The sequence below is a fragment of the Anabrus simplex genome, chromosome 1 (genome assembly GCF_040414725.1).
Source record: "Anabrus simplex isolate iqAnaSimp1 chromosome 1, ASM4041472v1, whole genome shotgun sequence".
NCBI lineage: Eukaryota > Metazoa > Arthropoda > Insecta > Orthoptera > Tettigoniidae > Anabrus > Anabrus simplex.
The window spans coordinates 34,038,701-34,327,058 of NC_090265.1; the positions used below are offsets into that span (position 1 = coordinate 34,038,701).

The following is a 288,358-nucleotide window of genomic DNA, read 5'->3' on the forward strand; positions in this document are numbered from 1 at the left end:
CATATAAACCGCCAGTCCATTCCGGAACATGAAATGTTATTTACGTTTAAAACCTACCTTTGGACAGGTGGATGCTAAATATAAATTTTGGTTCGAATGTCTTCAGTAGTTTTCAAATTGTAAGGAGTACGCTTTACACGCACCCGCTCTGGAGTTAAGTCCAATGGGACTTGTACAGAAAAACGGTCCGTTAATGATATCTCCCTTATTAATCCTCGTATCGAAATGATGCACATGAGAAAAAAGGTTTAGAAATTATTATCTACCAAGGCAGGTAGATTTTAATTAACGTTGGTTGTGTATATTTTGTGAAAGTGCAAAATCACAGTTTCGGTTTCGTATAAACCCCCAGTCAATTCAGGGATTTAGAAACAATATTTGCCCTAAAACCTATCAAGGACAGGTGTATTCTAAATATGAGTCTTGGTGGAAATACATCCAGTGGTTTGTAGCACTCGCGTACATACGGCGTAATTAAGGAAGAAATAATACAGTTAAGAAAGTTGAAAGTAATAGAAAATGGATTATAACTGAGGACAGCCGGATAACGACAAATATGTAAATGCCAAGTTAATGTATTGGAAAATCAAATGCCCCTCAATAAATTATGCTAGTGTGAGTAATGGATATAATAAAGCGTAACAGAGGAGAAATTTAGGTCAGTGATTCTTAGGTAAACAAATAATAAGAAGATGACTAATGGTGTTATTACTTAATCTATTCGAGGGCGGTTATAATACCCAACGATATTCCGCCAATATCCCGCAGATAGGCCGATTGACGCCTCTCTTGCCTTCTACCCAAGGAACAACCACGAATTTAAAAGCATGATGAGGAAAATGGCAATACGTTACTTCCCTGCTGGCATGCAGTCAGAGACGTTGCCATGGTAACCTGTAGGTTCGTTGTCGGTCTGTCGGTCACTCAATGCAGAGCATGATACCAGCGGAAAATTGTAAATTTCTCCGTCATGTGAAGAGTAAGGTAAATTATGAACATAACAAAAGTTGTTTATAATGAAGAGACGTTTCACCTACGGTAAACGAAGTTTACAGAAAATCAATAGTATAAGAGAAAATGGAGGAAAACCATTCTGGTTTTCCTATAAACCACCCGTGTATTCAAAGATTTTAAAATAATATGCATATAGAACCCTTCCCCAAGATGAGTATACTCTAAATATGAAGTTTGGTTGAGATCTATCCAGCCGTTTCGAAGTGATGGTGGAAAAACCATTCAGGTTTTTCTATAAACCCCCCGTCTATTCAAAGATTTTAAAATATTATGCATATGGAAGCCTTCCCCGGGATGAGTGTACTCTAAGTATGAAGTTTGGTTGAGATCTATCCAGCCGTTTCGAAGTGATGGTGGAAAAACCATTCTGGTTTTCCTATAAACCCCCGGTCTGTTCAAAGATTTTAAAATAATATGCATATCGAAACCTTCCCCGAGATGAGTATACTCTAGATATGAAGTTTAGTTGAGATCTATCCAGTCGTTTCAACGTGATGGTGGAAAAACCATTCTGGTTTTCCTATAAACCCCCCGAGTATTGAAGGATTTTAAAATGATATGCATATCGAAACCATCCCCGGGATGAGTTTACTCTAAATATGAAGTTTGGTTGAGATCTATCCAGCCGTTTCGAAGTGATGGTGGAAAAACCATTCTGGTTTTCCTATAAACCCCCGGTCTGTTCAAAGATTTTAAAATAATATGCATATCGAAACCTTCCCCGAGATGAGTATACTCTAGATATGAAGTTTAGTTGAGATCTATCCAGTCGTTTCAACGTGATGGTGGAAAAACCATTCTGGTTTTCCTATAAACCCCCGAGTATTGAAGAATTTTAAAATGATATGCATATCGAAACCATCCCCGGGATGAGTTTACTCTAAATATGAAGTTTGGTTGAGATCTATCCAGCCGTTTCGACGTGATGGTGGAACAGACAAACAAACAGACAGACAAACAGACAAACAGACAAACAAACAGACACGAAACGTAAAAACCACCGTTTCGGTCTTGAGTTGACCTAAAACGGATAAATATCTGAAAAATTGGCAAAACAAAAGAAATTACAGACAGCGGACCCCCTACAATTTTATTTATATAGATTGCATGTCGGAGGCCATGTAGATTGAGTCGATGGTCACGGCGGGGGAACGGGATACGGGGGAATCCGGAATTTGAGACCCTGGTGGATATAGTAGAAGGCAAGATGAGCGAGGCTCCGCCTGTCGAAGAAAGCATCCCCGAAGAGGGGAGACCCGAGGATGTGGAACCCGTAGAGGACCAGATGGCGTCTATCATCGATGACGAGTTCAACGAGGCCCACTACAACTTCACGATTTATGCCAGTGTAGCTGAAAGCACAGATTATGAAAATGATGATGAAGCAGCAGAGGCGATCCAAGAGCTTTTTGAGATATTTCCAATTGTATTTTCTGATAAACCTGGAGTTATTAATGGTTTTGAGCACCACTTAGATGTTACTGACACTTCACCCTATAAGAAACGGCCTTATCCGATACCCATGGAGTACTTGGAAGAAGCTCGGGTTATCATTGAACGTTAGTAAGAACAAATGGCAACGTCGAGGGAATTTTCAACTCTGCCAACCTCAAGAAATACTTCACTAGGAGATGGACAAAAAGAAAATCGTCCACCAATTTTTTTTCCCTGAGCAGGAGGGAAATGAAACGGGAATGCCCTGTGAGCATTCGCCGTTCATGTATTTCTTGAGGAGAACGCGCTAACACCCGACTGTATGGATTCGAAACGAGCGCCGAGCGCGCAGGCATCGTGGGGAGCAACATGCAAGCGAGCGCTGCTACGGAGTGCCAGCCAAAGCCAAGTGACGTCACACCGAAAGTTCTATTCGATTCGATGGCATTTCATCACGAACAGAATGGCAGATCGTTATTTGAAGAACGTCACCTTGTAGGCCTGGACAACAAACACTACTACCCAAAATTTCGTGAAAATCGGCGGAAGGATTGCCGAGATATATATTTTTTAAAGCGCATGTTTCAGTCTCGCCGTCCGACCTTGAGCAATATAAGGAGTCGCCAGCCTCGAGGAGGTCAGGAACCAATCTCCATTCTCTTCCTCAACATTCAATCCTTCCACTCCAAACGACTACTCCTAAAAGCCCTGGCCCTCCAACATTCCACCCACGCCATCCTTCTCAACGAAACCATGCTCCGTCCCTACCAGTCCGCCCACCTCCCCGGCTATGCCATCTACCGCGCTGACCACCCCCACGACATAGGGCGAGGGGGCTCAGCCATCGCCATCCGTTCCCCCCTCCCCACCCGCCCCCACACCCCACCCCACCACCACAACTTCCAAGAAGCCGTCATAACAACCGTATACTTCCGCTCCCGAGTCCTACACCTAGCAACCATATACCACCGGTCGAACATCCCTCTCCCCCTAGACTTCATCACCTACCTATGCGATACCTTCCCCCACTTTATACTAATAGCAGACCTCAATCTAACCCACCGATCCCGCCGAGCTATGACCGAACTCCAAAATCTTTTGAGCGACCACAACTGCTCCCTAATACCCTTCCCTGGTCCCACCCGTCCCGCCTCCAACACCACACCAGATGCCTTAATTGCCCACAATTCCCTAACCCACCTCATCACAGTACAGCTTCTACCCAGCATAGGAAGTGACCACCTCCCAGTCCTACTCCAAATCCCATCCACTAATCCACGTCCGCCTCCACCACCCCCTAGACCAATCCTCAACTTCTCTAAAGCCGACTGGCCCGCCTACCAAGCCTCACTCAACCAAGCACTCGAGAACCCCCCTCCATTTCCGACCGACCAACCATCCGTTGATAACATGAACACATTTATCCTCTCCGCCATAACCACAGCATCAGAATCCAGTATCCCCCTAACTCTCCACTCCCCCTCCCAACCCCGACTCCCCCCCCGTTTCGTACACCTCCAAAAACTATCCCACTCCTACCACCGAGAATTCATGCGGTCCCGAGATCCCTACTTCCTACGCCTCCATCGCCAAATCCTCCGAACTATCCGCAATTACCTAACAGCCCATACCCGCCGCTCCTGGGCACAAACCTGCACCAAACTAGACTCCCTAAAAACCCAACCTGCTAAATTCTGGGCCAAACTTAACAACCTCCTTGGCACCAAACCCACACCCAGATACCCCATCATCCACAGAGGCATAGCTCCAGCAAACACCGAGGAAAAACTGGAAGCCTTTGCTCAATACTACCACCAACGCTTCAACACCCACGGAGACCCTCACTTCGATAGAACCAACACCGATCTATACCTAAACCATGCCTCCTCCCCACAACTCACACCTTCCAACAACCATACCCTCTCGAACCACGCCCTAGACGTACCTATCTCTCCGGCAGAAATTCAATCAGTCCTCTCCAAATCCCGGAACACAGCTCCAGGACCAGACAAAACCCGGTACCTTCATATCCGTCACGCACCCCATAACCTACTATCCCTACTGGCTGACCTATACACCTATATCCTCCGCACTGGGTTCTACCCCACACCCTGGAAACACACCACAATGCTCCTTTTTCCCAAACCAGGCAAACCACCCTCCGAACTAGGCTCCTACCGCCCCATCATCCTTATCACAGTTTTAGCAAAAATCCTAGACAAAATCCTAGTCCGCCGCCTCCACCCTCATCTACAATCCCACCACCTCCTACCCATATCCCAATTCGGATTCCGCCCAAAACTATCCACCGAAGACCAACTCCTCAGACTTGTCCAAACAACTGCCAACAACTTCAACCGAGCACGCCCCACCCTATTAATCACTTTCGACTTCCAGCTCGCATTCGACTCCGTCTGGCACCCCGCCCTCCTTTTCAAACTCAGATACTTCGCCATCCCCACTTCCTATGTCCGATTCATCTCCTCCTACCTCACAAACCGCTCAACCCAAATCTCCATCAGGAACCAACTATCATCCACGTTTCCCCTCACACTAGGCGTCCCGCAAGGCTCACCCCTCTCCCCACTACTATTTATCCTATTTGTGGCCGACATCCCTCAACCTCCCCCCCCCATCCAACTCCTACAGTTCGCAGATGACACCGCCATCTTAGCCCCCCTACACTCAGTCCAAGCTATAAACCGCGCAGCCCAACCTTACCTCAACTCCTTCCTCACATGGTGCGACCGGTGGCACCTAAAACTCAACCCTGAAAAGACCCAATCCATCCTATTCCGACGAAGACGGGGAAAAACCAGTATATCCCGTAACCCGGACAACCTCCAACTTCAGATCCGGAGATCCCCCATCCAAACCCAACCCACCCTCAAATACCTCGGCATCCTCTTTGACCAACATCTAACGTTCCGCCCACACTTCCAATACCTAAAATCCAAGACCGCCACCCGAGCTCGGTTAGTGCGCCGCCTGGCCGGGACCCGGTGGGGCCTTAAAACCTCACTACTCCTGCACACCTATAAATCCTTTGTCCGACCCCAAATCACTTATGGCCTCATCACCTGGGCAGCTGTTGCCAAATCTCACCCGAACCTGTACCAACCCCTACTTTCCATAGAACGCCGTACTGTCCGTCATGCACTCCGACTCCCCTTCCGATACCCCACGGCCGACCTACTTGAAATATTCCCCTTCCCACCACTTGACACCTACGTCCTCACCCAATTCCACAGATCCTACCGCCGAGCCCTTGAACGGGATAACCCATCCCTCAACCTACTACTCCGCGGAGACCCTCCCCCCAACCCCCACTTCGTCCAAACCCCATATCACCTCCACCGATCCCTCCCCCCACCCGATGGGGACGATGCATAGAGGAACAGGCTGTGATGTCTAATCCAGCAGACAAATCACCATAACTTCTCCAAACCCGAACCCCCACACACCTACAACATCAAACAACCCAAGAGTCCCCACCGAGCTTCCCCCCCCCCCCCTTTATCAACTACACCCAAGCAATGTGACTAACCTGTATCAATTCTGTTACAGAAGCAGGGCATGCCAACAACACGAGGCCCCATTGCTCGTAAGGACGAGAGGTATAACACAACAAATATGTGAAGATTGCAGAACTTCAATAATCAGCTGTACATAATGTAAAGAAGCATATCCTGTAAAAACCACAATAACAAGTTGTAATAATGTAAACAACATAATACTGCAAATAATTCTGTGTAGATAATTGTAAAAACCTCAATAATTCTGTATAGATAATGTAGTCAGAACATGCAAATAATTGTAAATAATTGTAAATAATTGTAAATAGCCAAATATTATAAAATATTTGTACAGAATGAACAAGTTAAGAACACTCTGTAAATATCCTTATAACCCCCCAATAAAAACAAAAACAAACATAAAAAACCGGGGGTTAAGGATATCCTTCAGAACACAACATACAATCAGACAGGGAAGAAGAAGAAGAACAAGAACAAACAATATTGTATAATCCAAAGTATCAAACAAATGTAAAATGTAAAATATTGTAAAATACTGTATATACACTGGAAGATCAATAAATACTTAGCCGAGAGGTCGAGACCCCCTCCCAACTCCTTCAACAATCACAAAGCTCCGTCCCTCTTTTTCCAACTCCAGCAATCCCCCAAACCCGCCGAATCTCCTGGCCAGAGAGAAGGCGTTACCTTCTAGGTGGCCCGCCCCTTCCCTTCGGGAAGGGGAATGAAAACATCCCCCTTGGTCCTTGGTCGAGGAGGTCAGTGTATGTCACTTCGTCGTGAACCAGCTGTCTCGCTGTTCGGGCCCACTGATGTGATAGAGTTCGTTACTCTGTCCGGCTAAAGACCGGTGGTTGAATGTACGTGATGCGAGTGTTAAAAGCCTTCTCCGTGGACTGTAACTTCACGTGTAAGCGGAAAGCTTATTCACTTATAATATCGGTCTGTCGAGCCGAGTACCATTATTTCGTATTGTGAATTTTTGTATTGAAGGGGGGCTGTACAGTAATCACTAGATATTTTGAAACTGTGCTTAAAGGACTTAGGGCATAAATACTGTGCTTTAGTTGTTTCCTCTCCTAGAGACTGTGTTAGGTTATTTCGTGAAATTGTGCCCTGGTGAAAGTACAATTCTTTTTATGGACAGTGTTAATTTGTTTATAAAGGACAGTGCCAACTTTTCTTTCAAAGGCTGTGTCAATTCACTCCGTGAGGAAAAATAGTGTCGACATTTTCTTTCATAAGGCTGTGCCAACCTTCATTTTCAAAGGACTGAATTCACTTCGCAGAACCGTACTAACATTTTCTTTCATGAGACTGTGCCGATATTTCCTTTCAAAGACTGTGTTGATTCGCTTTGTGAAATACGCTACCTTTATTTCTTTTCCACGGACTATGTTAATTCCCCTCATAAAAGACTGTGTCTGCATTTATTGCCGAGAAGTCGTATTAAGTTACGTGTAATACTGTGCCTCAGTGGAAAATTTATCTCTGAGAAACTACGTGATATTTTGGTTCTTTTTCACGAGACTGTGTCATAAACTGATTCTTTTCTGTCTTCGCACAGACTTTAATTTATTTTTACCTGTGCATGTGCTAGAACATCGCATGTGCTTCTCCGTACTCATTATAAACAGTGCAAAGACTGTGTCCATAGGACTTAATTTCTTTTCTTTTCGCACTGAGATTAAGTGAAATGGTAAACAATTGTATCTCGGAAAATTCCAGATTATTTTCATTGTCTATCACTTCGAGTGCGCCAGTGACTATTGCACGAACTATATTAATTATTTTCACAGAGCTGTGATTTTGAATTCATATCCTTTTCCAGAAGTAATGTGCGTCCAACATCATTTACAGTGGAACTTGTTCGGCCAGTAAACAGTGTCTCTCCACAATTTGCAGTGCAGTGCGGTAGAGAAGTGTCGTATCAGATTCTACTGCATTCTGTGCGAAAGTTTTACATTTCTCTACTCCCTTCATGGGACTTAGTGGAATACAAAGTTAAACAACTATTCCACGCTGCACTATCATCAGACGATCGCCCCAGGTTCGAGTCTCCTTCAACATCAAGGGCTAACAACCGCCGTGGGACGACGCCAACGACGTTGGACGACGCCTTCTCCACATCTTTGGGGACATCCAAACCATTCGTCTGTAAAAGGTGACACAATTTCTATGCATTTTTTTTAATAAACTGCAAGTTCCACTTTAAAAATGAACTCATTTCACTACCCTTCTCTCATACTCTCTAAAGCATGAACCGTACACGCCTTGGCATTCATCCATGCTCTCCACAAAGCTGAAGTACGGGCGTTCCTGTTTCAATACACAAACGGTAATTTTTCCATTCTTTAAATATTGGGATGTATAATGTATGAGGAGATCACAAAGTAAGGGAGGAAGTGACAAAATTACACGTCTAAAATATGTGCTTAATTTATCAATTATTTGCTTTTATGTGGAAGGGATTCACAAATGATCGAAACTCTTTTAAGAAGTTTCCTATAAAAGTAATCTTTTTTGAGGTATTTACCACTTGTGCATGAGGCACATATCTCCTTGCTTCTAGTACTCTTCAAAAATGCCATAATACATTACGTTTATGGTTATTTTTACCTCAATTTTAATTATATTTTATTAAATATTGAAATATTTTGGTGAGAGGGCCTGGTTTTAATTTAGGTAAATATTTTTGAAGGAGTGAAATATTATTTGTTAATTAGTTACGTAAGACGTCTGTATTAGCAAGTAAATTTAAACTTAAATTGTGTAATGACTAACATAACACTAAATAAATACATGTCTTGAAACCTATATAAATTCAGGCAGGTAATCCCATTCCTGTCTGCATTCACGCGAGTCTCCTATTAAAAGGGTGAACAAGTAAAAATAAAATAAACTGTTACGTTGATTAGCGCAGTAGCAAGTAGCAAGCAAGTTAACTTGTAGCCTGCCCTCTCCTCTGGAGAGGAGTGCAGCGGTTTTCTATCAACTATTGTTTCATTTTCCTAATCAACAAAGTTTTACGTTGTTAAAATAATGTAAATAATGTAACTTCGCTGTACAATCTAAATTTCTTAGGTTCAAACCAATTCACCAATGAAAGCAACCTTAGCCAAGAGACCTTAACCTGCCACTTTCACCTCCAACTTCTTAATTTCACTTTATCCACTTCTTCCCTCCTGTACATCCCCTTCGACCTCATCTCTCCTGGCCCGAGGTGGAGCACTCTTCTCCTTCAGGTAGAGGAATGAAAAATTTTGATGATTATTATTGGACCTTTGAATCACAGTCCAAGGAGAGGAAATCAAAACCTTGAGATTTGCCGATGATATTGTTATTTTATCTGAGACTGCAGAAGATCTCGAGAAGTTGCTGATTGGTATGGATGGAGTCTTGGGTAAGGAGTACAAGATGAAAATAAATAAGTCCAAAACAAAAGTAATGGAGTGCAGTCGAACAAAGGCAGGTGATGTAGGAAATATTAGATTAGGAAACGAAGTCTTAAAGGAAGTAGATGAATATTGTTACTTGGGTAGTAAAATAACTAACGATGGCAGAAGTAAGGAGGACATAAAATGCAGACTAGCACAAGCAAGGAAGAGCTTTCTTAAGAAAAGAAATTTGCTCACTTCAAACATTGATATCGGAATTAGAAAGATGTTTTTGAAGACTTTCGTGTGGAGCGTGGCATTGTATGGAAGTGAAACATGGACGATAAGTAGCTCAGAAAGAAAGAGAATAGAAGCTTTTGAAATGTGGTGTTACAGAAGAATGCTGAAGGTGAGATGGATAGATCGAATAACGAATGAAGAGATACTGAATCGAATTGGTGAGAGGAGATCGATTTGGCTAAATTTGACGAAAAGAAGAGATAGAATGATAGGACACATCTTAAGACACCCAGGACTTGTTCAGTTGGTTCTTGAGGGGAGTGTAGGTGGTAAGAACGGTAGGGGTAGACCAAGGTATGAATATGACAAGCAGATTAGAGCAGATGTAGGATGCAATAGTTACGTAGAAATGAAAAGGTTAGCACAGGATAGAGTGGCATGGAGAGCTGCATCCAACCAGTCTATGGACTGATGACTCAAACAACATATATACTGTATATAAATGATATGATGTTATTCTGTATAGAGTAATAAATAAATTACAAGATTGTGAGCAACTGCAGAAAGACCTCGACGATGTTGTGAGATGGGCAGCAGGCAATGGTATGGTGATAAATGGGGTTAAAAGTCACGTTGTGAGTTTCACTAATAGGAAAAGATCTCTCAGTTTAATTACTGCGTTGATGGGGTAAAAGTTCTTTATGGGGATCACTGTAAGTGCCTAGGTGTTACTATAAGGAAAAGTATTAATTGGGGTAACCACAAAAATGGGATTCTAAATATAGGGTACAGATCTCTGTACATGGTTATAAGGGTATTTAGGGGTTGTAGTAAGTATGTAAAGGACAAAGCGTATAAGTCTCTGGGAAAATCTTAACTAGAGTATGGTTCCAGGGTATGGGAGCCTTATCAGGAAAACTTTATTCGAGAACTGGAAATAATCCAACGAAAAGCAACTCGATTTGTTCTGGGTGCTTTCCGACAAAAGATAGCATTACGAAAACGTGGCAAAGTTTGGGCTGGGAAGACTTGGAAGAAAGGAGACGAGGTGCTCGAATAAATGGTACCTATGTTTTGATCTGTCAGTGGAGGGGTGGTGTGGAATGACATTAGTAGACGAATAAGTTTGAGTGGTGTTTTAAAAGTAGGAAAGATCACAATATGAAGATACAGTTGGAATTGAAGAGGACAAATTGGGCAAATATTCGTTTGTAGGAAGGGGAGTTAGGGATTGGAATAACTTACCAAGAGATATGTTCGATAAAGAGTCTCCGTGGCTCAGACGGCAGTGCGCCGGCCTTTCAGCGCTGGGTTCCGTGGTTCAAATCCTGGTCACTCGATGTGAGATTTGTGCAGAACAAAGTGGAGGCGGAAGAGGTTTCTCTCCGGGTGCTCCGGTTTTCCCTGTCATCTTTCATTCCAGCAACACTCTTTAATATCATTTCATTTCATCTGCCAGTCATTCCTGGAGCAGTGCGGCAGGCTTCGTTCTTTGAAATTATTTTGGAAAAGAGTACCGTACGTAAACAACTGATGGAGAATTTGCCACCGGGGAGACTGCCCTAAATGCAGATCAGTGTTTATGGATTGATTGATTGATTGATTGTTAGGTGTCTTTCGCAGTACCCGTGATATTCCATTTATGTAGGATGCAAGGAGGATTTTAAAGGAACTACGTTAAAATGTTCAGTTTTCTTATTTTCTCAATTATTTCATGCCGTATGTGCGGAAAGCTTACGCATTCGCATCCTTGGAAGTTGGCGGTAAAACGTGTTAATAGCGAGAAAACGATGATTGTTATAAATCATCTCCCTAGTAACGTTTGTGTTCATGAATGCAGTGGAGAAGTCGAGCCTTCGTTTGATAATTTAATAACTGAAGGTTTGATACTAGTGAATGATTTATTTTACATGAATTTATATTGGTACGCAAAGGTGAATAGGCTACATTGGATCAAGGCAAAGTGTACAATTTTCAGAAACTAGCCACCATTCATATCACATTATAAAGCATACACCGCGTTTCTATTGTATACTCAACGTAATTGCTAGATATAATACGAGAATATGACTCTTGGTTTGTTAACGCGAAATATTTTCCTGGGTGCTTTTCTGCTCTGTGCATTGTTGCCCACATGTGAGTACTTACCCGGTTGTTATTCTCAGAATACACTTAAGATAATAAGATAATGCTAGCCATTTACAATAACAAGAGGCAACAATAGCTCATGCACTGCCATGATCCCCATTTGGGGATTTTGTTTACTGTAATCCTTAGGTTGCCATCTAATTAGTGGTTGTCCTGTTGTGGCAGGAATATTTTATAGAAATTTTAGACTGTTTAGTACAAAGTTTGCCAAAAATGATTAATGTGTTACATATCCACAAGAAATAAATGAAAGAGGAAGTCAGCTGGTAGAATTCTGCACCGTTGATAATGTAGTCATTGCTATTACTTGGTTCAAAGTAGCTGAAGTGTGGCCAGTATTCGGAAGATAGTGGGTTCGAACCCAACTGTAGGCAGCCCTGAATATGGTTTTCCGTGGTTTCCCATTTTCTCACCAGGCAAATGCTGGGGCTGTACCTTACTTAAGGCCACGGCCGCTTCCTTCTCACTCTAGCCCATTCCTGCCCCATCGTCGCCATAAGACCTACCTGTGTCGGTGCGACGTAAAGCAACTTGTAAAAACAACAAACAAACAAACAAACAAACAAACCTGGTTCAAACACCGTAAACGACGCCGCTATATGTAGACAAGACCTGGAGACACAGGAAGGAGTAAAACAGAATTCATTATGATTAGGCAGAGTTTCAGAAATGCAAAGAATGTCGACGGAGCGTGTTTCGGAACGCAAGACTGAACAAAGAAGAAGGGAACTTCCAAAGGTCTTTGTTCCGGCCGTATCGTGAAATGCAGAGGTGTAAGAAGGTGTCGGGGTGAATGGATCGACAAGGAAATTACTATATATAAGTTAAGGCACTAAATTTTGAAATTTTATTTCCTATTTTTTGTTTAAAATTTCATAGATAGAACATCTGGATGAACAACAACAATGATTTCAAGTCCAGCATCAGCTACAAAACTAGAGATAATTACCAACAAGGGGATGAGCATTGTACCGGTGAACAGGGCGGGTTTGCTAGCCTAGGAGTCTGAACTGGAAAAGTTACTATAATCCAGCTTCTCAGAGGCACAAGTTTCTTACAAAGTTATGCCTACAGTCACCTCTGCTCAAGAGTTAGTTACACATTGGTCTATAAATAATTGCAATTTAAACAGGGGCATGAGTGCCCATTCTAAATGGCCTTAACGAAAAAGAAAGGGTTTAACATGATCGACCATGAACAAATGGCTGGGAGGCGAAACACTTGCACACTCTTTAGGAAAACTCTTAAAACCCTAAATGGGCTGAAGCCTGTTCTACAGAGAGGTGACCAAACGAGAAATAGTAAATGCCAAAACTGTGTAAAGAATTTAGAGGGTTAGAAAATTTTAGTCACCCCGTACCAAGTTGAATGGGAATCAACAGAGAATAATCACACTTAATTCCCTTAGTTTACATGTTTCCCAGCCGGGCTTTGAACAGAGTCCTCATACTTGTCGAAAATATACATTTAAACCGTTAAATTAGATTTTTACATAAAACGAAAGAGGTTTGAAACCTTCCTCTCAAGTTATCTGCCGGAGCTATCACATTTGAAGAAAATTTCGCCATTGACTGCCGAACGCCGACCTACGGCCTCTGTCGCCGCACTCACAGAACTGGAACGATGAAGGTGACAATAGGCCTAAATTCGCCCAGCTTTTATAAAATTTCGAGGGGAAGTTTCCAGAATGCTTTATAGATAGGCTGTCTGTACATACTCCCAATTTTAATTGGCTAAGAAAATATTCCAAAAATTCCTGATTGGTTAATAACTAAAGAAGAAGGGAGCAGTAAGAGTGTTGACAACTTTGACAAAAGAACAAAACAATCTTCACAAACGTAATGTTTGCCACCTGTCACAATACAAATTTCTTAATAAATTAGAGTTCTACCCGTTAGGGAGAGTAACAAAACCGATGATAGAGACATATAGCGTTTGAATTTTCATGTATCTTGTATAAAATTAGCTCAATTACATAGATTGGCTTATAGGAGGCGCGCGGTTTAATTGGACGGAAACGGTGTACCCCAGTACAATCTTCACTGGTGTAACCACATAAATGAGATTGCAAATTAAGTGTACAGATCTCTGCACAAGGTTATGGGGATATTTAAGGATTGTAGTAAGGGTGTAAAGGAGAGGGCGTATAAGTCTCTGGTAAGACCCAACTAGAGTATGGTTCCAGGGTATGGGTCGCTCATCACGATTAGTCGATTCAAGAACTGGAAACAATCCAAGGAAAAGCAGCTCGATTTGTTCGGGGTGATTTTCGACAAAAAGAGTTGCGTTAAAAAATGTTGCGAAGTTTGGGCTGGGAAGAATTGGGAGAAGACGAGCTGTTCGACTAAGTGGTATGTTCCGAGCTCTTAGTGGAGAGATGGCGTGGTATGACATCAGTAGACGAATACGTTTGAGTGGTGTCTTTAAAAGTATGAAAGATCACTGTATGAATATAAAGTTGAAATTCAAGATGAACAACAATGACAAATATGAGTTTATAGGAAGGGGAGATAGGGATCGGAATAACTTACCAAGGGACATGTTCAATAAATGTCTGATTTCTTTGCATTCATTTAGGAAAAGGCTAGGAAAAGAACAGATAGGGAATCTGCCACCTGGGCGACTGCTCTAAATGCCAATCAGTAGTGACTAATAGAACCCAATTAGTTTACAACGCTATTTCACACATCAATGTTTCCGTATAGACACTTAATAATAAGAAGCTTTCCACACGAGTTCAATACAAAATTCAAAGAATACGAGAACTTACAAGAATAGCCTCACAAATACATTGTGAATTTTAGAGAAGATAAGAGATGAAACGCTTTACGACAAACTCTACACGAGGGGTTCAAATAATATTTCACCCATTCATTTAACTCATTATTTATCTGTCCATTCATCATAGATTTTTTAGATGTTTTACTAATCATATAAGTCTGATGATCGCAAATCGTCGAAACATGTTCATAAAACATAATACGACTAAATTTATTTTTTAAATTGTTTAAGTCTTAGTCAGCAAAGTATTGAAAAGGTGGACAAATACTCAAATTTTGTATAAAGAGATTCAGAAACCAGGTGTTTGATTGCAAGGCCTTCCCAGGAGCAGACGTAGTCTCTGACCACAGCTGTGGTCATCAAATGCCGTTTGAAGTTGAAGAAATTGAAGAAAGGAATGCAAGGGTGTGTAATTTGGACAAGTTGAAGGAAAAGTGAGTGAAGGATTGTTTCAAGTAACATGCTGCAAAATGGCTAAGTGAAAATGCTGATGGAAGGGTGGTGGTGGGGAGGTATTTTCTGCAGCTGTCAAGAAAGATAGGGGTGACCAGGAGGGGAGGGGATGAAATGAGGCGGGTAGGGTTGAGGCTCTGGTCATGGGGGATTCCATTGTTAGACATGTGGGGAAAGTGTGTGGAGGAAAGGGAACGAGGCTAGAGTGTTATCCAGGAATTAGGTTGAGACAGATATTGAAGAAAGTAGAAGAGGATGAGGAGGGAACGTGGAAGGTGGTAGTAAATCACGTTGCTACCAACAATGTAAGGCAAGCAGGTATAAGTACCAACATAGTTGGAGATGTGTGGGATCTTGTAAATGCAGCAGGGCGAAGTTTAAGGAAGCGGAGATTATCGCTGTGGGAGGGATACTGACTGGAAGGTGATTCGCGATTTAAATGAGACTATGGAGTGGGTATGTGGGAAACTGGGAGTGAGATTTCTAGATCCCATGAGTGGGTAGGCGATAGGGATCTACGCTCAGATGGCCTTCGCTTACACCGCAGTGGTACATATAAGTTAGGCAATTTGTTTAGAAGGGTTGTAGGGAGGTACATTAAGGGAAACAGGATGGTCTAGGGAATCTGGAAGTCAGGTTTGTATGATATAAAAATGTTAGTGTTGAACTGTAGAAGTATTGTAAAGAAATTAATAGAATTAAGTAATGTTTAGATACATGCTTACCAGATAATTATCACGGCTGAGAAATGATGTAACGGTTGCAGGCATTTTCTCACGGAACTGGAGGGTGCATCGTAGAGAGACAGATTAGGAATGGTAGGAGGGGGAGTATTCATTCTGGAGAAAGAAGACTTTGTAAGCTACGAAAAAGTTAAAGAAAGGCAAACATGAATTTCTAGGTATAAGGCTCATTTCTAAAGGTAATAGTCAACTTGATGTCTATGGAGTGCACAGACTGGGAAAGGGTATCGCTAACGCTGATTTAGAATTATTTGATAAAATAATCAGCTATGTGGGAAACGATATAGAAAGGAAAGTGATTGTAGTGGGAGATCTCAATTAATCAAATGTCAATTGGGGAGGTAATGCGCACGACAAGATGCATGACCGACAAATGGCAAATAAGTTAAGATGGGAAGGGCAGCTGATTCAGAAAGTGATGGAACCAACTAGAGGGAAGAATATTCTGGACATGGTGCTGGTAAAACCGGATGAGCTCTGTACCGGGCGGTACACCTCCACGCCGCTAATTTAAAATGTGCGCCAATTGAAACTCCTCTGCTGGAGGAAGTCTGAACTTTATCTACGGTATTAATTTTCTACTTTCTCAGAAAATGTCACTACCTGGAAATTTTGGAGTTTTTGAACTGTGTCATTTTCGACGTATTTTTGTTTTGCTTGTAGTAAGAAGTGTGAACTTTCTCTTCTAGAGGACACTACTGAAGATCAACAATAGTGCACCCTAGTGCGGAGTGAAAGAACTGGGGTTTTTTTGGAGAAATTTTGAATTCAAAAGTTTGTTCTTTGCTAAATTTCTTTCAGTCATTATTTAAGTTGGCAATATTATCCCTTTCTTTCCCCTTGTTTTGTATCTAGCCAATCCCGAATTTCTTGAATTAATTTTCCACCAATTAGGTGTTTCTTCTTCATATTGTGTAGGGGTTTTCTTGGTTAGCCAATAAAGTTTTTGTGGGAGGGTGTTCTCATTCCCCAAACGCCTCGAACTTTCCGCGAGAGTATATAAACTGCTGATTTTAGGGTCTCCGGGCCACTTCTGTTCCATCTTTCAGTGTGTAAAGTACATAGCAGGGGGCGGGAAGCGCCTCTTTCGTCGGCAGCGGTCAACAACAAGGTAATGGCCGATTGATAACTTCTTTCTTTGCTAGCTCAGCAGTTTAACTCTCGGGGCGGGTCCGAAGTTGTTCCATTATATAACCTTCCTTAAAATGTAAAGAAACTTGTATCGATTCTATCTTTTAAACTACATATTGGGATAGAGAGTGCTTAACCCTCTCGAGCTCCCACTCATATTGCTTTGAGGTGAACTTATTTTTTTCTCTACCTATTCTTCTTTAACGTAATGTAAATTGTTTCCTTCTTAAGTCACCTCTGTAGTATGGGATTAGCCCTTGTATTAGTGGCCTAGAGCCAGATTAGGTTTTAAAAAACAAATGCATTAGGAGAGCAGATCGCCTCCTCTCTAATTGTTATTTTAGAGGTCATGTAATTACCCCTTTTCATTTAACAGACCTCAGTAGGTTGGGTATGTTACCCCTGTGTCTATGTCCTGAGAGGACAACTTGAAGGTGGAGTTTGGTGTGGCCTTTGAGAGGCTTAAAGTTTGAGAGCGTGTGGCTCTTTCTTGAAAATTAAGTGTTGTATGCCTCGAGGAGGCCTTTCTGTGTAATTTGGGGCAAGTGCTCTTGAACATGAATAGGGTTTTCTGCCCCTCTGGTAAAACTTATTTTGGAGTAAAGTTGGGCTAATTGCCCTAGAAGTGTGAAGTCGGGGCGCGAAGCCCAAATCCAGTAAATATTGTAACTACATTTTGTTGACTTGCTACTCTGTACCTGCCGTACTTGTTATTTCTTTATTTTGAAAAGAAAATATAACCTTGTTAAATTTTTAAATTAATTTTACTTTCGTAGCTTGAGACCTGTTCACCACCCCGCACCTTCTTTCACCTCTAACTACCACGGAAATCTCCGTAACAAGTGGTAGCAGAGCGTGGTTGAATGGGTCTCATTTTAGCCCCTTTTGACGGCTAAACATTGTTTTGTTCCGAACTCTAACCATTTTCTCAGTTGCTGGAATTTTTTGAGTTTTTCAAAATTCTGTCATCATGCCCGGCCCTCGCGATGTTCTCCATCTTAACTATTTGCGCAAAGAGGAGTTGATCTATGAGTTAACTATCAGAAATGTGCAATCTGGAGGCACGGTTGCAGTAGACACAAACAGGCTTAGAGAGTCCCTTGATTTGCCCATTGCCATCCCGACCTTGGGAGAGAAAGAAATTGACGACTCTCTTTCCACGATCGTCGAGAATATTACTGGGCTAGCATCTGTAGTTAGTTTTTTTGATGAAAATGACCCTTCGCCTAATCAAATTAAGCGTGTGCAAGCCAGGCTGTAATTTTTTTCAAATATTAACAATCTGTTGTCTCTAAAGTTGAATGACGTTCAGAGGAAGGAAGCTAGTACGCTGCTTGAAAATATTTCTGAATTATCTAGCAAGGTCACTCAATTGTTAACTGGGGAAGTTCCTCCCAAAATTGATCAACCCACCACGATGAATGTAGGTAGCGGGGAAGAGCCTCCTAAGGGAGAAGCCAATAGGATAACCGTTTCCGCTCAAACTATCTCTGCCCCATTGGACAACGAGTCGGAACGACGTGCATCGTTGAGTAATATACGTCCTGAATTAACTTCCTTGCCATTGAAACCGTTACCTACTATGTCACCCGGGTTTAGCAGCTTGCCTCATCCATTGGCAATGTTGCTCAGAGGTATCTCTAAGTTTTCCGTTAATACCACCAGTGACGTAATTTCTTTCTTAAGGTTTTTAGTTGAATTTCAGGATCATGCCCTTGTGTTTTCTCTTTCTCCATGTCAAATTTTACAAATCATTTATCCTTATGCAATTGGTATTCTCTCTGACAAAATAGTAAGAGCCATAGCTGAACAGTCATCCATCGAAGATTTTCATGCACACTTGCTTGCAAATTTTATTCCTGCCCGCGCGAGGTCATCTCTGATTCAGAAGTACTATTATCGTGTACAGCGTTTGGATGAAAACTTGGCAGACTTCATCCAAGATATTAAATTCTATACTAGGGTGTTTGCTCTTCATTTTCCTGAAGACCAGATTGTACAGGCTATTGTAGAAGGAATTTCACCATCTTATAGGTCATATTTATGTTTCGCGGCGTGCCCGCAAACTTTCTCTGAACTCGAAGCATTGGCCGTCTCAGCGGAAGGAGTTAGATACGCCGATTCTTTGCGTGTCGCGAAAGAACCCCCGCCTTCTTTTAGTAATACTCGGCCTCCACCTCGCCGATCAGTCACACCTCGTAAATGTTACGCTTGCGGGTCGCCGGACCACCTTCGGAACAAGTGTCCATTGATCAAGTCTAGTGGGACAAGGAATGGAACTGGCTCATCACAAGGCTGTTTTAAATGTGGGGCTTTCTCTCATATCGCCAAAAATTGCCCAAATTCAAATAGCACCCCCTCCTGCTCAACTTCAGGTGCAACTTCCAACAACAATCAAAAGTGACTAGTGGCTTCGGCTGAGTCGACTAATCCATCTTCCCGAGGCTCAGCCCCTGGCAAACTCGTCGTAAATTCAGGGAATGTTCAATCTGCAAATCTATCTTTTGAATGCCCCAAAGAGTGTCTTAGGATTGCGGCGGATACCCCCGCACCTGTTCCTTTTCTTAAGATTGAGTTGAATAACGAGCCTATAACCGCTCTATTAGATTCAGGCAGTGTTTGTTCAATTATTTCGGACTAATGGTATTCTAAATTGAAGTCAATTGGGGAGGTAATGCGCACGACAGGATGCATGACCGACAAATGGCAAATAAGTTAAGATGGGAAGGGCAGCTGATTCAGAAAGTGATGGAACCAACTAGAGGGAAGAATATTCTGGACATGGTGCTGGTAAAACCGGATGAGCTCTATAGAGGAATCGACGTAGTAGATTGTATTAGTGATTATGAAACTGTTTTTGTTGTAGTTAGCAATTAATGAGACAGAAAGGAAGGTTTTAAAGGTAGGACTATTAGACAGTACCATATGGCTGATAAGGCAGGCATGAGAGAGTTTTTAGAAAGTAAATACGATCGGTGAAAAACGGTAAATAAAAATGTAAACCGACTCTGGGATGGGTTTAAAGCAATCATTGAGGAATGTGAAAACCGGTTTGTACCTTTGGTAAGGAATGGTACCCACTATATTATAACAGAGAAGTGAAGGGAGTAAGAGGGAGGTGCAGATTGGAATGAAATAGAGATAGATATGGCTGTGGAAGTGAGGAGAAATTGAAGGAACTAGGAAATTGAAAATTGAAACTAGCAAAGAAGTCAGCTAAGGATAACTTGATAGCAAGCATAATTGGCCGTCATACACATTTTAGTGAGAACTGGAGAATATGTATAGGTACTTCAAGGCAGAAGCAGGTTCCAAAAAAAGGACATTCTAAGATCATTAATGAACAAGTGGAGTGTTTATGTGAGGATATTCAAACGGCAGAAGTATTAAGTCAGCAGTATATAAAGATCGTTAGCTACAGGGATAATGTCCTGTTAGAGCAGGTGACCAATGCTAAAGAAGCATTAATATTTACTTATGATAACAACGGCATTTACAATAAGATACGAAAGTTGAAAACTAGAAAAGCGGCTTGAATTGATACGATTTCTGGGTATGTACTGAAGGCAATGGGTTGGGATATAGTACCATATCTGAAGTACTTATTTGATTAAAATTATTGTTTGCATGAAGGAGCTATACCAAACGAAAGGGGTGTTGCTATAGTAGTCGTATGCGTATAAAAGAAAGAGTGATGGGCATAAAGCTGAAAATTACAGGCCAGGAAGTTTAACATGCGTTGCATGTAAGCTTTGGTAAAGCATTCTTTCTGATTATATTAGGCATGTTTGCGAAATTAATAACTGGTTCGATAGAAAGCAGTTCGTTTTTAGGAAAGGTTATTCCACTGAAGCTCAACTTGTAGGATTCCAGCAAGATAAAGCAGATATCTTGGATTCAGGAGGGCAGATGGATTGTATCGCGATTGATCTGTCTAAAGCATTTTATAGGGTGGATTATGGGAGACTGCTGGAAAAAAATGAGTGCAATAGGTCTAGACAAAAGAGTGACTGAGTGGATGACTATAGTTCTAGAAAACAGATCTCAGAGAATTAGAGTAGGCGACGCTTTATCTGACACTGTAACAATTAAGAGGGTAATTCCTCAAGGCAGTATTATTGGACTTTTATGTTTTCCTATATACATATATAAATGCTATGAGTAAAGAAGTGGAATCAGAGATAAGACTTCTTGCGGGTGATGTTATTCTGCATAGAGTAATTAATTACAAGATTGTGAGCAACTGCAAAATGATCTCGATAAGGTTGTGAGATGAACAGCAGGCAGTGGTATGGTGATAAACGGCGTTAAAAGTCGGGTTCTGAGTTTCACAAATAGGAATAGTCCTCTCAGACTTAATTAATGCATTGATGGGGTGAATGATCCTTATGGGCATCATTGCAAGTACCTAGGTTTTAATGTAAGGGAAGATCTTCGTTGGGGAAATCACATAAATGCGGTTGTAAATAAAGGGTACAGATCTCTGCGCATTGTTATGAGGGTGTTCAGGGGTTGTAGTAAAGATGTAAAGGAGAGGGCAAATAAGTCTCTGTTAGGACCCCAACTAGAGTATGGTTCCAGTATCTGGGACCCTCACCAGGATTACTTCATCTGAGATCTGTTAAAAGTTCAAAGAAAAGCAGCTTGATTTGTTCTGGGTGATTTCTGACAAAAGTGTAGCGTTGAAAAAATGTTGCAAAGTTTAGGCTGGCGAGACTTAGGAGAAAGGGGACGAGCTGCTCGACTAAACGGTATGTTCCGAGCTGCCAGTGGAGAGATGGCTTGGGACGTCGTAAGTAGACGAAAATTTGAGTGTTGTTTTTAAAAGTACGAAAGGTCACAACATGAAGATAAAATTTGAATTGAAGAGGACAGATTGATTGATTGATTGATTGATTGATTCTGATTATTGTTTTAACAGGAAATACAACAAGGCACCGATTTTTTATATAACAATGGCCGACTACATGTCTAAATGGTTAGCGTGATGGCCTTTGGCCGGGTCGGGGATCTTAACCTTCATTGGCTAATTCCGATGGCTCGGGAGCGTGGTGTGTGTGTCGTCATCATTAGAATTCATCATAGGTACGGCCACATCCTCGTAGACGCGCAGGTCACCTAAACTGCGTCAATACAATGAATGAATGAATGAATCAATCAATCAATCGATCAATCAATCAATCAATCAATCAATCAATCAATCAATCAATCAATCAATCAATCAATCAATCAATGCTGATCTTCATTTAGGACAGTCGACCGGGTGGTAGATTCCCTATCTGTTGATTTCCTAGCCTTTTCTTAAATGATTTCTAGGTGAAATCCTAATAGTCAGTGATCACTCGACAGAATTCACAGAGGAGGAAGATGTCTGCTATGTTTTCACAGTCCCTAATTTTTTAAATACTGCGTTGGGTAGCTCATAGGGCAGCATTGTTTGTTTCTCCTCTGTCCTACCCGAATCGACTTTTTCGGGTCTCATTTTATTTTTTACTTTAGTTTTAGTAATGACAAAATATTATCTTCAATTCGTTATTTGACTTTGGCAATGCTAGGCGGGGCAGTACATATGGCGCCAGCTCCTGAAACGAACTGGTGTTATTTTCATCGCAGAATGTCATCACTTTTCACCAGAAATTAGCGGTGTCCATGGCTTGAGACCGTTTGACAAACGACACATTTATGCACGTGGTAAATTCATATCTGCGCCGGCGTCAACATTACAAGATTCAAGAAGGAGAATCAACGACTCTATAACAACTTTAAGTGCATTTGAGACTTGAAGAAGTGACATTTGACTATGAAAGAAACACGCGGTTTTTGCCCCGTATGCCCTGCATCTAAGCTCCCTCTACAATTCAGGTCTTCTCCGGCTCGGCTTTTTACGGCATTACGACTGTAAATGTCAAGAACTTAGTTTTGAACTATTACATTATTATATTTCATAAAATATCAAATTTTCAAAATATCTACTGGCATAAACAGGAAAAAGACTGCCCACCGTGAGTTAAAATTTACGCGCTGACGAAGAGCAAGAAAACCTAGATTTAGTGGGAAAACCACCGTGCTGGCATCACTGTCCCTGACTATTCGTGAATTAGGCTGGCTCATTACACTTTTATTACATGTACATAAAAACTCTTTATGTTCTGTTTCAGTGAACGGCAAGAAGCGGTGGGTTCGCTCGTACGCAAATGACGCATTTCCTCGCTACATGGGAGCTATACCTGGAAGGCTCGAAACGAAGAAATGCACATCCGATCTGTGTAAAGAGTACCGGGAAAAGTACCCATACGATAAAACTGGTTTTCCTGCGATTCCATCAATGCTTTCGCTATGCTCCGTATCACTTTTAATTAATCTCCTTTAAATGTAATACCATCTGTTGTTTTATTTATTTGGTAATAAATGTATTCGTTTGAAAATGGTAAATTGGATGTTGAAAAGATTTTATTGATTCAAAACATAAAAAAATGATCTCTTGGTTAATATAACTTTTAAGTTTTTCAGCCTGATTAGGCACGAAATAACACTTAGAACTCCACAGTCCGCCTCTGTGATGTAGTAGTTAGTGTGGTTAGCTTCCACCCCCAGAGGCCCAGCTTCGATTACCGGCTCTCCTATGAAATTTGAAAAGTGGTATGAAGGCTGGAACGGCGTCCACTCAGCCTCAATTGGTTAACTTAGTAGAGGGGGATTCGATTCCCAACTCAGCCATCAGCAGTTATAATTGGAGAGTTCTTCCTCCTGTACTTCGAGACTCGTTCCTCTGAGGATCACCTGCCTCTGACCCGATCCACTGAGGATCGCTCGGCTACGTATGAGACCTGAACCTCACACCTCAGCTAAAATTAGGGGGTTTAAACTCACGCTAACCTAGCGGGCTGCCCTTCCCTACATCAGCTTGGGTTACTTTGGCAAGGAACCTTGGCTATATGAGCAGGCTTAACTTCTTGTTGTTGCAGCGTCGTGGTCATCAGCCCAGAATTTGTTTGATAACCTGCGTTACTCTGGTAGTATTTTAAAATATACTCGTGTCAGGGAAGGGTGAAAACACTTCCTAACATAAAAATGTAATAACTCCTAAATCGATCGTAGTAGACAAATGCATAGCTTAAAATTTATCATACACTGTTCCTTAACAGATGATATAGAACAACTTACCATAATTGTTTCTTTTTAAAGTTTTCAGGTAAAAATGACTTTGTAGAAAACGATTTTTAGCTTAAAATATATTAAAAATTATCCTTAGCCGGTGATATATATATGCATTTATTCCTGACTGTTTCTTCCCACAGTTTTGGGGTAAGAAATGTCGTTTGACGTTAAAAAATTGTCAGAGTAAAAATTTGGTATGGGGTGAAAACAACCCCTAACTTAAAAATTCAATATCTCCTAAACGGTTAGTTGCAGAAAACTTTTTAATTCTCTAAACTGTAAAATACTGTAGACCAACTCACCTCCGACTGTTTCCTATCAAATTTTCGAAGTAAAAGTGACTTTCGACGTAAAAGAATTATTGGAGGATACTTTAAATGACGTTTAGAGTAAAAAGTAGGTTGGGGTAAAAAAAATCCTTAAATTAAAAATTCAATATCTCCTAAACCATTAGTTGCAGAAAATAGATTTTATCTTAAAATGTATCTTAATTAAGCTATAATCGGTGATGTAAACTTACCTCCGACTGTTTAAAGGGCTTTAAGGGCTAACGGCTAATTAGCAGTCGCTAATGATGTCTTTCTAAGTGGACGGTAGCATGATGCAGTGGATTCTTTGCTAGTCAGAGCTAGCAGCTGCATATACTCTTAAAGAATGTATTGTGTCAGCATTCCTACACTCTTATCTTGAGTGTCATGTTTTATAAAACAACAGCAAGTGGCATGTATAGACTGCAGGTGCCCACTCCTACGCTCTTATCTAAGACTATCGTGTTTCACAAGATAACAGCATATGGCACGTGAAGGAAGGCAGAGAAGATCAGATGTCAGACATGCAGAGATCACCTGGAAATGTTTAAACCTATTTCTTTAATCGACACTCTTTCGTAAACTCAAGTCTTTATATATGCAATGAGTAGGAATATTTTACTTAGTCGAAAAGATACTACGTTTGAGAGTTGCCAGCATTTCAATCCATCATGACGAGAACATTGATAGTTCTTGTGCAACATTTTTAAAGTGAATGGAAACAAATTTATGTTTAAAGAGGTAGCTGTGTTGGATTGCACTATGGTGTGGGCACCAAAATTCATGGGTTTAGTATTTATCCTACCTTTCCCACACTGTTTGAAAACAGATTAAGATAAAGAGCAAAAAGCAGACGCACTGGATTGAAAACAACTCAGGATGCAGCGGGAAGAACAAGATATTTCTTATCGCTACACATACTGTGGTCCAGGCACTCGACTAGATGTTCGCTTGGCGCGTGGTGATCTTAGTATTAATATGTTAGATGCTGCCTGCAAAGAGCATGATCTTTCTTACCATGCTAGTAAACGTGAAAACAAACCTGACTGAGACGTGTAACTGATGAAATTCTTCTTCGAAATACTCTGTAGCGTGTGACGTCACCTAATGCTGAGAAGATAGCAGCGTTTGTTGTTGCAAGTGCGATGAATGGGAAACTGTTGCTAGGTGAAAGTGTTAGAAGGCGAAGACAGCGGAGAAAATCTAAGGACTAAACATGATTTACTAAAAATGTACCCCTGCTAAAAATAAATACTATTTGTGAAACATAATGCAGTATTGGTGATTTTGTGTGTTACGTTAATCCTAACTAATCATTTTGACCAGCAAATTTAATTTGAGAATTAGAGTTCTGAAATTAAAAACAGTATCAGTGTTTTATAAAGAACGCCTTTTTTATTAATCCATGAATTGAAGTTGTTATTAAAACCAAGCCATTTGACATACAGTTTATTACCACGACGGCGAATAACATGTTCGATCAAATATTTCGTTTTCTTTCGGTCGGTTGTCCTGGAAAATCGTTAATACTGTTGATCTGAAAAATTACTCTAATCCAGTTTGAGGTGTATCCTTTTGCGAAGACAGACTTGTGTTTGTTGATACAAACAAAATCACCTTTTAGGAGTCGATGGTAACGTAGATCAGCTGATTTTTGTGGCAGGATCATCTAAGCGTGGTGTAATTTTGGTAGCTAAACGTGGCTTTGGACCGATAGTGCGATGAGGCGTATCGTTGTAGGTAGACATAATTTAGGTAGAACAAACCAGCGATACGAGCCTTAAGCTGTAAATTCTCACCACATCATTGTTTTGAGCGTGCGATTAAAGTGTTCTACAAACTTGCCTTGATATTGCGGTACGTAGAATAGTGGCGAATGCTGAGTGATTTGAAATAAGAAGAAAAACGTTGTTGTAAAACTCTTTACCTTGATCAATTTGAAGAAGACAAGGCTGCGTTTTCATTGTTGAACAATACGTTTAAACGCGTCCTTTCCTTGACCTACTGTTTTGAGAACGCACTGGATCTGCAAAAGCAAACATACAGTACACGTCGATTACAGTAAGTGGATAGTTATAACCTTTATTGCTAGAGGCCTAAGGAATCATTTCCACTAAGTCAGCTTACCGTAGTTCATTCTTTCCACTTGTAATGACATGTTTGCGAAGGTGGTTGCGACGAGCAGGTAAATCGTATGCGATGCTTAACCTTACAGGCGAGGCCTTACCTTGAAGAGCCATTACACAACAATACCTGCATGACGTAATTCTTCTTCTATTTCTAGAATAACTGATAGGTGACCTTTGTGACCCGAATCTTGAGAGGCTTTAAGCAGTTGCAATCGTTCGACGAGTAGGTCGGGGTAATTCAAGTATCATACGTCTATATAGGGTAACAGAGGCTTGTAGATAACACTGAAACTACGTTGAGACTGTGATTGTGAAGGAAACAGCTTAGAAATAAACTCCCGATACTTGCAACTCCTATTTGCATTTACAGCTTCTGTCCTCTTATAATTACGTCGAGTAGCTTTATTAGCAAGCGGAATTGAACTATACTTCTTACGATCATCTAGCGTAATTATATTTTTGTCAGGTATCCGAGAGAAGAGGAGTTCTAACAGTCCTTCAGGATGTTTATATATGACAACTTTTACTATGAGACTATACTTGTTCATCTTAAGATCTGCATCACCTATACGAAAACAGTCATCTTCATAGAGAATACCGTAGGATGTGTCGGTGCGTCTTGTTAAGAGTTTCTCCATGTACGGAGTAAAGTGTGAACCACAGGAAGTTTGAATAAATGTTTTTAACCGATCACGATACTCTGGTGTATTCATAACCTCAGACAAGTTAGGTGGATGTTGTTTTTGATGTATAGTAGTACGTGTTTCTGCAATATCATCCGTAGTTAAAAACTTCTCTTGTTTGGACGGTAAAGAGACGTCCAAATCTTGTTCCTCATCCTCTTCTTCTTCTTCTTCTTCTTCATGCTGCATCTCTTCTTCTTGCTTCTCCTTATCTTGAACCGTAACCTAGCGTAAATATATTTTTGTCAGGTATCCGAGAGAAGAGGAGTTCTAAGAGTCCTTCAGTAAGTTTATAAATGACAACTTTTACGATGAGACTATCATTGTTAATCTTAAGATCAGCATCATCTATAAGAAAACAGTCATCTTGATATATAATTTCTTTTTTTTGCTAGTTGCTTTACGTCGCACCGACACAGATAGGTCTTATAGCGACGATGGGGTACGAAAGGCCTAGGAGTTGGAAGGAAGCGGCCGTGGCCTTAATTAAGGTAGAGCCCCAGCATTTGCCTGGTGTGAAAATGGGAAAACACAGAAAACCATCTTCAGGATTGCCGACAGTGGGATTCGAACCCACTATCTTCCGGATGCAAGCTCACAGCTGCATGTCCCTGACTGCACGGCCAACTCGCCCGGTTTCATAGAGGATACCGTAGATTGTGTTGGTGCGTCTTGTTAAGAGTTTCTCCATGTACGTAGCAAAGTGTGAACCACAGGTGTTTTGAATAAATGTTTTTAACCAATCACGATACTCTGGTGTAATCATAACCTCAGACAAGGGAGGTAGATCTTGTTTTTGACTGCAGTAGTAGGTGTTTCTGAAATATCATCCGTAGTTAAAAACTTCGCTTGCTTGGACGGTAAAGAGACGTCGAAATCTTGTTCCTGCCCCTCCTCTTCTTCTTTATGCTGCATCTCTTCTTCTTGCTTCTCCTTATCTTGAGCCAGCGCAGACGATGTAAAAATCTCTTTTAGAGGTGTACTGAGTTGCGTTTAAAAATAAATCAGTATCTGCTTGAATACGTTTAAGCTCTTTAAATTTACATCGAATATTGTTTCGGGCATGGCTAATACGTAGCGCAATCGCTTTGTTTGATGTGGACATGATGCAGGTTTCAGATCGACTGCTGTGTTGATGCTTATAAAATTATCAAAGCCCATGCGATACCGACCTCCGGATCCCAAGATAGCGGATTCAAACCGGGTAGAGGTAGTCGGATTTCTGAAGGACGGAAAAAGGTCCATTCGACACCCCTTGTCGTACGATGTCGACATGTAAAAGGTCTCTAGCAGTACATTTGGTGTTTAACCGACAAAATTCATTAAATCTCAGTCATAGACGCCCGAGAGAGATCCGGTTTACTCGCTCTGCCATCTAGTGAACCTAGAGTAAAACGGAACGTCGAAATTGACGAGCAGACAGCCAGATGGCGTCGAATTAAAATGTCTGCACACGGTAGCTGAAGCCATATTATTATTATTATTATTATTATTATTATTATTATTATTATTATTATTATTATTATTATTATTATTATTATTATTGTACCGGGAGGTACATCCCAACGCCGCGCATTTAAATGTTGTGCCTAATAGAACTAAAATCTCCTACTGTAATTCGGGGATAGAGAGTGACGTACCCTATCGAGCTCCCCTTCATATTAGTTTGAGGTGACTACGTTTTGTAACTGGTTTTCTTCCTTTCCGTAATGTCTTAAATTATTCTTATACGAAACACCTCCATAGTTTGGGAATAGCCCCTGTTTCATCAGCCTAGTGCCACTTAGGTTTTTTTAGACTTCATATCTTGGAGTGCCTCCTCTGCGAACCATGTGACCTTGCCGCGGTGGGGAGGCTTGCGTGTCCCAATGATGCAGATAGCCGAGCCGCAGGTGCAACCATATCGGATGGGTATCTGTTGAGAGACCAGACTAACGAATGGTTCATCGAAAGGGGGGTAGCAGCCTTTCGGTAGTTGCAAGGGCGGCAGTCTAGATGATTGACTGATACGGCCTTGTAATAATACTCAACATGGCTTAGCTGTGTTGATACTGCTACACGGCTGAAAGCAACGGGAAACTACAGCCGTAACCACCTCCCGAGGACATGCAGCTCTCTCTGTATGAATGATGTACTGATGATGGCTTCCTCCCGGGTAAAATATTCCGGAGGTAAACTAGTCCCCCATTCGGATCTCCGGGTGGGGACTACTGAGAGGGGGCGATCATCAGGAAGATGGATACTGACATTCTGCGAGTCGGAGCGTGGAATGTTAAAAGTTTGAATCGTTGTGGTAGGTTAGAGAATCTGAAAAGGGAGATGGATAGGCTAAAGTTAGATGTAGTTGGTATAAGTGAAGTACGTTAGCAGGAAGAACAGGAATTTTGGTCAGGTGACTACCGAATTATCAACACGAAATCAAACAGGGGTAATGCAGGAGTTGGTTTAATAATGAATAAGAAAATAGGGCAGCGGGTAAGCTACTACGACCAGCATAGTGAAAGAATTATTGTCGCCAAGATAGACACCAAACCAATGCCCACCACAATAGTGCAGGTCTATATGCCTACTAGTTCAGCGGATGATGAAGAAATTGAAAGAATATATGAGGAGATAGAAGATTTAATACAATATGTCAAAGGTGACGAGAATCTAATTGTGATGGGAGACTGGAACGCAGTGGTAGGCCAAGGAAGAGAAGGTAGCACAGTAGGAGAATTTGGATTGGGACAAAGGAACGAAAGAGGAAGTCGGCTGGTTGAGTTCTGCACTGACCATAATTTAGTCCTCGCCAATACTTGGTTCAAACACCACAAACGACGGCTGTATACGTGGACGAGACCTGGAGACACTGGAAGGTATCAAATAGACTTCATTATGATTAAGCAGAGATTCAGAAACCAGGTGTTGGATTGCAAAACTTTCCCAGGAGCAGACGTGGACTCTGACCACAACTTGTTGGTCATGAAATGCCATCTGAAGTTGAAGAAATTGAAGAAAGGAAAGAATGCAAAAAGATGGGATCTAGACAAGTTGAAAGAAAAGAGTGTGATGGATTGTTTCAAGGAACATGTTGCACAAGGACTAAATGAAAAGGCCGAAGGAAACACAGTAGAGGAAGAGTGGAGAGTCATGAAAAATGAAGTCAGTAGGGCTGCTGAAGAAATGTTAGGAAGGAAGAAAAGATCAACTAAGAATCAGTGGATAGCTCAGGAGATACTAGACCTGATTGATGAACGACGAAAATACAAGAATGCTAAAAATGAAGAGGGCAGAAAAGAATACAGGCGATTAAAGAATGAAGTGGATAGAAAGTGCAAGGTAGCTAAGGAAGAATGGCTGAAGGAGAAGTGCAAGGATGTCGAAGGCTGTATGGTCCTGGGAAAGGTAGATGCTGCATACAGGAAAATGAAGGAAACCTTTGGAGAAAGGAAATCTAGGTGCATTAATATTAAGAGCTCAGATGGAAAGCCACTTCTAGGGAAAGAAGACAAAGCAGAAAGATGGCAGGAGCATATCCAACAGTTGTATCAAGGTAACGATGTAGATAATTTATTTCTGGAACATGAAGAGGCTGTTGATGCTGATGAAATGGGAGACCCAATTTTGAGGTCAGAGTTTGACAGAGCTGTGAGTGACCTAAATAGGAACAAGGCACCTGGAATTGATGATATTCCCTCTGAATTACTGACTGCCTTAGGAGAAACCAGCATGGCAAGTCTTATCCATGTAGTGTGTAAGATGTATGAGACAGGAGAAGTCCCATCCGATTTTCGGCAGAATGTTGTTATACCTATTCCCAAGAAAGCCGGTGCTGACAGGTGTGAAAACTACCGCACTATTAGTTTAGTATCTCATGCCTGCAAAATTTTAACACGTATTATTTACAGAAGAATGGAAAAACAAGTTGAAGCTGAGTTGGGGGAAGATCAATTTGGCTTCAGAAGAAATGTAGGAACACGTGAAGCAATCCTGACTTTACGTCTGATCTTAGAGGATCGAATCAAGAAGGACAAGCCCACGTACATGGCATTCGTAGATCTAGAAAAGGCATTCGATAATGTTGATTGGACCAGGCTATTTATGATTCTGAAGATGATAGGGATCAGATACCGAGAACGAAGAATTATCTACAACCTGTATAAAAATCAGTCTGCAGTGATAAGAATCGAGGGCTTTGAAAAAGAAGCAGCAATCCAAAAAGGACTGAGGCAAGGCTGCAGTTTGTCCCCTCTCCTTTTCAATGTTTTCATAGAACAGGCAGTAAAGGAAATCAAAGAGAAATTTGGAAAGGGAATCACAGTCCAAGGAGAGGAAATCAAAACCTTGAGATTTGCCGATGATATTGTTATTTTATCTGAGACTGCAGAAGATCTCGAGAAGTTGCTGAATGGTATGGATGAAGTCTTAGGTAAGGAGTACAAGATGAAAATAAATAAGTCCAAAACAAAAGTAATGGAGTGCAGTCGAACGAAGGCAGGTGATGTAGGAAATATCAGATTAGGAAACGAAGTCTTAAAGGAAGTAGATGAATATTGTTACTTGGGTAGTAAAATAACCAACGATGGCAGAAGTAAGGAGGACATAAAATGCAGACTAGCACAAGCAAGGAAGAGCTTTCTTAAGAAAAGAAATTTGCTCACTTCAAACATTGATATCGGAATTAGAAAGATGTTTTTGAAGACTTTTGTGTGGAGCGTGGCATTGTATAGAAGTGAAACATGGACGATAACTAGCTTAGAAAGAAAGAGAATAGAAGCTTTTGAAATGTGGTGTTACAGAAGAATGCTGAAGGTGAGATGGATAGATCGAATCACGAATGAAGAGATACTGAATCGAATTGGTGAGAGGAGATCGATTTGGCTACATTTGACGAGAAGAAGAGATAGAATGATAGGACACATCTTAAGACACCCAGGACTTGTTCAGTTGGTTTTTGAAGGAAGTGTAGGTGGCAAGAACGGTAGGGGTAGACCAAGGTATGAATATGACAAACAGATTAGAGCAGATGTAGGATGCAATAGTTACGTAGAAATGAAAAGGTTAGCAGTCTATGGACTGATGACTCAACAACAACATCTTGGAGTGCAGATACGCGCCTCCATTCTATTTGTGGTTTGGGCCATTTACTTAATGTGTTCTTTTCTACTACGGCCCAATAGGTTGGGTACTAGATACCCCTGTTCCAAATTTTGTAAGTTGTGCCTTGATGGCAAGTAATTGTAATTTTCTGATATTGCCTTGAGTAGGCTTGAGCATGTTAGCTCTTTTCCTAGTGTTGTAAAAGTGCCTCTGTGAGGCCGGATATTGTAATTGCTGGAGCAAGGGCTCCACGTATTAGGGGATTTCTGCCCTTCAGTAAAGTTGTGATCTTTGTGAAGTTGAGTGTGTAGCTCAGGAATTGTGAAGTGAGGGCTCGAGCCCAAGATCTGTTTATACCACCAATCTTGTCTTTCCTAAGACTGGTACCTGTTACACTGTTACTTGTTTTGTTTTAAAGAAAAAATATAACCTTTGTTACAGTTTTAGATTAACTTTGATTTTTGTAGTTAGACCCATTCACCCCGGCACCTTCTTTCACCTCTGCTGGTCCACGGGTATCCCCGAGAGCGTGGTGTAATGGGTCTCAATTAAGCCCCTTTTGACGGCTAAACATAAGATTCGATTTGTACTCTAACAATTTTCTCAGTCGTTGGAATTTTCTTTTTCTATTTTCTAAATTTGTAAATTTTTGTCATCATGTCCGGCCCTCGCGAAGTCCTCCATCCCGGCTACTGCGCAAGGAGGAATTAATTTACGAATTATCTATTAGAAATGTTCAATCTGGAGGCACGTTTGCGGCAGATACCACCAAGCTTAAGGAATCCCTTGAATTACCTATTAGTCTCCCAACCTTGGGAGAGAAGGATATTGATGAGGCTCTGTCCACCATCACAGACAACACCACCGAGCTAGCATCCGTAGTTAGTTTCTTGAAGTGAGTGATCCTTCTGCTAACCAACTTAAAAGAGTACAGGCTAGATTGTTCCATTTTTACCATAGAGTTAGCGATCTATTGTCTCTTAAGTTAAACGAAGTTCAGGGTAAGGAGGCAAGTAATCTTGTTTAACACCTTTCCAATATGTCCAGTAAAGTTAGTCAATTGTTAACCGGGACTGCTACTCCCAAAACCGACCAAGCCATGGTTGTAAACATCGTAAGGGAGGAAGACCCGTCCAAGAATGTAGAAAGCGCAAAATCGGTAGCTACTCAACAAACTTCTGCCCCATTAGGAAATGAACTTGAGCGTCGTACACCCATTCCACCTTTCTTTTTAAATAATGCTGTGTCTGAGGCTTCTTCACCCCCTAGGCCGTTACCTGTTATATCACCTGGCTTTAGTAGTTTGCCTCATACTTTGGCTATGCTGCTTAGGAGAATTTCTAAATTTTCGATCAATTCTACAATTGATGTCATTTCATTTTTAAGATTTTTAGTTGAGTTTCAGTATAACGCTCTAGTGTTTTCTCTTTCCCCTTCTCAAATTCTTCAGATTATTTACCCTTAATCCATTGGTGTCCTCTCAGACAAGATAGTCAGAGCAATAGCTGAACAATCATCTATAGAAATCTTCCACGCCCATCTGCTAGCTAATTTCATTCTGGCTCGAGCTAGGTCATCATTAATTCAAAGTTACTATTACAGAATACAGCGACTGGAGGAAAATCTTGCCGACTTCATCCAGGACATTAAGTTCTACACTAGGGTATTTGCTCTTCATTTCCCAGAAGGTCAAATTGCACAGGCCATTGTGGAAGGCATATCCCCACCCTACAGGTCATACTTGTGTTTTGCGTCGCGCCCTCAAACTTTTGCTGAGTTAGAGGCTATGGCTGTCTCAGCCGAAGGTGTTAGGTATGCCGACACCCTACGAGTAGCTAAGGAGCCCCTCCGTCTTCGAATAATTTTCGGCTTACACCTCGCCGAACTTTCACCAACCGTAAATGCTATGCGTGTGGGTCTACGGAACATCTCCGTAACAAGAGCCCTTTGATTAAATCCAAATGGGACAAAAATGGAGCAGGGTCATCACAAGGATGTTTCAAGTGTGGCTCATTTAATCAACTCGCCAAGAACTGCCCTAATGCCAATAGCACTCCCTCCTGTTCAACTTCTGGTGCCACATCCACCAACTCGAATGATCGAAAGTGACTAGTGGCATCGCCAATTCATCTTCACATGGCTCAGCCCCGGTTAAAACCACCGAAAGCTCGAAACAGGGTAGCAGTTCTTCTAACCCAGCAGACTGCCCCAAAGAATGTCTTAGGATCGCGGCGGAGACCACCGCACTTGTACCTTTTCTCAAAATTGAGTTGAATAATGAACCGATTAGATTCTGTTAGAATCTATTAGATTCTAGGAGTGTTTGTTCTATTATTTCGGCGGACTGGTATTCTAAATTAATGTCTGTTTGTAAATTGTCTGATTATTGTTCGTCCTAGGTTCAATGCGTTTCGGCTAATTCTTCTCCATTAGAAATTTTAGGTGTCATCTTTGCCAAAATTCGGATTTCTAAATTTACTTGGAAAGTTAAATTGTTTGTGGCTAAGAACTTGTCTTGCCCGGTAATATTGGGAGTGGATTTCATGTCTTTTACTGGTCTAGTGCTCGACATTCAGAGCAGGTCGTGCACTTTCAAATTTGCTAGTAATTCTAAAATGTCCTTGCTAAAATGTAATTCTGTGTCATGTTCATCTGTTTCGCCTACCCAGGATGAGATGTTGTTAGACCCTAGACATCTACCTGAGGAGCAGGCTGATAGTATTCATAAGTTATGTCAGTCGTTTCCTGATGTCTTTTCTGATACTCTTGGAGTTACTGACCTCATTGAATACAAGATTGAGGTTACGGATTCGATGCCCGTTAGGTTTCCACCTTATAGGTCATCTTCACCTAAAATGAAGGCTCTGAAGGAGATCATCGATCAGATGCTGAAAGATGGTATAATTCGACCCTCTAGGTCGGCATATTCCTCGCCTATTTTCCTGGTTCCGAAACCCCAAGGTGGCTTCAGGCCTGTGATTGACTATAGGGCATTAAATCGGAAGGTGGTGTTACAATCGGTGCCCCTTCCCGACCTACACTCTTGTTTTTCATGGTTTCGTAAAGCTAAGTTCTTCACCATCTTAGACCTTGGTCAGGCGTACAATTAGATCCCTCTAGCAGAAGAATCAAAACATCTAACAGCTTTTGCCACGGATTGGAACTTGTATGAGTACAACCGCGTGCCTTTAGGGCTCCCCACGTGAGCAGCTGTGCTTACCAGACTGCTAGATAGGGTCTTCTCTGACATCAAGTTTGAATACATGTACCATTATCTTGATGATGTCGTATTTTCTGAGACCTTTGAAGAACACGTTGATCATTTGAAAGAAGTCCTTAATCGCCTTCGTAAGGCAGGGTTAACTGTGAAGTTAGCTAAGGTAGCCTTTACTAAGCCTTCCATGTCATTTCTAGGGCATATTGTGTCGCCCGATGGTGTTTCCATTGATCATTCTAGAACACAGGCCATCCGTGATTTCAAACCTCCTAAGGACATCAAAGGTATTGCAAGATTCATAGGCATGGTGAATTTCTTCAGGAAATTTATTCCTAACTTCGCTAACAGAGCGGCGCCCTTGAACTTACTTCGTAGGAAAGGCGTCAAATTTGAGTGGGGGCCTTCTTAACAAGCCGCTTTCGAAGACCTGAAATTAGCTCTTTGTAATGCCCCTGTTCTTGCTATGCCTGATTTATCGAAGAAATTCATCGTTCAAAGCCGACGCCTCGTCGTCGGCGGTGGCTGCTGTGTTTCTTCAAGAGACTGAACTCGGAAGGCTACCCATCGCCTATGCATCTAGGACACTATCGACTGAAGAAGCCAAGTATTCCATCTATGAACTTGAGGGTTTGGCAGTCTTATTTGCATTAGAGAAGTTCCGACTCTACCTGGAACACGTCAAGTTCGACTTGGACAGATAACCTGGCCTTAAGCTGGGTCTTAGCTAGGCCGCGTCGTACTGGTCGTATAGCCCGGTGGGCCATCAGGATTTCGGCCTTCCAATTTGACGTTAGGCATATCAGAGGATCTGAAAATGTTGTAGCGGATGAACTAAGCCGCATGTTTGCTAATGATGTAGAGACCTCCGAATTGGAAGATAGTTCTTCCCTTCCCACGCCCATACATTCGGGCATTAATGCCATTCTAACCGATGCCCCCATCTTGTTTAGGGACATTGAGCAATATCAACGTGAAGACCCAGTGCTGGCTCCGATAATGAAAACCTTTTCTTCTGGGGAACATGTCGTCCCTTATGTGTTGAGGAATGGGGTTTTATGTTGCCCGTCCAGGCATGGTTAAAAGATGAAAGTTGTGGTTCCAGCTGTTCTTGTACCTATGATCTTCAAGTACTACCATGAGACCCCATTAGGGGGGCATTTCGGAATCTTCAAAATTCGAGAAAAGATTCGAGAGATGTTTATCTGGAAAGGTGTGGACGGTGAAATTCGAGAATTAGTAAAATCTTGTAAATCTTGTTTGCTCAGTAAACCCACCTTGTCCACTGAGCTAGGGCTATTATCTTCTCATCAAGCGTCGCGCCCCATGGAACGCCGTGGTCTTAAGTTAGGGACCATCCCGGCATTTACCTGGAGGGGAAGTGGGAAACCACGGAAAACCACTTCCAAAATGACTGAGATGGGAATCGAACCCACCTGTACTCAATTGACCTCTCGAGGCTGAGTGGACCCTGTTCCAGCCCTCGTAACACTTTTCAAATTTCGTGGCAGACCCGGGAATCGAACCAGGACCTCCGGGGGTGGCAACTAATCACACTAACCACTACACCACACAGGCGGATACGTTTTATTTTTGCAATTGTTAATTTTATAGAAATATTAACTTTTGTGATTTTTTACTATAATTTTTGATGATGATTACTAAAATTGTTTTTGGTTTTTTATTTTATAGACATTTTTGATATTTTCTTCTTCTTTATCTGTTTATTCTCCAGGATCGGTTTTTCATTCGGACTCAGCGAGGAATCCCACATTTGCCGCTTCAAGGGCAGTGTCCTGGAGCTTCAGACTCTGGGTCGCGGATACAACTGGGGAGGATGACCAGTACCTCGCCCAGGCGGCCTCATCTGCTATACTGAGTAGTGGCCTTGAGGGAGGATAAGAAGATTAGAAGGGATAGAAAAAAGAAGACGGAAGGAAGCGGCCGTACCATCCCGGCATTTGCCTGGAGGAGAAGTGAGAACCACGGAAAAACACTTCCAGGATGGCTGAAGTTGGAATCAAACCCACCTCTACTCAGTTGATCTCCAGAGGCTAAGTGGGCCCCGTTCCAGCCCTCGTACCACTTTTCAAATTTTGTGGCATAGCCGGGAATCGAACCTGGGCCTCCGGCGATGGGAGCCAATCACACTAACCACTACACCACAGAGGTGGCAAATTTTTTATATATTTTTGCTCAAAATGGGTGTTTCATTACTAAAAATGGGTGATTTTTGTGAAAAAGTTAAGAAATTCTAAAACAAATACGCAAAATTATGAAATAATGAAAAGTTTGAAAGTGCGCCAGGATCGAATTGCACCAGGATCTACGTTTTGTACCTACTATTGAAGGGTATTTTTTTCCCTGCCAAGCATGAGATTGTAGGCTACTGGTCAAGGGAGTCATATTTTCCTGTATCCTGAATTTCCACCACTGTGACTCGTAGTGCGATTCCAAAATATTGTAAGATTCTTGTAGGATTTTTTCAATAAATGTAAACACTATTAGTATTTTTAATCTGGGAATGCCTATTCTAAAATAGTTAGATATTCATAGCACAAAATTGGATGCATATTACATTTGATTTTCATGAGAAAAGTTTGGGTAGAAGAAGGTGGTCCAGTAGTGTATCTAATGCTGCACCATGAAGATAATCTCTCATCGTAAACAGTCAGTGGTACACCCCTGTTCCTATTGTAAAAAAGATGAAATCACATGAAATTTTCAAGCATAATGTATTATGTAATTTTCACTAATTTCATGTGATTGTTTACATGTGTGTGAAGTGTTGTGTGGTATAATTTTATCCATTGTTGTCTACAATTTCTTGGAAAGCACTTTCATTTCTTGTTTTCTCTCTAATATGCTTTACCATTAAAGGTTTTTCAGAGTCTGTTTGGTTAAGCTCAGCTGATTATGATAATTTTTAAAATATACCGGTACACACGGTCAATAAAGCAAGTTTTGAAAATGTCTGGGCGATGACTTTTAGAACTGTCAGGTATTGACAGGTTGTGATGTTTGGGACGTCACTGCATGTATTAAATTATTGAACCATATAATTAATTGATAAGATGTACATATTTAATCACTGGTAGGTCATTTTTAAATTATATAAATTATGTATATATATAGGGTTTTAATCATCCATTTCATGTCATCATTTCTTTCCTCTGTATCGCGGCTATAACGTATTCTGAACGAACAAATTATTGTGTAAAGTATTTCAACATCATTCGTATTAATAGCTTGCAGTAAATTTTCCAATAGCGGTAGTGAGGTGACTAGAGTCAGCAGGCTAATTTCAGCCCATTGCCAGGAAATGTACGTCATCAAGCTTACGAGAGACCGTACCCCTTCCACACTATGAAGAGACAGTTGAAACCGTATGAACGCCTACTTTTCGAAGTTCGCTACTTGACGCTTCATTTCCGCGGGAAAGTTCAGCCTATGTGAATGAACGTAATGAAGCAAGATGATGGATTCACAGCAATACATAGGAGAAGGTATGAGACCTCGAATATTACTGGACCATGTGCTTTGGTTGATGGAGGGAGATTTTGGAACCTATATACTCGACGACAAGAGCTGGAGAGGACATTCATACTCGTATTCACAATCGTACTCGTACTCTTGTAAGACACTCTTACGACGATTCTACGTCTACACATCGGATAAGATTTTAACTTAGTTCGCTTGGCATCTGAGTATATACTACTCAAAAGTTAATCTCATTGGGACCTGTTATCTCAATGACGAGAGGTAAAGTCAACGGGAGACCGGTTTTGACTAGTATAGGGCAGGAGAGCTTTTGTTATGAATTTAGTTACGCTACTGTTCCGTAATACGGAAGAATACAAGTGTATACTCTCCATGAACATAACCCATGGTGGTTTTGCTTTTAAAATTAGGACTCATTACGGCTATATGTAAGGAGTACAGTAGGAAGTGTTAACGGCAGGAAAGTCATAATACAGCTAGTGTACTACGCATAAAGCAGAAGTAGGACTGGAATCCACAAGAGATGACGCCGCCTGTACGAGAGATCCATCAATCATCATCTTCTACATTACAGAGTCTACAAATGGTGAGCTAATGGCATAAATTACTGCAAGTCTTCGCGCAACAGTTGATTTCCTTACAGTTTATTTCATTCAATTCTTTTCGTAAGTTCAGATTTCGTTAATATGCCGTTACGTCACGTTTTTCATCCTAATAAATAGCTGTTTTAATTTGTATTTTCTGAAATTATTATTAATGATCCTTAAATTCCAAGTTAGTGTACTTAATGATTTGTGTTCCGTCACCCCACCCCTGGGAGTTGTTGATTCTCATTACGTATTATTATTATTATTATTATTAATTACCAATTATCGTTTTCAAGCCATAAGCTTGAAGGCTGGCGCCCATGGGATATTGTTTATGGAGAAACAATGATATATTATTTATTTATATTAATATTAAGGTGACCTGCCGCATCATAATTTTGTCACACAACTGTTGGCAGAGTGGGTACGTCACAAGGTCCCTAAACATTACATGGTTCACTCTATTATTGTCAGCAATTATCACACAGATTTTGAGCTCTCATTTTTCAACAGGCTTCAGTTGTGTACAGTAGGATGTTAGGTCTTTACGTGTGGTATTATTGATAGGAGTGAGGGATACAGTTTGCTTAAATGAAACACATATGGAGGCACTAGAAAGGCTACAACATATTTTGCTGCTTCTGATGTAGGCTATAATTTAAGCAAACCCATTGAGCTCACCACCATTGTAGACTGTACTCTGTCTTACATACCCAAACTTCCTGTTAACTAAGCCACATGTTTTTCACTTATACCTAGTACCAGTAATCGTGAAATTTAAATAAGTTTTCACTAACATTGTTTGACTTCGCTATCATGCCATTGCAGGAGTCGCACTTGCACGCCTCAGGCCGTCGTGCCGTGCCACATGATCATAAACGGTACCTCAGTCCTGAATGTGATCCAGTCCTTGATCCTGCCTGACCCTGAAGAGTCTAGCATTGATGAGAGATGAAATGGTGAAGTGTTACCTTACTGAAGAATGAAGAGATTGATGGCGTGCCACCCTGACTAGTCGAGGTTATACAGGTGTCTCAAACCTTAAATTGAAACAGGTGATAGTAGGTTGACAATCGATTATATTGAGATAAGGAACCAATGGTAATAAATGCATATTTATTGTGTTGTAGACATACACAGCGTACACCGGATAACAATGACGTAGCTCATAGCAAATAGCTTAATATGATAATAGTGGAAACTCCAGCGAGAAACTGGCGACACCGCTTCTGCGTGCCATCTAGCGGTTCGAGAGGCTAACTACTCTTGCTACTGCTGTCAGCTGTGTACGCCAGAAGTGTCTTATTTGTAATTCAGATAGTTTTGTGCTTGTTATGTATCACGATTTTGGAAATGGCAGGAAGAGGAGTTATTTGTGCTGTGTATGGGTGTTTTCATTACAGAAGACAAAGTGATCGCCAGCCGTTTTACAGATTTCGTAACAACAAAGTGAAAGAGAGATTTATTAAAGAAATAAATCATCCGTCCTCCAATGAGGGTGACCATTTGGATCCGGAATACATTTTCAATTTCAATGGTTTAAAAATATCAAAAGATGAACATTTAAACGTTAATGCTGTTATCTTCTTTTTTTCCACGGTTAGTGAGGGAGGAATGTAACTCACGTTCTCAGGTATAGGTGGAAATGAATGATTTGCAGCGAGTCCCTCAGTATCTGTATTACTATTTTTTCTAACTCGCAGAATGGAACTTTCAAATTTTGTAGGAAGTTCGATGTCTGACTAGGGAGGGTGCCTCTTGCTCCGAAAAGCAGGCCTGTGACAATCCACCGATCAATAGGTATTTTATACTTAGATGAAAGGTAAGGCAAGCATGGAACATAAATAGCTTGCTTTTCTAGGTCCACATCCCGAGCCTGATTAGGTCTCTGTCAAAGCGAATGGTGGGATCTAAGACCATCGCTTTCATGTCTTCTCTGTTGATGGCTACGATGTCCGCCCTCCGATTAGAGTCATCAGTAGAGATGCAGTGAACCTCCTCGTGCACCTCCCATCCACGCTGTATTTTTTTCTATTTATGAGAACATACTTTCTTTAAAATATTTTTATGATTAAACCTATGAATTTAATAGATTTTTAGGTGTACTCAGTGGGTGAAGAGCAGAAGGGGGGATTTAGATGAAAGGTATGAGGGTATGTTTAGCCACCAGGGTCCTCAGCCATTCTGTAGCTTCTGGAATGCTAGTTCATGTGTCATTCAATTCTTTGCAATCAAGTGCTGCAAACACTGCAGAGTTTATAGAAATGTATGATATTTTGTCTGATATTTTTAATTCTTGAAGTCTCAATAGCCCCAAAGAGTACAGGAGACCCTTAAACAATGACTCAGGGCATATGAAAAAGCTGGATGAAATTTTTGATTGTTTAAAACAACTCAAAGTTTTGAATAACCGCAAAAGCAACCCTCTCTGTATTCAGGGTTGGATAGACAATATTTCTGCACTGAAACTCTTGTGGTCTGAATTATATAGTGATTATGGTTTTCATTATTTGCTAACAAGGAGGCTTACACAGAACTGCATTGAAAACATTTTTTTCCATCATCAGAGCAAGAGGAGATAACAATGTAACTCCAGATGCAACAAAATTTTGCAGTGCGATAAGGAGTGTTATGATAAATCAATTGATCTGTGCTTCTGATGACAGCAATTGTGAATCTGATGTTGCAGACTTTCTACTGACTTACAATGATGTGATGAAGTGCAATTTTGATGCTAATGTCACTCGACAGTGTGAGTTAAGTGATCAGGTAACTGATTATGACCATGATATATTACAGAAAAATGCAGACAATTATGTCATGGGCTGGGCATGTAGCAAATTTCCCCATGCTGAGTGTAGGGATGTATTGTCATCTTATGATAATGATTATAGCATGGGAAACTTGCACATAGAAATGAAAAAGTATAACAATTCTAAAATTATGTTTCCGAATATTTGTGGGGGAAAGTTAGATGCTAAAATATCAAGAACATTTGAAGATAGTTCCTTTTTAGTTTTTTAGAAAGCAAAGATGGGATTAGAAGAAAATTAAATGACAGGTTTTTGTCATTGAATGAATGTAGTGTAGGCATATGTAACAGCTGTGTAAAATTACTGACTGACAAGTATTTCAAAGTCCTTATAAAGGCATATGTGAATAGAACCAATGACTCAACAGTGAAAAATATTGCCTGTAAAAATACCAAGTTTAAAAAGATATTACATATGTGATTTGCACTTGAAGACTGTAGGCCCTAGTCATAACATGACGATCTAATGTTTTAATTTGATAATACATTTGTTTCATTCTTATCACTGGTTCATTTAGATCAACATCCACCTTTTTCCTTCCCTATACTATGTTACAAGAACGACGCAAACGTCTTAAAATCTGTATTTCGTTGGGTTGGAAGTCGAAATATGTAGTGTTTGAATGGCGCTTTATGTTAGTGTTCCCTGCGAGCCGCTAGATGGCAGCACTACGTGCTGTCGCCGCTGCTCTGCGTGCTAAGTTAGGAGAGTTTCCACTATTATCATATTAAGCTATTTGCTCATAGTAATTGTTCTAAGTGACGACCGTCAATCTCAATGCATGTATTTCAACGGCGCAAACAGTTCTGCCGCACACTCGCAAAAATCCAGGGGGTCTATTGTACACTGGAACTGGCAGCGGGTGATAAACAGCGTATTCCCCCGACTAACAAACTGACGTACTATTTTACACAACTTTGCTCATAGCAGGTGTGTCATGTGACCACCACATGCATCGCACCGGCTCATTAACCTGTGCCACATTCACACCACTATCGCTGGTGTCAGTTGTCCATTGTATCAGTCAGGTTGCGATGTGTCCACGGTGAGGTGTGTTACTGTGTATGGCGTGTAGTCAAAGATGGAACGTTACTCGTCACGAGAGTTGGCATACATGCATTTAATGTATGTTGCGGCAGGATGTAGTGCCTGTAAAGCAGCACGAATTTATAGAGAACGCTTTCCCAACAGGCGTCATCCTATTGGAAGAAGTTTACCTCCGTGGATATCAACTTATGAGAGACGAGGTCGTTCACGCCGCAGAAAGCCGGACAAGGTTGCAGCCAAAGACATGTCCGAACACCGGTCTTTAAGGGGATAGTGTTGGAGCGTGTGGCCGACCAGCCAGCAATAAGCAGCCGTCAAATTGCCTGTGAAACGCACACTTCAAAGGATACAGTGTGGAGGTACTGACGGAACAGGTATTACACCTATTACACCCCTATCATAAAGAATGCGTACAAGCTCTGGGACCAACGGATTTTGAACCCTGCATTCACTTCTATCAATGGATTATCCACCGCAGTGCTGTAGTGCCCAACTTTGTACAGTTTGTAATGTTCATGGCTGAGGACTTATTCACCCGTGATTGTGTTTTCAACAGCCACAACAACCATGTCTAGAGTGAGGACAATCCCCACACCACACACATCGGTGGCCACCAGCAACGATTCTTTGTCAACGTATGGGCGGGCATTATCCAAGATCTCCTAATCGGACTTTATTTGCTGCCTCCCTGTTTGACTGATCCACGTTAAATGGTGTTCCTGGGAGATTTGCTGGCACAGTTCTTGGAGACTGTACCCTTTGTTGTCCACGAAATTATGTGGTTTCTACACGACGGTGCACCAGCCCACTTCGATGTCAATGTCCGCTAGCACCTGAAAAACACGTGCCCTCTTCATTGGATTTGAAGGGGAGGTCCTGTTCCAGGGCCAGTGCAATCATCGGATCTCACACCTCTAGACTTTTTGACCTGGGGTTAAGTCAAGTCGTTGCTGTATGAAACACCCATAGAAACAGATGAAGACCTGCTTGCTGGGGCCCTAGTTGCCAGTCTCCTAGTACAACAGACACCAGGAATCTTTGAAAGAGTGCAGCAGAACTTCATGCACCGTTGCCATGCATGCACTGAGTCTGGCGGTCGTCACTTTGAACAATTACTATGTGCTACTTTGGTGTTATGCGGTGAACGCTGTGTATGTCCATAACACAATAAGTATGTATTTCTGACCATTGGTTCCCTATCTCAATATAATCGGTTGTGGACCCACTATCACCTGTTTAAATTTGACCCCAAAAGTTTGAGACAACCTGTATCTTATGTACCCTGGACCGCCCCCAACACGGTCATACACATACATTATTTTTGGCAGCTTTAGCACAAATTGATTTTATTCTTGGGGCACAAGGTAAAACCTGAGGAATAATAGTTGTGATAACTGTTTGATTGTATTTCATAGTAAGAAACTAATCAATAGCATCAAGGAATCCCAGGTACTGAGGAGGGATCAATGGAACTGTAGGTTTATGTGCCAGAGGGGCCCAACCTTAGCGATGTAACACTCAGAATCCAAAGGAACATTTGGAAAAAGGAAACATTAGTTTGCTGTAGAGTAACCTTTATTGAGCATATAAATAATACAATAAGTTATGATAAATTATGACTAGGCCACACCCTTGTGAGGTTGGGCGCCTCCAGCTGACATGAGGACCGCGCAAGGAATATAAACCGCGGACTCTTTTGTGAACACAAGTCTAGAATACAGTGAACTCTAGTGGTCACTAAAGAGGCACTGCATCACTCTGGAACCAGTGTGGGCGTTTCAACTGTATTTTTTGGATGAATTAGAAATCTCTTTGCTCCAAACACTGCAGATTATTACTACAGTGATAGAAAAGTGTTCAATAAGGAACAGTTAAAATCTTCCCTTTAATTATCAAAAACATTGTATTATACGGTTACAATAGATTCATGTTCTGTTAGTTACCACTCCATAAAATCACATGCACCGTCACTTGGATGGAGTGATACACGTGAGGTTAAGTGAAATACCCTGTTTTAAATAATATTTTTAATTATTTTATTGTACCATATAGAATACTGTAATTTCTTATTAGATAACAACAGCATTGTGATCCCAGAATAATGTAATGCATTCAGATAGAATTTTGGTGTTATATCAACGTTAGGCCTATATTTCAATTTTTTAACCATGTCTACGTGTCACTGAAAGGGAGTTTAGAGATTTGTTAACTGTTATATGGTCTAACCCTTATAGTAAACTTTGTAACTAGGGCTCATAACCTGTTATATTCACAATAAATACATAATAAATAAATAAATAAATAAATAAATAAATAAATAAATAAATAAATAAATAAATAAATAAATAAATAAATAAATAAATAAATAAATAAATAAATAAATAAATAAATAAATAAATAAATAATTTACCATACAGTATTTATGTCATAATGGAAATACCCACGCTTGTCACAACTTCGTATTACTATCGTTTGTAAAATATTGCAAAAACATTGGTTTCTTATAAATTTAATTTTCAGTATAAAGAGTAAGGAACAATGATAAAGAAAAACAGCTGAAAAAGTTCCGTCAATATACTCATGAAATATATTTTTACTAAGTTAACAGACCTCTGTATATAAGTGCTATTTTTTCTGTACACCATTACACAATATCCTATTCATGGATCGTGGCCAAAAAGAATTTGAATAACAGGACGTAACGAATCGATTCTGGAATTAAGTCTTGAATGTATAATTACTTTTCGTGTGATTATCGTATACATTTTGAGGAATTTCTGTATTTTCCAATAAAGATCTAAACAACTATTCCATATTCTAAACAGTAAATTCATTTCTTCAATTTACGACGCATATATATTCTCTTATAAACTTCAAGAGAGGAGTAACGGTCTTCATGTTAAGTACACGTCGGCTGATTCGACCAACTCCTCAGAGAAATTGTTGACATTATCGCATTACTGCCCACGACTAACATGTGCAGTTCGAAGAGGTTATGTCATGTAGTATTCTTCCTTGCAGAGCGAGTCCTCACGTCATGTCACGACGCTCATCTCTTGGATCTAGAGCGCAGAGAGCAGCGCCACAGCGGCAGCCGCCAGAAACACCAGCGGTGCGGACAGAACGCTCCTTGGAGCTCCTGAACCCCAGCCGCACTCGATGTCTGACTTCATAATTTCCAAGAGAGACGCGTTGTTCTTGTTGGCGCACTGAGCCTCACGGAGATCATCTTCGGCACCTCGTCGCTCCAGATACTGGTGCCTCTTCCGCTGCCACACCTCCACCCAGCTGAAACAGAAGACCGACACGTGTGAACAAACGTAACGTGTATAGCAAAATCATTTTTGTGAGAGACGTTTCCGTTAAACCAAATACAATAGAGACAATACGCGACAGTCTGCGAGATATCGAGGGACAGCGATTAGAGCTCTATCTAGCGGAGTGACCTAGAGTTACTGATTCTGTCATAAGAGCCCGTGTATTTGTTTGTGAAGTTTTTGGCGTTATTTATGCGTTTGCAGTAAGTTGACATAAGTAAACAGTAGCGTTTGTCATTCCTTTATATCTCCTCTCAACATGAGTGGAAAGATATGTGCTGTGTTTGGCTGCAATAACTATGAAGTGCAGAAGGATTCGCGGTCTTTCTTCCGTTTCCCTCGTGACAAGAAAATGTAAGTAAATATTGTGTTTGCATATATATTCTTCTAGTGACAAAGAGAAATTTCTGACCTGCGCGACCCATATTTTAAGTGACTTAAAATATAATAAACTTATTTTATTGTATAGAGCAGCAGTTAACCTTCAATACTGATGTGTTATTGTAGGTGTGATCTGTGGGTTTTGAAATGTCAGAGACGTGATTTGGATAAGGTGTACAAGAAAAAAAGGGACGTTACGCTTCAATAAGAATTATAAGATCTGTTCAAACCATTTCCAGGCCAGTGACTTTAGAAATCACCGACTATACAGCCAAGTATCTTAATGTGATGGCACAATGTTTTTAAATGAGAAAAAACATCTAGCCGTAAACGTTCAGGCAGGAATGCTAAAGCAAAGAAAGTAATGCATAAATGAAAGATCAGGCCCTTTCACAGCAGTCCATTTCACATCTTGATCCAGTCTTTAAATTATAACCTGGTAAGTAATTCTTCATTCAATTATCCAGAATTGCTTTAGCAACTTTGAAGTTAATATCTTAATAACACTTTCTTTCTAGACGTAATTTATTTATCCATTTCCGTATATGAATTTCCATTGATATTTGAATTTAGCGCGAACTTCCAGGTTACGCCACTAGGATCGCCACTAGCGAATTGTCTCCCATTTTAACAAAGCTAAATTCGGAAGTGTCGCGTATTGTCTCTTCTGTATTTGGTTAAACCAACACTGAAGTGCTCTAGCTCCTTGCTTTGCCTGTCACTGCGCACGGCTTGACAACACCGATAACCTGGCCTAAACAGCCAGCCGTGCCAGCTTTCGTATGTTGAGTGTTGCACTTTAGTGAGTGAGATGTTTTCCGACGTCTTTCTTGAGATGTGATATTTTACCCTGTCGAAAGTATAATTATTATATCCATGTGTTAAGTGATACAAGTGCTAAAAACAAAGTTGTTCATACCGAAGGAAGATATATAGTACGCAATGTAATTGCTTTCTGTGATTTAGAAAAGGCTGCAAATTGCTTTATATCCAGCAACTAAACGACTTTCAGTGGCAACAGAAAAATCCGAGACATTTATTAAGAAAATCAGAAGGGAGGTGACAGTGGCAGGTCATAATGGGACGAAATTATCCACGCCAGATAAAAACAGAAAGGGAATAAGAAAATCATACTGGATGATACAAACAAGTGCATCATCAGGCGGAAGGAACAGGAGTATTACGAAATGAAGAAGGAAATATCAACATTAAGGAAATTACGATCTACGCTCCGTGATGACGTGAATCACAAGGGGAGTCGCGAGCATCTGACACAAGAGTTGCATTTGATAGGCTTTAAATTTAAGAAGTGTCAAAATAAAATGAAAATACTGAAGAAAAGAAACGATATTATGTTTAAGAGGTCGATGTACCTGAGAACTGTACATGAAATCGACAAGCTGGGTGACAAGAAGTGTATTTGTACAGTATTGCTATTGAGAAAAGATTTGTCAGCAACATCAGTGACTTCAGTCGTAAAGTGATCGAGAAATTTGCACGTTTGAAAGATAGGTGGATTGCGTTCCTGTACAAATAATCAACATTTACGTGAATTCCTAATCTAAATGCTACAATTTAATAAGCATGATCTACTGTTGTAGGTTGTATTGCGTGCTAAACTGTCTATAATATCCAAACTGAGATGCATTAACATGTGATACAGTAGAAACCTGATTAACCGCGATAATGTGGAGACTGTTGCGGTCATTTCGGAAACGATTAGGCCTATATATTTAAAAATGCCTCTCGCCATACGTAGGTTAACTTTGTGCTATTTAAAAACCAAGAATAGTGCTTGCATCCTTTAATGTTCGCAGTGTAGTAAAGATGGTGAGAATTCTCGTTCTGTTGTATACTAACAGATTAGTCTCATATAAAGTTGATCCTCGATTATAGGAGTTCTACCACATGATGGGTGAAGAAGGATTCGTACAAGGAAATTTTAGTGAAATTATTTAAGTATCTATGTTATCTTTGTACTGATTTGAGACATGAACAAGAATGTTGTTGACAACCCCTTGAAAATTTTGTCCCGAGCCACCACTGGTTGAATGAAACACAAAATGGCGCTCACGATTAAACAGAGCGTGTTCAATGTCGAGTGTTAGGCGAAGCACGATTCGTGGAAAAACTGTGCAGAACTGTTTGCACAAGAGTTTAAGACTGGAAATGTTTTGGCAAAACCTCCAGCAAAGTCTGCAGAGCAAAACTTATTGAAACAAATGGCGTGAAACGGTACTGTAGCGAATAAAAACCATAACTGTCCGAAAAGAGTAACACCGGAAAACATTGCTCGAGTGAAGGAAAACCTGAAACGAAGTCCGACGAAATCTCAACGATGTTTGTCTGTGCAAGTCGGAATTAAGAGATCGTTGTGCCGAAACATTATCAAAAAGGACCTGCATCTGTATCCTTACAAATTTACTGTTGTTAGAGCGTCCAGACGAACCTTCGCGTGTTGAGTTCCGCCAGTGGTTTCTGAGCGAAGTGGAGTCAGGACTTTTGGATCCTCAATTTTCAGTTTCTTCAGATGAGGCAATTTCTAGCATCTTCTGTGATGTGATCAATCCCACGTCAGTCCTATTTATCAGGTCAGTTTTATTCTGCCCACCAGGTATAAAACGTCTCCTAAAAGGTGCGATTGTAGCCGCACGGCGACAGCAGTCTCCACCTCCGCGCATGCGCAATTTGTGTTTGCTCTACGACTCGCGGGGATTGCGGCCGGTCAGTGGAAGAAACAATAACAGAAAGACTTAGAAACATGTAAACGCAGTGCATAAGACTGGTACACTTGCATTCATAATTGATAGACAGCCTAATAACTTTGTTAAGTAATCTCCAAAGATTGTCACCGAGCTCGATAGCTGCAGTCGCTTAAGTGCGGCCAGTATCCAGTATTCGGGAGATACTGGCTGCACTTAAGGGACTGCGGCTATCGAGCTCGGTTTCCCACCCATGGATTTTAACATTTTTGTAACACTGAAATAACCCAGAGCAAATCGTGCTGCTTTCCTTCGGAACTTTCCCAGTTTATCAGTGAGAACACTTCGCCGTACTCACCCCAGCTGACAGTCACAGGACCATTGGTTGTATGCCAGTTTCATGTCGACGAGGAATGTCTTACGAGGTGCGCCAGGATACTGACCGGTGGAAGGATTAGCCAGACTGGAGAGACTGTTATTGCGCACATCAACGGTGATGTTGCGCACCCATCCAGCGCGCTTGAAGACTTCATCCTGGACGGAGTGGACACTGGTGTTGTGTAGGGCGAAGTGGAATCGGGAGCTGCGCACTCCCTGCATACACGAAGAGGCATAGGAATTAGAAAACCAAGAAAATATGACATGGTAAATAAATTGGACATCATCCTGTTGGACACGTTTTCCTACACTCACCTGAAGGACATCATCTGGGAGGTTCCTGAGAGCATATCCAGACAGAGTCAAGTTGCGCACTTTGTGAGGCAATGGCCCAGACATTTCTTGGGTCAGTCCCTCGTCAGAATGAATCTCCACGTGAAGATTGCGCAGCGCGTGGTTGGCTTGAACCAGTGTGGGCAGGTTTAAGTTGGAAACCTGGTGGTACGTGCTGACGTGTAGCGTGCGCAGGGCAGACATCTTGTTCAGTGCGCTGGTCTGAAAAAAACACACCCTGAATTATAAAAGTCTTTGCACCATTTTTAACACAGGGGAGAAACTGAAGAAGAAAATTTGGCCATTAGCCAAGTACGTGGATTTTTATAGAATAAAGGTGAAATATTCTCTATATCAAAGGAAATTGGGGTGTAATGTGAACATAGTCAAGGAACTTATGCATTGACTTGGAAACAAAACCTATGGTGCATTAACTTCCTACATCTTAAAGAACACATGAATCGACTGGAATTTGAAGCGCAGCTACTTTGGTGGAAAGCTAGTGAGAACGTAATTCCGTATCCCACTTTACTTTCTCTGTGCGTGCATTAGCGTGCGAATGCGAATAGTTCTTATGTCAAACATCAGCAGTGCTACGAATAAGCAGAGCTACTTGGCAATACTTCATATACAGTCGAGCCTCGATATCTCGAATTTTCAGTATCTCGAAGTAACTTCAATGTCCCGACCGTTTGTCCTGTTCTCGCGTGTATTTATTTCTCTATTGACGTTTCCTCACTTGAAGCAAAAACATACTCTGGAACTGGAATTTTGTACAGCACTGACTGTGCAATACGTAGATTGTGAGGAACAGTTAACAAGTGATGCAGGGGGCCAATATGACGGGAACCGAAAAAATAAACATTAGTGATCGGAAAATCGCCGAAGCCTCGTTGTTTTTCGGATGTGAATCCATTACCGGTTACGTACGAAAGCAACCCCCGAAGTCGTAAATGAAAAGCTCCATTTACGAAACTTAGCTGCGTGATTTCGAACCTACATACACAGTCAGTCGAATATAAATGACAGTGTTTCTTACAGAAATAAATGTTGTTGAACATATGTGGAAGAAAGGAAGGTTAACAGTAAAAAAATAAAACGGAGGAGACTAGCAAATTTTTTCCAAAGGTCTTAGCGGAGGTATGTTTCTTGTTTTACTACTGTATCTGTACTATTCTATTTTCGAAAAAGTTACTTGCGTGTACCAGGAAAACAACGAAGACCTTTCCTTATTACAAGGGCTAGGGAGTGGTACTGTGATGTAGACTCACCTCGAAGTAGGTGAGGGGCAGGTGTCTGATGTCCAGCTCGTGGAGTCGCTCGGCTACACCCAGAAGACTGGTGTCGCTCATGGCGGTGATGGGGTTGCCGGCCAGAGACAAGTGGCGGAGCTGGGGCATGGCGTGTGTGGCAGGAGGTACTGTCTGCAGCTTGTTGTAGGACAAGTCCAGCTCCCTGAGGGACGTCAAGTTGAGCGCCAGTTCTGTGGGCAGCGAGGCGATCCTGTTGTGAGCCAAGCCCAAATACCGGAGTGTGGTCAACCCCATCTCCGGCACGCTGCTCAGAGACACGTTGTTCAGGGACAGCTCCAACAGAGTTGTGTCCAGTCCGTGGAAACTGCGCCCACGTGTGTCCAATTGTAGCTCGTTGTTGTGGCTCAGGTCCAGTGACGACAGGCGGGGCAGTGAGGCAAAGCCTGCGTCCTCCAGTCGAACCACACGGTTGTAGGACAGGTCGAGCCGAGACAGCGACTGGAAGAGAGAACTAATGTCAGGAACACTTCCTCACTCCATACGAGGATAAAAATTATTCTCTTCTAACGTAATTTCAATGGTGCGATTATTATTATTATTATTATTATTATTATTATTATTATTATTATTATCTGAAACAGATGAAAATCCACAGCCGTTTCCAGTTTCATCAGGTTCAGAAATGGTATGAATGAAATCCCCATCTAGCGGCGAGGATAGGAACTGTGCCGGCTGCCGAAGCCTGTCGCACTCCTCTGGGACAATGATTAATGATCGACAGACGAAATGAAATTATATTGGAAAGTGTTGCTGAAATGAACGATGCCAGTGAAAACCGGTGTTCCCGGTGAAAAAACTGTCCTGCCTCCGCTTTTTCCAGCACAAATCTCACATGGAGTGACCGGGATTTGAACCACGGAACCCAGCGGTGAAAGGCCATTGCAGGTGCCGCCTGAGCCACGGAGGCCTTTATTATTATTATTATTATTATTATTATTATTATTATTATTTGTGCCCTACAGGGCCCTGTGGTTCCGATCAGGCGAATACCGGTCTCGAACCACGAGCACAGTAGTGAAAAAACTCCCACAATCGTGAGCTTGTGCACATAGTCTTACCTGAACACATATCCTCGCACAGCAACACAGTCACGCACATCTCAGGGATACAATGGAAACAAATGGGGAAATTACGATAAACAACAGGATATGTGACATATCAGGTAAGAATAATCTAAAATAAAAATGAACAAAATACGAGAAACCAGGCTGCATTCATAAAATAACGTGATGAATTTATTACAAAAATTTAAATCCAAAATCATATTTACAAAGAGTTTGAATATCTGATATATTCCAATATGATATCGCTGAGGGCCTTCTCGTCACAAAGCCATCGGTCTGCCGGGCTGGAACAAGGGTGGAATAACAGAATAAGTCCAAATAGGAAGATAAGAGAACTATCTGGGCAAAAGGAAAAATCAAAAAGGCAATCTCCCGTGCGTAGAAAGGTTGCGTCACATGACCTGGAACCCATACTCTTCCGTAATCAAAGCTTTACAGTACAAGACCTGGACTGGATGAAAGCTCACAGTCCAACATAACTAAGGTACACACACTTATCAATAAACCCATAAATATCCCCGCTGCAACAATACGTGGCGAAATAAACATGTGGCGAGATTAAGTAGACAAGAAAATATAAACCAAACAAACGAACTGCGGTCCTACCAGGCCGCTATAGGCAAGGTCACAAGCCGAGGGCGACTCCCCCTAAGCACTTGAAAACAAAACAAAACAAACACGCAGACAGAGACAATATCTTCCCGTCAATGACGTCACACTCGACTGTCCTGCCTCGCACAAATCACCTGAGTGTTTTTCCCCGCCATCCTACACTACGCACAGCTGTTCAACTACAGGGACTTCTTACCCCCTTACATAAACACACATCTAACATTTTAGTGCTGAAATTATCTCATCATATCATATCTGCCTTCATAGGGCTTGGACATACATATTACTCTCACATACTCTGCCTCCATAGGGCTTTTCCTCATGACACCTGAGTTCAATTCCCTGGCACTACCAAAATTTTTCATCATCTCAACAGCACTCAGTCATATAACGTTCATGCGTGCGATTAGCTCTCTCTACCGTGCATAAGAAGCACTAGCACCATGTCTAACACCTCCAGCCATGCCAACCTGTGCAAGTCAAGGAATCTGTCCCCAGTATGAAAAACTTACGTACAATAACCAAGGAAATAAAAATCCTCTGCTTCTGAAATCCCGTGTCTGGTAAAAAGATCTAGCTAACGTGACCAATGCATAAAAGATGCCGCGAACAGAAACAAACATAATACAAGGTGAAAATATAAAAATTTACAACCATATCTACCGTCCAGAGTTCGAGGTCTGTGCATACCTATCCTATACAAACCATTATTTACATAACTGTCGTGGCTGACGCCACCTTGAATTTTAATTTTAATCTAGTCCATGCTGAATAGAAATTGGGTTTGTCTGACCTGGGAGTACCGATGACATTGTGAGGCGGCTCTCTATGGAACCCAGGAACTTATCGCATGGTGACAGATGACATTGCCATCTGCAAAGTTATGTAGATCGCTGGATCCATGCTGGCTGGTGAACGATTCTTCGACAGCTTCCGTGAAGGTGGTCCAGTCTCTTCCGGTATTGTGGTGAGCTCCGCCTTCCTGGAGTCCCCGTGTCGATGCTCGGTTGTCTCGATAGCTGCTCCGTTGCTACAGCTTGCTGTTCTTCTCTCTCGTTCTCTGCGACGTTTCTCACGTTGTATACGTGAAGGGAAATTCTATTCCCTGGTAGGTTGTGCTGGATGTTAAAAGCTCGCCGCTTAGATCTGATTCACGATGTCCTCCTGGAGTAGTATCACACCGTCGCAGTCGCGAGACAGTCAAAGAGTGCGGTCTCGAGTGCTCTACCGCTGCATATTTATAACACGTCTCGCGTGCCCAAGCTAAGGATTCCCCGCGATATTCTCCCTCCGGCGGTCTCCTTGCAAGAAGCGCGTTCAGTACTAATCTCGCATATGCACTTTTAGTTATGCCCAAGTCGCATATCAAAATTTTGCTCAGTTTATGGAGGTTGCAATTTTCTTCTCAGATTAAATGCATTTCTCCTTTGCTTTAAGATATAAATTAATTTCCTTTTCGCCCCAAATCTTTGTTGACACGCCACCTTTTGTAAAGGGTTTAGCGTCCTGCGTCTAAATTAACGCGCTTGGCTTGGGGTCATAAATTTGTCTTATGAGATTCCAGAGATTTCCTAATTATTTAGCTGTTCCATTCCCACGAACACTGCAACACTCAACTTCTCCCAGGCAATAAATTAAAATACAAGGATCTCTAAGGTTCTTCGGGGTGGTCTTGATTGTCCGTGATACCACAGGTTAAAGTCATTCCTCTATAACAATGACCGATAGGGTTCATATTATTATTATGGCACTATACACATATTACACAAGTACATTAAATAACAGACACAAAAACAATGACGAAACATTGAGACAATCAACAATTCAAAAGAGGATTTCACAATATATTGTGCAGATTATCTAGCCACTGTATGACCTGCACCGAAGCTGTCTTAAATTCTTCGACAGGTGCGGAGAATGCCCTTCATTCACATTCAGTGACAATATGATGAATTGTCTGCTCCACCTCGCCACAATAGCAGCTAGGAGAAGATCGCAAACCCCTTTGATGAAGTGATGTAGCACATCGCCCATGTCCGGTTCGAACCCGTGACAAACCAAGTTTTCCGTAGCAAATCAAAACCATGAGGGGGATTATTGTTCTCGAGTCAGAAACATGTAGATCAGGGCCTCTCAAACGCCCAAAATTTCACGTGTGCAAACTGAGGCGCAGAGGTCCTGTGCACAGTGCATTGGTCCCACTCGGCTCGGCTCGGACCGGCGCGTCATTTCGGGGTGACTTGGCTAAGCTCGGCTCAACTCGGCGCGGATTTTGACGCTACGGAGCAAGTGAGGAAGACGGAGACAGGCGGAGTGATCGAAACAGGCGTGGGGAAAGAGAGAGACAGCGCTATTGCTCCAAATCGAGGAGTGGGGGTATGCACTCTGGTCAACAAAGCGAAGTCACCTATTGCACCGTGCACAGCGCAATGCATTGGTGCATGCACCCTGAGAAGCCCTGATCTAGAATATACAGTTACACTTAGTCACATTACACATATTTCGACTAAACCTTCGCTACATCAAGTCATTCTGTGTGCCTACAAAGAGTTCGTCTTCAGTACAGGAGAATGGGCACAGTGGACATTGAAGCATGTGCTGCAGAGTGTGGTGTGCCCCGCATTCGTATTCGACCTGTTTAGTATTGATGTAACCCCATCTCGCTAAGGTCACTTTGGATCTGCCCACACCTATTTAGGGATTTCCACGTTGTCCAGTTCTCTTTGTAGCCAGGTGGTAAGCAATCAGCTACTGGTATCGTCCAGGGATGCTTTCCATAGCTGTAATCTTGCTTTTTCGCCTCATTCGATTAGTTTCTGCGATGTATGTAAAATAACTGTTCCTGGACTTCTCAGTCTCTGAGCTGGCGCTACATGAGCATGTCGTGGTTGAGCACTTTCTTGGTCAACTCGTGTCCTCTCCTTCTTCGCAGCCACTTTTCTTCGAATATGTGGTGTAATCTCTTTAAGGTGACTTTAAACAGCCTGTCACCAACCAACATTTCTCAATGAGGAGGATGATGTGTACCAAAAATGAAATGAAATGAAATGGCGTATGGCTTTTAGTGCCGGGAGAGTCCGAGGACAAGTTCGGCTCCCCAGATGCAGGTCTCTTGATTTGACGTCCCTAGGCGACCTGCGCGTCGTGATGAGGATGAAATGATCATGAAGACGACACATACACCCAGCTCCCGTGCCAGCGAAATTAACCAATTATGGTTACAATTCCTGAACCTGCCACGAATCGAATCTGGGACCCCTGTGAGCAAATTCTAGCACGCTAACCATTCAGGCATGGAGCCGGATATGTATACCAAATAAAGGCTGCCACTCATGAGAAACATAGCTGCGCCATTCATTTACAGCAATAAAGTAGCTTCAAAAGAGCTCTCGAGCTGTTTGAATCGGCGGGATCTACACTTCAGTCGTTGAAATCCACCAGCTGTATTACCGTGGGTAGGAAGAGACTGATTCATTGTAATTTGGAAGTACTCTAGGACCAAGTTGTTCATTCTCCGTAGTCTAGGAGGTTCAGTGTGACTGAGTACAGGCAGCAAGAAGAGAGGGGTGGATTTAACTGTGCCAGTGATAACCCGAGTGACAACATCCAGCTTCCGACCATGTGAGATGTTCATCCATGGTGAAGAACAGCACAGGATCTGTCATGAAGCGGCGTTCTTACTCTGCGCTACAGAAGCTGCAGTATGGGAGGCACCTGCAAACAGCCTGCGCGTGTTCGACCTGGCAAGCATCAGTCACCAGTCTGAATTTCAGCTGTTAACATTGTGAGACAATTACCAATGCAACACCGTATATTCGTATGTAAAAGTTCTGGTTTCATCTTAATGGTCGTATGGACAGTAATAACTCTCGCTATAGGGGTGCAGAAAATCCTAATGGTGTTTATGACGTTCCTCATTGTGATAGGAAGTTGGTATTTGTTGTGCTGTTAGTGCAAGAAAAATAATTGGGCCTATTTTTTCGAGACGACAGTAAATGCAGAGAGGTACAAGATGACATTTTGACGCCGTTCTTCCATCCGTTAACGGAAGAAGAAATATCGCGTGGGTGGTTTCAACAAGATTCAGCCCCTGATCATACAGTAGAAGATTCCCTCCTTACAATCTCGGAAGTGTTTGCAGACAGAGTGATCAGTGCTGATCTATTTCTCCCTCGTTCTCCAGATCTAACAGTGTGTGAGTTTTACTTGTGGGGTAAGCTGAAAGAAAACATTACGAATTAAACGGGAAATATTACAGTGCCAGAATTCCCTCGCATCAGCCAGAATGTGGTTACCAGATACAGTGCCTGTATAACTCAGGAAGGAAGACACTTCCCGAATCTTTTATAAGGTAAGATTTCGTATAAGGTTTCATACACGCTTAAAGCAAGGCGGCCGCGCGCGATGTAAGTTCGGCTGAGGCAGCTGCCGTAGCGCAGAGTACAAACACTGTGCGTTCAGTCTTAGTTTATAAGAGAGACCGTGTATTTCGCTGATGAATAAACCAGCCCAGTAGCTGAAGTGCGAAGCGTGGAAACAGAGGTTCTCCGTGTACAACCAGTAAGTTTGTGGAGAATATTGTTCCTTGTCCTCAACTTAGCGGCACTATCAGATGTTAGTCGGAAGAGGGACTAATAGAAAAGGAGGAAAAGACAAACATGACAAGGACAATCTCCACATCTTCATACGCGGTTGTCTTCATCATTCCCAAATTTGTACATCCACTTCTTCTCAGCGTCAGACAAATTCTTTTCTCCTCCCCAAATGAATCGTCAGGACAGACTTCAGCTCTCATGAGGTTCATTCTTAACAGATCTTCAGTCTTGACGTGGAAAGAGTGGAATAAGCACAAAACTGGATAATAACGGGGAAAAAGGAGAGACAAATACATAAAGATGAATACGCAAAACCCCATTTAGAGTATGGTTCCAGTGTATGGGACCCACACCAGGATTACTTGATACGAGAACTGGAAAAGCAGCTCGAATTGTTCTGGGTGATTTCCTGCAAAGGAGTAGTGTTACGAAACTGTTGCAAACTTGTAGCTGGGAAGACTTGGGAGTAAGGAGAGGAGATGCTCGACTAAGTGGTATGTTCCAGGCTGTCAATGGTGAGTTGGCGTGGAATGACATTAGTAGACGAATAAGCTTGAGCAAAGCTTTTAAAAGTAGGAAAGACCGTAATATGAAGATGAAGCTGAAAGACAAATTGACGAGGAGTAAGAGATTGGAATAATTTGCACGGGGAATGTTCGATAAATTTCCCCAAATTCTTCGAAAACGTTTAAGAAAAGGCATGGTAAAAAGTTGGTAGGGAATATGCCACCTGGGCGGCAATCCTAAATGCAATCATTGATGAGAGATGTTGTAAAAAACTAGAAACACAGGACAAACGTTAAAAGAGAAAGATAACTCACTGAGTCAGTAAACATGTTGAGTGTGATTACTATATGACGGCACAAACCTGCGCGAAGCCTCAAGCTTGAGATCTTAACCCGTAGTCCAGTTACCATTATCAAGAGCCGACGTGAACCCTACCGTAGCAACTAGCCAAGTGAACGTTCCTCCCCTCTCCACTCAAACTGCAGCTCATGGACTCATCCGTATACAAAACTTGTTTAGTGCACAACTAAGGTTTTGTGCCACAAGATAGCAATCGCGCTCTACAAATCGAGTCATATATCTGGACATAAGAGGTAAATGCAAACACGACCAATTTGTGGTTTTTATCGTATTTGGCTTCTTCTTCTTCTTCTTCTTCTTCTTCTTCTTCTTCTTCTTCTTCTCATGCCTTCTTAGAGGTACAATACAGCATGTGTATGTTTCACGGGAAGAAAGATAAGCTATGTTATACTTCCCTATGCTCAAGGAGAACTCAACGATAAATAATGGTAAGTGACCAGCCGGCCCCGTGGTGTAGGGGTAGCGTGCTTGCCTCTTACCCGGACGCCCCAGGTTCGATTCCCGGTCAGATTAGGGATTTTTACCTGGACCTGAGGGCTGGTGCGAGGTCTACTCAGCCTACGTGATTAGAATTGAGGGGATATCTGACGATGAGATAGCGGCCCCGGTCTAGAAAGCCATGAATAACGGCCGAGAGGATTCGTTGTGCTGACCATACGACACATCGTAATCTGCAGGCCTTCGGGCTGAGCAGCGGTCGCTTGGTAGGCCAAGGCCCTTCAAGGACTGTAGTGCCATGGGGTTTTGGGTTTGGACCATAAAAAAGTTCAGATTGATGTCATTGACAATGACAACATACACGCAGACTAGCTGGAAAGATGATATAAAGTAAGGTTCCTTCTTCAGAACTGTTGATTCTACTTGCCTCAGCAGGTTCTTTCTGTTCTCCTGTAAGGTTAGTGAAATATCCAGGGGCGGTGCGTGGTATTGTTGCATTGTTGCACAACTCCCAATTATTTTACACTTCATTTGTCGTCTTTTCTTCTAATTGTTTAGTTTAATAAACCTAACACATATTATAAAATATGTTAAATTCAACCATCTATGGTAGTTCGATGTACTAATGGACCAATAAACGCTGCCGACTTCGAGTCAAACTCAGGGGATTTGCTTATCTATAGCAACTCCCAAGCGGTTACCCTAAGCCTGTACATAGCATCAGGTTAGCACGCTCACCAGTGTCGCGCCTTGGGTGTTGCAGGAGACCAGCAAACCCTACATCGAGTAACAACACCAAATGTCTCCGTTAGATTGCACCACTCAGCGGAGATGACTTCGTGCCTCTTTTCTCTCCTCTACGATCGGTAATTTCTTTTCCATGCTACTAGGGTACGCCATACCGCACCACCCACAATATTACCAACATTTTGCATCAATGAAAAATAGGAGGACAAATTTTCAATTCTAGTGAGGTAAGAATAACTGTAGTTATACTGTATAATTAGCGTCGTATTTCCTGTGTTTTAATTGCCGGATATATTTCAGTTTTAATAGGAATGTAAATGAGTACTTAACGATAATAGAGTTTCATGGTAATTCTGTAAACTTCTCATTAAAAAATGTGACACTGAACAATTTGCTGTAACACCCAGCTTCAAGATACCACCAGCCGACACTGGAAATGTCACCTACGACAGTTTACCTCTGAAGTCCAGATTTACAGAATGTATCATAACTACATACCGACAAAAGATCAGGGATGCTTTTCGTGTTATATTAAAAACGATGGTGCAATCGGAAAGGCGGATAAATGTTTGTTCTCGAGAAAATAAGGTTACTTTGTTAGTTCCGGTCGCGCGATTTAAATTTACGAACTTGCTGTACTTGCTATGCCAGAGAGCCAGCCGCTACCTGTTACTGTGAGGCAGAGAAGGGAAGTAGGAGACAGAAGTAATGCTTAGTGGGAATACACAAGTTTCCCGTTCGTTTCTCATAGTCGCTTCTTAGCCCCAGTTTGTTCTCCACAAATTGACTACTATGCGAACCCCAAATAAAGAGAAAATGAACGTGTACCAAGAATATAGGCAGCTTTCCAGGTCGTTCACGGCATACCACACACACCCTGAACAGAGTCCAAAGGTCACTAATACACCGTGGTGAACTTTGAAATTAAAGTAGGAAAGGTGGGGGGAGGGGCATATTGAACATCTACTGTAATCAAACCTTTGGACGTATTGGATCCTTCATTCAGTACGGGGTGTTTGAAAAAGGACTCCCTAGTTTTAATGTGTCCTAGAATCTGTCCAAAGTGACATACACTATTCTAGTTTGTGGTGTGTGATTCATCAACTCTCCAAGTTAGGCTCCCCTGCAGTTGGCAGGTCTGCTTGACCTTGAGACGGCGCCAGCGCTGTTCGTTTCCTCTGTTCCCTCAGCTCAGTCCAGGCGTGCGTGCAGTGCAGAGCAACTCAGTAGCAATGTGTACTCCACAACAGAAAGCGCAGTGTGTTATTTGTCTTGTGAAAACGGAGTCAGTTATAACAGTGCAACGTAATTTTAGACGTCAGTATTCCGGTGAACCACCTACAGAACAAACTATCCGTCATTAGCTAAAGTCTTTCAAGGAAACCGGTAGTGTTTTAAAATCAAAATCACCAGGTAGACCGAGAACTTCTGAAGATGTTGTTGAACAGATCCGTGTTTCGTGTATTCGGAGCCCGAAGAAGTCATTAGACGTAGTCTACAATTAGGAGTGCCTAAAGGTGACATCAGTCATTTACGGGAAAGAATCTTCGCAGCGTTTGGGGCAGTTACACCTGAAATGTTGGTGAATACGTGGTGAGAAGTAGAATATCGTCTAGACGTGTGCAGAGCAATAAATAGATCCCACGTTGAAGTACTAACATTAAACAAAACTTGAAGGAACTCTCTTTGATGGCATGTAGTCAGTGATGTAGTTTTCATTAATTTTCCAATTAAAGTTATACTTAAAACTAGGGAGTTCTTTTTCAAACACCGTGTATTTCATACTATGTATAATGTTGCGAGTGAAGGACTACACAATCGTGGGGTGACAGCGTTGCATTCCTGGTGCATTCCTTGACTGACAAGTGTGTCTTAATTACAGTATGTTTTTGTACTGTGTGTGCAGTTACAACTGTTTAATAAACGGACTGTGGACTTTTCCTGTAAGAGACAAGGAGTTGTACGAGTTGAACGAGGAAATTTGTGCATACGTGCGGAACATTATCTCTGTCTCCATCATACACCTCACTTCCCTTCCCTCCCCTTGACTTCACACGATGCGAGTGGACTGGCATGGTCCGTGCGCATCTCATGGCCATCTACTCCCATGTAATGGGTGTTCACACGACCTTGTACTCGCGTCTGAATGAAGATGGCGGACCTCGTACGGGCAGGGATATCAGCTGTTGCTGATATGTTAATTGTCGAGTTAGTGAATAGTACTGGAAAAATGAAAAGAAAGAAAATAAGGAAATGTGGACGCGAGAGTGGATTCTAGGACGTAGTGCATTCGGTGCGTCACAATTTTTTTTACGTGAAAATCTGGAGGAGGATGAAAGAACATTTAAAAATCATAGGAGGTATTCAGTAAAATACGACGGTATCATTTCTCGTTCTTATCAACCCATGTCTGGCATTCCACAAGGTCCACTACTGGGCCCTTTGTGTTTCCTTCTATTCTATCAACGATGTTAAACCATTGAATTGTCGGTGAATTTCTTCGGGTGATATGCCTGACTTCTTGGATTTCTTAATTTTTAATAGTTCTTGTCTGTACGTACTACGAAAGTTTTAAATCATTTTGTTGATTTCTTCGACGCCTACGACGCCTACTCCAGGAATATTCATTTTTCAGCAATCCGTAGCAACGATGAATCCCTGTCATCTTTTATTTTATAAGCGGGAAACCTAACATTCAAAAACACTTCTTCAGGTTCGTATAACTGTACAAATTTTATTGTCTGCGCATCGCTCCACTTCCTTCCTTGCACCGTCTTCAATCTTTTCGCCATCTTGAATCTGTTACTCGCTTGTAGAATGTTGGGCACGGTCCGAGTTGACTTGCTTCTCTTACTTACTTACTTAAACAAGTTATTTCATTCCCCTCGTCGAAAGAGGAGGGGCGGGCCATCAGCTCAAATGAGGAGCTCTTAGGCCGTAGAGAGAGAAAAAGGAAGAGAGAGAAACAAGGTACGAGTGGGCGTGTGTCGTACACACCGGAAGAGGAAAAAAATGAAAGAAACTGGCGTAAGGGCACCGGCACAACAAGGCGGAGAAACCAGGGCGAAACCCGCAATGCACCCCGCGAAGGCTCAACCCTACGAGCAGCAGGGAAAATGGGGACGAATGACTTTATTGAAAACGGAGGTATCCCGGGCGCACGTTACAGAGAATGACAGTGAATTACAGAGACAGACAGAAGAGAATTACAGATACTGTGCGGGGAGAAAGTGGGTGGAAGGGGGGGTGTAGTATTGAGAGAGAAGGTAGGAAAGGGAGTTGGTAATGTTGGTAAGGGAGGTGGCAAGAAGGCGAAGGAGGTCCAAGGGTCGGGAGGGGTGGGAGGAAGAAGGGAGGTTGCGGAGCGGGTAAGGGGATCTCTGGCGGGGGCGGCTGGGGTGGCGGGGCGGACGGTGGGCGAGGAGGGGTGGGAAGGGGAGCGGAACGAGCTGGGCGGGGTGGGGGGCGAGAAGGCTCCACTCGATACGTTCGTCCGCGAAATCGGACGCCGGTGGTGATGAGGCGGTCGACGTCGGCTGGTGAGGAGACTTGGAGACGAACCATGAACCATGGAGTTGTAGATGCGAAGCGCTCGACGGGCTGGAACGCCGGCGGAGGTCAGATCAACCAGGATGTCACGCTCGGTGAGTGCAGGGTCCAGGCCACGGATGACACAACTCGCCGACGAAGGTCGGTCGAGAGCGGGGTCGGAGGAGTCTACAGTGCGGGGGGAGAGGGGCGGAGTTGCGATAGTGGCATCAGTTAAAGAAGCAGGAGGAGGCTGCGAATGGGCAGGGAGGGGGGGAACGGGGGCACACATGATAGAAGAGGGGTGACAGGACGAAACTGTGCAGGTGGAAGTACGCGGAGCAGAATGGACAGAAGTGGTGACGGTGGTGGCGGTGGTAGTAGTAGTGAAGGTGGGGGTGGAGTGTGTAACGACGGGAGGTATGTTAGGAGAGATGGGGAAATCAGGAATGGAAAGCATTTGCTGGAGAAGATGCTCCGGAGTAGCGACCGCAGTGTAGTCGGTATCATAGAGTCGTATGCCATGTTCAATGATGCCGAGCGGTGGTCCTGGAAAGCGGAAGAAGGCGACGACATCCGGAGAAGGTTGTCCGGAGAGGCCATCCTGGAGGCGAAGAACGGCGTCCACATGCGTCCCAGTGCGGCGAATTTCATCGCGGATGGAAGTGGGAGAAAATGACGAGTCCACGCCCTTGATGAGGCAAGAGTACATGGTGGGGAGGCGACAGCCAACGAGGCGTCTGCCCGTTTGATTGTTCTTGGGCCGACTGAGCAGAGACGAGCGCCACCCAGCCGAAAAAATGGCGTGGAGAGTTGTCACCGAAGCCCTGTGGAAGTGACGTATATGTATGACTTGCTTCTCTCAAACTCGGGCAACTGGACTCGCATCAACTGTTCACATGGTGCGAGTGGCAGGCGAAAAATGCGCACGCATCTTGCTATAGTCCACTCGCACCATGTGAACCCAGCTTGAAGCACGGCAGCGACTTTTCTCCGCCAATCTTATTGCACCATCGTTCTACATAACACGAAGACCTTCCCTGATTTTTCGTCGTTATGGTTCTGAATACATCCTGCGGAGTTGTAGGGACTTGAATAGGATATTTTGAAATATTTGTAGAATAATATTGAGAGATACAGTAAATAACATATTTACGAAGAGCATCGAATCAGATATAAGGGTAAAGCGACTGACCTTGAATCTAGCGAAGACGTCTTGTCCATGCAGGGAGGTGATGAAGTTCCAGGAGAGATCCATCTCAACTATAGACGCCGCGGCCAGAACTCCCAGACTAGCGGCCGGCATCCGGCTCAGTTGGTTGTGGGACAGGTCCAGGCGTTCTAGGCCATCCTCGGTGAACAGGGCGTCGGGCAGACCGCGCAGCCTGTTGTGGGACAGTTGGACCTCACGGAGCTGAGTCAGCTGGCGGAAGACCTCATTGGGGACGTCAGACAGCTCATTGTGGGACAGGATGAGTACCTGCGAGACGTGAGTAGATCTTTACTATCTGAGGCTAGTAGAGGTCAAGAGTAGGAAGAGAGAGGACAGGAGAGGCCACTGTTTATCATACATGGGGTATAGGTCCTTTTACATTTGAATTAAGTTTATTTTGTCGTAATTCTTCTCAGATCACAGGCATTCCTGTTATATCGTGTGGCAGGTCTGGTGCAGGTCTTTCTAGTTGGCGCCCATGGACCTGTACGTCTGAGTGTGAGAGAGAGTAATAATGAGGCAAGGAGGTGAAACCCGATGTCGACACATAGCTACTGCTATCCAAAAACACCAATCTGTTTAAGGCTTGGCGCCTTCATCCAATGGATGAATCACCATCAACAGCGTCATGTACCCTCACTCCATATGGACACTGCGGAGAGGAATTGAACCCAGGCATTTGGTTCGCAATCTAGTGATTACAAATTGTGGACCTCTACCTCTCCTACCCTTCCAGCCAACATTCTGATGGGTTCGAGCCCCACTGTCGGCAGCCCTGAAGATGGTTTTCCGTGGTTTCCCATTTTCACACCAGGCAAATGCCGGGGCTGTACCTTAATTAAGGCCACAGCCGTTCTTTCCAATTCCCAGGCCTTTCCTCTTCCATCGTCGCCATAAGACCTATCTGTGTCAGTGCGACGTAAAACAAATAGCAAAAAAAAAAGAAAAACCATTCTGATGGTATCAACGGGACTCGAACCGGAAAACCACGGTATCAGATCATAAAGACTTGACGTCTTAACGATCATATATATACATTTACAATTTGCTTTACATCACACCGACACAGATCTTCAGGGCTGTCGACAGTGGGGTTCGAACCCGCTATCTCCCGAACGCAAGCCGTTTAGCTACGTGGCCCAAATTGCACATCCACTCGCTTAGTCCTTAACGATCATAACTAACAGATGGGCCCACTAATTACCTAGTGTTAGGCTATAATAATAATAATAATAATAATAATAATAATAATAATAATAATAATAATAATAATAATAATGGCTTTACGACTCACTAACTACACTTTTTACGCTTTTCGGAAACGCCAAGGTGCCGGAAATTAGTCCCGCAGGAGTTCTTTTACGTGCCAGTAAATCTACCAACACGAGGCTGACGTATTTGAGCATCTTCAAATACCACCGGACTAAGCCAGGATAGAAGCTGTGAAGTTGAGGTCAGAAGGCCAGCGCCTCAACCGCCTGAGTCAGTTAGCCCGAGTTATCATATCTGTCTGACGTGTGATAAACGGCGAGAAAAGCAGGCTTTAAGGGATCCGGAAAGTGTGATACGCTCAACAATGTCAATTTTCGTTTTTGAGCTTAATAAACCTCCATCTTTCCTAAAGAATTTGGTGTATCAATTATTGTGCTTAAGTTATATATGAGGCAATAAAATTGCGTTTAAACGTGACTCTGCACGCTGAATATCATTAGACGCCAGCTACAAGTCAAATATTGTTTTTGGATTTTACCTAAGTAATATTCTTTGAAATTTTGTGTGCCTCTTTCTCTGAAACTATCTCATAAATATATTTGAAACTTGGTAGTATCTTAGACACCATATAGATGTGTTTTTGGGAGTAAATTTAATCATATATCTCGATTAGTTCATGGAGGCCAGCTTGAAGAGTAATGAAAATTTTACAGAAAATTTCAGTTTCCAACTAGGATTTGAACCATACTTATTTCTCAACTCCTATAAACAATAGGACAATAATTTCACTTCAGCAGCTCACAAAAGGTTTATATATTATGCATGCAAAGTTTCTTGGGTCTGATTTGAGTATTTCCTCATAAAAAGTTAGGGAAGTTTTAACGATATTTAAAAAAAAATATTATTGTTACAATGTTCTTTCTGACACAAAGTATTAAACATAGAAGCTTTATATTCTACCCAAAGAATTACGAATGGATTCCCAAATATATCAAAAGAACATGTAAATAGCTCTTTTACTTTCTAAGATATGTAACTAAATATCGGAAGTTACATTTTTCTGTCGTCTCACGCTTCCTGGTTCCCTTAAACAGAGTGATAAAATGTGTTACCTCAGCACCTTCCAGCTCTATGGCTGAATGATTAGGGTGCTGGCCTTTAATCAGGGTTCGATTCCTGGCCGGATCGAAGATTTTAACCTTCATTGGTTAATTCCGATGTCTCGAGGGCTGGGTGTGAGCACCGTCCTCATCATAAGTTGGGCCCCATCGCCTATAAGGCCTCTCCGGAGGCCACACGCCTCAGCACGAGCGATACAGGCATGCCTTAGCGTTGACCCAAAATATGGCTTCCGATTGAGATAGCTAAATAGCTACCGGCGTGCTGGCCGGCCAGTCTCTTGGGAAGGTGCGGTATCCAACTGATGAGCCCATGCCGCACTGGGGTGAAACACTTACTTTGACGATTGAGGTTCCTGAATTTTATTTAATGTTACCTTTGTTTACGTGCAGTGAAATCCTGTCAGAGATCAGTTGCTATTGTGTGTGTTATTAACAGGAAAGAAATAATTTATAGAAGGAAATGCTTCGTGAAGAAATCACGCGAAGTGATCCCGTTACAGAGCACAGAGGTCATATATATATATATATTTAAATTTAATCCCTTTACCCTCTAGGGTTGGTTTTTCCCCGCGGACTCAGCGAGGGATCCAACCTTTGCCGCCTCAAGGGCAGTGTCCTGGAGCATGAGACATTTGGTCGGGGATACAACTGGGGAGGAGGATCAGTGCCACCTGCTATGTTGAACAGAGGCCTTATGGGGGATGAAATGTTTAGAAGGGATAGGCAAGGAAGAGGGAAGGAAACGGCCGTGGCCTTAGGTACCATCCCGGCATTTTTCTCAAGGAGAAGTGGGAAACACGAAAAACCACTTCGAGGATGGCTGAGGTGGGAGTTTGACCTCCCGAGACTGAGTGGACCCTGTACCAGTCCTCGTACCACTTTTCAGATTTCCTGACAGAGCCTGGAATCGCACCCGAACCTCCGGGACTGGAAGCTAATCACACTAACCACCACACTACAGACGCGGACTAGTAATTTTATACTCATAGGACTTTTTTTCATATTTGTCAGTGTTGTGGACTGCCATGTGATAAATAAGTAAATAAGGCATACAATTCAGTAAGATACCCATAGTTTTCAGTTACTTAAACAGAAAGGAAAATCTTATTTCGTTGAATTTCTCCTAACCCATCATAAAGTTACGTTTGAGTGAGAGATCTACAACCCCAAGCAGACACGAATCATCACAGTAATATTCCACTAACATTGTACTACTAGCCAAAGAAAATGAAAATCCTCAGCGTGTTTCCAGTCATTCGACCGGGTCAAGAATGGAATGAATGAAGCCCCTATCCAGCGGCAAGTATAGGTAGATAAATGTCTTTATTGGCGTAGTTAAGGCTATTGGACCTTCTCTTACACTAAACCAATTAGTATACATTAAAGTCATAAGTAATACTACCGTAATTAATATTAGAAGACACAATTTAAACACAATCAAAATATAACTGAAATAAAATACCATCACAGTGAGACATGCATACAACAGCAATAATAATAATAATAATAATAATAATAATAATAATAATAATAATAATAATAATAATAATAATAATAATAATAATAATAATAATAATAATAATAATAATAATAATAATAATAATATAGTAGCACGATCAATGAAAGGCCAGAAATTCACCGGTCACTCGCATCCTGCTGTACCTCTTAACGCTTTTAAATTACACTGTAGCTGGTATTCCTCTGACGTCGTCCGGTAAACGATTCCATTCTCGTGCAGCAAACACCAAGAATGAGCTGTTATACGCAGCAGTTCGATGGTGGACCTGTGCCGGCCGCAGAAGCCTGTCGTACTCCTTCGGGGCAATGATTAATGACTGACAGATGAAATTATATTGGGTTGTGTTTCTGGAATGAAAATTGCCAGGGGAAACCGGAGGGCCCGGAGAAAAACCTGTTGCGCCTCCACGTTGTCCAGCACAAATCTCACATGGAGTGACCGGGTTTTGAACAACGGAAATCAGCAGTGAGAGGAGGGCGCGCTGCCGCCTGAGCCACGAAAGCTCCGAGGTAGCCAAGTGATAAAATAATACAGTTTTAGACACTTAATCAACTAGAAGATGATAATAATATAAGTGGCGATCAAAATGTTTCCGTTCGACGGCCGTACAGTCCTCAGTCGGGATGCCAATCAGACCAAATCGCCGTGAGCACTGAGGCACTCGTCCCACGGACGCACCAGGTTGTATATCCCCGTGTCCTGCCACTTGTGAGGAAGTCTGTAACCGCCTGCTACACACCCTCATCCGACAGCAAACGTCGACTCTTCAAGGCCTTTTTGAGGGGACCGAAGGCGTGATAATCGCATGGGGGAGAGATCAGGACTATCAGGACCGTGGCTGGCCTCCCACATCGACCGGCGTCTTGTGTCGAAACGCGACCCTCACGGAACTTGGAGCACCATTCCAAACGGTGATTTTCGACAGACATGCTGCCTCATATACAGTCTTCATTCTGCGATGGATGTCCATCGACAGCCAAGAACAGAAAAACAGCACATTGGTCCTGTTTGGACGCATTTGGTAATAACGTCACCATTGATCACGTGGCTACATTTAACGCACGCACCTCGGCACGAGACGACTGACACACTAATCCCTTTGCCTACATGTCCGTGCTTATACAGCCGCATCGGAGTCGCACTACGCTACATGTCCGTTGCAGCAACGCCTTCAAGCGGAAACGTTTCGATCAAGCCTTATATTAATAACAATAACCTATGACGGCGACCGCGTGAAGTGTACAAGCGGTTCGATTTGACACCATTTAGGCGTGTCAGTTATTAAGTTCCGTTTTGCTCCAACAGGTAGCAGGGAAACGGATCTCTGTTGGGCGATCTGTGGTTGAGTTGTACTTTGTTTTGTTGGGTAAACCCAAAATGTGTCGATAGTGGGTGGAACCTCGTTGTCCACGGTTTCCCATTTTCACATTAGACAAATGCTGGGGATGTACTTTAATTAAGGCCATGTCCGCTTCCTTCCCTCTCGTAGCCCTTTCATATACCATCGTCGCAATGAGACCTATCTGTGTCGGTGTGACGTAAAGCAGATTGTGAAAAAAGGGGGGCACCGCACATCTGGGCCTCCAAGCTGACGTCGTACGACATGGGGTCCCGAATGGGCCTTTCAGAAATCCCAGTACCTCTGCCGGGTTTGAGAGGATCACGCTCTATCTTTGACCCACAGAAGGAGTTAACCTGAAAGTAGTGATAATCCAGAAAGTCTAACTCGTTGACTGAACGGTCAGCGTTGAGACCTTCGATTCAGAGGGTGTCTTGCTCGATTTCCGGTCGGTCGCATGTGATTAATACTTCTGGCTCGGAGACTGGTTGTTTGTGTTTGTCCCAAAATTCTCCTCTTCATATTCAGACAAAACACCACACTTCCACTTACCACAGACACACGCAATAGTAATTACATCCCTCCGCATAGAGTTGGCGTCAGGAAGGGCATCCGGCAGTAAAACTGAGCCAAATCTATATGTGAGACACAGTTCGCACCCACGACCCCTCAAGGTGTAGAAAAAGCGTTATCAGAAGAAGAAGAAGAAGAATGATAACCCAGAAGCTTTATATAAATATCGTGGCATTGTGTTACATGTCCTTGATTTCAGTAAAATCACATAAATATGATTGTAAATAAAGGGTACAGATCTCTGCACATCGTTATGGGAGTATTTAGGGGTTTTAGTAAGGATGTAAAGGAGAGAGCATATTTGTCTCTGGTGAGACTCCAACTAGAGTATGGTTCCAGTGTATGGGACCCTCACCAGGATTACTTGATTCAGGAATTGGAAAAAATCCAAAGAAAAGCAGCTCGATTTGTTCTGGGCGATTTCCGACAAAAGAGTAGCGTTACAAAAATGTTGCAAAGTTTGGGCTGGGAAGACTTGGGAGAAAGGAGACGAGCTGCTCGACTAAGTGGTATGTTCCGAGCTGTCAGTGGAAAGATGGCGTGGGAGGACATCAGTAGACGAATAAGTTTGGATGGTGTCTTTAAAAGTACCGAAAAATCACAATATGAAGATAAAGTTGGAATTCAAGAGAACAAATTGGGGAAAATATTCGTTTATAGGAAGGGGAGTTAGGGATTGAAATAACCTACCAAGGGAGATGTTCAATAAATTTCCAATTTTTTTGCAATCATTTAAGAAAAGGCTAGGAAAACAACAGATAGGGAATCTGCCACCTGGGCGACTGCCCTAAATGCAGATCAGTAGTGACTGAAATTGAATTGAAAACAAAACTACAAAAAGTTAATCAAATTAAGTTTGAGCTACAGAAATGATTTCTCAGAGCTTGGTTAACAAATTTTTAGTAATCAGCACCTCAGTTGCCTGCGTTCCCAATTATAACTGAACCGTAATCCTGCGTGATAGAAACCAGACGAATTGCTTTCAACCCTCGCGAACTTTTACACCGACAAGGTAAGCTGTGCTACGGCTACTACAATAAAACAAATTGTACAAACTAATTTTCTATGATAAACAGCGAGGTAGTAGTTGTTTATGGTAGTTTTTCTATTTATTTATATATTTATAAATGAGAAATTTCTAGTATTCATGCAAAATAAGTTAAGTAATTTTTAACTACAGCTACAAGAAAAAAACAGAAAAAATAGTTTTAATGTAGAAATCATTTCTTAGCAGACAAAGTAGGAGTTCCCATACTACGATAAACGTAACATTAAGCGATTTCTCCAATCATGCCAAAAGTTGTAAAGATTTCAAATTTTGAGCTTCGGATAGCTCTATCCAACTAAGAAAGAAATTTCGAAAATCTCTTCCGGCCTAAATTCAGTTCCCAAGAAACAGCCTAAAATCGCATGTGTTTTATTTTTTATTCAAATCTTAGCCAAACTAACTTATTTGCATAATTCTTTTTGTAATATGTTCTTTGGTTGAATACCTTCAAGCGTTTCTGATGTTTTGAAAAATGTCCACACCGAATGTAGTTATTGACTCACAATAGCGCTCGTAGTGGTAGAAAAAGGCAAGCTACTAATCTAATCGACCGGGTAACCATGATTAAGAAAAGGATTGCCATTTTAGGAATAAATAAATAACATTTTTTTTCTGCTAGGGGCTTTACGTCGCACCGACACAGATAGGTCTTATGGCGACGATGGGATAGGAAAGGCCTAGGAGTTGGAAGGAAGCGGCCGTGGCCTTAATTAAGGTACAGCCCCAGCATTTGCCTGGTGTGAAAATGGGAAACCACGGAAAACCATCTTCAGGGCTGCCGATAGTGGGATTCGAACCTACTATCTCCCGGATGCAAGCTCACAGCCACGCGCCTCTACGCGCACGGCCAACTCGCCCGGTAATAAATAACATATTCTCATACTTTATCATATTGTATTTACCTAAAATTCGTAGCTCATATCCGTAGGATGTTTTCAATATTGAGTTGCTTGCCTGTGGATTTTTTCTTAATAACGACGTATTATTGTATTATACCAGGTGGCCCTCACACCCCTTGTGATATAGTTTTATGCGACCCTTTGCGTTTACTACAAATCTCAAAACTTCAGTCCTTCTCTTTAATCCGGGATAATATAACGAGATGTGTGGTTAGTGGCTATAAGAAACTAGGAATCGTGAGCGCTACTATTATTACATTATAGGTACCCAAAACGAACCTGTAAAACGAGCACAGGAATGAGGAACATGTGCTGAACCGTATCATACAGTGAACCTAGGACCATTTCAGAGCGCATATAGTGTGCGGAAGGCATTCGCCGGGTTTTGTACAGCGGAGCACTAGCGAGTGAGGTCTCGAGGTGTCCAAGTCAGGCACACAAAGGAAAGCTGGGAGAGCACCGCTTGAGATAGAGCCGTTTGATTTTGTTTTGGGAGTCCCCAACTACCGAGGCTAAAATAATATGAGGGAGTACAGGACTGGAATCCTCTCAGAAAAAATCTCCGATTTCCAATATCAGGCCTTTGAGAGCGAATTTAAAACCAAGATCAATTATTATCAGATTTACCAAGCACCTAGGACCTACAATGTGTAATAGTTGTGCAGTTATCAGAGAAATGATGAATATTTGAATGTCGGTTGGAAGAACAAGGTCACGATAGAAAGAGATGTCAATGTTTGCTGGAAGGCGCGACCATTTAAATAATGGAGAGGCAAGCCCTTACCCTCCAGTCATCGCGTACACGACAGGCTACGTCGTAATCAGATAGGAATGAACAAAGGAACAGTCAGTGATTGTGTTCGAGTAAGCTAGACATTAAGCTAAGAGAGTAGATATCAGTAGCGATAACAGTAATTAATAGAGTTATCAGGGAAGGAACGAATTTTCTCTTCTCTGTTACGGTATCCAAGTAACTTAAATAGTGCAGGCAGCAGGACAGATATCAGAAGTGATTGTATTAACCATCAGTCGTTAGAGGCTTTAGGAAACGAACTAATTTTCCTTTCTTGAGAACAGTGAAAGGTTCCCAGTTCTAGACCACGATATTCTACTTTACGAGAGTGCAGAACGAGTGTCTCTAAGAACAACAATAAATCTGTTTATGTGCATATTTGCAGAGGACCACATCACCAACCTTCAACCAGACGGGACCACGAGATGATTTACAGCGCTCAGATAGAACCATGGACCTCTACTGTCGTCGCCGTTATCTCTATGGCGAGCTTAATCCCAATGGGAGGCCTCAAGGGGCTGAAATTGCGTGCGAGGTGGAAAACAGACAAGTACAATATGGGGAGTAGTTTTCACATTCCATTTTATAAATATGTAAATATTAATTCGTTAACGCCGCTTAAGGCGAGATCAATCAATCAATCAATCAATGATCTGCATTTAGAGCTATCGCCCACGTGGCAGATTACCTAGCATTTTCTTAAACGTTTTCAACGAACTTGGAAATGTTCCGAACATTCCCCTTGATAATTTATTCCAGTCGCTTACTCCTCGTCCTATAAATGAATATTTGTCCTAATATTTCTTCTTGAATTCCAACTTTATCTTCATATTACGATCTTTCCTACTTTCAAAAGCTCCACTCAAGCTTATTATTCTACTTATGTCATTCCACGCCAACTCATCACTGACAGCTCGAACATACCACATAGTCGAGCATCTCATCTCCTTACTCCCAAGTCTTCCCAGCCCAAAGTATGTGACATTTTCGTAACACTACTCCTTTGTAGGAAATCACCCTTCTGGTGTTGCTTTCCTTCGACTTTTTCCTGTTCTCGTATCAAGTATTCCTGGTGAGAGTCCCATACACTGGAGCCATACTCTATTTAGGGTCTTCTCAGAAACTTACACGCCCTCTCCTTTACATCCTTACTACAGCCCCTAAATACACTCATAACGATGTGAAAAGATGTAACCTTTCTTAACAACCTCGTTAATATTATTACCTCAATGACGACCATTCCTTACATTAACATCTAGGTACATACATTGTTCCCCATTAGGTTCTATCACCCCATCAATACAATACTTAAACGTGAGGGGGGCGGGTGTCCTCTTGGTGAAACTTACAACTTGACTTTTCATCCCATTTACATTCATACCATTGTCTGCTGACCATCTCACTACATTGTTTAAGTCCCCCTGCTGTCACACACAATCCTGCGATTCATTTACTACTCTATGTAGTATAACGTCATCTGCAAATATGTATTTATGTATATTAGAAAACATAAAGATCATCACAGGACCAATAACTCAAAACCTACTCTAATTCTTTGAGTCCTAGTTTCGAAATTTGTAGCCACCCATTCAATCACTCTTTTATCTAGTCCAATAGCCCTCATTTTTGTCAGTAATCTCTCCTGATCTACCCTATCAATAATAGCGATACAGTCCATTTGACCTGCTGAATCTAAAACATTTACCATATTTTGCTGGAATCCTACACGTTGAGCTACACTGGAATAACCTTTCCTAAACCCGAACTGCCTTCTGTCAAACCAGTTAGTAATTTCGCAAACGTGTTTTATATAATCAGAAAGAATGCTTTCCCAGATCTTACAAAATACACATGTCAAGCTGATTGGCCTGTAATTGTCCGCTTTATGTTTATCACCTTTTCCCTTGTACACTGAGGCTACTATTGCAACTCTCCATTCATTTGCTATCACTCCTTAATGCAAACAGTAATCAAATAAGTATTTCAGATCTGGCACTATATCCCAACCCATAGTCTTTAATATATCCTCAGAAATCCCATCAATCAATCTAGCTTTCAACTATTGTATTTTTTATAAATATCTCTATTAACATCGGTAAATTTCAGTATTTTTTCAGTATTAGTCGTCTCCTCTATCAGGGCATTATATTTATATCCAACTACCTTTACACATTGCTGACTGAATACTTCTGCCTTGTCGAAGTCCTCGCATATACACTCCCATTGTTCATTAATGATCCCTGAAATGTCCTTCCTCGAACGTGTTTCTGCCTTAAAGTATCCTTCCATTGTTCCCTAAATTCATATGGCTGTCGGTTACGTTTGCAATCATGTTAACCTTAGCTGATTGTTTCGCTGAATTCAATTTCCTAGTGAGCTCCTTCAGTCTCTCCTTAACTCGAACGGAGCCGCAGTGCATGTTCATGAGTGTATAGCTTTGTATTCTGTTTGTAGAATGCTTTGAAGAAATATACTTATTTAGGTTGCACAGAAATATTATATCACCACATTTAGTTATCTGTATTCAGAGTAGTTGGGCGCAAATGTAGAGTCATTTGGTGTGAAGGGACGGCAGTGCCCTCGTAAAGATGTGAACCGGGAACTAAGAGACTAGGAGGCATTCATATAAAGTAAAGTCAGGATATGCACGTACGTGTTATTTTCTGTAGTACGTGATACGACAGCTGGGGCGATTAGAGTCTGGCATATGTTTCCCTGCGATTAACACTTAGAATCTTCAACGAAGGCAAACGGATGGTTGGTTCACGGGTCTGCTATACGACCGAACAGAGTTCTAGAGGATGGATCCTAAGAATTGAATAAAGGATGTAGATGGCCTCATAATGGGAGTATTAGAGTATGAAAGTGCGAATCACAGAGGTGAGTGTAGAATACAGATTTATGCCCTCATTGGAAGCGGATGGTATTGTCAGCCCGAGTCGGCTAGCGTTAAAAGAAATGAAAGCGCTCCAAGATTGGATGTTGGCGAGCGGAGAAAGCGAAGTCTGCTACTAGCTGATTGTATGTAGTAACCTTGTGTTGTCTTGGGGTAATCTGTCTTGCCTGTGAATGGACAGAAGCAGCGGTCCGTTAAGCAGTAGACGTATTGCATAGGTGAGAATTGTGTCGAGCCTGCTGATGTGTAGTTCCTGTTATTTGGAACATTGATGCTTAGCCTGTATGTCCGCAAGGATAAGATTGGCATTCTAACCAGTGAAAGACCTGAAAGTACAGGGATTTGATCCTCATGCACTCTACATCAAGATGAACGTATTTTCATGTATGTGCTTTTGTTTTCAACTTCGCGTCCTTTCTTTAAGTGTGGTGACTTTTATTGTCTGTTGTATTCTATGTGTAGTTATCTGAGTTTGTTGTGATTATGTCAGTCGCTAAGGGATCGAGCGCCGTGCACTAATGCAAGGTTGTGGGGTTCAGACCTCATCCATGCTGCCCTGGCCGCGACCTCGGGCTTAGATTCAGTGTTATTTTGGGGGTTGTAAGACCCGGTTTCAGGTAGAAAAACTTAAAATTATATAACACTCCTCACGTAATTCTGCTATTTGGGTAGTGTAATTACCTCTCATTTCAGGTCTCTTTCGGAAATTGAGACAAGAATAGTGCTAGCAAAACAAGCCTTCCGAAATCAGAAAAAAAACTTATTGCTAAACAACCATCTCAGTTTGGAGACCAGACAAAATCATTTCTCAAGACCTTTGTTTGGAGTGTGCTATTGTATGGATGCGTAACCTAGACATTAGAGAACAGGAACAAACAAAACTTGAGGCTGCAGAAATGTGGTTTTGGAGGTGAATTACAAAAACAAGTTGGATAGATAAAAACAGAAGTGACCTTATTTTAAAGAAGGTAAAAGAGTATCGACGTTTATTAACTACGATAAAGAAAGGAAAACATTCTTGAACACGTACTGAGACATGACTCTCTTCTCCAAACCATCATTGAAGGTAAAGTACTAGGAAAGAGACCCAGGAGACAAAAAGGATGCTATACATCAAGAACTCTGTCGGTGGACTGGCATGTGGTTCATATAACAACATGACGAGGTTAGCAGAATATTCTCAGATGTTACTACAGCGACAAGGCATTGCCTTTAGTAGATGATCATGATGAAGATCCAGTTTCATTTCGAGTAGTGTTTTCATATTTGTGTACCCTGCATTTGCTGGGCCTTTCTTTAATCATGGATGCGAATAATTACGCTACTTTCTCATATTGATAGACACCTAATGACAGGGCCGTAGGGCATACATTTCATTCGAATTATTTTGTTATTCCCTTTCCGTGCTATAGTGACACATCAAGTTCCAATGAGTGATCTTTAATTGCATAAGGGTTCGAGATCCGGTCGTAATTTCAGTTACTTATTTTATGTTGTACAGTGTTTATGCCCGCAGATTTCGATCCAGCAGTTGTATATTTGAGTTAAATAAACTACGTCGAATAGTTCTCATTCACATTTGTGTTCTCAGATCCCTGTCCACTTACATTGAGGCAGGCCACACACATATCTATTTTGTGCAAGTTGCATGCATGTGTTCTGTAGCTCAGCTGGTATGCCATCTGCGCAACATAGCCCATTGTTGCACTCCAAAATACACACGCATGTTTAGAAAGCTTCATTCGTAACTACAGTAAATATTTCAGAATGTTCTCTTGAGAAGAAGATATTATGATGCTATTATTTTACTGTATGTACACCTGAAATCGACACATATTACGGTTACTGCAGACACTTCATTATCCGCAGAAGTTTCAAAACTTTAAAAGATGTATAAGTCCAAACCTACTCTACAAATTTATGTACAAATAATTTTAACAGGGCATTTCATAAAAAATTTAAAAAATATATAATGATATTGTAAAGTATGTATATATTAAAGTGTGTACTATACTCTACAAGTAGTTGTATTGAAGATTTGCAGTGACCTTCTTCATATAATGCCTCTCCCACTACTTTCCGGAGTTACTCCAGTTTTCATATATTTGTTGTAATGACCATTTTGCTCTTCCTCGAACTGCACTAGTCTGATGTTAAATTCAAGAATGTTTCACATTTTCTGATGAACTAAACTGAAAACTAGACTGCTTCAGTACTTCTGTTGCTCTGTAGCCTATGTAAAGTGATAGATGTCGCCCGGTGATCTGTAGTACCACATGCATGTCATTGACAATACTGGCACTTCACCTGGCTGTGTGCGGCACAGCATTTATTACTGCTGTCGTGCCACTGGCATGCAACCTGCCCAGTACAGACAAGTGTGCTGTCTGCCTAAGAGTTAGATAGCTAGTTTCGGGAGGCCCATTCCGGTCGGTCCAAGCCCTGAACCGATGAGCTTAGCCCGGCGTACTTCAGGACAGCTAGTCGGGTACAGTACGTTAGAACAGGAGGTGCATATAGAGATCAGGCACCTGTTTTGTATGGGCTGGGAACTGGCAGGTGCATGTCAAGACTCGCAGCAGCTCAATTGGCAGCGGCGGGGTCGAAGATATGACAGTGTATGCAGGCTCGAATCCCACGCAAGTAATGTTTCATTTTACCGCCAATTTCCCGGGATTCGACAAGGTTGTATATTTAATAGTTTCTACAGAATGATACGTTTATGTGGCCTCGAAAGTGCCGTTGGTATCGTGACATTGGGGTATGGAACTGGGTTGGACGAGGCTAAGGAGGTGATGAACTGCGGCTAGGACACAGGCAATCAGCATTTCAGTTAGCTACAAAGACACTTAGTGGACTTCTTTAACTTAAATTCTTCTCTTCTCTAAAGAATATGTTATAGTGTAAATTTTATAGTTGTTTCTACTGTACTTTTCTTATGAAGTTATGTTTTTGATAGATAATGATTAGTATAAAACGCCATCACTTAGTGTTGTAACATGCTTCTTGGGGATGTTAAGACAAGCTATTACACACAGAACAACCCAGTGAGACGGTCCAAGTGTTACACAGACTAATCCGGATTACTTATGAGTTTATTTAGGAATTAGGAGTGCTCGGAAAATCCAGGGAAATATTTCAAGTGACGAAAAGTAGAGATTTTTAACTTTCTTTCCCTTTTCCTTTCAGAGACACGGATATCATAGTTTTGAGATTTGTATACTTTCTGATTTTCTGAGTGCCATGTTTGGTATTGTCTGAATTATTTACGTTTGATAGTGAGAACCGTTTCTTGGGACTTGAAATCAAGCTGCAGCGTTATATTTATTACCGTATGTTTAATCGGAGTGATGTTGAAAGACCCAAGGAATTTGCCGTCACGATGGCTTCTAGCAACTCCAAATAGACCTGTCTGATTCGTTTTGATTTTAAGACATACAATGTACTGTGTTCAACCGGAAATATCATTAACACGTAAAACCTGTGATTGTGTATCTATGTATCTGGTGGGCAAAAGAAAACTGGAGCGGAAAAAATTTACAATAGGATTGACGCGAGATTGACCCTTGTTAATAAACATCACAGAAGATGCTGAGCCGTATCCTGCCGGCCCATAAGAGATACTCGGATTATTATTTGACATAATATGTAAATTTTATTGATATGAATTGCAGTCATATATGGTAAAGTAAGGAATCGCAGGATAGCTGAGACCGGAAGTCAATGGAGACATCAAGTCGCCGGATATTGCCCAATACTTCCTCGGGACCGTGAGAATGGCTTAGCGTCACTAGGATTTGGCACATCTCGGCACGTGTACAAAGTGCTGACCAAGCGTAATATTCAGCCAATGAGAACGTGAGGAGATGGCAAATATGGAGTCTACATCGCGCGAAGTCATAATCCCAGGTTGACCAACGTGTACAGTTGCTTGAGATAAATTCTGTTATTTTGCGGATTTCCACAGGTCTATAAGTGAAATATAATCAGGAATGCGGTATAAAAATCATAGGAAGAGATTTGATATAATCTGAACTGTGTTTTATTGATATGTTGTAATTGATACTGTGTCATTAAAATGGCAAGCATTCTGATTGGTGGTTTGTCTAGACAAGCGGGAATTCCATAGTTGCAACGGCGTTACTTACGCTTCCTTAGCACCCCAAGCTCTGGAGAGCGTCACTCTGATCAGGTAGTTTGGATAGTGTAGAAGTGCAACTTTGGTCGCGCAGTTTGGATAGTGAAGAAGTGCATCTCTGATCGTGGATACTGACGTGAGGTGGACGATGTTCGATGTGCTCCGAGTATTATATTTAAACGTTGCCACGTGAATATATCATTAACAGAGTATGGTTTTTAAGACCAATAAACGGTGTTTCAGTCGTGCAGTGGAATAAAGTAACTGATGCAGAGTTAATTGTAGATTATATTATCGCAAAGTTCACTACCAATATATAGACGGTGATAATTAGCCGCAGTGTAGAAAGTGCAGGAGAGACGTTCCATTGTCTCATAATTTCGTGTCGGTCGCGTTTAGCGAGGAACTCTCGATTCGTACCGCGTGCCGCTCTCAAAAATTGTGTACATAAACCCACAAGTGTAAAATTTACAGTGTATTTATGTATCAGTGTGTTTGGCTGAGTTTTGTAGCCACAAAAGGGTTGTTCGGCACGTACAGAATTGAGCGGTGAAGAGATATTCATCCAAAGCCTTCTGTGTTGCAGTGTTAAATAACTTTCAGCAAGAAGATGGCTTCGCCTATGGAAGAAGGAAGTGTATTTCTACGTGTTGAAGCAGTTATTAACATGGAGTAGACACCCAGCAAGGCAGAGATGTGAGCTGCTGCCATGTATCCAGAGAGTCGTCCAAGATAAGGCGCATGTGTTAATTATGGAATGTTTTATGGGTTATGTTAAAATACTAGTGCAGTTTAGAATAGGGATTTTATTTAACGTAAAGTAAGCCTGACGGCATGTGTTTATTTCACTTTTATTTGTTGTATATACGGATAAGAGAGTAATGCATGTTCTCTATATATTTATCTTGATTTATGACTAGTTAGTTCGGATAATGAGGGATTTGTTAGGATTAGTTGTTGTTCATTCATGCATGAAAATTTAGTTGAGTTTTATTCCGATCTTTCCTTGTATATTAGTGCTAGGAGGATTAGATTGACAAGTTCATCCAAGTTCAAAGTTAAACACTTGCTACGTTATTTTATTTTGGTCATTTAGAGAGTCAGTAACAGTTAATTGCATGACGCATGGTATTTCAGAAGCTGTACGTAAGGAGCTGCATAACATCGTTGAAAGAATATGATCTTCGAATTTAGGTTGGAATCTGTTTTTGCCCAATGATTTGCACAAGAAACGAACCGGGTCTCATAATGTAAAAGGCTGATGTGATTTGTAAGAGATGTGAGAAGTTATAATGCATGCGGAGTTATAAAGTGATTATGCAGGCCGATTGCATGCCTGATAAGTGAAAGAATAATGTGCAGTGGATATGTATCTGCTATTGTCTTCTGAGAGAATATTAGTTATCAGAATTGACGGAATTGATTCCAGACCAATGAGTCTGATGTGTGTTAAATTGTCGAAACATGCTAGGAAGGTATACGATTGTACGTGAGTTTCCGTGTAGCCGACGAAAAATGATATCTCATTGCAAGCTGATATGTTGGCCGTGTTTTCTTAGACGGCGTGAATGAGATGGTATTTCCGTCTTACAATCTTGGCGGACAGAATCCAAGCCTTACTGCAGTGTTGAATTCCAACATTTCCTTTCAGCACAGCAGGAAATACGTGACGGATGATCGCGCTGTTGAGTGCGCAAATGCAGCAGAAGAAGGCAATGTTGCCCATTGCTTTCCACATGAATATTGATTGGATAATTATATGTTTTTCTCTTACAGAAGGTGTTTTATGATGTTTCATGTTGTTTGAATATGTTGTCTTGTTGTTTAATGGGGAACAGCCCAAGTGCTGAGTTATATTGGTGGTCAATCTAGTTCTCACTAGATCCTTTGTGGTGAACCGCGATTCACGTAGAATCTGTGTAGTATGTAAGACTTTTCTCTTTATCCGATGTAAATAGATGTGTTGTTTTGCTTATTTTTGTTCATTGTAAATATAGCGTAGGGAAATGCCACTAGTATTTTTCATAATTCATATCATGTCCCATTGCGTCTTAATTTTCTTTTTATCTTAAATTTTCTTTTCATCGTAACTTTTCTTTATATTGTAATTTTCCTTTAATGTTTAATCTTGCGACGACTCTAAATTAAATTACAAACCCGTATCAATGCGATATTTTCAAGTGTCACTCCATCTGAAATAAATTAGTATCAGTATATGCGTGCATATGTTACCATATAACATGAACACTGGACAAGCAGAAGAAGATTATTTCTGAAAGTATGCAAGTATTCAATGTTGTGCTTGATACTTCATTTCACTTTTGTTTATTTGATCAATTAACGTTGTTAATGTCCAGGTATTTCTTTAATTTTGAGATTTTTGTAATGACATTTTATTATTTGATTTATTTGATTTTCTAGTAGTATGATTCGGGGATATTTATGAATAAACTCATCCTACCCCATATTATTGTTTCTCATTCGAGTTATACCTCTATTTTCCTGTCATTTACTTATATTTAAAGGTAGAATTTCGACTTTAGCCTGACCCAATGACGACCAACCCACTCTCTGCCCAACCCTGAGTTAGTCGGATGTTCATACAGGAATGGAGGCATCGTCCTAGAGGGTATTTACCCCTGGGTACGGTACAATGCTAGAAATGGCCACCGTTAACATCGATGCAGCGCTGTGCTCGATTTGTCAAATTATTAGACACGCGTAGCAGCTTTGCAAGAGGGATAGCAGCAATAGCGTTTTCAATGCTCTTCTGTAGCTCTTTCAGTGTGTGAGGATCATTGGAGTACACCTGGCCCTTCAATTTACCCCACAGGTAAAAATCAAAGGGAGAGAGATCAGGCGATCGAGGTGGCCAGTTAAATGATTTGTAAGGATCCAGATGCAGGCCCTTTTCGATAATGTTTCCACACGACGATCTCTTCATTTCTATTTGCACAAATAAAACAGCGTTGAGATTTCGTCGGACTTCATTCGAAGTTTTCCTTCACTCGAGCAGTGTTTCCTGGTGTTCGAACACTCTTCGGATAGTTACGGTCTGTATTCACTACAGAGCAGGTTTTGCACCATTTTGCCACTAAGGTTTGCATTGCAGACATTGCTGGAGATTTTGACAAAACACTTCCAGTCTTGAACTCTTGCTCGAACAGTTCCGCACAGGTTTTCCAAGAATCGTGCTTCACGTAACACTCGACAATGAGCACGCGTTGTTTTATCGTGAGCACCATTTTGTGTTGCATTCAACTGGTCACTAAACACGTCTGCTCTGACTCACTCATACTTAAAAACACAGCGACGTACTCGGGGCAGAGCATGCGGGAGATGCGCGCACACAGGTATGAGACAGCAACCAATTGATGCATCGAAATCACGGTTGGCAGCATTTCTTTTTCATTAGCAAGCGACAATTCCACGTCAATCTTATAAATATTTTCCAATCCATTTTTATCTTGCCCATCCCGTATATAAAGAGAGGAACATGAAGGGGAACACACAATCCGATAAATAAAAAAGCTCATTAGAATGGGAAGAGAGAGAGCAACAGATAGAACATACAAGGACAAAAATATATATGTACATTTTTTGGCTACACGGAAAGGCATAGAATCATGGTTACGATTTGGGCTTAGGAAACGAGAGAGCGAATACAGATTCTTTCGTTGTTCCCCTCTTAGTAGCCTCTTACGATAAGCGCGGGGTACAGGTAATGCATCCTTTCACTGCACCCAGAGGACAGATAAAGTGTTCCGACAAATCGAAATAAATGTGTAGCATCATGGTCTACGTCCAACAATATGGCAGCTGATCCAGCACACAACATTCCCATGCCATGTCACCTATCAAGATCTACGTTCAACAAAATGGTCGTTCGTTTAGCACACAATTTTATGGTCATAAATATGAGCAAAATGCTGCTGCCTTAGGGAACGTTACCGTGTGTAAGGGTGTTTTGCTGTGACCTAGACGAAACACCATTCAAAGACAGTGGAAACTCGTTTAAAACTCGGTGCCATTTGTGCCAACCAACACTACACAGACTGACTGGAAGGGCTCATGCAGCGCTCCTAGCTGAGAAAACTTCCAACACGTCCGCCATGTTTCCTGGGGGCACGCTTCAGCTGTTAGTTGTCAACAAGGAAAGATAAATGAGTCGTGTTCTGCCATTAATTGCACGAATAGAGGGAATGCAAGAAGAAATATAATTTTATAAGTGAGTATTTGTTCCTTTCTGCTACCAGAGGACATGGCGGAGCACCTTTTAACTTTCTTCAAAGATGGCAGGTCTTCCGCCAATCTATGTAACGTAATATCACTGCCTTCATGATCTACAGGTCATACTGTAGCTCCGATGACGTCACGCAAAGAGGCGAACTGTTTCCTCCGTCCGACCCGTGCAATGCAATAATAATAATAATAATAATAATAATAATAATAATAATAATAATAATAATAATAATAATAATAATAATAAAAATTATCTCCATACCTCTAGATGGCCATAAATACAGCAGCTTTCTTGGTTTTTTCTTGACACTTCTGGCGCTATCTTTCAGACCCATTCTTCCACACAAATTTTGTATCTTTTTTTGTTTAGGAATAGCCCATATTTTCCCAAATATAAGTGCAATTACCAGGAAGATCTGTTAATTACTTCCCACATTCAGGGAAATTGCCGAGGAGTAATTTCTTAATTATTACTTAAGTATTAATTAATTATTAAGTTACATTGCTTCTAACATCTAAATGTTTCTGCCAGCAATGGTATATTGGTCACTGTCCATTTTTATGCTTGTTCTGTATCAAGAACAAAACGCTCTGCTGTAAATCTGTGTAACAAGGAAGTCAAAAGCAGAACTCGTTATCAGGTCTGGAAAATGAGTGAAACATACTCCTTTATTCTTCGTAACAGGTAGAGTTTCGGTTGGGATTTTCTTTTTCATAAATATATCATGCCCTCATACGAAGAAAATCAAAATATTAGTGTATATTTACTTGTATAGTTGTATTTTCACCGTGGTACGCGCACGTCCTTAACATTGAGACAACTGCGAAATTCCACACATTGTACGGTATTTAAATTCGCAACACATTATATTTCCAAAAACATGTGTTATACGATAACAATTAAACGAATTAATTTCACGAGAAGTATTACTTCCCTTGAATTTATATTGCTCATCACATGAAGATACCATACCTAACCTAAGCTATGAAGTCTCATTATCTTAATAACAGCTGCTTACGTAAATCCTGATGTGATAAATTTAAAGAACAAACATGCAATATACTTAAATATAAAGTTCTGTTTTTCACAGTCACAGTTATCCAAACAATGCTCCCAGTCCTTATGAATTACATTCACAAGTACAACTTGTAACATTCGCTTAGCTCGCTTCAATTGATCAGCTGATTGGCTTGGCACGCTTTCTACAGTACGGTCTGTATATTGCGAAGGCAGTGATAATATACACTGATCAGCCAGAACATTATGACCACTCACCTACTATCGATGTAAACCCGTCCAGGCGATAGCAGCGTCACCTTTCGAGGAATGACTGTTAGTCAGACACACGCACTGTACATGTATTACCAGTAAGCGTGCTGTCCGTGTGTAGAAAAGGGAAAACACGCAATCTGTGTTTGACCGAGGGCAGATTGTGATGGCCCGGAGGCTCGGCACGAGCATTTCGGAAACTGCACGATTTTCGGGTGTTCGAGGAGTGCTGTGGTGAGTGTCTTCAACAAGTGGCGAAACAAGGTGAAACCACGTCCAAATGTCAAGGGGTCGGCTACGCTTCATTACAGATGTCGGACGTCGTAGGCTGGGCAGACTGGTAAAACAGGACAGGCGGCGAGTTGTGACGGAATTAACATCAGACTTTAATGCTGGACAGAGTACAAGCGTGTCTGAACACACAATGCACCGAACACTCCCAAGGATAAACCTCCGCAGCCGACGACCTATGCATGTGCCACGACATCGGCAGCTACGACTGAAATGGGCACGTGACCATCGTCACTGGACGTTGGAGCAGTGGCAGAGCGTTACATGGTCTGATGAATCCCGATACCTTCTTCATCGTGCCGATGGGAGGGTGTGAATCCGTAGTCTTCCAGTGGAACAGCTCCTTGACACCTGTACTGAGGGACGGAGACAAGCTGGCGGCGGCTCAATTATGCTCTGTGGAACAATCACGTAGGCATCCATAGGTCCAGTGGAGCTCATGCAAGTACCTTAACGGCCTAGAAGTATCCTACACTGGTTGCAGACCAGGTACACCCCTTCATGACGATCATGTTTCCCGACGGCAATGGGATTTTTCAACGATAATGCGCCATGTCACATGGCCAGGATTGTGAAGGAGTGGTTCGAGGAACACAGTAGCGAGTTGCAATTGATGTGCTGGCCCCAACTCCCCATATCTTAACCCGATCGAACACATCTGGGATGTGATTGAACGTGGGGCAGAGCTCATCCCCCCCCCCCCCCCGCCCGCCTTCCAGGAATTTACGGGAATTAGGTGACTTACGATGCCAACTCCCTCCAGCGACCTACCAAGGCCGCATAGCTTCCGTGCCAAGAAGCGTCGCCTCTGTTATCCGTGCCAAAGGTGGACATGCCGGCTATTAGGTAGACGTTCGAAATGTTCTCACTGATCAGTGTAGGTCGTTGGTGCCTACTTAGGTAATACAGAAGGCAGAGTTCTGGCGCGCGGTAATAACGAGAGGAAGAAGATGTCGAAGACTTAGTATAGATAGGTGACGGACACTGGTTGACTGGTTACCGCGGTGTCGGCTTTCTGTCTACGAGAACCCTTGCCAAAAACATTTCCATGTTAAAATGGAAACACGAAAGGAAAAGGACAATTGCCACAAATTCATACAAATCTATCCTCAAGGAGATAAGCTCTCTCTCCGCAAAAAGCCCAATTTTTTGACAAGCTTTTCTTCTCAGCACCTGGCGAGCTCGTTTCGGCTTCCCAGCTTCTTGAGGAGGGCGGACATTGACTCACTGAGCTCGTTGCAAGAATTCAGGCTCTCGAGATTCAGTGTATGAGTCATCAGTAAATTCAAACTCGCAGCAGATCTTGCTGTATTGAAACTGCATCACTAAGAACAGACTGCTAGTACCACTACTTACGGGGTTACGAGTAGGGATGGGAATTATTCTCATTCGAGAATCTTGGGAACGGCAAAAGCCTCACAAAACCGCTCTGCGTCAACGAGCTATAGTTCATTCCATGTTAAGAAAACAGTATTGCTCTTATGATAACAGGGTTGCCATATCGAACGGCTCTGCTCAACACCATCACAGGCGGCACTTTAAAAATGTGATATAACACATTTCTGAAGATACATTAAAAATAAACGACTCATGAGATCAGTAGAAACTAAGTTTGAGTATAATGGTGGTCGGTAATGTTATTCATGGCTTTGCTCGATATTTTTCATCAATTTACGTCAGATCATATTTTAATTATATATTGGATAATATGGCTTTGGATGACATTCCTATATTTCTCTGCGTTGAGATATTACATGTCAGTGAGATACCACTTGAAGAGGTGAAAAAGGCTATTAATGGTAAACTAAAGCCTGAAAGATCGAGTGGTCCTGATGGCATACCTCCATATATAATTAGGGCTTGTGCCGATGTATTGGCTAATCAATTAACTTTCATTTTTAACCTTTATATTCTCACTTCATCCTTTCCTGAGAAATGGAAAGTCGCTAAAGTTACGCCCATTTTTAAGACAGGCAGTTTTGTAACGATATCTAATTATCATCCAGTGTGCATTATCAACGTCGTACGTAAGGTATACGAACATATATTGCACAATAAGATTTATAACTATGTTAAAATTGCTTTATCTGAATTTCAGCATGGCTTTGTACCCAACAGATCAGTTATCACCAATCTTTTGTGCTATACTCAAAATTTGTATGATACCATTAATACCAACGGAAGAACTGATGTTGTTTATATGGATTATGAAAAGGCATTCGATAAAGTCTACCATAGAATTGTAATTACAAAAATGTATAAATTTGGTTTTTGTAAACAGTTGTTTCAGTTAATGTGTTCATAACAATCAACAGCAGTTAGTTTATTTTAACAATGGAATTTCAGATCATTTTATCAGACCTTCTGGTGTTCCGCAAGGTTCAAATCTTGCACATCTCTTCTTTTTAATTCTAATTAATGATTTACCAGACAATATTTGCCACTCTGCTTTCTCTTTGCAGATGATCTCAAACTTTACAAATACATTAGCGACCACCAAGACAAGAATGATTTGCAAAAGGACATTAATAATGTCATTTCTTGGCGTGATATAAATAATTTGTCTTTGAATGTTAGTAAATGTAAATACTTGACGTTTACCTATCATATAGGTGGGGGGTGGGGGTGGGATTGGATAGTGTTTTAACGTGTAAAGACCTTAGTATAATTTTTGACGGTAAGCTAACGTTCAACAATCATATCAATACAATAACAAAGAATGCTAACCGAATGCTAGGATTTTTGATAAGAACTTCGAGACCATTTGCCCAGCCCTCTGTACTGAATAAATTATATATTACCTTAGTAAGGAGCATACTGGAATATTCTGTAATAATTTGGAGCCCGTATACAAAGCAACAAGTGAATGCTATTGAAATTGTACAAAACAAGTTCATACGTTATATTTACCTAGGTATTTCAAAACTTTTAATATTTTTTGCCCTTTCGGCACATCAACCCAGTTATTAGGGAGTATATTTCAGTTTCCTTCAATGAAAACCAGACGGTCCCAAATTTCTATGAAAATACGAAGAAAAATTGTAATAGGACGATTTGATTCTTTGGACCTGTTAAAAAGCATTCCATGTTCTGCGGACAAGATCACGTCAGCACCAATTATTTCACGTTCAAAGGTCAAAAAACATTTCATCAGTCAAATTCACTTCTCGTAAAAATAACAACGCTTTATAACACTCTAACAAAAAAAATTGATATATTAACCGAATCGGATAATGTCTCTTTTGCTTTTTATTACCGTGTGATTTCTTAGTGCATTTTTCATTTCTTTTAAACTAAATGGTACCATATATAATGTTAATTTTGTTCTATTTAGTTGTTGCTGATTTTTAACTTTTTTCTGTTAAACTTTATCTTCATAGATACAGATTGTTGCTGAATGTGAAGAAGCTTCTTAATTGGGTGTAAAACCTGTGTACTTTCAAATAAATAAATAAATAAATAAATAAATAAATAAATAAATAAATAAATAAATAAATAAATAAATAAATAAATAAATAAATAAATAAATTTGCGAAATTCAGTATTTAAGTTTAAGATAAAAGGCGGAAGAAACTAAGCTGCAAATTACTTTTATGAACTAAAGAGGACGGTTTACAGGGGCTATTTTTGGTTTGAACAGAATCAGAGGTAAACTACGGCACAAAAAAAAACCTCAGCATTGATGTGTAAGGCTAATTGGGGGAGAAAACAAAAAAGTATTTTTTGTAGGCTCGAGGGGTGAGGATGCATTTAATAAATTTCCCCAGGCAACGCAGGGTACTACTGTGCTGTCGTATCGCTCACAAAAAAATAGTAAAATTTACATCCGGTCGTGAAAAAAGTGGTGAAATTAAAATGCGCTTAAGAAAGAACGTCAAAATAACAAAACCAAGCACAAATAAAACACACTGCTATTTTTTTTATCAGTACAAGGTATGTCATGACGTATCGCTCCACACCAAAAACACCAAAATCTTCAGTAACAACTTCTGTACAGTACGAAAATAATAGAACCCACACACACATACTATGCAATATACAGCCAACTCTCACCCAACACATGTACTCACTGATTTAAAACCTTAACAAAAAAAAAAAAAATACCGTTGATGACTTCACTACAGAAGTGAGCTGCCGGCGGTTCACCGAGTGAGAGACTACACAAGGCTTGTACCAGAGCAACACAGAAGGAGGAAAATGAAGGAAGGCAACAAAGTGATGGCTGTTACCGCTATTGTGCTTCCTCCCTACGGATATATTTATGAAAAAGGAAATGTTATATAGTTATTTTAATATCTCACGAGCAAAAATGCCTCATTTTTTTATCTGTTTTTCATAATACATTACAAAGTACAGTATAATATCCCTTAATCACGAGGAATTATGGGTGTCTCAGGGGTGTGTTCACTCCTTGTAGGTCCATAAGAGCAATACTGTTACCTTAAAATGGAATGAGCTATAGAATAACACATCCTGACATCCTTGCGGAGGCTAGTTCACAAAGGACAGTTGTCAAAACAAAGCGCGTTGTCGCGGGAACAATATGATCGGGTGACATGGAGATTGTGCATGGCGATTGAACATCGCAAGTTTCTAAAGAAATGGAAAGTTACATTCTCGCCTGCAAGAATGTCAGCCGTGTGTTCAACGTACCGCTGCACTAATCGGAGTAAGGTGTTGTGTATGTGTGGTGATTGATAATGTTCCCTTTTTCCGAATTATGATAAGTGATGATTTCTTCGTACCTGTTTATCTTTTGCCCTTGACAGTTCATGTTTGTCGCCATCTGTTGATGGTGGCGTATGATTCATTGAAGTTTGATATTCAGGTTCTTTTTCCCCCTCCATAATGGCCCTAAAGTCTATGTGTCACTTTCTGTGTCTTGTGCTTGGGCACTGGTTTGATGTAGGCCTATTTCAATCAAACGTACACCAAACCTGGTAAATACAGTATTTTACTCCTGTTTGTGAAGTTTATGAAGCGTTTATTATGGACGTCAGTCCAATAATATTTAACATGAGGCTACACTTCGTAATGAAGTATGATATGGTAATGGGAGAAAATGAAAAAGCCACTAACCCGATGCCACTACAGCCATTAAAACGCCTTGGCCTACCAAGCGACTGCTACTCAGCCCGAAGGCCTGCAGATTATGAGGTGTCGTGTGGTCAGCACGACGAATCCTCTCGGCCGTTATTCTTGGCTTCCTAGACCGAGACCGCTATCTCACCGTCAGATAGCTCCTCAATTCTAATCACGTAGGCTGAGTGGACCTCGAACCAGCCCTCAGATCCAGGTAAAAATCCCTGACCTGGCCGGAAATCGAACCCGACGCCTCCGGTTAAGAGGCAGGCACGGTACCCCTACACCATGGGGCCAGCGATATGGCCCCTACATCATAATAGATATTTACATCTATATAAATCCCGTTGTCGGTAATTTCGTTTCGTTTGCCAGTTTTTCAGATATTTATCCGTTTTAGGTCAACTCAGGACCGTATCAGTAGCTTTTATTTTTCGTGTCTGTTTGTCTGTTTGTTCCACCATCACGGCGAAACGGCTGGATAGATCTCAACCAAACTTGATATTTAGAGTATACTCATCCAGGGGAAGGTTTTGATATGCATATAATTTTAAAATCATGGATGATGGGTTGATAAACCTGTACAGATGGCGCAGCAGACGAGTCCTGTGCTCAACCGCACGCGCAGTGCCTCTACGTGAGCGTGAGGCAGTAGCGATCAGTGAGACATTGATGTTTCAAGCGGACGTCACTATGGGTATAGTGACAGAGTGGTATAAAGGGGCAATCATGTTAGGTCGTGCTCATGGCCATATGGTGCGTGAAGTTGCTGGATTTGTTGGTGTTTAGCAACGGAGTGTTCAACGTATCTATAATCAGTGGTGTACTACACGTGACCACGAAACATGACGTCAGAATTGTGGTTGGATTAAGATCCTGACTGAGAGGGACCGGAGACGCGTTTCACGGCTTGTAAGTCAAAATCGCTTCCAAACTCGAAAGGAATTGCTGCAGTCAGTGAAGGAAGGTCCATCCCAACCTGTTAGCGAGAGAACGTTGCGACGGAACTGCGTGCAATGAACATTTAGGCTCCTTTTATAGTTGCATGCCACATGCTACACGCCACACGCCAAGCATGTGAATTAACATTGTTCAAATGGGACCATTTTATAGTTACCTGCTCGCGTCTCGCGGTCGCTTCCTCCCGCCAGGCATGTGACTGAGGCGGGTCGGGACGAGCAGGTGGTCGCCACGCCTGACATGTCACGCCGCGCGGGTGGGACCAAAACCTTATGGGAATGTTTATAGTTGACGCTTCATGCCGGGCGGTTCAGTACAGTTTGTGGTCTAGTCGAGTGCTAACCAGGACAATGGATGCTGGATTAGATACGGAACTGCTCATTAGCAAATGCAGTGTAGATCGGTGTTATGGGATCCAGGTAACGAAGACTACAAAAATCGAGATCTTCGGAATAAGGCGTGGGAGTAAATCTGCAGCGTTATCACCCCTACGTATGAAGAAAGATTCATATAATGCACACTCTCGAAATCAAACCGATTCGGGTCAGTCCCAATTGAGTTATGTCCTCCCAAATCAACCTTCTACATCTTTGTCTGATCCAGGTCAATTCCAAATTTACTATAATGATCCACGTCAACGCCGGCCATCATATATTTGCCTAGATGAATCTACACATTCTTGGAAATCAGCAAGTTCTGAATAGTTTTAAATGTGAAATGACTAGTCAGCAATATACAAAGGACATGAACTTTACTCAAAGCTAAAGTTACAAACATAATGCTAGAAATAATTTACATTTAGTTTTTTACATGGTATTTTATATAATGTTCTTTGTATTTAATACATATGTAGATTGTAGTTTCACAGAACCGCTTTATTGGACGAATGGGCAGGAAGTGTTTTCTTGTAATATGGGACTGACATTATATTTTTCCAAATAATTCATCAAATGATTTTGGGGTCATCCTAAAATAATTAAAAACATTGTTTCGTCCTCTCGTGGGTCAGTGTAAAGGATTTTGAAAGCTCCTATCATATACTGTATATTTGGATGTTCAGAGGATGAAAACTGAAATGCCTTTTCCTCTTTTTTTTCCCTGCCCTTATCTCGCAGAGGTATGCAGCTGCGAATACTTCAGATGTAAACTCTGCCATTGTACCTGCTCGACAGATACGAAACTATAAAAGGGTCCTTTCCAAGTGCGAACGCCACATGCCTGGCTTCAAGCATGTGGCATGTAAGTATAAAAGGAGCCTTAGAGTCGTTCTCGTCGCAAGCGGCCATTGCTTACATTGGCACATAAAGCTGGGCTAGAAATCATCGAACGCATACAGTAGCTGAGTGGCGGAGCATAAAGAGGTCCGACGAATCACGTTTTTGCCTGTATTCTAATGACGCACTGCGTCGAGGCCAAATGAAGCATTTCATGTGAAAGGTCAGGTTCTAGCCGGAGGTGGGTTTGTGATGTTTTGGGGGTGCTTGTGCCCGCTCACTAAGGTGACGACTAACATTAACCAGCATTTTTATTTAAACATTCTGGATGATGCGGTGTTGCCTTTCAGTCAACAACTGCATGATGAGTATGCTATGGAAACCCCGAATTTTCAAGATGACAAGAGTGAAGTTCATCGGGATGGACGCATATATGACTGGTTTTATGATCACTCACCCACACTATTACATCTCGATTGGCCTGCGAATCACTTGACTTGAACCCCATTGAAAATCTGTGAGAAATGTTGGAACGCCGACATCAGCACCACTGCAATTTGGTGGAAATGCGCGATCAAATCCACAGCGAGTGGCTTAACCTGGATTCGACGTATTTTTACAACCTTGTGGACTCACTTCCTAACCGAATCCAGGCGGTTATCAAGTCCAGAGACGGAGTTTCACGGTATTAAACGATGCTTGTAATGATTTCTCCTGAGTGATTAATTTTTTGTCCGGTGAACTTACATCGATAACACAAAGGAACGTGGAGACAAACAAACATGGCGCTCGTCCTCAGTCATGCAGAATATGGTGTAACACAAGATGAGGTACTCCAGCAGGTTAGAGTTACACGCGTTATATTATTGAGTATTTGTGACTTCGATAAATACTACTCGGCTTGAATTGTTACGAGAGTTTGGTATTGAATCCGTGCCTCCTTGTGTCTCAACTACTCGGATTTTGTATGAGGTAACACTTGAACGGCCTCGACGTAACATCTGATAACATAATTTATTCAGAAATGATAGTCGTTATTTATAGCTAGTATTTTTCTAACGTACAAATAATGTTTTCAACGGACTATTTACTAAAAGGTCTAAGAACTATAACCAATGAGGTGAATAAAATATACATATATTTTGACAATACATGCATGCCTTGGGACTTGAAAGGGATTAGCGTATCTCGATCAACTATAGCTTTACATGTCTAATGTTTCTACAGCAAATGGAGCTCGAACAGAAGTTTAGACATGGAGAAGGGGGAAACAGTTCGTAACAGTTATAATAACGTCTCTATTGGTTTTCACTACATCAAGTATGCTTCGAGGTGTTGACTAATAAAGACGTTTCGTTCTGACTTCAGCGTGCTGTTTGATAAGAAAACATTTATATGCGGTCGACTTCTAAAGTTTTAGGTGAGAATTACAGTCCAATTGTCAGCTTACATATTTTTGCCACAATGGTGAACGTGTTACAGATCGTTCCCTTCCTCTAGGGTTGGTTCTGCCAGCGCGCTGTCGTCTTGAGTCAGTCGGGCAGTAACAAGGTAACGCATATTCGGGAAGCGGCTTGGAACCAAGCAAAGGACAGGCAACACGTAAGTACCGGACACAGAGACTAATAACCAGGGAGCGGATTTCCATAAAGTAATAGATAAGATTTCAGCGAGTCGAAGCCTTCGTCTAGCGCAACAGTTCTCAACCTGGCGGCCGTGCCCTCTGGGGAGGCCTTGGTGAATTTCAGGGGAGGTGGGGTGAGCAATGAAAAATACACTCGAATTTGCTAAATAGTGAAAAGTTGTGACAAACAAAATAATCTATGCTAATCGCTAATCACCGCTAAATTGTACACGTAGAAAAACGATTTTACTAAAAGTAACAAGCTTCTTGCTGACACACAAAACCTTCCATTAAATTTGAAAAATGAAAAGAGTTTGATTTCAGAACATTTGTCATCCGTGAAAATCGAAGTTAGACGCTACTTTCCACACATGCACATGGTTATGAGGGTATTTAGGGGTTTTAGTAAGGATGTAAAGGGGAGAGCATATTTGTCTCTGGTGAGACCCCAACTAGAGTATGGTTCCAGTGTATGGGACCCTCACCAGGATTACTTGATTCAAGAACTGGAAAAAAAAATCCGAAGAAAAGCAGCTCGATTTGTTCTGGGCGATTTCCGACAAAAGAGTAGCGTTACAAAAATGTTGCAAAGTTTGGGCTGGGAAGACTTGGCAGAAAGGGGACGAGCTGCTTGACTAAGTGGTATGTTCCTAGCTGTCAGTGGAGAGATGGCGTGGGAGGACATCAGTAGACGAATAAGTTTGGGTGGTGTCTTTAAAAGTAGGAAAGATCACAGTATGAAGATAAAGTTGGAATTCAAGAGGGCAAATTGGGGCAAATATTCGTTTATAGGAAGGGGAGTTAGGGATTGGAATAACTTACCAAGGGAGATGTTAAATAAATTTCCAATTTCTTTGCAATCATTTAAGAAAAGGCTAGGAAAACAACAGATAGGGAATCTGCCACCTGGGCGACTGTTCTAAATGCAGATCAGTAGTGATTGATTGACATTTCTTCAGACAGATGGCAATTTCAGTTGATACGAAATCCTTTCAAAATAGAACTGGATTTGATTCCTGATTCCCTTCAGAAGCAGGCAATCGACCTAAAATGTGATTCGGAATCAAAAGCTGAGTTTCTGTCTTTGACCGTAAAAGAATGTTGGCTCAACTATTTTTCAATATACCCACAAATTGTTATGGAAGCTGCAAGTTTGTTGTGCACTTTCCATCAACCTGTCCATGTGAAACTGGGTTTTCTACGCTGGCTTACATCAAATCAAAATCCCGAGCGCGGCTAGATTTTGAAAGTGATCTGAGGTGTGCACTATCACAGTTGGAACCAAACATTAAAAATCTTGTGAAAGAAAAATAGTGCCAGCCCTGTTAATTCTGTTCTTACAAAATCAAATCAAATGATGTAGTTTGAAATGCTGACTGCAGTGAGTGTAGAATGCTCCGTAACATATTTACAGTAATTTGTTTTTATTCTCTTGTATTATCATTTAAGGAACTGTCTGGTCGAGGCGGTAAAGGCGTCCTCGGTTCGCCCGGAAGGCGTGGGTACGAATCCCCGTCAGGAAGTCGCAAAATTTAAGAAATAAGATTTCAACTTCCAGAGGTGTGTATGGCCCTGAGGTTCACTCAGCCTCCACCAAAGATGAGTACCGGGCGTACAGCTAAGCACTCTTCCCCACCAAGTGCCGAGGTTACGAATAGTGAAAGGTATTACCCTCCAAGGGCCTTCATGGCCTGCACGGAGATGACTTTGCCTTGACTTTGACATTATCATTTGTGTTATTCATGGCTTTTTTGTAAAGTGATTGCATTGTAATTATTGCCTTGTAACATGCATTAAGCACCCGTAATTAATAATAGTAATAATAATAATAATAAAATCATTATAAAATATTTTGACATATTAACCCTAACAGAAAAGTACAACTTCCGTAAATCAATAATTCATTGGTGGGGAATGGGGGCTAGGAATAATTTACGGATATAAAGAGAAGCATGCCCACAAACGTTGATAACCACTGCTCTAAAGCGCACAGTAGGAACATTTGCATACATATTATGAGGTTTTAAAGGGGCATGTCCCGAAAGAGCGTTCTGAGGCCTTGAAAAAGCTATGTACTCGTTGGAATCTAGCCTATATCTGTTTACGAATCCGCTCCCTGCTAATAACAGTGTAGGCTGTAGGCAGTGTGTTACTTTGTCTTGACCCTTGGCTGGGTAGAACTTCAATGAGGAACAAAGATCTTCCCTTTACCTGTAGGCTCGTCAATCTGGATATCCCAGGCTGGTGAGCAGGCTACAGAGCAGGAGAATTCTGTGAGTTGCGATTTTTGTGAAGAAAGTATATACCTTTTATGTCGTGTGACTTCAGGCAAGAGCTCACATATGCAAGACTATGCATTAGCGCTCAGATGTTTGGACTGAAACAAATACTTTAGTAAAGTATTTGACTGAAATACGTGTGCAAGCAATTTCCTTCTCTGATGGAACTTACTGAATTTAAATCGAGAAGCTCCTTTCCAGATCACAACCTAACATGCAATCTCAGATTAAATATTTCCCACTCATTATATCAAAATATTGATAAACTTGTTAAAGAAGAAAATAAACAAAAAATTCAAAAAAGTATAATTTAATCGTGTTATATCATACATACTGTAAAATAGAATTAATTGAAATAGTTACTTGAACAAAAGCTACTTTTATTTCTTAAATTGCATAACAAGACGTTACTTATATTATCAATTAGACTTTCACTATTCATGATGTATAGTTTGGGTTTATGCCGTGTAGTGAACTATATAAACACTCGACGCGTATCAAAAGGAACAACGCCTTTCTTCATCAGAAGAAAACCTCCTTAGAGAAACCTGGCTGAAAACGTGTGCAGATATTAATGTAAAACATTACTTTGCCATTGATTCTAAAAGTTTACCCGGCGATATTTCTTCTAAAATTGAATCAGAGCAAAATATTTACAGTGATATTTTAATTCGTGAAGACATTCTTGATACATACCCTTTCTTAACCAGCGTTCGTATGGTTAGAAAAAATAAAGAGGAGAAACAGAAAAATGAAACATGAGCATTGAAGTTTGCTAAGAGAAAACAACAAGAAACTAAAAATGGTTCCCTACGATGTAATAGGGACGCCATTTTATCCCCAGAATCGTCAGGGAGGCGGTTGAAATACGTAAACACCCAGATAATTTCAACCGCGATACATCCTCAATGAATCATGGCTACCTATTATCAGAACCATTAGACAATGATGCTTTGCTGTTGCCATTCGTTGTCTATAGCATGGCGATAAAATGGCGTCCCTATTACATCTTAGTGCACCATTTTAAGTTCCTTGTTGCTTTCTCTTAGCAACCTTTGATGTATCGTGTTTCATTTTTCTTGATGAAGAATGGCACGGGTCCTTTTGAAACGCCTTGAATGTTTTTATAGTTCATTACACGGCATAAACCCAAAATATACATCATGAATAAGACGTTAAAGTCTGTGAACAAGTTTTGTAATTCATATAGCTAAGAGAAAAAATAACCGGAAAATAAATCTAAACATTAACACCAAGACATCGTGCTATTTTGCTCCTTAAATCTCCACTGGCCACACATCTAATACCCTACGCCACCCACTATCAACTGGTGTCTACACTTCTCCATTCAAGTCTACTGCGAGGAGGTCGACTGGAATGAGGTGACATCATGGGGCTGCTTCGTATCTTCGTCTGCAGTATAAAGCGTTCAGGGTTTAGAAAAGCTTAAAGGGGCCCATAGACGTACAATATTATTGCGCAAAATGGATTGTACAATATATTGTTAGCTGCCTATAGACGTACAATATTATTGCACAAAAATCGAGTTTGTGCAATAAATAGAATCGTGTGTAGATAATATTGATAGTTGTGCAGTATATTGCGCAAAGCGGACTTAGACGTACAATATGCGTTGCAATATATAGTCAGTCCATGCCGGTATTTTAATTGGTGATTATATTGAGTGACACTGATCTTTGCTGCGTTTTGATCGCCGTGGGCGTAAGTGCCAAAAAGAAGCAGAAACGGAAAAGAAGCACAAGGGCCAAACAGTGGTTTCTAGACAGAGAAAAGTACACTCATGAAAATTTACTCAATGAACTGAGAAAATGGGAACCAAATGATTTTCGAAACTTTCTGCGCATGAATGGTGAATTGTATGATGAACTCCTCGCTTTGCTCTTAACGTCCCACAGAGCCGGAAGGCCATGGTTTACTTCGATAAACTCCAAAATAAACTTTTCCTCTTCCTTTTTGCGTGCCATCACGATACCTTCTCCAACGCTTGTTGATACCAGCTGGCGGGAGGACGGGATATTGCACAATATTGCCCATACACAGCACAGTATTTTGCGATTTGCGCAATATATTTCAAACTTTCTTGATTTCGTACAATATATTGCACAACCCTTCAATATTAAACACACACTATCAATTTTATTGCACAAACCCCGATATTGCGCAACAGTATTGCACGTTTAGAAGTGTTATGGAGACACAGCTTCCAGATGGCTTCACGCTACTTATTCGTACACTCACCACAAGAAAGGAAGTATTCTCTCGCTCTCGGAACTGCACTGAATTACTTGAATACAAGCTTTTTATTACTTAAATTACATTGCAAAACACTACTTATTTACAATCTGTCAAAACGTTCTGTAAAATATGAATCCGACAGGAACACATCGTGGAATACAAACAAATCAGGGGCGTCTCGCCTTAAGGATCACACGAGCACGTGAACACCCTGGTAATCCGAAAAATCTTGAAATTTTACACGATATTGTATTATGAGAGAACGTAGTTGTAAGTGCCGATTCAATTTCCGTTTCCATTTGAATCACGCGCCACGTCAGCCGATCACAACCCCGTTTTGAACTACAAACTTCGGTATATTGCAATGCTGTGGGTATGGCGAATATGGTTACAGTTTACTGTGCGATCACGGCACTGCCTGCTCGATATGGATCCTATGGCTGCTTCATATCGAGCAGGGAGTGGATTACGGACCACTGACCTGCTTTCAAAGCCTTCTCTAAAAGTTATTTTCAAATCCCAAAGATGGTAGCACGTATCGCGTAGTGCGTGGCAGTGGTTAATGCAATGCACAGAGATGTTATCCCGGAGTGGTTAATTGACTAACCGCCTGGCACTGTTGACACTCGCACGTGTAGCATAATATTGCTTAATGGACCAAAGAGGCGACATAGTATAGGCTACACCTCCTTAAATTTGTCACATCGCTCCTCCCATCTCACTCATTCCTTGCTCCTCACAGTTATCGTCGCTCCCCTTGGCCCGAGAGATCGCGACACGATCTAGGGGGCCCGCCCCGTCCTTCGGGCGGGGAATGAAAACTCTCAAGCAAGCAAGCAAGTATAGGCTAACCGAGCTCCTGTTAACGTATTGACCGACTGAGGAGCAACTTAGGCCTATACATCGGATTTTTTATCTACTGTCAGATCTGTGTGAACACCCAAAAATTTTAAGCGCGCGACGCCAGTAAAAGAAACTAATAAACACAATGAAATAATTAAAATTATTATACGATAAGAATTTAAAAATAACAATAAACACTAATTCCATTATCTATGTAAAGTTTTCATGTACGTATGAGCACTTCCGGTCATTTGGTCGCCATTTGTCGAACGGGCAAAACATGCACAATTTCAAATAGGTAGATCGTTGAAACAAGCAAAGTTAGGCTACATGATTATAGTTATAATATAAATATTAACCAGTGGCAGTGGCGTTTCCTCAGGGTGCGTAAGTTGTGTATCAACGCCCAAATAAAATAGAAAGAAAATACATTATTTTATTTCATTTGTTTAAATATAATGTTACATTATAATGCGTTTCTTTCATTATCATTCGTTATTCCGCTCCATATACTGTAGTTACTCTCAGTACCGCCCGGAACCGTCTGCTATACTCCGTGTCACCTTTTGAACAGACTAAAGCGGAAGAAACACCGTTGCCTCGTCACCGTCGCCGTGGTTGCCAAATGAACCGGCACGGCACGCGATTGAAAGTTGCACTCCAACACTATAACACAGCACAGTTTACCGGTTGGAACTTGAGCACATTTGAAAGAATTAATGCATTAACGTATTCGTAATATCCGCATCTCACATGAAGTCGCGACAGCTTGTAGGTACGGCAAGAGTAAGAGATACCTACTACACTAAGCTACAAACATCAGTCGTGATCAACAGTGCGAGCTCTCTGAAAGAGATGCGTGTTCATTATTAAACTGTTCATTTGAAATATCTCCCCTTCTATTCAACTGTGTTCTTGACAAAGTGATTAGAGAGTGGCGCCGCAAAACGCAAGGAATAGGTGGTATACGAATGGGATGCAAGAACAAAGGAATTGGAGTTGACTATTAAGCCTTTGTGGATGACATTGTGGTTCTGTCATAGTCAATAGAGGAGGCACAGAACCAAATTGCTCAACTCCAGGAAGAATCAAGTAAGACAGGTCTACGGATCTCCTTCGAGAAGACACAATACATGCCAACATATTTTTTTGCTAGTGGCTTTACGTCGCACTGACACAGATAGGTTTTATGGCGACGATAGGATAGGAAAGGCCTAGGAGTTGGAAGGAAGCGGCCGTGGTCTTAATTAAGGTACAACCCCAGCATTTGCCTGGTGTGGAAATGGGAAACCACGGAAAACCACCCTCAGGGCTGCCGACAGTGAAATTCGAACCCACTATCTCCCGGATGGAAGCTCACAGCCACGCGCCTCTAACCGCACAGCCAGCTCGCCCGGTATGACCAGCATTAAAACACCACCCAGATGGATGACAATTGAGAGAGAAAGGATTCAGCAAGTGGAGAAATTCAAATATCTGGGGGAGTGGATAGACAATACCTGTCAGAAAGAGAGGCACTGTTATCGAGAATCACCAAGATGAACTTGGCATATAAACTAACTATGAACACTTACAACAAGAAGAATATCTCGATCAATGAAGAACTCAGACACTACCAGACAGTGATCCGCCCCGAGGCTTTATATGAAGCTGAATGTTTGAACCTGATAAAAACAGGATTGGTCAAGTTGGAACTAGTGAAGAGTAAGATTCTGAGGAAGATACTGGGACCCCAAAGAACAGAGGATGGATGACACAGAAAGAAAGGAAACCAGGATTATATCTCAAGTTGGAAAGGATCTCAGATACCGTCCGGATGAGGACAGGCATGTTTTTCGGACACATCTACAAAATGAACCCGGGAAGACTGACAAATCAGATAATAAGATGTTTTGAGATCAGGAAAACTACAGTGCGCTGGTACCAGAAGGTGAAGAGGTACCTGGAAGAAATGGGAATACAAGGAACGGAAATCAGCAACAGGGATTCTTACAAGTTGAGGATCAAGGCCACAAAAAGCTTTCAAGAACGAGTTACATCCTGTACCCAAGTGCCATGGCCAGAAGAGAGGAGACTGCAGAGTGGAAGGATGAAAGAGAACTGGACGAGGATTAAAGCCCAGAAGCAGATGAAGCTGAATTCTTGTTAATGTAGTCAGTATTCGGCCAAAACGAAAGAAGAAGAAGAAACTGTTCATTATGCAGTACTTACAGTAAATGTGTAACTAAAGCGCAATTGCACTATAGATTTGAAACTTCACAGCAGCAACTTAGAGTAGTTCACCGCGGACGCGGACGAAACCGATGTTTATTGTCAGGCCTTGAGAGCTGAGATTGGCACATGCGCAGTAGTGATGCCCCTCATGCACACGACTTCTCGTCAGACGAGTCCCATCTCGCCACGTAACTCCACCCACGTGGTCAAGGCATCTACCGAATAAGTATGGCAGCTCCACATTGGGTACACCGATGCCGTAACTCGTGCCGACGAAAGGCATGAAACGCGCACCCCCTTGCCCCTCTCACCTATACCCTCTCTGCTCGGAAGGTGGCATGTTGGTTCTCCTTCCAACGACTTGGCAGAATCGTGCTCTCACTCCCCTTGCCTCGTGCTCGCTAAACCAAGGCTTTGTTTCAGTCTCCAACGCTTCGCGTTGATTTTTGTTTTCGAGTTCCGCGCAAGTGAATGATTGCTTACGCAATCAAATTGTAGGTTTAAATATTTTAGTATTGATAGGGAAAACATAGCAAAACAATTATTAAACACTGGTTTCTCATCACTTTCTCATAGTGAAAAATGAAAATAAACAACCCATAGACAGTGGCCGACCATGACGAGCCATTTTCGGGGCTGCTGATGTTGGTTTGTTAATTTTCTGTACTTTCGGTTTGCTACATTATACTATTCTTTCTTTCTTTCTTTCTTTCTTTCTTCCTCTTTTATTAATCTGTTGTCCGACTTCGTAGCGTAACGGTTAGTGTTATTAGCTGCCGTCCTCGGGGGCCCGGGTTCCATTCGCGGTATTGCCAGGATTTAAAACTGGCAGGAGGGCTGGTATGTGGTTGAAATGGTACATGCAGCTCACCTGCCTGAAAAGAGTTGCACCACCTCGGGATGAGGCCACGAGTTTACTTTTATATGTCTTATGGCGACGATGGGATAGGAACAGGCTAGATGTGGAAAGGAACCGACCGTGGCCTTAATTAAGGTACAGCTCCAGCATTTTATTGTCGTGAAAATGGGAAACCATGGAAAACCATCTTCTGTAGGAGTGCGTAAATCCGTCATACAAACAGCATTCCTACAGTGCGGTATAGTAAGTTTCATTTTCCTTTACACGTTAGCATAGGAAAATGAACTCAACGAAAACTGTTGTGATCGACTACATATCAATATGTGGCTGGGAGCCGTGACCAGTCCTATGGGAAATAATGCATAGGAACAGATACGTGGTATCAGAACTAGGCCGGCGAAAAGTTTAAAAAAAAAATCCTTCAGGCAAGCAACTCCATGTTGAAAACATCCTAGGGATATGAGCTACGAATTTTAGGTAAATAACATATATTAAAGTGTGAGAAAATATTATTTATTTAGTCCTAAAAATTACAATCCTGTTCTTAATCATCGTTATCCGGTCGATTAGATCAGCAGTTTGCCTTTTTTCTAGCACTACGAGCGCTAACGTGAGTCAGTGCAGAGTTTCACTTAAGCCCTTATAACTACATTCGGTGAGGACATTTTTCAAAAAAAAATCAAGAAGCGCCTGAGGGTATTAAAACAAGAAACACATTACAAAAAGAATTATTTGAATAAGTTAAGGGGGGGAGACCTAGCTCAACACGGGGAAAATAGGCCATTATTCATTCGATTGTTATATATGCTACAAACGTATTGGCATGCTTATGAGCAATCGGAAGCAACTTCAATAATGTCAAAATTCTAATTATAACATTTTAAAATAAAATGTTCAAAATTTCCCGCCTTTTTAACAATAGGCTATATTACGGTTTCCTTCATAACTCTCTTACTGATTCACAGATGATTATGATTTTTTCAGAGTTTCCTCGCATAATGTTGTACTACAATCTGTACCTCATTCAGATCAATAGAATTTAAATTCGATTTTATAGAACACTTTTATTTAAAAAGCTATTAATATTTTCTGGTGCTCGAAATAAAAACCCGACAAAAAGATCCAAATTAGAGTCTATGTTAATGATTGAGGTTCATTTTGTAGCTGGAGTTTTGATACACACTTTGAAAAAGGAAAAGTACGAAAATTCTTATAAACTTGGAATTTATAAGGAAAACAGTGATATACTGTTAAAAAGGCGGGAAATTTTGAATATTTTATTTTAAAATATTAATATTATTAAAATTCTGACATTATTGAAGTTGCTTCTGGTTGCCAGGAAGCATGCCAACACTGGGATATGTGCAGCTATTGTCAGCAACAATTGTAGCCTATTTAACAACCGAATGAATATTAACCTATTTTTTTTCCTTTGTTAAGCTGGGTCTCCCCTCTTAATTTGGCTAGGATTTGAATCAAAAAGAAAACTAGTAAAGAAACAAATGATTTTAGGCTGTTTTCCGGAATTGCATTTAGGCCGGAAGTTGTTTACAATTTTTTTTAGTTTGATAGAGCTGTCCAAGACTCATAATTTGAAACATTTTCTGGCCCTTTAGCCCTTCATCTTTCGGCACTATTGAGGAAATTGCTTAATTTTATGCTTTTCGTAGTATGGGTCCCCTGCTTTGTCTGTTAAGAAATGTTTGCCACATTTAAAAGAATACTAAAATGCAGTTCATAAGGTGTTATATCCTGTATAATCTTCATTTTTGTGCGCAGTCGTATTTAATTTTCAGTTATGTCACCTTTATGATAGCGCTCACGATCCAAGGGCCAGCACAAAGTAAGACACTACCAGGATCAGTTTCAACTTTCACGGGCAGTGTGAAGACATACTGACCTGCAAGCGACGAGTGTTGCGGAACGTGTCGAAGTCCAGCTCGGTGAGATGGTTGTGAGCCAGATCGAGCCACTGCAGCTGGGGCATGTTCCCGAACACTTCCTTGGAGGCGTTGCGAAGACCGTTGTAGGCGAGATGCAGGTGTGTGAGGGACGCTTCCACAGGCCGGAGAGCGCCGCGACCCACCCAGGTGATGTTATTGTGGGATACATCCAGCACCTGGGGAAAACAAAGAAGAACTCTGTAGAACAAGAAGTTACCCACTGGTAATGTGAGGTACTGTACACCCAACACTAACTGAGGCATTGACATGGGGAAAGTAGTAAGTCATAACAAGTGAATTTTACAGAACAATAAATAAATAAATAAATAAATAAATAAATAAATAAATAAATAAATAAATAAATAAATAAATAAATAAATAAATAAATAAATAAATAAATAGTCTTGGCAGCAATGTGGACTGTGAAGCAGATTTTAATGAGCAAATATAATGTAAAATCAAGGGTAACCCATTTACCAGTTTAACACACAACCTTATGCTAATTACGTTTCAGGCACAAATAATGTGATAAAACACGTTGTACCGGACGAGTTGGCCGTGCGGTTAGGAGCGCGCAGCTGTGAGCTTGCATCCAGGAGGTAGGGGATTCGAATCCCACTGTCGGCAGCCCTGATAATGGTTTTCCGTGGTTTCCCATTTTCACACCAAGCAAATGCTGGGGTTGTACCTTAATTAAGACCACGGCCGCTTCCTTCCCATTCCTAGACCTCTCCTATCCCATCGTCGCCATAAGACCTATCTGTGTCTGTGCGACGTAAAGCAAATAGCAATATCAATAAATATATATATATAGTGTATAATTTATTATTACCTGTAAATATGATGTAGGCCTATAAATCCGATGTAATGTTGTGCAACACAAGGTAATAGTCTAGAACAACGCACCTTTGTCACTAGAGTTTTACAGAATGTTCTATTCATTTGTACATAGGTTATTGGAGACTCGAGAAGATACGAGAAAACATATTGTGTCATACTTTTCTAGAAGCCTGGCCAGGCAAGGTATATAAAGGACAGTCTTGGGAGTTGAGTTGAGTTGAGTTGTTAGAGAGAGTCGTTAGTCGAGTTAAGTATGTGAACTCGTGTTGTGGTTTTGCCGTTGAAGTGGTTATGTTGTGTTGGTACCACATGTGATCTTGCCAAGTGTTGCGTAATTGGCTGACATGCTAATGTGGCAGTCGATTGAGTTCAAGATGGTGGTTTATTTGATGTGCAACTATTAATGTGTATGTAATTTGTAAACAAAACAGTGTACACAATTGACAACATCCCGTGTGCGCGTCTTTGTGAATACGATAACCTAACTCCACCAAAGGCACGGGCTGACTCACTTCCTTCTCCATTGCAAACATCGTGGACATAACACAGATTCCATCTTGCGTAAATCGTAGAAGCAAATCTACTCTACCAGTTGACTTGCTACCTTTTCCATGTCATTGGTATGAACGTTTACTAATAATTTCTCCATGAAGAAAACGAAATTTGGATTTTTTGACTTACAGTACTACCTTTTCCTTGTCAACGCCTCAATTGTCATCAACAAGAAAGAACTTTTATGCCCTATGCGTTATTCACCAATTCTTTCCCTAGATCCTCTCCATCCTACACTCATCTTCAGTTTAACTGGTTGTCACCACAATTTTGGATCGCGCTCAAATACAGACACACTTATCTGTACCACCCCATCGTACAACACAAACTATCTTGTCGCTTCTACAGAACCACTGTGGAATAAGCTACCTCAGTCTGTCAGAGAAGCTACCTCTGTTAGTTTCAGGAAACAGTGCCAGCAATATCTCCTCCTCGTCAACAACAACAACAACAACTGAATTTCCTAAATGGTAAATTGTTAGCATAGCGATTCTAAGGCCCATACTCACCAACGCGAGTAAATCTTTTAGTTTGATTTAAAGGTAAGAAAATCTAAATAGCAATTTAATTTGTATTCACCAACAACAATATATCGGATAATGGGTATTATGTCGGTTTAGCATTTTACCGGAGAAAGTTAGGCCGGAAAAATAGGAAATCTAAGATAATAGCCTTTCAAGATGGCAGATCGTAGACAACCTGAATATTTAACTAAAAGAGGAAATCACAGCAATCAGAAATATGGCCAAGATTATGCAATAAAAGCCATAGGTTGATAAAAGAACGCATTAAATACTTTGCGGACTACGATTACACTGATTCTGAAACATATTTTAGGTTATCTGAAGCTTCGACACAGTCAGTCGTATCCATGATCGATCATATCCTGGAATTCCCAACACATAGGAAGGCCGAAGGTGCATTCTCGAATATAGCTTATACGATACACGATTGGATATGATTTTTAATGGAACTAAGGACTATTTCTTATTTTTTGAGTGAAATGTGGGCCCTACAATGTGTATGTTTTCTTATTCTCTGTGAATTTAATGCTTTCTGCCACAAAATTCAATAACAATTTCTTCTCTTGGAACGTCAATAGCTGACATAATTATCGATAATGGCGGCACACGTAGTCATTTGTTTTCCGTGAGTCAGTATGAACAATGTAGGGTTCACATTCAGATTAAAACAACTTAAGTTTTGGAAAACCGAGACAATAAATTCTGTGGTGAATACAGAAGCGAGCGGAAAAAAATAGTAGGCTACAAGATAATACAATTTTATGATATACACCGTACCTAAAATACACATATTCGACATTCACACGATCGATTATCTTCAAGTCTTCGTTCACAGAGTACGCTTTTCCTTGTGACATCACAGCATCGAACTCAAGACTTGACTTAGAGATTGACAAAAGCTAAAGGCCAACACGATCGCTTGTTTTGTAAGCGCGGCTGAAGGCAAACACGTTGAAATTGTTGAGGGGGATGAGGAATGGTCATCCTATAAACAAAAGCTGGGGCAATTGTTCACATCTTGTTATTCCTGTGAATAGACAGGCACGCAGTTCCAAAGCCCCATCCTGTCATCCCTTGAAGTTCTGTTTAGCGGGAGACGGTAAGTTATACTGTAGATTGTAACGCAGAATCACTCTATGTACTTCGTTACTACATAAAAATATAATAATGTTATTAATGACTTTTTTGTACACTGCTCGATCCGAATCGGCGGTAAATTGGACCGCGTTTAACCAGGCTTCCACTGTAATTCTATCTCTTCTTAATTCTCAATCCTAAGAATGCTTGGCAACAATTATTCTCTTCAGCTCCACTCTATATTTGTTTCGACATATGAGCTTGCTCCCACATCTTCTCTGATCTGTCTACATCAGAGGTGCTCAGCTGCACGCCCGTTGAGGCTAGTCTGACGTAAATGCGGGCAGCTTACGTAGCAAGGCTACGTCACAGTGAAGCGAAAGAGCGAACACACTTTGCAGGGAAGGGTACAGTGACGTTCGATTATCATTACGAACCTCTCCTCCACTACTCAGCGAAATGCTAACTGGGGTACAGAAAAAGCAGCTATAATCGCAAAAAAAAAAAAAAAAAAAAAAAAAAACAGAACTTTTGAAGACATTCCGGTTTGATTTACACTGCGTTCGATAAAAACTTTTATTTTCTTACATTTATAAATTATATTCAAAGAAAACTGATACGTTATAATTTTTGTGTTACAATTTACAAAGGTACAGAGTTGAAGCCTACAAGGTACGATTTACAATTCCTTAGAGGAGAATGGCAGTAATTCTATTTAAAAAGTAAAATTCCTGTTATTCATTCAGCAGAAAGTAATATATAGGCTATAATTCAACAAGTTCAGTGCTTGATTTCGCACAGTGTTGTAAATCAAATTGCGTATGGTTTTTAGCGCCGCGATGTGTCCGAGGACTTCGGTTCGCCAGTTGCAGGTCTTTTGATTTGACGCTCGTAGGCGACCTGCGCCTCGTGATGTGGATGAAATGATGATGAAGATGACACATACACCCAGTCCCCATGCCTGGGGAATTAACCAATTATGGTTAAAATTCCCGATCCTGCTGGGAATCGAACTCGGGACCCCTGTGCCCAAAGGCCAGCACGCTAACCATTTAGGCGTGGAGCCGGACCACAGTGTTGTAATGTTGTGTGACTTACCATGTTCACTGAATTTCTGAAAATAGTATTGAAAACTTATCAGGCGTCCGATGATAATCAAAAGCCCTGCGTGAGCACCTCTAGTCTACAGTATTGCAGTCTAGTTCTTCCTCTTCCTCTCTTGCCTTCAGTCATTTCTTCCATGACATTAATTATAAAACTTCTGTGCCTGTAGAGATGGCCAATTCATTGATTTCTAAAACCTCTAAAACCTTGATGATTAAGATCTTTTATCCACATATTCTGCTAAGAATGTCTTCACTTGTGAGTTCTACTGCCCAGGAGATCTTTTCCATTCTCCTCCAGCACCACGAGTCTATGTGGTCTGATGTCATGGTTGCATGAAGCAAAAGGCTTTATTGATTTTAAATATTGATCACATTCTAGATATTGATATATCGGGAAAAGCTCTCTCGGATAACTGGGGTACATGACTGTAATTTGGTACTGGCCCAAAAAGTCCGGGATGTATACCAGCCCTTTACAGGGCTGAGACTACGTATGTTCTAATGCTCGCAATAAATCAACATCACTCTGTTAGTGCCTGAACGTGAACTGCTCGGAATAGAAACATTTTTCGATTCGGAATGGCTGCAGTGTTGAGAGGACAAAAGTTTAGTGTGATTCCTCAACATCAAATCATCCCCCGTACATTTAACCCTTAAATGCATGATTTTTTTATTTTGACGTTTGACAATTCTTTTTTCAAATTCCCAGGAAGGTTTATAGCAAGAGAGAATGATTTTAAAAATTCCAACTCGGTAGTTTAAACAGCAAAATGTTTATCTCCTTGTTCCTGCATTTCACAAACGTGATGTTACTCTTCTGTACAATAAACATGTTTCCTTTCTCCTTTATGTCCGCGTATTTTTTTACGAATGGTTGCATGAAACAAAAGGCTTTATTGATTTCAAATATTGATCAAATTCTAGATATTGATATATCCCGAAAAGATCTCTCGGAAAACTGTCTTACGCCTGTCGTAAGAGGTGTCAAAAAGGAGCTCCAGGGGTTCGTAACTTGGGAGTGTGGGTTAGCGACCACGGAGCTCTTAGCTGAGTCCTGCCATTGCTTCCACTTGTGTCAGGCTCCTCACTTAAATCTATCTTACCTGACCTCTCTTGGTCAACTCTTGTTCTTTTCCGTCCCCAATGGTAGTAGGTTCACGACCCCTAGGGAGTGTTTCATTTTGACGCCATTCGTGGCCCTTGTCTTTCTTTGGCCGATACCTTCATTTTTGAAGTGATGGACTCCTTCAGTTTTTTCCTCTGATTAATGTCAATAGAGGATGGTTGCCCAGTTGTATTTCTTCTTAAAACAACAATCACCACCACCTCAGAGAATTGTCACTAGTGAGGGAACACGGAAATGTTCGACAAATGTCCAAGTCCTTTGAATACATTTAAGAAAAAGCTGGCTAAACGATTGATTGAGAATCTGTATTTTTTTCTTCTTTTTTTGCAAGTTGCTTTACGTCGCGCCGACACAGATAGGTCTAATGGCGATGATGGGAGAGGAAAGGGTTAGGAGTGGAAAGGAAGCGTCCGTGGCCTTAATTAAGGTACTGCCCCAGCATTTGCTTGGTGTGAAAATGGGAAACCACGGGAAACCATGTTCAGGGCTGCCGACAGTGGGGTTCGAACCCACTATCATCCGAATACTGGATACTGGCCTCACTTAAGCGACTGCAGCTATCGAGCTCGGTAGAGAATCTGTCATTTGGGCGACAGTCCTAATACAGGTCATTGATTGATTGATTGATTGACGAATCCAATCTTCACACTCGATGCAGCATGATATAATCTCCTCCCACTAATCAGTAAATACCATTGTAAACTCATAGTGCAACAACCACTTAGCAACCTGTGTCAAGAACATTCTATTAACAACCCGAATCACACGGGAAGTACACACTAGTTCCCTCCAGAGGCGACCGAATAATTTTTTTAAACCTTGTTGCAGATTTGCTACATCATGCATTTAAGGGTTAAGAGAAGTTTGAATTCGAAACTTACTTTCAACAAAGCTTTTGGACCCATGGACCGCAATTTCGAACCTCGCCTTCGGCATGGATGCTTGTGGTGCCTCACATTGAGTGCGGGCTTGTAAATAGCGGGAAACAATAAGCAGGAATTACGTACATACCGTGAATGGAGCAGTGCTACAAATGTATAGCCGTGTCGTGCCGAACATAACCAACAATTAAATCGAGATGTTGCACAATTATAAGCGATATTCAATTTAGTTAACAATAATTACCCCATGAGCTTACATAGGCTCCCTTAACGGATTACTTACAACGTAACGTTCAAATGTTTTTACAATAGTGACGATTCTATTGAAAACTGGTTGCTATGGACTGTTTTGAGTAGATTGTTGTGATCGATGACATTACGCCTACTATTAAACACATTATTCAAACTTAAGGTTGTAGAAAGAAAAGAAGTGTCAAGATTCTATTACAAATGAGCGAAGAAGAAGAAAAATAATGTTACATCTCGAAATGTTCGGCTTAATAACTTGAAAAGTTGTTGGTTGGGATGGTACCATACCTGAAGTACATATTGGATTACTGTTTGCATGAATACAAAGAGACTGGGGAGTTGCTATAGTAGCTACAGCGTACGAAGGAAAGGGTGATGAACATAAAGCGGACCAATCAGCTTGACGTGTGTTACATGTAAGCTCTGGAAAAGCTTTCATTCCGGTTATATTAGACACGTTTGCGAATGTATTAATTGGTTTGATACTAGATAGTTTGGGTTTAAGAAATGTTATTCCTGCAAGGCTCGAGTTGTAGGATTCCAGCAAGATATAAAAGATACCTTAGATTCGGGTCAAATGGACGGTATTGCTATTGACCCATCCATGGCCTTTCACAGGGTAGATCCCACTGTGGGTGCGGGTGGTAGCATAACACCCGCGGTATACCCTGCCTGTCATAAGAAGCGACTAAAAGGGGCCCCAGGGGCTCTTGACTTGGCAGCGTGGGTTGGCGACCATGGGACCGTTAGCTGAGTACTGGCATTGCTTCCACTTACTTTTGCCAGGTTCCTCACTTTCATCTATCCTATCCGATCTTCCTTGGACAGTTCTTATTCTTTCCCGACCCCGACTCCATTAGATTTCCGAGGCCTAGGAAGTCTTTAATTTCACGCCCTTCGTGGCCCTTGTCTTTCTTTGGCCGATGCCTTCATTTTACGAAGTATCGGATCCCTTAAATTTTTTCTCACAGATTAGTGTTATAAAGAGTATGGTTGCCTAGCTGTACTTCCTCTTAAAACAGTAATCACCACCACCTCACAGGGTAGAGCAAGGAAGATCTTTAACGAAAATGAGGGCTATTGGATTAGACAAAGATGTAACTGAATGGGGTCTAAATTTTTTAAAACTAGAACTCAGCTAATTATAGCAGGTGAATCATTATCTGATCCTGTAATGATCAAGAAGGGAGTTCCGCAAGGCACTGTTGTTGGACCTCTGTGTTTTCTTATATATAAATAAAATGAGCAAGGAAGTGGAATCACAGATAAGGCTTTTTGCAGATGATGTTGTACTGTATGGAAAAGCAAGTAATTTATAGGATGGCGAGCTACTCCAAAAATACCTCTACAAAGTTGTGAGACGGACAGCATACGATGGGGAGAAAAGTCAGGTTGTAATAAGATTCACCAAGAGGAGAATTACTCTCAGTTTTAATTACTGTGTTGATAGGATAACAGTAATTCATGGGGATCACTGTAAGGATTTAGCTGTTAATATAAGGAAAGATCTCCATTAAGATAATCACATAAACGGAATTGTAAGTAAAGGTTACAGATATCTTCATATAATTATGAGTGTATTTAGCGGTTGTAGTAAGAATGTAAATGAGAGGGCGTATAAGCCACTGATAAGACCACAATTAGAGTATGGTTCCACTGAGCTCGATAGCTGCAGTCGCTTAAATGCGGCCAGTATCCAGTAATCGGGAGATAGTGGGTTCGAGCCCCACTGTCGGCAGCTCTGAAGATGGTTTTCCGTGGTTTCCCATTTTCACACCAGGCAAATGCCTGGGCTGTACCTCAATTAAGGCCACGGCCGCTTCCTTCCAATTCCTAGGCCTTTCCTATCCCATCGTCGCCATAAGACATACCTGTGTCGGTGCGACGTAAAGCATATAGCAAAAAAAAAAAAGTATGGTTCTAGTGTATGGGACACGCCCCAGGACTTCTTGATACAAGAACTGGAAAATATTCAAAGACAAGCAGCACAATTTGTTCTGGGATATTTCCGACAAAACATTAGTGTTACGAAAATGTTGCAAACTCTGTGATGGGAAGACTTGAAAGAAAGGAAACGAGCAGTTCGACTAATTGGAATATTTCGAGCCGTGATTGAAGAGATGGCTTGGAATGACATTAGTAAACGAATACGCTTAAGTGAAGGTTTTAAAGGTACGATATATTGTAAATAGATAAAGTAGAAATTCAAGAGGTTAAACTGAAGCAAAACCCCATTTATAGGAAGAGGAATAAGGGACTGAAATTATTTATGAAGGTGGTGGTGATTATTGTTTTAAGAGGAAGTACAACTAAGCTACCGACCTCTATTAAACACCAATAATCAGACTAATCAGAGAGAAAAATGGAAGGAACTCGACACTTCGAAAAATGAAGGTATCGGCCAAAGAAAGACAAGGGTCACGAAGGGCGTGAAAACGAAACACTCCATAGGCATCGAATGCTCTATACCGTCTGGATCGGAAAAAACAAAAGTTGACCAAGGGAGGTCAGATAGGGTAGACGAAAGTGAGGCCCCATGGTCGCCAACCCTGCACCAAAGTTCAGAGTCCCTGGGGCCCCTTTTAGTCGCCTCTTACGAAAGGCAGGGGGTACTGTGACTGTTATTCTACCGCCGTCACTCACAGGGGGATAATTTATGAAGAGAGGTTATTTATTTATTTATTTATTTATTTATTTATTTATTTATTTATTTATTTATTTATTTATTTATTTATTTATTTATTTATTGTGCTGGTAATATTTACAATAAATGAACAGATTCAACGTCTTTACTTTGAGTATTTCCAATTTTTAGCAAGAGTGCGTAAAAGTAGGTCAATTTGAAATTAAAATTAGTATCGAAAAATCATTGATGTAATTCGGGCGTCTAAAAAATAATACAACACGTAGCTTCCTGAACTAATATTCTAAAATATCGCGGTTACGTTGTTGTTTCATTCTTTAATTATGATGCCTGGTTCTGTTCAGCAAGACACGGCTATAGACAAGGAACGAATTCTGCATTTATTTCTAAGTTACATTAATACAGAGTCATATTCTAGTGTTTCAAGATCATAAAATATTTGTTAATTTCATACACAAGTACGTATCTTCATTGCTGTCTGCGAACATCTGTGGACAAATTATGAACATGTCTTTATTTGGAACACGATCCAGCCAGTGCGTTGTTTCTTGGGCCATTCTACTGCTGATCGCTTGGCCGTCTAGGTTCAGTTTCCCCCCACTTATCTGTACATTAAGTGATCATCCGGAAGGCTAGAAATGGTTCCTAAACGCTAGCAAGACTGCGGTGTGTCCACTGGATTCACTGCAATTTGTCTTGTGAAATGAATTGGGTAAGAATATCTTTTGTTCTCCGTGCGAGTTTGAGTTTTCTTCAAACACTAGAAAATGTAGTCAATATTTCTGTGGGGATTTGTTAACAATATTGTTCTTGAATTACTAGGTAAAAACCAACCTCACAATCGGCTTTGCCAACATCGAGGTTTTTCTCTGATACTAGAAGTTTTTAATGTCTGTCAACGGAGAAACTGAAGAGTCAGAGTAAGAGGGAAATCAAGAGGGTTTGTATCGATGTTACATAAACCAAACCAAACCCCATAGCACTACAGCCCTTGAAGGGCCTTGGCCTACCAAGCGACCGCTGCTCAGCCTGAAGGCCTGCAGATTACGAGGTGTCGTGTGGTCAGCACGACAAAATCCTCTCGGCCGTTATTCTTGGCTTTCTAGACCATGGCCGCCATCTCACCGTCAGATAGCTCCTCAATTCTAATCACGTAGGCTGAGTGGACCTCGAACCAGCCCTCAGGTCCAGGTAAAAATCCCTGACCTGGCCGGGAATCGAACCCGGGGCCTCCGAGTAAGAGGCAGGCACGCTACCCCTCCCCCACGGGGCCGGCTATCGATGTTACATGGCAATTTGAAATACACCGAGTGGCCAAAAGTCATGGAAAGACACTGAATGTGATGTTAATAACGAATTGCTCTTAAGCGAGGCCTCAAAACGGCAGCAGTATGGCGAGGCATCGACTCTACAAGGTGTTGGAGGGATCTGGAGGGATCTGGACCCACGCATCTTGCACTGTTACCCACAATTCATCTTGTGTAGTTGGTGCGGGGTTCATGGAGCGTACACAAGCATTGACAGCATCCCATACATGATCGATTGGATTAAGATCGGGGGATCTGGAGGGCCAATCCATGGTCGTAACTTCACTGGAGATCTCCTCCAAACACCTGCATCCCCCCAGAAAACGATGACATGGCGCATTGTCCTGTTGAAACCTGGCATCTCCATCAGGGTACTCTAGGGCCAGAAAGGGATGCAGATGGTCTGAAAGAATGTCCACATAACGTACAAATGTCAGCGCTCCCTGCAGCCGGACAATGGGGACTATTGCGACCGTGAGAACGCCTCCCAGACCAGAATTGATCCACTTCCCGCCTAGACACAACCTTATTGACAAGCAGGATCCATAGCTTCATGCGACATACGCCACACTCACGCACCCATCAGCTCGATACAACAGGAACCGGGATTCATCGGACCATACCACACACCGCCACTGTTCCATGGTCACTGCCGACGTTCGCGGGCCCATGTACGTCGTTGAGGTCTGTGTCGAGGTGTCAGCAAAGGGACACGAGTTGGTCGTCGGCCTATGCGGTTCAGTTGCCTCCTTATAGTCCAGGTAGAAATGTGTTCCTTCTCCCAACATTCAACTATGCGGTAATCTGACTCACAGTAGCCCGTCGAGCGCCCAGTATGGTTCTGCGGAGGCGATATGATGTCCGTTCGTTAAACACCTGTGGTCTTCCCGTCCGGCGGTTAATGCGGGTGATAACATCCTCTCCGCGATACTGAAGATCAACCCTCGATACTGTTGATCTCAGAAACCCGAATTCGCGTGTAATCTCTGCAATGCTATGACCCATGCGCCGTGCGCCGATGATCATACCACGTTCAAAGTCGGTTAACGTGTTGCCATCTTCAAGAGACGGGTGTCTGTGACAGACTGCTCAACTACGCAGCAGCTAGCTGCGACGTACAGGAGACATACACGGCAGATTTTCTAATGGGACACCCCTTCTCGTGGCTTTTGGCCACTCAGTGTATATTGCTGTCATAAATTGATTCTGTTGTGTGTAAGATAGTATCTGCTCTTCGAGACATCTCGTTCAGACGAGTATGAGTTTCACATGGGCCATGCATTGCGTGATTTAAATAATGGCGAACTTCATGAGAAAAAAATGACAACATGCTAGTAACAAATCAGAAGATATTCAGTACGACAGTGGAATAATGTTTGTATTCCTTAATGATATTTATGTAAGGATTTTCTGTGGAAAAAAGAAGAGTTAAAAAAATACATGTACTCGCTGCTGATACTGAAACCATAATCGGGGAAAGGTATGAAACTTCACAGAGTTGCAGTACAGTAGCAGCGTTTGCCCAGAAATACTGAAGTGCTGCAAAATATTGTAATATTCTCATCTATTGAATGTCTTTTTATTCTTCCTCCACTTTTCCCCACATCTGCGGGGTCGCGGGTGCGAAATGTGTCACACATGTGGATTTGGTCATGTTTTACTGCCGGATGCCCTTCCTGACACAACTCTATCTATCTATCTATCTATCTATCTATCTATCTATCTATCTATCTATCTATCTATCGTCGCCATAAGACCTATCTGTGTCTGTGCGACGTAAAGCAAATAGCAAAAAAAAAAAAAAAAAAAACTATACAGAGGGATGTAATCACTATTGCGTGTTTCTATGGTGGCTGGTAGTGTAGTGTGTTGTCTGAATACGGAGAGGAAAGTGTTGGGTCTCCGGGCCAGAAGAATTAATCAGACGCGATTAAAATTCCCGACGCGGCCGGGAATCGATCCAGGGACCCTCTGAACCGAAGGCCTCATCGCTGACCATTCAGCCAATGAGTCGGACAACTTTTTGTCTACTGATTTTGCAAATTGTGAGAGCTTTCAGCCAGGTGAATTTGCTCAAACATACTAACATTCCTCTCTCACATTGCTCCACCTGATGTGCGGCGCTCAAACGCATTGCTTCGAGTGTACAATAAGATCTCATCGAATATTCTCCTACCTATCCACAGGGACATCAAGGGCTTTTACAGCCGTAAACTAAATTCTTACCACCCTTCAATCATCACAGGCAATGGACTTGAAAAAGAGGGTGGTTGAAGATTTACCCTCTGGTATTCTTCACAATAAGACCAATCTGAAACGTGTTGTGAAATGTTGCTGTGAATGTTAAATCCCGAAAGAAGTTCTGAAGAACAATGGTACTCTTTCAAATTACAGTGCATCTTCTGCATCAACCAGTTCTCCATGTACATCACTGCTAGGTGCTAACGATCCAGGACCATTATTATACAGCATTTAGGTAACATTTTGATGGACAATATTTAAAATTACTCTTCACTCTGGTCATCTAAAATAAACTTTCTAAAGACTTGGATTTATTAATTAAGCAATAATAATAATAATAATAATAATAATAATAATAATAATAATAATAATAATAATAATAATAATAATAATAATAACCTAACCTGGTGCAGCCCTCGTGAGGCAGACTCCTCTGCCGCGTATAGGAAACTGCAACTTGACCGGGTATCGAGCCCAGGGTCTCTAAGGCCGAAGGCTAGACATTGACCACTCTACTATGGATCCGGACTTAAACAATGTTAATTTTATGCATTGAAGTGAGAACAAATGACAACATGCTGACAACAAATAGGATAATATTCAGTATGAAAGTGGAATCATATTTGTATTCCTCGATGATTCCGATCGGAAAGCAAAGATTACCTTGCCTGAGAACATACTTTTACTGCTGGTCATCACGGCCAGTCCTCGGCGTGGTTAAATAGCGCATATACAAAACTGAACAATCTAATGAGGATAATATGTGTAACAATTCGGATTACCCTAACACAGTTCGACTCGTTGGCTGAATGCTCAGCGTATTGGCTTTCGGTTCAGAGGGTTCCACCCTCATCGGAGTGTCTGCCTTACAAGGGCTGCACTCGGCTTAAAATAGCCACACGAAATTAGTATTATTATTACCCCAACATACTGACTAATATTCCTCTCTCACATTGCTCCACCAGATGTGTGGCGTTCAAACGCATTGGTTCGAGTGTACAATAAAATCTCATCGAACATTATCCTACCTATCCACAGGGACATCAAGGACATTTACAGCCGTAGGCTAAATTCCCACCACCCTTCAATCATCACAGGCAAGGAGGTGTCAGAAGCAGAGCTTAGCCTAAATGAGAGATGGAAAAAAAAGATATACGCTATGTAAAAATTTCCGTTACGTGGAAAAGAATAGAATCACAGGTATTTTTGGAGCTCAGAAGAGAAGAGAACGAGTTGTTCTATCCACTCTGAGTAGCCTCTTACGACGTGCAGGAGGTATAGATGTTGCATCCTTTCACTCCACCCACAGGGGAGATAAAGAGTTATGATCAATAGAATGAAAAATGTAGCATTATGATCTATTGTACGTCGACCAATATGACAGTCGATCCAGCACACAGCATTCCCATTCCATGTCAGACTACTACTACTAAATGTTTCTATTCCTCCCCTGATGCCGTCTCTCAGGCCAGGAATTTCTTACAGTCAAGGAGATGTGCGGAGAAGGTGAGAGGGTTGGCGGCCATGGTCTACCAGGAAGGGTTTTTTTTTTTTTTTTTTTTTTTTACAATTTGCTTTACGTCGCACCGACACAGATAGGTCTTACGGCGACGATGGGACAGGAATGGGCTAGGAGCGGGAAGAAAGCGACCGTGGCCTTAATTAAGGTACAGCCCCAGCATTTGCCTGGTGTGAAAATGGGAAACAACGGAAAAACCATCTTCAGGGCTACCGACAGTGGGGTTCGAACCCAATATCTCCCGAATACTGGATACTGGTCGCACTTAAGCGACTGCAGCTATCGAGCTCAGTATACCAGGAACTGTCCCAGCATTCGTCTTGGTGTAGAAGAATGGAAAATTACGGAAATCCATTCTCAGGATAGCCTACAGTGGAGATCAGTCCCTCTCTATCTCCCGAATGCGGAGGCGTAGAGCCACGGCCACCCCTCCTCTGCTCGGTTGGTCGGTCGGAGTGCAGAGCCGCGGCCACCCCTCCTCTGCTCGGTTGGTCGGTCGGAGTGCAGAGCTGTCGGACCAGCCCAAGCCCACTCTGCAACCGCCGACCCCATGTCAGAAAATAGTCCCACCTTTTCCAGATCTACGTCCAACAAAATGGTCTTTGATTTAGCATATAAGATTCCTATACCATGTCAAAATATACTCCCACCTATCAAGATCTACGTCCAACAAAATGGTTGTTCATTTAGCATACAGGATTCCTAACCATGTCAAAATGTAGCCCCACCTATCAAAATCTACGTCCAACAAAATGGTTGTTGATTTAGCATACAAGATTCCTAACCATGTCAAAATGTAGCCCCATCTATCAAGATCTACGTCCAACAAAATGGTTGTGGATTTAGCATACAAGATTCCTAACCATGTCAAAATGTAGCCCCACCTATCAAGATCTACATTCAACAAAATGGTCGTTGGTTTAGCATACAAGATTCCTAACCATGTCAAAATGTGGTCCAACCTATCAAGATCTACGTCCAACAAAATGGTTGTTGATTTAGCATACAGGATTCCTAACCATGTCAAAATGTAGCCCCACCTATCATTAACTACGTCCAACAAAATGGTTGTTGATTTAGCATACAAGATTCCTAACCATGTCAAAATGTAGCCCCACCTATCAAAATCTACGTCCAACAAAATGGTTGTTGATTTAGCATACAAGATTCCTATACCATGTTAAAATGTAGTCCAACCTATCAAAATCTACGTCCAACGAAATGATCGCTGATTCAGCACACAGTTTTATGGCCATAAATATTCGCAAGATGAAAATCCACAGCCTGTTTCCAGTCATTCGACTGGGTGAGGAGTGGAATGAATGAAGCCTCCATCTAGCGGCGTGGATAGAAATTGTGCCGGCTGCCGAATACTGTCGCACTCCTCTGGGGCAATGATTAATGAATGACAGATGAAATGAAATTATATTGGAGAGGGTTGCTGTAATTAAATATGGCAGGGAAAACCGAAGTACTTGGAGAAAAACCTGCCCCGCCTCCGCTTTGTCCAGCACAAATCTCACATGGAGTGACCAGGATTTGAACCACGGAACCCAGCGGTGTGAGGCCGGCGCGCTGCCGCCTGAGTCACGGAGGCTCTTAATTATAGTAATGAACAAAAAACACAATGGGAAAGAACTTAATGCTGCAGATTTCGTAGATGATGTTGAACTGTGTAAACAAAGCTAAATGTATTCTTGAAGCGTACATCTCACGTCAGTCTATTTCAAAATACAAGTATGTGAAATCTCAACACTATGTATCCCAAATATCGCGTACGAACTGCACAAAACTGAAGTAAACTGATATCTCACCTTGATGCTGACATGCCCTGTGCTCGTGCTGTTGGCCTCCAGCGCTTGCAACATGTTGTGAGACACGTTCAGTCTGAAGGCGGGTGACAGAGTTCCCACCTGGTCGATGGTGCCAGCCAGGTCCAGACTGCGAAGCTCGTTGTAGGCCAGGTCCAGCAGTTCCAGTGCTGGAAGGTTCTGGAAAGCCTCGGGAGCGATATCCACCAGCTTGTTACCTCTTAACTGCAGCACACGCAGACGTCCAAGGTTCATGAAGGCTCGCCATTCTATGTGAGAGATGCTGTTGTCATCGATATACAACTGTTGCAGAGCGGCCAAGTCCTTGAACGCATGTGTGGGGATGGAGTTCAGTCGGTTGAAGGACATGTAGATCTCCTCCAGCCGTTCGTGAATGTCTTTCTGTAAGAACAAAAAGAAGAAGGAAGTTATGAAACTGTTACATAGTCGTTTTAGTTGAATGCGTGTGTGGGAGTGGACCTCAGTCGGGTGAAGGACATGTAGATCTCCTCCAGCCGTTCGTGAATGTCTTTCTGTAAGAACACAAGGAGGAAGAAAGTTATACAACTGTTGCAGAGTTGTTATAACTTGAATGCGTGTGTAAGGATGGAGTTCAGTCGGTTGAAGGACATGTAGATCTCCTCCAGACGTTCGTGAATGCCTTTCTGTAAGAACACAAGGAGGAAGAAATTTATACAACTGTTTCAGAGTTGTTATACTTGAATGCGTGTGTGGGGATGGAGTTCGGTCGGTTGAAGGACATGTAGATCTCCTCCAGACGTTCGTGAATGTCTTTCTGTAAGAACACAAGGAGGAAGAAATTTATACAACTGTTTCAGAGTTGTTATACTTGAATGCGTGTGTGGGGATGGAGTTCGGTCGGTTGAAAGACATGTATATCTTCTCCAGACTTCCGTGAATATCCTTATGCAAGACTATAATGGTCATTATACAGTAAGAGACTCTAATACAGGATTTCTCATCCTCATGTATTGTCAGGGACGTAATTTTGGGAAATCATTACATATATCACCCAAGTTTTCCTCAACCTGAGCAGGACTTCTTGAACTTCAGTGCCTGCAGCATACTAGATTTGTAGGTTTGCAAAATACTGTAACTCCAACCTTGAAAACCCAAGTTTTCAGGTTCATTCCCCGGCCAGGACAATGACATTTCTTTAGTGAGAGGTTTAACGTCACACAAAGGCAGATGTTTTTTCCGATGACGCTGCGAGGGAAAAGGCTAAGGATACTTCACTTAGAATTTTATTGAGAAATATATTTACAAAGTTAATGCTAGAGTACTTTAAATTTCGTTGTCTCGATTAAATTATACTGAGAACTACGAAGTTACATGAAAAAATAAATATAGCTTCTGTCATACAAAGAATTCTCAAGGATGGATATTGTTATATAACCTCATTGCTCTATGGTGCCTCTGTGGATCAGTGGTAGAGTGTTGGCCTCCCCATCGAAATATAATGGGTTCAAACCCGGCAGAGATGGTTAGATTTTTGAAGGATGGAAAAAAGTCCACTCGACACTCCATGTTGTATGATGTCAGCGTGTAAAAGATCTCCGGTGACACATTTGGTGTTTACCCAACAAAATTCATTCAAACTCAGCCATAGACGCCCAAGTGAGATTCGCTGTACTCTGCCATCTAGTGGGACTAGAGTAAAAAGGAGCAAGCAGCCGTTGGTGTTAAATTGAAATGACTGCACACGGTAGCGTAGGCCATACGATTATTATTATTATTATTATTATTATTATTATTATTATTCGTCTATTAATTGGGGAGCTCTTGTGCGTTTTGGATTCACACTTTTACACTAAAATATGTATTCCTGGATCGACGTCGCTTTTGTGATGTACAGGAAGACCCAAACCTTAACACATTTGATTCGTCAATTTTTAAAATTACCTACTTTACACAGGAAATGAGAATTTTTGCAATTTCGTCTGGGTTGCATGCTATTCACACCATGTTCCTTGATTTGTACATGAATAATTTAAGAATATTGTGTAGACACGATAGGCCCTATAGGCTTTTGGGCTTATGCCGTGTCAAGAAAATACAGTAAGTTCGAGCTCTTACCCAGAATAGACACTACATGTCCAGGATTATACGGGAAGCTGTGGAAATACGTAGAAATCCTAACAATTTCAACAGGACCTCTGGCTATCGATTAAGTAATACGTGGTTGCCAGCCATTAAGGATTTACGCAGGTAGTTTCCCTCCCCTGTCCCCTCACTATTGTTATTTCGTTTCGGTGTTTTCCAAATTCGTACGTTTCTCATCACCAGATGTTTCATTCATGTCTTGTATCTATGCCATACTTTCATACGTGTGTACTCCTGTTGTTATGTGACTCCCTCTCAGACTGATTCTGATGGTTCCATCAGCTTCTGCTTCGAACGCTAGCACTGTAACGCGTCCGGTAAGTCATCTGGTGACGAATGAACGTACTACTTCCACTTCTATTATAACGTCTAAATTGAGGCCTCATTCCTTGAGTAGCCTTTCTCGTGGACAGTCGAGATTTCCTTCTGATGACGCAAAGCAAAGTTCTTTGCGAAACGTAAAGAATTTCACCTTATTTTCTTGACACGGCATTAGCCCAAAAGCCTATGTCATGTCTATAAGTACGGGCCGTGAAAGCATCAATGACAACAGTATTGTGTAGTTACCTGTGGCTTTATAAGTTGTGAACATTAAAAGCCTTTTGAATACTCCCAAAAGGAGTGAGGCTAGGGTTCCAGATAACTGAGCCGTATTTAAGTCTGCATCTTACAAATGAGTTAATTTTTTTTTTTTTTTTTTTTTTTTTGCTAGGGGCTTTACGTCGCACCGACACAGATAGGTCTTATGGCGACGATGGGATAGGAAAGGCCTAGGAGTTGGAAGGAAGCGGCCGTGGCCTTAATTAAGGTACAGCCCCAGCATTTGCCTGGTGTGAAAATGGGAAACCACGGAAAACCATCTTCAGGGCTGCCGATAGTGGGATTCGAACCTACTATCTCCCGGATGCAAGCTCACAGCCGCGCGCCTCTACGCGCACGGCTAACTCGCCCGGTAAATGAGTTAAATCAAGTGAGAAGTGTCTTTGGGCGAATGACAATTAATTCCATAAAATTATCCTCAAGTTTTCGAGAATGTTGTTGGTCATTCTTGAAATATGGCCGTCGATTGACCGCGTTAAGTCTGTTCTATTAGCCGCTGTCATTAAGTTTAAAGGCATGAAAACGTCTGTAATAAACAAATGTATAACATCTTTCCTTTATTTCATAATATATATTTTTTATTTGTATATACATTCATTGATAACTTATTTATTTTAACTTATGTTATTTCAAGAAGCGTTTATTAAATACAGGGTAGAGATATGAAAAACTATGAGACATAAGGTTTAGCGAATACATGAATGTTTTTAGCAAATGTTAAACATATATTCCTTTTGATCGCTGCGCTCTCTATGTTGGTTCTGTAGAGCTGCGTAATTGTTCGTAATTTAGTCATCTTATCAACAGTGGAGCAGCCTGATGTCTTTGCTTGCTTTATTGTGGTTTAAAATTGGACATTATGACATTTTGTCAAAAATTTCACAGAATATTTTTCAAAGAGACTTCCATCACTAATCTCGAGTGCTGTTCTGCCAGAATGGGGTATTACTTGGTGGCCAATGGTCTTGACATAACAGAATATTTTTATGTCAATTTATAGTTTAATAACTCTTCTTTGAAACGAGATAATTACAATGATGACATCATTTTTTTAGATTCAGGGATATTATGGTTGTAAAATAGCGTCACGTTTTGTGACGGTGTTTTCGCGCTTGTACACGTCAAAGAGGAAGACGTTTTCACTTCAATCAGTAGACGATGGAGGCTCACCTGGAATGTTCCTTTGTGAACTTCCTCCAGCTCGTTGTCCTGCAGTTCCAGAATTCGCATGCGTCTCAAGAAGTGGAAGGATGTTTCAGGCATCGAGCGGAGCTTGTTGTTGCTCAAATCCAGCTCCTGCAGGCTGACCAGGGGGCGCAGAGCTTCGTCAGGTACTCTGGACATGGAGGACGCCAAGCCGTGGGCCATCTTCAGGGACACGAGGGAGTGGCCGATCTGCAAACACAAACAAACACTGCTCATATTGAACATTATTATTGAAACAAAAGACTTATACTCAGCCTCCTAAAGTACTACTCTTATTGAAGCAGGAAGGGGCGTGCTCAGTTCACCCGGAATGATGTGGGTTCGATTCCCCGTCAGGAAGTTGAACATTTAAGAAACGAGATTCCCGCTTCCGGATTTGCATATGACCTTGGGGTTCACTCAGCCTACACCAAATATGCGGCCGGGCGTAGAGCTGACCTCTCCACCCCATGAAGTGCCGACCGAGGTTGCCGATAGTGGAAGCCTTTACCTTCCACCCTTGCATGGCTTCTAAGGAGATGACTTCGCTTTTTGTTAATGAAACAGGAAATAGAAGATCACAATAGGAAACTTGTACCTGTGGGATGTTTGAACACGAGAATATACCCCATTATTTTGAAATTAGAACATTAAGGAAATTCCCAAATACCATAGAAAACAAAGTTTATATTTTTAAGTATCTATTGATATCTTGAAAAAACCTCGGGACTTTCAGCTTTATGTGGAATCTTAGTCACAAGGAAGTGACTTTTCACATCAAAACTTCCACCTACACTTGCCGAGATTCGAACTGCATCGCATTGGTAAGAAGCTAGTGATTAAGCCACTCCGCTGGGTATCTGATAAGTAAAAAATTGAATATTTCCGAACCCATGCACATATACCCAGTTTTCTTCTCTTAATATGATGAATACATTCTTAAAATATCACCCTGAAATTCTGCTCTATCCTATACTGTGTGATAAAAGAAAGTGTGGTTATTATTATTATTATTATTATTATTATTGTTATTATTATTATTATTATTATTATCATCATTATTATTAACATATACATCGCAACTGGGGAACATCCAGGTAGCAAGGATAACTTACAGTAGTGTGATAAATAAAAGTAAATTTCCAACCCCTCTGTCGGCAGTCCTGAAGTTGGTTTTCCTTGGTGTCCTATTTTCACACCTTAATTAAGGCCACGATCGCTTCCTTCCCACTCCTAGTCCTTTCCTATCCCATTGTCGCCACAATACCTATCTGTGACGGTAAGACGTAAAGCAAAAAATAAAAAAATGGGAGGGAAATACAAATTTAGCTTTGCAACATCAGATTAAACATTTAAATGATTATTATTGGCTAACCAAAGTAAAAAGGATGCTATACTGAATAGGAATGGGAGACTGTTGGGATCTTTTTTTTTTAAATTATTATTTATAATTGGCTTTAAGACGCTGTTGATACCGTTCTGTTAGTCAGTAACCTTGCTGATTTTCAAGTAATTAACAACATCGTAAGGATCAGTGCAGCATTTGGTCTGTTCATGAATATTGGCAAGGACAAGCTGATTGTATTTTGGAAAACATCTAAGCACATCAACAACACAGTTGTTCAACAACTGTGATCCTTCAAATATCTTGGGACTATAGTGACTGAGCGTTACGATCCCAAGAATGAAATCTTATCCAGGATTGGGTAAGCCAAAAATTTGTTCAACAGTATGAGGGCCCTATTCACAAGTAGAGATCTCAACCTTCTGCTCACATGTTGCGATGCTGTCTTCGCTGCCTTTCTGTATTGTTTTGAAGGGTGGATGCTCAGTCCTTTGCTGGAGAGGCAGATTGAAGCTTTAGAAGTGTACTTGTACAGAAGAATGCTCCGAATATCCTGGGCAGAAGAGAAGACCAATGAGTTAATCCTCAACTTGTTAAATAAGGAAAGAGAGCTTCTAACATTCGTCATGGAACGAAAGTTCAGGTACGTCGGGAACACCATGAGAGGTAAACGATATGAACTTGTGCACCTCCTTATCGAGGGGAAAATTAAAGAAAAACGATCTGTGGATAGACGGAGAAATTCGTGCAGCAGCGCCCAGGCCTTAAGGACTCTCGGACGTGCGCTCCCTGGAGAACGAAAAGGTTCTTTTATTTTCTCTCGACATTTGAAGTCAGATATTGGACTTGAATAATGCTAAAATAATTACATTTCTTTGTAAAATTGTAAATTCTCATCAATAAGGAATTCTGTTCTGGAATAAGTTATCAAACTTAAAAGGTGATGACTTTCAGCGCGCAGTTCACTTGTAAATGTTTTCAGGTTGAAAATAAGGCTTCCGTCCGAGGATATAGTGTGGGTGAGGGGTTGAGATGTAAGGGGGAAGCGCGCTGGTGGACGGTTTCGGGGGGAGGAAGGGTGTGGGAAGAGGCTTTCATGTGGCCAGAGTCCGTAGCAGTGTAGTAGTAAAGATGTCCTCACAAACCCCTATACGAGCATGCGGCAGCCAAATCTCCATGGTCGCATGCAATCTTCTTTCTTCATTTGCTACCGCTTTTTCCCACACCTGTGGAGTCACGGGTTCGAACTACGTCGCGCATGTGGATTTGGCCCCTTTTTACGGCCAAATGCCCTTCCTGACGCCAACCCCTCATTGAGGGATGAAATCACTACTGTGTGTTTCTGTGGTGGTTGGTAGTGTGGTATGTTGTCTGAATATGATGAGAAAAGTATTGAAACAGACACATACACCCAGTCTCCGAGCCAAAAGGATCAATGAGAAGCGATTAAAATCCGCGACCCGGCCGGGAGTCGAACCCCGGACCCTCTGAACCGAAGGCCACTACGCTGACCGTTCAGCCAACGAGTCGGCAGGGTCGCATGCAATAAAGTTAAATAATAATTCATGACATTGTTTGTCCTGTTATTTATATTTTAAGAAGAAAAATAATAAAATATCATACTGAAATGTAACATTTGAGACCAGGAATTTTGGATCAAATTGGGCGTTTGGCTTGCATCCCGCGTTTTGTGAGTGCTAGCAGCAGTGAATTAGTTTGTTTTGGCGCGGAGGACTTGAATGAGTGCGGTGGTACTGGTCAGTAGCAAAGAAAGAGTTGTGGAAAAAAGTACTGTGGTCCCCCTCCGACCTGAGAATACACCGGACGCCACTGAATTCCTGGCTTAAAGACCTGCGCCGTTGGTATGGACGAACTTCCATCGAAATCTTTCCAGCCGCTGTTTCGAGAGTTATCATTATCAACCTTCATAGGGAGACGTCGTCCTAAGAAGAAGATAGTTTGATCTATTTGTCGCTCCTGTAAATCAATACCGACTTATTCGTATGACTGTGAACTCGTGATCTGCTTACCTCGGAGAATGCCTCAGGGTCGATCTGCGATATGGAGTTCTCCGACAGGTCAATCCTCTTCAATCCTCGGGCGTGCATGAAGGCGTGGTTCTTGAGGGTCTTGACATTGCTCTGGGTGACTCGGAGCTCCTCCAGATCTACACCGAACTGCAAGAAATCCTCTGGGGACAGATGTGGCTGGGACAGACGGCTCAGAGAAACTGCTCGTAGGTTCTGGAACCTGAGACACCGCAATTCTCAGATTACACTCAAGCAGGAACTATCTTTATAATAAACACTTTCCTGCACTGCTATAATGGTACTCTTCCATGAGACATGTGTACAGAGTTAATCACTGAGCAGTAGAAGAATCAAAGAATAATATTAGAGTACAAACAGAATCATTTACATAGTCTGAACCTAAAGAACAACGAATAATCGTTATTAAAGGCGGAACCACACTACTGTCAGCTCACGTGAGATTACGCCTAACGTGTCACAATGGAACCTGTCCAGAAAGTTGTGCTGTACCTTTTCCACACTATACAAAATGTTAAGTGATCACACTGCAGCTCATGTCACGGCTGTGATGTCGAATTTGGTGACAGTGCTCCTCACGCGGAACACAATTTTCTGCTCTAGCACATATCTGGCGACGTGAGGTGAGAATAGAAGCAGTTTATTTTTGCGCTATAGGAGAAATGTTAACTGAATTGGTGTGGATGAATGAGAATCTCAGTAATATAGGTTTGATTAACTATAAAAACCAGTAAAAATGCAACACGAGGCACAGGACGAAATAGGAAAGTTCACAGTTCATAGGCAGGCGGTGAAAATAATCACCTACATCCATATATAAAATAAGAGTTTTGTCTGTACATTGCTCAGAATTTAAAAAGGATGGTATTTCTGTATCAGTCGTGTCACCAGTAAAAAGGAAATGCACTTTTTACTTTTCCGTAATGTCTGTCTGTCTGTCTGTCTGTCTGTCTGTCTGTCTGTCTGTCTGTCTGTCTGTCTGTCTGTCTGTCTGTCTGTCTGTCTGTCTGTCTGTACACGCATCACGAGGAAACGGCTGAAGAGAATTTAATGAGAATCGGTATTCAGAGTCGGGGAGTAAGTAAGTCGCTACAATCTAGGCCGTAAATAATTGTATTCACGCTGAGTGAAATGGTAGTTTAGGGAAGGCCTAAAAGTTATTCTCAGATATTTATGTTATTAATGGTCGTATAGTAATGAAAATCGGTAGGCAAAGTCTGGGAATAAGTCGATACAATCTAGGCTATAAATAATTGTTTTCACGCTGAGTAAAATGGTAGTTCAGGGGAAGGCCTAAAATGTAATTCTCAAATATTTATGCTATTAGTGGTCCTATCTTAATGAAAATTGGTATGCGAAGTCGGGAAATAAGTTGCTAACATCCAGGCTATAAATAATTTTATTCACGCTGAATAAAATGGTAATTTAGGGGAAGGCCTAAAATTTAATTCTCAAATATTTATGTTATTAGTGGTTGTATCTATAAATATTACATAACTAAAGGTATGTGATATTAAATTTCCAATCATTTGTATCTCACACATTGTTACCGTACCGGCTATGATCACAGAGATATTCATGTATTTGGATTTTTGTTGCTAAGTCCATATCAGCGCAGAGTCACGAGAAAATTGGTTAACAGAATTTAATGAAAATCAGTATGTGAAGTCGGAGAATAAGGAACTACAGTCTACGCTATATATAACTTTATAAGACTCCCTAATATCACAGAGTCGAAAGAAAACTAAATGTGAAGGACTATAATATAGAAAGCTCATAAAATGGATCAACAATAGCATTACGTTGACTATTGTTTGTTGTGATGGGCTTTATGTCTTCTGTTGCCACTCCCCTCCGATAGATAGGATTACTGCTGCGTACCGAGTATGTTTTTAAATTTGCTTTACGTCGCACCAACACAGATAGGTCTTATGGCGACGATGGGATAGGAAAGGGCTAGGAGTGTGAAGGAAGCGGCCTTGGTTTTAATTAAGGTACAGCCCCAACATTTGCCTGGTGTGAAAATCGGAAACCACGGAATACCACATTCAGAGCCGCCGGCAGTGGGGTTCGAATCCACTATATCCCGGATGCACGCCCCTAACCACACGGCCAACTCGCCCGGTCGTACCGAGTGTAACAGCCTGCCTGAATATTGGCGGGAATTAGATGGGGAGTTAGGTAACTTTCCTCTTTAGCATGCCTTTCCTCTGATTCATAAATTCTCTGATACTACTGGTACGTAACACATTGGTTCATGATAGCATTCGAGCTATTCTATCCCTACTCTTAGGCACTGATTGGAATGAGCAGTGTGCATATTTAACGGAATAATGGCAGAAGAGTGCGGTTTTCCGTTTGATCGCGCATTTTATATGATAACATTGCTTTTAATGGCTACATTCCTACTGACGTTTTAGTAATGACCTGTGTTGAGTTCAGTTAGGAAAACCACAACGACAGTCCTCCTGAGAATCCCGTAGCGAAGCACGGGTACATTAGATAGTTAATAATAATGAAATGAAATGGCGTAAGGCTTTCAGTGCCGGGAGTGTCCGAGGACATGTTCGGCTCGCCACGTGCAGGTCTTTCGATTTGACTCCCGTAGGCGACCTGAGCGTCGTGATGAGGATGAAATTATGATGAAGACAACACATAAACCCAGCCCCCGTGCCAGCGAAATTAACCAATGAAGGTTAAAATTCCCGACCCTGCCGGGAATCGAATCCGGTACGCCTGTGACCAAAAGCCAACACGCTAACCACTTAGCCATGGAGCCGGACCTTAATAATAATAATAATAATAATAATAATAATAATAATAATAATAATAATAATAATAATAATAATAATAATCATCTAGCGGTTTCAAACCCGGCAGAGGTAGTCGGATTTTTGAATGGCGGAAAAAATTCACTTGATACTCCATGTCGTACGATGTCGGCATGTAAAAGATCTCTGGTAACACATTTGGTGTTCATCTGACAAAATTAATTAAAATTCAGCCTTAGGCGCCCAAGAGAGATTTCGTTTATTCTGCCATCTAGTAGGCCTAGAGTAAAACGGAACGTCGAAATTGTCGAGCAAGCAGCCAGATGGCGCCGAATTAAAATCCTTGCATACGGTAGCCGAGACATTATTATCAGCTTCTCGAAATTGTGTATACTAACTCAATAATTTCATCCTTGGTGAGATTGTGCAAGTAACTTTATTTTTTTTTCTTTGTTCAACCTGAAGTACATTTGGCATCCTTTTGGATATCCAGTTAGCTTGCTGAATTGTGATATTCTCACTTTCCTTCACTCCACAAATTCGTTTCATAAACCCACTGTCTTTTGCAGCTGACAGTATTCATGGCAACAGAAAGAGCACAGGCAATTTAAAGCTCATCATAATCCAATGAAGTGGATGTACTATTCTAATTTGCTATCAGACGAAGCGTGAAAGTCACGTGCAGTGACATCATTAACCTCCTCTTCACGCTGATTCAGCTCAGCGTGTGTTCACATGAGGTGACACTGTCTTAACCCTTGACTACATAGCGTAGCATATTAGAAAGAAGATGGGATTTCCTGCTACAAGAGGTTTACTGAGTACATTTGACATTGATTGTCCAGTGTTGACTGTAAAGCCTATTTTACATTTAACCCCTAATTTTTCGTTATGAAGAAGTTCCTCGTCTCAGAAGAGAATAAGATTGGGATCAATTTCTCCCTTAGGCCTATGTGCATTATTCAAAATCCATTCGCTAAATCTAATCTTAAACACAGCATCGCCCGGTTTTTCTTGCACCACCGTACATTCATAGGGCTTTAACTCCGTAGCTCTTTGTGCGTAACCGTAAGACATTCTCGTTTGCTGAAAAAGACAGCAAAGAGATGTTTTAGGAGAGTGTTTGAGACGTTGTCAAATGTCTTCAAGATTTTCTTGTTAGCATTGTACGTCGCCTTCTTCGCTTCGTATCATTCATGATTAACTAATGTATGAAACCTCCCACGGCTTGGAACACAAACACGTGGGAATTTCTGACAGCACGACAGGAATCTGTGGGATCGCGGGTGCGAACTGTGGCGCACATATGGATTTGGCCCTGTTTTACGGCCAGATACCCTTCCTGACGCCAACCCTATATGGAGGGATGTATTCACTATTGCGTGTTTCTGTGGTGGTTGGTAGTGTAGTGTGTTGTGTGAATATGAAGAGGAGAGTGTTGAGACGGACACAAACACCCAGTTCCCGAGCCAGAAGAATTAATCAGAAGCGATTAAAATCTCCGACCCGGCCGGGAATCGAAGACTGGACCCTCTGAACCGAAGGCCAGTACGCTGACCATTCAGCCAACGAGTAGCACAAATCTGTACGGACATACGAACCGAAAATAAACACTCGATGCGGAATACAGTAATTGGGCCTGTTATTATTTTCCATTTATTCTCACTTCGCTTTGCACACAGGTGCTGTTCTCACTGAAACACGAAACAAACTACGTTCCGCAGGCTCCCCTGCTTCCCGCGCAGCTGTCTGCTTAGTCACTTCCAGCTACCGCTCAGGTTCAAACATTAATAACTGGATGACCCAGTAGTATACAATACTGCTTCACAGAAACGTGTGGTGGGTTGCCGATGTAGCCGTTCCTTTGCTCACGTTCATTCGAACTTCACGGTCGATGTTGACCAGGTTGGCTAGCAGCATGTAGTCTGAGGTAACGTGGCTGATGTGCTTACGGTAAGTATCAACAAAGTTACGACGAACATTTTTTTTTTGCTAGTTGCTTTACGTCGCACCGACACAGATAGGTCTTATGGCGACGATGGGATAGGAAAGGCCTAGGAATTAGAAGGAAGCGGCCGTGGCCTTAATTAACGTACAGTCCCAGCATTTGCCTGTGTGAAAATGGGAAACCACGGAAAACCATTTTCAAGGCTGCCGACAGTGGGGTTCGAACCCACCATCTCCCGGATGCGAGCTCAGAGGTGCGCGCTCCTAACCGCACGGCCAACTCGCCCGGTCAAACAAATTTAAAAGGAGCGAGGAAAGGAGACTGGCTGACAATAAAATATTGAACACCACGCAATATACGAAATATACATTAAAGTAATACAATTACAAACTCACTATAAACCCTTTGAGATCAACTTGTCATATTAGTAGGCACGGAACATTAACTAGTACTCTGTTTCACATCGTCACAAACCTCCATCATTATTGTGTTGGTGTAGAATGAATCAAGAGAGCATCATTTACTATATCTTGGTTAAACGAGCTCTTTTTTTCACTAATTAAGTTAACAGCTGATCTGAAGTTTCCTTTCAGTTGCCGTATTGGAGGCTGGAATAGACAATATTTTCTTCGTTATCAGAGCAAGTCTTGGGAATTCTGCACTGTTACTTCTCCACTATGCAGGAGGGATCGTCATCAGAAAGGCAGTAAGATAATCGGCAACGTTTATTCGTCCATAATCTGCGCCAACATTAACTTGTTTTGACACAGATCTAGGAACCTATTCCCAAAACAACCGTAAAGGGACGGAGATCTGTAGCGCACATTTTGACGCGTTTCTGTGTAATGTTTTGTTTGATGTCATGTGATAATGTATTTGATGGACGCACTGTATTAGGCCGCACATTACACAAGTTTGTTTTCACATGTGAGGTAGTAGATGCAAACGTCAATAAGAAAGCACAGCATTTACATGGCTTGTATCCTGTATATTGACCATTCGGAGTTGTTTGTGGTCTGCGCTACGACAACTGCCTCAGCCGCCCTGCTTTAAGTGCGTATACAATCTTATATGAAATATGACCGTATAAAAGATGCTGGAACTGTCGTCCCTCCTGGGTTATATAGGCATTGAATCTCGTAACCACATTCTGGCTGACGCGACTGAGTTCTGCCACTGTCATGTTTCCGATTTCATTCGTAATGTTTTCTTTCAGCTCCTCCAATGTGTGAGGTTTTCTTCGATACAATTTTTCTTTCAGTTTGCCTCAAAAGTAAAAATCACTCACTGTTAGGTCTGGAGAACGAGTGGGAAATAGGCCAACACCGATCATCCCGAGATGGTAAGAAGTGAAACTTCTGCTGTATGCGCAGGAGCTGAATCTTGTTGAAACCACCCACGCGATTTTTCTTCTTACGTTAACTGATGGACGAACGGAGTCTAAATGCCATCTTGAAATAGGCCCAATTTTCCGTCTTGCACTAACAGCAATCTTCCTATCAAAATGAGGGACTTCACGAACACCAGTAGGATTTTCTGCACACCAATAGCGAGAGTTAAGACTGTTCACACGACCATTAAGATGAAACCAGAAGTACGGTGTTGCAATGATAACTGTCTCACCATGTTAACAGCTGAGATTCAGACTGGCGACTCATGCTTGCCAGGTCGAACACGTGCAGGCTGCTTGCAAGGTGAAGAACTATGCGCTCGCCTCCTATACTGCAGCTGCCGCAGTGCAGAGTACAAACACCCAGCGTTCGCTCTGGGCTTATATGAGACAGCCTGCAGTAAGAAGTATCCCCACACTTCGCTCTCATCCTTTCTTAATTTAGAAACCCATATTGCTTAACCCTGTCTTTGGACTCCCGCTCCATGCTCGCAAGGAATGTCGTAGTGACTGCGAATGTGGATCAGTCGGACCGAATGTGGTGCGTTCGCCAGACTGTCAAGCGCCAAGCGGTCGGACAGTTCACGCTCACTAGCGGAGCAGGATTTAACGACATGGCTACCTTCGTTCGACCGACCGTAAACGGAGAATGCAGACTTTTAGTCTTCATACTCAGTCATGCAGAACTCTACTTTCAACCCTTACTTTTATTATTCCTTTACCCCCATTCTTCACAAGATCGTTCCTTCACGTTCTTATTTCCATTTCAGCAGTCATCTTCAATATAACACTGATAAAAAGAGGCTAAGAACACGCGCTTTTGGAGCTTATATGTAATGCGGCCAATGGCCATGAAATAGATACAAAAAATGTCATTCGATGTACAATATGTAATTCTCTGTGTTTATCACTGCAAAATTTTGTCAAAAACATCCCTTTTCTCACATTCCTGAAGGTGATAGCGATCATAACGATTCTTGCACAGCCGACGCACACTATCCTACGGATAATGATGTCACATATTCTGTGATGAAAGCCATGCACGGCAAATCGTGTCGTGACATGTCGTAGCTCATAATTTGGCTGTTTCCAATCCTGAGTCATCATAGCATCCGTACCATAGAACGTGCTCCATATTTCCTTCTCTTCTGTAGAACACTGTCTTAGGCAGGTGTAGATTTTTTCTTTTAGAATTTGTGTCGCGCCGACGCAGGGAGGTTTTATGGCGACAATGGGGTAGGGAAGGGCTAGGAGTAGGAAGGAAGCGCCCTGGCCTTAATTAAGGCACAGCCCAGCATCTGCCTGCTGTGAAAATGGGAAACCACAGAAAGCCATCTTCAGGACTGCCGACCGTGGGGTTCGAACCCACTAACTCCCGGGTGCAGGCTCACCGCTGCGCGCCCCTAAACGCACGGCCAACTCTCACGGTGGCAGATGTATAATGTAGTAGCATCCACTCTCGTAGGTCCTTTATGAAAAACCTTTCTCTTATTAGTTCATATATCAATCTTGAGGGAGTAAATTTCGATAGACTTAGAATTTTCTTTAGATAAACAGCTTTGGTATTGTCTAATTCTCTTAAATTACTCTTGGTAAGATGGTCCCATATTAGTTGTAGTCCGTAACTCACTATTGGTGAGTTCTTCACTTTAAAAATCTTCATCAACGTATCCACAGAAAGACTCCTCAGGTGCTTGATTGCATGGAGCTTATAAGAACGGTAATAACAACCACCATTATCGCTAAATACTTCCTAAATAGGGACGAAACATGTCCTACAAAAGGTTTAAAAAATATGAATGTTAGTGATTTGATAAATAGTAATTTGTTTTGAAATGGTAGAATTATACATCTCTGAAAGAGTGACTATCAACCTTCTCAAAATCTTGGTAGAAAACCGAATGTACGAACAGACACTGCATTCTCACTATATTAATAAGTAGATCAATCAATCAATCAATCAATCAATCAATCAATCAATCAATCAATCAATCAATCAATCAATCAATCAATCAATCAATCAATCAATCAATCAATCAATCAATCAATCAATCAATCAATCAATCAATCACTACTGAGCTGCATTTAAGGCAATCGCCCAGGTGGCAGATTCCCTATCTGTTGTTGACCTAGCATTTTCTTAAATGAATGCAAAGAAATTGGATATTTATTGAACATCTCCCTTGGTAAGTTATTCCAATCCCTAACTCCCCTTCCTATAAACAAATATTTGACCCAATTTGTCCTCTTGAATTCCAACTTTATCTTCATATTGTGATCTCTCCTACTTTTAAAGACACCACTCAAACTTATTCGTCTACTGATGTCATTCCACGCCATCTCTCCACCGACAGCTCGGAACATACCACTTAGTCGAGCAGCTGTCTCCTTTCTCCCAAGTCTTCCCAGCCCAAACTTTGCAATATTTTTGTAACGCTACTCTTTTATCGGCAATCACCCAGAACAAATTGAGCTGCTTTTCTTTGGATTTTCCAGTTCTTGAATCAAGTAATCCTTGTAAGGGTCCCATACACTGGATCCATACTCTAGTTGGGGTCTTACCAGAGACTTATATGCCCTCTCCTTTACATCTCGTAGTACCCATAGTTGACGGTGCATATGCAAAGTGTTCTGACTCCCCTCCTTCCCCCCCCCCCCTACTTTCTGCCAATATTCAGGCATACTGTTTTACGCAGGACGCAGCAGTAACTCCACCTGTCGGGGATGAGTGGCACCAGAAGAGACAAATCACATCACAACAAACAACGGTCAATGTAAAGTTATCGTTGATGAGTTTTATGAGATTTATAGGTCTTCACATTTATTTTTATTCCGGCTCTTCGATATTAGGCACCTAATGTAAAGGGAGTTCTTCCTTCTTTCATGAATCTCTTTTGCCTTATTCTTCAAGCGGTCGTTTCTTTACGCTTTTTCTCAGATTTTATAATCATCTTCACAGTTTTTCTTGTAGGTATGGGCCGATGACCACGCGCTTTTACACTTTAAGACAATCATGACAAAAACCATCAATACCACTGAACAGTATTTTCACGTCAGCAATGCTCGGTGTTGATATGGACTAAGGAACAAAACCCTAAATTCATGAATTCTACTATCATAGTCGGTACAGTAAAAATGTATAAGATATAAATGATCGGAAACTACATTCTCTATAACTTTTGTTATGAACTACTTTTCGATAGAAACAGAATTTTTAAAATTAATTTTTAGGCCTCTTCCCCTAAACTACCATTTCATCCAGATGAGTAAAATTATTTATAGCTTAGAGTTTAGTGCCTTATTTCCTGACTTTGAATACCGATTTTCATTCAATTCTGTTCAGTTTCTCGTTGTTCAGCATTGAAATGGACTTGGCAACAAAAATAGAAATCCATGAATCTATCTTGTTATAATAGCTGGTACAGTAAAAATGTATCAGCCATAAATGATCGGAAATTTAATTCTATACGTTGCTAGATTTCCGACCAATTTATTACATGTTAAAAACATTAAAATATGTTAGTATCTTGTCTGACGTTCCACAGAAGTCGTGTTTGCGTGTCACAGGTTCGCCGTCCCTGGTCTAGACTGTAGTGCTTCATTCACCGACTATATATATACCGATTTTCATTCAACTACTTTCTCGTGATGCCTGCACATACATATATAAAGACAGACAGACAGACAGATTGACAGACAGATAAAGGACAAAGATAACGAAAAATTAAGAAGAGCATTTCCTTGTTACTGTGGACACGAACGATATAAAAATACCAATTTTAAATTCTGAGCAATGTACAGACAAAACCCTTATTTTTATATATATACAGGCTCTCTCTTACAAACCCAGACCGAGTGCAGCTGTCTCAGCCCAAATTACCGTGCGCGCACCTTTTAGCGATACATGGACACCCTAGTGGTGAATAGGTCGACCTCGGGCATCTTCGAGATTCGTATTGGCAACCTTTGAAATAGCTTATGCATGGCTGTGTGACATCTGGCGAGCACTTTACGTACTAGTACTGTTGTTGTTTACACAGCAAAGCCAAACTATAGAATTCATGCTGTAGAACAAGATTCAGATCGAAAAATGCTATATAATGTTACATAAAGTGTGTATGACACAGTTGTTGGCTTAAGACAATAAAGGTTTAGAAAATACATATCGATCGATCATATTATCGATTCAATTCACATTTCATTTTCATTCAGTTGGCAGTATTATCGGAACCGTGAGAGGTCCCTCCTTTCTCCACCCCCCGTACAAAGAAATATCGCTAAAAGGTGCGCGGACTATACATCCCCCGTGGCCGCCCTGCTGTAAGTGTGAATATTATCTTATACGAAATTTTACGTTATAAAAGATTCTAGAAGTGTCTTCCTTCTAAACGAAGGAATTCATAACTACCATTAGGATTTTCTGCACACCAATAGCGAGAGTTATGACTGTTTACACGACCATTAAGAAGAAACCAGGCCTCATCCGAAAAGAACACAAGCTGGGGGTCGAATAAACGATCATTCAATGATCCCAATCTCTCACCCTTGTGGCTGGATCAGCAGGTTTCAAACAAGGGGCCCGTAACAGCTTTGTAGCTCTGCGTGCAGAAACCTCTACTTTGATGATCTAATGCTGTGAGTGATTCACTCGGTGACCGTCATCTCGCTTTTCCTCTGTTAAAACTGTTCGTGTGCGCGCATCTTTTTTATTGAGCACTGAGCCAGTAGTTTCAAATTTATGTAGTTACTTGAATCTGTGCTCATGAAGGTGGCAATTCACCAGGAAATTGCTCAACAAATGTATGGCGTATCCGTCGAGACGACTCGTACTTAAAATAATTTATACATTCGAAAATACGTTGTTGCGATGATAACTGTCTCACAGCTGAGATTCAGACTGGCTATTGATGCTTGCGAGGTCGAACAAGTGCACGCTCCTCGGAAGGTAAAGATCCACTATATTATAACAGAGAAGTAAAGAGACTAAGAATGAGGTGCTGGTTGGAACGAAATCGAGTTAGAAATAGTTATGGAAGTAAGGAGAAATTGAAGGAACCTTTTAGGAAATTGAATCTAGCAAAGAAGTCAGCTAAGGATAACATGATGGCAAGCATAATTGGTGGTCATACAAATTTTAGTGAAAAATGGAAGAGTATGCATAGGTACTTTAAGGCAGAAACAGGTTCAAAGAAGGACATTCCAGGAATCGTTAATGAACAAGGGGAGTGTGTATGTGAGGATCTTCAAAAGGCAGAAGTATTCAGTCAGCAGTATGTAAAGATTGCTGGTTACAAGGATAATGTCCAGATAGGGGAGGTGAGAAATACTAAAGAAGTATTAACATTTACCTATGATAACAATGGCATTTACAGTAAGATACAAACGTTGAAAACTAGAAAAGCAGCTGGAATTTATAAGATTTCTGGGGATATACTAAAGGCAATGGGTTTGGATATAGTACCATATCTGAAATACATTTTTGATTATTGTTTGGTTGAAGGAACTATACCTGATGAATGGAGAGTTGCTATAGTAGCCCCTGTGTATAAAGGAGAGGGTGATAGACATAAAGCTGAAAATTACAGGCCAGTCAGTTTGACATGCATTGTATGCAAGCTTTGGGAAAGCATTCTTTCTGATTATATTAGACATGCGAAATTAATAACTGGTTTGTCAAAAGGCAGTTTGGGTTTAGGAAACGTTATTCCACTGAAGCTCATCTTATAGGATTTCAGCAAGATATAGCAGATATCCTGGATTCAGGAGGCCAAATGGACTGTATTGCGATTGATCTATCTAAGGCATTTGATGGGGTAGATCATGGAGTACTAGGGGCAAAAATGAGTGCTACTGGACTAGAAAAAAGATTGACTGAATGGGTGGCTATATTTCTAGAAAATAGAACTCAGAGAATTAGAGTAGGCGAAGCTTTATCTGTCCCTGTAATAATTAAGAGGGGAATTCCTCAAGACAGTATTATTGGACCTTTATGTTTTCTTATATATAACAATGATATGTGTAAAGAAGTCGAATCAGAGATAAGGCTGTTTGCAGATGATGTTATTTTGTACAGAGTAATAAATAAGTTACAAGATTGTGAGCGGCTGCAGGGTGACCTCGATAGTGTTGTGAGATGGACTGTGGACAATGGTATGATGATAAACGGGGTTAAAAGTCAGGTTGTGAGTTTCACAAATAGGAAAAGTCCTCTCAGTTTTAATTATTGTGTTGATGGGGTGAAAGTTCCTTTTGGGGATCATTGTAAGTACCTAGGTGTTAATATAAGAAAAGACCTTCATTGGGGTAATCGCATAAATATGATTGTTAATAAAGGGTACAGATCTCTGCACATGGTTGTGAGGGTATTTAGGGGTTGTAGTAAGGATGTAAAGGAGAGAGCATATTTGTCTCTGGTGAGACCCCAACTAGAGTATATTTCCAGTGTATGGGACCCCCACCAGGATTACTTGATTCAAGAACTGGAAAAAATCCAAAGAAAAGCAGGTGGATTTGTTCTGGGTGATTTCCGACAAAAGAGGAGCGTTACAAAAATTTTACAAAGTTTGGGCTGGGAAGACTTGGGAGAAAGGAGACGAGCTGCTCGATTAAGTGGTATGTTCCGAGTTGTCAGTGGAGATATGGCATGGGAGGACATCAGTAGACGAATAAGTTTGAATGGTGTCTTAAAAGTAGGAAAGATCACAATATGAAGATAAAGTTGGAATTCAAGAGGACAAATTGGGGCAAATATTCGTTTATAGGAAGGGGGGTTAGGGATTGGAATAACTTACCAAGGGAAATGTTCAATTAATTTCCAGTTTCTTTGCGATCATTTAAGAACAGGCTAGGAAAACAACAGATAGGGAATCTTCCACCTGGGCGACTGCCCTAAATGCATATCAGTAGTGATTGTGAAGAACTATGCGTGCACCTTCCGTACAGCTGCTTAGGTCTCGGAGTGTAGAAACGCCGCTGGACGGTCTGGGTTATAAGAGAGACCCTGTACAGTAGTGCCGATTGGGAGTTAGAAGTGGGAGGGCACAGCACGAAGTACTCGGGTTTAATGGCAATCGGAGGGGGGGGGGGGGCACATAAAAATCGGAAAAAATATAGGTACAAAATGGTAACTTTTTAATGCTCTCTGGGCGAATGTCGATAGAGACGTAAAGGTACTACACAATACAACTTTCACTAAAGGGACAATATATAACTAGGCCTACACATGCATTAAAATTAAATAGAAGTTTGGCATGATTATACAATTACAATGTCATTTAATATTTGATTACACATTAACAAACAGACACTAGATAGAACTACACAGGCACATTACTCCACATAGTGGGGGTGGGAGGCGATTGGACCCCTGCCCCCCCCCCCTAATCGCCGCTACTGACCCTGTATATGTAGAAGCGAACAACGAGGTTTATCACTCACCTTCTGAGGTCCTGGATGTTGACGATGCTCATGTCCTTGCCACTCAGATCCAGGCGGAACAGTGATCGCTGGAAGCCGTTCATGTTGTCCATGGGCTTCAAGCTCTGGGCTATGACGTTGTCGTGTAGGTACACGGTCCTGAGTGAGTCAAACTGTTGGAAGAGATGGTGGGGCATTTCCGTGAGGTTGTTGGCAGACAGATCCAGCCACTGGAGAGAGCCCTCCAAGCCGTTGAAGGCTCCTGGAGAGAGCTCACTGAGACCGCAGTCGCGCAGAGACAGCTCGCGTATCCTGGCATCCCGGAAGGCATCGACCTGTCGACAAGCAGTGTCTGAGTAAGCAATGGCAGAAGAAAGGAGAGCATCCGGCTCAGAGGTACTAACACCGAAACTATTTGTGTTCACTGGCGGCTGGTGCAGAAAATCAGTTGTGTGCTGTAACTCATCAAACCTCCAAAAAAGAAAAGTATTTAGAAACATATGCGGTTTTCAAGAGGCTCTCCACTGAGTTTTCCATACTGAACAAACACGCAGACAACCCCAACACATATGCACACTCCTCATACAAAACTAATTAAACACACACTAACACCTGCAATGATAAAACATTCACAAACTCAGAAACAAAAATAGAACTCCTCAATGTTATCAAAATCGTTGAAATAAAACCAGCAACATCGTAATGCAAAATTACATGTTATGTTGTTATAGTGAAATTTATAAACTAGATATTTTGTAAGAAAATCATAATGTCATGTCCTTATTTTGACAACATAAAAAGTACAATTTTTATAGTTCATCGAGAGCTTCTGAGCTCTTGGCCATTTATTCAGAGCTGACGAACTCCACTCGTATTAATGCTATCATTTTGACCGGACGAGTTGGCCGTGCGGATAGGGGTGTGCAGCTGTGAGCTTGCATCCGGGAGATAGTGGGTTCGAACCCCCACTGTCGGCAGCCCTGAGGATGGTTTTCCGTGGTTTCCTATTTTCACACTAGGCAAATGCTGGGGCTGTACTGTACCTTAATTAAGGCCACGGCCGCTTTCTTCCCATTCTTAGCCCTTTCCTATCCCATCGTCGCCATAAGACCTATCTGTGTCAGTGCGGCGTAAAGCGACATGTAAGAAAAATAAAAAAGAACGGTTGTCGTGTGAGCTCACAGGTTAGTCTCGAAGAAGAGTTTTTTGCCTGGCAGAGAACTTTTATGAGATACATGGCCTTCACTCTTTCCAATGTAGTTAACTTATCCTTCGACAGGTGTTTCCAGATACGTCCAACCCGTATGTCATGATGGGGTCTGTTTGTACGTAGACTTTTTTCTCTTGGCAGCATGCAAGTTATTAGGAACGCTCTGCCATCTGTTGAATATATTTGGAAGGTGCGAAAAGTTAGGGAATCAAAGAGTATCTAGCAGTGAATAATATTCTTCCGTGATTAGAAGAAGTGTATACTCTCTGGCTTGAAAGGTAGTAATCAAACATGGCTGCATGCAATGACATTACTAACGATGAAAATCATATATCAGAATATTAATGAAAGTGTTAGTCGCTTAGCAACGTGCTAAGTACAGAATGTATTGCGGGTTAGGGTAAGCCTTCGCCTGCAATTATTGGAGTAATCATTTAATGATTACATTTGATGGTTACTCAAAGTTGGCTGAACTTAGAGACCTATCAATATCTTATGATTCCTCGACAGGTAATTCCGGAGATATTGAAACAAAAATGAAGGAAATCGGTCCAGTAGAACGGACGGACGAATTTGCTAAAGCTGTTTTTAGTAAACTCTTTTAATATATAGATCAGGGCCTCTCGAACGCCCAAAATCTCACGCGTGCAAATCGAGGCGCAAGAACTCCGTGCACTGTGCATCGGTCGCGCTCGGCTTCGTCTCTGGGCTACTCGGCTAAGCTCGGCTCTACTCGGTGCAACTCAGCTCGGATTTGGAGCCCTACGGAGCAAGTGTGGAACAGGGAGACAGGGGGAGCGAGCAAGACAGGCGTGAGGAAAGAGAGAGTAAGCGCTATTGCTCCAAATCGAAGAGTGGAAGGTCTGCACTCTGGTCAACCAAGCGAAGTCGTCTTTTGCACGTGCACAGAGCATGCACCAAGCGCATGCACCCTGAGAGGCCCTGATATAGATATTTCGCACTGCTTTACTTCTAAATTGACGTTTTGGCCGATTTGGGCTCTGTCTGGCGGTTAAGCGCTGAAACATAGACAACCAGCCAATTCCAAGCTGCCATTCATATCAACTTATATGGGCAGAGTGCGATCTCGAAACCTAGTTGCCAACTCTAATATTTACATTCAGCGCGTGCTTAACCTATCTTGCTCAGCGTGTATGGTATTCGGGACGGTTCGCGATCTTTTGCATTTTTATTCAATAATTTGTGTTTTTCATATCAGTCTTTATCTCTCTGGTATAATACAGTATAGCGTAGTATACAGTTTAGCATAGCATAAGTTAGTAAAATACAGGTTATAGTATAGTGAATAAATATAGCTGCAGTTTTATTTACGTCCGTGTATTGGTTAGTGTACAGTACTTCGTTCGTGTTTAGAATGTCTCAATGTAGTTCGGAAAAGACAAGTGGCAAGAAAGTGACTGAGATCAGTGGAGTGTTCCTTCCCTTAGCGGTGAGTGATGCATTTCTTCATTCTCTTTTATTCTTGATAATGTATTTTTTCTTTTAGTGACGGAAGTTGTTAGTATGTGTAGTTTCTGTGTATTTGTTTCCACTCCCGATTCATTACCTTTTTTGAGTACGGTATTACATTTTACGAGGGCTGTTTACCGCGGTCGCATTGCATCAGCTGTCCTCGCGGCGGTAGCGCGCTGGCAACAGGTAAGGCGATGTTCATTTGTTTTGCGAAACGTCAGTTTAAAAGTAAAGCCTTGTGGAGTATCGATAATAATAATAATAATAATAATAATAATAATAATAATAATAATAATAATAATAATAAACAGTGCATAACAAAAACAATGCTAACTCCAAGACTATATAATACTAACAAAAAGTCCGGCGCTCACTCCATATCTTCATGCTCAAACTGTCTGATGGATTGCGACCATCCGTGCAACATAACGCGACAAAGTGACCTTTAACTATACATCAGCCCTCTTTTTTCTTTTTTTCTTTTGTGAATAAACGTTGCACTAACACATTGAAGGTTTTCGGCGGCAGAAGGATGAGAAAGGGCTAGAATTGGCCTTAATTCACTTACAGCCCCAGAATTTGCATGGTGTGAAAATGGGAAACCACGGAAAACCATCTTCAGGGCTGCCGATGGTAAACACTAATCAGAGAGAAAAAATGGAAGGGTCCGACACTTCGAGAAATGAAGGTATCGGTCGGCCAAACAAAGGCAAGGTCCACGAAGGGCGTGAAAATGAAAGTCTCCGTAGGCCTCGAAAACCAACACAGTTACGGTCGGAAAAGAACAAGAGTTCTGAACAAGGGATCACTGTAAGTACCTAGGTGTTAATGTAAGGAAAGATATTCATTGGGCTAATTACAAATAAAGGATACAGGTCTCTGCACATGGTTATGAGGGTGTTTAGGGGCTGTAGTAGGGATATAAAGAAGACAGCATATATGTCTTTGGTAAGACCCCAACTAGAGTATGGTTCCGGTGTATGGCACCCTCACCAGGATTACTTGATTCGAGAACTGGAAAAAATCCAAAGAAAAGCAGCTCGATTTGTTCTGGGTGATTTCTGACAAAAGAGTAGCGTTACAAAAATGTTGCAAAGTTTGAGCTGGGAAGACTTGGGAGAAAGAAGGTGAGCTGTTCGACTAAGTGGTGTGTTCCGAGCTGTCAGTGGAGAGATGGCGTGGAATGACATTAGTAGACGAATAAATTTCAGTGGTGTCTTTAAAAGTAGGAAAGATCGCAATTTAGGGTAGTGTAGGAAGTCAAGAGGACAAATTGGAGCAAACATTCGTTTATAGGAAGGGGAGTTAGGGATTGTAATAACTTACCAAATGAGATGTCCGGCTCCATGGATAAGTGGTAGCGTGCTGGCCTTTAGTCACAGGGGTTCAATTCCCGGTAGGCTCGTGAATTTTAACCATCATTGGTTAATTTTTCTGGCACGGGGATTGGGTGTATGTGTAATCTTCATCTTCATTTCATTCTCATCACGACGCGCAGGTCGCCTACGGGAGTCAATTCGGAAGGCCTGCACCTGGTGAGTCGAATATGTTCTCGGACACTCCCGACACTAAAAGCCATACGCCATTTCATTTCCACCAAGGGGAATGCTCAATAAATGTCCAATCTCTTTGAAATCATTTAAGAAAAGGCTAGGAAAACAACAGATAGGTAATTGCCACCTGGGCGACTGCCCTAAATGCAGACCAGTATTGATTGATTGATTGATTGATTGATTGATTGATTGATTGATTGAGCAAGGGAGGTAGGACAGGATAAATGAAAGTGAGGAACCTGGTAAAAGTGCAAGCAATGCCAGGACTCAGCCAAGGACCCCGTGGTCACCAAGCGACGCTCCCAATTTAAGAGCCGCTGGGGCGCCTTTAGGTAACCTCTTAAGACAGGCAGGGGATAACCCTAGTCACAGGGAGATAATAATAAGGAACCGCGATCTGGTGAAGATCAAGAGAACTAACCTGAACAGAGGCGAGTGGATTGCCGTCCAGCGTCGTCCTGTTGACAGTGTCGAACTGCTGGAAGGCTCCTGGAGGTAGGAATTGGATCTGATTGTGGTCTAGCCGCAGGGTGTCGAGCGCCCAGTGTGCGCGGCCCGGCTGGTCATGTCCGCGGTCGCCAGCTCCCGGCACCATGGAGTTCATGGAACTGGAGTGTAGCCCCGCGATACGGTTGTAGCTGAGGTCCAGATGACGCAGGGTGTGGAGTTCGTTCAGCTGACGGTACGGGACGGCGTTCAGTTGGTTGTCGGCCAGGTTGAGACGCACCAGTCGTGGAGGGCCGGAGCGGAAGGTGCTGGCCTCCAGGTCCACCAGGCCATTGCCACTGAGGTCGAGAGTCTCCAGGAGGGGCACCGTGCTGAACGCATCAGGAGTGATGGTGGACAGCGCGTTGTCCTTGAGGTACAGCTCCAAGAGACTGCCTTCCAGACCTCGCCACATGTCGCTGCTCACTTCCGCGATTTTGTTTCCTGTAAGACATCAACCAGTGGCGTATACTGAGGGCTATCAAAGTCCAAACCTCAGCTGAGAATGACGGAAGTCTAAAGCACATTATAATGTAAGCATCGGACACCTTGTTCCATTTACGAAACTTGAACGCAGTGAGAAAAACGTCGCACGTATTTCTGAGAACCAGGCATCGGAGACTGAAATTGAAGTCCAGACTCTCGTCCCTCCCCCCTCGTCTCTCCCTACCGGGCTTGCTGCTGTATATCGGATAGGAGCGGGTACCGGGTTGATAGCTGTGCTAGGCTTCGGTCCGTCAAATCGCCGCTGCTAACTATCAACCATGCGTTCCTCATCGAATATACGTCCTCACGTCTTACTTCTGACTTAATTATATAGATAGCAGTGCGCTGGTATTTCACTACCGTTTACTTCTACATCCTTGTAGGAAGACACTGCAGGGCTGCTGTTATAGGAGCAATATAGTTTTCTTTTTATTGGTAGATCTGCTAAAATGAAATTTAATATTTCAGGTTTAGTGTTCTCTTTTGTTAGTTGGAATCGAACCCGTGATCATGGGAGGGACATCACCACTGATCTCCCGAGGAAGCTAATTAACCAGTGAACTATGGGTACGACTGCTGTAAAATTCGACATTTAAAATAATAATAATAATAATAATAATAATAATAATAATAATAATAATAATAATAATAATAATAATAATAATAATGGTGAATGCCATCGGTATTGGTTTAGTGATGACCTAATAGGGATAAAATGAATGGCGAAGACGCCATAAACACTCGGTCCCGAAGCCAGGGATATTAACAGTACAAGGGGTTGATTCTGAAAATTGGACCGGGGCTTTAGGACCAAAGAAAAGCAATCTATCCATTTAGCCACAAAGCCGAACTTAAATTTGCTAAACCTTAGGCTACCATCTCCACTGATCGGGGGTTGAGCTTTGGCAGCAGCAGAGGCCAGGACCGTAGCTTGTGAAGCAGCCTTCACAACACAGCGGGCTTCTCCGTTGGCTATTGGCTGCAGCTGAAAGCGCGTAAGGCTTGACGTCACTAAACCAAACATCGAAAGGGGGGAAACCTAAGTCTAGTGGTAGCCCTGTCTTGATCCCAGCATACGCCACTGACATCAACCATTCACTGGTCACTTCTACAAGAGAGATATTCCCATACCTATCATACTGATCAAATACGAGGGTTGTGCATAATGTATCGCAACACTTTCACGGGCGCAGTTCTACCCTTAGGTCACATGGTCACGTGCCCTATCATCAATGAAGCATTTAAGAAAACGCGTATTTATGACGTCATTTTTCTTTAACACAAACTTTGTGTAGCGTTTATGCGTTGTACAGCGGCGTTTTTACTCTCCGAGATCTAAGCAGCAGTACGGGAGGCGCACGCATAGTTTTTGACCTTGCAAGGAGCGTGCACTTGTCCGACCTCGCAAGCATCAGTCGCCAGTCTGAATCTCAGCTGTGAGACAGTTATCATTGCAACGCCGTATTTTCGTATGTAAACGTTATTTTAAGTACGAGTACGCGATACATTTGTTCAGCAATTTCCTGGTGATGTGCCTCCTTCACGAGCACAAGTTCACGTAATTGTAAATAAATTTGTAACTACTGGCTCAGCGCTCGATAAAAAAACGTGCGCGCACAAGAACAGTTTTAACAGAGGGAAAGCTGGATGACAATGGTGTGAATCTTCAGCGGTCACCGAATGAATCACTCACAAAATTAGCACAACAAGTAGGTGTTTCGGTTTCTTCTGCACCCAGAGCTACAAAGCTGTTACAGGTTTACACGGGCCCATTGTTCAAAACCTGCTGATCCAGCCACAAGAGTGAGATATTGTGAGTGGTATCTTGTATCACTGAATGGTCGTTTATTCGACCCCCAGCTTGTGTTCTTTTCGGATGAGGCCTGGTTTCTTCTTAATGGTCGTGTGAACAGTCAAAACTCTCGTTATTGGTGTGCAGAAAATCCTAATGGTAGTTCTGAAGTCCCTTATTATAGAGCATGACACTTTTAGCATCTTTTATAAGGTAAGATTTAATATAAGGTAGTATACACCAGGGCCTCTCAGAGTGCATGCACTGTGCACGATGCAAAAGACGACTTCGCTTGGGTGACCAGATGCACACCCCCACTCCTCGATTTGGAGCAATAGCGTTGTCTCTCTCTTTCCCCACGCCTGTCTCGCTCGCTCCGCCTGTATCCCTCTTCCTCACTTGCTCCGTAGCGCTCCAAATCCGAGCCGAGTTGAACCGAGCTTAGCCGAGTAGCCTAGAGACGAAGCGTTGGTCCGAGCCGAGCCGAATGGGACGGATGCACAGTGCACGGAGCTCTTGCGCCTCAATTTGCACGCGTGAGATTTTGGGCGTTTGAGAGACCGTGGCATACACACTTAAAGCAGGGCGGTTGCGCACGTCGTAAGTTGGGCTGAGGCAGCTGCTGTAGCGAAGAGTACAAACACCGTGCGCTCGGTCTGGGTTTGTAAGAGACTGTTCTCGTATATTAGAAGAGACTTGCCAACATAGCAATGGTCGCATTCTAGTTGTGCGTTTCGTCTCTCATTCGTCTCCCCATGCCTCTGTGCTCGGGAGACGGAGTGGGGCTGGTTTATTTTTAACGTCTCTGCTGGCCAATACTTTGCATCTCAAGCAGCAGCTTGACATTGACATCCTCTGTGGGTGGGGGAGGTAGAAAAACATCCACGGCATCCCCTCCCTGTCGTAACAGGTGACTGAAAGGGGTCACAAGGGCTCTTAAGTTGGTAGCGTAGGTTGGCGACCACGGGGACCTCAGCTGAGTCGTGCCATTGCTTCCACTTACTTGTGCCAGGCTCTTCACTGTCATCTATCCTATTCGACCTGCCTTGGTCAACTCATGTTCTTTTCCGACCCCGGTGCTATCAGAGCATTCAAGGACTAGGGAGTCTTCGTGACCCTTGTCTTTCTTTCGCCGATACCTTCATTTTTCGAAGTGTCGGATCCCTCCCACTTTTCCCTCTGATTAGTTTTATATAGAGGATGGTTGCCTAGTTGTACTTCCTCTTAAAACAATAATCACCACCACCTGACAATGACACTGTTTATGTATGACAATTTTTACATCAGCCATAAGTTCGAGTTTGTGTTAACATTAGTTAGTTGTGAAATGCTCTGAGATATTCTCAAATATAGGTGTTTTGGGGGAAACAAATTTGTAATAAGGGAATGGGTAGAGCAATATGGGATTTGCAGAGCATACAAAGCGGGGCGTCAAATGGATGAGTCTGGAAAAAACAGAATCCTGATGTTCAACTTTTTATTTTGAAGAAAATAAACCAATGAAATTAGACGAAGTATGAAATAAATACTGAATGGAGTATTACCTGTGAGGTTCAGTAGTCGTAGTTTTTGAAGATGTCTAAGTGCTCGGCTCGGAACAGCTGTCAGCTGGTTGTGCTGCAGCTCCAGCTCCCAGAGAGAACGTTCCAGACCCTGGAAGGCCTCGTCCGGGATGTGGGGCAATGGGTTCTCGCTGATCTGCAGGCGATATACTCCTGTGGAAGAAGAACAAAGCTGTAATTTCTGCGATGTAGGACAGTGCGTCCTCAAGAACAGAACCATGATGTCCTCCTGAACCCTACCTCCATGAACAGCAGATACTGTAACATCGGAGTAGAAAACCACTCTTAATTTCCGGTTCACTTGCATGCAGAAAATCTGGCCCATACTCTCAGGTTGCAACAGTGCTTTTACTTCCGTAAGGTTTCCATATATATTTAACTAACACCTAACTATACCTAGCCCTTACTACTTCTCTCTGTCAATGGCCTAAGGTATAACCTGAGAAAAAGGAACCACTTTTACCTTTGCGAAAATCAAATGATCATGAAAATATGTCTCCCGGTCATGGCCATCCATCAACGGCTGCTAATTTCAGATGACAACCAGCCATAACCTGCACGGTTGCTAGGTAACATGTCTGACCATCCATCCATACCTTACATCACTGCCTGCACGGTCCGACTCGTTGGCTGAACGGTCAGAGTACTGGCCTTCGGTTCAGAGGGTCCCGGGTCGATTCCCGGCCGGGTTGGGGATTTTAACCTTAATTGGTTAATTCCAATGGCACGGGGGCTGGGGGTATGTGTTGTCTTCATAATCATTTCATCTTCATCAAGAAGCACAGGTTGCCTACGGGCGTCAAATAGAAAGACCTGCACCTGGCGAGCCGAATCCGTCCTGGGATCTCCTGGCACTAAAAGCCACACGACATTTCATTTTACTGCCTGCACGGTTGCTAGGAAACACTGTCTGACCATCCATCCATACCTTACATCACTGCCAGCACGGTTGCTAGGAAACACTGTCTGACCATCCACCCATACCTTACATCACTACCTGCACGGTTGCTAGGTAACATTGTCTGACCATCCATCCATACCTTACATCACTACCTGCACGGTTGCTAGGTAACATTGTCTGACCATCCATCCATACCTTACATCACTGCCTGCACGGTTGCTAGGTAACAATGTCTGACCATCCATCCATACCTTACACCACTGCCTGCACGGTTGCTAGGTAACATTGTCTGACCATCCATCCATACCTTACATCACTGCCTGCATGGTTGCTAAGTAACAATGTCTGACCATCCATCCATACCTTACATCACAGCCTGCACGGTTGCTAGGTAACATTGTCTGACCATCCATCCATACCTTACATCACTGTCTGCACGTTTGCTAGGTAACATTATCTGACCATCCATCCATACCTTACATCACTGCCTGCACGGTTGCTAAGAAACATTGTGGTAACATTGTCTGACCATCCATCCATACCTTACATCACTGCCTGCACGGTTGCTAGGTAACATTGTCTGACCATCCATCTATACCTTACACCACTGCCTGCACGGTTGCTAAGTAACATTGTCTGGCCATCCATCCATACCTTACACCACTGCCTGCATGGTTGCTAAGTAACATTGTCTGACCATCCATCCATACCTTACATCACAGCCTGCACGGTTGCTAGGTAACATTGTCTGGCCATCCATCCATACCTTACACCACTGCCTGCACGGTTGCTAAGTAACATTGTCTGACCATCCATCCATACCTTACACCACTGCCTGCATGGTTGCTAAGTAACATTGTCTGACCACCCATCCATACCTTACATCACAGCCTGCACGGTTGCTAAGTAACATTGTCTAACCATCCATCCATACCTTACATCACTGCCTGCATGGTTGCTAGGTAACATTGTCTGACCATCCATCCATACCTTACATCACTGCCTGCACGGTTGCTAAGTAACATTGTCTGACCATCCATCCATACCTTACATCACAGCCTGCACGGTTGCTAAGTAACATTGTCTGACCATCCATCCATACCTTACATCACAGCCTGCACGGTTGCTAGGTAACATTGTCTGACCATCCATCCATCCATACCTTACATCACTGCCTGCACGGTTGCTAGGTAACATTGTCTGACCATCCATCCATACCTTACATCACTGCCTGCACGGTTGCTAGGTAACATTGTCTGACCATCCATCCATACCTTACATCACAGCCTGCACGGTTGCTAGGTACCCCAGTTTGCCGTGTCACGTTACACAAATGTTCTGATAACCCCAGCCATAAGACATATGAACCATGAGCGACATTACATTCCGTGTAAAATGAAGACTGCCTCAGAAGTAGCCTACGCTCTCTCATGTTCTAGGCCTACACAAAGGTTTGATGACATTATGATTCAAAAGCATGTTGACGATTCTCTTCTAGGATTTCCTATCCTGAGCATGGTGGGTCGTCTGCCTTACAAGGGCTGCACTCGGCTGGAGATAGCCACACGAAATTATTGCTATTATTTAATTCACTGAGTTTCAGCATTTGGGGATACGTTTGGAAAATGGCGTATTTCTATTCTTCATAAGAGTTCATGTATTCACTTATTTCAATCGATTATGCATCCGACACACTTAAATCGAAAAATTGAATCATGACGCATCCGAATATTCTATGCTATACAACTGAATGCTATTTGAAATTCATTCGATTATTTTATTCGATTGTCTAAATAATAGGATGGAGGTTATTCGAATACCCAAAAATATTCGATTATGCAATCACTACAACTGCATGATATTTGAAACTCATTCGATTACTTTATTCGATTGTTTAAATAATCGGATGGAGGTTTTTCGGATACCCTAAAATATTCGATTATGCCATCACTACATCAATGATATTTGAAACTCGTTCGATTATTTTATTCGATGATTTATTCGATTAGCTAAATAATCGGATGGAGGTTATTCGATTATTGAAAATATTCGATTATCCCATCACTAGTGTGAGGTGCTCTTCGTTTTGGAAGTAACTTGTCAATCATGTTGCTAGAAGCGTGCAGGAGAGGAAAGGAGTTTGAAGCTCGAGAGGATAGGGTTGTTAGACATTTCGTTACCGACGTAATTGGAGAACATGCAAGAAAAATTGAAGAACACGTTCTCCCCTGATGCTCAGGGGATCATTAAATTCTTTCTACTATGAACAAAGTATCATCTTACAAGGATTTCAAAATAAGCGGTTAAATAACAAACACTGGTGCCTGTAAAGATGATTCCTTTTCGCGATTTAAATGTGTTCCTTTTGAAAAAGTAACTGTTCGCAAATACCGTAGACTAAAACATAGCTTGACAACAAATTTTCTGAAACTTGGATATTCCAGTTTTTAACATACTGTGCAAACACACACGTTCTAACAGAATCCTTCTTGTAAACTTCTACAAACCCTTGTTTCAACTAAGAAATATGGTGGGAACAAATGACTCTTTTCTGTTAAACATGTGCCTGTCATATTTCGCACGCTGCATCTTTCGATGCTATGGATCCATCTTTCACAAAAACATCAACATGCACGAAACGAAGTCTGCCATAGACCCTTCTTCGGAGGAAGGGACCGTCAATCGTTACGATAAAGTACTCACCTGTTCCCTGAAGGAAGTATGGTTCGATGTGCCACAGTCCGTTGTTCCTCAGGTGTAACATGAAGACCTTGGAGCTGTTGATGGCCTCAGGGATGCGAGGGAGAGGCACATCCTCACAGAAGACGATGCCCAGGTCCGGTTCGGCCTTGGAGCAGCTGCACAGCGAGTTGAAGTAGCACGGAGGATAGGTGACCGCCGTGTTCGTCTCGCGCGCCCTGGCCATTGAGGCCCACATCATGAGCAACATCGAGATCACCACCAGGGCGTAGCCCAGCTTCACGACCGCGCCCAGACTCTATGGACAAGCACAGTCACTGGTTATTACACAATCATCTGCTACCTTAAGGGGTGGGTGGACTAGAATGATTAGTGCTATTTCATTAGCATAAGATGATTTTCTGCAAATTTACCAGACATGTACAAACTGAACACCAGGGGAGATAGGTCTGATCCTTGAGGTAACCCGTTTTTGAGCTTCCTCTTTGTGTTCGTACTATTCCCCGAATATACTCGCAATATTTTATGTATGTCTATCCCTTAGTCCCTGATACAGAGTCGGGGATGAGGTGAGATGATAATGGCATGTTTTACGGACAGATGCCTTTCCTGACGCCAACCTCATATGGGGAGCTATTGAAGATGAGCTCAATGATGGTGAATGAAATTAGGTAAGGAGGTGGAAGGAATCGGCTGTGGCCTATGAATAGCTCTCCCGGAATTTTCCAGGAAGTGAAAATAGAAAACCACAAAAAAAATTCAGAACAGCTGACGGTGTGGCTCGAACCCAAGCAGGTGCCGTTAACTCGGATATACTCTGAAACATTGACAACCTGTGCGTAGACGTTTCTAAATTAGTCCTTCTCTCCAGACTGTGTCAAATGATGAAGTGATTTAGACAAATGCAGCTGATACTTTTAGCTTTCTCTGAAATTCTGCCCCAATATGAGATTTAAGCAACAGGCCTTGATCGCAGCAGTTCTCCACATCATCAGTGACTGTGACCGGCGGACCTATATCCAGGTAGTTGAGGACTTCCTCAGACCAACGGTTGAAGCAATAAAGTGGCTTCAAGAACTCGATCTTCAATTACGGTGTGCCACTCAAAGAGATACATATTTCTTGTGCTTGTATTTACGGTATGTGGTGCATTTTTCCATATGGTAAGTAATTAAATAATAATAATAATAATACGGACCGTAGTCCTGCATAAACTTGTTTAGGCTTAGTTCGACTTCCACAGGCGGGTGAACATAACGTGACGGTTGTACTTGGCCAAGCATTCCACAGGAGACCACGAATATACCGTCGCTTACGAAACAACACTGCGTTGCTAATAGTATTTACCTGGACTAGACTACTTAATTTACAATCAGTGGTTCAATATCGTGTAACATGGACAAATACCTACGCGTGTAACCACCTCGTTCACCTGATATGAACCCTGTCGATCATTTATGGGACGTGGCGGTGAGGTCCATTCACACCCAAGACTTACAAATAGAAGGAACCTGTGGGTACCGAGTCAGCATCTCTCCACAGATGTTTCTTCGACTTGTGTATCGACCTTGATAGCTGCAGTCGCTTAAGTGCAGCCAGTATCCAGTATTTGGGAGATAGTGGGTTCGAATCCTATTGTCGGCAGCCCTAAAGATGGTTTTCCGTGGTTTCCCGTTTTACACCAGGCAAATGGCTTGTTAAGGCGACGGCCGCTTCCTTCCCACTCCTAGCCCTTTCCTGCCCCATCGTCGCCGTAAGATATATCTGTGTCGGTGAGGCGTAAAGGAACTTGTAAAAAAAAAGATATTGTCGACTTGTGGAATCAATGACACGACCAGTTGCTGCACTTAGTCGAACTAGAGGAGGGCCTAGAGTTCTATCACACGACTTTTGGCATGTCAGTGTATACCCATATAATACACCTTTTCCTTCCACCCGAACATTGTTATCTTCCGCCGTATTTCCCAGTAAGCAGGATACAGCTGACGCGATATTGCAGTCAGAGAAGTACAGATTTCCCTTTTAACTTGTCCACGCTTGCCTGGAAAGCAAGCAGGCTGCTACACTCCTGTCCAGGTCAAGCTCAGCCCAACTTGAGCAAGCTACAGGCTAACTTGCTTCTTCCTGCTGCGCTAATCAACGTAGCAGTTTATTTTATTTTTGCTTCTTCGTTTTTTTTTATATGAGACTCGCGTAAATCCAGAGAGGTTTTTGCCTGTTTTTATGTAAGATTCGTCAACACATTTATTTATTTAGTGCTATGTTAATCATTACAAGCCGGCCCTGTGGTGTAGGGGAGGCCCCGGGTTCGATTCCCAGCCAGGCCAGGAATTTTTCCTGGATCTGAGGGCTGGTTCGAGGTCAACTCAGCCTACGTGATCACAATTGAAGAGCTATCTGACGGTGAGATAGCGGCCCCGGTCTCGAGAACCAAGATTAACCTCCGAGAAGATTCGTCGTGCTGACCACACGTCACCTCGTAATCTGTAGGCCTTCGGACTGTACAGTGGTCGCTTGGTAGGCCAAGGCCCTTCAAGGGCTGTTGCTCCATGGGGTTTTATTTAGTTTATGTTAGTCATTACTAAAGTTATGTTTAAATTGACTTACTAATACATACGTCTTATGTATCGTAACTAATTAACAAATAGTATTTCACTCCTCCAAAAATATTTGCATAAATAAAAACTAGGCTCTCTGACCGAAATATTCCAATACTCAAATCAACATCATTAAAATTGAGGTAAATATAACTATAAATGTAATGTATTATTGAATCTTCGAAGAGGATTAAAGCAAGGAGATACATGCTATAGGTACAAGTGATGAATATCTCAAAATAGATTATTTTCATGGTGACTTTTTGGAAAAAGTTTCGATAATTTGGGGAATCTCCTCCCCACAAAAACAAATAATTGAAAACCTAAGCATATATTTTAGACGTGATTTTTCCACTTCCTCTCTTGGTTTATGCTCTCCTATATTATAGCACCCCGGTATTTAAAGAATGGACAAGTTACCGTTTCGGAATATTACTAATGAAGTCATTAAGTGTTTGTGTATCAGGAGGTGACTGTTTTTCACTACTTAAATATCCCGAGCAACTGAAGATCCTCGCGCTGGATGCACACGCGGCAGCTACAGTAACTTCAGCACTTTCCTCGCTAGACAGGGAATTATTCAGGAACTATTCTTCCACCTCCGCAGTATATCTTCGTCGCCAATAAAATGCCCTAAATACAGTATAAAGAAGAAATGAATAATGATAAATGAAACTGGGTAAGGAAGTGGAAGGAATCGGCTGTGGCTTACGAACAGGAACTGTCCCGGTATTTTGCTGGAAGTGAAAATGGGAAACCACGGGAAACAATCTTTAAGGCTGCTGACAATGGGGTTTGAAACCTCCATCTCTTGAATACAAGCTCATAGCTATGTGCCCCCCAAGCTACCCAAAAACCCAAATCAAATCATAATTAATAAATCAGTAGAACAGATTTGGATCTCAAGTACAAAGTGACCTCTTACAAAAGAACGATTTTCCAACATATATAGGCATAGCTAGAGGCATGATTTTTTCGCATTAATTTTTGAACTATTTCGCGAGAAGGATGCTAATTTTCGCGTTATTTCGCGAAATATATATTGCCGTATCGCTTTAATGAAATTCTAAAATTAATCATTAAAGGTTTAATTACTATTACTGATCGTTGATTGTGAAGTTTTAATTGATGGACTGTACATATCTGGTACATACTTTTGAAGCCATTTCTGGACTGCAGGGTCGTCTACCTTCTCCAGCGGGATGTTGGCTTTGAGTAGCATCGCTTTTGTTTCGTGAATAAATTCTACTTTTATCACTCTTAGCTTTCTTTTGCATATCTAATGAGAGTTCTATTGTTGACTGCCGTTTCACTGTTGGAGTGCTAAATTTACGTTCTGAATGTTCCTTATTTTTAAAACAATGTTTTGAGACAGTATCTTCTTTCTCCCACTCGATACGAACATTACAAAATGTAGGCCTACACATTAAAATATTGCTTTCCGAAACGTATAAACCTGCACTCGCAAACTGTTTAGCTCTGCTGTGCATCGTAACACTTGTCGAGCTACCCATCTTCGCTACTGTCTGTGATCACTTTCTTAATTTTATCTGACCACGAAGCCGTAATACACCAATCAATTGTGCTGCTTGTAGACGTCATTAGGGATTCCAGGATTGCCCAATGCCGTCAGGAGACAGGCTGGGGTGGGATTACCAGCCACCACAAGAACAACATACCATACATTTCGTTTGGCAAGAAACCAACCTGGAGCCAACCCCTTTTCTTTTCTTAAAGAGTTTTTCCAGAAGATTAATGATAACATATTTCTTTCCTGTTGATGAATCTTTTGGGGTTGGAACACTTGCACGGAGTGACACTTGCACGGAGTGACATTTGCACGGAGCCTTTCACTCTACTTGATGAGGTAGAATGGTCATACTAACATAAATTTTGGATACCTAATCTAATTTGATAGGTACTTCGACGAAAATGCACATAAATACTGGCCTCTCCTGGAAATCCAATACCACACGCGTAAATGCTTCAACATGTAAGAAAATGACTCAAAAAGTATAAAATAGTCTTCGGCTCGCCAGGTGCAGGTCTTTTTGGTTTGACTCCCGTAGGCGACCTGCGGATCGTACACCAAGCCCCCGTGCCAGCGGAACGAACCCAGAACCCATTATGGTTAAACTTCCCGACCCTGCCGGGAATCGAACCCAGGACCCCTGTGACCAGAGGCCAGCACGCTAAACATTTAGCCATCGAGCCGGACAATAAATTCCATAAAATGACCGCATAATGACTTACAACTTTATAAAATGACATAATACAAAATGGCAAAAAATGACCTAATAAATTAGCATCTTTTTGCAATTTGTTTAAGGAATAAATTAGCATCTTTTTGCAATTTGTTTAAGGTCGCACTAAGACATCGAAGGTTTTTGGCGACGGAAGGGTGGGAGATTGGGAAGGTAGCCGCCGTGGCCTAAAAAACGGGAAAAAACGGAAAACCATCTTCAGGGCTGCCGACAGTGGGGTTCGAACCCACTATCTCCCGAATGCAAGCTCACAGCTGCGCGACCCTAACCGCACGGCCACTTTCTCGGTAATTAGCATTTTTACAATGTAGGAACTATGATAAGGATTTCTATACAAGTTAGCAATGTCTATTTAGAACCAATTAAAAAAAATGCTATTTGCTTTACGTCGCACCGACACAGATAGGTCTTATGGCGACGATGGGTGAGGAAAGGCCTAGGAATTGGAAGGAAGCGGCCGTGGCCTTAATTAAGGTACAGCCCCAGCATTTGCCTGGTGTGAAAATGGGAAACCACGGAAAACCATCTTCAGGGCTGCCGACAGTGGGGCTCGAACCCACTATCTCCCGATTACTGGATACTGGTCGCACTTAATGACATGTCACCAAAAATCCTAACTCTGGTAATCACGGTAGTGAATTTAGATGCAATTTATAAGTAACCGTTAATTTTATAAATGCCGGCCCCATGGTGTAGGAGTAGCGTTCTAGCCTCTTACCCGGAAGCCCCGGATTCGATTCCCGGCCAGGTCAGGAATTTTTACCTGAATCTGAGGGCTGGTTCGAGGTTCGAGGTGATTAGATTAGAATTGAGGAGCTATCTCATGCCGAGATAGTGGCGCTGGTGTAGAGAGCCAAGAATAACTACCATGTGGATTCGTCGTGCTGACCACACCTCACCTCGTAATCTGCAGGCCTTCGCGCTGAGCATCGGTCACTTGGTATACCAAGGCCTTTCAAGGGCTGTTGCACCATGGGGTTTGTTTTTCTGGTTAATTTTAGACATTGTAAGATACATTTGGCTGACTTAGCGCCGTTTTCAGGGAACACCACGGGGAGGTAGTCTCTTTGCGTTCCTCATACATAAATATTTTTCACTTTATGCAAGTTCGTCAAGTCTTTTATTTTTTTAGTGCTGATTCAAGATATTTGCGTGGTTATGCAGTGATATTTCATTGTCAAGTTTTCTCTTTATTATTATGATTCAGAATATTTCTATATTTTCAATATTTGCACGATTTACAAATCCTGTAATATTCCAGGGTAGTTTATCTGCAGTTTCTGAGCGTAAGCAACACAAACTGGGAATGATCTTAGTTTGCCATCAACTTCCAGTATTTTTAAGACCTTTGAAATACTCTCATCGATCTTCACAGCTGATTTCTTCCTTCTCTCCCCATCGATATTCAAAACTATCCTGACAAATTGGTGACCGTAGTACTCTGCGTCATCTCGAAGAGTCTTGATCAGCGAATATACATTCGGGTGCGCTGTTTGTTCTTTGGTTCCAGCCTTCAGAAACGTTATTGGTCCGATGCCGCCTTCCACAACAGTTCCACATATTCCTTGGCATGTGCTCGTTATCCAGCCATTGGTCGACGACGTAGTCGTAAAACACCTGTAGATTCTGATTTTCAGGTGAGCTCTCCTGAATACATAGCCAACCATTATCAATCATTTCTAGGGAAATGTGCGCTAGTGCTGAACACATTCGAATATGAAGTCTAATTTCTTCATTTTCCCTGTACGCAGTAACAAGGCCACAATCTTGTACTTTCCTCCATATACATTGATTACAATGATAGTTGCAACCAAAAATCTCAGATTGAGGAAACAGCGTTTTAGCTGATTGGACGATGGCGATTTCGAAGTCCATAATAGACCTCGTGCGCATGGATGTTGCTGCGCTCTGGCGGCAAGTTGCTCGAATAGTTCATGTGACTTGCTCTCGTCAGTGAAGTGAAGCAACGCGATTATCAGGCTGCGTTTGTGGAGATACGAAATCAAATTCGAGATGGAAGAAAGTTCTACAAAGAGTAGAACAAATTGGTCTGTGGTTGGATGTAACTATTCCTATACAAATTGTCCTCCTGGAACGAAATTCTTCGTATTCCCAAACAATAAGCACACATTTGGTACCTAACTCTTTTAGACAAAATTGTTCGTCTCGTAGGTGTCTTAGTGAACTTCAGTCCTCCGATCAATAAAACAGACGACTAGTATATTTTAGGTAAAGGCCTAAACTTAAACATGATTATATAATTATTGAATTGCACATGATTACATCGATTTAGTTCACTATTTTTTTTTTTTTTTTTTACTTCTAACTCAAGTAGAAATTATATTATGTTTGAAATGTCTGAATAGTGGTAAAATCTATGCTTGAGTATGGTAACAATGTAACACTATGCATAACGCTTGAAAATTAGTGGAAGTTAATGTTCGAAATAAAACCTCCGTGCCGTGAGAATAATATTTGAAAGGAATTCTTCTTTTCTGGAGACACCCACTTTCACACTTTTCTTTGGAGAATATACAAAAAGTCACGGGAGTTGAGGTTCAAAATATACAATGATGCCTGTACCTGGGTGTAATATACGTGAGTTTCCTTTAACTTGATATCGCCATCAATGTCAATATACAAATTTGGAACATTACACATGTTCTCATCAATCACGGGCTTTTCCCAACACGAGTAAGGGAACTTAATCTCCAAAAGAGAGGATCAGTCCTGACCTAGCACTATCCCATCCAGGCTGCTAGGGTTGCTCTTCGTTTATTAACAAACCCAGCTGTGACACGCAACATTGGGACGATAAACAGAACTCCTGAAGTGCCTTCTGCTCATTATCTCTGCCATATCTCACTGCAGGACTGTTTATGTCCTCAGAAAGAAGAAGCTGAGTTGCCAGTTTATTAAAATCTCCACTCTGCAGTGTCATGATCTTCTGAACACTCTGGCTGGCAGATATGTGTAATTTTCTTTGATCGAACCACGCAGGATTTTTAGACTGAGCCCTAGTCGCAGTAGCATACGTCTACGATTTTGTGACTTTTACGTTGTCATAATAAAAATTCAGGACGTCACTTTGCAACGTGCATTCATAATAATAGTTTGGCACTATTGATATCTTGCCACTTGACAAGTAATTTATTCCATAGCATCTAAACAGTTTATTAACGTTTTGAAGGTCTAATTGCTGTAGACACTGAAGTAAAAGTCTTGTTTCGCTCTGTTCTACAGCATCATCCACGGTAGCTTCAACAGTCGAATTGGAGATAATTAAGGATTCACCTTCACACTCGGCCTTCAAAATTCTTGTAAAAGCAGTCTATAAATTTAATTTTTTAATATAGTTCAGTTTTGCTGAATGTTTCAAATCCCTCACTTTCCAGTAGGCTACAAACTAGCCGCTTACTTAATCTGTCCTTGAACATTTCTCCTAAATATTCGGCTGCAACATTTTTCGGTTTTTGCCCATTGTTGCAGAAAGGAAATCTTCGAAGAATCTTTCTGTATTAATATAAATGCAAGGCTTGCAATCGATCTGTTAAATGTTAAAACAAGACTAGCATTAATTAATGAAAAAAATAATTTACAACGGCAATGGACACGGAAAATGTGTACTGTATATTAAAGTTATGTTTGAAATTAATAGTCTGTATATACATATGACTTATGGTGCAAAAAGAAAGGAAACTATTACTGTAAGTTTAACTGCATAAGGCGTTTGATTAATGCTCGTTTCTTCTCCCAATCGTTCTTTCACCTGGAATATGTGATTACTGAAATATGACTTATCCCAACGAATATTCTGAAAGTCCACACAAATCTCTATGGACGACGACAGTTCAGCTTTAAATGGCTTCCTTCACTGTCACACTTGATTCTCCCGCACAAGCCACTACACACAATCGTCACATGAATGTTCTGAGCGAGTTGCCGCTAGGAGCGCCAGCAGGTAAAATTTCGCCATTCGCACGAGGTCTATACGTGTCACAGGATTCCATCCTAGTACGTTGTTTTTAACAGCTTCGAAGAAACGCGCATAAGGTTTCCCGTTTCTTGTTTGGTAACAGCGCGTAGACAGCTGGTATCGTGTTGGTTTCTTCCCAAGAACTTCCAAGATCGCGTGGATTTTAAGTAACAGCCCAAACTGCTTGCTTGAACTTTTTCAGGTCCCGTCGACAAAGAATGAATAGCAACTTGATAAAGTAGATTTTCCTTTCTCGATGGCAAACACTAATATCCTGACTTTAAGCCCCCTGTTGTCATCTTCAAGTAGGAATTTTCCACCGTCGTTCATTGCTGTGTGTCTTTTCTGTATTATAGCACCTCCAGAATCGATCGGGTCTTTTGTAGGCCCCATTCGTTTCCGTCGGATACGATGTAATGATTGTTTGGTACTTCTATGTGATGGCAGCGATGTCACAAGGTCATAGCCTCTATTGAAGAGCTGGCCTACTTCTTCGGTGTAAACTGTTGCAATCATTCCCTTGCACTTTTTTTTTTTTTCATTTACTACACTTTTTTATCACTTCATTCGCTGCGTCGTCCGGAATGCAAACATGAATTGTCTCGCCTAAAACTGTATTATCTTTCGTTGTTATTCTTCCTTTACATTTACTTTTCTTGAAATATACGCACCGCCAATAAGTCATTTGATCTTTATTGGTATAGTCCACAATATACTGATGTCCGTCGTAAATCAACAGAGGCGGTCTCAGTGAACTCCATAGCTACAGAGCAATTATCGCCAGTACTAGTTGTCACACAGGTATCAACTGTAGCAATGAATTCCAGTTACCGGGTGGGCCTTCCCCTCCCCTGTTTCTGGTTTTCCAACCCTCTTTGGGCCTCCGTGCAAGTGTCACTATTTGAAATAGCCATGCTTAGTAATTTCCGGGAATTTTTGGCTTTCCGTGCAAGTGTCAACACATTCCATCTCCGTGCAAGTGTCACTCCGTGCAAGTGTCACAACTTCGAATCTTTTTTCGCTCTTCCTTTTCTTTTCATACATAATCTTGGAACAAAATGTCAAGTTCGTTATTCACTACAGATTTCGCTGTAATATCGCGCTTATCGCGAAATAATTGAATTTCGCTTTATCGCTTTAATTCGCTTTAATTCGCTTTAACTCGCGAACATAATATCCATATTTTCTTAAGCAGAAACATATGATTAGTAAAGATATCGCAAAATTGCTTCAAAATATTATTTTTTTGCCCTTTATCGTTAATGCGAAAAAATCATGCCTCTAGGCATAGCCAACTCCAGCGCGAAACATTAGTACTCTAATTAATTCTCATTCAATCTCCCTCCGGCCATGGAAAGTTTAACTGATAGTCTCAAAATTTTAAAATTAATACTGTAGATGATTATCTGTGCGTTTGTGGATCTTCTCAAACAGCGGACCATTTACTGTTTGATGTCACTTGAAGAGCTATGGAACTCTCAAACACATTATACCATCTATTCAGAATATCCTGTTGCTAGAAACAATTTCTCAAATTCATTCATCACTTATTCGGTAATTTCGTTTCCTAGTTATTGTCTCAAAAGACCAATAAAATATAAAATGATTATAAACTATAACACTAATTGGCATGTACCCACGGCTTCGCCCGCATTTATTAATTCGACCGTTAGATATTTTAAATCATTTATTTAAAAGCAAAGTAAAAATAGGTTTCATAACACACAGCGTGTGTACATAAATTGCATGAAATACATTATTGTTAATAGATATATTACCCGGTGCTGCCCGGGCACTTTAGTGAATGATTGCTTTTAGGCTTTTTATTACATGTTAATTATGTGTGAAGCGAATTTTTGTAAATTTCATTATTGTAGCGCCGACTGATATTTTACAAACCATTAGAGTTATTGTTGTGGAGGCTGAACTTGGACTTGAACGGCATACAAATTGTCACTATTCATCTCAGCGACCCCGAAAACTATGGATCTAACACTAATATACAGTAGGTCGTTTTTAGTTATTTTTATATTTCACCCCTCCCCATGGGGTTCTAGGAGTGTCTTACACTTCATAGATTTTTTCCAGATAGTAAATTTGTCGACATTTATGGTCGAACATGCACACGCATATATCCATAATCTCGGTCATTTTGGTAATTTTTTTACCCCTTCTAACCCCCATTCCGATTGGGGATGAACTTGGACTTGAACGACATCCGGAATGTCACTATTCATCTCAGTGATCCCGAAACTATGGATTCGACACTATTTTTTATTATTTTCATCTCACCCCTCCCACCCCTACCCCTAGGGTTGCTATGGGTGTCTTACCACTTCCTAAACACTCTCAGCAATAATAAGAACAAATTATGAAATTTTCATCGTTATCGGTCCAGTAGTTTTTGAGTCTATAAAGGACAAACAAACAGAGAAACTTTAATTTTCATACATAAATTTGCTGCTGTAAAATATGGCTCCAACTTTTAGAATATTCAGTAACTAAATAAAAAATGTTTAGCTAAGTCGCTTGGTAGTAAGGATTGTTAACAACGTTCATATTGATGTTCCTGTAGACTGCAGCATTAATTGCGTTTGTGGAATCCGAGCCGATTTCGATGCGGACGTCACGACACAAGTAAGGGCTTCCCAGCGCCCTACTTTGCTACTGCGTTCCAGTTCACTGTCATTCTCACCACGAGGTCAGGTGTGCACGATGCTGTAACAGCCTGTTCGTTTTCGCATGCAATTCGCTGTGTATTTAGCAAGCACACAGCACACATTCCTCAGTCGATGGAAAGGAATTGCTGGAGATGGATGAAATGGAGCTTCTTCGTCCAGAGCTCATTAATACATTTAAAAGGTTGACGATTGATTTGTATTCACAAGAAGTGGCGAAAGTTATCAGGTGGTGGTGGTGATTACTGTTTGAGAGAAATTACAACTAGACAACCATCCTCTATTAACATTGTTAACAGTGTGGAAGGGGTCCGACAATTCAAAAATGAAGATATCGACCAAAGAAAGACAAGGGCCACGAAGAGCGTGAAAATGGTTCGTCTCGACACCTAATGCAATCAGGATTGAAAAGAACAAGGGGTGAGCAAGGGAGGTAGGATAGGATAGATGAAAGTGAGGAGCCTGGCACAAGAAAGTGGAAGCAATGACAGGACTCAGATAAGGGCTCCGTGGTTCCCAACCCACACTCCCAAGTTAAGACCCCTGGGGCTAAAAGTTATCAAACCAAAGGGTAAAATAATCTGGACACGAATGTGGATACTTAGAACGAAATTGGATACTTAGACGCCAACCGAACGAATGGCTGCGTGATTTGGGACACGTAGCTGTCAGCTTGTATTCGGAGGTAGTGGGTTCGATCTCCACTGTCGGCAGTCCTGAACATGATTTTCCATCGTTTCCCATTTTCACACCAGGTGTGAAAGTTAATTAAGGCCACGTTCGCTTCCTTTCCACTCCTAGGCATTTCCTACCCCATCGTCACCGTAAGATGTGTCTGTGTTGGTGCGACGTAAAGTAACTTGTAAAAGGAAAGAAAGAAAGAAAGAAAGAAAGAAAGAAAGGTAATACAGATACAAACTGATTTGAACAACATGAAAATTGCAAATATAACATGTTTAAGATTCAAAATCAAGTTGCTGTTTTTATGGTCTTTAGTCTGATTCATTTAAATAATTATTTCCCTTTTTTGTAGGGTTGCATGACTTAGACCTAATATGTAGATAATAACCCTGATAACACTCTATGGTAGCAGTTCACGAGTCGGTACACTAACACGTTTTTTTTTTTTTTTTTTTGCTTTACATCGCACCGACACAGATAGGTCTTATGGCGGATAGGAAAGGCCTAGGAGTTGGAAGGAAGCGGCCGTGGCCTTAATTAAGGTACAGCTCCAGCATTTGCCTGGTGTGAAAATAGGAAACCACGGAAAACCATCTTCAGGGCTGCCGACAGTGAGATTCGAACCCACTATCTGCCGGATGCAAGCTCACAGCCGCGCGCCTCTAACCGCTCGGCCAACTCGCCCGGTATACGTGTAATTTAACACACAAAGTTCACCCTTTTATTAGAACATGGCAACCTGATCGAATTTAAATCTACAAAACAGTGCCTGCCCTTTAACACACACATGGAGTTTCAATCGCAGGCTACTGCCCTTCATCACAGAGTACTGTTACTCTCATCTAGCAAAGGGATTTTGGAGTAAGGTTCAATTAAGTCCGAACACGGCTGTATTTGGATGCAAATTCGTGATGCGATGGAGCACTTAAATGTGGACATGTTCGATTCTTTCACTAAGTATGTAGCAGATATTGTACTTCTTTCTCAAAACTGAAATGGACTTAACCGGTTTTCGCACCTAGATTTAAATGCCAGTTGGTTAGTTGTTAAGAACGTCCCGTGGAACACCAAACTTGTCACTTTGTGCATCCCTTGAGAAGGAGATAATTGACTTACACATCTTAATTGGCTAATGCTGTTTTATAGACTACTCTACGGGCACACAAATTATATTAGGAAGAGCCATAGGTCAACTTCCAGAACACGGGTGATCAATATGACGAGTTCCGGCAGCCAAGTGCTTAACCGAACTGTCACAAAGAAGGGGTTTCTAATAGGCTCCATCACTAGTGTTTATGCAACTGTTGTGCAGCCTAGAATATACTTGTCACTCGCTACAGTGAGTTTGTATTCCAGCCTTATATTGCTTAAACATCCGGATTCTACTTGTTAATATTCCTTTGTAAAATTATTGAAAGCGTTTATAAATGTTGTTTGAGTCATCCTTTCAAGTTGCTTTACGTCGCACCGACACAGATAGGTCTTATGGCGACGAGGACAGAAGAGGACTAGGAGTGGAAAGGACGTGACCGTGGTCCTCATTAAGGTACAGCCCGAGCATGTGTCTGGTGTGAAAATGGGAAACCACCGGAAACCATCTTCAGGACTGCCGACAGTGGGGTTCGAACCCACTATCTCCCGAATACTGGATACTGGCCGCACTTTAGTGACTGCAGCTATCGAGCTCAGTTTTGAGTCATCAGTCCATAGGCTGGTTTGATGCAGCCCTCCATACCAGCCTATTTTGTGCTCAGTAGCGGCCCCCCCCCACACACACACTTTGTAGAGAAACATTACATTTTTAATCTATTTTAGCCGGTTGAAACTAGGAAGTATAGCAATTTGTTCAAGCCCTGTTGCCTTATCAACTAATTATTTCCTTTATTAACATTAATTATTAACAAAAAAATTATTAGCGGTAATACGCACAAAATGTCGTTCGTTGCCGCTAACCGATCTGTATAGTGCCACAGCAAGCAGTGGAAACTTTGCACTACTATTACTAATATGTTTTCATTCCTCTCCTGAAGGGGGAGGCGGGCCTCTTAGACGGTGACGCCGGGTGATTTGTTACGGTGAAGGAGATGCTGGGAGAAGGTGAGGGGGTTGGCAGGAACTGTCCCGGCATTCACCTTAGTACAGGAGAATGGAAAACAACGGAAATCCATTCTCAGGACAGTCGTGAGGTCCATCCCTTTCCCGTCTCCCGAATACAGAGGCGCAGAGCCACGGTAGAGCAGTAGCCACCCGTCCTCTGCTCGGTTGGCCGGTCGGAGTGCAGAGCTGGACCGAGACCCACTCTGCATCTACCGACCTGCTTTGCATGTGCTGTGAGGAAGGGTGGCAGGGGTATATTTTCGGCTAGGTCATTGACACTGAGGTATGATTCACCCGCTTGCCGCGCGCATTCGTAGTCTGGCAGTCTCTTTAGTGTCTGTTAGCTTCTTAGTGTGTAGTCAAATACTAAATGATTTTTAATTGTATAATCATGCCGTACTCCTATTTAATTGTAATATATGTGTAATATCGTTCCTTTGGGGAAAGTTTTTTGTTTAGTATTGAATGAAAATCTCAAAAACCTGTTATTACCGCACTTAAGTTAGTAAATTGACAACCTTTACCTCTCTGTCGAAATTCGCTCAGAGAGCATAAAAAACTTAAAATTTTGTAGTTTTTTGAGTTCTGATGTTAAAGCCCCCCCCCCCCCCCTCTCTGGCCGCTATATCCCACAAACCCGGGTACTTTTTATTGTCTGTAAACAATTTTGCCCTCGACCCCACTTCTAATTCCGAATCGCCACTACTACCTTTTAATTTCTACGTAACTACTGTATCCTACATCTGCTCTAATATGCTTGTCATATTGTCTACCCCTACCGTTCTTACCGCCTACACTTCTCTCAAAACCCAACTCTGGGTGTCTTAAGATGTGTCGATGTGTCCTATCATTCTATCACTTCTTCTCGTCAAATTTAGCCCTGTCGATCTCTTCTCACCAATCCGATGCAGTATCTCTTCATTCTTAATTCGATCTACCTATCTCATCTTTAGCATTCTTTTCTAACACCACATTCCAAAAGCCCCTATTCTCTTTCTTTCTGATCTAGTTATCGTCTATGTTTCGCTTCCGTACTACGCCACGCTCCGAGCCGAAAGTTTTCAGAAACATCTTTGTAATTCCTATATCAATGTTAGAGGCAAGCACATTTCTTTTCATAAGAAAGGCCTTCCTTACCTGTGGTAGTCTGAATTTTATGTCCTCCTTACTTCTGTCATCATTAGTAACAATATTCATCTACTTCCTTTAAGTCTTCATTTTATAATCTATTATTTCTAATATTTCCTGCATCACCTGACTTCATTCGACTGCACTCCATTACTTTTATTTTGGACTTACTTGTCTTTATCTTGTACTCCTGTCCCAGTCCGCCTCTGTGGTGTAGTGGTTAGCGTGATTAGCTGCCACCCCCGGAGGCCCGGGTATGAGGGCTGGAACGGGGTCCACTCAGCCTCGGGAGGTCAACTGAGTAGAGGTGGGTTCGATTCCCACCTCAGCCATCCTGGAAGTGGTTTTCCGTGGTTTCCCACTTCTCCTCCAGGCGAATGCCGGGATGGTACCTAGCATAAGGCCACGGCCGCTTCCTTCCCTCTTCCTTGCCTATCCCTTCCAATATTCCCATCCCTCCACAAGGCCCCTGTTCAGCATAGCAGGTGAGGCCGCCTGGGCTCCCCAGTTGTATCCCCGACCAAGAGTCTGAAGCTCCAGGACACTGCCCTTGAGGCGGTAGAGGTGGGATCCCTCGCTGTGTCCGAGGGAAAAGCCGACCCTGGAGGGTAAACAGTGATGATGATGATGATGATGACTCCTGTCCCAAGACTCTGTCCTTACCATGCAGCAATTTCTCCAGACCTTCTGTAGTCTCAGATAAAACAACAATATCATGAAAAAATCTCATGGTTTTGATTTCCTCTTCTTGGTTTATGATTCCCTTTCCACTTCCCTCTTTGATTTACTTCCGCCTGTTCTACATAAACACTAAAAAGGGGGGGGGGGAGACAAACTGTAGCCTTCCCTCAGTCTTTTCTGGATTGCCCCTTCTTTTCAAAGCGTTCGAGTCTAATCACTTCAGACTGATTTTGGTACAGATTGTAGTTAATTCTTCTTTCTCGGTATCTGATTCCGATCACCTTCAGAATCTCAAATAGTTTGGTCCAATCAGCATTATCGAATGCTTTTTCTATATCTACGAACGCTATGAAATAATATACCTAGTCCTCCAGTTTGGAGGTTATCGATGGTCTACAGTTTTGACCGGGAGGAAAGTAGTATCACTGAAAAAAAAACCAAAGGAGCCTCAAAATTTCGTGGTTAAAAGACCAAGGAAAATGTGGAATTATGGACCTAAAATGATCGGCGGGGAGAGAGCAAGGAATAATGTAAGTCTTGTAGTTGCGCGCGGTCCACTGGCCGTGATATGATGATATAATAACGAATACTAAAGTACTAGGAAGATATTTATTGTTAACACATGTGGTTGATTATAGAGGTATTATTTGTTCCTTGTATATAACACATTCTACAGTTATAGTCCTTTGGACAAGCAACTGAACATTGAAAATATTCCTTCACGAAGTGTGGAAAATTGTCCACCATACAGACACGTCCACACACATGACAGAATTCACTGAGAATGACCGAGAAGAAATAGGTATCCATATGTTTATACGATGTAATTCTCTTTTTGTTTTGGTTGTTCTTGTTGATGAGGTTTACGTTGCTTCTGCACTTTGATATCGTTTGAAATATTTGAAAGTCGATTGTATACATCAATGGTCTTTGTTGATCGCTCTACTATCACGGCATCTTCATCCGAACGACCACTCGGTCCTGCTTCGCCATTATATTTCACCACTTTAAGTTTTTCCGACTTTTCTAACTTATTATTTGCAACCAAACGACGTTTAACGTGTTGGTGGCATAATAGTACACGACATCTTCACGTAATTCATTGTTAAATAATATAACCTCAAACCGAAAACTCACTGGTTGACAACCACTCAACCACTAGGAACGCTATTGTCACATCATACGGGAGGGGGAGGGGGGCTTTAAATCGAACTGGAGACCTTACTCTTGCGAAATCCGAAAATCTATAATGTTAATTGTTTTACGTCCCACTAACTACTTTTACGGTCTTCGGAGACGCAGAGGTGCCGGAATTTAGTCCCGCAGGAGTTCTTTTACGTGCCAGTAAATCTACCGACACGAGGCTGTCGTATTTGAGCACCTTCAAATACCACCGGACTGAGCCAGGATCGAACCTGCCAAGTTGGGGTTAGAAGGCCAGCGCCTTAACCGTCTGAGCCACTCAGCCCGACAATCCGAAAATCTGGCAGACATTCTTTTAAAAAGGATCAATCTACTTATTAAAATACTAGCTGATGTACCCGTGCTTCGCTACGGAATTCTCAGAAATACTGACTTCTTGGTGGTTTTCCTAACTGAATTCAACGTAGGTCATCACAAAAACGTCAGTAGGAATGTAGCGATTGAAAGCAATCTTATCATATAAAATACTCGATTAAATGAAAAACCTCACACTTTCTCACTTTCAACGAACAGTACTACGGTGCCGATCTAAGAGTCCAAAGTTCCAGAGCTGGAATAACCAGGTCGCAGACTGCCGTGAACACTCCTCTGTCATTATTCCGTTAAATATGCACACTACTCATTCCAATCAGTGCCTCAGAGTAGGGATTGAATAGCTCGAATACTATGATGAACCAGTGTGTTACGTACCAGATATATCAGAAAATGTATGAACCAGAGGAATGGCATGCTAAAGAAGAAAGTTATCTTACTCCCCAGCTACTTCCCGCCATTATACAGGCAGGCTGTTACAGTCGGTACGACCAGGCGAGTTGCCCGTGTGGTTAGGGGCACGCAGCTGTGAGCTTGCATCCGGGAGATAGTGAATTCGAACCCCACTGCCGACAACCCTGTAGATGGTATTCCGTGGTTTCCCATTTTCACACCAGTCACACCAGGCTGTACCTAGCCAAGGCCGCTTCCTTCACACCACTATTCATTTCCTATCCCATCGTCGCCATAAGACATACCTGTGTCGGTGCGACGTCAAGCAAATTAAAAAAACCTTGGTACGCTGCAGTAATCTTATCTATCGGGGATGAGAGGAAACAGAAGACAAAAAGCACATCACAACAAACAATGGTCAATGTAATGTTATTATTGATAAAGTTTATGAGCTTTCTATATTGCTGGCCTTCACATTCGTTTTCTTTCGACTCTGTGATATTAGGGTGTCTTACAAAATTATTGATATCATAGACTGTAGTTCCTTATTCTCAGACTTTACATACCGATTTTCACTAAATTCTGTGTACCCATTTTCTCGTGACTCGGCGCTGATATGGACCTAGTAACAAAAACCCAAATTCATGAATATCTCTGATTATATGAGGTACGCTAACAATGTATAAGACATAAGTGATCGTAAATTTAATAACTTCTTACATAACTACTACTAACTTACGACATAACTAAAGTTATGTTAGTTATGTAGTATTTATCTATACGACCACTAATAACATAGGTAGGTAAGGGTTATTCTGCCCGAAGGCAGGTCCGAACCTTCGCAGAGGTGTTCCTGAGCCGGAGTTTACGTGCGGTAGGGTGGCCAGTTCCTTTCGACTCCTCCATTCTCTTACCCCCACCAACAGCGCGTGGCAACCCATCCAACTCCTGACCACGCCCAATGTTGCTTAAATTCGGAGATCTCACGGGATCCGGTGTTTCAACACGGCTACGGCCGTTGGCACTAATAACATAAATAACTTATTTATTGAGAATTACATTTCAGGCCTTCCCCTAAACTACCATTTCACTCAACGTGAATAAAATAATTTGTAGCCTAGATTGCAGTGGTTCATCACCCGACATTTCATACCGATTTTCATTAAATTCTTTTCTTTCTTTATTTATTTATTCTTTCTCCAGATCTACATAATATGTATATGATCCATTTATGTGGAGAAAAAATAACAAATCTTACCTAAACCAGCTCACAAGGAAAAGAAATATACTGTCACCTGGTAATCAAACAGATACAAAAAATAAAAAATAAAAGTAAAAAAAAATTAAAAAAAGGCAGTAAGCCAAATAAACATTGCCGCCTGACCCGAGATCAACCATTATTGATAGTCTGTTGTCCGTGGCAGAAAAGTAGTCTGGGAGTATAATAATCAGAAATTAAAACAATAACGCATTGCTGCATATAGATATTAAACAAAAACATATTGCTATGTAGAGTGCGAACTAAACCCATGATACATTGCTGCGGAGAGTGTCTATACAATGACATATTGCTATGTAGGATACAATAGTGTAAGCAGACGGTGTCTGTTCATTAAACACGCGGCATGTCTCTTCCGGCCTGGTACATTACTCAGCACAATCTTTTCTGAACACTGACCTTCCTGTATTTTTACTACGTTGCAATCCCAGCTATCTTGTAACCTCCATTGCCGTGTCCTTGAACACTCTATCTCCTCCCGTTACATTGTTACCTCCACTAACGTGTCGCTGTGCATTTTTTCTCCTTACGTTTCATTACTATTGTCTGATCTTGAATTCCACTGCCTCGCTACGCTTGTTTTCTTTTATCCATACACACTTCACCTCTTACTAATTTAATACTTGATCACTCTTATTTCAACTGCAAATAACACACATCCTCCACTGTTCCCTTTAGCTTCAACAATTTACTTGCTACTACTGCTTGTTTTTTTTACTTCTTGTCATTACACCTACGTCCAGGTTACTCGTCTTCTCCCACATTTCTTTCAGGCTCAAGCTCCTCCCTTTTACCAAGCCACCTCGTGCTTCTGACTTCTCCCTTTCACTCCGTTTATGTGCACTCGTGACGTCTTGTGGTTCCTCCCCCCCCCCCCCCCCCATTCACTCCGTGTTTCTTCCTTTCGTCTCTGGCACCGAACTCCGACCTCAGTTCCTCAATCCTCGCCTTGGACTCCCTCCTCATCTCTTCAACAACCTGCATGGCCTCCTCTACTGTGAAGTCTCCTTCTCGTTGCGAGCTCTTTTCTAATGCTCTATTTTCCTTGGTTTTTCCTTTGTTTCCATGCCCGTCTTCATGAACTATACTATCTGTAGTTCGCATTTCCTCCATCCTCTTCCCCATTACCACTTCCTTCTCTTTCTGCTCCATTTCACGTAATTTCGTTACTGTCCAATATTTGGTCCATTGACCATTGGTTACCACTAATAATTGACCGTTGATGTAGGCTCTTAACCCTTGCAATCGAGCCCGGACCAAATGTCTTTTCAGGGTGTTTATATTCTTGATCCCATCTCTTTCCATATCTCTTTTAATCCGAATTGTTGCTCCCTGTATATTATCCGCTCCTCTTAACACTATTTCCGCCATCAGGGTGGAAAACAACTTCACTTTTATCGGTCTGTTGCCCCGTGCTTTACCTACCCTTCCCACATCGTCAATGTCAGCTTCGCTAAAATTGATTTTCATCATTTTTTGGATGACTTCCACCACTTTGTATATAGTCAGCACTTTGTCCTCACTTTTATCTTCCGGCACCCCATAGATGAATAAACATTTATTCCTGCTTTCTTGATTACCATCTTCTACTACTGACTTCAACTTTACCATCTCTTCCTCCATCTTCCTTATCTTCGTCTTGAGTGATGTAATTTCTCTCTCGTTGGTTTCCACTTTGGTCATTGTTTCCTCCGTTTTTACTTGTATCCATCGCCTTATATTTTCAAGTTCTTTCACTTGTTCCTTCATCACATTTTTAATCTGTTCCAACGGACAGACCTCTTCTACAACTTCTTTGACCACTTTTCTTATAACCTCCACGTCTTCCCAGTTCATGTTGCCACTGTGAGTCGGACCGGGATTTGCTTCCACACCCCCTATAATTAACAGTACCATAATCACCGCTGCCACCAGTATTGTCTCACCCATAATTCTCGTTTCCACTTTACCTCCTTCACTCCAGGCTGTTTCCATCTTCCATCTTCCCTGCCATCTTCCAATAACCACCCGATATTGGTCCACACCAATCATCTTCCTCTTCCTTCCCGTCTTTCTTCCCACTCGCCGCACACTGCGCTCCCGCTCTACCGGCACTGTCAGCTCCGAACGTCTGCTTCCGTCCGCTGTTTAGGTAAGACTGGATTTTCATTAAATTCTCTTCAGCCCTTTTCTATTGATGCGTGTACAGACAGACAGACAGACAGACAGACAGACAGACAGACAGACAGACAGACAGACAGACAGACAGACAGACAGACAGACAGACAGACAGACAGACAGACAGACAGACAGACAGACAGAAATTACGGAAAAGTAAAAATTGCATTTCCTTGTTACTGTGGACATGACAGATACAGAAATATCATTCATTTCAATTTCTGAGCAATGCACAGGCAAGGCACTTATTTTATATTTAGATTACATTTCAGGCCTTCCCCTAAACTACCATTTCACTCAGTGCGAATAACATTATTGATATCCTAGATTATAGCGACCTATTCTCCGACTTTGCATACCAATTTTCGTGAAGATACGATCACTAATAAAATAAATATTTGAAAATTAAATTTTAGGCCTTCCCCTAAACTACCATTTTTCTCAGCGTGTATAGCCTATATTGTAGCGACTTATTTCCCATCTTTGTCTAGCGATTTTCATTAAGACACGACCACTAATAACATAAATATTTGAGAATTAAATTTCAGGCCTTCCCCTAAACTACCATTTCACTCAGCGTGATTAAAATAATTTATAGCCTAGATTGTAGCGGTTCATCAGCCGACTTTACATTCCGATTTTCATTAAGTTCTCTTGAGCCGTTTTCTCGTGATGCGTGTACATACATACAGACAGACAGACAGACAGACAGGCAGACAGACAGACAGACAGACAGACAGACAGACAGAAATTACGGAAAAGTAAAAAATGCATTTTCTTGTTACTGTGGACATGACCGATACAGAAATACCATTCTTTTCAAATTCTGAACAATGTACAGACAAAACTCTTATTTTATATATATAGATTTATAGATTTAAAATGAACATCGGATAATAAAAAGTTCATTTTTTAAAAATTGCCCCTTTTAACGGGTTTTTCGTGAATAACATTTGAACCGGATATATTATTATTATTAATCTGTTTACCCTCCAGGGTTGTTTCTTCCCTCAGACTCAGCGAGGGATCCCACCTCTACGGCCTCAATGGGGCAGTGTCCTGAAGCGTGAGACTTTGGGTCGGGGATACAACTGGGGAGGAGGACCAGTGCCTCACCCAGGCGGCCTTACCTGCTATTCTGAACATGGGCCTTGTGGGGAGTGGAAAGATCGGAAAGGATAGACAAGGAAGAAGGAAGGAAGCGGCCGTGGCCTTAAATTAGATACCATCCCAGCATTTGCCTGGAGAAGAAATGGTAAATCACCGAAAATCACTTCGAGGATCACTGAGGTGGGAATCGAACCCCCCTCTACTCGGTTGACCTCCCGAGGCTGAGTGGACCCCGTTCCAGCCCTCGTAACACTTTTCAAATTTCGCGGCAGAGTCGGGAATCGAACCCGGGCCCCCGGGGGTGGCAGCTAATCACACTAACCACTACACCACAGAAGTGGAAGGAACCGGATATGATTTCCAAAATTGTCCTTTTCCATTTGATAGAGCTCTCCAAAACACGCGTTTGGCCTCTTCACCATTTCTCTACCTTCAATACTTCAGTCACAATTGAGAAAAATAGCTTAACTTTACGTTTTTGGTAAAGTGGACCCTATACTGTGTAATCTAAGAAATATTTTCATTGTTAAAACAGGTAATGGATTGTTTAGATGCAATTTTTACCATTCTGCTAAATACTCTGAACACATTAATGACATTTTAAATGTTAAAAACTGATTTTGAATTCTACGAAAATGAGCTTGAACGTAGTTTTAAGTTGGGGCCCACACAAGTATTTAGCCCAGAAACGCAACTGTGTAAGATCACATGGGAGATCGTTCCTTTTAGTCATAAACGCCCCCTCGCATAAGACATCATTTAAAAGACAATCATTGGGCTTGTTGACGAACTCTACCATTTCTAATGACCACGACCTGGAGCAATTAAACCTCGTCTATTCCGTTCATTAACCCGCTAATATAAGCTCAGAATGTGAAGTGCTCGCTCGTTCCTTTCTTTGTCCAGCTCCTGCAGGGGGAATAGCGAAGTGAAATACGACAAATATCCTGTTCAAGACGCACTTTAATGATCACAACAAACCGAGCGATTTGGCCGTGCGGATAGCGTCACGCAGCTTTGAGCCTGCATTTGGCAGATTGTGGGTTCGAATCCCACCTTCGGTAACCCTAGTTTTAAAACCCCATAAGTCACATATTTTGACAATTTCGTTTTATGTGACAAAATGAATGTTGAAGGGTAGATGGATCATTTTATCTAGAACCCCCGTAAGAGTTCCGCCTCTGTGGTGTAGTGGTTAGTGTGATTAGCTGCCACCCCCAGAGGCCCGGGTTCGATTCCCGGCTCTGCCACGAAATTTGAAAAGTGGTACGAGGGCTGGAACGGGGTAAACTCAACCTCGGGAGGCCAACTGAGTAGAGGGGGTTCGATTTCCTCCTCAGCCATCCTGGAAGTGGTTTTCCGTGGTTTCCCACTTCTCCTCCAGGCAAATGCCGGGATGGTACCTAACTTATGGCCACGGCCGCTTTCTTCCCTCTTCCTTGTCTATCCTTTCCAAACTTCCCATCCCCCCACAAGGCCCCAGTTCAGCATAGCAGGTGAGGCCGCCTGGGCGAGGTACTGGTCATCCTCTCCAGTTGTATCCAGGACACTGCCCTTGAGGCGGTAGAGATGGGATCCCTCGCTGAGTCCGAGGGAAAAACCGACCTTGGAGGGAAAACCGATTACGAACGAACGAACCCCCGTAAGTGAAGGGATCGTCAATATATGGTTTGGTTTTAAAACTCCGTAAGTCACCGACTTGCAGGGTTTCTCAAGGTAACGGTGTTCAGTGCTAGAGTGTGCTGTCAGCACAAGGTGTTGGTAACACGAATTTCATTAATCGCGGGAAGCAGACTGTTTTGCGTTTGTTATAAAAGCGTTTCCGATTGTTGTGCACGCATGTCTTCTTCAGGCGATAATGGTGTTAGTGTCAAAACAAAAAAATGAATTAGAAATAATAGTAATAGTAGACTAGTAATTAGTAATAAAATACAAACAGCAAGAGTGAAAAGAACTTCATTTGTAGGCTGCAATGACAAAGAAGTGTATCCACGAAATACTAATTATCTTGCAGGTAGTTTGATATTTAACCTATTATTTGCTTACTAATGATGCATAATTTAATTCAAAATAGCTTCTCCAACCGTTCTAATTTGTCTTCTGGAATACTGTAAATAACTGGAGCACCACTAACAATGAGTGAATAGGGAATTTTCATTTAAGAAGCATGTTCCATGTATCATTATGTATTAAAACATTTATAATCTTATATAATTATAAAAGGAAGTGTTTGTCTGTCTGTGCGCGATGCCCAGCAAAATCTACAGCACGCAGAGATCTGAAATTTTGAAAGGTAGATGGAAAAGGGCCCGAATGCACCTCGAAGCCGGGATTTTCATTTTCGCTTTCGTTGGTGAGTTATGAACGAAAAACCATCGGAAAACGTGCATTGGGATATGACAACCCAACGTGCTGTCACCAAGATTAAATGCATAGAGTCGCTGTCGCTAGGCAACGTACATAAGACAGGTAGAGAACACGATATTCAAGGAGCCATTTTACGTCCAGGGCGTAGGAAACCGTTTTTGGTCTTATATGGTGTGAGGGCATATGCCGGTGTTGATGACGATTCGTCCGTCGGATCGGGACGTTAAGTCTTGAGCTATTCGAGAGGAGTGGCATATGTGCCGGCGCCGGGTTTCATCCTCTTCATTCTTACTATCATACTATATAATGTCATTCATTTCATCTCATTAACTTATCTGATTAGGTTGACGTCATGAAAGTCATCCGGTCGTAAAAATTCGCTACGAAGATTCATCTCACTTCAAATCCAAACCCCGTAAGGAAAGGGGACAAGTGTTGGATACTTATACATTTAGAGGAAACACATAGGACACAGGATAGACGATAATAATAAACAAGAAATAATACATATATCAGTCAGGATGCCATTATAAGTCCGTGGAATAGGAAGCCATTTTACTTCAATCCATGATGTCTGTCTGTCTGTCTGTCTGTCTGTCTGTCTGTCTGTCTGTCTGTCTGTCTGTCTGTCTGTCTGTCTGTCTGTCTGTCTGTCTGTCTGTCTGTCTGTCTGTCTGTCTGTCTGTCTGTCTGTCTGTCTGTCTGTCTGTCTGTCTGTCTGTCTGTGTTCATGTTTGCGATGCCCAGCCAAATCCACGGCAAACAAAGATCTAAAATGTTTGTCATAGGTGGGCACAGGTTTTCACCTAAGACGCATGGCTGTGTCTGATAGCAATTCTTGCACCAAGACATGAAGCTGTCAACGTCATCAACAAACAACACTCACAAGAATTGTCCGGTGTTTTATACATTGAAAAGTCTATCGACACGACATGTCATACAGATGAGGCTGTCAACTACACGACAGAGATTTTGAACAATTTGGAGTCACCTGGAGTACTCTCGAACATCTTGGGGTGGACGATTGTGGCACCAATTATCCTTCTCAGGAATATGAATCCTTCCCTTTCCAATGAACACGGCCCTGAAACTGATGACGAATATTATTGAAGCCACCATCATGACTGAGCATGCCGCGGGCGAAGAAGTATTCTTCGGACTGTAAGTCCATTGAGTTGGAAGCCATTTTCGGTCCGCGACACGAGGAGCCATCAGCCCGTAATATTCGGAAGTGTTTGTGTGTATGTGTGCGCAGCCCAGTCAAATCTACGACACACAGAGATCTGAAATTTTGACATAGGACAATCGCTTAAAGTTGTAGGACTTCATCTACGAAAACGGTGCTTTTGCCATTATCAGCTGTACGTGGACTGTTCAAGAGTTCGAAAGGCAAACACAATCTTACCTCCAAATCGAAATACATCAATATACCGTAGTTTATTCCGAAGCTCTAAGGAAACAATGTATTTTGTATTATATAGCATGATCTTTTACATGGTTTTAATATTATTTGTACCATCCATCAACCCGGTATCTTAAGCATTGAAAGTAACAATAAAAATAAAATAATGTATTTCATGCAATTTACGTCAAAAAGATTTGAGTTAATAAATATAATGTTTTAATTTGCTTTCAGATAAAGAGTTTAGAACATGTAACGGTTGAATTAATAAACGCCGGCAAAGCATATGATAGTATTATATATTTTCTTGTATCAAGCAATTAATCAATCAATAGTGATCTGCATTTAGGACGGTCTCCCAGGTGGCAGATTATCTGCCTGTTGTTTTCCTAGCCTTTTCTTAAATGATTTCAAAGAAATTGGAAATTTATTGAACATCTCCCTTGGTAAGTTATTCCAGTCCGTAAGTCCCTTTCCTATAAATGAATATTTGCCCCAATTTGTCCTCTTGAATTCCAACTTCATCTTCATACTGTGATCTTCCCTACTTTTTAAGACACCACTCAAACTTATTTGTCTACGGATGTCTTCCTCGCCATCTCCCGTTGACAGCTCGGAACATACCACTTAATCGAGCAGCTCGTCTTCTTTCTCCCAAGTCTTCCCAGCCCAAACTTTGCAACATTTTTTGTAACGCTACTCTTTTGTCGAAAATCTCCCAGAACAAATCGAGCTGCTTTTCTTTGATATTTTTCCAGTTCTTGAATCAAGTAATCCTGGTATGGGTCCCGAACACTAGAACCATACTCTAGTTGAGGTCTTACCAGAGACTTATATGCCCTCTCCTTTACATCCTTACTACAATTTGGGAGGAAATTATTGGTGCGGTACTCTAAAAGTTTAAAGCTTTTTATGCATGAATGAAGCAGATACACACATCAGTAAATCATATGAATATGAATTTTGGTTTTTCTTTAAGTACATATTACAGTATTGTTCATTTTGTTTTAAAATCCCGTAACTCACAGAGTTTTAATCTGATGTAAAGGCAATGTTAATAAATAATAAAACTCTATATTCTACTTTCATGATGTCTTTCTATAAGTACTAAAGAGACAAAAAGTCACAAATAGTTTTTGATTTATTCACCAGTCGGTTTTCTGCTATCCCAAAAGTTTACATTTCGTATTTTTCGGGGTTTCAAAAATAACCGATTCGAATAAGGTTACTGCCACTACCTTCCCAATCCTAGCCCATCGTCGCTATAAGACCTATCTATGTCGGTGCAACGTAACTCAAATTTTATATATTTCCCAATGGTACCGCCTTCCTATGTCAAGTAGTAGGGCTTACTGTCGTCACCACATCCACCCAGTAATCCTCATTTTGATGTTTCATTTGGTTCAGGAATGCGGCTCATTTTAATCTAAAGACTAGACTTTGACGGAGATTTCTATCTCAGGCCAGTCTTTTCAACTCAGCGTAGGTCTTCCATTTTATTCTCAGAAGCAGGCTGTTCAAGTAAGGCGTCCTCTTCGTCTTTAGCGGCAATGCATCTTTCAGCAAAGGATCTCCTCATTCCCCAGAATATGACCAATGAATTTTATTTTCCATTTTTCGACTTCGGTGACCTATTTTCCCAAAGGAATAAAGTGGCAGGGAGTGATTCAGGTGGGTGAAAATGTAGTAAGCAGTCTGGCCTCTGCTGACGACTGCGGCTTAATGGCAGACCGTCCTGAAAGCTTGCAATCTAATATCTTGGAACTTGAAAATAAGTACAATGGGAATTATATTTTTTTAAAAAAAGAGCCTTTCCAAGGCTAAGCTCTTCCATTTCGTCCTCAGAAGCAGGTTCTTGAACTAAGACATACTAAGTCGTCCTCTTCCTCTTTTCTAACCGATTGGCGTTAACTTTCATTCCTATTCCAAAGAAAACAATGGTTAAATCGCATGCAGATTACAGAATACTAAGCCTAACGAACCGTGTTCTCAAAATCTTCTTAAAAGTAATACATGCAAGAATATACAGCAAATGTGAATCATGCGTAGCTAGCAATCAGTTTGCTATCAATCAATCAATCAATCAATCAATCAATCAATCAATACTGATCTGCATTTAGGGCAGTCGCCCAGGTGGCAGATTCCCTATCTGTTGCTTTCCCAGCATTTTCCTATATGATTTCAAAGAAAGTGGAAATTTATTGAACATCTCTCTTGGTAAGTTATTCCAATCCCTAACTCCCCCTCCTATAAACGAATATTTGCCCCAATTTGTCCTCTTGAATTCCAACTTTAACTTCATATTGTGATAATTCCTACTTTTAAAGACACCACTCAAACTTATTCGTCTATGGATGCCATTCCACGCCATCTCTGCACTGACAGGTCGGAACATACCGCTTAGTCGAGCAGCTCGTCTCCTTTCTTCCAAGTCTTCCCTGCCCAAACTTTGCAACATTTTTGTAACGTTACTCTTCTGTCGAAAATCACCCAGAACAAATCGAGCTGTTTTTCTTTGGATTTTTCCAGTTCTTGAATCAAGTAATCTTGGTGAGGGTCCCATACACTGGAACCATACTCTAGTTGGGGTCTTACCAGAGACCTATAAGCCCTGTCCTTTACATCCTTACTACAACCCCTAAATACTCTCCTAACGATGTACAGAGTTCTGTACCCTTTATTTACAATCATATTTATGTAATTAGCCTAATGAAGATCTTTCCTTATATTGAGACCTAGGTACTTACAATGATCCCCAAAGGGAACTTTCACCCCACCAACGCAGTAATTAAAACTGAGAGGACTTTTCCTTTTGTGAAACTCACAACCTGACTTTTAACCCCGTTTATCATCATACAATTGCCTGCTGTCCATCTCACAACATTATTGAGGTCATTTTGCAGTTGCTCACAATCTTGTAAATTATTTATTACTCTGTAGAGTATGACATCATCTGCAAAAAGCCTTATCGGTGATTCCACTTCTTACACATATCATTGGTATATATAAGAAAACATAAATGTTCAATAATACTGCCTTGAGGAATTCCCCGTCCACCTCTGTGGTGTAGTGGTTACTGTGATTAGCCGCCACCCCGAGAGGCCCGGGTTCGATTCCAGGCTCTGCCACGAAATTTTAAGAGTGGTACGAGGGCTGGAACGGGGTACACTCAGCCTCGGGAGGTCAACTGAGCAGAGTTGGGTTCGATTCCCACCTCAGCCATTCTGGAAGTGATTTTCTGTGGTTTCCCACGTCTCCTCCAGGCAACTTAAGGTCACGGCTGCTTCCTTCCCTCTTTCTTGTCTATCCCTTCCAATCTTCCTATCCCCTCCGCAAGGCCCCTGTTCAGCATAGCAGGTGAGGCCGCCCGGGCGAGGTACTGGTCATCCTCCCCAGTTGTATCCCCCGACCCAGAGTCTGAATCTCCAGGACACTGCCCTTGAGGCGGTAGATGTGGGATCCCTCGCTGAGTCCGAGGGAAAAACCGACCCTGGAGGATAAAACAGATAAAAAAGGAGAAGAGAAATTCTCCTCTTAATTATTAGAGGGACAGATAAAGCTTCGCCTACTCTAATCCTCTGAGTTCTATTTTCTACAAACATAGCCACCCAATCAGTCACTCTTTTGGATTTCACAATGGATTTGGTACCAGAAAGACATCGCTGGGGATGCAAGTTTTGGTGCAAAGATGCGTAAATATGTCTATAGATGTGTATGCTTGTCTTATCGACCATGTGAAACACGAACCGTTGCTGCATATCCTATAATGATGTTGTCATGGATGGCAGAGATATCCGAATTATTAGCCAACCTGTGTTAGAATCAGACCACATCAGTTAAAGTTGACAACACAAACACCTGTGCTATTGAAATAAAGCAAGGCTTGAGGCAAGGGTGTGTTCTATCTCCACTCCTCTTCAGTGTCTACTCTGAAATTGTATTTCCTGAAACACTGGAAGGGACATCGTTGTTAATGGGATCATACTAAATAATGTGCGATATGTAGATGGTATCGTTCTGCTTGCAAAAACTGGTGAAGATCTGCAAATATTACTAAACTGTGTGGTCAAACACAGCTCTGCAGCAGGTCTACATTAAAAGACGAAAGAGACCAAAGTAATGGTCATTAGTAAGCAAGCCATTCAATCTATTAACTCGACAGCAGCTGGCACCTCACTGGAGCAAGTCCAACGCTTTAAGTATCTAGACAGCTGGAACAATGCTGTTGAAGTTAGGTCCCGGATTGCTTTTTTTGCTAGTTTTTTACGTCGCACCGACACAGATAGGTCTTATGGCGGCGATGGGATAGGAAAGGCCTAGGAGTTGGAAGGAAGCTGCCGTGGCCTTAATTAAGGTACAGCCCCAGCATTTGCCTGGTGTGAAAATGGGAAATCACGGAAAACCATCTTCAGGGCTGCCGACAGTGGGGCTCGAACCCACGATCTCCCGGATGCAAGCTCACAGCCACGCGCCTCTACGCGCACGGCCAACTCGCCCGGTAGGTCCCGAATTGAACAGGCAAGGAGTGCATTCAAAAGAATGAGCAAACTTCTCTGTAACAGGGACCGCCGGGCTGAGTGGCTCAGACGGTTCAGGCGCTGGCCTTCTGACCGCAACTTGGCAGGTTCAATCCTGGCTCAGTCCGGTGGTATTTGAAAGTGCCTAAATACGTCAGCCTCGTGTCGGTAGATTTACTGGCACGAAAAGAACTCCTGCTGGACCAAATTCAGGACCTCGGCGTCTCCAAAAACCGTAAAAGTAGTTAGTGGGACGTAAAGTCAATAACACCATCGTAACAGGGACCAATCTCCGTCTCCGTTTACTTCGGTGTCTCACTTTGTGGTGCAAGATTTGGACCCCAAGAGAGAACACCAAAAAACTTCGATCCTTTGAGATATGGTGCTACCGGCGCCTGTTCAGATAATAATAATAATAATAATAATAATAATAATAATAATAATTGTACCGGGCGGTACACCTCCACGCCGCTAATTCAAACCTTGCGTCAGTTGAAACCCCCCTTCTGGAAGAAGTCTGAACTTTGTCTTATGTGTTAATTTTCAAGTTATCCTGAAGATGTCACTACTTGGAAATTTTGAAGTTTCTGAACTGTGTTGTTTTCGACGTATTTTTGTTTTGCTTGTAGTAAGAAGTGTGAACATTCGCTTCTAGAGGACACTACTGAAGAACTACAACGGTGCACCCTAGTGCGAAGTGAAAGAACTGGTATTTTTTTTTTTTTTTTTTTTTTTGGAGAAAATTTAATTTCAAAAGTTTGTTCTTCGCTAAATTTCTTTCAGTCATTGTTTAAGTTGGCAATATTAACCCTTTCTTTCCCCTTGTTTTGAATTTAGCCAATCCCGAATTTTTAAAATTAATTTTCCACCAATAATGTGTTTCTTCTTCATCTTGTGTAGGGGTTTTCTTTATCCACCAATAAAATGTTTGTGGGCGGGTGTTTTCCCTCCTGAAACGCCTCGAACTTTCTGCGAGAGTATATAAACTGCTGATTTTAGGGTCTCTGCGCCACTTCAGTAACATCTTTCAGTGTGTAAAGTACATAGCAGGGGGCGGGAAGCGCCTCTTCCTTCGGGCAGCAGTTCAACAACAAGGTAATGGCCGATTAATAACTTCTTTTCTTGCTAGCTCAGCAGTTTAACTCTCGGGGCGGGTCCGAAGCTTTTCTACCATGTAACTTTCCCTAAAATGTAAAGAATCTTTGTATTTATTCTATCTTTTAAGCTTCATATTGGGATAGAGAGTGCTTAACCCTCTCGATCTCCCTCTCATATTGCATTGAGGTGAACTTATTTTCACAACCGTTTCTTCCTTAACGTAATGTAAATTGTTTCCTTCTAAAAGTCACCTCTTTAGTATGGGATTAGCCCTTGCATTAACGGCCTAGTGCCAAGTAGGTTTTAAACAAAGTGTATTAGGAGCGCAAGTTCGCCTCCTCTCAAATTGGTATTTTAGAGGCCATGTAATTAAATTTTCTCACTTAATAGGCCTCAGTAGGTTGGGTATCTTTACCCCTGTGTTTATGTCCTTAGAGGACAACTTGAAGGTGGAGTTTGGTGTGGCCTTTGATAGGCTTAACCTTTGAGAGCAGATCGCTCTTTTGAAGTTTGTTTCTGCGCGCCTCGAGGAGGCTTTATGATGTAATTGGGAGCAAGTGCTCCTGGGCTTGATTGGGGTCTTCGGCCCCTTTGTTGAATTCTGTATATCGTAAAGTTGGGCTAATTGCTCAAGAATTGTGTGTCTGGCTCTCGGAGCCCCAAATCCTGTAATTGTACATTCTCGATTAGTGGTTTTGCTACTCTGTACCTGCCATTATTGTTATATCTTGTTTTTTGCTAAGAAAATATAACCTTGTTAAATTTTAAATTCACTTTAATTTCGTAGCCTGAGACCTGTTCACCCCCCCCCGCACCTTCTTTCACCTCTAACTACCACGGAAATCTCCGTAACAATAATAATCGTATGGCCTCAGCTACCGTGTGCAGACATTTCAATTTGACGCCATCTGGCTGTCTGCTCGTCAATTTCGACGTTCCGTTTTACTCTAGGCCCACTAGATGGCAGACCGAGTAAACCGAAACTCTCTTGGGTGTCTATGGCTGAGATTTTTAATGAATTTCGTCGGGCAAACACCAAATGTGTCACGAGAGATCTTTTACATGCCGACATCGTACGACATGGAGTGTCGAGTGGACTTTTTTCCGCCCTTCAAAAATCCGACTACCTCTGCTTGGTTTGAACCCGCTATCTTGGGATCCGGAGGCCGACACTCTACCGCTGATCCACTGAACAAAGAACTAGAGGTTATGCACAAGATAAAAAGGCAAAACTTGAGTACTTTGGTCATTAACTTATTAGATTAAATTACCACCAAATCGACACTTTATTATATGCCTTTGGAAAAATTATAAAAACATTAACAATCACAGTACATGTTTCGACCACTTAGTGGTCATCTTCAGCTGTATCCAAAAAGCTTAGATGATAATACATTAATAGTAAGCACATTATAGAACCTTAATCTTTTTTCCCGTGGGAAGCTTAAAAACTATCACTATGTGGTGGTGGTGGTGGTGGGGGGGGGGGGGGTTAGGGGTTGGGTAAGATGGGATAAAGAATGATGCTTAAAATTAAAATTCGTGTATACAATATTGTTAAAACATATTCTTCCAATTAAACATTTTGAAAACGTACGAGATTTTAAAAGTCTCTATTGAGGCACTTCTATAAGATCCCTGAATGGCTTGGTCTTGTATACAATAAAAAATCGATGTGTATTACAGTCCTCAGGTGTTTATTTATTATATTATTTGTTAAAATTCTTCCGTACAAGCTCCTTTTAAACTGTACTAGAAGACCGTGATAAGCTCTTTGATTTACTGTTGTCCTAAGATAACTTCACTGCTGTATTGTGTGAAAAGGCGGTCTTCTAATTTGGCAGCTTGCCTCACGATCTGCAACGAGCAGAGGATACGTAAAACTGTTAAAATGTTTTATCAAGCATTTAGTGGCTTCAAATTTAATTTGTATCGTGGAAGGGAATTGTAATACAAAGCTTATATTGTCTTAACTTACCTCTTTCTAGAATGGTGTCTGTTATTCCCTGCTACCATGAGGATGTGTCTGTGTACTCGACCTGGTGTAACAGCGGTGTGTCACGGCCTGTTTATTCGTACATTAGACATGTTTGCGAAATTACTAACTGGTTCGATAGAAGTCAGTTCGAGTTTACGAAAGGTTATTCCACTGAAGCTCAACTTGTAGGATTCCAGCAAGTTATAGCAGATATCTTGGATTCAGAAGGTAAAATGGACTGTATCGCGATTGACCTGTCTAAAGCATTTGATAGGGTGGAACATAGGAGACTACTGGCAAAAATGAGTGCAATTTGACTAGGCAAAAGAGTGACTGAAAGGGTTGCTATATTTCTAGAAAATAGATCTCAGAGAATTAGAGTAGGTGAAGTTTTATCTGATCCTGTAATAATTAAGACGGGAATTCATCAAGGCAGTATTATTGGACCTTTATGTTGTCTTATATATATAAATGATATAAGTAAAGAAGTGGAATCAGAGATAAGGCTTTTTGCAGGTGATGATATTCTGTATCTATATATATAAAATAAGAGTTTTTCCTGTACATTGCTCAGAATTTGAAAAGAATGGTATTCCTGTATCGGTCATATCCATAGTAACAAGGAAATGCATTTTTTACTTTTCTGTAATGTCTGTCTGTCTGCCTGCCTGCCTGCCTGCCTGCCTGCCTGTCTGTACACGCATCACGAGAAAACGGCTGAAGAGAATTTAATGAAAATCGGTATGTGAAGTCGGGGGATGAGCCACTACAATCTAGGCTATAGATCATTTTACTCACACTGAGTGAAATGGTAGTTTAGGGGAAGGCCTAAAAATGTTATTCTCAAATATTTATATTATTAGTGGTCTTATCGATAAATACTACATAACTAAAGATATAGAATTAAATTTCTGATCATGTATGCCATACATTGTTACGTACCGGCTTTGATGACACAGATATTCATGAATGTGTACGTTTGTTGCTAAGTCCATATCAACGCCGAGCCACGAGAAAATGGGGTAACAGAGTTTATTGGAAGTCGGTATATAGAATCTGGGAATAAGAAACTACATCTAAGTTATACACAATTTTATTCGCCCTGTATGAAATTGTAGGTTAGGGGAAGGCTCCTAAAATTTAATTTTTAAGTACCTATGTTATTGGTCCTAATGAAAAGTACTACAAAACAGAAGTTATAGAGAATACAATATCCGACCATTTATGTTTTATTCAATTTTACCGTACCGACTATGATAAGAGTTGTATTTCAGAGTCGGCAGAAAACTAAATGTGAAGGTCTACTATATTGAAAGATCATAACATTGATCAACAATAACATTACATTGACTATTGTTTGTGGTAATGTTCTTTGTCTCTTATGCTGCCGCTCAACTCCGAAAGATTGGATTACTGCTGCGTACCGAGTATAACAGCCTGACTGAATATTGGCGGGAAATAGCTAGGGAGTTAGAAAACTTTCTTCTTTAGCATGTCATTCCTCTGGTTTATACATTTTCTGATACCATACTGCTGGTACGTAACTCACAGGTTCATCATAGTATTCCAGCTAATCGATCCCTACTCTGACGCGCTGTTTTGAATGAGCAGTGTGCACTCTTAAGGCAGAGGCTCACTTAGTAGTAGTAGTAGTAGTAGTAGTATGACCTGATCTAGAATTACAGTTTAGGCATATTCCAAATTATAGCACCACAATTAACTAAATAACTCAAAATTCAACCCTGGAAAGAGCGTTTCTTAAAAAGAGCTTCTTTCTCTTCACTTTTATTAAATTCTACATTCATTTTATTCAAAATTAGCAGTGAAGAGGGGAGTTTCTCCTCTGGCTTGGAGGAGAAATTTGCCTCCAAGTCAGATAGATTTTTCCGCCGCCAGTGTAGTGAATTGAGATTTTCCGACTCATCGGATACTCCCCGGAAACAGATTAGTAAAAGGGCATAGTTTTTGCCCTGGGACTCTCCACTATTCGACTCTTCCCTCCCTCCGAAAAAAGACGAAGTGTGTTCGCGGATCACGGCTGTCTGCGGCCTGGTAATTCGAGCTCTGGAACTTTGGATTGTTAGATCGGCAGTGTAGCACTGTTCGTTAAAAGCGAGAAAATCAGTGGTTTTTCATTTGATCGAGTATTTCATGTGAAATCATTGCTTTTACTCGCGCCATTCCTACTGACATCATTGTAATGACCTATGTTCATTTCAGTTGGGAAAACCACTAAGACAGTCTTTCTGAGGATGTAAAAAGGAAGGTGGAGAGTGTCTTCCATTATAATGCAATTCCCCAACCTGATTGTGACTAATGGTAGGAAAGCTGGCCTATCATTACAATGAAAATTCCATAACGCAGTCTTCATACAATGAGAAAGGACGTTTGGTGATTTCTCCGTCACGTTTCTAGGGTAACGTTAAGAGCTATGCAGTTTAATACAGTCTTACTCACAACGTGTACTCTACATAACCTACAATTCTGTATACAATTATGTATACGATTCCGTAGCGAAGCACAGGTACATCAGTTAGTAGAGTAATACATAAGTTACAAGATTGTGAGCAACTGCGAAATGACCTCGATAATGTTGTGAAATGGACAGCAGGCAATGGTATAATGATAAACGGAGTTAAAAGTCAGGTGTGAGTTTCAAAAATAGTAAAAGTCCTCTAAGTTTAATTATTGCTTTGATGGGGAGAAACTTCCTTATGCGGATCACTGTAAGTACCCAGGTATTAATATAAGGAAAGATCTTTATTGGGGTAATCACATAAATGGGATTGTAAATAACTGGTACAGATCTCTTCACATGGTTATGAGGGTGTTTAAGAGTTGTAGTAAGGATGTAAAGGAGAGGGCATATAAGTCTCTGGTAAGACCCCAACTAGAGTATGTTTCCAGTGTATGGGACCCTCACCAGGATTACTTGATTCAAGAACTGAAAAAAACAAAAACAAAGAAAAGCAGCTCGATTTGTTCTGGGTGATTTCCGACAAAAGCGTAGCGTTACAAAAATGTTGCAAAGTTCGGGCTGGGAAGACTTGGGAGAAAGAAGATGAGCTGCTCGACTAAGTTGTATGTTCCGAGCTGTCAGTGGAGAGATGGCGTGGAATGACATTGGTAGACGAATATGTTTCAGTGGTGTTTTTAAAAGTAGAAAAGATCACAATATGAAGATAAAGTTGGAATTCAAGAGGACAAATTGAGGCAAATATCCGTTTATAGGGAGGGGAGTTAGGGATTGGAATAAGTTACCAAGGGAGATGTTCAATACATTTCTAATTTCTTTGCAATCATTAAGAAAAGGCTAGGAAAACAACAGGTAGGAAATCTGTCACCTGGGCGACTGCCCTAAATGCAGATCGGTAGTAATTCGATAGTAAGTGAAGTTTTAAATTTATAAAACGTATGGTGACTTCCCCGTCACGTTTCTGGGTTAATTTTAAGAGCTGTGCAATTGAATACAATATTACTCACACCGTGTACCTACTTAATCTAGAATTTTGTATACAATGTAGAATTCCTTAGCGAAGCACGGATACATCAGCTAGTGTTATTGCAAAGGCCTTTCGAGTTTGAATACCTATATGTTTCTTTTCCAGCAGGAGTTTTTTATCTTGGAAGGCTTTATTTCTCCATTGCTATTACTATCCTCTTACTGATCTCGAGATTAGAATTTCAAGTCGGCAAAATAATAATAATAATAATAAGAAGAAGAACCAAAACAAATATTCTAAACTGACACATCTGGGAGCGTTGCAGGCAATATCGATGTTTTGTTTTACCTGAAGAACATGGCGTGCTGTAGCCCTTCCCATCTTCAAAAATCTTACGTTCAGTCACGGTAAAACCGCAACAAGAAATTAGTACACTAACAAACCTGAGTGTACGGGGTTCGAATTCTGATGAGGTGGGGCGGGATTTTCACTTGGCAAACACGCAGAGTTAGAAAGAATATCCAGTCTTAAACCCCTGGCCAGGTTCTAAATTGAGTTGGATGTTCCTTCGACCTCACGTAAAAGGTAGAACAATGCAAGCAAATCGTTTTACGACGCAGCAACACAGATAGGTCTTATGGCAACGAAGGGACAGGAAAAGGCTAGAAGTAGGAAGGAAGCGAACGCGGCCTTATTAAGGTACAGCCCCAGCATTTGTCTGGTGTGAAAATGGGAAAGCACGGGAAAGCATCTTCAGGGCTGCCGACAGTGGGGCTCGAACCCACTATCTTCCGGATACTTGATACCGGCCGCACTTAAGCGATTGCAGTTATCGAGCTCGGTGGAAAAAAATGGCATTGAAAACAGAAATAAGAGAAATGAACAAAACAGGGGTCAGAAATGGGGTCGGACTGGGCTACAAAATTAGAAAACTGTGTTGATTGCCTAGCCTTTGCAAATGATCTCGTGATTTTTTCCTATTCCCTAGATACGACTGCAGAACTGATCGGCGAACTCCAGAACAAGCAGCAAAAGTAGACCTCAAGCTGGCAACTAGAGAACTAGACGCTCGCTGGGCAGGGAAAGTTCAAAATACCTAGGCAAGCATATTAGTTAACGAAAGGAATCTACACCAAGGAATCAATATCCCTAGGCACGCTTAGACATCACTATGCAGTCAGTCATCCGACCTGAAGCCTTATACGCGTCTTGCATTGCTAAGGGAAAGTGTTATGGAGAAACTCGAAGTCAAAGAAAAAAATTCTGATGAAAATCTTGGGTCCAGTAGATGAAAACCAGTAGATATAGACAAGGGCACATGAGATTGACAAGCAAGATCTTTACTCACTTTATGGGAAAGAAAATCAAACGAGCCTGGTTCGCGGAGGTGAAAAGGGACTTGCAAGAAGTGGGAATTACGTGTGCAGATATCCGAGAGTGTAACTCGCTTACGTTGAAACTCAAAGAACTTCGGATTTTCCAGGAAAATTCTAAGCTTAAAACAGGCAAGAAATGGATTGAAGACAGGAAGCAACAACGAGTGAGACGTTACAGGGAAAATGTTAAAGCTCGAGGAAGAAAACAGCTGGATTAACGTGGTTCATAGCTGGTTAAAACAATAATAATAATAAATATTCAGAGTGACATTAGAAACCGCAGGTTGACATTCTATGGACGTTAAAAGAATGGACCTAGAGAGATTCCAAAGCAAATAGTAAAATTCTATGAAAACAGGAGTAAAGCCAAAGCAGAGACAATGAAATGGATTGGTGAAATCAAAACCGATCTGAAATAGGCAGGAATTGCACCAGAAGATGTCCAAAACTGGGTAATCTGCAGATCCAAAATTCACAAATGGCAAGTTGACCAAGAGGAAAGACCAAAGAAGAAGACTGGAACAACCTGGTCTGAAAACAGAATGGAAGCCCACAGTGAAAGAATGAAATAAATATGGACACAAAGGAGGGCAATTGCACGTGACTTTGCGTAGTCCTACTGGACTTATTCGCATATACTACTATAACTACTACTTATAATAATAATAGGCACGAAGTCACAAAATGGAAAAAGCTTATCATTCAATTGTGATTTTCTTTCTTTCTTTCTTTCTTTCTTTCTTTCTTTCTTTCTCTCTTAATCCGTTTACTCTCCAGAATTGGTTTTTCCCTCGAACTCAAGGAAAGTGTCCTGGAGCGTGAGACATTGGGTCGGGGATACAACTGGGCAGGAGGAGCAGTACCTCGCCCAGGCGGACATTTACCAGGAGGAGAAGTGGGAAACCACGGGAAATCACTTCGAGGAGCGCTGAGGTAGGAATCAACCCCCACCCCCCATCCTCTACTTAGTTGACCTCCCGAGTCTGAGTGGACCCCGTTTCAGCCCTCGTATCACTTTTCAAATTTCGTGCCAGAGCCGATAATCGAACCCGGGCCTCCGGGGGTGGCAGCTAATCACATTAACCACTACACCAAAGAGGCGGACATCGAATATATACCGTGCTATTAAATGCGAAAACTGGTATAAGCAATCTCTATGAGCTGTTAGAAAGACATTTTAATATACATATCGCACACAAGGGTCAAAGTGAACAAATTATCTTGTTACTTTGAGTGAGTACGATGAATGGTTACACGACTGTAGAAGTTGCGTTTTAAGTTTGATGAACGCCATATCAGACTGCTACGAAACGTTCACTGGAGCACTGAGATTTCCATGTGAAGAAGAATACTTTTAATTAACCTATTTTTCGAATAAATTCTTGTCGAACCTCACACCGACTTCAAAGTTTTGGTCTCTCTAGAGTAGAACCAAACGGGCGGCTTTGAAACGCAACGGTACAATCGTTATCAGAAATCCGATGTGTGGATTAAATGAACTTTACAAACCTGCATGCACTTGTAGTAAATATTCAAATGAAGTGGATCTTTCATTTTCACAATCATTCCATTATCCAGTGGTTTATTGGTTCAGTTGTAGAACGTCAACCATTTTAAAACTATTGTCTAGAACACCGACTGCAGGTAACTTCAATGACTGTGATTTTTGCAAGCTCTCTATCACAGTCTTCTCATCGTCTGGCACACCACACGCACACACCATTATAGCTCAGGTTAGCAACCGTAATTCACATATAAACACACACATTTTAGTCACACGGATTTGCTGTCGGGCTGAGTGGCTCAGATGGTAGAGCGCTGGCCGTCTAAGCTCAACTTGGCAGGTTCGACTCTGGCTCAGTCCGGTGGTATTTGAAGGTACTCAAATACGTCAGCCTCGAGTCGGTAGATTTACTGGCACGTAAAAGAACTCCTACGGGGCAAACTTCCGGCACCTCGGCATCTCCGAAAACCGTAAAAACGTTAGTGGGACGTAAAATCACTAACATTAGTCTATTATTACGCATTTGCTGACTATGGTACCCCAAGCTCACGAATAAATGATAAACAGCAACAAGTTAGGTTCAAACTGAGAACTACAATTCATCATAATCTTCCTATGATTGTACGTATGCCATTATTACTGAATGTAGACTGACAACCACAATAAACTCATATTGTGAAGGTAGCTGTCGTTACTTCTTTATTTAAACGTGCAGAAAGTAGAAGATCAGTGAACTAAGAGTTAATATCCATAGTAGAGTTTGAAACAAAATATTTCTCGTAATCTTGTTGTCAACGTGCTGACAATTTTGAGTACGAATTATGCCGTTTTTAACCCAACTTAACACCATTTCTTAATTTACTATATAATTTCTCTCTGTCTTTCTTTCATAATCCGATTACCCTCCAGGGTTGGTCTTTCCCTCGGACTCAGCGAGGGATCCCACTGCTACCGCCTCAAGGGCAGTGTCTTGGAGCGCGAGGACCAAAACTAGCCCAGGTGGCCTCACCTGCTATGCTGAACAGGGGCATTGTAGGATGATGGGAAGATTGGAAGGAATGGACTAGGAAGAGGGTAGGAAGCAGCAGTGGCTTTAAGACAGGTACCATACCAGCATTTGCCTCGAGGAGAAGTGGGGGAAACCATGGAAAACTACTTCGAGGATGGCTGAGGTGGGAATAGAACCCCCTCTACTCAGTTGACCTCCCGAGGCTGAGTGGACCCCGTTCCAGCCCTCGTACCACTTTTCAAATTTCATGGCAGAGCCGGGAATCGAACCTGGGCCTCCGGGGGTGGCAGCTAATCACACTAACCACTACACCACAGAAGCGGACAACTATATTATTTGCTAATTTAGAACATGAAACAATCAGACAGTCCACAGAAAAGTGTCCTCTCACTATCTACAACCCAATTATGTATTTTAACTCTATGATAATACCAAATGAAAGTAAACTATTGATTGCAGCAAGTTGCGGTGAATCATTTAGACTAAACCCCGAATTTAACTGATTTGTCGTCCGTGAAGTAGCAGGGCGTCCCTGTTGGTCTGAAACCTCTTGTCTCTAAGATTTTTTTAGTAAGAACAAAAATATTGGTATAACGTAGCTTTTTCGTAATAAATAGAAAACGATTAATACATGCTATGTCAATTGACACGGAAAATTAAAATAATTCAAAATTGAGAATGATATAGTAGAAAATGTACTCGTATATACGAGGTACTGTAAGGCCATTTGGAGATATGAGGGTTTGCGAATAACTTCATATCTAAATCAGGAATTTTGCGACGTTTTGTATTGAGTGCCTCCAAGTCTTTCTTTCCTGGATCTGAGGGTACACTAGTTCTCCAGGAAATTAAAAGACATATATCCTCGCAAAATCAACCTCTTCGTACAACACAGCCGTTACATATAGAAAGTAACCCCCACGCTACGCAAAAGCTGAAATCGGAACATATCTAATAAGCCAGTGGAGCAATCCCTTGGATTTTAAGTAGAAAAGCCCAGTAAGGGGTCTGTCATAAGAGAATAATGCTTTCCGAATATATATAACGTAAGTACCCGAATTGATTCGCACTCAGTATTTCTCCAGCCATAGAAAGTTTAAGTGCTACTTTGAACGTTTTAAAATGAGGTCTGAAGACAACTATCTGTGGTTTTGTGAATCTTCTCAAACAGTGGACCATTTACTGCTCGATTGTGCCATGTTTGAAAGGATAAGATTTGATCTCGAATGTCACCTGAACAGTTGTAATGACCGGGCGAGTTAGCCGTGCGTTTAGGGGCGCACAGCTGTGAGCTCGCATCCGGGAGATAGTGGGTTCGAACCCCACTGTCGGCAGCCCAGAGGATGGCTTTCCGTGGTTTCCCATTTTCACAACAGGCAAATGCTGGGGCTGTACCTGAATTAAGGCCTCGGCCGGTCCCTTCCCATTCCTAGGCCTTTCTTGTCCCATCGTCGCCATAAGACCTATCTGTGGCGGTGCGACGTAAAGCAAAAAAAAAAAAGTTGTAATGTGGAAACTCTCAAACCCATGATACCATCTATTCAGAAAAATCCTGCTGCTACAAGCAGTTCCTAAAATTCATTCATCACATCTTAAGTAATTTAGTTTCCTCATGTTTGTGTCATAGGCCCAATAATTTACTAACACTGATTGCAGACTATAACCCTAACATACTCCTGTAAAATAGGGTTCCAACTATTAGGATATTAAATAAATAAATAAATAAATAAATAAATAAATAAATAAATAAATAAATAAATAAATAAATAAATAAATAAATAAATAAATAAATAAATAAATAAATAAATAAATAAACAAAACTAAGGCAAATATGCGTGTTACATTATTATTATTATTATTATTATTATTATTATTATTATTATTATTATTATTATTATTATTATTATTATTATTATTATTATTATTATTATTTTGCCATTGGCATGAAAATACACATTTATCGGATAAATCTGAAGATCGATATTTTGCATTCAGTATTTTCAAAATCTCGATTTCGAAGGTCGCTGGAGTGACAGCGATGAATCCTAGCCGCAGGGAATTAGTACTGTGTACTTACCATCGCGGTGTGTGTTCCGTTCGTTATCTGCTGCCGTCACAAGAGTTAGGCCCAGACTGAGGTTGCTCGCCGCGGGTCCGTCATAGTCACTGCTTCTGACCGTCCTACGGCTTCCTCCGTCCTCACTAATCCGATTGTGACAGAAACCCGAGCAGCTCCTCGCTACCGGAAGTCCTTTGGTTCACGTGCATGTAGGCACTGGACACTCTTGACAGGATAGGAAGCGTCCTCTCAGGGGAGGCCAAAGTTCAAATTCTTCGATTTTGTTTTCTTTCTTTTTCCAAAAATGCTTTCGATCCCCACCTTGATGCGGTGGAGCGAGGCTCCTAAAGAGCAACACCCTTTCTGTGGCCGAGAGATGCGGGCGGGTTGAGGAGATGTGATGGAGAAGGTAGGTAAGTTTCTTTGGTGACCAAGGTCAGGGTAAGGATGCGCCAATGGAAACAATTTAAAGAGAGGGTAATCAATCCGCGGCTTGCCTGCCACAAGTGGCATTATTTATGTCTAAACATACTAAACATATTGCTGAACTGAAGTACTTCCTTCAAGCTCAGTTTGTGGTCTTGAAGCATTAACTACAAAAACTTATTTTTTTATCAACTTCTTTTTCCGTATAAAAGGAGGACTCCTTGCTAAAAGTTTGTATAACGTTACAAGTGCTTGAAAATGGACCCATCCAGGAATAGTACAAACAACACATACAATAAAATATTCGTGGCCTATGAACTCAAATAAAATCATCGGGTGAGTGGGCCGTGTGGTTAGGGGCGCGCAGCTGTGAGCTCGCATCCGGAAGCAGGCAAATGCTGGGGCTGTACCTTAATTAAGGCCACGGCCACTTCCTTCCTCCTTCCTTGTCTAACCCTTCCGATCTTCCCATCCACCACCAAGCCCCTGTTCAGCATAGCAGGTGAACTCCCTGTACAGTATTTGTTACGCCAGAGCACAGCACAAGCCGCTGCCGTGCTTCAGGGTGGAGAAGGGGAGGGAGGGGAAGTGGTGTGTATGATGGAGACAGAGGTAACGCACAAGTTTCCTCGTTCGACTCACGCAGGACAGTCTTTGTCTGAAAATGAAAACCTACATCCTGTTTTCCAGTCAATGACTGGGTCAGGGATTGAATGAATGAAGCAGATATAGGCTATTAGTACGATGAGGTCGCCACTCCCAAAGTGATTTATTAATGACTGATAGATGCTATGAAATGAGAATGGAGAGTGTTGCTGGAATGAAAGATGACAGGGAAAACCGGAGTACCCGGAGAAAAACCTGTCCCGCCTCCGCTTTGTCCAGCACAAATCTCACATGGAGTGACCGGGATTTGAACCACGGTATCCAGTGGTGAGAGGCCGACGCGCCGCCGTCTGAGCCACGGAGACTCAGTCTTTGTCTCTTACAGTCAATATCCACAGTTCGTAACTGCACACACGGTACAAGAACACGCTGTAATTAAGACACACTTGTCAGTCAAGGAATGCTCCAGATCGTTTCTCCTCTCGTCTGCTGGCCGCAGTAACGTTCTTTATCGTTTAACATGCTCGAATATACAACGCTACCGTCCCTCGATTTTGTATTCCTTCAATCACAACATTTTAAATGGAATGAAATAGTGAAAAAAGTAAGTGATACGCTCAGTGGTTTGATTGCAGTAGATGTTCAATATGCCCCCCCCCCTCCCTACTTTGATGCACAGTTCTTCTTTATCTGTTTACTCTCCAGGGTCGGTTTTTCCCTCGGACTCAGCGAGGGATCCCACCTCTACCGCCTCAAGGGCAGTGTCTTGGAGCTTCACACTCGGAGTCGGGGATACAACTGGGAGGATGACCAGTACCTCGCCCAGGCTGCCTCACCTGCTATGCTGAACAGGGGCCTTGTAGGGGATGGAAAGATTGGAAGGGATAGACAAGAACGAGGGAAGGAAGCGGCTGGAGGAGAAGTGGAAAACCACGGAAAACCACTTCGAGGATGGCTGAGTAGGGAATCAAACCCCCCTCTACTCAGCTGACCTCACAAGACTGAGTGGACCACGTTCCAGCCCTCGTACCACTTTTCAAATTCCGTGGCAGAGCCGGGAATCGAACCCGGGCCTCTGGGGGTGGCAGCTAATCACGCTAACCACTACACCACATAGGCGGACATTAGGGTATCTATGACTGGAATATTTCGTATGTATAACGTCAAAAAGCTAACAGACACTAAGGGCTTATGAGGTTTATTTTCTCTTCAACATTATGGATTACTTTCAGAATCCCCCTCCCACTCATTTGGTATGCTAGAGCAGCAGTACCCTTTACTACGAAGAAGTCTCGCTTCAAGTGTACGATGATGCTCCTGTAATGCTGGTTGTACTGGGAATGTGATATTCTTCCAGCAGAGCAAATCCTAGTCTGCTCTGTTGATTCCAGAACTCACAAAGCGTTAAAGTGTTCCGCTGAATAATGTCATAGGGAGATATTCCATACCGAGATTTCTAACGAACACCCAGGTAGCGTAATGCGCTTTCAGTTGCAGAAGTCTATTTTATTTTACTTTAGTAATATTGGCCCAAAATAATATCTTGTTGAAAGAAATCAGTGGAGTAGGCAAGAAGGGAAGAACAAGCGCAAAGTAAAGTCTTAGATTCAAATTTCCTTCTTATAGAATGAAATGCTTAATTGCTACTTCACTCGGACCTTATTCTGTCATCAGTTTTCACTGTGGACTAATTGTCTTCTCATATCGTCTTCCCGTATTTAATAATGACTCAATGGAGCGTCCACTCTCTACTTTCGTCCTATTACCACACTCCTTTCCTTGTGAAGAGCCCACCCAAATTTATTGGGAATCGAATCTGCGAAGTTTAGACTGGAAATCGACTGATTAGATGATTGCAGCAGCAAATGCCCTCCCATCACTTCACTTTTTCCTTAAACAATAATAGTATGGCCTCAGACACCGTGTGCAGGAATTTCAGAATGACGCCATCGTCTGCCTGCAGGTCAATTTCGACGTTCTGTTTTATGCTAGTCCCAGTAGATGGCAGCGTAAACATAACCTTTCTTGGGCATATGTATATTTTTAAAAAAGCATGGCGCAACAGGCCTGGAGGGCCTTCGCCCACCGTGTGGTCAGCACGACGAATCCTTTCGGTCGTTATTCTTGGCTTTCTTGACCGGGGCTGCCATCTCACAGTCAATTAGCTCCTTAATTGTAATCACGTAGGCTGAGTGAACCTCGAACCAGCCGTCAGATCCAATTACAACTCCTGACCTACCCGGGAATCGAACCCAGACCCTCCTGACAAGAGACAGGTACGCTACCCCTATGCCCGAGGTTAATTCATTTTGTCGTGTAAACACCAAATGTATCACCAGAGATCGTTTACATGCCGACATAGTACGACCAATTTTTCACGTCTGCCTCTGCCGGGTTTGACCCCGTAACCTTAGGATTCGGAGTCTGACACTATACCACTTGTCCACAGAAGATGTCTTTCTTCTTGTCCGCCTCTGTGATGTAGTGGTTAGCTGCCACCCCCGGGGGCCCCGGATCGATTCCTGGCTCTGACACGAAATTTAAGAAGTGGTAAGAGGGCTGGAACGGGGTCCACTCAGCCTCGGGAGGTCAACTGAGGAGAGAGGAGTTCGATTTCCACTTCAGCCATCCTCGAAGTGGATTTCCGCTGTTCCCACTTCTCCTCCATGCAAATGCCGGGATGGTACCTAACTTAAGGCCACGCCCGCTTCCTTCCCTCTTCCTTGCCTATCCCTTCCGATCTTTCCAGGTGAGGCCGCCTGGGCGAGGTACCGGCCCTCCTTCCCAGTTTTATCCCCGACCAAATGTTTCACGCTACAGGGCACTGCCCTTGAGGCGTTAGAGATGAGATCTCTCGCTGAGTCCGAGGAAAAAACCAACCCCGGAGGGTAAAATGGATTAAGAAAAAAGTAATAAATATTAGCTTATAACTCTGTCGTCGGCCCTTTGGTCTAGGGGTAATGAACCTGCCTCTTACCCGGAGGCCCGGGATCGATTTGCGGGTAGGACATAATTTGTTTCCGAGGGCTGATTCGAAATCCACTCAGTCTACATGAGAACAATTGAGGAGCTGGTGTAGTCCAGATTGCGAACAAATGGGTACCTGAAGTGGATGGTGTCGTCCAGATTGCGAACAGAATTGGGGCCAATATACGCAGTCCTAAATTACTAATTCATCTCTTTCATGTACAATCCATCATGCGTAATGTAATGTATAATGGGAAAGTGACAAATGCATTTGGAGGGGGGGGGGGGGGGCATTCATCATAATAAAATATTGCAAGGCAAATATATCACCGTACAGACCAACATGGACTTCAAGTAGTGGAAGATAAAGGGAGATAAAGAAGGGTTATATGGAGGTACATTCAGGGAAACAGGGTGGCATAGGGAGCGGTGTTAAGGGAACAGGGAACTGGAAATCAAGTAGGGATGACATAAAACTGTTAGTGCTCAACTGTAGAAGTATTGTAAAGAAAGGAATAGAATTAAGTAATTTAATAGATATATAGTTACCAAATATTGTAATAGGAGTTGAATCATGGCTGAGAAATGATATAATGAATGCAGAAATTTTTTCACGGAACTGGAGGGTGGATCGTAGAGATAGGATGGGAATGGTAGGAGGGGGAGTATTCATTCTCGTGAAAGAATAATTTGTAAGCTACGAAAAAGTTAAAGATAACAAGCACGAAATTCTAGGGGTAAGGCTCATTTCTAAAGATAATAGGTAACTTGATGTCTTTGGAGTGTACAGGCCAGGAAAAGGTAGCGCAGATGCTGATTCAGAATTATTTGAGAAGATAATCAGCTATGTGGGAAATGATAAGGAAAGGAACGTGATCGTAGCGGGTGATCTCAATTTACCAAATGTCAATTGGGAAGGTAATGCGAACGACAGGAAGCATGACCAACAAATGGCAAATACGTTAATATGGGAAGGGCACCTGATTCAGAAAGTGATGGAACCAACTAGAGGGAAGAATATTCTGGATGTGGTGCTGGTAAAACCAGATGAACTCTATAGAAAAACCGAAGTAGTAGATGGTATTAGTGATCACGAAGCTGGTTTTGTGGTAATTAAAAATAAATGTGAAAGAAAGGAAGAGATTAAAATTAGGACTTTTAGGCAGTACCATATGGCTGATAAAACAGGCATGAGGAAGTTTTTAATAAGTAACTATGATCGGTGGAAAACGGTAAATAAAAATGTAAACAGACCTTGGAATGGATTTAAAGCAATTGTTGAGGAATGTGAAAATAGCTTTATACCTTTAAAGGTGGTAAGGAATGGTAAAGATCCACTATATTACAACAGGGAAATAAAGAGAATAAGAAGGAGGTGCAGGTTGGAAAGAAATAGAGTTAGAAATGGCTGTGGAAGTAAGGAGAACTTGATGGAACTTACTAGGAAATTGAATCTAGCAAAGAAGTCAGCTAAGGATAACATGATGGCAAGCATAATTGGTGGCCACACTAATTTTATTAAAAAATGGAAGAGTATGTATAGGTACTTTAAGGCAGAAACAAGTTCCAAGAAGGACATTCCAGCAATCATTAATGAACAAGGGGAGTGTGTATGCGAGGATCTTCAAAAGGCAGACGTATTCAGTCAACAGTATGTAAAGATTTTTGGTTACAAGGATAATGTCCAGATAGAGGAGATGACTAATACTAAAGAAGTATAAAATTTACGTATGACAGCAATGGCATTTACAGTAAGATACAAAAGTTGAAAGGTAGAAAAGCAGCTGGAATTGATAAGGTTTCGGGGAATATACTAAAGACAGTGGGTTGGGATATAGTACCATATCTGAATTACTTGTTTTATTATTGTTTGCATGAAAGAACTTTACCAAATGAATGGAGAGTTGCTATAGTAGACCCTGTATATAAAGGAAAGGGTGACTGACATGAAGCTGAAAATTACAGGCCAGTCAGTTTGACATGCATTATATGTAAGCTTTGGGAAAGCATTCTTTCTGATTATATAAGACATGTTTGCGAAATTAATAACTGGTTTGATAGAAGACAGTTTGGGTTTAGGAAAGGTTATTCCACTGAACGCAACTTGTAGGATTTCAGCAAGATATAGCAGATATTGGACTGTATCGCGATTAACCTGTCTAAGGCATTTGATACGGTAGATCATAGGAGACCACTGGCAAAAGTGAGTGCAATTGGACTTGACAAAAGAGTGACTGAATGGGTGGCTCTGTTTCTAGAAAATAGAACTCAGAGAATTAGAGTAGGTGAAGCTTTATCTGTCCCTGTAAAAATTAAGAGGGGAATTCCTCGAGCAGTTTTATTGGCCTTTATGTTTTATATATATATGAATGACATGTGTAAAGAAGTTGAATAAGAGATAAGGCTTTTCGAAGATGATGTTATTTTGTACAGAGTAATAAATAAGTTACAAGTTTGTGAGCAACTGCAAAATGACCTCAATAATGTTGTGAGATGGACAGTGTGCAATGGTATGATGATAAACGGGGATAAAAGTCAGGTTGTGAGTTTCACAAATAGGAAAAGTCCTGTCAGTTTTAATTACTGCGTTGATGGGGTGAAAGTTCCCTTTGGGTACAATTCAGCGACGGTGAATAGAGAAAGGCCATTCCCCCACATACACAAATGTGCCTCCATCACCAGTTAAAATTACAAGATTAAAATATACAATTATATTCTACATAGTGTGTTTATATACGGAAAGATCTTCATTGGGGTAATCACATAAATATGATTGTAAATAAAGGGTACAGATCTCTGAACATGGTTATGAGAGTATTTAGGGGTTGTATTAAGGATGTAAGGGAGAGAGCATATTTGTCTCTGGTGAGACCCCAAGTAGAGTATGGTTCCAGTGTATGGGATCCTTACCAGGATTACTTGATTCAGGAACTGGAAAAAATCCAAAGAAAAGCAGCTCGATTTGTTCTGGGTGATTTCCGACAAAAGATTAGCGTTACAAAAATGTTGCAAAGTTGGGGCTGGGAAGACTTGGGAGAAAGGAGACGAGCTGTTCGACTAAGTGGTATGTTCCGAGCTGTCACTGGAGATATGGCGTGGGAGGACATCAGTCGACGAATAAGTTTGGATGGTGTCTTTAAAAGTAGGAAAGATCACAATATGAAGATAAAGTTGGAGTTCAAGAGGACAAATTGAGGCAAATATTAGTTTATAGGAAGGAGAGTTAGGGATTGGAATAACTTACCAAAATGTTAGGAAAACAACAGATAGGGAATCTGCCACCTGGGCGACTGTCCTAAATGCAGATCAGTAGTGATTGGTTGACTGACTATTCGAAAAATCGGGAGTAAATTGGATAGAGGTTAACTCTGTACCCGGCTGCCGTTATCCCCCAGGAATCAACTTCGTACTCACTTTTGGTGTGAGCTGAGTAAATCTCAGGGAAATGTGCCTCTCCAGAAGTGAACATCTCGCCTCTACATTTTTCGACTTCCTGACGGGGAATCGAACCATGTCCTTTTGCGTGAAAGGAGCACGCCTTTACCACCTCAGTTAAGCATCCCCTGTTGATGCAATTGCAAGGCAAAATATTCACTACTGTATGCTTTGGAAAAATAATATACTGTTGAACAGGTCTTGTGAATGTAAATACGGTAGCTGTGTATAAGCACACTATGTAGAATATAATTTTATATTTTAATATTGTAATTTTAAGTGGGGATGGAGGCACATTCATGTATGTGGTGGAATGGCCTTTCTCCATTCACCGTCGCTGAATTGTACCTAAAATTTGAGGAAAATAAATAAATAAATAAATAAATAAATAAATAAATAAATAAATAAATAAATAAATAAATAAATAAATAAATAAATAAATAAATAAATAAATAAATAAGTAAATAAATAAAATAAATAATAATAGCAGTAGTAGTACGGTCTTAACTATCATGAGCAGACATTCTGATTTGACGCTAATTAGGCTGCTTGAGTGTAATCCTGACGTTACATGTTACTCTGCCAGAAGGTAAAGAAACCTCTGAAGGGCGATCTGTGGCTGATTTTTCATCAATTATATCGGGTAAACACTACATGGTCCCCCTCTGTCGTGTAATGGCTAGTGTGATAAGTTGCCACCCCTGGAACCCTGAGTTCGATTCCTCGCTCTGCCACGAAATTTGAAAATTAGTACGAGGGCTTGAACGGGGTCCACACAGCCTCGGGAGGTCAAGTGAGTGGAGGGGGATCCTATTCCCTCCTCAACCACCCTCAAAGTGGTTTTCCGTGGTTTCCCACTTGTCCTCCAGGCAACCTGAAGCCACGATCGTTCCTTCTCTTTTCCTTGTCTATCCCTTCCAATCTTCCAATCCCCCCGCAAGGCCCCTATTCAGCATAGCAGGTGAGGCCACCTGGGCTAGGTACTGGTCATCCGCCCCAGTTACGTCGCACCGACACAGATAGGTCTTATGGCGACGATGGGATAAGAAAGGGCTAGGAGTGGAAAGAAAGCGTCCGAGGCCTTAATTAAGGTACAGCCCCAGCATTTTCCTGATATGAAAATGGGAAATCACGGAAACCATCTTCATGGCTTCTGACACTGGGGTTCGAACCCACTATCTCCCGGATGCAAGCTCACACCTGCGCACCTCTAACCGCACGGCCAGCTCGCTCGGTAACCCTAAATGTATCACCAAATATTTTTTACATGGGATCCGAAGACAGAAGCTACCAATGGTCCACAAAAGGAGCGTATTTTAGCTGATACACCTATCTTCATAGCTGTGCGCGTGTTGAGGTGTCGAAGCGTCCGAGTAGCGTTTCTTCCGAATTCCAGGAACAGGCAGCTTAATAATAATAATAATAATAATAATAATAATAATAATAATAATAACCTATGAATAATACAACTCTCCCTAATCCACCATTAACATCTACCCCTCTAGTTGTGTTATACACTGACTGACAGAGCAAATGCAACACCAAGGAGGAGTGGTTCGAAAGGGATGAAAGTTGGGGAAAAAACAGAGTCGGCACGGAAGAATAATTGATGTTTATTTCAAAACGATATGCAGGTTACACAATGCGCACGGCATCGACTCAGTAGGATGTAGGACCACCGCGAGCGGCGATGCACGCAGAAACACGTCGAGGTACAGAGTCAATAAGAGTGCGGATGGTGTCCTGAGGGCTGGTTCTCCATTCTCTGTCAACCATTTGCCACAGTTGGTCGTCCGTACGAGGCTGGGGCAGAGTTTGCAAACGGCGTCCAATGAGATCCCACACGTGTTCGATTGGTGAGAGATCCGGAGAGTACGCTGGCCACGGAAGCATCTGTACACCTCGTAGAGCCTGTTGGGAGATGCGAGCAGTGTGTGGGCGGGCATTATCCTGCTGAAACAGAGCATTGGGCAGCCCCTGAAGGTACAGGAGTGCCACCGGCCGCAGCACATGCAGCACATGCTGCACGTAGCGGTGGGCATTTAACGTGCCTTGAATACGCACTAGAGGTGACGTGGAATCATACGCAATAGCGCCCCAAACCATGATGCCGCGTTGTCTAGCGGTAGGGCGCTCCACAGTTACTGCCGGATTTGACCTTTCTCCACGCCGACGCTACACTCGTCTGCGGTGACTATCACTGACAGAACAGAAGCGTGACTCATCGGAGAACACGACGTTCCGCCATTCCCTCATACAAGTCGCCCTAGCCCGGCACCATGCCAGGCGTGCACGTCTATGCTGTGGAGTCAATGGTAGTCTTCTGAGCGGACGCCGGGAGTGCAGGCCTCCTTCAACCAATCGACGGGAAATTGTTCTGGTCGATACTGGAACAGCCAGGGTGTCTTGCACATGCTGAAGAATGGCGGTTGACGTGGCGTGCGGGGCTGCCACCGCTTGGCGGCGGATGCGCCGATCCTCGCGTGCTGACGTCACTCGGGCTGCGCCGGGACCCCTCGCACGTGCCACATGTCCCTGCGCCAACCATCTTCGCCACAGGCGCTGCACCGTGGACACATCCCGATGGGTATCGGCTGCGATTTGACGAAGCGACTAACCTGCCCTTCTCAGCCCGATCACCATACCCCTCGTAAAGTCGTCTGTCTGCTGGAAATGCCTCCGTTGACGGCGGCCTGGCATTCTTAGCTATACACGTGTCCTGTGGCACACGACAACACGTTCTACAATGACTGTCGGCTGAGAAATCACGGTACGAAGTGGGCCATTCGCCAACGCCGTGTCCCATTTATCGTTCGCTACGTGCGCAGCACAGCGGCGCATTTCACATCATGAGCATACCTCAGTGACGTCAGTCTACCCTGCAATTGGCATAACGTTCTGACCACTCCTTCTTGGTGTTGCATTTGCTCTGTCAGTCAGTGTACAATAAGAAAGATAATCTTCTAAATGGTAAGATTACCTCAAACTAAATTATTAAACATTTTCAATAAGAAAAATATTTTTAAAAATATGGTTAGGTTATCTAAAACATCCCAATGTACCAGTTAATGTTAACACTACTAGAACAAAAATTACATATGGGACTGTTTTGAAAATTGTATCTGTATCTCACGTCAACACTAATCGCTTGTACCGGGCGAGTTGGCCGTGCGCGTAGAGGCGCGCGGCTGTGAGCTTGCATCCGGGAGATAGTAGGTTCGAATCCCACTGTCGGCAGCCCTGAAAATGGTTTTACGTGGTTTCCCATTTTCGCACCAGGCAAATGCTGGGGCTGTACCTTAATTAAGGCCACGGCCGCTTCCTTCGAACTCCTAGGCCTTTCCTATACCATCGTCGCCATAAGACCTATATGATGAGCCGTATCCTGCCGGCCCATAATAATAATTAGAATATTATTTGACCCAATATGAAAAATTTATTCATAAAAGTTACAATCTAACATGTTAAAGCATCGTATCCCAAGATAGTTGATACCGGATGTTGAGCAAGACAGTGAGTCGCTGGACATTGCTTCATATTTCCGTATGACCGTGAGAAAGGGTGGGGTATCCAAGCGCTGGCAAGGATCGACACGTGTAGTAGATGCTGACTAAGCAATATATTTCAGCCAATGGAAATTAAGGACTTGGGAAACATGGAGGTCACACCGCGCCAAATTTTAATTCCAGAATGACCAACGTGCTCAGTTGCTAAAGTCAGTTTATGTCAGTAATCGGTTTTCCACAGTTTCTGAAGTCAGATATATTTGGAAAAGTAATATAAAAATTGGTGGAAGCGATTTGCTAGTGTTTGAGCTGTGTTTTGTAAATATATCACAATAAATATTGTGTCATCATATACGACGAATTTTCTGATTGGTGGTTGGTTCAGACACCCGGGAACCACAGTATTGATATATTTGGAAAAGTAATATAAAAATTGGCGGAAGCGATTTGCTAGTGTTTGAGCTGTGTTTTGTAAATATATCACAATAAATATTGTGTCATCATATACGACGAATTTTCTGATTGGTGGTTGGTTCAGACACCCGGGAACCACAGTATTGATATGGCGTCACCGAAGCCTCCTCAGTAACCCAAGCTCTGGAGAGCGTCACTCTATGTTAAATGCTTGGATAGTGCGGAAGCACAAACTCTGAATTGGTGATCGTGATTAATGTGGTGTTATTCCAGTACCAGTAACTGTTTTAAATGATACTTTAAATTGTGCAGTTGGAAGATTTTACTGTTCTTGAGTAAATGGAATAGTATATTTTGGCAGAGTTTACTTTCAATATATAAAGACGGTGCTTAGTGACCGATGTGTAGCAAGTGTAGTGGAGACGTGCTATTGTTTCACTACTTCGCGACGGGCGCGTTTCGCGAGGAACTTCCGTAGCGAACCGTGTGCTGCTTTTAAAACTGTATTCTCACCCTTTAAGTGAAGTGTATGATAAACGTATCAGTGTGTTTAGCTGGTCTTGTTAAGAGAAAGGGTATTTCGGCTCGTAGCATTAAGCAGCGAAGATATTGTCAACCATAGTCTTCTGTGTTCCAGTGGAGTATTTTCCAGCAAGATGATGGCGATGCATGCAGAAGAAAGAAGTGCATTCTCACATGTTAATGCTGTGATTAACATGGAGTAAATCCCTCAATCAGCGGGGATGTAAGCTGCTATCCTGGTATCTCGAGACTCGTCGGATGGAATTCAGTTAAGATGCATGTGTTATTTATGGCATGATATGTAAATTATGTTAAGGTACTAGGGCAGTGTAGATAGAATTTTTAACTTCATGTAAAGTAAGCCTGACGGCATGTGTTTGTTTTAATTTTGTTACTATGATAGATTCGGATACGAGAATAATGCATGTTTATTTTATATTTCATTTTGCTTTATGATTAGATGATTGGGAAATGAGGGATTGATAGGATTAGTTGTTGTTTATTTACGCATGTTACTTAGTATAGGATATTCCGAGTTTTCCTTATTTATATGCTAGAAGGGCTAGATTGACAGGTTCATCTTTATACAACGTTCAATACGTATTAGTTCATTTCATTTCGGTTATTCAGAGAGACAGGTATAGATATTCTGCATGACGCATGATTTTACGGAAGCTGACTGAAGGAGCTGCAGAACGTCGTTGTTAAAATAAGACCTTTGAGTTAAGTTGGATTCTGTTTTACCTGATGGTCTGTAAAGGACATGAACCGAGTCTCATAATGTGGAAGGCCAATGGGATTTATGAGAAATAATGAGATAAAGATTGCATGCCGAATTATAATGTATTGATGCAGGATGATTGTATGCCTGACAAGAGAAAGAATATTGTGCAGATGTGTGTGCCTGCTAAGTGTCTTCTGAGTGTATTTTGTGATCAGAATGGACAGTATTAATTCCAGACTATTGAGTCTGATGATATTCAATGGTAAAAGCATGTTAAGAAGGTATGAATATACGTGAGTTTCCGTGTAGCCGGCGAAAGGCGTTATCTCATGGCAAGCTGATTTCTGGCCTGTGTTTATCTGTAGGTGTGAAGGAGACGAAACTTCCTAGTGACAGCCTCGGGAGACAGAATCTAAACTTTAGCATAGTGCTGAGTTCAACATTTCTTTTCAGCTCGTAACGTAATCTACCCGGAAGTACATGACGGATGACCGCGCTGTTGAGCGCTCAAATGCAGCAGAAGGAGGCAATGTTGCCCATTGCTTTCTTCGTGATATCAAGGGTTATTTATATGTTTTTCCCTTACAGGATGATGTTTTACATTGTTATTTGTGATTGTATACCTTGTCTCGTTGTTTTAAAAGGGAACAGCCCGAGTGGTGAAGTATTGGTGGTTTATCTAGTTCTGTCTAGATCTTTTGCAGTGAACCGGGTTTCACATTAGAATCTGTGTAGCATTTAAGACTTTACTCGATATCCGATGTATATAGATGTGTTTAGTTTGCCCCTAGTATTTTGCATAACGTACATAGCGTCCATTGCGTCTTAATTATTTTCCTTTTCGTCGTAAATTTTCTTTATAATGTAACTTTTATTTAACAGTTGTATTTCGGCGACTCTCAGATTTAACTTAAATTTGGAAACCGTATCGTTGTGATGCGATAGTGTGTAACTCCATACGGAAATACCACATGTCAGTGTTTGCGTACACTTGTTGCCATTTAATAAACATTGGACTATAAGAAGCAGTTCAGTCTTGATGTATATATGTTCTTTGTTGAACTTGATTTTTGATTTCAAATTTTGTCTTATCATTCAAGTAACGTTTTGATTTCCATTTATTTTCTCCATTTTTGAGTTCATTTTGACATATTATTTTTTCATTGATTTAATTGTTTTCTCGTAATATGATCGGGGATATTTATCAGTAAATCCATCTTACCCCCTATGATTGTTTCTCATTCGTGTTATACCTCCATTTCCTGTCATTGATTGATATTTTAGAGTAGAACTTCGACTTTTTATCCTGACCCAACCGACAACCTACCCACACTCTGCCCAACCCTGAGTTAGTCGGATGTTCATACAGGAATGGAGGCATCGTCCTAGAGGGTATTTACCCTTGGGTACGATACACTGTGTCGGTGCGACGTAAAGCCCGTAGCTAATCTCTTGTTCGTAATCTGGATTGTTCGCAATCAAGGCACAACCGAGGAGCTGTCTGATGGTGAGATAGGAGCCTCCGTGACTCAGGCGGCAACGCGCCGACCTCTCACTGCTGGATTTCGTGGTTCAAATTCCGGGCACTCCATGTGAGATTTGTGCTGGACAAAGCGGAGGTGCTACAGGTTTTTCTCCGGGTACTCCGGTTTTCCCAGTCATCTTTAATTCAAGCAACACTCTCCAGTATGATTTCATTTCATCTGTCATTCATTAATCATTGACCCAGAGGAGTGCGACAGGCTTCGGCAGCCGGCACAATTCCTATCCTCGCCGCTGGGTGGGGCTTCATTCATCCCATTCCTGACTTGGTCGAATGACTGGATACAGACTGTGGGTATTATTATTTTGATCGTGAAATAGCGGTCCTGGTCTAGAAAGCCAAGAATGAGGCCGAGAGGATTTGTTTGCGCTGACCACGTGTCACCTCGTAATTTGTAGGACTTTGTGCTAAGCAACGGTGGCTTGGTAGGCCAAGGCCCGTCAGGGCTGTAGCACCATGGGGTATAACTCTATCGAAAAAACTTCGCACTCGGGCATTTTCTCCGCTGCAGGGGAAAAAGCACAGAATCGTGATGTTTTTGGGTTTAGAAGACGAGAGGGGGAGTAGGCCTATAGATTCTTTGGTTGTTCTTCTCTTACGGCAGGCAGGGGGTAGAGATAATACAGCCTCTGATTCGGCCCACAGGAGAGATGAAGAGTTCCGATAAATCGAAAGGAAAATGAGTGTATCCAAAAAACGAATGGTAAGGCTCATGAACTGTGCGAAAATTAAAGATATTCTAGCTCTCTTAAATATAATACAATTCTTTCTTTCTTTCTTTCTTTCTTTCTTTCTTTCTTTCTTTCTTTCTTAACCCGTTTACCCTCCAGGGTTGGTTTGTCCCTCGGACTCAGCGAGGGATTCCACCTCTGCCGCCACAAGGGCAGTGTCCTAGAGCCTGAGACATTGGATCAGGGGATACAACTGGAGATGTGGACCAGTACCTCGCCCAGGTGGCCTCGCCTACTATGCTGTATAGGGGCATTGTGGTGGGGATGGGAAGATTGGAAGGGATAGACAAATAAGAGGGAAGGAAGTGGCCGTGACCAAAAGTTAGGTACCATCCCAGTATTTGCGTGGAGGAAAAGTGGGAAACCACGGAAAATCACTTCCAGGATGGCTAAGGTGGGAATCGATGCCCTCTACTCAGTTGACCTCCCGAATTTGAGTACCGCGTACCGCGTTTCAAATTTCATGGCAGAGCCGGGAATCGAACCCGGGCCTCCGGAGGTGACAGTTAATCGCACTAACCACTACACCACAGAGGCGGACATTGTTATTATTATTATTATTATTATTATTATTATTATTATTATTATTATTATTATTATTATTATTATTATTATTATTATTATTGTACCGGGAGGTACACCTCAGCCCCGTACATTTAAATGAAGCGCCTTGAAGAATGCTACCTAACATATAAAGTTGCAACAGCTATTTCAAGAAGTTGGCAATTTTCTCCATAGATGTCTCTATTAAAAAACTGATGTCATGCACTCTGGTGCAAAGTGGAACAACTAGAAATTTAAAGAAATGTTTTGTTTATAGGGTTTCTGAACTGAATTGACTTTCTTTGTTTTTGATACTTCAAGGTTTGCAACACTTCTTACTCATTCCGCCAACGTTGGATTCTGGCCAATCAGAAATTTTGTGTATATTTTTTTTAGCCAATTATATCTATCTTGTACGTATTTTATCTACCAATAAAATGATAGGGTGTGTCCGGTTTTAGTCCAGAGCCTTCTCGAACCTTCTTCTCGGGTATAGAAACTGACGCCTTTTCGAGCTAACATGTCTTATTGATCGTCGTGTTATTGAGTGTGTGTGTGTGTGTGTGTGTGTTAAGAGAGGAGGCGTGGGCCTCATCCATCGGCAGGCAGAATATCAGCAAAGGTAATGGCTACTATTTTTTCTATCTCAGTAGTTATCTCCGCAAACTGACTCGAGGGGAAGGTTTATAATCTTTAACTATGTAAGAGTCAATTTCCTAAAATGTAAACTTTTCTTCCTTCTCGTGTAAAAGTTCAAGTAAGTCAAAACTACTTAACTGAAAACCGCGGATAGAGAGTGCGTTACCCTCTCGAATTCCCCTTCAATTAATCTTGAGGTGATTACGGTTTTGTAACTGTTTTTACTATTGTAAAATGTAACTTGTCCATCTAGTCACCTCAGTAGTATGGGAGTAGCCCTTGTAACGTCGGGCAGTAAGCCCTACTAGGGTTTTAAACATCTAAGTATCCGTGTCAAGGAGTGTAAGTGTCTGCCTCCGCATCATTTTGATTTTCGGGCCAGTAACCTTAACCTGTTCTTTTCTTCCCACCAAGGCCTGGTAGAATGAGTATTTCTATACTCCTGTAAAAACTTTTCTGTTACGTCGTTAAACTGTCGTGTGTTGAAGACAGTGATATCTGTTTGAACTATTAAATGTAGGTTGTGTCTCGAGAGCCTGAAAGTGTAAAATTTACTGAGCAAAGACGCTGTAATCTCTAATGTAAAATTAAAGATTGCCGTGATTAGGCTGTAAGGGTATGGGAGCGCAGTCTCCTTGGTTGAATTATAGAGCATAGAGGCTCTTTTTGGTAATGTTACAGATACAGTATGTGTCTCTATTATTCGTACAGGCTTCAATTTCTTATCAAGTCTCGTATATTCACATTAACGATTGACAAAGTGAAATAAAACGTACATTACAGGTAAACACATGGTTTGTCAATGATAATTCGTTAGTGAAAACTGGTACGGAGATATCCGTGGTAGGTAGAGGTGAAAGAAGGTGCGGGTGTGAATGGGTTTCAAGCTACGAAATTAACGTGCAATGTAAAATTAATTTAAAATTTAACTAGGTTATATTTTCTTTTCAAAAACAAGAGATAACAATCATAACAGGTACAGAGTAGCAAAAAAAGTAGGTACAATATTACTGGATTCGGGCTCAGTGCCCTTACTTCATAACTCTTGGGCAATCAGCCCCGCCTTACTCCAAAAAAAAAATTAGCCAAGGGGCAGAAAACCCCATTCATGCCCAGGAGCACTGGCTCCAAACATTACACATAAAGCCTGCACGAGGCATACAGAAACAAATTTCAAAGAGCGATCCGCTCTCAAAATTGTAAGCCTATCACAAGGCCACACCAAACTCTACCTTCAAGCTGTCCTCTAAGGACGTATTCACAGGGGTAAAATACCCAACCTACGGAGGTCTATTACATGAAAAGAAGGTTGATTACATGACCTCTAAAATAACAATTTGAGAGGAGGCGATCTTGCACTCCTAATACACTTTGTTTTTAAAACCTAATCTGGCTCTGGGCCGCTAACGCAAGGGCTAATCCCATACTACAGAGGTGACTTAGAGAAGAACACTTTACATTACATAAACGAAGAATAGTTTGAGAAAATAAGTTCACCTCAAAACAAATGTGAGTGGGAGCTCGAGAGGGTTAACACTCTCTATCCCAATATGTAGCTTTACAAGAAAAAGATGAAAAGAGTAATTACATTTTAGGAAAAGGTTACATGATGGAAATGCTTCGAACCCGCCGCGAGTGTTAAACTGCCGACCTAGCAAGAAAAGAAGTTATTAATAGGCCATTACCTGGTGTTGAACGGCTGAAGAAGAAAGAGGCGCTTCCCGCCTCCTGCTATGTACTCAATACACTGAAAGATGGAACAGAAGTGGCCTGGAGACCCTAAAATCAGCAGTTTATATCCTCTCGCGGAAGATTCTAGGCGTTAGGGGAAATAAAACACCCTCCCTCAAAGTTTTTATTGGCTAGGGAAAAGAAACCCCTACATAGAGGAAGAAGAAACACATTATTGGTGGAAAATTAATTAAAGAAATTCGGGATTGGCTAGATCCAAAATAAGGGGAAAAAGAGGGGTATACAGCCAACTTAAACCATGACAGAAAGAAATTTAACAAAGAACAAACTCTTGAAATAAAAATTTCTCCAACAAAATAGTTCTTTGATTTCGCACTAGGTTGCACTATTGTAATTCTTCAGTAGTGTCCTCTAGAAGAGAAAGTTCACACTTCTTACTTCAAGCGAAACAAAGACACATCAAAAATGACACAGTTCACAAACTCAAAAATTTCCAAGTGGTGACATCTTCTGAGAAACTAGAAAATCAATAGAGTAGATAAAGTTCAGATTTCCACCAGAAGAGGAATTTCAACTGGCGCAACTTTTAAATGACCGGAGTAGAGGTGTACCGCCCGGTACAGACCTCCCCCCCCAAAAGTTCCTCCAAGGGGTAACACAGAAGAGCATAACTTTTGATTGAAAGTAAGGTCCAAGTTTTAATGTGAATGTGAAGATAGTTTGCAGTACCATTCATGAGAATTAGGTTTGTTTCAATTTCAAAATTTGTTGTTACAGGTGAAGTAAAGTTTTTCTGTTTGTAGAAGTTGAATTTCTGAAGATAAACTTTTAATACTTGAAAGTGATGAAAAATTTGGCAATGTCCACCAATTATTGTTGTTGAATTCCCAAGTGTAATCATTACTTATAGTAACTGTTCATGTAGTTGATGTTGATGAAGTGAGGTGGCCAGACCGGCCGTTACAGCTTGCGTCCAACGGAGGCCGCTCGGACCCCTCAAGTACCCTGAGATACCGCTCGCCCGCACTATGAGGGGAGCAGAGGTGTTGAAGTACGCCGCGCCCGCGGTGAACAGATACAGGCTGCGGGCATGTAGCAGGTCGTGCGCCGCACATCAGCCTTGGCCGGGAGGAGAGCTCCGGCTCGCCGTGCACATGTCGTCCTCGCTGGAGAGGAGGGGGCCCATCCCCCTCCCCAGTCGCTGCACGGCGCTGCGCGGCTGCGGGGGCGCTGAAACATTAAAGCTAGGCGGCAGAATTGTGTTGGACAATCATCTTCTTTGAGGGTACAGGCTTGTGGAGAGGTTGAGGGGCCAGCGGCGTGTAGATATCCATGGCATTTACTATTATGAAGCCACAGTGTAAGGTGGAGCAGGAGACGGGAGCGTGGTAATGGCCGTGGCAAGAACAGGATGGCAGTTTAACGGGTCGGGGCAGGTTTTACACAAGGCTTACATCTAAAACCAAAATATTACAGAAGGGGCAGAATGCCTTAAAAGTGAAACTCAAAAAAAAATATAACCTTCATATCCTTTCAAAATAATATGAAGCAAGTTAACACAGAAATTACACCGGTTTCACCTGGGACAGGTGAACTCTAAATATCCTCTCGGTGGCTGGATTACTTAGCAATAAGGTAACCGGCGTAAGAAAATCGAGAATGATACAAGGCCCATGAAATCTGGGGGCAAGCTTGCCCGCGGGAACAAAATTTTTGACCATAACCTGGTCACCTACCTTCAAAGTGGTGGGTCTCCGTCCACGATCATACCTTTCCCTAACCTTTTCATGAGATACTTTAAGATTAGCTTTAGCCTTCTTCCAAAGATCTTTAATGTTGTCCGGATCTATTGTCTCGGGCAGAATGTCATTCAGAGACCAGAGGTTAGAGAGCGGCGTGTTGGGAACGAACTTAAACATCAAAGAAGCTGGAGTAAATTTGTGTGATTCATGAACCGCCGAATTCAAAGCAAAAGCTAACCAATGCAGGGACGTGTCCCACCTAGAATGATCTTCATGATGATAGGCAATAAGTGCGGACCTGAGATTACGGTTAACCCGTTCAGCCAGAGATGGTTGAGGGTAATAAGCAGATGTAGTTACATGAGAGATGGACAAGTCAAAACAGAATTTACGAAACAGATTTGATGTAAAAGCTTTAGCATTATCAGATACAATGTATTGGCACGGACCAAAAGAAGCAAAAATAGAATTTAGGCAAGTAATGGTGGACTGAGCGGTAGCCAGCTTAGTCGGAAATAACCAAGAAAATCTAGTAAAGCCATCTACACACACAAGGATGAACTTGTTAGCATTACCCTTTGACTGGGGGAAGGGTCCTACATAATCGATATACAGGCGTTCCATGGGGCGCGACGCTTGATGCGAAGACAAAAGGCCTACCTTGGTGGACATGGTGGGTTTACTAAGCAAACAAGATTTACAAGCTTTTACAAGTTCACGGATTTCACCGTCCATACCTTTCCAAATGAACATTTCACGAATTTTTTCACGGGTTTTAAAGATTCCAAGATGCCCTCCTAATGGGGTCTCATGATAATACTTGAAGATCATAGGCACAAGAACCGCTGGCACGACAACCTTCATCATCTTATCATGCCTCGATGGGCAACATAAAACACCATTCCTCAGAACATAAGGGACGACATGTTCCCCAGAAGAAAGGGTTTCCATTATCGGACCCAGCGTCGGATCTTCACGTTGGTATTTCTCGATATCCCTAAAGAGCATGGGAGCATCTGTTAGGATGGCATTAACCTCAGATAGTATGGACTCGGAAGGTGATGAACTGTCGACAGGTTCATGGGTCTCGACGTCGTTAGAAAACATACGGCTGAGTCCATCAGCAACAACATTTTCAGTACCTCTGATATGTCGTACATCGAATTGGAAGGCAGAAATACGGATGGCCCAACGGGCTATACGACCAGTACGACGCGGCCTACCTAAGACCCAGCTTAAGGCTTGATTATCTGTCTCCAAGTCGAATTTGACATGTTCCAGATAGAGACGGAACTTTTCTAAGGCAAATAAAACTGCCAAACCTTCAAGCTCATATATGGAGTACTTTGCTTCTTGAGCCGAGAGAGTCCTAGATGCATAGGCGATGGGGCGCCTCCCTAGTTCAGTCTCTTGAAGAAGGACTGCAGCTACCGCCGACGACGACGCGTCGGTTTGGACGATGACTTTCTTCGAGAAATCAGGCATAGCAAGTACAGGGGCATTACAGAGAGCTAATTTAAGGTCTTCAAAAGCGGCTTGTTGAGACGGTCCCCACTCGAATTTGATGCCTTTCCTACGGAGAAGGTTTAAGGGCGCCGCTCTATTAGCAAAATTAGGAATGAACTTCCTGAAGAAATTCACCATGCCAATGAACCTGGCGATACCTTTAATGTCCTTGGGAGGTTTAAAATCACGGATGGCCTGTGTTCTAGAATGATCGACTGCTACACCATCAGGTGACACAATATGCCCTAGGAATGACATAGAGGGCTTAGCAAAGGCAACCTTGGACAACTTAACAGTTAACCCAGCCTTACGAAGGCGATTGAGAACTTCTCGCAAATGATCTAGATGTTCTTCAAAGGTTTCGGAAAATACGACGACATCATCCAAGTAGTGATATAACTACTCAAATTTGATGTCGGAAAAGACCCTATCTAGTAGCCTAGTGAGCACAGCTGCCCCCGTGGGGAGCCCGAAAGGCACGCGGTTGTATTCATATAAATTCCAGTCCGTGGCAAACGCTGTAAGATGTTTAGACTCTTCGGCAAGGGGAATTTGATTATAGGCCTGATTCAAGTCCAAGATGGTGAAGAACTTGGCCTTACGAAACCATGAAAAGCAAGAATGAAGGTCGGGAAGGGGCACAGATTGCAACACCACCTTCCGATTGAGAGCCCTGTAATCAATGACAGGCCTGAAGCCTCCTTGGGGTTTCGGGACTAGAAAAATAGGCGAAGAATACGCTGACTTAGAGGGCCTAATAATACCATCCTTCAACATCTGATCGATGATTTCTTTCAGAGCCTTCATTTTAGGTGGAGATAGCCTATACGGTGGAAAACGGACAGGAATCGAATCCGTGACCTCAATTTTGTATTCAATAAGGTCAGTAACACCAAGAGTATCAGAGAACACCTCGGGAAACGACTGACACAGTTTCCGAATACTATCAGCCTGCTCCTCAGGTAGATGTCTAAGGTCTAACAACATCTCATCCTGGGTAGGCGAAATAGATGAACATGATACAGAATTACACTTTAACAAGGGAATTCTACAATTGGACGCAAATTTGAATGTGCACGACCTACTCTGGAGATCGAGCACAAGACCAGTGTGAGAAATGAAGTCCGCTCCCAATATGATGGGGCAAGACAAACGCTTGGCCACAAACAATTTGATCTTCCATGTAAATTTAAAAACCCGAATTTTGACATGTAAGGAACCTAGAATTTCTAATGGAGATGAATTAGCCGAAACATATTTAACAGGAGATGAGTCATAGTCAGGGAGTTTACAAACAGATTTCAATTTAGAATACCAATCAGCCGAAATAATGGAACAAACACTGCCTGAATCTAAGAGAGCTGTTATAGGCTCGTTATTTAACTCAATCTTAAGAAAAGGAGCAGGTGCGGGGGTATCCGCCGCAATCCTAAGACACTCTTTAGGGCATTCAAAAGATGAATTTGAAGGCTGGAGTCGGCTCAGCCGACGCCACTAGTCACTTTGTATTATTGGCATAGCTGGAATTTGCACCAGAAGTTGAGCAGGAGGGGGTGCTATTTGAGTTTGGGCAATTCTTGGCGATATGTGAGAAGGCCCCACACTTAAAACAGCCTTGTGATGAGCCTGCTCCATTCCTTGTCCCACTTGACTTGATCAGAGGACACTTATTCCGCAGATGGTCAGGCGACCCGCAAGCATAACATTTACGGGGATTGACTGGTCGGCGAGGTGGAGGCCGAGTGTTACTAAAGGAAGGCGGGGGTTCTTTCGCGACACGCAAAGAATCGGCGTATCTAACTCCTTCCGCTGAGACGGCCAATGCTTCAAGTTCAGAGAAGGTTTGCGGACACGCCGCGAAACACAAATATGACCTGTAGGATGGCGAAATACCTTCTACAATAGCCTGCACAATCTGATCTTCAGGAAAGTGCAGAGCAAACACCCTAGTGTAGAATTTGATATCTTGAATGAAATCAGCCAAGTTTTCATCCAAGCGCTGTACACGGTAATAGTACTTCTGAATCAGGGAGGACCTGGCCCTAGCCGGGATGAAGTTAGCTAGCAAATGGGCATGGAAATCCTCAATAGATGATTGCTCGGCAATGGCTCTTACGATTTTATCAGAGAGAATACCAATAGCATACGGATAGATAATTTGCAAAATTTGACATGGCGAAAGAGAAAAAACAAGAGCATGATCCTGAAATTCCACTAGAAATCTTAAAAATGAAATTACATCACTGGTGGTGTTGACGGAAAACTTAGAGATACCTCTAAGCAACATTGCCAATGGATGAGGCAAGCTACTGAACCCAGGTGACATAGTCGTTAAAGGTTTCAATGGCAAAGAAGTTAATTCAGAGCGGATGTTACCCAATGACGCACGGCGTTCAGATTCGTTGTTCGATGGGGCAGAGATAGTTTGAGCAGCAACGGTTATCCTATTGCCTTCTCCCTTAGCAGGTTCTTCCTCACTACTTACATTCACTATGGTGGGCTGATCAGATTTGGGAGGAACTTCCCCAGTTAACAATTGAGTGACTTTACTAGACAATTCAGAGATAGTTTCAAGGAGCGTATTAGCTTGCTTCCTCTGAACGTCATTCACCTTCAGAGACAACAGATCATTAACTCTATTTGAAAAGTGATATAATCTGCCTTGCACACGCTTAATTTGGTTAGGAGACGGATCATTTTCATCAAAAAAACTAACTACGGAAGCTAGCCCAGTAATATTCTCCGTGATCGTGGAAAGAGAGTCGTCAATTTCTTTCTCTCCCAAATTGGGGATGGAAATGGGCAAATCAAGGGACTCTCTAAGCTTGTTAGTGTCTATTGCAACCGTGCCTCCAGATTGCACATTTCTGATAGTTAACTCGTATATCAACTCCTCTTTGCGCAAGTAGTTAAGGAGGAGAACATCGCGAGGGCCGGGCATGATGACAGAACAATTTTGAAAAACTCAAAAAATTCCAGCAACTGAGAAAATTATTAGAGTTCGAATCAAAGCAATGCTTAGCCGTCAAAAGGGGCTAAATTGAGACCCATTCAACCACGCTCTGCTACCACTTGGTACGGAGATATCCGTGGTAGGTAGAGGTGAAGGAAGGTGCGGGTGTGAATGGGTTTCAAGCTACGAAATTAACGTGCAATGTAAAATTAATTTAAAATTTAACTAGGTTATATTTTCTTTTCAAAAACAAGAGATAACAATCATAACAGGTACAGAGTAGCAAAAAAAGTAGGTACAATATTACTGGATTCGGGCTCAGTGCCCTTACTTCATAACTCTTGGGCAATCAGCCCCGCCTTACTCCAAAAAAAAAATTAGCCAAGGGGCAGAAAACCCCATTCATGCCCAGGAGCACTGGCTCCAAACATTACACATAAAGCCTGCACGAAGCATACAGAAACAAATTTCAAAGAGCGATCCGCTCTCAAAATTGTAAGCCTATCACAAGGCCACACCAAACTCTACCTTCAAGCTGTCCTCTAAGGACGTATTCACAGGGGTAAAATACCCAACCTACTGAGGTCTATTACATGAAAAGAAGGTTGATTACATGACCTCTAAAATAACAATTTGAGAGGAGGCGATCTTGCACTCCTAATACACTTTGTTTTTAAAACCTAATCTGGCTCTGGGCCGCTAACGCAAGGGCTAATCCCATACTACAGAGGTGACTTAGAGAAGAACACTTTACATTACATAAACGAAGAATAGTTTGAGAAAATAAGTTCACCTCAAAACAAATGTGAGTGGGAGCTCGAGAGGGTTAACACTCTCTATCCCAATATGTAGCTTTACAAGAAAAAGATGAAAAGAGTAATTACATTTTAGGAAAAGGTTACATGATGGAAATGCTTCGAACCCGCCGCGAGTGTTAAACTGCCGACCTAGCAAGAAAAGAAGTTATTAATAGGCCATTACCTGGTGTTGAACGGCTGAAGAAGAAAGAGGCGCTTCCCGCCTCCTGCTATGTACTTAATACACTGAAAGATGGAACAGAAGTGGCCTGGAGACCCTAAAATCAGCAGTTTATATCCTCTCGCGGAAGATTCTAGGCGTTAGGGGAAATAAAACACCCTCCCTCAAAGTTTTTATTGGCTAGGGAAAAGAAACCCCTACATAGAGGAAGAAGAAACACATTATTGGTGGAAAATTAATTAAAGAAATTCGGGATTGGCTAGATCCAAAATAAGGGGAAAAAGAGGGGTATACAGCCAACTTAAACCATGACAGAAAGAAATTTAACAAAGAACAAACTCTTGAAATAAAAATTTCTCCAACAAAATAGTTCTTTGATTTCGCACTAGGTTGCACTATTGTAATTCTTCAGTAGTGTCCTCTAGAAGAGAAAGTTCACACTTCTTACTTCAAGCGAAACAAAGACACATCAAAAATGACACAGTTCACAAACTCAAAAATTTCCAAGTGGTGACATCTTCTGAGAAACTAGAAAATCAATAGAGTAGATAAAGTTCAGATTTCCACCAGAAGAGGAATTTCAACTGGCGCAACTTTTAAATGACCGGAGTAGAGGTGTACCGCCCGGTACAAAAACCATACTTATTTACATACAGGCAAGAAGATTTGATATGAAGGTGCCGGCATCGACAAAATGGTGTACCAGTTGTATTCGTACACAGGGACAGGTTGATGCCCACCGTTTGGTTGCGATGCACGGAAAAGTCTCAGTGACGCCATACGACTGGTCAAGTGCGATAGTCTCCTTCCTAGTGTATCTGTGGTGGACATCGGCAGGATTGCAGAGTTAAGTACGGAGCTTAAGAACACTATACTTAAACTGACACTTAAAGGACTTTCATTACGAAAGATTGGATAGCTGGTCAATAGAACACATTCTACGGTGCAATATGTGGTCGATACATTTAAATACGAAGACACTATTAAGAACACACCAAGGAAACCCAAGAAAAAGTGTTTAACTGTAAGGAAAGAACGGTTTGTTGTTCGGTTGAAAAAGTCAGATTCCAAATTAAGTGCACCAGTATTGAGGCAACTCACGGAGGAACGAACAGGAAAGAATATCAGCAACTACACCATCCGGCGGATCCTGTATCGGCATGGGTACTATGGAAGAATCCCTCAGAAAAGGCCATATGTAAGTATAAAAACAGACGGCTTAGACTGACATACGCTAAGGAGCAAATAAATAAGGAGAAAGAACTCTGGAATGATGTTATCTGGTCTGATGAGACAAAAATAAACCTTTCTTGGGTTAGATAGCATCCACAGAATGTGGAGAAAAATTGGTACGGACAATGATGTGACGAATACACTCCCAATTGTAAAATACGGTGGTGGGTCTGTATGTTTGGGGCTGTATGTCAGCCAGAGGTGTGGGCAAGATATATTTAATTGACGGAATAATGAACAAGGAGGGCTAAAATGCAATCCCGTGGGCAAACGTGAAGCAGAGTGCCGAAAATATGGGGATGCCACCTGTTTATATATCCCAGCATAGTAGTGACCCAAAACACACCGCTGACGTTAAGAAGACATGGTTGATCTGGAACATTCCTAAGCAGCTTAGAACACCTCCCCATTCTCCGTATTAAAATCCCATCGAACATCTTTAGGCTACGTTGAAGAGGAATCTCCGCAGGCAACGTGTGCGTACGAAGGAGGAACTTAGAAGTGTGACTCTTGAGGAATGGCAGAAAATCAGCCCCGACATGTGCAAGAAATTAGTGTATTCTATGCGGTGACGATGTCAGGTAATTGCAAATGTTTGGGGACACTCCACTAGACACTAACATGTCCCAGGAACCCTTAATTTTTTATTTCAAGTGCTCAGTTTGCTTGTACAAATAGGAATGATACAAGATTATGGGCGTGATTTACTTTATTAGAAGCTGTATGTTTGGTTAACATGATTGCAAACAGATACAGTAGATATATGTTTTCGGAAGGCTTTGTTGAATATATGTTCAGTGAATAAAATCCTTTTCAGTTTAATATTTTGTGCCAGTGCGTTGAAGTACTAAAGCAAACAGCCCGTACGAATAGAATAGGTACATACTGTATTTGTGTGAATATTGAGTGGTGTCTTTGGAAGGCCGTAACCTGTAACCGCTGGAGCAAAGTGAAAACTATGATGTAAATATCCTGTAAAAGAATTGGCTATTTGTCTAAACACAAGATTAGTGATGTAGGGACTTCTGTGAATGGGGAGCTCCAGTTGTAGCTAACATTTTCTAGGTTTTTAGTTTTTTATTTTGTACTAAACTTGATCTGAACCTGAAATCTTGTTGTTTGTTAAAATTTAATATCTGAAAAGGAATATAACCTTAAATTTTAAAGGTTTAAATGAATCTTTTGACTGTCGTAGATAGACCCATTCAAACCAGCACCTTCTTTCACCTCTCTGTTCCACGAAAACACGGTAACAATTATTATTATTATTATTATTATTATTATTATTATTACACCGCACGTTATAATAGTGGCCTTCTTCTCAGTAGCGTCTCATGTCTGAGACTCATAACTCATTTTACTATTAAATGAAGTTCACCAGCAGTCGCCATTGTCTATGGTTTTCTGCTTTCCTCGTTGTCACTCGAAGAGGTGCGTGAGTTGCGTCTTTGATCTGGTCTATCGCTCTGCTTGGAGCTCTTCCACTCGTCCTGATCCCGTTTACCTTTCCTTCGACAATTCGTTTTTTCAAGGCTATTTTCTCTCCTTATATCCAGAAAGTAGCGAGGCAAAGCTGCAGTTTGTCCCCTCTCCATTCCACTGTTTATATAGATCAGTCGGTAAGGGAAATCAAGGAGGAAATGAAAACTGGGATTTACCGATGATGTTATTTTATCCGAGTCTGCAGAAGATCTGGAGAAACTGTTGAATGGTATGGGCACAGCCTTCGAGAAGGAGTACAAGATGAAAATAAATAATTCCAAAACAAAAGTAATAGAGTGCAGTCGAAATAAATCGGAAATATTAGATTGGGAAATGAAGTCTTAAAGGACCGAGCGAATTAGCCGTGCGGTTAGGGGCGCGCAACTATGAGCTTGCATTCGGGAAATAGTGGGTTTTAACCTCACTGTCGGCAGCTCTGAAGATGGTTTTCCGTGGTTTCCCATTTTCACTGTAGGCAAATGCCGGGGCTGTGCCTTATGGCTACGGTCACTTCCTTCCCACTAACATCGTCGCCATACGACCTGTCTGTGTCGCTGCGATGTAAAGCCAATATTGTAAGCCGAAGTCTTAAAGGAAGTAGACGAATATTGTTACTTGGATTGTAGAATTACTAATGATGGCAGAAGTAAGGAGGACATAAAATACAGGTTACCTTAACCAAGGAAAGCCTTTCATAAGAAAATAAATTTGCTCACTTCGACCATTAATATAGGAATTCGAAAGAAAAAAAATGAAGACTATCGTCTGCAGCGTTGCATTGTATGGAATTGAAACATGGACGATAACTACTGTAGCTCAGGAAGAAAGAGAATAGAAGCTTTTGAAATGTGGTGTAACAGGAAAATGTCGAAAGTGAGAAGTGTAGGTCGTATCGCAAACGAAGAGAAACTGAATCGAATTGGTGAGAGAAGAATGTTTTGGCGAAATTTTAGCAGGAGAGGAGATAATAATAATGGCGCCCGGCCTCCGAAGAGGCCTGGTTCAGGTCTTTGAAGTTGACGCTATATAGGTAACCTGCGCGTCTATGTCGATGGGGCCCTGCCTATGATGAATTCTGATGATGAAGACTGAACTCACACCCAGCCTCCGAACCATCGGAATTAACCAACGGAAGTTGAAATCCCCGACCCGGCCGGGAATCGAACTCGGGACGCACTGTCCAAAGCCCAGCACGGTAACCATTTATCTACGGAGCTGGACAGAAGAAGAGATACAATGATAGGACTCATCTTAAGACACCCAGAGCCTTGTTCAGTTAGGTGTTTTTTTTTTCTAAGTTGCTTTACGTCGCACCGATACAGATAGGTCTTATGGCAATGACGAGATATAGAAAGGGCTAGGAGGGGGAAGGAAGCGGCCGTGGTCTTAATTAAGGTACAGCCCCAGCATTTGATTGGTGTGAAAATGCGAGACCACGCAAAACCATCTTCAGGGCTACCGACAGTGGGGTTCGAACCCACTATCTTCCGATTGCAAGCTCACAGTTGCGCGACCCTAACCGCACGGCCAACTCGGTCGGGCAGTTAGTTTCTTAGGAACGCGTAGGTGGTAAGAATGATAGGGGTAGACCAAGCTATGAATCTGATAAACATATTAGAGTTGATGTAGGATGTAGTTACGTAGATATGAAAAGGTTAGCATAGGATAGGATGGCACGGAGAGCTGCATCAAATCAGTCTATGGACCCATATTTGTCAACAGTCTTCCATGATCTGTAATAGTACTAGTCCGTTATAGAATGCTTGGCCGAGTACAATAATGTTTGCCGACTTGTCGAAGTTGAGCCGGGTCTAACTTGCACACACATTCGAAACCGTTCTGTTCAACAACGGGCGACTGTCCCAAAGCAACATGAACCGAGCCAGAAAGTCCGAGAAGGGAGAAAACGAAGACGAGACGTTTAAAACACAATAATTGAGGAGTATCTGATCAAAAGGTTCTATTACCACTTCAAACTTTTTTTTCCTGCTATTTGCCTTACATCGCACCGGCACATAGGTATTATGGCGACGATGAGATAGGAAAGGCCTAGGAATGGGAAGGAAGCGGCCGTGGCCTTAATTAAGGTACAGCCCCAGCATTTGCCTGGTGTGAAAATGGGAAACCACGGAAAACCATCTTCAGGGCTGCCATCAGTGGGGTTCAAACCAAACTTGTATTTATTTATTTATTTATTTATTTATTTATTTATTTATTTATTTATTTATTTATTTATTTATTTATGTATTTATTTATGTATTTATTTATTTTAGTATTACGTCCGCGTGCATTGCAATAGCCGAATACTATCGTTTGCAATGACCAATCCAGATTAGAAAGATGTAATTCCTTAAAAGAGCACCATACCCGATCATGGGTTCGTTCAATGAGCCTTGTATTACACGTTTCTTGCGTTTTCTTCCAAAACTTTCTTAGGATGTAAATGGCGCCTTCTCTGCAGACACTCCTCAATTTTAGTTCCGCTCTTTACATTATCCACTCAAATAATGGCCACTCGAGCGAGGAAAGCCAGACCAGACTCAACCACTTCTTCTCCAGTTCCTGACGGCACGGGGCTTAGAAACCTGATACGTCCGTTCATGACCTCATGGAATTACTGCACTAATTTTGTAATAACCGCAGCCGCAGGGCTGTCCAAGGTGCTAAAAGTGTGTCCTTAGATAGAACGTCTACCAATGCTTCGCTTCTTCCTACACCCTATAGGCGTTGTGGGAGCGCACTTAGGAACTTGGCTCAGTTTTACAGCTGGATTCCCACCTGTTGCGGTGGTTCTTCGTGTGATGCGTTGTGCTTTCGTGAAGAGGTATGTTTTTATACAAACATAAATACCCAGTCCGTGACCCAGAGGAATTAAGCAGACCCGTTAAAAATTCCAGGCCTGGTCAGAATTCGAACACGGGACCCGCTGAACCGCTACGTATTCAGCCAGGGACCTGATGATGTTTGTTGTTTAAACAGCTAGGTATACGAGGTGCAACGGAATGACACGATAAATAAAACTTCAATGACGATGAAAAAAATGGCCATGAATCCAAAATAATCAGTAGATCTAATTCACTATTCCTTAGGCTATTTTCGGAGATGATGCTTGTGTTCCAAAGGGGTCCAAAATCCATATCACCCGCCCCTCATAATGGTACTAAGCATTGGTGAAATTTTAAATGGCGTATGGCTTTTGGCGCCGGGAGTATCCGAGGACATGTTCGGCTCGCCAGGTGCAGCTCTTTCGATTTGACTCCCTTAGACGACCTGCGCGTAGTGATGAGGATGAAATGATGCTGAAGACTATACATATATCCAGCCCCCATGCCAGAGAAATTAACCAATGATTAACATTCCCGACCCTGTCTGGAATCGAACCCGGAACCCCTGTGACCAAAGGCCAGCACGCTAACCATTTAGCCATGGAGCCGGACTAAGCATTGGTAAAGCAGAACCCTGGCGCTCCTCCTATAGTGGTACTAATCAAAGTTAACGTAGACTCATGGTGTTCCCCCATGGTGGTACTAATCACAGGTAATGTACTAAATGTTAATGAAATTAGTACTACCGAAATTCAAAACGCAATACGCAAGATGAAACCTAAAAAAGCCGCAGGCCCAGATCTAATCCCTCCGTATGTAATTAAAGGCTGTGGAGATATTTTATTACACCCTCTCTCAATTATTTTTAACATTTCGCTAAAAACTGGAACTTTTCCTACAAAGTGGAAGACAACGCGAGTTAGTCCGCTTCATAAATCCGGGGATAGGTCAGTAATTAATAACTACAGACCCGTTGCAATTTCTTCCGCATTAGCAAAAGTCTACGAACAAACCCTATATCGGCATCTGTTCGAACATGTAGGAATTATCATCAGTGACACCCAACATGGCTTCAGACCGGGGAAATCGACAACGACAAATTTGTTGGAGTTCACTCATGAAGTGTCGGCAGCCATGGATACAGGAGGCCAAGTGGATGTAGTTTAAACAGATTTTAGAAAAGCATTCGATAAAGTTGATCACGATGTACTTTTAAATAAATTAGCTTATTATGGACTCTCTCACAGCTTAATAAAATTATTTGCATCATATCTCTCTGATAGACAACAATTTGTGTCTTATAAAGGATTTGAATCTGAGTATTACAATACTCGATCTGGTGTCCCACAGGGCTCAAATCTTGGACCATTACTCTTCTTACTCCTTATTAATGATCTTCCTAAATGCGTACAGTATTCAAACATATCGCTATTCGCAGACGATGTAAACATTTTCAAAACCATTCGTTCACAGGTGGACTGTAGATTTCTTCAGAAAGACCTCAATAGCATATCACATTGGAGCGTTATTAACAAGTTAGATTTTAACATTAACAAGTGTCATGTAATGGTATTTTCCAGGAATAAAAATAAAATTAATCACTCGTATAATATTTTGAATACTAATCTGTCATCAGTGAATTTTATCAAGGATCTTGGCGTGCATTTTGACGCTAAATTGACGTTCTCTCTGCACATAAACGAAGTAGTTGCAGATGCTTACAGAATATTAGGATTTATTAAGAGATGCACACGTGACTTCACAAATCCCCAGGCAATAAAGCTATTATACAACTCCTTTGTAAGAAGTCGGCTGGAATATGCACCAACCATTTGGAATCCCACCTTTAAACTATATGAAAACAAAGTTGAAATGGTTCAAAACAAATTTCTTAGATACCTTACGTACAAAATAACTAATAATTTTCCTAAATTTGATTCGTATTATGACTTAATGAAACAACTTGGCTATAAATCCTTAGCAAAAAGACGAGTAATTGCAGTTCTTCTATTTGTCTACAAATTATTTAACAATCTTATTGGTAGCTCTAACTTGCTCTCTCTGTTCAACTTGTCTGTCCCTAATCCATCTACACGCCCGAAATATGTTACTTTCTACTGCTCTAGATCAAGAACCCAACAACATAGTAATTCACCAGTGTTAAACTCAATGAATATGTTTAATAAATATAGCAATGAGTATAGAATAGATATATTTGCAACTACATACACATCCATAGTAAAACAATGTAAACAAATAACTTAATTGTTTTCTGTTCTAAGTTAAAATCCCACTTTGCTGATTCCCATTGTTAACCTCATAACTTTAGTTAATGTTCTAGTTTCTAGTTATACCATCTAGCTCATCATCATTATTATCTTCGATAACATCACTACCATCATGTATAATTACAGTACTAATGCAGCTTTAAAGCAGTTCGTAAATAATTTTAATTGTAATATTTTAAATACCTTGTTATAATATGTGCATATGTAACTGAATATTTGTAATACTATGTTACTGAAGAAAAGTGTATTTTTTATTTCATTTATGACTTTATTTTACAAGGACTTTCATAAGAGGTATTGTAATTTTAATTTAATATTTGTTTTATCTAATGTAATAGTATATGTATATGTGTTTCACATCATTAGGTTTGTACCTGTCTGAAGCACAATAAATTAAATAAATAAATAAATAAATAAATAAATAAATAATGGCATCACTCACAGATAATACAAACCTATGGTGTTTCGCACTTAAGGGCACAGCTCACAAGCAACGCAGACTCATGATGTTCCTCATATAGTGGTATTTATCATAGGCAATGTAGACCCCTCGGTGTATCGCACATTATGGTACCACCCACAGGCAATACAGACCCTTCTTGCTCATTGTCATTACATAGTGGTAGTAATCACGGGTAACGCTCACATCGGTGGTGGTTCTTTACTATTCACGTATTGAACCAATGACCTGGACCAAAGGGTTCAGTAAATACTGTGATAATGTCTTTCAGTTTCACAAACACGTTAAAAGAACGACCAGTAGCTAACGCTTGTAATTACTGGGCCTCGACTACTCCGAAAATCGTAAAAGGGGTAACTATTATACCTATTACCTGGGGACCAACATTTGTCTTGCATTTACATAAACACTTATTACTTAATATAGGTGTGCTGGTCTCAAATCTGAAGTTATATTTTCTCTGTAAGCTACAGTCTTTTTACGATTCAATATTTTTTGTTTTGTTCTTCATTTTAAAGTACCAACGGCCGTAGCCGTGTTGAAACACCGGATCCCGTGAGATATCCGAAGTTAAGTAACATTGGGCGTGGTCAGGAGTTGGATGGGTTGCCACGCGCTGTTGGTGGGGGTAAGGGAATGGAGGAGCGGAAAGGAACTGGCCACCCTACCGCACGTTACCTCCGGCTCAGGAACACCTCTGCGGAGGTTCAGACCTGCCTTCGGGCAGAATAACCCTTACCTACCTTAATGTAAATTTTTCAACGTTCAGTTCAACATACCGAATTTGTATGTCATCGTGGACACCGTCCTGGTGAGAATATTATTGTTTCATACACAAAAGCATCCAACTGTATCAGATATGTACACAGTTTTGAAATACAACGAAATAAAAGCACTTATTTCAAGCATAAAACTTTTATAAAATACAATTAAATGTAACCGTACGATTTTCTTAAAAATAGTATTTATATGTACATATAGATGATGTGTAGTGTAGTGGTTAGTGTGATTAGCTGCCACCCCCGGAGGCCCGGGTTCGATACCCGGCTCTGTCACAAAGATTGAAAAGTGGTACGGAGGGCTGGAACGGGGTCCACTCAGCCTCGGGAGGTCAACTGAGCTGAGGGGGTTCGATTCCCACCTCAGCCATCCTGGAAGTGGTTTTCCGTAGTTTCCCTCTTCTCCTCCAGGCAAATGCCGGGATGGTACCTAACTTAAGGACACGGTCACTTCCTTCCAATCTTCCCATGCCCTCAGGTGGTGGTGGTGGTGGTGGTGGTGGTGGTGGTGGTGCTTATTGTTTTAAGAGGAAGTGCAATTAGGCAACCATCCTCTATATAGCACTAATCAGAGAGAAAACATGAAAGGGATCCGACACTTCGAAAAGTGAAGACAAGGACCTCGAAGGGCGTGAAATTGAAAGACTGCCTACCCCTCGCAAACCTAATAGCGGCGGAGTCGGAATAGAACAAGAGATGACCAAGAAAGGTCGGATAGGCTAGATGAGGGGCCTGGCACAAGTAAATGGAAGCAATGCCAGGACTCAGCTGAGGGCCCCGTGGTCACCAACCCACGTTCCAAAGTTCAGAGCTTTTGGGGCCCTTTTGAGTAGCCTCTTACGACAGACAGGGGATACCGTGGGTGTTATTCTACCACTCTCACCCACAGGGGGATTCCGATGCCCTCACAAGTCCCCCGTTCAGCATACCAGGTGAGGCCGTCTGGGCGGGGTACTGGTCCTCCTTTCCAGTTGTATCCCTACGACCTAAAATCTTACGCTCCGGGACACTGCCCTTGAGGTGGTAGAGGTGAGATCCCTCGCTGAGTCCAAGGGAAAAACCAGCCCTGGAGGGTAAAAGGATTAAGGAGAAGAAGTCATAGGTGAAAGGAAATGATAAAACTTTAAATAGTCGGTATGAAAAAGCAATTAATTCCTAATCAGGCAAAAATTCGTGCTTGTAGCTCTTGTATTTGTAGACTTGCTCAGGACAATCCCATTTGATGCTCCAGCTGCTTAGTATCGGACGACGATTCTTTATATTCTACAACCATTTTCTCATGCATCTCAGAAGCCACTCGATCACTACGTCCACTACCTTCGTCCTCAGCAGAGACACAGTTATTGAAAATTGGAACCAAGAGTGTCTCAAAGTTGTTTTTTGTGTGTGTTTTTTTCAATTGGCTTTACGTCGCACCGACACAGATAGGTCTTATGGCGACGATGGGATAGGAAAGGGCTAGGAGTGGGAAGGAAGTGGTCGTGGCCTTAATTAAGGTACAGTCCCAGCATTTACCTTGTGCGAAAATGGGAAACCACGGAAAAACATCTTCAGGACTGCCGACAGTGGGATTCGAACCCACTATCTCCCGAATACTAAATACTGGCCGCATTAAGCGACAGCTATCGAGCTCGGTTGTCTCAAAGTTTGGGAGGACTCATATTGCGGGGGGAAACTAGGATACGACATCGTATGCCGATTTTTTCCTTCTAATACCCTTCGCTTTGATCAGGAATACGTCACCAATGTGGTCAGTGGGTTCACAGTAATACAGTCTCTTTTTTCTTTCGTCAAATCATGAAGCATTTCCTCACAATTATAATAATAAATAATAATAAATGATAAAGGTGCACTCAAGTGGGCATTTGTACATAAGTTGTTCGTTGCTATATTCAGTTATTGATTTTAGTTTATTTTTGCATTTTGTTGTGTGATACGTTTCACAACTCTTCCCGCAGAGCATACAAACACAGTATTCTTTGGGTTTGCGGTATCTTGTGTTTATACAGATTTTATGATGAAAACGGTGTACGGCCAGTCGGATAGTCACATGTCTTTGTTCTTGGCGCTCTCTGGTCAGGTCCTCTCTAGTATAGCAGACGTGCTGTAGAATTCCACCTTTATCTCTTCTCTTTATCCCTTTCTGATATTTACAAGCTCTTGGTGTGGCTTTGCCAGGGACGTAACGAATGTCATACGGACCCTCTTGCCGAAAAAAACATTTGGGCCCCCTCAAATAAAATATAAAGCTTGTGAATAACTTAATATAAATTTAATGACAGTGGGTAGAAGTAATGGTATATATTGTAGAGTTATGTGAACGTAGGGATTATTCGTTACTGTAAGAATACTAAAAAATAATGTTTAATAGCTTTAATTTGACTGACTCCGTGATTTAAAGTGTAAGCTGCTGAACTGCCAACCATGCAGCACTTAGATGTCCGTACTTAACTCTAATTGCTTTCATTTCTCAGTAACTACGAAACTATACTCTGTAACCGATACCGAAGTCTCTGTTATAATAACTTATTTTATTACAATTCAGAAAATTTTGCGAAAAAGTTAAATAAAAAACTGTTCAAATTAAGTTTGAAAAATATCAAACCGCACAAGAGATAAGCCTATTATTAACTTCGAACTTCGCGCAAAGGGAGCTCCTTGAAACTGAGTTAACTGATTGTTAATGTACCAGGGGTACCCCTTCCTTCGCTATTTAAACCGCGAGCCTTCTCTAAGGCTACTATGCGAACTGACTTGAACTTGTAAACTCCCACTTTCTTTTTCTACGGTTAGATGCCTCTATCATCGATTTGTTAGCGCACTCTCATGGACCGAAAACGATCTAATGGCTTAGGAAATTTCATTTTTGTTATTGGTAAACCTTTTCCTGAAGATTGCTTTATTAAATGTACCCAAGTTGTCTACACTTCAGTTGGTTCCTTCTCTATTGTAATCTACCTATCATATGCTTGTAAATATGTTCTCTAACCAATCAAATCCGGGGGTGTGAATGGGAATCCTTCCTCTCAGCAAAATGTAGTTCAATTCCATCTGGAAGCTTCCCTTAAAACCAAACCAAAGCAAACCAAACCCCATGGCACCACAGCCCTTGAAGGGCCTTGGCCTACCAAGCGACCGCTGCTCAGCCCGAAGGTCTGCAGATTTGTCAGCACGACAAATGGAAGCTTCCCCTACGGAACTATAAAGGAGGGCACTTTAGGGGCGTCTTGTTTGAATTGCTCCAGTGTTTGAGAATGTGAATTGATGGAGGACTATGGAGGCAAGGACGCGGCCTGCTTGGAGAATATCCAGCGATACAAGGTAATAGGAGAATTCACCTAAACATGTGAGAGCGCCTGCGGGTAGTTTAAGGGGAAGGTTTCAGTCATTTTCTTTTAATGTAATTTTGTAATTTGGAGGTATAAATGTGGGATTTTCGGCGAAGTCTTAGGACACTAGTTCTATTCCCCACTGGGAAACATGTAATGTAAGGGAAACGCAAGTGGTAACCCTCTGTTGTCTCACATTCAACCATTCATTTGGGTGACTAAAGTTTTCAACCTTTAAATTTGGAAAATCTTTTATCGGCTTTAAATGTTCCTTCTTTAGCCACTCGTTTTAGTATGGGATTAGCCATTGTATCATTGGGCCTTAAGCCCACTTAGGTTTCCAGAAATTTCTATGAGAAGTGCTGGTGTTTTACCTCCTGGCCGGTTATGTGCAACCTTTCCTTCTTACCCTTAAGGCCATGTAGTATGGGCAATTAGGTCCCTGTTTACTCTGTACTTTCATAGGATAACTGTTCCTCCGTTTTAGTTCCGCTTGGGAACAGTGACTACTATCATTGTTGAGCCAGGAGATGAGCCCAACATGGGGCATCCGTGAATGAAAAGTTTGAAGTTGTGTCACCCGATGTATTGCCTAGTGTAATTTTAAATGTGGCATAAGCAACTGATTGCCTCTTCCAGGCTAGATTCTTGTGTTGTGGAGCTCAGACTTCGGTGAAGTGTACCTGCTAGGAGCAAATCTTGGTCTCTCAAAATATTGTACTTATCAGGAGCCATAATACTCTTCTCTATGTAATTTAACGACTTGGTAATTATTTCAAGCTTTGTACCTGATTTCAGGACTTGTTAAGTCCAGGATACTGTTACACCTGACGAGCTCATTATTAATCTGATCAAATGTTTTGTTATTCTATAAGATTTTCTATCTCTCAATTTTAAGAAAGGAGGGATAAAATGTCCAAATTTGTTATGTTAAATGCTGCTCTAAGTAATCCCTTGTTCAGGCATTCAACCCAGGCGCTTCCTACACTTCTGTGAACCACGGAAACTCCGTAGCAGTTACTACACAAACTTCCTATTGGCATTTCTCACTGTTGTCGAATAAACGCATGACGAAAGTTAAATGTTCCGCACAATTTGTGCAAAATACAATCTCAGGCGCATTACGCACCAAGAAAGTACAATTTTCTAACTAAAATGTGATATAATTTCTCTACGTACAAATTGTGAAAAACCGGGCGAGTTGGCCGTGCGCGTAGAGGGGCGCGGCTGTGAGCTTGCATCCGGGAGATAGTAGGTTCGAATCCCACTATCGGCAGCCCTGAAAATGGTTTTCCGTGGTTTCCCATTTTCACACCAGGCAAATGCTGGGGCTGTACCTTAATTAAGGCCACGGCCGCTTCCTTCCAACTCCTAGGCCTTTCCTATCCCATCGTCGCCATAAGACCTATCTGTGTCGGTGCGACGTAAAGCCCTTAGCAAAAAAAAAAAATTGTGAAAAACAAACTATTTCGACTGATTCTATAAAACCGCCCGTGCAGAGTGACATGAGGCTAGGAACATATCTTTCCTTTTTTGCTAGGAGTATGCGGGGCCCCTGAAAGGCCCGGGCCCGCCTGCATTGCAGGCCCTAACGTTACGTCCCTGGACCTCATGGACGGTCGATGGTGGTGTACTCTTATATCCTCAACAAAGTAGGTTTCTCTCATAAGCTCGTGTGCTGTTTTTCCTACCCCGATTGCTCTTTTCATGAACGTTGCTTTGATCTTTTCAGTTTGGATTAAATCACAAATTGTAAGATGTTCCCATATGATGTGAATTCCATAAGTTACGGTGGGAGCTATCGCTGTGTTGAATACCTGCTGTATGCATACATTTTTGAGGTTTTTGCCGCTTTAGTGGTAAAGAAAAACGTAATTTTCAAGAGAAATTCATTTTTTGTTTATTCAAAATATTGTCCATCGACTTCAACACACTTCGCCCATCTTTCAGGTAAGTTACGAATACCATGCCAGAAAAATATGCTTGTCTTTTGCGGCAAACCATTCGTCGAACCATTTTCCAACTTCCTCGAAATTGATGAAGTGCTGCTCTGCGAGCGCGTGTGCCCCATTGATGTGAAGAGGCGATAGATGGCAACAAGTCGCGAGTGCGGAAGGATTTCAAGGTGTCTTTCACTGGTTTTGCTGTGTGAGACGGCTCATTGTCGTGTAACAAAATCACTTTGCCATGTCTTCTGGCCAAGTCGATCAATGCGTGATTTAAATTAATCATTTTCTAGCGATAGCGTTGTGCATTAACGGTTTCACCGGGTTTCGCCTGCAATTGCTCGACTTCGCACTTTTGTGGTCTAACAGAGCTCACTGTCTTTCACATTGACATCACCACGTTTAAATTGTCGAAACCATACCTCACATGCTGTAATCTATATAACGTATTCACCATATGTTTCTACCGTAAACGATGACTTTCCACAGCCCTTTTCTTTTGATTAAATGAGAAAAGTAATGCGTGCCGCAAACGTTCTTTTTCAGGCACGAACGTCCACATGATCACTGAACGATACAACACAGACGCTAATGTTTGCCGGACTCAACTTGTGTGTGTTGGTAGGTTAATGTCAGACGAACAAACTGACGTGTGTATCCAATTCATACGCTGCGTACTGTTCGCTGGCGCCATCTCATAGTGAAACGGGAAAAGACTTATGCATACATCTGGTATGTCAGAAGATCTTCTACATATATAAAGCAAGATGTCCTGACTGACTGATAATCAACGCACAACAAAACCTACTGGAGATAATTGCATGAAAATTTGAGGACATGTTCCTACCGTAGCTTAGATGCGCACTAAGAAAATTTTTAAAATTCATACTTTAAAGGGGTGAAAAGGGCTGAAATGTGATTTTACTTTTTTGTTGAATTTATCCGTTTCTGTGAAAAAATATTGTACTTATATTCATTCAGATATATATTTTCATATAACATAAATACTATTTTAAAAGAATTTTTAAATATTCCGATTTTAAAGGGGTGAAAAGGGGTGATGTGTGGTTTTACATTTGTGTTCAATATCTCCGTTTTTTTAATAATATTGTACATATATATTCATTCAGTCTTCCAAATCGTCTCAATAGTACAGAAAAAATCTTGCATTTCTTGAAAAGTCAACGGAAATATATTTATTTTTAAGATTTTCCAGATGAAATACTTCCCTTGCGCGCATGAATCTTTGGCTTTTGCCAATTAAAAATGGCCGCGGCACTTTCCAACATATAACTGTACACGCCAATTCACTCCGCCTCCGTGTATTTTAAGACGGTAATAAACCAAATCCTTAAAGAAAAGAAAATACAATTAACAGTATATAGGCCTACATATATGAATGTTTGTCAGTGAATTCATTAGCACTGCTTACGCTGCGCTGATAGCGTAACGGTGAAGACAACGGACTACAGACTGCAAGAATGCAGGTTCGAATCTGCCTGTTGGCGGTATTTTTTAATACAGGAATATTGTTTTATATTTTGTTAGTTTAAATGAATTGTTTCATCCGTACAACTGGTAAAAAGGCTAGGTGAAAGCAGTACCAGTTCGGCGCGCGCATGTGTCATTAGCAAAGCTGTCTATGGTTCGAAGATCATCATCATCATCATCATCATCATCTGTTTACCCTCCAGGTTCGGTTGTTCCCTCGGACTTAGCGAGGGATCCCACCTCTACCGCCTCAAGGGCAGTGTCCTAGAGCTTCAGACTCTTGATCGGGGATACAACTGGGGAGTATGACCAGTACCTCGCCCAGGCGGCCTCACCTGCTATGCTGAACAGGGGCCTTGTGGAGGGATGGGAAGATTGGAAGGGATAGGCAGGGAAGAGGGAAGGAAGCGGCCGTGGCCTTAAGTTAGGTACCATCCCGGCATTCGCCTGGAGGAGAAGTGGGAAACCACGGAAAACCACTTCCAGGATGGCTGAGGTGGGAATCGAACCCACCTCTACTCAGTTGACCTCCCGAGGCTGAGTGGACGCCGTTCCAGCCCTCGTACCACTTTTCACATTTCGTGGCAGAGCCGGGAATCGAACCCGGGCCTCCGGGGGTGGCAGCTAATCACGCTAACCACTACACCACAGAGGCGGACGGTTCGAAGATATGACACCCATATTGACGAAGGAGAGACCGGAGGCAACTTACATAATATTGTCGAACACTAATGAAGTGAGTGTGATAGAACTCTTGAGCAATAAGGGTTTGAACCTTGGCAATCAGTGCTAATAATGAAATGGCGTATGGCTTTTACTGCCGGGAGTGTCCGAGGACAAGTTCGGCTCGCCAGATGCAGGCATTTTGATTTGACACCCGTAGGCGACCTGCGCGTCGTGATGAGGATGAAATGATGATGAAGACGACACATACACCCAGCCCCCGTGCCGGCAAAATTAACCAATGATGGTTAAAATTCCCGACCCTGCCGTGAATCGAACCCGGGACTTCTGTGACCAAAGCCCACCACTTTAACCATTTAGCCATGGGGCCGGACATTGCTAATAACTATTCCTCCTCAGAAGAGTACCAACATTTCATATCAGAAGATTCAACGTACTGGTGTGTGATATTTCTAGGAGACAGCTAAATAACAAACTGCAGCGCGATAACGTCTTTTTCACGCACACAGCATCATGGCAGTAACTTATCTAAACATTAATGGTGAAGTGTTGCCACATAACATTGTTTCTATTTTAGGTGACGATGCGTGTCTATTTAGATCTCTTTCTTACATTTTATATTCTACTCAGTTACGGCATAAAGAAGTTCGTGAAGCTATTGTTTCGTAAGTTATCTCCATTTTGTCCGAAAATCGTCTTGGTAATAACTATTCCTTTTCAGAATAGTGCCGACTTTTTTGTTTCAGAAGATTCAACTTATGGTGGAACATGTGAGTTGACCGCAGCAGGCAAAATATTTCCATTCCGCTTTGAAGTTTATCGTGATCAAAAGTTATACTGGACATTTAGTGATGAAGCTAATACCGTAAAAAGATTGCGATTTACTGGTAATCTCTCTAACGGACATTTTGAAGTACTGTATATGAACGTCTGTGCGAAGAAACAAGTGCTTCATTCGTTGTTACAGAAGTTTCTGAAAAACGTCGTACTCGATACCCAAATGCTACAAGAAAAATACAATTTAAAAAAGCAGCAGCCACATTTTTATAGAATAATCCTTCCGCACATACCATTGCTGAAAGTAAATACCAAAAGAAAAATCCCGAAGTCCACAGAGCAGCAGCGGACACGTACCAGAAGAATAATCTCAAGGTTCATAGAGCAGCGGCAGTCACGTACCAGAAGAATAACCCCAAGGTTCATAGAGCAGCGGCACCGACATACCAGAAAAATAATCCCAAGTTTTATAGAGCAGCGGCAGCTACACACCAGCAAAATACTCGCGAATTTCACAGGACAATTCAAATGCGATATGAGCAACATCACCCTGGGGTCCGAAAAGAAAGACGATTGCGTCCATATAAAATTAAATTTCGTTCCGGGATGTCTTACGATCCTGAAATTAATTAGGAAGATAACAGCTTGATAACCACTGGTACAATGATCCATAAATGCCAATTCTGCAATGCTCTCAAGTGGAAATACGAAACACCAGGCATGTGTTGCGATTCTGGAAAGGTTCAGCTGCCACCACTCTAATCTCCACCTGAACCATGGTCATGTTTTGATCGAATTAGAAAATATAGCAGCTGTTTTCAAACGACATCTTTTGGTGCTAAGCAAGTCATCCAACCCGGCTTTATGCCAACTTTCAAAATACAAGGTCGAATTTAGCATTCCATAGGCAGTCTGTTGCCAAATGCTCATCAAGATCCTGGATTTTTGCAGATTTACTTTAATGAGACGGCTAATGAAATAAATGAAGCATTGCTTACATATTTTGATGCAGAAGAAATAGAGTATAAATAATAATCTCAAGGTTCATAGAGCAGCGGCAGTCACGTACCAGAAGAATAACCCCAAGGTTCATAGAGCAGCGGCACCGACATACCAGTATAAATCGGTCGACACGGTATTACAAATGGACGATGCTGTCAATTATCCAGTAGAATTCCTAAATGCTCTTAATCCTCCAGGATTCCCATCTCACAAACTTCGTTTGAAAGTAGGAGCACCTGAAATGTTGTTACGTAACCTCAAACCACCTAAGTTGTGCAATGACACTATATTACGTGTGACGGGGTTAAAAAAATAATAGAAGATACTGTTACTATAGGATGTTCTCCAGGAGAATTTCATTTAACAGCGAACTCGGAATGCACGTGAAACTTTTCAATTCCGGCCGAAGCCGGGACGGGAAAACACATCATTTACGTTCACGTCTTACATATCTTACTAAAGTCGATGAACGCATAAGGTTGGTTCGGTGGACTTCAAAAGAAAATGGGAAATAAAATAATATAATGGGACGTAACTCAACTATGACGGGAGCGAAGCCGCGGGCAAAGCGCTAGTATATGTATAAAATGATTACTATAGACGGCTCAATGGATACTGGTTTACAGTGAGAGTAAGGAGGAACGCCGTCAATGGTGCGAACAGGTTCCTTTTGCAACTTTAAAACATCACCTACGTGCGCACTGTTGCCGAAAAATATTATATCATATCCAAAAATAAACTGAAAAATGCAAATTACGCAGAATGCACATATGCTTAGTTATTACATGCTTCAGTAGGAATACTACTCGGAATAGCCTGACACACATATGGTTAATGTGGTATTCCCATATTAGCTTTGTGTCAAGATGTAATCCAAGAAGTTTAACATATTTTAATTCATTCTCTTGATTTTTTAGGTTAAAAATTGGGTTTTGAGTTTTCCCTTCGTTAAGGATGAAACAATTTATTTTAATCCATGATTTAGCTTCCTCAAATGTGTGTTCGGACAACAACTATAGCTCATCAAGATATTTGCATGAGCTCGGAAAAGTAGAATCGTCTGCATATAGGACAGTACGTGTTGTACATTCCCATTAGTTAGTAATTCATCATGATCAGAAAGAGAAAGGGGCCAAGGACGAACCTAACACAGTACCTCATTCAAATCTTGGTAATGGTGAGCTAGTCCGCGTCCTCATCTAAACTAAATACCAGTAATCCTGAGCCTGAGTCTCAGTTCCTTTTTGCTCTTTCTCTAGCGAACAGCACGTGACTACCTATCGAAGTGGTGACCACAGCCAGTGTTGCTTAACTTCGGGGATCCCGCAGGATCTGGTGATTCAACATGTTTCAACATTGCTACGTGGCTGGTATGGACGTTGTTTATGAACAATATTTCAAAGATAGTAATGACCACGGACGATTGTGTCATTCTGGCAGATTTAAACTTAGTCACCAGTTGTTTATAAATTATTTCTGCAAAACTTCAACAGGTTTTAAATACCATTAAATATACAGGGTCCCTCATATAAACTCAGACCGAACGCACAGTGTTTGTACACTGCGCTACGATAGCTGCCTCAGCCGAACTTAAGTCGCGCACAGCCGCCCTGCTTTAAGCTTGTATACAATCTTATAGAAATTTTGCCTTACAAAAGATTCTGGAAGTGTCGTTCTTCCTGAGTTATACAGACATTGTATCTGGTAACCACATTGTGGCTGACGAGAGTGAGTTCGCCACTGTAATGTTTCTGATTTCATTCGTAGGCCGAATGTTTCTTTTTTCAGTTCCTCCTATGTGTGAGGATTTGTTCGATTCACTATTACTTTCAGTTTACCCCACAAGTAAAAATTACGCACTTTTAGATCTGCTGAACGAGGGGCAAATAAACCAGCACTGATCACCCTGCCTGCATACACCTCCGAGATTATAAGAAGGGAATCTTCTGCTGTATGAGCAGGGGCTGAATCTTGTTTAAACCACCCACGCGATTTTTCTCCTTCCGTTTACTGATGCAAGAACGGCGTCAAGATGTAATCTTGGTACCTCTCTGCATGTACTGTCGTCTCGGGAAAAAAGTTCGTCTTGCACTAACAGCACACCAAACAGCAATCTTCCTATCATAATGAGGGACTTCATAAACACCATTAGCATTTTCTACACCCCAATAGCGAGAGTTTTGACTGTTCACACGACCATTAAGACGAAACCAGAACTTTTACATACGAAAATACGGCGCTGCAATGTAAACTGTCTCACCATGTTAACAGTTGAGATTTCAGATTGGCAACTCATGCTTGCCAGGCCGAACATATGCAAGGTCAAGAATATATGTGCGTGCCCCCCATGCTGTAGCTGCCCTAGCGCAGAGTACAAACACTCTGCGTTCAGTCTGCGTTTATATCGAGACCCTGCATTTGTGCGATACTATGTCTGCCCTGTATAGTATGAAGACCTGGACTCTGAGAGCTTTATTGATAAAGCAATGCTATCATACGTGCTTCTGTGTGCAGTTGTCTCATTTACAGCAATACAGTCAGAAGTGTTTCTTCCATCAAACAGTTTCATACTGCTCATTTAAATAACTTATTCGCTATATACGTTAATATATTAACATGAGCTTTATTCTGTGCTGTCGCAGCTCATTGCCTCGACTAATTTTGATCTTCTCTTTGTTAGATTATTCCTACTTTAATAATTTCCATGTGACCCTGGGACATACCGTTTTGATGTCTGTACAATATAATTTGACAAGATTTGTTCTATTTCATAAGGCGAGGGACTACAGAAAATGTGAAGCCTTTGTAAACGTTAGACTGAGCCAAACCGGATACAACAGCTATAGGTTATTCCATGTTAAGAAAACAGTATTGCTGTTATAAAAACAAGGTTGCCATATCGAACGGCTCTGCTCAACAGTATCACGGGAGCACGTATTGAACCCATGACCTTTGTGTCGTAAGGAACCAGAGTCCTAAAATCATTACATGAGGTCCCATATAAAATACAAGTCATGAACTCTAGCTACATTTTTTTTATCTCTGACCGGGGATGCCACGTGGAGGAAGAGGTGGTTGTTCTCATTCTCACGCTAAAGAAATTACTTCACCCGCACGTATAAGAGCGGCATGGATATGTTGGACTCTTTGTTCTAATAAAAAGTACATTTTAAGAAGAGTTGGCAACGAAACTGCCGTAGTAAACGTTAGGGAATTGCAAGTGAAACAATTTGGCCATTAATGATAAAGATGTTAGACCGCTAAATAGTTCCAGAAGGAAATTTGTCGAAAGTAGCGCCTGTTCGTTCGAACTCTGTTACATCGACCAAATATAGCGCCTATCTTATGAAGTAATTTAACAATTCAGTTGGTTAAGAGAAATCCTTAAATGCTTATCATCAATACTGCTACTAAACTAAACAACTATGTGTTACGTCGTGATCTGCCATCAGTACATTTTTATGGGTTAGAAAAAATGTCTGTAAAAATTTTGGCGGTAAATGCAAATGGCATGAGAGTGGGAGTAAATGGTATAAAGGAACGGTGCGCCATTTGCAAACCCGCATTGTGTTCAGTGAATTCGAGGCGACTCCACACATTTCAGAGAAAAACTTTACAAACCAGCGTTTGGAAGACTAAAACCCAAAAGGGAAGATAGGTTTTGGCCGAAGTTGGCTATAACATCATCTCCAAGTGGAGATAGGTTTTAAAAGTACGGAATCGCAAACATTTTATGAACTACGATTTAAACTGTTGTGTTAGACGGTTAAAGGTCAAAGTATTCTTCCGTTAAAGCTAATTGAGGGTATTCCAAATGAGGAATCATCACGTAACTTCAGGGACAGGCAACAGACGATCATTCTAATGCCGCGATCCTACAATTACTGCAATTGAAGCTGAAAATATAGTTGTGGTATTCGAAAGTATTGATTGTGGTTCGATAAACGTGTTCGGTCCGCATAAGGAAGAGAACGTGTGAAGGGCATTTATTGTTTGTCATTATTTTCAGGTGAATAGAAACAAAAAATATAAAGGAAAAATATGTTTTATAAAGCCACTATCTGTCGAGATGGCTAAATAAAGAGATGAGAGGCTGGCGAATCTGTAATGATGTTAGACGACGTATGTGAATTACCACATTTATAAACTACTTTTATTTATTTCATGATGTCACTATTTTTTATTGTGCGTGTATCTGTAGCTCATTTTGGTCACCCTAATATTTCGCGAAAATGTTAGAGGAATATAACAAAAGGTCACTTGTTTATGTTTTTTGGATAATCGGGAAAGTCGCAAAACTAGCGTGTGAAGTGTTGTAGAGTAATAGATTTCATGGCTGAGAAACGAATATAATGTCTAAAGCAAAGAATCATTTCCATACGTTTATTTTCTACGGTATATTTGTAGTTTCCCAGAGTTATGATATTAATTTATCATAAAATTTAGTTCGGTGTAAAGATGAAATTCATGTCAGCGTAATCCGTGGTTTTTCAGTTAGAGTTGGCATGAAGGCACACCGTTGCGTTCGGCGACGTAAATTTTATTGAAGGGAAGTTACGAGGCTAGACTGATAAAATTTGTTACAGGGATTGCTATTCCAAAGTCTGTTGAAATCTGTGTAAAATTGATGAGAGGAAAATAACGGTAACATTTTGTAAGTCAAGTTGTGAGTCTCGGTTTGGAAGCATTAGCTCAGATATGCGAAGAGAGATGGTAAGTTGTCACAGAGTGTTTTGTGTAACAGCATTGTGGGTCACCCAAGAGAGATATTCCATATTATTGCCGTGTAGAGAATTTGTGATAGCGTGTGTTTCAAGTCTTGCGAAATGGGAAGGTATGAAGGATTGTGGATCAGGTTGTTGAAATCCTGTAGCTTTGATGCCGGGATGTTCAGTGTAGGAAACCCGAGGAGTTATTTTGTGTAATTTTTTGAGATGGGAGAAGGGTCAGTCCATAGTTAAGATGCCACGTGAAACCGTAGGACAGTGATGGATAAGAATATTTGAGTGACATCTTAAATCTCTTCGCATAATCTATGTGGGCTAAGAATTATATTTCATGTGAATTGCCAGCGAGGCGAGTTTTGTTGGTTTATTTGATGCCAGTTAAAATACGACTAGCGCATGTGTGTCTAGCGATAACGAAGGGAGAGCTCGGGTCCAATTTCTCCAGCCAGCTGTTAAGTGGGTGAACCAGCTTACTAACCAAACCAAACCAAACCCCGTGGCACTACAGCCCTTGAAGGGCCTTGGCCTACCAAGCGACCGCTGCTCAGCCCGAAGGCCTGCAGATTACGAGGTGTCATGTGATCAGCACGACGAATCCTCTCGGCCGTTATTCTTGGCTTTCTAGACCGGGGCCGCTATCTCACCGTCAGATAGCTTCTCAATTCTAATCACGTAGGCTGAGTGGACCTCGAACCAGCCCTCAGGTCCAGGTAAAAATCCCTGACCTGGCCGGGAATCGAACCCGGGGCCTCCGGGTAAGAGGCAGGGACGCTACCCCTACACCACGGGGGCCGGCGAACCAGCTTACTGCTAGACAGAAACTAACTGTACAGTCACTGGGACGTGTCATTTGTAGTAAAATGTTTGGAATTAGATAACATTTAGTAGAGTTCTGAATTCATTTTTGAAGCGACGGAAATGAGACGTTGGTATGATATGTTGAAGATAACCATTTTCAGGGATGTCAAAATTTGAGAATCGGTAGTGATATTGTCTGATATTATTTGAGGGTTGTACAAAGTTTTAGTTTGAATGTTACGAAGGGATGTGACAGGGATTTGTTTATTTTGAGTTGTGTGTAAATTTGTGCAGATTGTAGTATTTAATGTTAGGATTATTCAAGATAGTTTCTTAATAATTAATTGTTAAGTAACGTCATGAAATATAGTACTGGTAATTGTGACAATGTAAACGTTTTCAGCGGAAATGAAGAAAAATATGAACATAAAACATTACTTTAATTAAACAATTAGGGATTTTAAAGAAACTATTCGTCCGGGGTAGATAAAATTTGTTGTTAATTAGGATTGTGAGAATACTTAATATATTAAGTTATTTAATTCAGTGAAATCGTATTTTAATAATGAGTTTAAAACCAAGTGACTAACTTCAAAATGTATTCTGGAAATCTTGGTTTTATTTGCTGGAAAACCTCAACTTATTAACGTAACGATTAAGGAGATATGTCCGATGACAAACGGACTTTACTGCCACAAGTGTTGTGAGCGTTTGTTGTTGTCGTTATCATTTTTTTTATTTTGATTTGTTGAGGATCAGATACGCTGGGGATTTATTAATGTGGAAACCTTGGTCATCAACTACTGCAACTTAATTGTGTTCAGGCTTCAGCTTAGAAATTTGGATGGTCATGGGGTCATCAAACCTCAGTGACTTTGAGTAGGGACATCTGCCATTATAGCATTTATTTATTTATTTATTTATTTATTTATTTATTTATTTATTTATTTATTTATTTATTTATTTATTTATTTATTTATTTATTTATTTATTTAAGGTTTTGTAAATATGTACATAAAAAGGTCTCTGGATTTAGTTTGAACTTGGTTATTATTTTAGGAAATTAGTGTTATTTACGTAAGGTGTATTTGTTGTATATTATGTTTTATTGAATCACCTTTAATTGGGAATATAACCTGTTGATGATAAATAAATCTATTCTATTCTATTCTGTTCTATTCTATTCTATTCTATTCTATTCCATAGCATCATTTTTCTTGCGGTCATCATCCACAATAACTTTAACGTAAATCACAAAGTTAGATGTCGGTCCATAACATAGTCGCAGGTCACATCGATTCATTTAAGGGTCCATGCCGTAGAACCACTGTGTGGCACATACCAATTGAACCGCCTTAATTATACCAGTCTCACATGGAAGCCGATCTTACGGATCTCCAGATTTTTTTATTTCACTCTTAACTTAAGACGGTGGTTTCTAATAAGAATGCCCCTCGAGCAGTTGAGTTAAGGTCTCCAAAGCCAGTATCTCTCATCATCGTAATTATCTTGAACAGTGATGATGAGGGTTATAGCAAGAGGGTGGTTAGCTTGTACAAAAATTAAACTGTTGAGAAAATTAAAAGTAAGGATTCTTAGATTTATAATTCAGAGGGTAGTTTAGCGTAAAATATTAATTTTGGGGATTAATGAGAAGAACTTTCTTTCCTATGAGTTTTAGAAGAGATATCTTAATATTGGTTTACAAGACAAGTGTTTTTATTAAACTACTAAAACAATGGTAATAAGTTGAGTTATCTTGATTTTAGTATTTTTTGTAGGGGTATGGGCTTTTTGTTCTAAACGTAAACATTTATTGACTATGTTGTTGAGTTTAGAATTTACTGAGTTCATTGTTTTGTGGTGACAATAATGTTATGAGTTTCTTCGACTCAGCTTAACTCATTTGAATAGATATAAATTTCTTTGACTCGAATCCTCTCATTTAGTAGACAGATAAAATTACTCAAACTCGCCTCTTACCTCAGCAAGTGGCAAAGAAGCCGTAGACGACCCAAGAGAAAGATCTCATGCCGATTTGCTAATAGGTAAGGAAGGTAGGTATCCTACAAAGGACCTTAAAGGGTTCAGTGTGTTGGTGAAACTCAGTACTTCAGTTCAAGATAACAGGAGGAATAATCTAAGCTGCACATTTTTTTAGGAACTCAGGGGGATGGGGTTTCAAAGTGGGCTCATTCTGGTATTCACAGCATAACGGGAAAATTTCTGTAACCCAGCATTTGATTTCGAGATAAAAAGAGGAAGAAAATAAGCTGAAAATTATTTTTAGGAACTCATGGGGACAGACAGGTGGTTCAGACGGAACTCATTTAAGCTTCCAGGACATAATGGGAAAGCGGCAGTGCATTAGAGAACCAGAGATGAAAAAGTGCCAGAAACATATTTTCGAGAAAACACCAACAATAGACTTCCCGAGCACAATTGTTTTTTCACTCTTCTCTACCAAAAGAGACCAGGAATTAATGATTATCTACGGCCTTTGAAGTGCAAGTCTAATACATGTAATATAATTACATAACAATATTTAGGTTCCATAAATTTAATTAGAAAATACATGAGTGATAGCACACTGACACAACGGAGAGTACAGAAGAATTGAAGCGTGAGACGCTGGCACATTCACCCTTCCCCACCAAACTCAGCTGGGCACATTGGACTGTGGGTCTACCTGTTGAAATTCCTACCAACTAAACTAATGACCTCAGGCACATGCACAAGTTACCACCGTATGCGGCATGGCTAATACATTCCCTTATTATCAAAAGAATACATTTTTTCATATTTCGGCATTTTCACCGTTTTCCGTTGTCGTAACTACAAAGACGCACAAACGAAATGCTGTCAATTTATTGTGTTCACTGATTTATTTACAAATTATATACACGTTATACACACACACTAACGAACTGCTATCTCGAACACATCACTGCTACGAAGAACAAGAGGACTGCCACATTAGCATGTCAACACGGCCGACTTGATGCGTCGCTCTAGTTAGTTCCAAGAAGCGCAGCGAGGGATTCAGTTGGCCGTGATGTCGGTCATAGAGTTAGTAAATAATACACTAGAGATAGCAGCCGCGCCACCGTCTGCGAGAGAATCACTGTAGCGAGCTCAGTATGTTGAAATCGCAGCTGTTTGCAAAAAGCTCACTACGCTGTACTCATCAATGTAAATAGGGAAATTTTAAAACTGTATGGATATTGATATGGTTTCAAATTCTCATACGTAAACATTCTCATAGAATATAGTATACTTGCGATGCTTCTCTCCAGTAAAAAAGAAAGCCCAAAAGCATAAATACAGGAGAAATGCGTGATAAAAGAGGACGGTTTTCTGGTGTGGTTAAGTAGCACAAAATCACCGGGCGAGTTGGTCTTGCGGTTAGGGCCGCGCAGCTGTGAGCTTGCATCCGAAAGATAGTGGGTTCGAACCCCACTGTCGGCAGCCCTGAAGATGGTTTTCCGTGGTTTCCCATTTTCACACCAGGCAAATGCTGGTGCTGTACCTTAATTAAGGCCACGGCCGCTCCCTTCCCACTCCTAGCCCTTTCCTTTCCCATCGTCACCATAAGACCTATCTGTGTCGGTGCGACGTAAAGCAAACTGCAAAAAAAAATTTAAAATAAATAAATAAATAAATAAATAAATCAGAAAATCAATTTACTGTTCATGTTAAGTCTTCTAACAACATACGTTTAGAAGGAGGGCACGTATATTTCGCTATCTTTTGTGTAAATGACCAGGACTTTGGTATAATTCCACCCACCGGCCTAAAATGTCCTCTCTCGTAGAAAGCGAATGAGCGAGGTTTTAGGCCTAAAAGCGTTGGCACCGGGCGAGTTGGCCGTGCGCGTAGAGGCGCGCGGCTGTGAGCTTGCATCCGGGAGATAGTAGGTTCGAATCCCACTATCGGCAGCCCTGAAAATGGTTTTCCGTGGTTTCCCATTTTCACACCAGGCAAATGCTGGGGCTGTACCTTAATTAAGGCCACGGCCGCTTCCTTCCAAATCCTAGGCCTTTCCTATCCCATCGTCGCCATAAGACCTATCTGTGTCGGTGCGACGTAAAGCCCCTAGCAAAAAAAAAAAAAGCGTTGGCGAGATTTTGGGGTAAAGTACACAAAGTAGACAAAGTGGAAAAGATCCGAAGAAAAGAAGCTCGATTTGTTCTGGGTGATTTCCGTCAAAAGAGTAGAGTTACAAAAATGTTGCAAAGTTTGGGCTGGGAAGACTTGGGAGAAAGGAGACGAGCTGCTCGACTAAGTGGTATGTTGCGAGCTGTCAGCGAAGAGATGGCGTGGAATGACATTTGTAGACGAATAAGTTTGAGTGCTGTCTTTAAAAATAGAAAAGATCACAACATGAAGATAAAGTTGGAATTCAAGAGAACAAATTGGGGCAAATATCCGTTTGTAGAAAGGAGAGTTAGGGATTGGAATAAGTTATCAAGGGAGATGTTCAATACATATCCAATTTCTTTGAAATCATCTAAGAAAGGGCTAGGAAAATAACAGATAGGGAATCTGCCACCTGGGCAACTGCCCTAAATAGAGATCAGTAGTGATTGATCATATCCCACCAATAATTACCCGAAGTCGGCGTGGCTGAACAATATCATCAAGGTCAACGGTTTTACAGCGAATGGTATGTTCAGACTACAATCTAAAATCCAACTTTCGAGGTTCTTGGCAAATAGATTCAAGATTTCTGTTGTTTTTACAATTCTGTCTCTACCAGGCGAGTTGGCCGTGCGGTTAGGGGCGCGCAGCCGTGAGCTTACATCCGGGAGATAGTGGGTCCTGTCTGTCTGTGTCGGTGCGATCTAAAACCAATTCTAAAAAAGAAATAAGTCTCTGTGATCGTTCAAAAAAGAGCCAACCCACTGAGTCGACTTTCACTTGTTTACTGTCAATTTCTGTTTGGTTTCTTTCGTAAAAATGGGGATCAAACACTCCCCCGGCTATGCTCCTGATCAGTGGTGATTGATGTCTAGCGTTCAGTTACGTACGAGCTTGTTTTGTAACCTACACAAGTAATATCTGTTGGCACTGTCAAGAGCAGCCACGTGAATGTCGACTCAGTGGCGGTGTTATAGCGTGCTCCCTCCTTAAGCTCAGTACTTAGGGCGCTGTCGGGCTTCTCGTGTTCATGGCTTCCTTCTACGGAATTCTGTTGCGTTACAATCATTCTGTTGAGCTCCGAGCACTTGGCTGTGCGGACAGGTGTGATCTTATCAAGTATCTTAAGGGTATCTTGGCGTAAAAAGTCATAAAACTTTTCACATTTTGCTTTTTGTTTCCTTCTTAATAGAGTGAGCTAAATCTATTATGCACAGTGTCCGGCTTGAATGTACAATAAAATCAAAATTAATATCTTGTAATAGAGATAATTATTGGCGGTTTGGTTCTACAAGTAGACAAACTAAAAATGTTGTGTTTTTGTTTAAATAGCCTATATGTAATACATCTCGATGTAGAATTCAAGCCAGTGAGATGAAATTCCTAAGAAGCATGATAGGAAAGACAAAGAAAGACAGAGTCGTGAAAGGAAGATGTTAGGAAGGAAGTTGGGATAGGAAAATTAAATGAGAGAGTTGAAAAGAATAAACTAAAGTGGTTTGGATATGTAAAGAGTATGGAGGAAAAAGGAATTCCAAGACAGATGCTGGAGGCAAAGTGGGAGGGCAAGAGAGCAAGAGGAAGATCTACAACAAGATGGATTGAATCAGTGAAGAGCAGCATAAGAAGACGAAATTTAGACTGGGCAAGATAGTGGAAGGGGAATGGTGGAAGGAAAGAGGAACATGGAGAAGTACCATAAATACCCCGAGCCGGCAGGAGCTGGATAAGGGGAAATGATGATGATGATGCAATACACCTCGATATACGCATCATTAATGGCGGTAGACTCGTCGAGACTGTATTCCACCTCCCTCCATGTGTTTTATTGCATTGCAGATGTTACATCTGCGATAGCTGCTCGAATGCTGCATTTAAATGTGAAAACTGCATTCAACGTGTGAATTTTAATTAAGTAACCATCCCAACAAACAGCTGGTCTTGGAGATAAGTGTCCAAAGTTAGGCAGCTCAGACGACTGCGTAACATAGCACGCATCCCGCTAGCTGTCTTCTTTAGGCTTGTAGAACGTCGTTTTCCGCTGGAGAATAAAGTGACGATGTTCCACACTTACGTATCAATCAGGAAATGGCTCAGACACCTTTTGGAAACTGGCAGATCGCTTTCGACATCGGGCCACTACATCAAGCGCGCCGCCGCGACGTGGGGGAGAAGTGCAATACAAATTCGGCGTCTGTCGCACCACTATTGATGCGCGTATTGAGGTGCATTAGGTGTGTAAAGAAACATTTTGAGTTTCTCTACTTGTAGAACCAAACCGCCAATGATTATCTTTACTACTTATCAAGATATTTTGTACTAGCAAATGTACCGTGCTTCGCTACGGTATTCTACATTGTATACCGAGTTCTACGTATTACATTGCGTGCCTCTTAGCCTTGTCCGAGAAACAAAACGGAGAATACCCCATATGTTGTTTTCGATGTAAGGTGCACGTTGGAAAATGATGATAATGCCCAGCCACATTTCCTACCGCCACTAAATCGAGTGCAGGAGTTTCTACAATAACGGCAGGCTCACTTGCCAACTGCCATTCACAACAGAGATGGATAGTTTTTACTATAATGACAGGCCCCATTTCTTAATGCCAGTCCCAATCGAGTTGGAGAGATTTGATTATAATCGAGAAATGCTGCGCTACTTAAGTATAAAGAAGAGAGATACGACAATAAGGCATGGGACCAAAGTTTAAGATCTCTCCAAATTGAGCAGCGATTGTGTAATATGCATTGTGAAATTACTTACCGTTTAGAAAGAAGTTACCACGAAACGAAGGACTGCACCATCATTGAAATTGCCTCCAAATTTCGATAGTTATCGGGGCCTAAAAGTAATATATTTGAACAACTTGGAAATTTTCCTCAAAGAAAAGAGTGTCCAGTGACCAAGCGAAATTATGTACATAACAAAAGTTGTTTAATATGAAGCGACGTTTCACATATAGCGCGCATATTTTACAGAAAATCAATAGTATAAGAGAAACGGGAAGAAAACTGTTGTGGTTTCCCTACAAACCCCCATTCTATTGAGTGATTTTTAAATCATATTCATATCTGAACCATCCGCTGGATGAGTATACTCTATATATGAAGTTTGGCCGAGATCTGTCGAGCCGTTTCGTCGTGATGGTGGAACAGACGGACAAACAGACACGAAAGCTGAAAACCACTGATGCGATCTTGAGTTCACCTATGTCGGATAAATATCTAAACAAATTGGCAAAACAAACGAAATTACAGACAGCAGACCGCTTACAACTTTATTTCTATAGATAAACATGGGCACGTTTATAAGTGCAGACCTTCATTTCGAGATGCACTGCTCCTAAACGGTACATCATATTAACAAACGGATTCCGCCATCAGACGCCTCTTATAGAGTTCTACATGGTTGGTCCCATGACATCTTCTCGTATCTCCTATATTTATGGGTTAGGTTGACGTATAAACATTAAATAGGGTGAAATTTGGGTACTGTGTTCACACATTACTTTATTTTTCAGATGCTTATGTGGCAGCTGGAATCATAAAATTTGGCTAACATATGCCCAATGGCCGTGTCAATGTGCGTACTGAATTTTATGATTCTATATTTCCTGTAAACGATAAGATATACATGTAAAAATTACAAAATTAACTTTAAATTAAGAAATGCAGCTCTACCTAACGTATAAGGGATGAGGATATGAAAATATGTCATAGGAAAAAAGTTGTAAATCTCTCCAAATTAAACCCCATTGTACTATCTGTTTTTATGATACGACTTACAGTTTAGCCACCAATTACCCCGAAACGAAGGTCTACGCCGTCATTGAAATTGCCTCCATATTCCGATATGTTCAGGGACCAAAAAAGTTATACCACAATTGACCAGCTTGGAAATTTTTCCTCAAAGGTAAGATTGTCCAGGTTTCTGGATTAGCACTCGTATACATACGGAGTAATTAAGGAAGAAAGTAGTATATTGCAGTTAAGAAAGTTGAAATTAATAGAAAATAGGATTATAACTGAGGACAGTCTGATAGGATAAATATGTAAATACCTTTTTTTTTTGCTAGGGGCTTTACGTCGCACCGACACAGATAGGTCTTATGGCGACGATGGGATAGGAAAGGCCTAGGAGTTGGAAGGAAGCGGCCGTGGCCTTAATTAAGGTACAGCCCCAGCATTTGCCTGGTGTGAAAATGGGAAACCACGGAAAACCATCTTCAGGGCTGCCGATAGTGGGATTCGAACCTACTATCTCCCGGATGCAAGCTCACAGCCGCGCGCCTCTACGCGCACAGCCAACTCGCCCGGTATATGTAAATACCAAGTGGATGTATTGTAAAATGACATGTCCCTAACTAAATTGTGATTATATGAATTACGGATATAAGGTGGTGAGAGGATAAATTTAGGCGCAGGGATTCTTAGGTAAACAGTTAAGAAGATGACTTAAGGTGTAATTACTTAAACCTAAAGAGGCAAGACAGAGGCAAGAAATTAAATCGGAAAAAAAGTAGAAGAGAAATGCAGAAAAATGTATAGTAAAGCCAGAAAACACCTTACGGTGTGAAACCATGTGCTATACTCCGCGGTACTGTTCAAGTTTTTTTTTTTTTTTTTTTTTTTTTGCTAGTTGCTTTACGTCGCACCGACACAGATAGGTCTTATGGCGACGATGGAACAGGAAGAGGCTAGAAATGGGAAGGAAGCGGCCGTGGCCTTAATTAAGGTACAGCCCCAGCATTTGCCTGGTGTAAAAATGGGAAACCACGTAAAACCATCTTCAGGGCTGCCGACAGTGGGGTTCGAACCAACTATCTCCCGAATACTGGATACTGGCTGCACTTAAGGGACTGCAGCTATCGAACTCGGTGTGATGTTCAAGTATTAACATTAGAGATATTCGAAGATGACTGTAACCTCCAACGGTATTCCTCAAATATCCTGTAGAATGGCAGCATGACGTCTCTCTCGCCTTCTACGCAAGGAACAGTCACGAGTTTACAGGAATGTTGACGAAAATGACAATATGTTACTTCCCCGCTGGCAAACAGCCAGAGATTTTGCCATGGTAACCAGTAGGTTCGTTGTCGGTCTGTCGGCCCCTCGATGCAGAGGACGAAACCCGCAGAAAGTAGTAATTTTCTCCGTCATTTGAAGAGTAAGCGAAACTATGCTCATAAAAAAAGTTGTTTAATATGAAGCAACGTTTCACATACAGTGCAGGTATTGAACAGTTCCGTTCGTGGGCCGATTGAGGCAATATTTAATGCATTGTGTAAAATCATATGATACCACAAGGAAAGGGCACGAAATGGTGCAGTAGCGCGCTTTTGGGAGCACCACCGCGTCAGTTCATGTGTGGTTCACTGTATGACAAGGACAGAGACAAGGGACGCCAACCACTTGATGCTAGTGGATTTTCTGATGCCAATCTGAAAACAAGAAACGCGGGAGATACCAGGCCTGACGAGAAAATAAACTTGAGACGTATCTCCGCTTACAGAAGGAATCTGGAGAAGATTAAATAATACAGTAGGAATATCAGAAATAATTTTCTGAGTGATTTGATAGCTTGGCTATGCTAATTATCATCTCCTGTAATTGATTGATGTTCACCTCAAGTACCGTGAGAAGCACGCCAGCTCCACATAAGGGACTCAAGTGGGTCTGAAGTATCTTGGACGGGGAAAAACTCGGCTTGGCTTGGGTTATCTGGCTAATAAATACTGAGCAGAAACGGCCAGGACTCGACTCTACACTCAATTCCGATCGTGAAAGTACGTGACGTGTGTCGATCGCGCTGAAGCATAATCTTGTATAACAAAGCATCTTAGAACTGTGTTAGATATTTGGAGAGCTTTTCTTTGTCTGTGCGGTTAATCACCGGTCCGTTACTTCGTAACTATAACATAAATCGAGCATCAATCAGTTAAACATGGTACAAAATAGAGACATTCTCATTCTAGCTAGGATTGCCCGCTGTGTGGGCATAAATCCCGTAAAACCTGAATGCTAAATTGCTTTTAGAACTGTGCGAACTCCGGCTAAATTGTGTAAATTAGCAGTCTTGTAACTGAAATTTTCATGTGGACAGGAATTAATCTGCCGATATACAGGGCGCTAAGCTAGGAGAAGCTAAGTGAATAACACAAAGAGTAGTGAGCCTAGCAGGAGGAAGGGTGAGCTAGAATAGAACTTCGTTGTACGTGTTGAGAATTGAGGTGCGTGTGCGGTTTAAAACGTTGTTTGTTTTAACAACTTTCCGTCAAATAAATGATAGGAGTAACGCTGCTGTGCGATAATAGTGGAACATGCCTATAAACAGATACAGATATTAATATACCATTTCCTTTCAGTTAACATTATACCACACGTACACTCATCCGCAAGTGCTAATGCATAACGCCGCATCCCAGTTGTACGAGAAGGTGTCAGAAGACGTTAGTTGCTGCCGGGAGAACATCTCGGATCAAACAGAAGCCAAGATCAACACGATCGTGAACGAGCCAACAGCCCAGGATCTACGGACGTCAAGATGACGCAAGACCGTGGGGAAGCCTTTGGAGATGAACCGAAGACCCTGGACCAGTGACAACAGCTGTACCATGGTGTGCTAGAAGCCTGTGATCCCCCATGGAAGACCGCGAAGATCAGGAGATATTAAGGTGGGACAGACTCTATTGTAAGCATGGATTAGGGATCGAATAGCTTCGCAGATATTTGTAAATAAATATTTTTCGCCCTTCAGGCAATAATGATGTATTTTACACACTCAGGACTTGTATGCGTAGAGAGTGTAGTTTATTTTTATTTTGATGTGTTAGTTTATATTTGGTGTCACCTGTAGGTTGGATTTTGTTGTTTGTAAATAGATTTGTGCTTTACTTCGGAAATAGGGCTCGCATTGGAAGATCTTTAAAGGAAAGAGACCTAAACGTTTTAATAACATCATTGGGCAGACCTTGTGAGTTAGGTGAGCTAGTTAGAGAAAAATACTTGCATGAGCATGAAATACTGGTATAATTTCACAAACTGATGTCTACAACGTTGTCGTTAGGAAGGTCATCATTGTAATTCCCTAAATGTTCTCTTAGACACGAGCGTGGCCAGAACGGTGGACCATAGAACTCAGAGAGATAAGGCCCAGACCAGATAAAATACTATTTGATTGGCCCGTTGGAGGCCAGGCTGGATAGCCTTAATTTGCGTGGTCACGCACGAGAGAGCAAGAGAGGGAAATGTATAATGCGTGATTTGTATGGCCTGTGAAGTTAGCTCAGCAGAAGAGCTTTATTGTATGCGAAATACGCATAAGAATTAGAATGAGAATTTACACTTTGTGATACGTAATGATATGAAACGGCCAGCCAGATAAGCCTTTTAACTTGTGAATACGCGATGAATGAAAGTTATTGGAATGGGGAAACGAGCCAGAATGAAGACCAGACGGTCTGACTTGTGATTTATTAGGGTGTACAGGAAAATAATAATGGCTGCTGTAGTGACGTACCGCCGTGTCTGGAGAGAAGGGAAAGGAAGAGAACTGTTAGTAACGTCATTTGTTTGGGTGTCCAGTCGCTCCCCACACCAGGAAGGAGGTCAACAGCCCAAGGCATGGTGCTTGAAACAAGGTTATCTTTGTCATTCGTAAGCTGCGAGAATCTCCCCGTATTATCAATGTATTTCTCTTAAAGGTGGTCAAGATGCACGTATAATTCCGAACGTTGCATTGTCTTATTTCTTTTGTCAGTATATATCTTACGTTTAGATGTATCACACGGGTATGAGAAGGATCTCGTGTTCGTATCCCAACTGGTGAGCTACGATGTTTCGTGTGATTTTTTAAGTAACTTAGTGGTTAATTTCAGTCCTGTAGTGCAATGTAAATATTTCCCTACACTGGGAACTGATAATTTAAGTAATGCGAAGTTATTCCATTGTATGTGCATTTGTTTAAGATTAACTTCGTTATGAGTTGTACCCAGTCTGTTCTCACTGCAACTCTACTCCAGTCACATGACTATTCTCGACGGATCGCCGAAGGAAGATTAATTAAGCCACCTCATGGCAGTATTGATTGCACATGTTTTATGTAATAAGTATTTAATGAATTATGATTGCTTTGGATATTGCATCCAGCTTATGTTGCAATAAATTGTTAATTCGTTTATAAGTCATTTAGCCTACTCACACCAATATTAGACAAAAACCCTAGGGCATATTTTCTGTATCTCTTAATTTATGTATAAGTTATGTGAACACTTTATCACAGAAACAGCCGACTGAGCAGCTTGGTGCCGAAGAGGACAGGATATTATAGTAAGCTATGTGCCAAAATTTATGACCCAAAGGTAGGTATTTCTACGACACTGCAGTACTTCCGATTCGTTCTCAGCATTCGCTTGACGTGTATTAGAGGCTGTAGGGCACAGTATTTTACAGAAAATCAATAGTATAAGAGAAAATGGAAGAAAACTGTTGTAGTTTCCCTATAAACTCCCAATCTGTTGAGTGATTTTTAAATCATATGCATATCTAAACTTTCCTCTGGATGAGTACCCTAATATATGAAGTTTGGTCGAGTTCAGTCGAGCCGTTTCGCCGTGATGGTGGAACAGACGGACAGACAAACAGACACAAAATCTAAAACCACTGATTCGGTCTTGTGTTAACCTAAATCGGATACATATCTAAAAAATTGACAAAACAAACGAAATTACAGACAGCGGACACCTACAACTATACATAGATTATTTTGTACTTTATTATTATACATTCACGTCGGATATGATAAGAGTTTTGTCTGTACATTGATCAAAATTTAAAAAGAAATGTATTTCGGTATCGGTCGTGTCCACAGTAACAAGAAAATGCATTTTTTAATTTTCCGCCATACCTGTTTGTGTATGTACGGAGTATGTACCCGCATCGCGAGAAAATGGCCGGAGAGAATTTAATGAAAATTGGTATGTAAAGTCAGGGAGTAAGTCACTGCATTCTAGGCTATAAATAATTTTATTCACGCTGGATGAAATGGTAGTTTACGGGAAGGCACCCAAAATGTAACTTTTAATTCTCTATGTTATTGGGGCAAATGTTCATTTATAGTACGAGGACTAAGGGATTGGAATAATTTATCAAAGGAAATGTTCGATAATTTTCCAAGTTTGTTGAAAATATTTAAGAAAAAGCTAGGTGATTATTTTAATAAATGTAAATGAAGTAAACAATTGACAGGGAATTTGTCATCTAAATACAGATGATTGATTGATTGATTGATTGTTGATTGATTGATTGATTGATTGATTGATTGATTGATTGATTGATTGATTGATTGATTGATTGATTGATTGATTGATTGATTGATTGATTGATTGATTGATTGATTGATTGATTGATTGATTGATTGATTGATTGATTGATTGATTGATTGATTGATTGGTACAGTTATACCCTACCGAATATGATAATAGAATTCATAACGTTAGACTTTTGTTGCTTAGTCCACAGCAGCGCCGAGCATTGCTAACATGGAAATGTTGTTCGATCGTGCTAACTGGCGATGGTTTTGGTCATGATTGTCTTAAGGAAAAATCGCGTGTTAATCGGCCCATATCTACAATGAAAATTGTGAAGATGATAATAAAATATGAGAACAAATCGTAAAGGAACGATCGCTTGAAGAATAAGACAAGAGGGGCTCATGAAAGAAGAAAGGACTCAATTTACATTCGATGCTCTAAATATCACAAAGTCGGAAAAAAATCTAAATATAAAGGCCTACAATATCAAAAGCTCATAAAAACTGATCAACAGTAATTATACACTGACTGACAGAGCAAATGCAACACCAAGAAGGAGTGGTTCGAAAGGGATGAAAGTTGGGGAAAAAACAGAGACGGCACGGACGAATAATTGATGTTTATTTCAAACCGTAATGCAGGTTACACAATGCGCACGGCATCGACTCAGTAGGATGTAGGACCACTGCGAGCGACGATGCACGCAGAAACACGTCGAGGTACAGAGTCAATAAGAGTGCGGATGGTGTCCTGAGGGATGGTTCTCCATTCTCTGTCAACCATTTGCCACAGTTGGTCGTCCGTACGAGGCTGGGGCAGAGTTTGCAAACGGCGTCAATGAGATCCCACACGTGTTCGATTGGTGAGAGATCCGGAGAGTACGCTGGCCACGGAAGCATCTGTACACCTCGTAGAGCCTGTTGGAAGATGCGAGCAGTGTGTGGGCGGGCATTATCCTGCTGAAACAGAGCATTGGGCAGCCCATGAAGGTACGGGAGTGCCACCGGCCGCAGCGGTGGGCATTTAACGTGCCTTGAATACGCACTAGAGGTGACGTGGAATCATACGCAATAGCGCCCCAAACCATGATGCCGCGTTGTCTAGCGGTAGGGCGCTCCACAGTTACTGCCGGATTTGACCTTTCTCCACGCCGACGCCACACTCGTCTGCGGTGACTATCACTGACAGAACAGAAGCGTGACTCATCGGAGAACACGACGTTCCGCCATTCCCTCATCCAAGTCGCTCTAGCCCGGCACCATGCCAGGCGTGCACGTCTATGCTGTGGAGTCAATGGTAGTCTTCTGAGCGGACGCCGGGAGTGCAGGCCTCCTTCAACCAATCGACGGGAAATTGTTCTGGTCGATATTGGAACAGCCAGGGTGTCTTGCACATGCTGAAGAATGGCGGTTGACGTGGCGTGCGGGGCTGCCACCGCTTGGCGGCGGATGCGCCGATCCTCGCGTGCTGACGTCACTCGGGCTGCGCCTGGACCCCTCGCACGTGCCACATGTCCCTGCGCCAACCATCTTCGCCACAGGCGCTGCACCGTGGACACATCCCTATGGGTATCGGCTGCGATTTGACGAAGCGACCAACCTGCCCTTCTCAGCCCGATCGTCTGTCTGCTGGAAATGCCTCCGTTGACGGCGGCCTGGCATTCTTAGCTATACACGTGTCCTGTGGCACACGACAACACGTTCTACAATGACTGTCGGCTGAGAAATCACGGTACGAAGTGGGCCATTCGCCAACGCCGTGTCCCATTTATCGTTCGCTACGTGCGCAGCACAGCGGCGCATTTCACATCATGAGCATACCTCAGTGACGTCAGTCTACCCTGCAATTGGCATAAAGTTCTGACCACTCCTTCTTGGTGTTGCATTTGCTCTGTCAGTCAGTGTACATAGACCATTGTATGTTGTGATGTAATTTATCTCTTCTGGACCCACTCAACTCCAATAGATGGGATGACTGTTGCGTCCCGAATAAAACAGCATGCCTGAAAATTGCCGGAAAGGATCAATCAAGCAAGCAATCATCAATGATCTGCATTTAGGGCTCTCCCCCTGGTGGCAGATTCGCTATAACTTGTTTACCTACATTTTTCTTAACAATTTTCAAGGAACGTGGAAATTTATCGAGCATTTCCCTTAATAATTTATTCCTATCTCTTACACCTCGTCTTAGAAATGAATATTTGCCGCATTTTGTCCTCTTGAATTCCAACTTTATCTTCATATTACGATCTTTCCTACCTTTAAAAGCTCCGCTCAAGCTTATTCTTCTACTTATGTCATTCCACGCCAACTGACTACTGACAGCTCGAAACATACCACATAGTCCAGCATCTTGTCTCCTTGCTCCTAGGTATTCCCAGCCCAAAGTTTGAAATATTTTAGTAAGACTACTCCTTTGTCGGAAATCACCCAGAACAAATCGTGTTGCATTCCTTCGAATTTTTTTTTCCAGTCTTCGTATCAAATAGTCCTGGTGATGGACCCGTACAATCTTGGTATTTATTTATTTATTTATTTATTTATTTATTTATTTATTTATTTATTTATTTATTTATTTATTTATTTATTTATTTACAAAGAGTCTATACAGAGTTCTCCTCCAAGTTCGACCCTGTGCTGCGTGTATCGATCAAAACCAGGATACAGTTAAAAATACTAAAACAAACTAAAACTACACTACCCTAACTATTTCTATGTAAAACGTGAGATAACATGTGTAACCTGTAAACAGGCGGTTACATAACCCGCAGGTTAAAAACAAACATAAGTTAATCGGCAACATCGGCACTTGGCGAAAATATTGACAACGGATTAATTCTTACGAAACCTGTAATAATTAGGTTACGTAACAAAAGAAAGGAAAGAAAGAAAAAGCAACCTTGTGTTGACCCACATCTAAACATTCATCTGACAAAGTCAGCTTGTCTGGTATGTCAACAAACCACTCTATGCTGAACTTATCAAAACACTGAGCGCACATGTAGGCTACCAAATTTTCTTCTTGAGCTGGCCTCCTTTCTTCTTAAATTCCAGACCACCTGTGCGACTACGTAAACACTTCTCGCTCTTCCAAAGCCTATTGTTTTCAATACTTATTATTCTTACCCTTAACTATGTCAGTATTCAATACCTTTCACTTTTCATAAACATAATTTTTTGACTGCACATAAAATTTATTCAAGTTTCCTTGGCTGTTCCACTGTTTCACTATCCACACTGAAATTTTTCGCACATCATTAAGTCTGCATAACTCCTGTTGTTTAGCACTTAAAAACATTCTTTTCAACTTCTCTGTTTCCTTACAAAAACATATTAAATGAAGGTTATCAGTTTTATCCCCACATAAGATACACTGAGAGCTCTCTTTACTCCTAATCCATTCTTTGTTTCTATACAAACCCATAAGCCACCATTTTAAACAGCTTTTCATCCTTCTATCCCCATAACTTATATTTATCTTGGAGACTTGGAATACCTTATAGAATAGACTGACCGAAGCTCTATCCCTACATTCTTCGATTCGTACATTCGAGCCATACTCTAACTTTGGTCTTAGCAGAGACTTATACGCCCTCTCCTTTACATCCTTACTACAACCCCTAAACACCTCATAACAATATGAAGACATCTGTAACCTTTCTTAACAACCTCGTTAGTGTGATTTCCCCAGTGAAGATCATTCCTTACATTTACACCTAGGTACGAGTACTTCCCGCAGCTGAGGAGTTAGAGAACTTTGCTCATGCTATGTGATTGACCCGTCAACGACAGCTAGTAAAAGATAAAAAAAACAAGACCGCATCCGCACATTTCCTCCACTACACGGTAAAGCATATGTTTTTGACCTTAGAAGACGAGAGAGCGAGCTCATATCCACAATTCTATGCTCAAACTAAGGGGAGTCGGAAACAAAATAATTTAAAAATTGACTTTTTCCAAATGTTGCCTCCTTCAATTATTTGGACTCTACTGATTAAAATGGTGTGTAATTTATTTTAATACGACTCATGGAAGCATTTTAAAGAAATATTTTATAAATCAATGCACAATTGTCAAATTGGGCAATTTAGACATGTTTCTTTTTGAAAATATAAATATGTGGAACCCTTTAATCTATAAGGCTGTGGTTTTCACTGTTCTATTCCTGAATATTATGCGCAGAGGTTTCCGGCACTGTCATAACAAACATTTCAATAGTTTTGATTAAATAGAGATGGATTTCTGGCACTGTTGTGTGTAAATGTGTGAGTGAACATTCTGATTTACTTAGAAATCATATTCTGAACGATGACTTTTTTCACACGTTTCTCCTTTTATCTTAGAAAACTACACTGGATAGGAAGTTCATTGTTTGTAGAGAGTCGCCTTATGCCATGATACAGTAATTGGACCAGATAAAAGCACTTCACATACATAGTTTCTGATTTACATACATTTTAGTGACTCTTTTGTTAAGAATTTGTAACATAATAAACAAATTCGTAACTTTACAATAGTTTGCTCCAACCATTCCAACCTAGTTCAGTACTTATGGAAAGAGTGTAAATACAAGTAGTAAAAATATCAAAGCTCTAAACTTTATACTTCCTTTCTGTCAAATTAACAATATCAAGATAGGGCTTTCCGACTCCCCTGAATGCAGGAGGTTTATCCGGCTCTGACGTAGATGCGTTGGGTGTATAAAACGTCAGGGAGTTCACTGCTTTGGAAAATAATGTCTTTAGATTTATTAATACTTGATAATATACCGGTAATTAAAAATAGCATTTTAGGTGCTTTTCCCTAAACTACCATTTCATCCAGCGTAAATAAAATTATTTATAGCCTAGAATGGAGTGACTTCCCGGACTTTATATACCGATTTTCATTAAATTTCCCTTCAGCGATTTTCTCGAACATACTGAACCCTTGAACTTACCGTTCCATCGTTGGTCGTTTGCCTCGGCTGCTTCAGTAGAGCAATATCGAACTCTTAGATCTAGAGGTCGTTGCGAGGTTTTTTCTGTCACTTCATCGACAAAACGATAGGGTTCAGAAGAGAGCCTAACTACTTCAAATGAGGAGAAAATACGTGCTTACTAAATTATTTATTCAAATTAAATCACGATAAAAATATTTATTAAATTAGCCAGAAAAATCACTTAATAATTTTACAACGTTTTAACGCAGTAACAATACATAACGTGAGTCTTATCTTTTTATTATTGTTTAACATTATGTTTTCAAAGAATGAAAATGTATGAAACTCGTCGACAGCAAAACCCAAAAAAAGAGAATAAAACCTGAAAATCGGACATCATTGATCCAAACGATAACTGGGAGTTAATCCACACGATCAGTGGAAAATCTGACCTTCAACAAGTAGAATTCCAGATTTACATTTAATTAAGTTTATCCACCACTCTACTATCCTATCGGATATTGGAACATCCCCCGAATGGGCCCTTAATCGAACCAAATCGACTATCAGTTGCTTTGGATAGGTTGCGAAATATTACTAGAAAGCATGGTGTTCATTAAAAGTAAACAGCAATTGTCACAATCAAAAATAAAATTCCACCATGTATTGTCATCTCGTGCCACCCTTAAATTACAGAAGAATCCCGATGCTGAAACATACATCAACCCCAAACATATGTTCAGAAGGAACCAACAACACTTGATCCGAGGGGATCTTACGTTGCGTCGCCCTGAAGGAACAAAACTGCGAAATGCAGAAAAACATGAATTCATTATGCATTTAGAAGAAATGCCAAACACTGAAGTTAAAGAAAAGTGATAAGTCACTTGGAAATATTCTTACTAAACCAACTTTCAGGTTATAAAATAATTATGTCGTGAAGTTTGTTAACATACAAGTCCACATCCAAACAAATAAAAGGAAATCTTTCCAATTTTCTATAACTGCGACTACCACTACAAATTTGTCTACCTACACTTGTCCCATTAAACTAAACCACAAGTGATTGGTAGATCAACGTCTCACCTAAAATAAAGTGAATAACGAAAATGAAAATAATATATAGCTGACGAATCGAAACCGCATTCATAGCGTAAATCCTACATAAATCAACTAAATGTCAACACACGGCATTATCATAAGATATCGGACATCCGAACAATAAATCTAAAGTAAAGAAAAGTAAAATAGAAAACGAAAGTTCATCTAACTTGAACACGCGCGGCTAAGCGGTAATGGTCAGTTTCCATTAGCTAGGTTTCCACGTGGGAAAACCTTCGCATTCATGCCACTACTGATGCAACGCTATTTGGAGAGAACCTTCCGGCTAGTAAGAATTGCGCCGAAACATGGTCTGAATAGTACCTGCTAATATTTTTCACATTCGTATTCACTACTGCAAGCACTAACATCGTTCAAGTCAATTCGCAAAACTGACTAACCTATGACTTGATTACATGCAGACGACGCCCTAATCCTGTCGTTGAGCCAACATGGTGTCTACTCATCCTCAAATTGTATAATACACGCAGCATCCTAAATATATCGTTGAGCCAACGTTAAGTATCGACACATCGTTTACTGTCAGGCGAAATCGAAACTTCAAGCACAATCCCGGATGTTTAAATCTAACCCTCGTTGAAACTCTAAGACAATGAAATGAAATTCGCCACAGAATAAACACAATCCTAGAAATATAACTACGTCCATTTCTTACAATAAAGCGTGAAATCGAGATAAAAAACATTTCCTCGTACTTTAATCTAGTCCTCATTAAATCTCAACACATACAGTGAAATTTGATAAATTAAAACAAACTAAAATTTCGTTTGATTTTACGTAATATCACTGAAAACTGTAATCACGATATCCATGGCATAATTCAAGTGTGAGACTCCAAATGGCCTCTCATCTCAACGTTCCAAACATGTATCACCGTGAACTGTCCAGTGAAGTAACTTTCCATCAATCTACCTAAGCTCAACTATCATTCTAATAAAATTCAATGTTCACACCCGCAATGTTTCTAGTCAGCGATAATTTCGTCTCGTAAAAATACGGAATAGAATTCAATTTACAATAATCAAATATTACATTGACCGTGCGTCAGAATGTATTTTCTTCGTGATGTTGGCTATTTCAAAAATGCACTTTGCTGGTACCAAATAGAATCGTAACTAGGACTTAATTGCCAAAACCTACGGTCTCATTTAAAATAGTAATCATGTGTGAACATCAACTTGTACTTAAAATATGCGTTACAGCGCGCTCACTTGATTTTGACCACCTTTGAATGTGTCAACTGTTCTGGATTGCTTACAGGACATCGTCGTCTAACACAGCCTGTCTCAGATACATTACATCTTAACATACACCTTGTCACAAAAATTCCTCTCCGTCGTAAAACAGGGCATCTTATTCTCAGACTCCTGTTCATTATAAATCACTCATAAAATACATCTTCCTAACTATTCTCATAATATGTCATTTCCATTACAATCCATTTTTTCCTGTTTGAAACTTTTTTAATTACAAGCAATACCATGATCAAACAACTTTACAAGGATCTCATAATTAACTTTTCTAAAATTCCGGAACTCAAGAGCAAACTAGCATACCGTGATTTTCCGTATCACAAATACACATTGTCACAAAATTTAAGTTTCCCAAAATAAATGCCAACTTTGTCAGACTTCACTGGATTTCGGTATACATCGCAAATCTCGCTTGACGTTACTGCTGAACACATAATTTTCATCTCAAATTTTATCCTGACGTTATTATTATTATTATTATTATTATTATAATTACACAGATTCTACACTTTAACTGATCCATCACACGTAAATAATCAATTATTCTAGACACACACAACATGTACAACTGCTCCGTTTCATGCCGAGGACTCAGCTCTCGTCTGTGAGAGCCTCCAGCTCCCCCTTTAGCCAGGTGTTTACAAGATATCAAACCCTAAGCTTATCTCTGCCAGTCTATGGTTCCCTTCACCGATTACAAAAATAAACCGTCTCAGAGTAATTCACGAAAACTATCTATGAATTCATTGTTTCCATTTGAGAAGTTCAGGAACCCTATACTAATGCAATTAATACTTTTCTTTTGCCACTTTATCACTTGGTAAAAATATTCTGTCTCGAACCAACTAACTATATTAATCTCACAAGTTTATTGAAGGAACTGTTCAAGACCTCTACTTGATGTTGCCCGACGCAGATTGATGGAAGACTACTGGCAAAAATGAGTGCAATTGGAGTAGAAAAAAAGAGTGACTGAATGGGTGGCTATATTTCTAGAAAATAGAACTCAGAGAATTAGAGTAGGCGAAGCTTTATCTGACCCTGTAATAATTAAAAGAGGAATTCCTCAAGGCAGTATTATCGGACCTTTATGTTTTCTTATATATATATATCAATGATATGTGTAAAGAAGTGGAATCGGAGATCAGGCTGTTTCCAGATGATGTTATTCTGTACAGATTAATAAATAAGTTACAAGGTTGTGAGCGGCTGCAGGGTGACCTCGTTAGTGTTGTGAGATGGACAGTGGGCAATGGTATGATGATAAACGGGTTAAAAGTCAGGTTGTGAGTTTCACAAATAGGAAAAGTCCTCTTAGTTTTAATTACTGCGTTGATGAGGTGAAAGTTCCTTTTGGGGACATTGTAAGTACGTAGATATTAATATAAGAAAAGACCATCATTGGGGTAATCACATAAATATGATTGTTAATAAAGGGTACAGATCTCTGCACATGGTTATGAGGGTATTTGGGGGTTGTAGCAAGGATGTAAAGGAGATGGCATTTAAGTCTCTGGTAAGACCCCAACTAGAGTATGGTTCCAGTGTATGGGCCCGTCACCAGGATTACCTGATCCAAGAACTGGAAAAATCCAAAGAAAAGCAGCTCGATTTGTTCTGGGTAATTTCCGACAAAAGAGTAGCGTTACAAAAATGTCGCAAAGTTTGGGCTGGGAAGATTTTGGAGAAAGGAGACCAGCTGCTCGATTAAATGGTATGTTTCGAGCTGTCAGAGGAGAGATGGCGTGGGAGGACATCAGTAGACGAATAAGTTTGAGTGGTGTCATTAAAAGTAGGAAGGATCACAATATGAAGGCAAGGTTGGAATTCAAGAGGAAAATTTGGGGCAAATATTCGTTTATAGGAAGGGGAGTTAGGGATTGGAATAACTTACCAAGGGAGATGTTCAATAATTTTCCAATTTCTTTGCGATCATTTAAGAAAAGGCTAGGAAAACAACAGATAGGGAATCTGCCACCTGGGCGACTGCCCTAAATGCAGATCAGTATTGATTGATTGATTGATTGATTGATTGATTGATTAATTGATTGATTGATTGATTGATTGATTGATTGATTGATGGATTGATTGATTGATTGATGGATGGATGGATGGATGGATGGATGGATGGATGGATGGATGGATGGATGGATGGATGGATGGATGGATGGATGGATGGATGGATGGATGGATGGATGGATGGATGGATGGCAAAGGCTTCCTGGGGACGCTTTCCTGGTCGTGATGTATTGTGATGTGATCATACAATTTGATAACCACTGGACCGATTTCTTCGAGACTCACCCCAAACATTCCACCTAATTTTCAAGTCATGATCTTGTTGTTTGCTTATTTTTCTCGTTCCTTAAACGGGCTGAATTAATTTTGTGCATGTTATTTCGTGCGCATTTTAAGTGCGTGCCCTTGACACGTGTTTACCTCACAGCCAACACAGATGCCAATTTATCTCCAGGCCTAATTAAGTACATTTCCACCCTGTGGACTTTAGCTTCATTAAATATTCCTTAAAATGCTTAATTACTTATTCCTTTGTTAATGACAGTGCCAAAATCTCTCGTGATGTGGGTTATTATCTGGAAGTTAATTATTAATTACCCGAGGTCAGCCGAAGTATTCCGACCTCGTTCGAATAGGTGGCTCGCCTCCAACTTCGAGTTGTCACGCCACGGAAGGTAAGATGAGCTTGCAATAAAGAATTACGGTTGGACTCGTAGTTGCATCTTGTAGTTTCAATTTGCTAGTTGCAATATTTAGCAGGGTAGAATTGTGGGTTCAATATATCCTCACACCAAGTGAACACTGCGGAGAGATTTAGAACTGAATCCAGGGTTTTAGCACGAAACCTAGTGATTAGAAATGATATACCACCATATCTCCTATAATATTTTTTCCAACACCAGAACATGAATCGAGTAACCACGGTCCCAGATCTTTAACGATCATGTACCCTTATAGGTGGGGGTGGTAGAATAAAACCCACGGTATCCCCTGCCTGTCGTAAGAGGTGACTAAAAAGAGTCCCAGGAGCTATTGACTTGGGAGCGTGGGTAGGATACCGCGGGGCCCTTAGCTGAGTCCCGGCATTGCTTCCACATACTTGTGCCAGGCTCCTCACTTTCATCTATCCTATCCGACCTCACATGGCCGACTCTTGTTCTTTTCCGAGCCAGACCGTTTTATGCTTGCTTGCTTGTTGTTTTAAGGGGCCTAACATCGAAGGTCATCGGCCCCAGACCGTTTTAGGTAGCGAGGCCTAGATACTCTTTAATTTTACGCCCTCCGTGGCCCTTGCCTTTGTTTGGCCAATACATTCATTTTCCGAAGTGTCAGAAACCCCTCCTTTTCCCCTCTCTGATTACCGTTATAGAGGATGATTGCCTAGTTGGAGACCTACTTCCTCTTAAAACAATAATCATCACCATCACTTACGATTTTGATCACCAGGAGGGCTATTCTTCGAAATGTAGGACATCTTCAAATTTTTCCTCTAATTATTAGTGGTAAGAGAGGATGGTGTCCTGCTCCATGACTAAATGGTTAGCGTGCTGACCTTTGGTCTCAGGGGCCCCGGGTTCGATGCCCGGCAGGGTCGTTAATTTTAACCATCATTGGTTCGTTGGCACGGGGACTGGGTGTATGTATCATTTTCATTTTCGTTTCATTCTCATCACGACGCGCAGACCGCCTACGGGCGTCAAATCAAAAGACCTGCACCTGGCGAGCCGAACTTGTCTTCGGACACTCCCAGCACTAAAAGCCATACGCTATTTCATTTCAGAGAGGATGGTTGCCAAGGTTACTTCTTGTGGAAACAACAATCATCACATCGACTCCCCCTCATTTAAACGAAGAAAGAGATTAGAATACTTTACCAAGGAAGGTGTTCGATAGATTTTTAAATCACCGAGGGAATTGATCGTGCGGTTAGGGTCGCGAAGCTGTGAGCATGCATTCGGGAGATGGTGGATTCGAATCCCACCGTCGGCAGCGTGAACATGATTTTCCGTTGTTTTCCCATTGTCACACCAGGAAAATGATGGGACTGTTCCTTAATCAACGCCACGGCCGATACTTTAATAATAATAATTGATAAGGGAATTTCGTGGCTATCAGAGGAATAGGAAACGCCTGGGTTGAATGGCTGGACAAGGGATTACTTAGAGCAACCTTTAGTACCATATAACAAATTTGTATTTTTTTCCTTTCCCTAAATTCAGAGATAGAAATGTAATAGTATAACTAAAAACAGTTAAAAATATTAACAATGAGCTTGTCAGCTCTAACAATGCCTTGCAACTTAGAAGTCCTAAATCAGTTACGGTACTAAATAACTTCGGAGATAACTCCCAATCCATAGATTACGTATGAAAGAGCATAATTGCTCTTGACAGATACAATATTATGAAAGAGCATAATTGCTCCTGACAGGTACAATATTATGAAAGAGCATAACTGCTCCTGACAGGTACAATATTATGAAAGAGCATAATTGCTCCTGGCAGGTACGATATTATGAAAGAGCATAACTGCTCCTGACAGGTACAATATTATGATAGAGCATAATTGCTCCTGGCAGGTACAATATTGTGAAAGAACATACATAATTGCTCCTGACAGGTACAATATTATGAAAGAGCATAATTGCTCCTGGCAGGTACGATATTATGAAAGAGCATAATTGCTCCTGATAGGTACAATATTATGAAAGAGCATAATAAATTTCTCCTAACAGGTACAATATTATGAAAGAGCATAATTGCTCCTGACAGGTACAATATTATGAAAGAGCATAATAAATTGCTCCTAACAGGTACAATATTATGAAAGAGCATAATTGCTCCTGGCAGGTACAATATTATGAAAGAGCATAATGCTCCTGACAGGTACAATATTGTGAGAGAGTATAATTGCTCCTGGCAGGTACAATATTATGAGTTAGCACAATTGCTCCTGGCAGGTACACTTTATAGGAGTCTCAGCTCCAATATACGAGAGTCTAGCATCGAACACGCAATCTGTTGCTTTTGACACTCTTCATTACACCAGGCAACCGATAGGACGAACCCACTTCAAAGTGTTCATACGCAGTTGTCCCATATTGGGCTTATCTATGTAAGGTTCCACAATAAGTTTAAATACTGTTCCCAAAGGGAACCGACGTAAAGACACAGTTGCACTAAGAATTATTAAGAATACACAGGGGCAAAATTACCCATACTATAAGGCCTTAAGAATAAACAGAAAAGGTTACACATAACAGGCCATTAACAAAAGGCAAGGGGGCGAAACACCAGCAGAACCTAACTGGGCTTAAGGCCCAATGACACAGAGGCTAATCCCATACTAAAAAGGGTGACTAAAGGTGGAAAATTTAAAAGCCGAGCCAAGATTTACAACATTTAGTGGTTGAAAACTTTTTAGTCGCCCAACTCAAAAGTTGAAGGGTTTGACAACTAAGTGTCGCCACTCGTGCTCCCTTACATTAAATATTTCCCAGTAGGGAATAGAAGTAGAGTCTGAAGACTGCGCAGAAGGTCCTACATTTCAAGTACTAAAAGACAAAATTACATTAAGGAAACGGCTGAAATCTTCCTCTCGAACTAACCGCAGGCACGATCACATGTTTAGTTAAATTCTGCCATTACCTTCTTCAAGCCGGTCGCGCCCTGCTTCTCTAGCCCTTTCTGGCCTCCGTCAAGTCGCACTCTAACGACTGGAGCAATTCAGACAAGACGGCTTTTTTTTTTGTTGGGAGCGAAGAAATGGAGAGTCCCAGGGCGAAACTATGCCCTTTTACTCACCTATTTCCATGGAATAGCCGATGAGCCGGAAAATCTCAATCATTGCACTGGCGGAGGTAAAAGCGATCTGTCTTGTAGGTGGAGTGCCTACAAGTCAGAGAATAAAACCCCCTCTTCGCTACAATAATTTGGAAAAAATATACTTTTAATATTTAGTGGCTTAAAGTGCCCTTCTTATATAGCTCCGAACGGGAAAGTTCTAGGCTAAATTAAAATGCAGTATGCTGATAGGCTGAATTTCCATACACATCCCCGGGTATGATTGGCTGGAGAACACAATTACCATAGATTACAATAGAGGAGGAACCAGTTGAAGTGTTGACAACTTCGGTACATTTAAAAAATCAGAAAAAGGTTTACCAACAACAAAAACGAAATTTCCTAAACTATTACTTTGTATCTGCAATAAGATGTGGCTAAGAAATAGACGATAGAGCCATCTAACCACCGAAGAAGAAAGTTTTGGAAAGTTTCTAAAAGTTCATGTCCGCTAGCATAGATAGACATAGAGAAGGCGCCCAGTTTAATTAGCTGGGGAAGGTGTAGCCGTGGTATAATAATAATAATAATAATAATAATAATAATAATAATAATAATAATAATAATAATAATAATAATAATCCACCCACTTCATAAGAAAGGCGACAAGTCAGATGTTAACAACTATCGTGGCATCTCCCTCCTACTTATAGCCTAGAAAATTCTCTCGAAAGCTCTTCACATCAGGGCAGAAGAACAGCTAGATCCAGAGCTGGGTGATTACCAAGGAGGTTTCAGGAAAGGACGGTCATGTATGGAGCAGATTATGAATCTGAAATCTGTCCTTTCATATCTTAAACTAAGGAGCAAGCCTTTCATCGACTTTAAGAAGGCCTATGATTCAATTGACAGAACTACCCTAATTCAGATCTTAAAGGAATTTGGCTTGGACGGTACAACAAGGGTCATCATCCAACAGACTCTCACCAACACCATCTCAAAAGTGAAGTTCAGAGGAGAGACTTCAAATGCCTTTGAAATACGGACAGAAGTTAGGCAGGGAGGTGGTCTCTCACCTCTGTTGTTCAACTGCATTCTTGAGAAAGTGATCCGTGAATGGCGCAGAGAAATGAGTTATGAAGGAGTCGAAATCGGAGTCAGACTAGGCCACAAGAATATTTCAATTGACTGTCTAGCATTTGCAGACGATCTCGCGGTTTTCGCTGATTCCTTGGATGTGGCTACGAAGCAGATCAACCAGCTTCAAGCACAAGCTGCAAAGGCGGCCTTTCAAATCTCCTTTGTGAAAACGAAATTCAGTACAAACATCAAATTGGCGCCAAGTAAGCTAGAAGGGACACACGGAAAAGTCAAGCGAGTTGAAAAATTTAAGTATCTTGGTGAATGGATAGAACCTAACATGTCCGAAAAAGAAGCCTTTGCTTCACGCATGAATAAAATGGAAATGGATTTCCATCTGACTAAAAATATCTATAACAAAAGATCTATATCTCTGAATGCAAAAATCAAACACTATTGCACTGTCATCCGGCCAGAGGCTCTATATGCAGCGGAATGTCTCGCCATGAACAAGAAAGGCATGGTGGAGAAATTGAATGTCAAGGAAAGAAAGATTTTGAGGAAAATCTTAGGTCCAATCAAAGACAACGCTGAGTTTAGGAGACGGCACAACCAGGAGTTGTACTCGCATGTGGAGAAAATAACCGACGTGATGCGAAAAAGGAGGATTACTTTTTATGGACACATGGCCCGAATGAAGTCAACACGGTTAACGAACCGCATTTTCACTTTCTTCCAAGAGAAAAAGGCAAAGGGGGTATGGTTCAGTGAGGTACAGAAAGATCTGCAGGAAATTGGGATCTCATTTGAAGATATCCAGGAGCGTGTTCCACTTAAGTAAAAACTCCAAGAACATCAGAGTTTCCAACCAAAGCCGAAGATGAAAACTGGAAAGGCATGGACGAAAGAACGAAAGGAGCAACACCGTATACGAATGAAGGAATACTGGACCAACATTAAAGCTCAAAGGAAACATTTGAAATGACGTGGTCCTTAGTTGACCGAAACGAAACAAGAAGAAAGAATAATAATAATGTTATTTGCATTTCATCAAAACTCAGGACACAAAGTTTACCTGTCTTGGTTACATTTACACTACATTTTGACACCAACTTCAGTACGTTGTCAAGGGTACGGGGACAACAATTAACTTTCGCGCACCACCTGCCTAAAGTTGTTCATGATGGTAAAGGGAATCCAAGCTCGTCCTTCCAAATGTCGTAGGCTTTAGGGGATGAGGCCCTTATCATTACTGAATGGGAAATGTCTTCGCTTGTCCATCAAGCAATTTTTCTTCCACGTGCCAGTGACCACATCTGCGCAGGTGTGAACAGTCGGGAGAGCCAGTTCATCAAACGAGGGTTTTCTTTGTTTTTGCATTTAACGACTCATAGTTCTGGTTTTAATTCTTGTGGTCTTACTAATATATTTTAGAATGCGTTTTGCAATGATTCAGGTTTTTATCGATAATCATTTTACAATGTTTCCGTTGTTCTACGTTCAAAACATTCAAGTTTCGAAACTCACTCACAGTCAGTGGCGTATGCTGGGATCAAGACGTGGGCTACCACTAAACTTAGATTTCTTCTTTTCGAAGGTTGGTTTAGTGAACGTCAAACCTTAAATAAGGTCTCCACACACCAATGGGGGAGCGGGAGCGTTCCCTTCGCGAACTATTAAGAGTAGAATGGGATATGAATCCACTCACAGCGGAGCGTCACTCTCCCGCCTACATGGCGGGATTGCTGCGAACCATTGTTTAATTCGCTGCATGCAGCGTTGTCCCGCGTTCATTGAGAACAATGACAGTGGCGACTGAACTGTTGATAGAGTTCCTTAAGAAACATCCAATGCTTTACGACATGAGTAATTGAAGGCCGTTTGAATGTAAGGAAGAAAGATAAGGTGTGGGATGAATAGGAAGAGAACTGCATATAGGTCTATCGGTATCAATTCAATTTATTATCACTCTCTGTTTGTGACTATTTTGGCACACACTTCTTCGTTCGTAGACACCCAGATACATTACATATAAGACGTATGCTAAAATTATCTATTGGTATAGCCCCTGCACGGACCGTAGCTACTGTCTTAGCGGATGCAAACTGTATAGCAGTGCGGATAAGTTTGCTGATAATATTTGCAATATCCGCGGATAACAATTCGCGGATACGGATAATGAAATTTATTAATTTTCACTCAGGTATACTCTTATTTTTGCTTGTCGTTAGGTGACCCTTGACAGTGGTATGGGAGAACAGTGATATATAAAGAGCCTTGAGACCATAAAGCCGTAAATCTGACCTGAGCCTAACTGGCTCCTGCCAGCAATTAATGGAAGAAAGGAACAAAGGTCAATACGTCGATAGTTGTCGCCAGAGAAAATCCCTCTCAAACCTGTGACTGCGGTGGTCTGATACCATGTATAAAGCCTATTGTATTAAATTAACAGATTTATCCGTTTCAATACCTTGGGTGTTATTGTATATACTGTAGTTAATATTGACAATATCCGCGGATAACAATTCGCGGATGCGGATAGTAGTTTTTATATCCGCGCAGGGCTCTATCTATAGGCCCACACTGTTGTTATGCATGCCGGAAAACTCCACAAATTACTCACGACCAGCAAAAGCTACAGTGGGTGCTCGTCGTGAATCATTGTCAACATTTTCAAAGGCTCCGATTTCTGATTCCGGTGTATCTAAATCTTCGTAACTTTCTGTCAGGTAGTTGTACAGAATGTTGTTCATTTTTATATCCTTTTGGTTGTCTGTATGGAAACGGTCTCATTAAGTCGCCGATCATGAAATAAGGCGCGGGCACATTCTGTCCAGGAAGAGTTTTGTCTTTCGGCACAGCAAGAGCACCCGCTTCTAACCGTTGTCCCTTTACAGCGTTGTGGAAAATGCCACCGCCACGGTTTTTTTCCGTACCCTCCAATATACACACACAGGAGCTTGTAAAGCACAATAAAGTATTTCTTCAGGTAGCAAAAATAATTTGATCCACTGTTCCTCGGACTTGTTAGAGTAACGTGCTTTCCATCGATACTAACAATACAGTTCGGGAATTATCACATTCTGTAATATCCTTGAGCTGATTATATCCCATGTTTTGGTAGATGGTTCTGGCATATAAATCCCTCGCATTATGTCAGAAATAGCTTGGCAAACATCTGACACAATAACGCCAAGTGTTGTGAATCCGACCCGGAAACTGTGACCAGTTGTAGAATAGGAATTTCCAGTAGCCACAAATCTGAAAGAAAAATACGCACAGTAGAGCCTCGGAAATCTGATACTCCGTTAAATCCGAGCGTCATTTGAATTTTTCTTTTAGAAAATTTAAAATGTTTTTTTCCTACAGCGCTTCATTTCCTGCTTATTCCCGCCATGTCATAGTACTGTGGCTCCCTCTGCTGAGATCACGCGCGTTTGTTCTCGTGCCGGAAACTAAAATGTTTTTGAGAAAGAGCCTCCGTGGCTCAAGCGGCCTCTCACCGTTGGATTCCGTGGTTCAAATTCCGGTCACTCCGTGTGATATTTGTGCTGGACAAAGCGGAGGCGGGACAGGTTTTCCTCCGAATACTCCGGTTTTTCCTGTCATAATTCATTCCAGCAACACTCTCCAGTATCATTTCATTTCATCTGCCATTCATTAAGCATTGCCCCAGAGGAGCGTGACAGGCTTCGGCAGCCGGTACAATTCCTATCCTCACCGCTAGGTGGGGGCTTCATTATTCCATTCCTGAACCCGATCGAATGACCGGAAACAGGCTGTGAATTTTAATTTTTTCAAGGTTCTGCCTATTAAAGCAGTTTTGTTGCTGGACAACCCAGGGTCACAGAAATAACTGGGATAAGCTAAATAAAGTAGTAGTAATCAATAATAATATGAAGCTACGGTCATCACCCTCAGCAACTGCACTTCCTCATCAGACGAATCCATTTCAGCTACTGTTTCCCGCTCCGGTGTGAAGACAAGGACGAACTTCGCAGCGACCGTGGAATTGTAGATTTCGCTCCCGCTCCCGCTTCCCGCGTCCAGCGTTGGTGTGTGCAGACCTTTTTAAGCGTTTTGAGCTCCAGCCAACGGAGAAGTCTGCTGTGTTGTTATTTGTTTAGCTTATGGTACAAGTAAAGCCACGCACAAATTGAGTAACATGTGAAAGCAACGAATAATTTACAAAATAGAATAAATAGAAGAAGTCAAGGTAAAACATAAAGTAGAAGTCGAGAGAGATATGTACAATACAGAAAACTAGAAAGAAAAAGAACACAAATACAAAAATGATACAAAAAATGCAATTATAAGTTAATACATAAATTTAACAAATGAAAATTGAAAACTAAACTAGGATGTCCAGTTGTTGCAGTCATTGAATAGCTGTTGTTGAAGCTGTCAAGAGGTTGTCGGTAGTTCCGCAGAAGGCTTTATGTGGGCATCTGATGGTTATGTGTCGCATAGTCTGGAGAGGGTCGCAGGCTCCAAGAATGCATCGCAGAACCGCTTCTTCCATGCCCAGTGCGCACTCTGATTAGTGGGATCCATACACTCCGCGGGAGATGAAAACCGGGCGGGGGTGCGTAGCGTCAAAGATCGATCTCCATTTGTCGGGGACCTGAGCAGTCAATTCTTAATTCCATGTTCGCAGTCCACAGTGGTTTTCTTTCATCAGTTTTTGAGCCAGCAGCAGGGGAGGGTGTCTGGATTTCACTCGGGTTGAAGCGATTTTTTGGATGTCTTGATGAACTGGAAGTGATTTATTGGCCTGTATTCTACTTGATTCTCGGATGAGATTGTGCATGCGGCGTAGATATGGAGGAAGAATGTTGGTAAGGACTGGAAGCCAGTGCAGTGAGGTTGTTTTGATGACACGCTGATGATCCGCATTGTCCGATTCAGGACGGTGTCAATTTTCTTGGCGTGAGCGCTATTCGGCTAGGCGGAAAAGCAGTATTCAGCTGTTGCATAAACCAGACTTACGGCGGCAGAAGTACGTAAAGTTGCCGCTGTGGATCCCATGTGCTGCCAAACAGCTTGTACCCAGTTTGGCTGCAAGGTTGAAGATATGTTTACTGTATGACAGTGTCCGGTCCAGTGTAACACCCAGATATTTCGTATTTGGGCTGTACAGTAAAATGCTGCCATGGAGAGTCACTTTCAAAGTGGTATGAGCCAATGTGTTACTCAGATGAAAGCAAGATGTTTCTGATTTGATTGTGCTAGGTGTCAAGAGCCATGTCGTTTGAAAAAAATTGTCAGTAAGCAGAGATCTTTCGTTAGCGTGTCTTCAAGGCCGTGGAATGTTGTGTGTTGCGTGGCTATGCAAATATCATCGGCATAGGCAATTTGTCTTGATACCGTTTCTGAGATGTCTGCGAGACAAACACTGAATAACAAGGGGGCTATTATGAAACCTTGCAGGAGTCCATTATTTAGTCTTCTTGGTTGGCTCAAGGTATTGTTCACGTCCACTTGAATTATTCTATCTGAAAGCATTTGATTGATAAGATTTGTAGTGTTTTTACACTGTAAGGTTTTCAGTTTATACATTAACCCGTCTCTCTATACAGTGTCAAAAGCAACCGTGAGATCTATGAACACCGCACCGGTCTTTAGCTTGTCTTCAAATCCAGCTTCAATGAATGTCGTCAGAGCAAGTACTTGGTCTTCGCAACTTCGTTCCAGTCTAAAGCCAGCTTGTTCTATGGGGAGGATCTTGAAGATGGCTGGAGTGATTCTGTTGTAGATCAGCTTTTTCCGGTAGCTTGTAGGTTGAGCTTAATAATGCTATGGGTCTATAGCTTTCGGGAGCATTGGGCGGTTTTCCGGGTTTCAAGAAAGCAATTATCTTCGATCTCTTGAACTCCGGTAGCGGGTGTCCTGTGCGTTGGGTGGATGAAAAGAAGTCAGCAAGTCAATTCCTAGCGTTTTTACCACAGTGAACGAAGAACTCGTTATGGATTATGCTGTGTTGTTAAGGCTGGTACACAAGCTACTGTCCTGTCCTTTGCTACTGTCAATACTCAACACCTGATCAGTGGAAATGGTAGCTTAAGATTTAGCAAATTAAAGTTCGACTTCGTGGCTAAATGGATATAATGCTTGCCTTTGGTCCAATGGCAATGGTTCAATTCTCAGAATGAACTCCCTCGTAATCTTAATTCCACTGGCTTAGGGACTGGGTGTTAATGGCGTCTTCGCCATTTATTTCTTCTTCATTAGGTCACCACCAAGCCTATACTGATGCCATGCACTATTATTATCAACATCATCATTAAATAAACATTTTGAATTTTGCAGCATTGCCAGTGGTCGTACTCATCGTTCACTGGTTTCTTAGTTTTCTCGGGAGATCAATGGCGGTGTCCGACACATGATCGCGGGTTCGATTCCAAATAACAAAAGAGAACACCAAAATTGAAAGATTGCATTTCATTTTAGTACATCTACATACAAAAAGAAAACTATATTACTCCTATAACAGCAAACTTGCAGTGTCCTCCTATAAGTATGCAGAAGTAAACGGGAGTGAAATAACAGCACTCTGTTATCTATATAATTAAGTCAGAAGTATGAGGTGAGGGAGTATATACGATGGGTAACGCTTGGTTATTCGTTAGCAGTGGCGATCTGACTGAGCGAAGCCTAGCACAGCTATATCCTCGATCCCCGCACCTATCAGACATACAGCAGCAAGCCGCATGAGGCGAGTCGAGCGGAGAGGACCGCAGCGCCTAGGCTGCTCTCAGAAATACTGTACGTGTGGCGATTTTTCTCATTGATTTCAAGTTTTGTAAATGCTTCCATTATAACGTGCTTTAGATTTCCATCGTTCTCATTTGAGGTTTGGGCTTCACAAATAGTCATGATAGCCCTCATTATGCGGCACTGCTCACAGTTAATGCTTTATAAACATCTATAAATACGATATTACAAATCTTCAGCACTTAAGTGCATAGTATTTCCCCGGAACTGGTCTATTCTCGCATTGTTTGTCTTTCGAAAATAATGTTTACATGCAGCCACTGCACAGCAACTCATTCTGCCTCTAGGAACAAATTAATGACAGCAACACTTGTTTGCGAAGCTCACTCACAGTTAATATTTCATAAATATCTACAAACACAAGATTTAAAAAACGTAAATCAGTCGTAATATCATTAAAATAAAAGTTGATAACCAATGCCCCATTGTTCGGTGCCATACCGGTATTGAAATATGATTAAAATAATATGAATAAATTAAATATTCGCCACACGCTTGGGCGTCATTTGTAATACTGTATATATATCTGAATAAATAACTCAAATTACTTAAAAATAATTAATCGAAAAGTCCGTAATATGAGAGCCAGAAATCACCTAAATGGATCACTCGAATTTTAATAGAGAATGATAATTCTCTCTCCCACGGCGTATACATAAAGCTACGTACTGGTACATCTGCTTCAGGCCTTACCTAACCTTTTGAAAACTACTCAATATGTAGGAACTGCACCTAGGTTCATCAATAACTCCACTGATTCTAAAATAATGAACTGTATTCTGAATAATATCCGTGCATGAGCACCACATCAACAGACCAAAATATACGTAGAATACACTCACAAAATACTTCTGGCAGACTCCACATATTTATACAATTATCCAACAGCAACAGCAGCAGCAGCAGCAGCAACAACAACAACAACAGTGGAAATCAGAAAGCGAGGACCAAGCTATCGTTTGTAGTTAGTCCGATGAGCACTAATCACAAAACGTACCTATATATATGTGCGTGGATAAATACCCTTCACTGTCTCTGTGCATCAACACAACTTACAGATTCTCGCCATCGGCACTTCTTATATCACATTGATACTCTACCTTTATAATTCTGTGTTCACTGATTCTAACACTTGGTTTAAAGATACTTTCATTTGAGCAACACACGCTTGTTATTACAGACCATAAATTATGGAAAGTCAGAAATACGGTACCTCATAGCTGTCTCCAATGTATAAAACACCAAGCCGCCACAAGTGATATAATACCAAGTGCCTGAGCACTCTACAGTTTCTAGGCCAGTACCAGACATCACGTTCCACAAAAGTTTTAAGTCAACCACGTTCCACAAAAGTTTTTAAGTCCAGCACGCTCCACCAAAGTTTTTAGTCAAGTTTTCCGCTGTTTTCTCATATGCCTGTATAGACCTCAGTGTCCCCTTACTCCCTCATGGTACGTCTAAATTGGTCCTCATTGCCATCCAATCACGAGTGAAAGATCCTTTTGCCATTCCAAGACCACTCCCCGAACCTCTTCCGGGTCTCAAGACAATAACAAAGTCACGTCATCGGACTCTGGGCTGTTCCAGATGACTCACGGAAACTTTCCGAGTAGTAAATAGCACTCTTCTCCCATCCGCTTGTACAAAACAAATTATTCATATCACATTTGAAGTCCTTCCAGCTTAAAATAATAATAATAATAATAATAAAAATAATAATAATAATAATGACACCGGGGTGTCACATGTAATCGTCTTCTCGCCCCCCCCCCCCTAACGTTTTTGGACCTGGGCTAATCCCTGTGGAAATTAGTGTCTTTCTACCTCAATTTTCTGTGTATTCAGTTCGCTGAATTTCTTATCTCCTTCTAGTTTTATGATTCTCTACCACTTTATGGTAACGGCCTGGTCCGTGTAACGACCTGATCTAAAGGGCTCCTTGTACGTACTGACATCTGTGCCGAGAACTGGTACTACGATGCTCAGCTCCTTAACCAATGAGAGCTCGTCGTGGACAGAGAGCGTTGGCTTGTTGAAGCTCGCTCGAAGCGAGAGACTCATTCTTGTGCTGGCGTCTGGTTGGTGATGGACGCGTGTAGTAGGTGCCTCGTGATGGTGAAGATTTTACTTGGAACAATGGAGAACGGCTGAATACTACGTGTGTGAGGGCTCTCCTCCTAGCTCTCAACATGAGGTGATACCTCATTCATCGTGAAAACGTCCACAGACTGTATGTATTTTATTTAAGTCTTTCTGTCTGCGTTTTGGGAACCTGAGTTTTAAATGGCGACGCGGAGTGGCTTCAAGCTTCTGTTCTATTTTCGATATTGATGAACCAAAAAACAAAAACTACACGGAAGTGTAAGACGTGTCTAAGACCCTAATACTTTAAATTTGTTCACTCTCGGCTAAATTTTAATGATATGTTTTCAAAAAAAATAACTTGGGTAGTATGTCTTTTAAGAGCATATTCATTTAATCACGTGCTGTATTGGTGATATAAACTTGTAACGTTGTTCTGGACGTATGGTAAATTTCATTCTAAATTGTTCAAGAGGAAAAAGGAATATGATATAATACTAATTTTTACTCTGCTGTTAAGCTCATCATTATTTGGTCTAACTTGAACTACTTAGCCCTAACCAAGAACCGGTTTGTTTATTTAATTTTTGCGGTCCGGTTTTATATTTTCTTCTGTCTTTGTCCGTACTACCTAAATAGTTACCTTTTTTGCCTCGTTCCTTGTTTCCTTTCGGTGTGTATCTTTGATTTTGCATTGTTTTGAGCGTGGGCCTGTTACCATGACAACGTATGTTGTACGGTGATTGTTAATGTAAAACATTTCCGTTGATGGAGGATTTTGGTTCCTTGTTTGGCTTTCTGGGCTTGATTACCTGCGTTCCCTTTCTATTTTTTTGAATGTTTTGTGCTTCCCCTTTTCTGTACCTTGATTTGAATTTTCCTAATTCAATTTTTATTTTTAACTTCTCCCTGCCGTAGTGTTTAAGGTGAATTTTCCTTCTGGGTTCCTGGTTAGACCTGTTCTTGAGTAGGACTAGGTGGTTCATGTGGTTTTTGGTAGTTTAAAGGCTGTTTCTTAATTTTAAGCTGATACGATTTTTATTATTACATTACTTCTAGTATAGTGGGGCCCCCTAATATCTTTAAATATGATTAATTTATTTTCTTGGTAATAATTCTATTTGATGTTAATTACTAGTCTTTCTATTTTACTACGTGGGCGTTTTCTTATTATTAATTGGAAGGTTTAACTTTTCTCTAATAAATTCTACTTACCTTTGCATGAAAACACTGGTGTTGTTCTTTCAAATGAATTACTCATCTGATACTGGATTTTAATTTTACATGGTTTGATGTGTCACCCACTTCCTCTTGTGGTAAGTAATTTACTGATTTTATGGTTACGTTTTGTGGATGCTTAGTTACGCTTCCTGACCTAATTTTGTCTATTCTGACTCTTGGTGTGTTCTATTTTATTCCTTGTTGTTTTATTTCTTGCTGGCCTTACCGTAGTGTTTCTGGGTTTGACTACGTTTGGGTCAGTATTGTGGTAGCTGAGCTGTGTTTCTTTGATTCATGGACCTGTGGCTCGTACCTACCCGAAGGTTATTTGCATCCTCACTTGACTTTGTTTTACTGAGTATCAGATGGTAATTAATTGAAGGAAGTACATAGTGTTAACCTGACGTAATATACTTTTGTAAAAGAATTGCAACCATCTTATTCCATCCTTGATTTGTTTTGTTTCATATTGTCTTTCGTCATGGCCCGACCTGTTATTCACCCTCACCACCTTCGCAAGTCGGAGTTGCAGTATGAGCTTGCGATCCGAGGTTTAGAACCAGTGGGTACTGTCTCTGAGTTTGCCACCTTACTTTCAGCTCATCTCCAGGTGCCTCTTAACCTATCTAATTTAGATATCTCCAAGATTGGTGAGTTTTTACATGTAATTAATTCTTCTTTAAATGAAATTTCTATAATTCTTAAAGAATTTACTGAAACGCCACCTACGAAGTCTCAGGTTAGTAGACTCAAGGCTAGAGTGTACCACCACTCGGGGCGTATCCAAGATCTCCTTACTTTGAAACCTGAGGGGGAATTCATTAGCGAATGCACCCGACTTTTGACATTAGCGTCCAGTATTTCTACTGAACTTGATTTAATGATTGCAAGTAGAGAAATGGAGAACTTGTCGGTTACGGATAGGACTAATTCTCTTTGTAATAATGAAAGTGTAAATCAAAATTTATCTCCTCCTATTCATGGTGCATGCTGCGTAACTTCTCCTGTCCTTGAGTCTATTTTATCACGGTTAAGTGGTACATCGCATAATTCCTTGAAAGAGCTGTTTCACGGTGTAAAAAATTTCTCCGTAAACTCAATTGATGAGTGCCTTAGATTTTTAAGGTTCCTTGTAGAATTGCAGGAATCCGCTAGTGTATACTATGTTGATGAACTAGGCATGTATAGGGCCTTATTTTCCCATTGCGAGGGTATTCTAAAAAAGGAAATTTCCGAGGCTATCTCTCAGAGGTATAAAATTGATGAATTTCATGAAATAATTCTTAACAAATTTATCCCTTCCTTAGCCCTTCAGAGTCTCATCCCTCAGTATTGCTTTCGAACTCAGTACCTTCACGAAAATTTGCTAACGTACATTGTTGATGTAAAGTTCTATTGTAAAGTGTTTCGAATTTTGGTTCCTGAGGAAGAAATGGTAACTCGCATATTAAAAGGTATATCTCCTGCTTATCGATCTTACCTTTCCCTGGTGAAATGTCCTACTAATTTCATTGAACTCGAGACTGCGTGTACCTTCGCTGAGGATGTAAAGCACGGAGACGCCTCCAGACCTGCCCACCTTCCCCCTCCTCTTACCAATTCTAACTGTACTGGTTATGCTAATGTACCCTGTAACATGAAAACAAAAAAATGTTTTGTGTGTGGTTCTACGGAACATCTAAGGAATTCCTGCCCGTCTAAGAGTAATGGACGTGATGTTTGTTGTTATCTTTGTGGCTCTAAGCAGCACACTAAAAATTTTTGCCCCAATTCATTTCAAAGACGCCATAAATGACTAGAACCTAAAAACCGGTCTCGTAAGTTTCAACCTTTTAAGAATGTATGGGACTCTGACGCGGTTATTTGTCCTCGTAACTGTAACAGAATTTGTGGAAATGTTGTCTCTGTAGGAACCTTCACCAGTGTTGAATTGAATAATGAACCATTGATGGCTTTGATTGACTCTGGGAGCGTTGTAAATTTAATCAATTCTGATTGGTATTCCAAAATGTAATATGCTTGTAAGTTACCGTCCTTACAACCTTCTGATGTAAAGTGTGTTACTGCTAATGGTAATTATGTAGAAATTCTAGGGACCGCTAGGGTGAAATTGAGAATTGGAAATTTCACCTGGAAAGTGTTCTGCCTGGTGGTTCCTAACCTTTCGTGTAATTTGAATCTAGGAACTGGGTTTGTGTCCAAAACTGGACTTGTTCTCGACCTTCAAGACAGGAAATTTTTCTTTAAGTTTTCCCCTGCTAATAAATTTAACTTGTCTGATGGTTCTAAGGGTAATTTAAATGTGAATTGTGTTTCTGAGTCAGTCCCTGATGAAATTAGCAATGTTAAGGAATTAAAACTTAATCATTTGAGTAAGGAACAAGCTGATGAAATTCGTGCACTTTGCAGCGAATTCCCTGAAGTCTTCACTAGTAAACTAGGGGTAACTGATATTATGGAATATGATATCGAACTAACTGATACCAAACCTGTGAGATCCCCTCCATATAGACTCTCTCCTCCACGTATGCTGGAATTGAAGAAGATTATTGAAAAACTTCTAGCGGAAGGGGTTATACGACCTTCTAGCTCCCCATATGCCTCTCCTGTTTTCCTTGTTCCCAAGTCCACTGGGGGCTTTCGAGCTGTTTTGGACTGTAGAAAATTAAACCAGAAGGTGGTCCTTCAGTCTATCCCGTTACCTGATCTGCACACTTGCTTTGGGTGGTTTTCTGGGGCAAAGTTTTTTACAGTACTGGACCTTAACCAGGCCTACTATCAAATTCCTTTATCCAAGAGGTCCATTCCACTAACTGCCTTCATCACTGACTGGAATTTGTATGAATTTGTCAGATTGCCTTTCGGTTTGAACTCTGGTGCTGGAATTTTGACACGTTTGCTGGATACTATCTTCTCTGACATTAAATTTAAATGTGTTTTTCACTATCTCGATGATTGCGTTGTTTATTCTAAAACCTTTGAAGAACATGTGATACATGTACGGGAAGTCCTTGAGCGCTTGAGGAAAGCTGGCTTGACTGTTAAGCTTTCTAAGGTAACCTTCGCCCAGCCAAGTATGTCTTTTCTTGGACATATTGTGTCTTCGAGTGGAATCTCAGTTGATCAATCCAGGACCCAAGCAATTCGTGATTTTCAACCTCCTAAAGATGTCAAAGGCATTGCCCGTTTTGTGGGAATGGTTAACTTTTTCAGGAAATTTATTCCTACCTTCGCTGAGGTTGCTGCTCCTTTCAACCATTTAAGGCGAAAAGATGTTAAGTTTGTCTGGGGTCCTCTCCAACAAGCAGCTTTTGGGAAATTGAAGTTCGCTCTCTCGAACGCCCCTGTTTTGGCAATTCCTGACTTTTCTAAACGCTTCATTGTTCAGACCGACGCATCTGGAAGAGCTACTGCCGGAGTACTCTTGCAAGAGTACGGGGATGGTCGTAGACCTGTTGCGTATGCCTCCCGAACCCTCAATGATCTTGAGAGCAAATACTCGATTTATGAGTTGGAATGCCTTGCTGTCCTATTTGCTCTCGAAAAATTTCGGCCCTTTGTCGAACATGTAAATTTTGACCTGGAGACGGATAATCAGGCGTTGTCGTGGGTTTTGAACCGACCCAAAAGAACTGGGAGAATCACCCGTTGGGCACTTAGGATTTCTGCCTTCAATTTTCAAGTCAAACATATTAGGGGTACAGATAATGTCATCGCTGATAGTCTCAGCAGAATGTTTGATGGGGAACCTTGTCCTGAGGTAAAATCTAATGTTGAAAATTTTGATGATGGTAACGTGATCAAAGTCAATGCCATTCTTTCTGAGCTACCTTTGCTTTACCATGAAATCGAAGATCTCCAGAAATCTGACCCTGAATTGAATGAAATCATAAACAAAATTTGTAATGGGACTCTTGTAAAACCTTATTCTCTTGTCAAAGGTGTTCTATGTTGTAAGGGACGAGGAGACCATTGTTTCAAAATTGTTGTTCCCAAGGTACTGGTACCTGTCATCTTCAAGTATTACCACCACTGTCCCATCGGAGGTCATCTAGGAATGTTCAAAACTAGACAGAAAATTAGGGAATTTTTCATCTGGAAAAGAATGGACAGTGACATCAGAAGCATGATTAAGTCTTGCAAGGTTTGTGCCATAAGTAAACCCAGTCTAAACAACCGTGTGGGTTTGTTGTCGTCCTCACAAGCTTCACGCCCCATGGAACGTCTGTTCATCGACTACGTGGGA

At 41.5% G+C, this 288,358-nt stretch overlaps 1 protein-coding gene across 1 annotated transcript; it reads right to left on the bottom strand.

The window, feature by feature from the left end:
* Positions 1–44,936: 44,936 nt before the first annotated feature.
* Positions 44,937–197,725, bottom strand: chp (chaoptin). Its single transcript, XM_067155991.2, has 14 exons — positions 197,677–197,725; positions 154,353–154,647; positions 150,731–150,901; positions 146,844–147,352; positions 142,208–142,521; positions 128,644–128,863; positions 125,254–125,478; positions 121,363–121,761; positions 105,440–105,658; positions 64,850–65,134; positions 51,762–52,241; positions 50,473–50,712; positions 50,138–50,373; positions 44,937–46,667 (listed from the first exon to the last, which is right to left on the bottom strand). Exons 1-14 carry the CDS (start codon positions 197,677–197,679, stop codon positions 46,442–46,444), a joined length of 3,822 nt encoding a protein of 1,273 aa, XP_067012092.2. The 5' UTR covers positions 197,680–197,725; the 3' UTR covers positions 44,937–46,441.
* Positions 197,726–288,358: the final 90,633 nt, after the last annotated feature.

Excerpts from the sequence above, each read along its gene's own strand:
- chp (XM_067155991.2), bottom strand. Across the intron at positions 121,762-125,253 it reads TTCACAAAGGAACATTCCAG|AAAGACATTCACGAACGGCT; the intron begins GTGAGCCTCCAT and ends TTGTTCTTACAG. Across the intron at positions 105,659-121,362 it reads CAGGGCATGTCAGCATCAAG|GTGCTGGATGTATCCCACAA; the intron begins GTGAGATATCAG and ends TGTTTTCCCCAG.